We start from the raw sequence: 288,358 nt of genomic DNA on the forward strand, positions 1-288,358 counted from the left end.
GGTGCTACATATACCAGTACTTATTAGATGTACGTACTTATTAGATGGAAATCCTGCTCATAATTGAATTGAGTTTATCTAATGCATCAGTTTTTTTGATGGTATCGAAAGTGGATGAATGGATTGAATAATGTAGAAGTGTTTTTCATTTCATATTTAAGTCACTGAAATGAAAAACACTTCTACATTATTCAATCCATAATCCATATATATATATATATATATATTCCTTCAACTCATAATTGTTATTTATTGTTACTGATTTTCAATTAAATACTGCCGGACCACAATGAAACAAGCACTTTTCGCTTTCTTGTGCTATCTGTATATTGTAATTGGCAATTACGTATGTATTTTGTGCATTATTTTACTAAATAATTTCAATCGACTGCAAATACAAGACGGAAATACTGGGCGCGTTCTCGATACAAAAGCATGTGACTGGCTGCGCGCTCCCGCTGAGGCAGTGGGCGGTTCTTCATGATGCAACCAAAAAAAAAAGAGAAAAAAGAAAGGAAATCTTTCAGCGAAGCTGCTCCCTGTGGCCAGTAGGATCACAGACGACGAATTATTCGCGGACGAAGATTTAATGTGTTTGATGTAATATACGCAGTAGGATTTACGGATTTATATCGCTGCAGAAACCTGGGATTGTGTTTTGTATTTTCTTCTCGACGGGCCTGGTTACAGCTCGATACCTACTGAGAGACTCAAACTCAGGTCCTTTGGTCCTGACATGGACACAGGAATTATACCCGAAAAGAAAAGGTAAGTTCAACTACGGAACAACTTCTGTCTCAATAGTCGGCTAAACATCTCTAATTTTTAACTGGACTTATCTCCATTGCGCGTGAAATCGCGTTTGAAAGCTTTTTTTTCCCCAAGGTTATCTGCTAGTGTGACGTATTTTCCAGTATTAGCAAAGTTAGCGGCTAACTGGGCTAACGTTAGCTACACTCTACTTGCTTAAAAAGTACGACAGTCTGTTTCGTTAGCTGCTGACATACATTGAATATATTTGACTCGTTAACGTGACGTTTGTAAAATCTGCTTTGACGTTAATTTTATGTTTGTGTTTGTGAATGCTGCTTAGGCTAACTGGAAACAAATTAAAATGAACGTTAGCAATCATTAGCACGTTGTGACACATTTATTCACATTATCACATTCACAGTGATAATGTGATTTTGATTTGCACGTTTCCGCACTGACCATTGAAATGTTGTGTGCTGTTGTTGCTGGAGCGTGGTGTGCGGTTTTTCTTGATTTATTCATTGTTCATTGGTGGTGTTGACCTGAATCTTTTCAGTCGCACATTCATCGTCCGGAGGTCCATTTAAAGAAAATTGTCCTGGAATTTGTTATAACTCACATTACAAGGTACAGGAAAAGGATCGTCATCCATAAACTCCGGTTTGTGATTTAAACATAGCATTGAGAGTGCAGTCTCTAGTCTGCCTGTCTCTCTGGTTTGTCTCTGACTTTCCACTGATGTTTGTATGGTACACTTAATATCTTTACTGGTAATACATCATGTATTTGTGATAGAGAAATTCTCATCAAGGGCAGGGAAGATTGAATTGGAAAGGTGTTCTTGGTGTTCCATATTTATAACTCAAAAGCTGTTTAACCTATATACCAAAGGCAAGATTTTAAAAAAGGAACTTAGTTTATACTGAACATGAAAAAATATGTGGGGGAGTGGGAAGATATAGGAATCACTGTACCCATGAGTATTGTAAGTGGGAGGCCTCCTAAACTGGTTGGTGGGTTCCAGTGAAATTTCACAGTGGTTATATACTATACAAACATCTTAAATTATACGAGGTCTGTCCATAAAGTATCGTACCTTTTTATTTTTTTTTAACTATATGGATTTGATTCATATGTTTTCACGTTAGACAAGCTTGAACCCTTGTGCGCATGCGTGAGTTTTTCCACGCCTGTCGGTGACGTCATTCGCCTGTGAGCACGCCTTGTGGAAGGAGTGGTCCCGCTCCGTCGTCGGATTTTCATTGTCTGGAAATGGCGGAATGATTTGGGGGTTTTTTTTTCCATCAGAATTTTTTCAGAAGCTGTTAGAGACTGGCACCTGGAAACCATTCGAAAAATTTATCTGGCTTTCGGTGAAAATTTTACGGGCTTCACAGAGAATAAGGTGTGTTAGTACAGCTTTAAGGACCCCTTTAAGGACGCTCAGCACGACGCGGCACAAGCCACCGGACCATTTCTAAACGGATGGCTCTGTGGATACGAGACCGTCGTGAGCTCTTTCTCTGGTTATCACAAGAGCTGGACATCAGCCATTTTCCGGCAGATTTCACTTTTAACAAGAGATTTTGTCATGGAAAGCCGCGCGGAGGCTTCGTGCGTCACGACCGATTCGCTTTGGAAGCGAGACAAAGGAACACCTCCGTTTCGGCGTGTCAGAGGACAAGTTTGGACATGTCTATCTCGGCTTTCAATGCTTACCAGTCCAGTAAGTATCAGTGAAATTGTGGAGAGCTGGACATGTCAAAATACTTGAAGAGGTCATGTTGCCTTATGCTGAAGAGGACATGCCCTTGAAATGGGTGTTTCAACAAGACAATGACCCCAAGCACACTAGTAAACCAGCAAAATCATGGTTCCAAACCAACAAAATTAATGCCTCGCAGATGTGAAGAAATCATGAAAAACTGTGGTTATACAACTAAATACTAGTTTAGTGATTCACAGGATTGCTAAAAAAGCAGTTTGAACATAATAGTTTTGAGTTTGTAGCGTCAACAGCAGATGCTACTATTATTGTGAACACCCCCCTTTTCTACTTTTTTTTACTAATAGCCCAATTTCATAGCCTTAAGAGTGTGCATATCATGAATGCTTGGTCTTGTTGGATTTGTGAAAATCTACTGAATCTACTGGTACCTTGTTTCCCATGTAACAATAAGAAATATACTCAAAACCTGGATTAATCTTTTTAGTCACATAGCACTACTATTATTCTGAACACTAGTGTATATATATATATATACACAAAATTAGTTTATATAAATGGTAAATGTGACTGCATTTATATAGCCCTTTTCCATGTGCATCAGACGCTCAAAGCGCTTAACAATTATGCCTTACATTTACCCATTCACACAAACACACTCACACCGATGTCAGGGTGCTGCCGTGCAAGGTGATCACTACCAAGGTTGGGTAGGATTACTTTGAAAGAATACATGTGGATTACATGTATGTATGTACATACTTTTGGATTACATTTCAAAGTAATCCTACCCAACCTTGCTCACTACACACCGGGAGCAACCTGGGGATTAAGGTCCTTGCCCAAGGGCTCTTAGTGATTTTTCCAGTCAGGCTGGGGTTTGAACCGAGGATCCTCTGGTCTCAAGCCCAACGCTTAACCGCTAGACCATCACCTCCCCATAATCAGTATGTAATCAGTCACTCCATAAACAGCTGTCAGGCCTGCACACTATGAAAACAGTGTCATAAAAAATGAAATTTATATGCTTTAGTTTTTTGAGTAGTTATTTTTTTCTACTGATATACAGACATGTAAAGGGGAGAATCTGCATCTGATAGTAACATTCGCTAAAAATCCCATCTCATAAATGGGGCAAGTTCTGAAATCAGAGAACAGAAGAGGTTGTAAAAGGATCAAAAGACGGTTAGGTGGGTCATAAAAGTGGGGAAGTGAGCATTCCAAAGCAATCAGCTGGGGGGCGAAATGAGAACAATGTGGTTCTTTCCTCAGGCTTCCGCAACAGAAACCTTTTGACCACTGTGTCCAGTCTGTTGTTGCTTTAGTTGAAGAATTAGTAACGTATGCAGAGGGTGCACTTTGTGTAAACCTTTTTCTAATTTGAATAAAGTCAAAATAGAAAGGTTCATGAATTGGTATATTGTCTTGTGTTAGAAATGGAGAGATTTAATATCCACAGAGTTTTGCATGGGTCCACAATAAACTACTTTCAACATTTTTAGTTTTTGACACTCTGTATTGTTTTTCAAAACTTGATGCAATACGATGGGTATCATAGGACTTCCGATTATATGTATCATGGTATCAATGCATTTATATGCTTAAGTGCATGTCACTGATAAATGAAATGTCAGACGAGCTGACTATTCAAAAATATATACAGAATTATGAAATCTTTAGTGTATTTTGTTTTTATTTTTTGTTTAATATTCCCTGAGATATTAAGCCATAAACATGGGGAATTTAGCTTGATTTCATGTGCTGTTCAGGGAAAATTTAAATGGTGCTGGTTCAACCAAAAGGACCAAAACACTGACCCGACCTTTTTTAGTAGGGATGTGAATCTTACAACAACTCACGATTCAATTCGATTCCGATTTTTGGGGGTGACGATTCGATTCAGAATCAATTTTCGATTGAAAGAGCTCTGAGAAATAGTTATATTACTTAAAAATGTTTATGTTTAAGAAAATGGAGCTTACAAGGTTAATCAAGTGATTCTAAAGATGTAAATTTACATATCTGCTTTGCTCGTTCAGAGTTGGCTAGCAGTTTAGCGAAGCGCTGGTCAGTAGTCGGCAGAGATCGCTGCGCCACTTCTTCTAGCTCCGGGTGGTGGCGTCGCATGTGGGCTTGCGGATTTGAAGTGTTTCCGAAGTACTTCACTTTCATTTTGCACACTGCATAAGTCATGTCAAGCTCCTTCTTACGCAGCAAATAATAAAATCCAAAATGCGCCCAAACATTTGCCTTCAGCAAAGACGGTGCTGTCTGAATTAGCTCTTCGTCCGCCATGCTAAGTTGCAGCTCACGAATGTTTGAAGCACGCTGGACCCTCCCCTTGCGGGGACGCTCCAGTACGGAGGCCGTTGCCTGACAATCAGTACACGCAGCAAGTAAGTAAGAACATGTTTAAAAAAATGCATTGATTCTTGGACATTTTGGATCGATTAAGAATCGCGATTCGGATGTGAATCGTTTTTTTCCGGCACCCCTATTTTTTAGTCATCATTTATATGGAAAAGCTAACACCCCCGGTAAGTTTTTGATTTTGTGATATCATGTATTTGACAGAATCCATTGGAGTTGACGTTATTCAAGTTATTTCACACAAATCAAACTCTGTGTTTGGGATGAATTTACTTCAAACTGTTGCCATGCAAACATGATTTGTTAGCCTGCTAAATCTGCATTTTATGGTCTCTTCTGTTACATGGGTGTGAAATATTTATGTGGAGGAATATTTGATAAATATTTAATATGCTTGTAGAAGTGAAATATTGATGTGAAAGCGTTTGTGCATTGTTTTGCACAACACTTAAGTAGTGATGGGTCATAGAAACGATATGCGGTATAAACAATGCAAAATTGGCCTATGATAGTGCAATAGAATTAAACTTTCTATCATGGTAATGCATGTTAACGGACTAAAGGTGGCAGTATACAACAATAAGGATGCTGGCTGCCGTTAAATGCTGTAGAAGGAGAAGAAGAATGTTGAAGACATAATCTACTCCAGGAGCTAAAACAAAAGAAAAAAAAAATAGAGCCAGGAGCTGCAACTTGGCTGAAAGGGAAACAGAGGAGCTGGTGGAAAAAGACAGGAGCAACATCTATTAATTGGACTTGGTTTGGATTTAAGACGCCTGACGAGCAGCAGCAACCTCTATAGAGTGTGTTGGGCAACATTTCTGGCTACGAGAGGTAACACAACTACTAATGATGGAGCCCGGATCGGCCTCATCAGCCACCTTCGGACACACCGCTAATGTTCATCCATCATAATCTTTTTTTTTTTTTTTTTCTTCTTCTTCAGTGGAGCCCTGGTCATCTTTGACCTCGAGGGACGAACAAGAGAGGAGAATGATGGAGAAATGGAAGCTTTTTGAACCACTGAATTAATATGAATCAGTTGTGTTGAAATGGTTTACTGTTTCAAAGTATTTGATACAATTGGTGACATCTGCTAGCCAATCTTCAACATAGCACTTACATGGAACAATAAAGGGCAAGCTGTCATGAAACACAGTAAGGCACTGTTGTGTATGTTAAATCATAAAGGTTCTATGTGCATCTTGAAATTTTTTACTATTTTTTTGTTTAAAGACATTAATAATATACTTGTGTTGTAAAATGATTGTGCCATCACAAAATACTATATGTAATTACAGATATAAATTTTGCAACTAGGGACTGTTATGAAAATAGTTGTACAAAATGATTGGGATTTAGGAACTTAAAGGTTTTTATTTAAACACAAGATCACTTCAGTGGTGTTAGGCTTCAGTTTGTTCCTCTTCTTCATTTGTACCTGTCCAGTTTTGGAGAAGACCCTCTCACATGGCACAGAGGTTGCTGGGATATGAAGATAGTTTTTGTCCAGCTTGTAAAGACTTGGATAAACAATAGTTTAGCAGTTTGGCTTTCCTTAGAGTCTATGTAACTTATTTTTGCAATAGCTCTATTATAATTTATATATCGTTATCACAAGAGGCTGCAATGTACGAGGTCTGTTAGAAAAGTATTGGACCTTTTTATTTTTTTCAAAAACATGATGGATTTGAATCACGAGTGCTTACATGAGCAAACCTTGAACCTTCGTGCCCATGCGTGAATTTTTTCATGCCTGTCGATTGCATCATTTGCTTGTAAGCAACCTTTGTGTGAGGATGGGTGGAGTCTCTCTTCGTTTTTTCATTCCAAGGAAATGGCGGAACGACTGGAGCAGCGCGACTGCATCAAATTTTGCCAGAAACTGGGCAACAGCCAGGTGGAAACCATTCGGATTATTCAGATGGCTTTCGGCGACGATGCTATGAGCATCACACAGATTAAGGAGTGGTACAACCAGTTTAAAGACGACCGCATAACGGTGGAGAGCGAGCCACACTCCGGGCGGCCATCAACATGCTGAAATGACCAGATCATTCCAAAGTAATCGCTGTGGCGATGTGGGACCATTGTGTGACTATCCAAGAAATTGCGGAAGTGGTGGACATCAGCACTTCTTTGGCACGTTCCACTGACAGAAGATTTTGCCATGAAGAGTTGCAGCGAAATTCAGGCCGATGGCTTCGGCATGGAGCTGATGGCGGAACAAAAGCGCCACTGTGTTGAAGTCTCACAGGACATGTTGTGACATGCTCACCTCTTCCACAATTTCTCTGATAGTCACACGACTGAAAAGACACTGAAAGCTGTCTGAATAATCCGAATGGTTTCCACCTGGCTGTCGCCCAGTTTCCCTAAGATAAGATGGGACCTGATTATTCAAAACCTTATAAGTAAGAAGAAGAATTTTAAATTCTATTCTAGAATTAACAGGAAGCCAATGAAGAGAGGCCAATATGGGTGAGATATGCTCTCTCCTTCTAGTCCCGTCAGTACTCTAGCTGCAGCATTTTGAATTAACTGAAGGCTTTTTAGGGAACTTTTAGGACAACCTGATAATAATGAATTGCAATAGTCCAGCCTAGAGGAAATAAATGCATGAATTAGTTTTTCAGCATCACTCTGAGACAAGACCTTTCTGATTTTAGAGATATTGCGTAAATGCAGAAAAGCAGTCCTACATATTTGTTTAATATGCGCTTTGAATGACATATCCTGATCAGAAAATGACTCCAAGATTTCTCACAGTATTACTAGAGGTCAGGGTAATGCCATCCAGAATAAGGATCTGGTTAGACACCATGTTTCTAAGATTTGTGGGGCCAAGTACAAGAACTTCAGTTTTATCTGAGTTTAAAAGCAGGAAATTAGAGGTCATCCATGTCTTTATGTCTGTAAGACAATCCTGCGGTTTAGCTAATTGGTGTGTGTCCTCTGGCTTCATGGATAGATAAAGCTGGGTATCATCTGCGTAACAATGAAAATTTAAGCAATACCGTCTAATAATACTGCCTAAGGGAAGCATGTATAAAGTGAATAAAATTGGTCCTAGCACAGAACCTTGTGGAACTCCATAATTAACTTTAGTCTGTGAAGAAGATTCCCCATTTACATGAACAAATTGTAATCTATTAGACAAATATGATTCAAACCCACCGCAGCGCAGTGCCTTTAATACCTATGGCATGCTCTAATCTCTGTAATAAAATTTTATGGTCAACAGTATCAAAAGCAGCACTGAGGTCTAACAGAACAAGCACAGAGATGAGTCCACTGTCCGAGGCCATAAGAAGATCATTTGTAACCTTCACTAATGCTGTTTCTGTACTATGATGAATTCTAAAACCTGACTGAAACTCTTCAAATAGACCATTCCTCTGCAGATGATCAGTTAGCTGTTTTACAACTACCCTTTCAAGAATTTTTGAGAGAAAAGGAAGGTTGGAGATTGGCCTATAATTAGCTAAGATAGCTGGGTCAAGTGATGGCTTTCTAAGTAATGGTTTAATTACTGCCACCTTAAAAGCCTGTGGTACATAGCCAACTAACAAAGATAGATTGATCATATTTAAGATCGAAGCATTAAATAATGGTAGGGCTTCCTTGAGCAGCCTGGTAGGAATGGGGTCTAATAAACATGTTGATGGTTTGGATGAAGTAACTAATGAAAATAACTCAGACAGAACAATCGGAGAGAAAGAGTCTAACCAAATACCGGCATCACTGAAAGCAGCCAAAGATAACGATACGTCTTTGGGATGGTTATGAGTAATTTTTTTCTCTAATAGTTAAAATTTTGTTAGCAAAGAAAGTCATGAAGTCATTACTAGTTAAAGTTAATGGAATACTCAGCTCAATAGAGCTCTGACTCTTTGTCAGCCTGGCTACAGTGCTAAAAAGAAACCTGGGGTTGTTCTTATTTTCTTCAATTAGTGATGAGTAGAAAGATGTCCTAGCTTTACGGAGGGCTTTTTTATAGAGCAACAGACTCTTTTTCCAGGCTAAGTGAAGATCTTCTAAATTAGTGAGATGCCATTTCCTCTCCAACTTACGGGTTATCTGCTTTAAGCTACGAGTTTGTGAGTTATACCACGGAGTCAGGCACTTCTGATTTAAAGCTCTCTTTTTTAGAGGAGCTACAGCATCCAAAGTTGTCTTCAATGAGGATGTAAAACTATTGACGAGATACTCTATCTCACTTACAGAGTTTAGGTAGCTACTCTGCACTGTGTTGGTATATGGCATTAGAGAACATAAAGAAGGAATCATATCCTTAAACCTAGTTACAGCGCTTTCTGAAAGACTTCTAGTGTAATGAAACTTATTCCCCACTGCTGGGTAGTCCATCAGAGTAAATGTAAATGTTATTAAGAAATGATCAGACAGAAGGGAGTTTTCAGGGAATACTGTTGTCTTCTATTTCCATACCATAAGTCAGAACAAGATCTAAGATATGATTAAAGTGGTGAGTGGACTCATTTACTTTTTGAGCAAAGCCAATAGAGTCTAATAATAGATTAAATGCAGTGTTGAGGCTGTCATTCTCAGCATCTGTGTGGATGTTAAAATCGCCCACTATAATTATCTTATCTGAGCTAAGCACTAAGTCAGACAAAAGGTCTGAAAATTCACAGAGAAACTCACAGTAACGACCAGGTGGACGATAGATAATAACAAATAAAACTGGTTTTTGGGACTTCCAATTTGGATGGACAAGACTAAGAGTCAAGCTTTCAAATGAATTAAAGCTCTGTCTGGGTTTTTGATTAATTAATAAGCTGGAATGGAAGATTGCTGCTAATCCTCCGCCTCGGCCCGTGCTACGAGCATTCTGACAGTGTGACTCGGGGGTGTTGACTCATTTAAACTAACATATTCATCCTGCTGTAACCAGGTTTCTGTAAGGCAGAATAAATCAATATGTTGATCAATTATTATATCATTTACCAACAGGGACTTAGAAGAGAGAGACCTAATGTTTAATAGACCACATTTAACTGTTTTAGTCTGTGGTGCAGTTGAAGGTGCTATACTATTTTTTTCTTTTTGAATTTTTATGCTTAAATAGATTTTTGCTGGTTATTGGTAGTCTGGGAGCAGGCACCGTCTCTACGGGGATGGGGTAATGAGGGGATGGCAGGGGAGAGAAGCTGCAGAGAGGTGTGTAAGACTACAACTCTGCTTCCTGGTCCCAACCCTGGATAGTCACGGTTTGGAGGATTTAAGAAAATTGGCCAGATTTCTAGAAATGAGAGCTGCTCCATCCAAAGTGGGATAGATGCCGTCTCTCCTAACAAGACCAGGTTTTCCCCAGAAGCTTTGCCAATTATCTATGAAGCCCACCTCATTTTTTGGACACCACTCAGACAGCCAGCAATTCAAGGAGAACATGCGGCTAAACATGTCACTCCCGGTCTGATTGGGGAGGGGCCCAGAGAAAACTACAGAGTCCGACATTGTTTTTGCAAAGTTACACACCGATTTAATGTTAATTTTAGTGACCTCCAATTGGCGTAACCGGGTGTCATTACTGCCGACGTGAATTACAATCTTACCAAATTTACGCTTAGCCTTAGCCAGCAGTTTCAAATTTCCTTCAATGTCGCCTGCTCTGGCCCCCGGAAGACAATTGACTATGGTTGCTGGTGTCGCTAACTTCACATTTCGCAAAACAGAGTCGCCAATAACCAGAGTTTGATCCTCGGCGGGTCTGTCGTCGAGTGGGGAAAAACGGTTAGAGATGTGAACGGGTTGGCGGTGTACACGGGGCTTCTGTTTAGGGCTACGCTTCCTCCTCACAGTCACCCAGTCAGCCTGCTTTCCCGGCTGCTCGGGATCTGCCAGGGGGTAACTAACGGCGGCTAAGCTACCTTGGTCCGCACCGACTACAGGGGCCTGGCTAGCTGTAGAATTTTCCACGGTGCGGAGCAGAGTATCCAATTCGCCCAGCCTGGCCTCCAAAGCTACGAATAAGCTACACTTATTACAAGTACCGTTACTGCTAAAGGAGGCCGAGGAATAACTAAACATTTCACACCCAGAGCAGAAAAGTGCGGGAGAGACAGGAGAAGCCGCCATGCTAAATCGGCTAAGAGCTAGTAGCTACGCTAAGCTAGCGGATTCCTAAAAACACGCAAAGTGAATAATGTGTAAATAATTTAGAGGTGATTCAGCAGAAGGAGTGCTTTAGTTAAGGCACGTAAAGATTACACTGGGAAACAAATCGTAATCTAGATAACTAGATCAATCTAACTGCGCAGATTAAACAGCTAACAGATACAGAAAAACACCGCTGTGCTCCGGAACAGGAAGTGATACAATACCGCAGTGAGAGCCAACCACCAGTTGGATTCAGTTCTGGGTTCTGGCTGGGCCACTCAAGGACATTCAGAGTTGTCCTGAAGCCACTCCTTTGATATCGTGGCTGTGTGCTTAGGGTCACTGTCCTACTGAAAGATGAACTGTTGCCCCAGTCTGAGGTCAAGGGCGCTCTGGAGCAGGATTTCCTTCAGGATGTCTCTGTACATTGCTGCATTCATCGTTCCCTCAATCCTGACTAGTCTACCAGTTCCTGCTGCTGAAAACATCTCTGCAGCATGAGGCTGCCACCACCATGCTTCACTGTAGGGATGGTGCCTAGTTTCCTCCAAAGAGTTCAGTCTTGTCTCATTAGACCAGAGAATTTTGTTTCTCCTGGTCTGAGAGTCTTTCAGGTGCCTTTTGTCAAACTCCAGGTGGGCTGCTATGTTCCTTTAATTGAGGAGTGGCTTCTGTGTGGCCACACTACCATACAGGCCTGATTGGTGGATTTTTGCAGAGATGGTTGTCCTTCTGGAAAGTTCTCCTCTCTCCACAGAGAAATGCTGGAGCTCTGACAGAGTGACCATGAGGTTCTTGGTCACCTCCCTGACTTAGGCCCTTCTCACCCGATCACTCAGTTTAGACGGGCGGCAAGCTCTAGGAAAAGTCCTGGTAGATCCAAACATCTTCCATTTACAGATGATGGAGGCTACTGTACTCATTGGGACCTTTTAAACAGCAGAAATGTTTGTGTTCCCTTCCTCAGATTTCTTCCTCAAGGCAATCCTGTCTCAGAGGTCTACAGACAATTCTTTTGACTTCATGCTTGGTTTGTGCTCTGACATACACTGTCAACTGTGGGACCTTACATGTAGACAGGTGTGTGTCTTTCCAAATCATGTCCAATCAACTGAATTTACCGCAGGTGGACTCCAATTAGGCTCTAGAAACACCTCAAGGATGATCAGTAGAAACAGGATGACCTGAGCTCAATTTTGAGCATCATGGCAAAGGCAGTGAATACTTATGTACAAGTGATTTTTTTTTTTTGTTGTTTGTTTTTTAATTTTTAATACATTTTTTTATACATTTCCAAAAAAATCTTTAAAAAAAATCTTTTTTCACATTGTCATGGTGTATTGTGTGTAGAATTTTGAGGAAAAAAATTAATTTAATCCATTTTTGCAAATTAGTGGTTGAAATAAAAGGATTAATAAATGGAATAGTTTTGACTGTGTTGAATGCTTGGGCTCCAAAGTAAAGGTCAAACAAGGTCAGCGTCCATTAGATTCTGTGACATGTGACATATGTTACCCTGTAACTTGATAACTAAGCATAACAGATGGTGCAAACTATTCCTTCTTAGAACCCTATTAACTAGGGATGTGAATCATACAACAACTCACGATTCAATTCGATTCCGATTCTTGGGGTGACGATTCGATTCAGAATCGATTTTCGATTGAAAGAGTTCTGAGAAATAGTTATATTACTTTAAAAATGTTTGTTTAAGAAAATGGAGCTTTACAAGGTTAATCAAGTGATTCTAGATGTAAATTTACTTATCTGCTTTGCTCCTTCAGAGTTGGCTGGCAGTTTAGCGACGCGCTAGTCAGTAGTCGGCAGATACCGCTGCTCCCCTCTTTTGGCTCCGGATGATGGCGTAGCATGTGGGCTTGCGGATTTGAAGTGTTTCCACAGTACTTGACTTTCATTTTGTAGATTTTGCACACTGCATAAGTCATGTCAAGCTCCTTCTTACGCCGGAAATAATAAAATACAAAATGCGCCCAAACATTTGCCTTCAGCAAAGACTGTGCTGGCTGAATTAGCTCTTCACCCGCCATGTTAAGTTGCAGCTCACAAATGTTTGAAGCATGGTGGACCCTCCCAGCCGTTGCCCGACAAACAGTACATGCAGCGAGTAAACAAGAAAATGTTTTAAAAAATGCTTTTTAAAAATCAATTCTTGGACATTTTGGATCGATTAAGAATCGCGATTCGGACGTGAATCAATTTTTTTTTTTTTTTTTTTTTCTCGGCACCCCTACGATTAACCCAAACAATAATTTGCATCATTTTTTACTGAAATCGGAGGAACTTTAACTTTTGACCCCTGTACAAACTGAAATTGACCTTTGTCACCATTTTTGCTGTTTGACCCCATAACTCCAGAACATTCCATCATAGATAGTCCAAACTATACCTTTTTAGAATCATTATGATCAGACAAGTAATGTGATATAGTTTTCAACATGATTGGAGCATTTTTAAAGTTTGACCTCTGTGTAATTCTTCATTGATCCCTATCTGGTTACAGCTACCACCCTGGGATGGCTATCATACATTTTTGTGTAGGCCATGATACACTGAGGCTGGATTCTAAGTGTCGTTTCATCCCCTTAAATGGTACTGAAAACCTGCTTGGCCCATGGACTACTTGTTGTAATGGCCCTGTCACACCTTGACAATTTAGCCAGCGTATGCTGACCATAATAAAAATGCTGGTATACGCAGACGTAAGTGTAATAAATTATGCCGCTGTCCCACCTTGACAATTTATCCAGCGTATGCTGGCAGTCCCGTTTCCACCGAGTGGTTTGAGTCGGTACTGCGCAGTGTTGTGTAGGTCAGGATGGTTACGTTTGGCTTGGTTTGCATTTCTACCACTGGTGGAACCCTTTTGTTTGGCAGGTGGAACACTTAAATATTGACGAGCATGTCATCCAGCACACATGCTGTGGCGCGCCGTCTCTGCACCAAACGGAATAATTTAACATATTTTATTTTAGTCTTGATGGATCATAAGATTCATTTCATTGCGTGTAGATGTCTGATGAGTAAACTGATGGCTGTGGTAAACGCTGCCATGAATGAATGAAGCGCTGTGACTTTGCATTGGGACTTTTGCTTTTGTCGAGTGAGTGTGAATATCCAGGATCCTCTGTTCAAAACCCAGTCAGACCAGAAAATCGCTAAGGGCCTTTAGGCAAGATTCTTAATCCCCTAGTTGCTCCCGGTGTGTAGTGAGCACCTGGCATGACAGCACCCTGACATCGTTAATCTCTTCAGCTAGGCTTAGTTCTGAATGTTCAAGTTCCTTTTTTGTGCTTAGTGTGTACAGTGGTCCCTCGTTTATTGCGGGAGTTACGTTCTAAAAATAACCCGCGATAAGCGAAATCCGTAAAGTAGTCAGCGCTATTTTTTTTGCAATTATTATAGATGTTTTAAGGCTGTAAAACCCCTCACTACACACTTCATACACTTTTCTGAAACAGGCATTAACGTTTTCTCACTTTTCTCTCCTGCATAAACACTCTCTTTTTTCTTCTGGGTGAGAAGATTATAAACAGACACACGCAGAACTAGAGCTGAAACGATTAGTCGAGTAACTCGAATAATTCGATTACAAAAATGTTCGAGGCAAATTCTGTGCCTCGAAGTTTTTTGTTTTTTTTTACCTTGTAGTACATATGCCAGGCCTGTGTATGGTGCTGCAACGTCTGCAGGAAAAAAAAGAACAGAAGAAGGCTGGAGCATAACAGCTAATCAAATTAGCAATGATAGCTACCGCTTTCCAACGTGACACACAGAGTAAAATAAAGGCTTTAAAGAGAACGATGGTCCACGCTGATCATCTGAAATAGACTTACTGTGCATTTAAAGCGAAGCAGTGTGTTTGTCTAGTTTTAAAAAACACACAGTCTGCTCTACGTGGGGAGGGACTATTGACCCGGCGGCCGGCTGCTGTCTCTCTCTGCCCAGTGTGAGGGGCTCTCAGACCGGGCGAGTCACAGCTCTGTCCCCGGCTACATTGACAAACAGCAGAAGTCGACTCTTTCTTCTGTGTTTCCCTCAGATTCACACTGTTTGACTTTTTAATTTTTGCTTTTTTGGGCAACACACAACACTTCACAAACACGGTAACTTAAAAAAAAAAAAAAAAAAACTGACTGCAAGGCTGCATGTTCAACCTCCAGCTGAAATGCATCTGCTGAATTGCAGAGAAAGAGGGATAAAAAAAAAAAAATCACGCAGGGACCCAGTCCATCAACCTTTGTAAAAAAAAAAAAAAAAAAAACTTTCTTACATTTTACAAGTTGGAGAAAACAAAACAAAAAGCCACATCCCATCGCCATTTCAGCAAAATGCCCACACTTTGGCGCAGTGACATTGTGTCATTGCTTAAGGAGAGCCCTGGACTATTAATGTTGTTTAAAAACGCAGAAGTACTTTTTATCCGATTACTCGATTAATTGCCAGAATAATCGATAGAATACTCGATTACTAAAATAATCGATAGCTGCAGCCCTACGCAGAACTCTCCCTTCGCTCACTGCCTCCTGAGGTACGGATGCGGGACCACTGTATACCAAATGTAAAGCTGACTGGAAAATGTATTTTTGTGTGCCTCTGAGAGGAATTATTGTGGCAGTGTTTTGAATAAAATGTTATTTCTTGTCTCATACAGTGTCTCTGAGCATTACTTGGTCGATGTCGAGTAGCTCTCTGAACTCTATTTATCAGGACCTTTTACAAATCCATAAAAAAATAGCTTTTGGCTTTAAAGTAAGACTGTAACAAAGATAAAAAAAAAAAAAAAAAAAACTTTGGCTTTACTTCACAAAATTTGGCCCTCATAATGCAGGAAATAGTGTTTCACGGGGTTCTAAATTTCTAAATTTTCCAGGGGAGGATGCCGCCGGACCCCCCTACAGTTCATTAAATTGCTCAGTTCTCCCCTATGCTGTGAAAACAATCCTGGTGAGAACCCTGCAAACCCTTCAATAGGCATCAATTCACCAGTGTTTTATGTTTCCTTAATCCAGACAGCAGTTATTTTCCCAAAAGGAAACACAACTTTACATCTCCCTCTTTTGGCTGCTCCTTTTAGGGGTCGCCACAGCAGATCTTCCGTCTCCATCTCACCCTGTCCTCAGCATCTTTCTGTCACACCAACCACCTGCATGTCCTCCCTCACCACATCTTCTTTGCCCAACAGTAGCCCAATATCTGCTGACACCCTGTTGGACACCAGCACCGGTGGCGGCTGTTAACCTGGACCTCAAACCTTCTGGTATGGAAATTCGATTTGTGATCTGCATGTTTGGTTTGGCAAAATTTACACCGGATGCCCTTCTTGACGCAACCCTATTCATTTCTCTGGACTTGGGATCTGCCCTCCAAATGTGCTGGCTTGTGCAAACCATGTGGCTGAGTTTTGACAAAGCTTATAATGTATGCTCTTCCTGCTTCTTCCCTCATTTACCTGGGCTTGGAATCAATACTCAGAATGGTAAATGGCCTGCATTTATATAGCGCTTTTCCATCTGCATCAGAAGCTTGAAGCGCTTTACAATTATGCCTTACATTCACCCATTCACACAGACACACTCACACACTGATGTCATGGTGCTGCCATGCAAGGCGCTCACTACGCACCGGGAGCAACTAGGGACCCTTGGTGATTTTCCGGTCTGGCTGGGTTTTGAACAGAGGATTCTCTGGTCTGATGCCCAATGCTTGACCACTAGACCATCACCTTCCCGTAATCAGTCACTCCATAAACAACTGTCAGGCCTGCACACCCTGAAAACAACGTTATAAAAAAAATTCAAAACATTCTACTGTCACATTCAGACATGATTAGGCGTGTGGTGTGTTCATGAGAATGTGAATGCAAAGTTGCACAGTTTGAAATATCAAATTAAAAAAACAATTTTTGTCATGTAAATATTTATACGGTATGCTATGGTACAGCCCTAATGTGGCAAATTGAAAATAGGGTACATCGTGATGCATCAAGACTTGTGCATGTGAATTGTTCACTGTTGATAAGGATAGGTTACGAAGAGTCACATCTCTGTTACACAGTAATTAACCAACAGCTCCATTTAGAGAAGTACATTGATACTTTACGGAGCTGGTTGCGTAACGTGGGTTCAGGTTTCATGCACACAAAAATTATTATTTGTTCTGTCTGTCAGAGCAGCTTGTGTTTGGCTGTGTGGCTCATTTGTTACTGAATAATGAACAGCAGCAGATAACTTTGTGATTATGTTTGCATTATGTGTTATTCATTAAGACATGATATGTGTTGAAATATATGACACAAATATAGTAGGAGGAGTTCATGTGCAAATCCCTCCACAAGAAACTGTATGATTTAGGAAAGTCATGCTTTACAATTGTGGCTGCATTGTAATTATCTTTATATTGTTTGATTTCATTTCTGTTTACCTTAGTGTTAGTAGTTTGATTAGAAAATGTGACACTGTTGGTAATTCCTCGTTTGAATGTTATAAAAATATTGTTGTTGAAAATATCACACTCTGTTTGGAAGGACTTGTGTATGATTGCAGACTTGTACATATCAGGGCTCAAGTCACAGCTCGCAGAAACAAAACGTTCAGACTTTTTAAAAATATAAACCTTTACCCCAGAGGGCTACTCCTTGTTATAGTGTGGTGTACACATTGGTCATATTAGACGGAAACCTTTTGAGCTAAAAACAAAAGCACCTCATGCCTTATTTTACCTAGGATATAAAACACAAATACAAACACAAAAATGTCATGAAACCTGTTGAGCTTTTTTGACATGCACTAATAGTCGGTGGCTGGTCCATTTTGTTGTTGGAGAGCTTTAAATAACAACACAGCCTTGGACGCTGCTGTGAGTGCATAACTGATCAGTTTCAGTTAGGGTTACAATGGAGGGCTTTGGAGCCAGTGTCCACTTTTTGTGATGCTGTTTTGTTGTTACGGAAAAGGCATTTAAGAATCAGAATCAGAAAAGTTTTATTGCCATATGAGTGAACAAGTTCACAACATTAGGAAATTGCTGCGGTACTTGGTGCTAACATTAAAAAAGAGCAGTCGTGCTGGAGCATAACCCAATAGTCATTGGGTGAGAGACTTTTCAGGCTAACACACATCGAAAGAAGCCACAAAACCAGGAGGGAATTCACAGTAACCCGGGGAGAACGTGCAAACTCCAAGTAGAAAGGACCAGGTTGGAAGTGAACCTGGGACCTTCTCCTGAATTGAGGCTGTCTGAGTTACGTGTGCTGCCGCCTAGTGGGTAAAAATTTGTGTCTCATCCAGGCAACTAGTTGAGACACAAATCAACCTGCTCTTCGCCAAAATTGTGGGAACACAACCTTGAATGTTTGTTGAAGTTTAGTTTATCAATAAACTTGCCATTTTTATATTTTTCTTTATATCTAATAAGTCTTTTCCACCTGTTTTGAGCTGCTGGTTCTTAAAACCACTTCACTCAACACCCACGGGTAAATAGCCAGTCAGTAGTTTGTTTGTATGTGATGCACATTCTGCAGCTTCACAGAACAAAACCATGCTGCCTTTGAACCATTAACACCAGTAAATCACCTTAAATGTGCACCAGATAAACAAAACTTAGTGACACGATCACATATAGCAGGACATGTCAACCTTTGTCCCAGAATGCATTGTGGTGACACGCAAATTTTTACCCACTAGGCAGCAGCACAGGTAACTCTGGTAGCTTCAAATGACTAATTCCATTTTTGCTGAAAATGCCCGTTGTTGATGATGGTGTAATTATAGTTTAAAATTAATCAAAATTTCCACTGTGATAATAGAAAACAGTTTAAGAGAGTAATGTTGTTGTGACCTGTATAATTTATTATGTTCTGAAAGCATACTGCCTTGTCATTCTAAAATAATCCCACTCTGAAGATCTGTTTAGCGTGGCATGCTCTTTGTTCATACTGAATTTTAAGAGATTTCATGTCTGTATAGTTGTTAGGGGGGAAAAAAAAAATAAAAAATGGGGCCAGTTTCACATAATAAAAATGGTGAGTGTTTCTTGAATAAAATAAAGAACTTTCTTGTTTGTTATTTACTCTGTGTTGGTGCCAGCATCACCACCATCTGCAGAGCTGTTGAGCTAGACTGTCAGCATGATTGGTGTTGGACTCGAGCTTGGCACTGCAGAGAAACACAAACAGGAGAATCTATGGTCCTTCCAGCCAATCAGTGTGATGAGGCTGACTGATTTCCTTTTGGTCAGCAGTCAATAAGATGATCACAGGCAGCCACACATGTAAGTGACCAGGCGAGTGTCACATGGGGGTTGGCTTATGGGCTCAGTGAGTGTTTTTCTTGCAGACTCCAGCTGCTGCAGCAGCTTTTTCCCAGAAATATAGTTGCACGTAGCTCACCAGGCTCCATAATCCAGCCCTTGTAATGGAGCCTTGTCAGTGCCCACAGCATGCACACGAAGGCCTTGTTCAGGCTGCCAGTAAAAAAAAATCCAATTTATGTGCATATCTGATTTGAATTTGTTTCCGTGAGCAAGTCTGGACAGCCAAAGGATGAATTTTTTTTTTTTTTTTTTTTTTCCCCCCCCAAAATCCATTTGAAACCTCATTCGTAGGTAGTTTGAAATGCGATTCAAATCACATTTCTGCAAATCCATTTTTGTCTGTACGCTCAAATCGGTTTTTGGGTGTGTTTTGAGACTTTTCACATCACTGTGTGAGGTCGCAGGGGGAGCTTTAAATGGCTGAGAAATGCACACCCCTCCCATGAGTGCCACTTCCTTTCGCCCCTCTCACTGTTGCTTGTTCCAAATCAAGAAGAAACAGTCAACATGAAATGAGTTTGCAAAATCATACTGTCAAGTGACAGGCATGTAACCGTTGTACAACATTGTATCCAGTGGCGGTTGCTGGCCTTTCTAAGAGGGGAAGCATAGTGACGGCTTACATCATAAAATTTGTTAACTTATTTATATGTAAATTCTGCCCTGTGTTCCTTTTCAGGTAAATTGTGTGTGACCCTATCGTACTAAGTAGGCATCTTTTCTAGGGACTTGACCAGTGTCCTCTCAATGGCACATGGATGCACATGTTCAATGCTCTTTTCATGCCTTTTATATGCCTGGTCAAAGTTGGACAGATCCCCAAAAACCGAATTTTGACAAGAGAAGACATCCCTGAGATGGTTTCATCAAGAGGCATGGCCAACAGTGCATCATTTTTGTCACAACACTTCCACTCAGCCAGCTAATTTTGTCATACCAGAAGAGCTGAAAATACTTTTTGCACCAAATCGATCTTAGATGTTGATCTGCCCTGCAGGGTTCTCAGCAGGATTCGTTCTCAGTGTAATGGGATGGAAAAGTCGCCTTTTAAAAAGCTGGGAGTTCGGTGGATGATTAGGCGATAGGACTGAGCTCCCGATGATTGATGGTGTCCCGCCCCCCAAAATCGTGCATTTATCCAGTGACCGTTGAGTTTGAGGGAATGAAAAAAGCAGTTCCATGCAATCCCACTGAAGTGAACAGATGCTCAGCTTCTACGGGCAAATACATTGACCACAGACTGTATAAGAAAAGGATTTCTTGAAATCGATGACATTGACACTATGAGAATGGATGAGAAGTTAACAAAATCGAGTCAGTTGCTTTGTGATAAGTAGCTGATTCTGAAGGAACTAGTCTTTGAGATGAACGTGTTTTAATGCATTTCTAGTCAATGAAATGTTACACAGCTGTACATATTTGACCATTTAATTTTTGACATTTTAGGGGAAGCTGAGCTTCCCTTGCATTCTTAGAGAAATTGCCTCTGGTTGTATCATTATTCTAGCACCCAATGTGGATCAGAGCTTGTTTTGTATGATACACGGATCAGATTTTTTCACTTGCTATATGTAAAGTGGACAGTCAGACAGTGAGATCATATTTGCTATATATCTGATTTGAACTGGAATGGCACAGTGGCAACCGGTTAACACTGTTGCCTCTTTGCAAAAACATCCTGGGATGGCTTCACACCTGGTCTTTTTTTGTGGCGTTTGCATGCATGTTCTCCCTGTGTGGGGAACATGGGTTCTCTCTGGGTGCTCCGACTTCCTCTCACTGCCAAAGACATGCAGGTTAGTTGAATTGGAAACTTTAAATTGACCGTAGGTGTGAGTGTGAATAGGTTTGTCTGTCTGTATGTGACCCTGCATCTTGTTCGGGGTGTACTCAGTCTCTCGCCACCATATGATTGCTGGGATAGGCTCCAGCCCCCCAGTGGCCCTTGATTGGCGTAAGCTGGTATAGAAAATGAATGAATGATTTGAACTTGCCCTCTGAACAAAGCTTAACTTCAAAACCAGTCTGTTGCTACACTGTGGCTGACCCACAAGTTGTCTCCCACAGAGTGAGCTCGGAGCGGAGGAAGGAGAAGTCAAGGGATGCTGCACGATGTCGGCGTGGGAAAGAGTCAGAGGTTTTCTACGAGTTGGCCCAACAGCTGCCCCTGCCTCACAACGTCACCTCCAGCCTGGATAAGGCTTCCATCATGAGGCTCACAATCAGTTACCTGCGTGTGAGGAAACTTCTCACAACTGGTCAGTATCTCCTGTAGATGTCCCTTGGCACTTGGTGAAGGATTTGACTTTCCATAAAGACATATGCGTATGTTTACTTTAGTCAAGCAAACCACCTCACGGGGAAGGCAGTTTGAAACGACCTGGAATCTATAACCTGCCAAAGTGGGTAGCTCAGGGTCCTGCTCTTTCCTGTCTTACTGTATGATTGTGAGACTTGGAAGCAAACCAGTGACTGCGTCTTTGGTACGAGGTCTCAAGATCCATGGGTACCACTAGAATGACTGTCAAAACAATGGTTACTTAGGAGTACTCAGATGAAACGTACCACTCAAGTCATCTTCGGCATTTTGGCCATGTGGCGTGGTTCTCTGTACATGCTTACAGGTGCCTCAGAGTTGAGGATCGCAGCAACTGCAAAAACACCAAGTGGGATGCCCACATTTCACCTGCCTGCAGCAGATAAATGTTTATTGGTACTTTTCAGAGGTGAAGATGGACTAATTGTCTGTGGTTGCCATGCAGGACCCAAGGTTGATACTTATGTTTCTAGAGTGATCATGGTGAAATGAAAACAGGAAACATTCTAAAACCTGTCAAAATGGTTCTTCATTTGTGCTGTAGCAGTCATTCCAGTCTTGACAGTGGATCATTTTAAAAGTGAAGCAGCATATAAAAATTTCATAGCATTTCTGTTGTTCCATCTTGAGGATAGTTGGTACATTTCAGGAATGTAAATAATTAATTAGTGGAAGAAAGACTTAATTGAGAGTGAGTGCAGTTTAAGATTGTAATTGAAGAATCCAGCAGGAAATCAGCTGCCTCACACGTGCATATAAACATCATGTTGTAGTTGCTCTGCATGTGATGCACACATTGTGATTGATTAATGGAATCCTGAATGTCCACTTTCTGTTGTCATCTCTAGATAAGCCCAAGGAAATGAAGGAAACTGAGCTGGATATGCAACTGAACAGCTCCTACCTGAAAGCTCTGGAGGGCTTCCTCATAGTGCTGTCCGAAGACGGAGATATGATCTATCTCTCAGAGATGTCAGCAAATGCCTCGGGCTGGCACAGGTTGGTCCAGTGCGCCCTACTACTCAATAGACAAAGTGACCCCCGATAACAAAGTGATTCATAGCACGCTATAAAATTGAAAAGTATTGGGTCTGAGAAATATAAAATGAGGCTAAGGACAAAGTGTTCTGTAGAGTTTTGAAATGGGTTTTTAAAAATCTTTTATATTTGAACAGAGAATTCTGAAGTGGTGGCGGCCGGCATGGCTGCCATCTACAGTGCATATGATGAACCGCCTCCTATTAAAATCATAATATTTTTAACCACTGTTAACATAGTAAAGAAGCTTGAATCTTCGACTGGACTGGGTTGTTGACGCGAGACCAGTCGAAGATTCAAGCTTCGTTACTATGGAAACCACCTGGAACAACTGAGAGCCTACACAGAAAACACTGTTTAACATATTTCATACCTTTTCACAAGTGAAAGACTGGTTTATACAGCTTAATTATTCACTTTTGTTGACTTTAATAGTTTTGTTTTAAAGTGATTTTGCTGTGTCCTTCCCAGCATCCCTTGCGCATATCAGGGAACCCCACGTGATCTATGACGTCTTTATGAAATGCAAGACATGGCCGCCCAATCACTTGAAATTTTCCCCTTTAGGGGGAGGAATTCTAAATTGTTTCCAGACAGTGCAAATTTTAATCATATTGGCAATATAATTATTATGAATCCCTTATTTAAATGCTAAGGAATAAAATTATAGTGGTGTTAAAGAAAACTCTTTTTATGACGTAAATCTTAAAAACTCCAGAGGCGGTACAACTTTAACCATTTGTATTTTGCAAATCATTTCATGATTTGAGTTGTTGCTTTGGTTATGTTTTTTGCTCTGAATGCCACCAGCCCTGAAAAATACTCTTGGCAAAATAATGATAGTTCTTGTGTAATGTCATACTTTTATTGAAGTGCAAGTGTAAAAAGTAAAAAAAAAAAAAACTTAGTCAGTATTCCACACTGCACATACTACACGCCATAACCAATGTCCAAAGCCACACACATCCGCCCTTTTCAGGTTTCAAATCCCGCAAAACCTCAGAGGTCGCCGCGCTGCGAGATCTCAGTAACATTGAGACACTCTGATCACGCTGCACTTTAACCGCTGCACACGGACAACAGCATTAACATTGCAATCTAAAACTATTTTTATATTGTGCCTAAAACTCTCATGAATATATTCTCTGGGTTTATAGACGTTATTGCGTTTGTTTTGTGTAAACATGCGAGAATCACAGTCTGTCTCTCCCGTTATTTCAATGGGAGTTGCTGTGAGCTACAATCACTTCCTGATCATGTCGTTCTGGGGGAAAGTGAAGTTTGCTCTTTAACGTATTGATTATTGTTTTTTACAACACTGTTTGTCCTCTTTGTTCCAGACTAATATACAAATACGAGGTCTATTAGAAAAGTATCCGACCTTATTATTTTTTTCAAAAACCATATGGATTTGAATCACGTGTGATTGCGTCAGACAAGCTTGAACCCTCGTGCGCATGTGAGTTTTTCCACGCCTGTCGGTTGCGTCATTCGCCTTTGAGTGAGGAGTGGTCCACCCCCTCGGTGGATTTTCATTGTCAGGAAATGGCGAAATGATTTGGGCTTTTTTTCCATCAGAATTTTTTCAGAAACTGTTAGAGACAAGCAGCTGGAAACATTAGAAAAATTTATCTGGCTTTCGGTGAAAACGTTACGGGCTTGGTAGAGAATAAGGAGTGTTACTGTCGCTTTAAGAACAGCCCCCAGCGGCTGTGGGGCGCGCCGCGCTCCGAAGCCGCCATCGATAGGCTGAACAACTATTTCATTTCTAAACGGATGGCTGTCTGGATCCGTGACCACCGTGTGCCATTTCTCTGGTTATCACAAGAGCTGGACATCAACCATTTTCCGGCAGATTTCACTTTTAATAAGAGATTTTGTCATGGAAAGCCGTACGGAGGCTTCGCGTGTCACGATGGGTTCGCTACTGGAGCGAGACAAAACCACCTCCGTTTTGGTCTCACAGGACGGCTTTGAGATGGCGTTCAGACAGCTGTCGGTGGTTTTTCCATCAAGTGATTATCCGAGAAATTGTGGATGTGCCTGGACATGCCAAAACATGTCCCGTGAGGCTTCATCACAGCGTTGCTTTGTGCCATGCTGCAAACTCACGCATGCGCACGAGGGTTCAAGCTTGTCTGACGCAATCACACGTGATTCAAATCCATATGGTTTTTGAAAAAAATAATGAGGTCGGATACTTATCTAATAGACCTCGTATGTCTGAAATTCGGTTTGCGTTTATTAAATTCCACGCAGATTAAATGTATCAGACACAGATTATTCGTTATAATTGTTTTAGCAAGTTTTCAGGGTATCATGCATGCAGTCTTTTATTAACGTTACGAAAAGCATAAAAAATTTACATTTTTGTAGTATAATATTCATTACAATTGTCATCATGTGGATTCTCTGTTTTGACTGCAGCGACTCTCTGGCGCGCAAGGGATTATGGGATACATGAAAACCTTGGATACACAAAAACTGTGCTAGTAATAATGCAGATATGTTACAAAGCCAGGCAGCATTCTGCAGAGTATTAAAAAGAAGCCACATTCTCATGGTTCTGGTGAAGGGGTACTCGTAAGGTCTACAACATGATGTGACGGTTTCCAGGTTTCGCTACAAACACCATTAGAAAATGTTGCAGTTGTAGATAAATGCAAGTGAAAAAAATAATTCTATACAAGCAAATAAAACTTAAAATATGACACTCAGGATGTGGCAGAAGCTACCAGAGAGCACTTGTTTTTCCCCACCACCATCTACTCATTGGCTTTTTTTTTTTTATGGTCGAAGGCTCTGTTTTAAAAAAATAAATAAAAGTGGAACACTCAGCCACTTCAGACAAGTTTATGACTTTCAATTGTAGTGCAAGCAAAAATTCTTAAAACGTGTTTGCAAAAGTCTGAGTTTAGTTTTCTGAAATGAATCAGAGATGTGCTCATGTTCTGTCTTCTGCTCCTTCTTTGCAGTTTGACCTGACTGGACACAGTGTGTTTGACTTTACACACCCTTGTGACCAGGAGGAACTGAGGGAGCTGCTGGTTCACAGAACAGGTGAGACAGGACAGCCATCAGCCAGCAGTCCCGTTCTGTCAGAACACTTCTGGTTTTCTTATTTGACAGTGAAGAGTGATTAAAGTCAGATGGTGAACTTTGTTGACCTTGTAACAGTGCTGCATCATGGTCTCATTTGCTTTTGATGGCAGTTTATGTTTGTTTACCATATTCAGTTTCATCTTCCAAGGCTTCCATTTATACTGTATTTGCACTGTAATTCCTGGCATCATTTGTTGTCAGCAGATGCTGCTTGAACACTCGCTTAGTACTGCACTTTAATCATTGTGACGTCTGCCCTAACAGCTGGTGGCTCCACTTCTTTTATTACATTTTTTGTTCTTTATTGCAGCTCTGTCTTTTCTTTGCATGCACATGAAAGCTAATGTTTGTTGGGTAAACAATGTTACACTAAACACTTTTTTAGTAACAACTTGAAACAATGTTACTGGCCAAGACTGGAACAAACAAATGGATTTCTTGTGATTCCAGGCTCCAAGAAGTCCAAGGAAACAAACACAGAGCGCAGTTTTTTCCTTCGAATGAAATGCACACTGACGAGCCGGGGCCGCACTGTCAATGTCAAATCCGCTACGTGGAAGGTAAAAGCCTTTAAGCTGTATTCACATTATCACAGATAAACATATTTTGCACCATATTGAAAGTTGAAATGTATTTACCTTAAAATGCGCAAACACAGACCTTTGTACGCACACAATTAACATACTCAGTGTAGCAACGGAGGACAGGTTAATGACAATAACAAACGTGTCAGAATTTCCAACAACAAATTCCTTTCTTGTCGAGAGCAAAGTTAAAAAAAAACAAAACAAAACATGAACCTACATTGGAATACACCCCCTTTAAATGTGTCTTATAAAATAGACTGAAGTATGACATAAGTGCAGCTAATAGCATGGCTAATGCGAGCAAGTTTGGGGATGCGGTTATAGTGCTATCCACAGTTCTGGGGTGGTAGAGATTTCCACAGTCCAGATTGCAGTAATCTGAACACAACCTTCAGAGTCCTGGAGAAAAAAATTATCCATATTAATGAAGCTGAACCACTTGTTCACTATTTATTCTGAGACAGTTATGTTTAACATGTCTGACACACTGTGTCATTTGTGATCGCTGAGGTGTCAAATAGTTGCTACCCTCCTGCTATATTTTCTAGGTGCTACATTGTTCAGGTCATTTGCATGTACATGAAAGCGTCACTGAACAGACTCCCAATGGGCAAATACAACCACCTTCGCCCTATTTGGTTTTGATCTGCGACCCTATCCCACACCCCTCCAACATTGAGGCTCCTCTGGACACCAAGACTTTCCTCAGTCGGCACACGATGGACATGAAGTTTACATACTGTGACGAAAGGTCAGTGTGGATGTCTGAGTGGGTATTTTATCCTAAAGAAGCTTACATGTGTGGATAAAACACCCTACTTCAGCTTCTTACTCCCAAGTGCTTGTAGTTTCCTCTTGTAGTCATGCAGAGCCACCTAGTGTTCAATGGAGACACTACAGAAGCTTGATGTAATAATTCGTCACCTTGTGATTTAAAAATAATTTCTGTTGTCTCTGTAGGATCACTGAACTCATGGGTTATGACCCAGATGACTTGTTGAACCGTTCTGTATATGAGTATTACCATGCCCTGGACTCGGTCCATCTCACCAAATCTCATCACAACTGTAAGCATGAGTGCATTACTTAACAAGTGATGTTGAAAATCAGTGACGATCTACACATGATAATCTAACCAATATTTTTTTTTTTCTTAGTATTTGCAAAGGGTCAAGTCAGCACAGGTCAATACCGGATGTTGGCAAAGAGGGGAGGCTTCGTGTGGGTGGAAACTCAGGCTACTGTCATCTACAGCAATAAGAACTCTCAGCCACAGTGTGTTGTCTGTGTCAACTTTGTGCTCAGGTACTTTAGAGGCTCTTAATTTGTCAAGTAGTTTTAGATGTCTGACTTTTAAATTGCATATGAACATAAGAGGTGAAAGTTCAAAGAGTTCAGAGTTCGGAAAGAACAGCGTTTTAAGCAATTTTTTTTATTTAAATAAGCAGATTGTGTGCACTAACCCATGGTGGCATGAGCAAATGTCAATATGCTTACCAGTGACAAGTAGCACATTTGTACAGAAGACATTTTCTAAATGCAGTTTTGTGATTTTGACCTCAAAATCAATAGATTTCTTGATGGTCACTGTGTCATGCACATACAAAGTTTGGTGACAGTCAGGCCAGTAAAACTGAAGTTATGTCACTCACAAGTGATATGTTGCCTGACTGACTGCTCACACAGTCACATCTTGACCACTGGCTGCACCTTGAGAATAATAATAAAACACATATGTGTGATTTCATATTTTGATGGTTGTTCCTTTGACATTTTCATTATAATATCACATCCTGATTGGAGACATTTGATAACTTTAATTGGGATCAAAGATCTAAAGCACGATCTGCCCCTTGATCAGGATGAAATGAATCTGTTATGTTGCTCAGTTACAGGTAGATAGTTACTCTTTTAATTTGGGGTTGTTAAATTCCAGCTTCTCAGTTATTCTTCAAGTCACCCAGTTGCAGACACACCCGAGTTACCCATTTGCTGCTGTTTACTCAGTTACCCATAGCCACTCCAAGTTAGTTATCCTCTAATTGTTACCCTTATTCATTGATTTTCTACTACTTTCAAGTTACTTAGTTACAGGAATCTGATTACAGTCAGTTACTCACAGGTTAATCTGTTACATTTACTTTGGTACTGTTACCCTAAATCCCTTATTTACTCTAAGCCATTGAGCTTCATTTCAGGTTGCCTCATTTACTGTTAGCTACTATGCGATTACAGGCAGGTAAACAGGATCAGAATCAAAGAAATCAGGGTCAAAGAACAAGGATCCACTATTTAACTTGGATTAAAGGCAGCCACGACCCCTTGATATGGATCAAAGAAGCCAGGGTCTGTCTGTTGATCAGGATCAAAGTAGCCAAAGACAGTATGAGGATCAAATGAAAGATCTGCACCTTATCTCTGAATTGGCCCTTCCTTGGCCCAAGGTCTAATGTTCCACCAAATGTCTTAGAAACCTGTGTTGATGTGAGAACCTACTGGCTGAGTAACTCACTAACTGACTATCAAATAGCAATCAAGCAAACACTGGTGGAGGTGATTAATGTGACCACACAATTCTGACTTCTCTCCTACAGTGATGTCCAGGAAGAGAAACTGGTCTTGTCTTTGGAACAAACTGAAGATGTGAGACCAGTAAAGGAGGAGCCGCAGGAGAAAGAAAAAGGAGAAACTGACTACGCAGACATGCCTCCAGCGGTGTTGAAGGAGGAGAAAGGCCCTGATCTGGATGTGATCAAGCTGTTCAGCCAGATGGGACAAAACAGCCCACAGGACAGCCTGTACGAGCAGCTGAAGGAAGAACCTGAGGCCCTCACCCTGCTGGCTCCAGCCGCCGGAGACACAATCATCTCCCTGGACTTCAGCTGCCCTGGTTTGTGGTCTCATACATACACTCAAAGCTGTCCTCAGTCTCATTGTGAACATCATCGTCAGGCATTTTTCATGTATTTATATACGGGGTGATTTAAAGCACTTTGATCTTGCGGCAGATTCTGAAACCCAGCTCCTGAACGATGTCCACCTCTACAACGATGTAATGCTTCCAGCCTCCAGTGACAAACTGGCTCTGCCTCTTTCTCCGTTGCCACCCAGTGAGCCTCTCCACGTCAGCACTGACACCTCTGTGATCGAAAAGACTGAGACATTTGGTCAAACCCCATCCACAACACCAAGCAGCCACAGATCGCCACAGGTCAGACTAAAACCCACAAGCCTTAGAATGAGTGGCATTTGAATTTCAGACAATAAATAACTAACATTTGGTCTCTGTCCTCTTTAGCCGGCAAGTCCACTAGACTTTTGTTTTTCCATGGACACAGACATGAACTCCGATTTCAAACTAGACTCTGTGGAGAGGCTGTTTGCCATTGATACAGAGCCCAAGACCTCATTAAGCACCCAGGTACAACGTTAAATTATAGATTTTACTGCTGTTAAATAGTTCTCATTGTTTATCCAGTGCAGTGATTCATAGTCCCCACCCGCCTTACAGGAAATGGAAGATTTGGAGACGTTAGCTCCGTACATCCCCATGGATGATGACTTTCAGCTGCGTGGTTTGACTCCAGAAGAGCCTCTACGTGGACCAGACCATTCTCTTCAGAGCACTCCTGTCCACAGCTATCCCAGCTCCCCTTTCAGCTCACCAGGCAGTTCTACAGCTTCCTCAGTCGCAGCTTCCCCTGAGCCAGAAAGCGCCCCTCATCTTGCCACAATCCTTGCTAAGAGGTAAAGTCTTACGAACCTGCACAGTCTTCTCTGGAATATGTGACATTCCTGTTGTTTTTCCTGCTTAGCTCAGCATCAGTATCACTGTCCTCAGGACCTTATTGCTGGACAAGGAAGTCTCGCTCCAGTCCCTGGCAGCTCAGAACGTACAGCGCAAAAGAAAACTAGAGGGCTCAAAGGAGGACACAGGACAAGTAAGTTCTTTGCTTCCAAACTTGGATCACATTTTAGACTTCAGATTTCTGAATGTCTGTTTTTGTCCAGGGAGCTTTTCCCCAAGAACAGCTGCAGCAAGGGAAAAAACTGAAAGCCTCTGAGTCGGCGAAAACTGCCACAATCGCACCAAGGACCATCATTCTACTGCCTACAGGTGAATAATCTTCATCTGGGTAAGACCACATCACATAGCCTCTGATGCAGATTTCCCACATTAGCGCTCTTGAAGTTGCTGTGAAGAAGAAGAAAAAAAAAAAAACACAGCAGGGACACACTGTGGCATCTCCATTAGAATCCCGCTCTGGAAACAATGCATACAGAAAAAGAGTTAAATCCTATGCTGAATAAATTCACACAATTATCGCATAACATTTACGCTTTGTGTTGATCAAATACAGTTTGGAACTGAGACATGAAGTTAATGACCTCTGCTCCCTCTGCTAAGTTTTTGAAAAAATGACTTGTCTGGCACTATTTTTCATCATTAAGTTATTATCCTCAAGATATCAGCACTAGCTTGGTTTCCATGACAAATTTGCACAAAAATTAAGTAACGTTTTCAGAATGTCAACAAAACACTGAGTGAAGGAATGCGAGTGGATTTTGTCCTCTTGCGATAATTACCGACAGTGAGAACTGTAATTGGCCGCAGCAGTGGATGGATTCCTGATAAATATTGCCATTTGTCTAATCCCATATTGCTGTAATGTCATATTTTATAATATTTATCAAACGATCTGTTGCTTACTCCATCCTAATGTACTAGACTAAAAATTTTAGAATTTCTTGTGTCTTTTCTGTACCTCATGTGACCTATAACACTGGCCAACACGATTTTTCTTGCATGGAGTTTTTCAACAGATGTTGGGTAATTTGTGGGCACTGAATCCTAATCTGGTGTTAATTTTTGCCAATCACATCACGTTTTTGAGATATGAAAACATAGTCCCCGTATCAAGCATTGAAGCAAAAGCTGAAGTCTCGCACACCTCTTCAGCGCCATAAACAATATTGCAGCTCTTGTCCATATTTCACCAATCTGGTTTAAAACTATGCTTTTGAAGTTGCTTTTGTGCTTGATTAGTGGCGTCAAACTCTCGAGTGAATGAGCAACTTTTGTGTAATCTATCAATAAGGAACGTGCAGATTGCAAAAAAAAAAAAGTGATGTGATAGAGGAAATCTGAGATCAGATTCAGATTCAGCACCCCAAAATGACCTTGAAACAGTAGTCAAAGTTCACTCAAGAAAATTTTGTTGTTGTTGACCAGTGTAATTAGGCATGCAAATAACTGACACGTATGCATGCTAAAAATAAATGTGCAGCAGAAAACATGGAGGTAAGCAATGACAATGTCAGAAAATTGCATCCTGCTGTTATATATGGGGAGGTGATGGTCTAGTGGTTAAGGTGTTGGGCTTGAGTCCAGAAGATCATGGGTTCAAATCCCCGCCTGACTGGAAAATCACTAACGGCCCTTGGGCAAGGCCTTTAATCCCCTGTTGCTCCCGGTGTGTAGTGAGCGCCTTGTATGGCAGCACCCTGACATCGGGGTGAATGTGAGGCATAAATGTAAAGCGCTTTGAGCGTCTGATGCAGATGGAAAAGCGCTATATAAATGCAGTCCATTTACCATTTATAGCACCTGAGCACCAGTTATGTGCACACCTACCTATAATAGTGGGAATAGTTTATCCATTCCTGTTTTATGGAAACCCGCCTAATAACTTTTGTGGAAATCTGTACTTAGTGTTAAATGTATTTTATCTGAATGCACCTCCTGAAATGTAAGGCACCTCTAACAGATCCGGTTCTTTCTCAGATTTGGCGAGGAGTCTGCTCGGCACTACATCAGACGGCAACAGTTGTCTCTTCACCTTGCCACAGCTTACCCGCTACGATTGTGAGGTCAACGCCCCCTTACAGGGTCGGCAGTACCTCCTGCAGGGAGAGGAGCTGCTCCGTGCTCTGGACCATGTCAACTGAGTCCGTTTGGTCTGCCCCCTGCTGGATTAGAATGGACACTACAGTTTCTCCTCCACACTCCCTCCCAGCGTCCTTTGTCCTTTCCTTATTTGTGTATAAATTTGATTGTAGTTTGGCTGCTGTTGGCACGCACATGTGATATCTGCAGCATTCCACTTGTGACAAACAGAGTCACAGCATCATGGTTTTAGTGCAAAGAATTCAGACATCAAGGGATGTCCAGGTGTTTTTTTCTTTTTTCCCCAGGGGAGTCTCAGCACACAGCGCCTCTACTGATGAGCCTTTTCCAGCAGGTCACCACAGAACCTGGCGCTACTGCCAGCAATGTATTGTAAGCTTCAGTCGCACAATTTATATTTTCTTAAAGAAAAATATTACCAGCAATATATATTAAGCCTTTTTAAAGTAGTTTCAACAGGATTTTAACAGTTTTATTTTTTTCCCATAACTTGTATGTTGTAGTACTCCTAAACAAGATATCTTTAGACCAGGATAATAAATATTCTTTAAGCCTAAAGTGGTTTTAATATTATCTCAATTTAATAGCTGTCAGTCTTTGCAGTAAATGCATTTAAATGTGTAGCAGTCCAGTACATGTCACTTTGTTTACTGTGTTACTTTACATTATGTCTTTTGTGACTTCGCAGCTTTGACTGTCTTTACTAAAATGAATGAGGCTTTCATCAGTTCATTTCACTTGTGATGACAACGGCTCCTGTGGCTTGTCAGATTGCTCTGTTAATGATTGAATCACACCACATCATCGGGTCTCAAGCTTCTTGTTGCTGTCTAACATTAAAAGTCTTTATTACAATATATTGAAGTGTCATTCATTTAAAGTATATAAGCTGTTTTGGGGTTATACAAACAAATCATTACATTACAGTTTATTTTGTTGGTGTAGAAAAGTTCTTTTAACAACAGTGCAGACTTGAAATACAACAACGTGGGGATTCATTCGTTTTCTCGTGTAGGTCTCTTGCCCCAACCAGATTATGATCCAAGAGTTTGAGTTGATTTAACCATTTAAAAAGACACCCTTAACAGGTCTGCCAATGTAGACTGACTTAAATACTTTTTTTAAGAAGTCACATTCTAACAAAATAGTGACTAAAAATAAAAAAATCTCTGCTTCAAAGTTTATTCAAGTGAATACATTTTCAGCTTCTTTACTCTCAATAACATAAGCTAACCATGTGGCCACTTGTCCTTCAGGACAACGTGAGGCAAAGTCAGGAAAACACTGTCACTCTGTTAACTCTGGAGTCATTTCTAGCTCAATTAATTTGCGTCCGCGCTGCACGGTCATGGAGAGCTTGTCACTGCTGCGGACGGCTTGGTAGAGCTCATCGGCTGTGTTCACACCGACACCGTTGATCTTCTGGACAATGTCTCCTGGCAGCATCCCAGCTCTGATCAAAGACAGAAACGGCAGGTTAATCACTCATGATCAATAACTACACATGACAACACAAACGTCAAATAGAAGTGCACCTTAATTTTTAAAAATTTGTTGAAATCTGCACAAATTACTGGATGGACTGGAAATTCAAACTAATTTTGTAAAGGCAAAGGCTATACGCCCAACCGTTGGGCAAATATGTCGTACCTTATTTGCACAAACATTGGGCAGATAAGTCATACATTGAATGTTACATGCACAACCGTTGGGCAGAAATGTCTTATTCGCCTAACCATGATCGTGTATTTGACATGTTTTGTGCATCTAAACTACGTTTTTTTTTTTTTACACCACTTTTTAAGGCTCTATTGCAGAGTATGTTTGACACATTTAATGGCGCCATCTTTAATTACTGTGAAAAAACCACAATGGAGAGACAAACTTCATAAGCATTTTGAACGGAAGTCTGTTAACAATGAAACAGTTTTTGAACAAAATGCTGCTTGTTGGCTGTAAGATGGTGTTAGTTTGACACAGTTCCCTGAGTAAGATGAGCCAAACAGAACCACTTTAGATCACAGCTCCTCCGTGCAGCTGGTGAGAAAATATCCGCCTTTTTTCCCTCCCGCGTTGAAACCGGAAGTGAGCTTACAAGCGCGCTCATTGGTCGGTTTACTTTATTGACCCAATGGTTGGGCGTATAGCCACTCTTTTGTAAACTTGCTCCCAAAATTCATTCATGAGTTGCATCTTGAAGTTTTGCCTTGATTCTGTTAATTCAGTCTTCTGTAATCGTGGTATTAACCACCGGATCTGCACATTGCCATGTCACGCGACTACTATACAGTATAATGCAAAATTTGCATGCGGCATTCACCTGTCTGCCGGTGAACCGATGATGACCCTGTGAATTAGGATGCCATATGTTACATCAGGGAAGGTGGGGTCTCTCAACTTCAACTCAGTGATGATGCTGGAGCAGACAGAGGAAGTGATTGGGGGGAAAAAAGAGAAGGTGCTGACACTGTGGTGATCAAACTGGATCTGGTTCTGATTGTGCAGAATCTACCTCTTTGTGAGTGTCAACATCATTACACCAATGTACCGCCGCTTAGTCTCTGAGCCACCAAAGAAGGAACCTAAATGATGGATGAAATCAAATCTTCAGAACAAGAAAACTATCATATAGAAACCCCAGAAAACTTGAAGAAAGGTTCTCATTTTATTACTTTTTGTTTTTGCTGCTTGATCAAGGAAGAGCCTCACATGATCGGATGGAATGGCAAAGGAGATCCCTGTAGTGACCTTCATGGTGTTTATACCGATGACTTCACCATCCTGACAAAGAGATGAGGTCAGATAAAGCATGAGATCAAAGTGCTCCAGTGTCTTATTTGGCTGACAAAGTCCAGTAAGTTCAATTTAAGCACAACTCTTAAGTACCGAACAGTTTTACTGACTTAACTTTCCTCATTAGAAAATAATGTGAACACAGTGTTATGCTTGAAATTTTTTTTAACATGATACTTTTGCGTAGACTTCCACAGTCTGAACTACTGTCCACCACAGAGAAACACACATACAGTAGTGTTCAGAATAATAGTAGTGCTATGTGACTAAAAAGATTAATCCAGGTTTTGAGTATATTTCTTATTGTTACATGGGAAACAAGGTACCAGTAGATTCAGTAGATTCTCACAAATCCAACAAGACCAAGCATTCATGATATGTACACTCTTAAGGCTATGAAATTGGGCTATTAGTAAAAAAATAAAGTAGAAAAGGGGGTGTTCACAATAATAGTAGTGTGGCATTCAGTCAGTGAGTTCGTCAATTTTGTGGAACAAACAGGTGTGAATCAGGTGTCCCCTATTTAAGGATGAAGCCAGCACCTGTTGAACATGCTTTTCTCTTTGAAAGCCTGAAGAAAATGGGACGTTCAAGACATTGTTCAGAAGAACAGTGTAGTTTGATTAAAAAGTTGATTGGAGAGGGGAAAACATACGCAGGTGCAAAAAAATTATAGGCTGTTCATCTACAATGATCGCCAATGCTTTAAAATGAAAAAAAAAAAAAACAGACGGGTGGATGAAAACGGAAAACGACCATCAAAATGGATAGAAGAATAACCAGAATGGCAAAGGCTCACCCATTGATCAGCTCCAGGATGATCAAAGACAGTCTGGAGTTACCTGTAAGTGCTGTGACAGTTAGAAGACGCCTGTGTGAAGCTAATTTATTTGCAGGAATCCCCCGCAAAGTCCCTCTGTTAAATAAAAGACGTGCAGAAAAGGTTACAATTTGCCAAAGAACACATCAACTGGCCTAAAGAGAAATGGAGGAATATTTTGTGGACTAATGAGAGTAAATTTTTTTTTTTTTTTTGGGTGGGGTCCAAGGGCCGCAGACAGTTTGTGAGACGACCCCCAAACTCTGAATTCAAGCCACAGTTCACAGTGAAGACAGTGAAGCATGGTGGTGCAAGCATCATGATATGGGCATGTTTCTCCTACTATGGTGTTGGGCCTATATATCGCATACCAGGTATCATGGATCAGTTTGGATATGTCAAAATACTTGAAGAGGTCATGTTGCCGTATGCTGAAGAGGACATGCCCTTGAAATGGGTGTTTCAACAAGACAATGACCCCAAGCACACTAGTAAACCAGCAAAATCATGGTTCCAAACCAACAAAATTAATGCCTCGCAGATGTGAAGAAATCATGAAAACTGTGGTTATACAACTAAATACTAGTTTAGTGATTCACAGGATTGCTAAAAAAGCAGTTTGAACATAATAGTTTTGAGTTTGTAGCGTCAACAGCAGATGCTACTATTATTGTGAACACCCCCTTTTCTATTTTTTTTTTTTTTTTTTTTTTTTTTTTTACTAATAGCCCAATTTCATAGCCTTAAAAGTGTGCATATCATGAATGCTTGGTCTTGTTGGATTTGTGAAAATCTACTGAATCTACTGGTACCGTGTTTCCCATGTAACAATAAGAAATATATTCAAAACCTGGATTAATCTTTTTAGTCACATAGCACTATGATTATTCTGAACACTACTGTAGGATGCCTAGAAAATTATTTTATTTTTTTTTTGCATTTAAAATGAATAATCAAGTTTCTCTCTGCAATTAAAAAAAAATCTCTGCAATGTGACTGTGGAAGCAACATATTTGTCCAGTCAGGTCTGGATAAACAAGCTCTTTATTATTATTTTAACAGGATGTGTAACTCACCAAGTTAATCAGTGGGCCTCCAGAATTCCCAAACTGGAACATAAATCAGTCACACACGACATAAGCATAGACATTTTGAAGTGAAAGATCTTTTACTCACATGCACAACACATATTTTGCATTTAAACTGGAAACCAAATCAGGGAACCCCATTCATCTGAACAAAACATTGGTGATGAATCACTCACATCAATGGTTGCGTCTGTCTGAATGTAGTCCATGTTAGAAGTCGACAGACCCAGCTCCTTGCTTCCTCTCTGGACTGAGCTGACAATTCCTGAGGTGATCGTGTTCCGCAGAGCAAAAGGGCTTCCCATGGCGACCACAAATTCCCCCTGTCGAACGTCAGCTGAACGACCAAGGCTGAGTGTGGGCAAAGGATGCTGTGTGGTTGGGAAAGAGAGTCGAGAGGAAGAGATGTTAAGTGTACTTCCTCGCTCTCACAGTTTAGTTATTGTATGTGGTCAAGCTGCTCGATCTAACCGCCACCCGGACCGAGATAAGCAGCAGAAAATGAATGAATGAAATTGGTCAATCATTTAGTCTTGTGCAACTTTTAATGTGGTGAGTTACAAGATGTGTTTATTGTTTTTGAGTTGTGATAAACTGGAGGGGATGGATTCTTATTCACTCACTGCATTTTACAGGGTACATGCCAAGGATTTTCTAAAACCTACGAATACACTATCAGTTATGTAACAAACAGCCAAAATACTGTTATATTTAGACTGTGCACAGATTTTATGTTGATGTGTGGAAGACATCAAATTAGCAACCACTTTAGTTACAGCAAGTAATAAATGAAGTCGATGAAGTTTCATGAAGAGAGATTACTGTAGCTTGTTGCTGACCTTCACAGTGATTTTGATGGTGGCAATATCAGCCACTGGATCAACATGTTGCACAGTGGCTTGATACGTCTCTCCATTGGTAAGCTTGACACGGACGCCTTTCTTGTTGGCCACAACATGGGCATTGGTGATGATGAGACCATCACTGCTAACAATGAAACCCGAGCCATTGGACATGGGTACTTCTCTTCCTGTGAACGGGTTCCTATAAAAACAGTTAACCTCTGTAGTTATCATTAAACCATCATTTGTTATCATTTACCAGAGGTAAACAAATAACAATTGTTTGTAGTTGCAACTAACAAAATTTTGTTGACTGTTGCTATTTATATTGTACACAAACCACAAATTGTTATTAGTAATGTACCCATTGTTATTTAAGATCCTGAACGCCAGGGTTCAAGGATGATAACTACAGCAGCTTTTTATTGGATTCGGTAAATCAAGATGTTTTGTTATTGGGTGCCGTACAAAGTGGCAGAATACGGTAATGTATCAATAACCACTTTGTACTGTACTTTGTTGTAATTTCATTTTGATTATATTTGAGAAATAAGATTGTGAATCCTTTATTTGAATACTAAAGAAAATGATGGTGCTGCTAAAGAACATCTTTTCGACAAACAATGTAAATAATTACAGCCTGAGTGTAAAACAATTACAATATATATAAACTCTTCCTCTCATGTGTGTTCCTCAAGTTTAGGTCCTCTACCAGCGGCCTGGGAGTTTGAGGATTCAGCACAGTATCTTAGCTGTTCCTAGGACTGCACTCTTCTGATGTTGTCCCTGGAATCTGCTGGAACCACTCTTCCAATTTGGGGGTTACAGCTGCTAATGCTCCTGTTACCACTGGGACCACTCTGGACTTTACCTTCAACATCTGTTCCAGTCGTTCAGCTCCTGGTATTTCTCATGCTTGTTCTTTCTGATGTTGCTGTCAGCTGGGATTGCCACATCAATCTCAACTGCGTTCTTCTTCTCCTTGTAAACCACCACTATGTCTGGTTGGTTGGCCAGCAGCTGCTTGTCTGTCTGGAATTTGAAGTCCTATGTGATCTTAACCCCATCATTCTCTCTGGGGTACATTTGCACAGCCTGCAAAGTTGGTACTGTTAGCTGAGGTAGACTCCTGCATCTGTGGATCTCGTGCATAGGGCTTGTTCTTGTGCTGCAATTATCAGAGTCCCTGTGCTGACCTTTATGTCGGCCTTTTCTAGCCACTGGTCTTGATGTCAGCCACTTCCTCTATCTATTTTTATTTAATTTTTATTTTATTTATTTATATTTATATAGCGCCAAATCACAACAAACAGTTGCCCCAAGGCGCTTTATATTGTAAGGCAAGGCCATACAATAATTATGTAAAAACCCCAACGGTCAAAACGACCCCCTGTGAGCAAGCACTTGGCGACAGTGGGAAGGAAAAACTCCCTTTTAACAGGAAGAAACCTCCAGCAGAACCAGGCTCAGGGAGGGGCAGTCTTCTGCTGGGACTGGTTGGGGCTGAGGGAGAGAACCAGGAAAAAGACATGCTGTGGAGGGGAGCAGAGATCGATCACTAATGATTAAATGCAGAGTGGTGCATACAGAGCAAAAAGAGAAAGAAACACTCAGTGCATCATGGGAACCCCCCAGCAGTCTAAGTCTATAGCAGCATAATTAAGGGATGGTTCAGGGTCACCTGATCCAGCCCTAACTATAAGCTATAGCAAGAAGGAAAGTTTTAAGCCTAATCTTAAAAGTAGAGAGGGTGTCTGATTCCCTGATCCGAATTGGGAGCTGGTTCCACAGGAGAGGAGCCTGAAAGCTGAAGGCTCTGCCTCCCATTCTACTCTTACAAACCCTAGGAACTACAAGTAAGCCTGCAGTCTGAGAGCGAAGCGCTCTATTGGGGTGATATGGTACTATGAAGTCCCTAAGATAAGATGGGACCTGATTATTCAAAACCTTATAAGTAAGAAGAAGAATTTTAAATTCTATTCTAGAATTAACAGGAAGCCAATGAAGAGAGGCCAATATGGGTGAGATATGCTCTCTCCTTCTAGTCTCCGTTAGTACTCTAGCTGCAGCATTTTGAATTAACTGAAGGCTTTTCAGGGAACTTTTAGGACAACCTGATAATAATGAATTACAATAGTCCAGCCTAGAGGAAATAAATGCATGAATTAGTTTTTCAGCATCACTCTGAGACAAGACCTTTCTAATTTTAGAGATATCGCGTAAATGCAAAAAAGCAGTCCTACATATTTGTTTAATATGTGCACTGAATGACATATCCTGATCAAAAATAACTCCAAGATTTCTCACAGTATTACTAGAGGTCAGGGTAATGCCATCCAGAGTAAGGATCTGGTTAGACACCATGTTTCTAAGATTTGTGGGGCCAAGTACAATAACTTCAGTTTTATCTGAGTTTAAAAGCAGGAAATTAGAGGTCATCCATGTCTTTATGTCTGTAAGACAATCCTGCAGTTTAGCTAATTGGTGTGTGTCCTCTGGCTTCATGGATAGATAAAGCTGGGTATCATCTGCGTAACAATGAAAATTTAAGCAATGCCGTCTAATAATACTGCCTAAGGGAAGCATGTATAAAGTGAATAAAATTGGTCCTAGCACAGAACCTTGTGGAACTCCATAATTAACCTTAGCCTTTGAAGAAGATTCTCCATTTACATGAACAAATTGTAATCTATTAGATAAATATGATTCAAACCACCGCAGCGCAGTGCCTTTAATACCTATGGCATGCTCTAATCTCTGTAATAAAATTTTATGGTCAACAGTATCAAAAGCAGCACTGAGGTCTAACAGAACAAGCACAGAGATGAGTCCACTGTCTGAGGCCATAAGAAGATCATTTGTAACCTTCACTAATGCTGTTTCTGTACTATGATGAATTCTAAAACCTGACTGAAACTCTTCAAATAGACCATTCCTCTGCAGATGATCAGTTAGCTGTTTTACAACTACCCTTTCAAGAATTTTTGAGAGAAAAGGAAGGTTGGAGATTGGCCTATAATTAGCTAAGATAGCTGATGGCTTTTTAAATAATGGTTTAATTACTGCCACCTTAAAAGCCTGTGGTACATAGCCAACTAATAAAGATAGATTGATCATATTTAAGATCGAAGCATTAAATAATGGTAGGGCTTCCTTGAGCAGCCTGGTAGGAATGGGGTCTAATAGACATGTTGATGGTTTGGATCAAGTAACTAATGAAAATAACTCAGACAGAACAATCTGAGAGAAAGAGTCTAACCAAATACCGGCATCACTGAAAGCAGCTAAAGATAACAATACGTCTTTGGGATGGTTATGAGTAATTTTTTTCTCTAATAGTTAAAATTTTATTAGCAAAGAAAGTCATGAAGTCATTACTAGTTAAAGTTAAAGGAATACTCGGCTCAATAGAGCTCTGACTCTTTGTCAGCCTGGCTACAGTGCTGAAAAGAAACCTGGGGTTGTTCTTATTTTCTTCAATTAGTGATGAGTATTAAGATGTCCTAGCTTTACAGAGGGCTTTTTTATAGAGCAACAGACTCTTTTTCCAGGCTAAGTGAAGATCTTCTAAATTAGTGAGACGCCATTTCCTCTCCAACTTACGGGTTATCTGCTTTAAGCTGCGAGTTTGTGAGTTATACCACGGAGTCAGGCACTTCTGATTTAAAGCTCTCTTTTTCAGAGGAGCTACAGCATCCAAAGTTTTCTTCAATGAGGATATAAAACTATTGACGAGATACTCTATCTCACTTACAGAGTTTAGGTAGCTACTCTGCACTGTGTTGGTATATGGCATTAGAGAACATAAAGAAGGAATCATATCCTTAAACCTAGTTACAGCGCTTTCTGAAAGACTTCTAGTGTAATGAAACTTATTCCCCACTGCTGGGTAGTCCATCAGAGTAAATGTAAATGTTATTAAGAAATGATCAGACAGGAGGGATTTTTCAGGGAATACTGTTAAGTCTTCAATTTCCATACCATAAGTCAGAACAAGATCTAAGATATGATTAAAGTGGTGGGTGGACTCATTTACATTTTGAGCAAAGCCATTTGAGTCTAATAATAGATTAAATGCAGTGTTGAGGCTGTCATTCTCAGTATCTGTGTGGATGTTAAAATCGCCCACTATAATTATCTTATCTGAGCTAAGCACTAAGTCAGACAAAAGGTCTGAAAATTCACAGAGAAACTCACAGTAACGACCAGGAGGACGATAGATAACAACAAATAAAACTGGTTTTTGGGACTTCCAATTTGGATGGACAAGACTAAGAGTCAAGCTTTCAAATGAATTAAGGCTCTGTCTGGGTTTTTGATTAATTAATAAGCTGGAATGGAAGATTGCTGCTAATCCTCCGCCTCGGCCCGTGCTACGAGCATTCTGGCAGTTAGTGTGACTTGGGGGTGTTGACTCATTTAAACTAACATATTCATCCTGCTGTAACCAGGTTTCTGTAAGGCAGAATAAATTAATATGTTGATCAATTATTATATCATTTACTAACAGGGACTTAGAAGAGAGAGACCTAATGTTTAATAGACCACATTTAACTGTTTTAGTCTGTGGTGCAGTTGAAGGTGCTATATTATTTTTTCTTTTTGAATTTTTATGCTTAAATAGATTTTTACTGGTTATTGGTGGTCTGGGAGCAGGCACCGTCTCTACGGGGATGGGGTAATGAGGGGATGGCAGGGGGAGAGAAGCTGCAGAGAGGTGTGTAAGACTACAACTCTGCTTCCTGGTCCCAACCCTGGATAGTCACGGTTTGGAGGATTTAAGAAAATTGGCCAGATTTCTAGAAATGAGAACTGCTCCATCCAAAGTGGGATGGATGCCATCTCTCCTAACAAGACCAGGTTTTCCCCAGAAGCTTTGCCAATTATCTATGAAGCCCACCTCATTTTTTGGACACCACCCAGACAGCCAGCAATTCAAGGAGAACATGCGGCTAAACATGTCACTCCCGGTCCGATTGGGGAGGGGCCCAGAGAAAACTACAGAGTCCGACATTGTTTTTGCAAAGTTACACACTGATTCAATGTTAATTTTAGTGACCTCCAATTGGCGTAACCGGGTGTCATTACTGCCGACGTGAATTACAATCTTACCAAATTTACGCTTAGCCTTAGCCAGCAGTTTCAAATCTCCTTCAATGTCGCCTGCTCTGGCCCCCGGAAGACAATTGACTATGGTTGCTGGTGTCGCTAACTTCACATTTCTCAAAACAGAGTCGCCAATAACCAGAGTTTGATCCTCGGCGGGTGTGTCGCCGAGTGGGGAAAAACGGTTAGAGATGTGAACGGGTTGGCGGTGTACACGGGGCTTCTGTTTAGGACTACGCTTCCTCCTCACAGTCACCCAGTCGGCCTGCTTTCCCGGCTGCTCGGCATCTGCTGGAAGGGAACTAACGGCGGCTAAGCTACCTTGGTCCGCACCGACTACAGGGGCCTGGCTAGCTGTAGAATTTTCCACGGTGCGGAGCCGAGTCTCCAATTCGCCCAGCCTGGCCTCCAAAGCTACAAATAAGCTACACTTATTACAAGTACCATTACTGCTAAAGGAGGCCGAGGAATAACAAAACATTTCACACCCAGAGCAGAAAAGTGCGGGAGAGACAGGAGAAGCCGCCATGCTAAACCGGCTAAGAGCTAGTAGCTGCGCTAAGCTAGCGGATTCCTAAAAACACACAAAGTGAATAATGTGTAAATAATTTAGAGGTGATTCAGCAGAGGGAGTGCTTTAGTTAAGGCACGTGAAGATTACACTCTGAAGCAAATCGTTATCTAGGTAACTAGATCAATCTAACTGCACAGATTAAACAGCTAACAGATGCAGCAAAACACCGCTGTGCTCCGGAACAGGAAGTGATACAATACCGCAGTGAAAGCCAACCACCAGTAGAGGCAAGCAAGAGCTATCAATAGTACATCCCATGGAGGGACTTGAAGCACGCTGATATACTTCGCAATACGGCGAGTACGTTGAAAAACTGGGAATGCACAATATTTTCGACGAATGCCAGCGTATGACTCATACATCCTGCAAATGCACACCATAAGTTGGTAAGTTATGCGATTGTTGACACACGTTTCTTGTAAGTTACTAATAAGTCAACATGTGTCCAGTGATTGGCTCAAAGTTGCAGTCCTCATGCAGCTAAGACTGTTAAAACCATTCACACACACAGTAAATATAAAGCCTTAATCTTACCTGTTACATCATTTCAGTCGGATTCATCGTCACAGCCTGCTGAAAACCTATCCACATAAAACATCCTGATTTTGGAAAACGACATCTGAAAATACTTTAGTTCCTTGTCGTGACTGAAGAAACGTTTTAAAATAAGTCCCTATGTGTTTTGTATGTTTCTCAGCCTGAACCAGAGAATGCCAGCACTTTGTGCCACAACAAAACAATTAACTTATTTTAAAAGTTGAAAGAGTCACAGCACCTCATTCATTCACATCAGAGTTTATCAGACATCAGTCGATTCTTCAGCATTCTACCCATAAAGAAAATAAATCCCATGAGCCACCAAGACAAAAAAAGTACTGTTACTCTATTTGGCCTCTGTGTGGAGAACAGACACCGCGCAACAGTGTACATGTGCTCAATGATGTACTCGTCAATATTTACATGTTCCGCCAGCCAAACAAAAGGGTTCTGCCCGTGCCAGAAACGCAAACCAAGCCAGACTTAACCGTTTTGACATGTATCATACTGTGCAGTACCGACCTGGAGTACTCGGTGGAAACAGGGCCGTCAGCATACGCTGACTAAATCATCATGGTGTGACAGCTGCATAACGTATTTGACGTATCCAGCGTATTATGTGCAATTTTCATACGTTGGTCATGAACAAGCGAAGCGCTTCTCACCATGTCATTTCCAGTTTGCGGCTTCATCTTCCTTTGGTTTGTGGCTTTTTACGACAATGTTGTCTGGTTTTGGATTTTTCCCCACTGGGCAGAGTTTTTGTGCCATTTCCGGATTCAGATTTTTTGTGCCATTTCCGGTTTGTGCCTTCGTCTACCATAAGACCACAGCGTGGGACTTCACTCGTATAAGTATAACCAACAACCAGTACGTCACGCAGCCTTCACTTGGATTGTCAGTCACCGTGTTACATTGCTCAAGAATTTGCGTAGACGTCTCATCTATTTTACCCTCACCTAGCTGGCAGCTCAGCAACTACTCTGACTGAAAATGAGTGGCAGCTGGTCAATTTGTTTGTTTTTTGTAGTGAATGTGACCTATAGGTGATAGGGGTCCCAGCCATGCTTGACAACACTGCAAACATTGCCACCACGGTGCCTTCAAGTGGACAAACTACATAATGACACCATTTAGACAGTGAAATACAAGTTATATAGTTAAATCATCCACTCACATCTCACCTGCCCAAGATTTCGATGTAAACTACGGCTGGAGTGGATTTTTCCACCACGTCTGCAATAAAGTTGTATTTAAAGCGCGGGCTGTCGGGTTTGAAGGGAGATGCACACCGGGCAGGAAGCAGGAAGAGTCCGCCGAACACTCCGGACACACGGGGTCCGGGGTCCCTTACTCGTTCGTCTTTTTGAGCCAGTAAGATCGCCGCGGCACAGACTCCCAGGCCGAAGGACACCGACCGGAGCACAGACCCGCGGCCGTCCTCTCCTCTGTTGTCCCACCTCGGAACTGTCCTGTCCAAACCGCCGTTTCCATGGCAACCCCCCGCAGAGGACACCGGGCTGAGCGGTCCCCGGTTCTGAGCCTGTCTCCTCAGCACAGACACAAATAAACGCCTACCGAGACGACTTGCTGCCATGTTGCATCACTTCGACGGGGTTCTTCTTTCCTCTCCCTCCTCACAGCAAACTATGCTTTGTTTCCACCGATATATGTACGAAAACTGCTGTGCCAAACTCAAGAGTGATGTTGTTTGTGCAAAGACAAACAAAACAACACTAAAACAAGCGTGAATTAAAATGTCTTAACAGCAAAAAAAAAAGCAACAACATGTGAGCATGCGCAAACACTACTTTTTCTTCTTCTAAGACTCCGTTCCAGATCAGACGGTATTGTTGCCCCCTAGCGGCTGCTCCCGTCTCCTCCTCTTTTGCCTCCCTCACTGCTTCATCTTCTGCACAACTCAGCTGAATAATTTTCTCAGAAATCAATTTAACATCCTCGAACAGGAAAAGCAGTTTAATTTATATATCCTTTTCACCTTTAAATATAACTATTACAACATAGTCATGCCTGGAAGAATCTTGAAATATTATTTCAAACACCCCTACAATGGACCGTACCATTTCTTAACCTCTGTTGAACTCTCACTGCCATCAGTGCGCGTGGAGCAAACCAAAATATTAATAGTAGGTAAATGTAAGTTGCTATCAGTCTCACTTTCAGAGATTCTGAATTTGACTGTCAAGTGTCTACGGAATGCTAATATTAGCTCGTTTGTAGCTTTTGTTGTTAGAGTTTAACTAAATTCAGCTAACAAGCTAACATTTGCCTTGGCTAACATTAGCTAACTACGTAATACTAGGTAAGGTAAGGATCCCCCATCATTTGATTTAGCAATTAAAGTAACAAAAACTAGATTTAAATGAACTCTCTTAAGCATAACTAACCAACATACATTAAGAGTGAAAATTACTTAGGTAAATTCTACGAAAATCAAATCAATTTCATTTATATAGCGCCAAATCACAACAAACAGTTGCCCCAAGGCGCTTTATATTGTAAGGCAAGGCCATACAATAATTATGTAAAACCCCAACGGTCAAAACGACCCCCTGTGAGCAAGCACTTGGCAACAGTGGGAAGGAAAAACTCCCTTTTAACAGGAAGAAACCTCCAGCAGAACCAGACTCAGGGAGGGGCAGTCTTCTGCTGGGACTGGTTGGGGCTGAGGGAGAGAACCAGGAAAAAGACATGCTGTGGAGGGGAGCAGAGATCAATCACTAATGATTAAATGCAGAGTGGTGCATACAGAGCAAAAAGAGAAAGAAACACTCAGTGCATCATGGGAACCCCTCAGCAGTCTAAGTCTATAGCAGCATAACTAAGGGATGGTTCAGGGTCACCTGATCCAGCCCTAACTATAAGCTTTAGCAAAAAGGAAAGTTTGAAGCCTAATTTTAAAAGTAGAGAGGGTGTCTGTCTCCCTGATCCGAATTGGGAGCTGGTTCCAGAGGAGAGGAGCCTGAAAGCTGAAGGCTCTGCCTCCCATTCTACTCTTACAGACCCTAGGAACTACAAGTAAGCCTGCAGTCTGAGAGTGAAGCGCTCTATTGGGGTGATATGGTACTATGAGGTCCCTAAGATAAGATGGGACCTGATTATTCAAAACCTTATAAGTAAGAAGAAGAATTTTAAATTCTATTCTAGAATTAACAGGAAGCCAATGAAGAGAGGCCAATATGGGTGAGATATGCTCTCTCCTTCTAGTCCCCGTTAGTACTCTAGCTGCAGCGTTTTGAATTAACTGAAGGCTTTTCAGGGAACTTTTAGGACAACCTGATAATAATGAATTACAATAGTCCAGCCTAGAGGAAATAAATGCATGAATTAGTTTTCAGCATCACTCTGAGACAAGACCTTTCTAATTTTAGAGATATTGCGCAAATGCAAAAAAGCAGTCCTACATATTTGTTTAATATGCGCATTGAATGACATATCCTGATCAAAAATGACTACAAGATTTCTCACAGTATTACTAGAGGTCAGGGTAATGCCATCCAGAGTAAGGATCTGGTTAGACACCATGTTTCTAAGATTTGTGGGGCCAAGTACAATAACTTCAGTTTTATCTGAGTTTAAAAGCAGGAAATTAGAGGTCATCCATGTCTTTATGTCTGTAAGACAATCCTGCAGTTTAGCTAATTGGTGTGTGTCCTCTGGCTTCATGGATAGATAAAGCTGGGTATCATCTGCGTAACAATGAAAATTTAAGCAATACCGTCTAATAATACTGCCTAAGGGAAGCATGTATAAAGTGAATAAAATTGGTCCTAGCACAGAACCTTGTGGAACTCCATAATTAAACTTAGTCTGTGAAGAAGATTCCCATTTACATGAACAAATTGTAATCTATTAGATAAATATGATTCAAACCACCGCAGCGCAGTGCCTTTAATACCTATGGCATGCTCTAATCTCTGTAATAAAATGTTATGGTCAACAGTATCGAAAGCAGCACTGAGGTCTAACAGAACAAGCACAGAGATGAGTCCACTGTCTGAGGCCATAAGAAGATCATTTGTAACCTTCACTAATGCTGTTTCTGTACTATGATGAATTCTAAACCCTGACTGAAACTCTTCAAATAGACCATTCCTCTGCAGATGATCAGTTAGCTGTTTTACAACTACCCTTTCAAGAATTTTTGAGAGAAAAGGAAGGTTGGAGATTGGCCTATCTGCTTTAAGCTGCGAGTTTGTGAGTTATACCATGGAGTCAGGCACTTCTGATTTAAGGCTCTCTTTTTCAGAGGAGCTACAGCATCCAAAGTTGTCCTCAATGAGGATATAAAACTATTGACGAGATACTCTATCTCACTCACAGAGTTTAGGTAGCTACTCTGCCCTGTGTTGGTATATGGCATTAGAGAACATAAAGAAGGAATCATATCCTTAAACCTAGTTACAGCACTTTCTGAAAGACTTCTACTGTAATGAAACTTATTTCCCACTGCTGGGTAATCCATCAGAGTAAATGTAAATGTTATTAAGAAATGATCAGACAGAAGGGGGTTTTCTGGGAATACTGTTAAGTCTTCAATTTCCATACCATAAGTCAGAACAAGATCTAAGGTATGATTAAAGTGGTGGGTGCACTCATTTACATTTTGAGCAAAGCCAGTTGAGTCTAACAATAGATTAAATGCAGTGTTGAGGCTGTCATTCTCAGCATCTGTGTGGATGTTAAAATCGCCCACTATAATTATCTTATCTGAGCTAAGCACTAAGTCAGACAAAAGGTCCGAAAATTCACAGAGAAACTCACAGTAACGACCAGGAGGACGATAGATAACAACAAATAAAACTGGTTTTTGGGACTTCCAATTTGGATGGACAAGACTAAGAGTCAAGCTTTCAAATGAATTAAAGCTCTGTCTGGGTTTTGGATTAATTAATAAGCTGGAATGGAAGATTGCTGCTAATCCTCCGCCTCGGCCAGTGCTACGAGCATTCTGGCAGTTAGTGTGACTCGGGGGTGTTGACTCATTTAAACTAACATATTCATCCTGCTGTAACCAGGTTTCTGTAAGGCAGAATAAATCAATATGTTGATCCATTATTATATCATTTACTAACAGGGACTTAGAAGAGAGAGATCTAATGTTTAATAGACCACATTTAACTGTTTTAGTCTGTGGTGCAGTTGAAGGTGCTATATTATTTTTTCTTTTTGAATTTTTATGCTTAAATAGATTTTTACTGGTTGTTGGTGGTCTGGGAGCAGGCACCGTCTCTATGGGGATGGGGTAATGAGGGGATGGCAGGGGGAGAGAAGCTGCAGAGAGGTGTGTAAGACTACAACAAGAAAATGATATTACATAAATAGTATTTGTCATAACACAAGTGGGTAAATGGACAATAAGTGGTAAGTCAATTTAAGTTAATGGGTGCTGTGCTAATAGCAATTTCTGGTTGCAGTATTATATCACTGACAGCCTATTTTTTTCTTACTTGGTTTTTAAATGAAGTTTAAAGCTATATGGCCAATAAGGTTTTTAAGATTTAAGGCATAAAAGATGTTGTGTGTGCCGCCAGAAGAGGAGGTACTGCTGACCCACCACCAGAGGGCGCCCTGCCTGAAGTGCGGGCTTCAGGCACAAGAGGGCGCTGCCGCCACGGACACAGCCGGGAGTGACAGCTGTTACTCATTATGTCCTGACAGCTGTCACTCATTCTTCATTACCCCACTCCATAAAACCCAGACGTCATCTCCACCTCATCGCCGAGATATCATACTTCATTGGAGGTAATATCCTCAGCCTTTTTGTGATCTTTTGTAAATCAGTTTATTGTGAGTGTTTGCAGGAGTACCGGTCCTTTTTGTGGAGGCTGTGCAAGACGGCACTCTTTTTCCTCTGAGGGATCGCTGCAAGCATTGAGTGAGAGGTGGAGGTGGCATTCCCACCGCTGTTGTTACTGGGTGTACACACACCCACACTTGACTGTCTTTGTTCTTCGCCAGCAGTACCAGATCCGACAGTCGGGGACGGTGATCACCTGGGAATTCGGGACTTGGCGGCTTCCAGTATTCACCAGGTTCTGTGGCTGGCGGAAATCGTGTGGTTCCGGCTCTTCTCAGGACAGACGTCTTCTATCGTCGAGCCTGCCCACACGTCACCTTTGTAATTTGACTGTAATGATATTCTGAGATTGTCTGTATGTTCGTTGTGCACAATTCACAACATTAAATTGTTACCTTTTGGCTCATCTATTGACCGTTCATTTGCGCCCCCTGTTGTGGGTCCGTGTCACTACACTTTCCCAACAAAAGAATTTGATTTATTAGCCTTTAAATAGGGGACTCCTCACTCAGGGGGAGGCGGAGTAACAGGAAGACAGAGGACGGGAAGGAGAGGAACAGTAATAGCCAGTAAAACAGTATTGATCAGTTTGTCTGGTATTTATATTTGCAAACTTTTTTTTTTTTTTACTTAAAACTCCTCCACTTAAAACTCTGGAGGAGTTTTAAGTATCTTGGGGTCTTGTTCACGAGGGAGGGATGGATGGAGTGTGAGATCGACAGACAGGTCGGTGCAGCATCTGCAGTGATGCGGTCGCTGTATCGGACCATCATGGTGAAGAGAGAGCTGAGCAGGGGGGCAAAGCTCTTGATTTACCGATCGATGTACGTTCCGACCCTCACCTATGGTCATGAGACCGAAAGAACGAGATCGCGAGTACAAGCAGCCGAGATGAGTTTCCTCCGCAGGGTAGCTGGGCACTCCCTTAGAGATAGGGTGAGGAGCTCGGTCACTCGGGAGGAGCTCGGAGCTAAGCCACTGCTCTTCCAGGTCGAAAGGAGCCAGCTGAGGTGGCTCGGGCATCTTTTCTGGATGCCCCCTGGATGCCTCGCTGGAGAGGTGTTCTGGGCACATCCCATTGGGAGGAGGCCCCAGGGAAGACCCAGGACACGCTTGACGGACTACGTCTCTCGGCTGGCTTGGGAACACCTCGGAGTTCCCCCGGAGGAGCTGGGGGAGGTGTGTGTGGATCAGGAAGTCTGGGCGGCTTTGCTTGAGTTGCTGCCCCCGCGACCTGACTCCGGATAAAGCCGAAGAAAATGGATGGATGGATGGATGGATTTTTTTACTTTCACTTTTGATACTCTGTGTTTCTTACCCTGTGTGTTGCTATACAACACTGCTGCAACCTCAATTTCCCTGAGGGAGTCTTCCCAAGGGATCAATAAAGTTCTATCTAATCTAATCTAATCGCTAACCAATGTGTGGTGAAAATCCCTTAAGTAGTTTTGATGTAATCCTCAAAATCTGACAAAGTGAAGCCTACAAATTGAAATCCTGATCCAGCATCTGGATCACCTCTAAAATTCAGTGGAGTCTTCCATGCTCTAATATCTGTCTGTAGTGCAAATTTGGTGAGAATTTGTGAAGTTTTGACATAATCCTTCAAAGCCTATATAAAGTGAAATCTTGATCCAGAATCCGGATCCGCATTTACCTCCAAAATTTAATGGAGTCATCCGTGGCCTAATATCTATCTGTGGTAATAATTTTATCAAAATCTTTGCAGTATTTTTGACCTAATCTTGCGAACAGACAATCAAATAAATAAACAGCGATAATTTTATTACATCCTTGGTGGACGTAATAAGCTTCTTGTGGCACAACATGTACCTGAGGTCTGGAAAGATGTTGTGCTAGGCCCTGTCCCCAAATCTAATTACCTCAAAACCCTTAAAGATTTTAGACCAGTGTTCTGGCAGCCGTCATGAAGACATTTAAAAAAAAAATTACTGACCTTATACAGTTTGCTTATAGGTGTCACAAGGGAGTAGTCGATGCCACAGACATTTCCTTGCTTAATTTAGTTTTAAACATTTTGGAAAAAATGGGTCCCACACCAGACTTTTAATTGTTTATCCCCCCCTGCTTTTAATACAACCCCTGGCAAAAATTATGGAATCACCGGCCTCTGAGGATGTTCATTCAGTTGTTTAATTTTGTAGAAAAAAAGCAGATGACAGACATGACACAAAACTAAAGTCATTTCAAATGGCAACTTTCTGGCTTTAAGAAACACTATAAGAAATAAGGAAAAATAATTGTGGCAGTCAGTAACGGTTACTTTTTTAGACCAAGCAGAGGGAAAAAAAATATGGACTCACTCAATTCTGAGGAATAAATTATGGAATCACCCTGTAAATTTTCATCCCCAAAACTAACACCTGCATCAAATCAGATCTGCTCGTTAGTCTGCATCTAAAAAGGAGTGATCACACCTTGGAGAGCTGTTGCACCAAGTGGACTGACATGAATCATGGCTCCAACATGAGAGATGTCAGTTGAAACAAAGGAGAGGATTATCAAACTCTTAAAAGAGGGTAAATCATTACGCAATGTTGCAAAAGATGTTGGTTGTTCAGCGTCAGCTGTGTCTAAACTCAACCAAATACAAACAACATGGGAAGGTTGTTAAAGGCAAACATACTGGTAGACCAAGGAAGACATCAAAGCGTCAAGACAGAAACTTAAAGCAATATGTCTCAAAAATCGAAAATGCACAACAAAACAAATGAGGAAGGAATGGGAGGAAACTGGAGTCAACGTCTGTGACCGAACTGTAAGAAACCGCTTAAAGGCAATGGGATTTACATACAGAAAAGCTAAACGAAAGCCATCATTAACAACTAAACAGAAAAAAACAAGGTTACAATGGGCTAAGGAAAAGCAATCGTGGACTGTGGATGACTGGATGAAAGTCATATTCAGTGATGAATCTCGAATCTGCATTGGGCAAGGTGATGATGCTGGAACTTTTGTTTGGTGCCGTTCCAATGAGATTTATAAAGATGACTGCCTGAAGAGAACATGTAAATTTCCACAGTCATTGATGATATGGGGCTGCATGTCAGGTAAAGGCACTGGGGAGATGGCTGTCATTACATCATCAATAAAAGCACAAGTTTACGTTGATATTTTGGACAATTGAAAGGATGTTTGGGGATGATGAAATCATTTTTCAAGATGATAATGCATCTTGCCATAGAGCAAAAACTGCGAAAACATTCCTTGCAAAAAGACACATAGGGTCAATGTCATGGCATAGGGTCAATGTCAACGAGCAGATCTGATTTGATGCAGGTGTTAGTTTGGGGGATGAAAATTTACAGGGTGATTCCATAATTTTTTCCTCAGAATTGAGTGATTCATATTTTTTTCCTCTGCTTGGTGTTGGGAAGGTGTCGTAGCACGGACCCACAACAGGGGGGCGCAAAGGAACGGACAATGAGTAAGCCAAAAGGTAACAATTTAATGTTGTGACAATACACAACTAAATACACAAAATCTGCAAAGTCAATTAACACCAGGTGACGTGTGGCCAGGCTCGAAGATAGGAGACCCCGATGAGAGAGAGGCCGCGTCCCACACGGCTTCCACCACCAACGGCCTGAAGAACACCGGAGCCGCCAAGTCCCGAATCCCCAGGTGACCTCTGTCTTCGACTGTCGACCCTGGTACTGCTGGCAAAAAGCAGAAACAAGATGAATGAGTGTAAGTTTTTACACTCAGTGGTTCTCGGTCTGTACACCGTTAGGAGGGGGAACCTCCACCTCCGAATCACACACTCGTGCAACGCCTGTGTAACCACTTATCTGTCCAGAGAGTAAGGCGCAGTCGTCGTCGTTAATCTCCGAAGTCCCAGATAAGGCTCCGTCCACAGGAATAGGGCTGCAAATGAGAACTGGATTATAACACAATGTGTCAGACAGCAGAGAAATTACCTCACAGTAGTCGATTTCTCGGCGGGGAGGTGGAGTTGCAGTCCGGCTTAAGTAGTGGTGTAGATGAGTGACAGCTGGTGTGATGAGTGACAGCTGTCACTTCCTCTGGATCTGGCGCCCTCTCGTGCTTGGAGCCCGCACTCCAAGCAGGGCGCCTTCTGGTGGTAGTGGGCCAGCAGTACCTCCTCTTCAGCGGCCCACACAACAGGACCCCCCCCTCAACGGGCGCCTCCTGGCGCCCGACCTGGCTTGTCCGGGTGTCGTCTGTAGAAATCGGCCAGGAGGGCCGGGTCCAGGATGAAGCTCCTCTTCACCCAGGAGCGTTCTTCAGGACCATACCCCTCCCAGTCCACCAGATATTGGAACCCCCGGCCCTTACGACGGACGTCCAGGAGCCTGCGTACTGTCCAAGCAGGCTCCCCGTCGATGAGCTGGGCAGGAGGCGGCGCGGGTCCAGGTGTACAGAGGGGCGAGGTGTGGTGTGGCTTGATACGGGACACGTGGAAGACAGGGTGGATCCGCAGCGAAGCCGGGAGTCGGAGCTTCACTGCGGCCGGGTTGATGATCTTGAGGATAGGGAATGGTCCGATGTATCTGTCCTTCAACTTGGGTGAGTCCACACAGAGGGGGATGTCCTTTGTTGACAGCCACACCTCCTGCCCGGGCTGGTACGTGGGGGCCGGGGATCGTCGGCGGTCCGCATGGGACTTGGCCCTCGTCCGGGCCTTCAACAGGGCAGAGCGGGCGGTCCGCCACACCCGGCGGCATCTCCTGAGGTGGGCCTGGACCGAGGGTACACCGACCTCTCCCTCCACCAGCGGGAACAGTGGGGGCTGGTACCCCAAACACACCTCAAAAGGGGAGAGGCCGGTAGCAGATGAAACCTGGCTGTTGTGGGCATACTCGATCCAGGCCAGATGGTGACTCCAGGCCGCCGGATGTGCGGAGGTGACACACCGCAGGGCCTGCTCCAACTCCTGGTTGGCCCGCTCTGCCTGGCCATTGGTCTGGGGGTGGTACCCGGACGAGAGACTCACGGTGGCCCCCAGCTCCTTGCAGAAACTCTTCCACACCTGTGAAGAGAACTGGGGACCACGATCTGATACAATGTCCAATGGTATCCCATGCAGCCGCATGACGTGGTGGACCAGGAGGCCTGCCGTCTCCTGGGCCGTCGGGAGCTTCGGGAGGGCCACGAAGTGGGCCGCCTTGGAGAACCGGTCCACTATCATGAGAACGATGGTGTTGCCCTGGGACGGCGGGAGGCCCGTGATGAAATCCAGGCCGATGTGAGACCAGGGGCGATGAGGCACTGGCAGGGGTTGGAGGAGACCCGTCGTCCTCCGATGGTCTGCCTTGCCCCTGGCGCAGATGGTACAGGCCTGGATGTAGTCCCGGACGTCGGTTTCCAGGGACGCCCACCAGAAGCGCTGCTGGACTACTGCCACGGTCCTACGCACTCCGGGATGACAGGAGAGCTTGGACCCGTGACAGAAGTCCAATACGGCGGCTCTAGCCTCTGGTGGGACGTACAGTCTGTTCTTGGGGCCAGTCCCCGGGTCCGGGCTCCTGGTCAGGGCCTCCCGGACGGTCTTTTCCACGTCCCAGGTAAGGGTGGCCACGACAGTGGACTCGGGGATGATGGTCTCGGTGGGGTTCGACAGCCCCGCTTTGGCTTCTTCTTCATGCACCCGGGACAATGCATCTGATTTTTGGTTCCTGGTCCCGGGGCGATACGTGATCCGGAAGTCAAAGCGCCCGAAGAACAGAGAGCAGCGGGCTTGCCTGGGGTTCAGCCGCTTGGCGGTCCGGATGTACTCCAGGTTCCGATGGTCCGTGAAAACCGTGAAGGGCAACGACGCCCCCTCCAGCAGGTGTCTCCACTCTTCAAGAGCCTCCTTCACCGCAAGAAGTTCCCGATTGCCGACGTCATAGTTCCGTTCAGCTGGGGTCAACCTGCGGGAATAAAAGGCACAAGGATGGAGAACTTTATCAGCCTCCACACTCTGGGACAGCACGGCTCCTATCCCTGAGTCAGAGGCGTCCACTTCTACTATGTACTGGCGATCAGGATCAGGCTGCACCAGAACTGGTGCAGTCGAGAACCGGCGTTTCAACTCCTGGAACGCGGCTTCGCACCGATCCGACCAGGCGAAGGGGACCTTGGTGGAGGTCAGGGCAGTCAGGGGGCTAACTACCTGACTGTAACCTTTTATGAACCTCCTGTAAAAATTTGCAAAGCCGAGGAACTGCTGTAGTTTCCTGCGGCTTGTTGGTTGGGGCCAGTCTCTCACCGCCGCAACCTTAGCCGGATCAGGGGCGACGGAGTTGGAGGAGATGATGAACCCCAGGAAGGACAAAGAAGTACGGTGGAACTCGCACTTCTCGCCCTTCACAAACAGCCGGTTCTCCAATAACCGCTGTAGGACCTGACGTACATGTTGGACATGGGTCTCAGGGTCCGGGGAAAAGATGAGTATATCGTCCAGATATACGAAGACTAACCGATGCAGGAAGTCCCGCAAGACGTCATTTACCAAAGCTTGGAACGTCGCGGGGGCGTTAGTGAGGCCGAACGGCATGACCAGGTACTCAAAATTACCTAATGGGGTGTTAAATGCCGTCTTCCATTCGTCTCCCTTCCGGATCCGAACCAGGTGGTACGCATTTCTAAGATCCAATTTCGTAAAGATTTGGGCTCCATGCAGGGGCGTGAACACTGAATCCAACAGAGGTAACGGGTATCGGTTGCGAACCGTGATCTCGTTCAGCCCTCTGTAATCAATGCATGGACGGAGTCCGCCGTCTTTTTTACCCACAAAAAAGAAACCAGCACCCATCGGGGAGGTGGAGTTCCGGATCAGCCCGGCAGCTAAGGAGTCCCGGATGTAGGTCTCCATTGATTCGCGTTCCGGACGTGAGAGGTTGTACAACCTACTGGACGGGTACTCAGCGCCCGGGACCAAATCGATGGCACAATCATACGGTCGGTGCGGAGGAAGAGTGAGCGCCAGATCTTTGCTGAAAACGTCAGCAAGATCGTGGTACTCCTCTGGCACCGCCGATAGATTGGGGGGGACTTTGACCTCCTCATTAGCTGTAGTGCCGGGGGGAACCGAGGATCCTAAACACTCCCGGTGGCAGGTTTCGCTCCACTGCGTCACAACCCCGAACGGCCAATCTATCTGGGGATTGTGCTTCACCATCCATGGAAATCCCAAAATCACTCGGGAGGTAGATGGTGTTACATGGAACACCATCTCCTCCCTGTGATTCCCAGACACCACCAAAGTCACTGGTTGTGTCTGATGTGTGATTAATGGAAGCAGGGTGCCATCCAGTGCTCGCACCTGCAACGGTGCTGGCAGGGCCACCAGGGGGAGCCCTACTTCCTTTGCCCATCTGCTGTCCAGCAGATTCCCTTCTGACCCCGTGTCTACCAGTGCTGGGGCGTGAAGGGTTAAATCCCCACAAAGGATTGTTACTGGGATTCGTGCTGATCTGCGGGGTCTTTCCGCGTGTGTGTTATGGCCCACCCTTAGCCCAGTTTCTAAGGACGGGCGTTGTAGTTTGACCGTTCAGGGCAGTCCCTCTGCATGTGCTCACAAGAGCCGCAGACAAAACACTCCCCGCGAGCCAGCCTCCTTTGTCTGACGTTCGATTGTACTTTAGCCCTGCTCGTGTCCATAGCCTCCTCAGCAGGGGGAGCTGTAGCCACACGGGGCTCCCTGGCAGTGAAGCGTGGGGACGACGTCACCTTGTCGGAACCGGAAGGGGGAGGGACGGCTCGTGCCCGGTCACGCCCCCCGGCCTGCTCCCGACGATGCTCGTTTAAACGGTTGTCTAAGCGTATTACCAAATCGACAAGCCCGTCAAAATCCCGCGGTTCCTCCTTAGCCAGTAGGTGCTCCTTGAGGACCGGGGACAGTCCATTTACAAAGGCGGCGCGGAGCGCAACGTTATTCCAGCCGGACCTCGCTGCCGCGATGCGGAAGTCGACTGCATACTCGGCTGCGCTACGGCGCCCCTGTCTCATCGACAGCAGCACGTTCGAAGCGGTTTCGCCTCTGTTGGGATGATCAAACACTTGTTTGAACTCCCGTACAAACCCAGTATAAGACGTTAGGAGCCGTGAGTTCTGCTCCCAAAGCGCCGTAGCCCATGCGCGTGCCTCTCCTCGAAGCAGATTAATAACATAAGCTACCCGGCTAGCATCTGATGCGTACATGACAGGGCGCTGTGAAAAGACGAGCGAACACTGAATGAGGAAGTCTGCGCACGTCTCCACACAGCCCCCGTACGGTTCCGGAGGGCTTATGTATGCTTCAGGGGACGGTGGGGGGGTTCGTTGAACGACCAGTGGAACGTCTGATACAGGCCCAGGATCAGCCAGAGGAGGAGCTGCAGCAGCGCCCTGATCGCGCGCTTCCACCCTGGCGGCGAGAGCCTCCACTCTCCGATTAAGGAGGACATTCTGCTCGGTCACTAAATCCAACCGAGCCGTGAAGGCGGTTAAGATCTGCTGCAGCTCACTTAACACGCCTCCTGCTGACGCCTGCGCTCCTGGCTCTTCCATTGGCCGTTCACGCTCAAGCTGACGCCCCTCGGAATCCATGACGATGGCCGAGAAATCCTGTTGGGAAGGTGTCGTAGCACGGACCCACAACAGGGGGGCGCAAAGGAACGGACAATGAGTAAGCCAAAAGGTAACAATTTAATGTTGTGACAATACACAACTAAATACACAAAATCTGCAAAGTCAATTAACACCAGGTGACGTGTGGGCAGGCTCGAAGATAGGAGACCCCGATGAGAGAGAGGCCGCGTCCCACACGGCTTCCACCACCAACGGTCTGAAGAACACCGGAGCCGCCAAGTCCCGAATCCCCAGGTGACCTCTGTCTTCGACTGTCGACCCTGGTACTGCTGGCAAAAAGCAGAAACAAGATGAATGAGTGTAAGTTTTTACACTCAGTGGTTCTCGGTCTGTACACCGTTAGGAGGGGGAACCTCCACCTCCGAATCACACACTCGTGCAACGCCTGTGTAACCACTTATCTGTCCAGAGAGTAAGGCGCAGTCGTCGTCGTTAATCTCCGAAGTCCCAGATAAGGCTCCGTCCACAGGAATAGGGCTGCAAATGAGAACTGGATTATAACACAATGTGTCAGACAGCAGAGAAATTACCTCACGGTAGTCGATTTCTCGGCGGGGAGGTGGAGTTGCAGTCCAGCTTAAGTAGTGGTGTAGATGAGTGACAGCTGGTGTGATGAGTGACAGCTGTCACTTCCTCTGGATCTGGCGCCCTCTCCTGCTTGGAGCCCGCACTCCAAGCAGGGCGCCCTCTGGTGGTAGTGGGCCAGCAGTACCTCCTCTTCAGCGGCCCACACAACACTTGGTCTAAAAAAGTAACCGTTACTGACTGCCACAATCTTTTTTTCTTGATTTCTTATAGTGTTTCTTAAAGCCAGAAAGTTGCCATTTGAAATGACTTTAGTTTTGTGTCATGTCTGTGATCTGCTTTTTTTTTCTACAAAATTAAACAACTGAATGAACATCCTCCGAGGCCGGTGATTCCATAATTTTTGCCAGGGGTTGCACAATTCAACATCATATTTTAGCCAGATTGCTAAATTGCTGAAATAGTTTTGCCTGGGTACCAGTAATAATCTGGTGGGCTGGATTCTTAGCTTTTTGACCAACAGGACACAAAGAGTGAGTTTGCTCCTCAACCTTGTCTCCACAAGAATCTTTCCTTTCACCGCTACTATCAGTTCTCTACACGAATGTGTCAGAGCAGGTGGGAAATTATGACCATCGTTAAGTATTCCGATGACTCAGTCATAGTTGATATACTTCAGGATAATGAAACTGGCTGTGGTCCAGTCATCAATGACTTTGTTGAGTGATGCCAGGAGTCTCACCTTCAGCTAAATATATCTAAGACCAAAGACATGCTCATTGATTTTAGGAAAAAGGCTCACGTTCAGGACGTCACATCCATTAAAGGTCAGACAATTGAATGCGTGCAATCTCATATATACATGAAGGCAATTATTGATTTGAAACTTACTTTTGAAGTGAATTGTGAAGCTGTGTGCAGGAAGGACCACCAGCTTATCTTCTGTTTGAGGAGAGTTGTCATTTTCATATTGACAAATCCATGTTGATCTTATTCTGCTGCTTATTGAATCATTTCTGTTATTTTCTCTGGCGCCATGGTTTGAAAACCTTTCCTTGAAGAACAAAAACTCACTTAATCAAATAGTTTAGTGGTCTAACAGGCTGATTGGTGAGTCACAAGCTGGAGGCCCTGTATATCAGACACTTAAAGCAAATAAGTACCTCAGTTTTAAGCGATAACTCCAACCCCGTTCCATATTGAGTTTCAGCTTCTTCCCTATGGTTGTGGGTTTACAGTCCCACGGTGCAGAACAAAATGTAATAATAATTTTGTTCCAGCAGCACTGATAGGAAAAAGTCATAAAATTGACATGTTTTTATTTTATTTCTGTAGTTTATAGTTTCTACAGTTTTAGTCATTATGTATTTATCTTATTGTTAGATCCTATATTTTAGTGTATGTAGATAGTCAATAAGGATTCAGAACGAAGAGCTCAATTTCACTTGCTCAGATTGAACTCATCAAGGAAATCACAAACAGCATAGAAATGAAAATGTACTTAGTGGGATTCTTCATAGATTTAAAAATATAATGTAATGCTAAAATACCCTTGGCTGTATGAGCATCAAGATAGGAACAGAATATGACCTTTTGACCACTTAAAATAGGTCAAGATTAGTCATTTTTTAACTTGTCCAAGGCCTATGTCCCAAGAATGCTCCCTGTGAATTTGAAGAACCTGGCAGTAATAGGACTGGAGTTATGATGAGCACAGTCGGATGGACACAAAGTCTTCGCAATACCCACTGGCCATATTTTGGCCTCAGGTTTAAAAAACAAATCATTTGACACCATTACCACAATATATTAATCCAAAAAATGGAAAGGTATGGCATTGGGGAAACTATACTAAACTGGTTGAGAAGCTATTTAACAATCAGGCAGCAATTTGTACAGATAGGTGAACATAAATCATGTTTGAATATCACCTGTGGTGTACCTCAGGGATCAGTTTTGGGTCCAAAACTGTTCCTTCTGTATCTAAATGATATATGTCAAGTGTCTAAAACTTTAACATTTATTCTGTTTGCTCTGGGGAGAATTTACAGCTGCTTTTGAGCGATATCACAACAGAAATGAATAAATTATAAAAGTGGTTTGATAAAAATAAATTTTCTTTAAATTGAAACAAGTCAAAACTTGTGCTATTTGGAAATCGGGGTATAGATGCAGATGCAGCAGTGCAAATCAAAATAGAATGCTATTACTGAGAGAGTGTATGAAAATAAATTTCTGGGTGTGATACTGGACCACAAAATCAGATGGAAATCCCACCTAAGTTACATTCAGTCATACATGGCGAGGAGTGTAGCAGCTTTAGGGAAAGCGTGACAGATACTGGAATATATGTCACTGTATATGATCTACTTGTCACTTATTGTACTGTATCTGAACTACTCTGTGGAGGTCTGGGGCAACACCTATAAAAAGCAGCTTACAACCGTTATACATACTACAAAAAAGGGCAATTAGGATTGTTCATAATGTGGGGTACAAGGAGTACACTGTTTTGGAGGTCATAAGCATTGAAATTTGCCGAAGTAGTTAAATTTAAAGATTTACAGAACAGTCTGAATGAAGAATTACAGAGAAGGACTAATATCAAGTATGTTAAAAAAAAAGTTCAAAAGGAACACTTCAAGAGCATATGCACATGAGCAAGTTTACAGATAGATCATAGTTCATAGATAAAAAGCTTTTTGACTGTTTATATAATTGATTTAATTATTATGTATTTTTGTTTATTATTTATTTTTCAGCACTGGGTGGGTATTGGACTGTAAATACCTTGAATTTACATTGTGATGTAATTGATTTGTCATTTATTTTAATATATGAATAGTGAGAAGGGGGTAGGAGTTTACAAGTGTTTACTTCTTCCTACAACTTTTCAAGTAGTTTCTTAGTTGACATACTTTTTCTTGTGCATTATTATTATTATTATATTTTTCCTTTGTTTGAAATAAATTTCAGTTCATTCATTCATTATTTTAATGTTTTAGATAGAACAGGGCCCTGACATGTCCCTATATTTGTTTCTACATGTGTGTCTATAGATGACGAACCTCTACTGCAAACCAAATTTAGCTCAGTACAAATAAAGTAACCTGAACCTGAAATAAAATGTTATTTCTGCACTTGAGTTACATAATTGTAATTTAAGTAATTTGCAGTAAGCAAGAGTATAAACATATGTACATACATGACAGTGTAGTAAAAAATGCAAACAAACAACATGGTCGTTTTGACTGCCGTAATTTTGGTTTATGTATTTTATTTTGCATTGTGTATATTTTACATGGCATTAGATACAGCAAGATAAAATTTTAAAATTGAGTCGAAAGTCTTTTGTTTTACACTCCCGAACACAAGGAGGCGACAGTCCGTTTTAAGTTGAATGCTGCCGCTAACACAAAGAAGATAATTTGAAAGTTGCGGCGGGCTCACTAGCTAACGAGCTTAGCTTCATGGTAACGTAATTAAATATTTCTCGTGAAAATTATGGCACAGTGTTGCTTAACTCCTGCCAAAGTGTTCGCGACGCTAAAATCTAAAATACAGAAGGAGGCGGCGTATGAGAAGAAGAAGAATGTCGCATACGAGGAAACGCTGAAACTGAAAAAGTTGGAGAACTTCTGGAAGACCGACGATAACAAATTTGGTTTTCATGTCGGCGAAGCGGAACCTTTGATAGTGTCACCAATAGCCAGTCCAGAGAAACGCTCAGATCGTCCAATGATCATCTCAGAACAAGTTGTGGAGGAACCGATCGCGAGAACTAATCAGGATCCAGAACCTGTCTGTCAGCCTCAAGTGGAACCGAGCATCGGGGATCCTGCTGACGTCTTCTCTCCCATGAAGAACAGACTCAGGAAGAGAAAATGGGGGCTGCCACAATTTAAGGAAAAGTTCGCGGAGGAGATCAACAATGATCCCTTTCGTCATCCCCACGAAAGGAGGACCTCAACCCCTATCGGAGACACCGAAAACTTCAACCCCGTGCCCGGTGAGAGGGAGGCTGTGGCAGGACACGAAAGTCGCGATCTCCCACCCGTGTTCAGCCCAAAGAAACGTGAGATCACGGGAACCAAAAAGAAAAAAAAAAATCCTTTTGTCGTGGGCAAATTCTGTGAAATTTATTGACTTTTGCTGCTTCCAACAGGGTGTGTTGTTGCTCTTAAGAGGACTCCTCCTCAGTCTCCAGCCAAGGTGTTTGCTTCTATGAAGAAAAAGGAGAACCAAAAGGATCAGCAGCAGATCTGCAAAATCAACAGCACAGAAGAACCACATGATAGAGGTGGGTCAGCTGTTTTGCACACTGAGCAAAACACTCAACGCAACACTCTCACGACCTGTTTGGACACCGTATTTTATATTTTAGCCCATCATCTCCTTCAGTTTCATTTGGATCAAATTTACAAACAGTGTTCTTTAGGTGGATTGCACAAAGTTATGATAAAGTTTGGTCAGATTCTATAATCACTGAAGCAATTGCATAAAAAAAAAATCAATACTCTTCCTACAGTTATTCCTTGATTTTCACCAAACACATTGTTTCTTGGGTAATCCTGCTTCAAAGTTTTGCCTGAGGTCATATGGTCATCTTCAATGGTCATTTCATGAATTTCATTAATTTTTTTTTCTCCTCTGACAATGTCATTTTCAAAGTGAATGTGCCAAATTAGCAGCAATGGGAAGTTTGAGCAACAGTGTATTTGATGTTTACTACGTACTAGTGTTGTTCATGTTTGTCTTGGTTCATTTCATTGCAAATTCGCATCTTATATGCACAGCCTGTTTTTATACAATCCTTGACAAAAGGTAATGGAATCAGTACTCTGAGATGTTCATCCAGCTTTCTTATTTTGTAGCAAATATTTGCTATAATTGGACCCAGCTTGATGGAGAATCTTGTTTTTCCATTAGTGATGGTCATGTTTTAAAACACTAAGATTCTGAGCAATCAAGTACTGATTGTGTGTGTTGATTGCAGTAAATAGTTTTTTCCTCAACACTGAGTGAATCTGTATTTCCCCCCTTAATCTGTAAAGCAGTTTGCCATTAAACAAAATCAGTATATTTAATTTATTTGAGATATGTTTCACAAAACCAGAATGTTCGGCTATTGAGCAAAAACGTTTTTTTTTTTTGTCACGTGTTTAGTTTATTTGTAATGAAGTAGGAAATCTGAACATCTGTTACATATTGGTTGCATAATTTTTGCCGGAGGTTGTAGTCATAAACTCAAAGTCCTGTTCTGGATTTACAAAATTTTGTTAACAATTTTCCTGCAGATTGAGTTAGTTGATGTGATAATGTGACGCTGTAGGCGCAGTCTTGCAGTTACATGTGGTTGTTCATTAATTCTCCCTCCCTTATATGAAGTCCACATCCACAAAATAGTGCAATATTGACATGGCGTGCTTGTGTAATCTGCTGCTGAATGTTTTCCCAAGCATGATAGCTGTATTTTCTAGGATTGGACCTTAATGTTAAAATACTTGGATAGTTCTGTGCAAAGATGGTTGTGTTTTGTATTGTTTCTTTATTATGGAAGCTCTTTTACACACATACACACACACACACAGTGAGGAAAATAAGTATTTGAACACCCTGCGATTTTGCAAGTTCTCCCACTTAGAAATCATGGAGGGGTCTGAAATTTTCATCTTAGGTGTGCATGTCCACTGTGAGAGACATAATCCAAATAAATAAATAAATAAATCCAGAAATCTATGATTTATTTTAATAATTTATTTGCATATTACTGCTGCAAATAAGTATTTCAACACCTGCCAATCAGCAAAAATTCTGGCCCTCAAAGACCTGTTAGTCCGCCTCTTAAAGTCCACCTCCACTCCACTTATTATTCCAAATTAGAAGCACCTATTTGAGGTCGTTAGCTGCATAAAGACACCTGTCCACCTCACACAATCAGTAAGACTCCAACTACTAACACGGCTAAGACCAAAGAGCTGTCCAAAGACACCAGAGACAAAATTGTAGACCTCCACAAGGCTGGAAAGGGCTACGGGGCAATTGCCAAGCAGCTTGGTGAAAAAAGAGCAACTGTTGGAGCAATTACTAGAAAATGGAAGAAGCTAAACATGACTGTCAATCTCCCTTGGACTGGGGCTCCATGCAAGATCCCACCTCGTGGCGTATCAGTGATCCTAAGAAAGGTGAGGAATCAGCCCAGAACTGCACGGGAGGAGCTGGTCAATGACCTGAAGAGAGCTGGCACCACTGTTTCCAAGGTTACTGTAGGTAATACACTAAGACGTCATGGGTTAAAATCATGCATGGCACGGAAGGTTCCCCTGCTTAAATCAGCACACGTCCAGGCCCGTCTTAAGTTTGCCTATGACCATTTGGATGATCCAGAGGAGTCATGGGAGAAAGTTATGTGGTCAGATGAGACCAAAATACTCGCCGTGTTTGGAGGAAGAAGAATGCTGAATACCATCCCAAAAACACTGTCCCTACTGTGAAGCATGGGGGTGGAAGCATCATGCTTTGGGGGTGTTTTTCTGCACATGGGACAGGACGACTGCATTGTATTAAGGAGAGGATGACTGAGGCCATGTATTGCAAGATTTTGGGGAACAACCTCCTTCCCTCAGTTAGAGCATTGAAGATGGGTCATGGATGGGTCTTCCAACATGACAATGACCCGAAGTACACAGTCAGAATAACCAAGGAGGGGCTCCATAAGAAGCATATCAAGGTTCTGGAGTGGCCTAGCCAGTCTCCAGACCTAAACCCAATAGAAAATCTTTGGAGGGAGCTAAAACTCTGTGTTTCTCAGCGACAGCCCAGTAACCTGGCTGATCTAGAGAAGATCTGTGTGGAGGAATGGGCCAAAATCCGTGCTGCAGTGAAAAACCTGGTGAAAAAAAGGGTACTGTACCAAATATTAAGATTGATTTTCACAGGTGTTGAAATACTTATTTGCAGCAGTAACATATAAATAAATTATTTAAAAATCATACATTGTGATTTCCGGATTTTTTATTTTTTTTTTTTAGATTATGTCTCTCACAGTGGACATGCACTTAAGATGAAAATTTCAGACCCCTCCATGATTTCTAAGTGGGAGAACTTGCAAAATCGCAGGGTGTTCAAATACTTATTTTCCTCACTGTACATACAGTGGCTTGCAAAAGTATTCATACCCCTAGGTATTTCACGCATTTTAATTTATTTATGTAATTTCAGATATAAAAAGTAAATCAGGCTTCTCAATTAAAAAAATTCTAAAATGATTGTCTTTAAACTCAAAGTCGAACCAAATCTCTACAACTTGATATAAATTAATTAAAAATATAGAAGCCAAGATGATGGGTTGCATAAGTCATCAGCCCCTTTGGTATAATACCTGTAAATAACCAGTTTTATAGCCAGTTTTCTTCAGACAAGTCAGGTGATGGATATATGAACAGCCACAGAAGCTTATAACTTCTTCTGGGTTGTCTGGGTGTCTTGGTGGCTTTCCTCACTCTTCTCCTTCTTGCACAGTCACTCAGTTTTTGAGAACTGTCTGCTCCATACAGATTTACCATAGAGTGCCATACTGTTTGCATTTCTTCATAACTGAGGTATGTAAAGTCCAAGACATATTCAGTGACTTGGAAATGCTCATGTATCCACCCCCTGACTTGTATGAAGAAAACTGGCAATAAAACTGATTATTTACAGGTATTATACCAAAGGGGCCCATTACTTATGCAACTCATCACCTTGGCTTTTAGATTTTTAATTCATTTATTATATTAGGTTGTTGAGATTTGCTTTGAGTTTGAGTTAAGGAAGATAATTTTAGAATTTTTTTATATTGAGAAGCCTGATTTAGTTTTTGTTTGAAATGGCATAAATAAATTAAAATGCGTGAAATACCAAGGGGCCCAATACTTTTGCAAGCCTGTGTGTGTGTGTGTGTATATATATATATATATATATATATATATATATATATATATATATATATATATATATATGTATGTATATATATATGTATGTATATATATGTATGTATGTATACTCACACACACTAAATGTGCATGCTGTTGTCCTACTTTATAATTTCTCAGTAAATTGTGGAAAAATAGTGATCATCTCATCTTGGCTGCCTGGCACTCAGCTTTAAAGGTGACATTGTACTTCAGTTCACTTTGGACAAAAGAAGACAAAATGCAGAAGGCCTCAGCTGTTGGGAATTCCTTCACATTAAGTGGGTCGTTCCGTGTTTTTTTTTTTTTTTTTTTTTCTTTTTTTTTTTTTTTTTTTTACAAGTACCCACATATGTCTGATGAACACATGCAAAATATTTATGCTTAATTCCAAGTAGTTTTTTAGATATATTTTTTTAAATCAGGGTACCCACAATCCTATTTTACACTTGCAAATGTATTTTGAGCATTTTTAAAGGCATTATCTCAGCCAGAAATGCAGATATAATGCTCAAATTTGGAATACATCCTATTTGGGCACCCCAGATACAGTAGTAAATTTCAAAAATGGGATACAGAGCTAATTTTTCATTCTGTAGCATCACATAAATGGCAGTTTGTCCATTCTCGCAAAAAATTACAAAATTTCAAAGAGCTGTACTAAAGAAGGGATTCAATGGATAATCTTCATATTGTAGAATACACATATCTGGGGTACTAGTTATATGTGTGTAAAACATTGTGGTCATAACTTGAAGGGTTTGACTCTTGAAAATCGAACATGATCGTAGAACGTAAAAAATAGGCCTCCAGTCTCTTTATAATTGGACTGTGTGGGTAAGTGCTCAGCCACGTTTTTTGTGGCGAGCATATTGATATACCAACTTTTTGTCAATTTTTTTTAAAAAATCTAGCTCAAATGCCTTCTTAGTGAAAAAAAAATGCAAAGTAGGGTTCCGTAACATGGCGCAAACCAATTTTGAACCTGTATTTCCATATTCAGAAAGTAATATATCAGCGCTGAATGGAAGCATAAAGCTCTCATTTGGTATTTATAATATTTGGCACTCCAAAATAATGGATCAACATTGAAAGACAGATTACTGAGCTTATTTTTTCTTTCATGGCTTCATAAAATTAGCAGTTCATTTATCAACCCAATTTTGTTACAAAGTTTTGAAGAGCTGTACTCTGAGAGTAAATTGAGAGATAATTTTGATATTTCAGAATTTACGGAGTAAACTGTCTGTTGTCCAGTCGCCACGAACAAGCTGCTTTTGTCTACAGTTTAAACAGTAACAGTATATATGATATGTACAGCATGCACTTATTTTATTTGGAAATAGTCGCACTGATGCTGGGAGTCTCAGCTCTGGCGAAGCAACGTGTATGTATGACTGAAGAGAGCAGTTTTTCCACACAATATTTCTGGACGTTATAAATTGTTCAGACCTGCAGATCATCTGCAAATAGTCAAAGCCCAAAATATGACATTCAGGACATTTGTTCAACAATTTTTGAAACTGTGGGCCAACAAGCAGTACACGTGCATGCAAGCTACTAAATTGTACACACTGAAATTAGAAAGAGGGTGTGGAAACAAGCCTTGCCTGATTATCCAGTGCAGGTAAAGACCAAAAAGCCACATCAAGCAAGTGTGACTCTAGAGTGGTACTAAGATACCATCTTATAGGAAAGTGACAGTGCAGGGCAACAAGAAGCAGCTACATGCTCCTTCACCTGACACGGTGATTCAAATTGGCCTCATCAGGATGAGAGACTGATATGTGATTGTTCTTAATGGTTTGTGTTTTCTTTTCAACAGACCACCATAGTCCATCCCGAGCCATAATAGTTTCCATGATGTCCACAGATCAGAAGATGGAGGGTGTTCCTTTTAGGGATGCAGGAATTGTGTTGAGCAGCAACAGGTCCAGAATGGAGGCAGCTGACGGCATATCTGAAAGCGAGCTGTCTAATGATGTGCCACTCTCTCCTCAACCAACACAACCAGTTTTGCTGGAAGATCCACTCGTGCTAATGTCACCACGGGTTAATATCCCCAAAAAAAGGAAGCAGGGTTCAGTATGTGGCCTCCAGACAGAATCTTCCCCAAGGTTAGTAGGCCCTCAGTTAAAACCGTAAAGCTGTGGTGTTGGGTGTCACCCAAATACAATGATCCTCTAAAGATTTTTCCTTTTATATATATATTTAATAGACTGTTGTTACATTCTCAATGCACATGCTTAGTCGTGTGTAAATCTCGAGTGACTAAGCGTGAGCTTCCACCTCCGCTATCGGCATGGGGAGCGTTAAGCGCCTGTTCGTCCAAAACATGTATGAGGAGTGGCTCTCGAACCTTATTCCACAGGGTGCTGTTCTGCTGCGATCACCCACGATCCAAAAAAGTCCTAAAACGGGTTGAAAAGTGCCTAATCCGGTTTGCCTCCAATCAGGCTGGTTTATACAGTGCAGACCTAGCAACCCGCACGAAAACGAAAATAAAGAACTGCACCCTTGGCCAGAAGTTCCACTGCATACAGTTGCCTTTTACTGTTTCTAAACACGTAAAAATATTGACTTGGTGCTTTCTTTTCATGATGACTGGAGCACTACACTTTAATGTTTTTGAGGAATGAATGGAACGTTGCGTTTTTATAGCCGTCTGCAATCTGCCTGATGATGCTTTGCAATGGAAAACGCCACTGATCTTCCAGCTTTCCTCCCAAACACGGCTATCATTTGTGTGAAGTACGCTTGAATCAAGACACTAAATGTAGTTTCACACAAGCAGTTTTTGCTGTTGTAATAGTATACTGAATGATTTTTATGACTAAGATGTGACAAAAACGCATACAGGATTGCAGCTGACACCGCCAATGTGATTTACTAAATATTGTGTTATTGCTCTTATTGTCACATCTGGGACATGTTTAAGGGACCTTGTCCACCTTTCTTTGGGCAAGTTACAGGCATTTGTTTTCCATTGATTCAGTCATGTCTGTGCAGTTACACGGAGCCTGCATGTTCTCATTAAAAGGCTCTGCTCCCCACTGCGTACTACATGAGGACTTGCAGAGTACTCAGTGTGCATGCGCCAAACTGTGTAACAACGTTCTATTAAAATATGAAGGGCATAACTTTACAATTTCTGTTACTGAAATTTTTATTTGTTGTGTTTGGAATTGTTCTTTATTTTCTGACATTTTTAAAAGTATTAGAATACTCAATAAATTAATTGATGATAAAACATTTCCTGTCACATCTTTTAGACTGAGGAATTTCTATAAATGTGGCTGTGTTTAGAAAGAGGTTGTGTGTTTTTGTTTTTTTGTTTTTTTTGTTTTGTTTTTTTTGTTTTTCTTATCTGTGTTTGTTTTTCTCCCAAACAGGATAGTATCATTTTTCTCAAAAAGTGGTTTCTGGACCACAATCGTAATGGCCTGTTTGTTTGCGGAATCCACAGGTAATTGATTTTTGGAAACATGAAAACCTGAAATATTTTCAGATTGAACACACATAATTATATGTCAAAGATTGTGATTAGACTAATTTACAGACCTGACATGACTGTTGCTCTGTTATAGGTGTTATGTTTACTTTGGGTCTTCACTGAAATCCATGTGAACATTCCCTTTATTTGCCTCTCTTTATCCCTTTCAGGGAAAATAATATACCGTGGAACAGCAACACAGTTGTCGAGAGGTATTCAAGTTCTGAAGTGAGGACGGTCAGTGGCAGGATTTACATCTTGCTTGGCAGGATGAACAGGAATGTTGACTCTGGTAAGTGAATTGTAGCAAAACTGTTCCCTAAATAGTGGTGCAGTAGATCACAAAACAACCTCAACGTTTGGACCAGATTACAGTTTTAGCCACAGATTTATTTATTTCCCCAAATCATCAAAAAAGAGAAAGAAATCTACCTTTGTGCCACATTTATTGAACTTTTGCCTATCGTCCTGAATGAAAACAGTGCGTCCAATGTTTAAATTATATTTTACAATAAAACGGAACTGAAGTGCCAGGCATATCTCTCCACACCTCATCTGTTTGCCCCATGCAACTGCAGCCTTGTAGTGCAGAGTCCTCTCAAGCAGGGACACCACTCAGGAAAAGGTTATTTTATTTATTTTTTCCCCCTGGAGGACAAGGGCTTTCGGGTACCTTGGGCCCACCCACATCCTGACTCAGGATGGCATGGCCTGTGTACTGTTTGGCATGATGCTGGGAACACACTCCATCCTAAATTCCAGATATGTTGGAGTGGTTCTTTACATGCTCAGGTCCCGATGTTTGTCAAGCTAATAGCAAGGCAGCAGAAGCTGTCTGCTTTTAACAGGCTCCATTCACATATACACAGAACTGCTTTGGTTTCACTGCAACTGTGCATTAAGATTTATGCAATTAAGACTTTGAAAACAAGTCAGTAAAAAAGCAGAGTGCAGAGTTTTACAAACATTTTAAAATTTTTCTTTTCTTCCCAAGTCTGCTCTGAGTGTCTCTCTGAGTGTCGTCGCTGTGGTTAAACTAAAAACACAGCTGCAGACCCATGAGGCATTAACATCAAAAACCAACACTTTTTTGTTTTCCAAAATATGCCTAAAATCCCTTTCTGAGGATGGCATGATGTAAATGTGCTGATATAACCTTCTTACCTCTCAATGAGGTCATGCTGTCCACATAAATACACAAATTCTAGATTGTTCCTGCTCAGACTGCAAACCAGGGGGGAATCCAGATAGAAAGAGGGTGTTTGGGGGGGACTACTACTACTTATAATAATAATAATAATAACAATTTTAACAGCTAAAATGTTTAAATGAGTATTACTCTGCCCCTAAGTTTTGTTATACTTCTGGACTAAGTTTAATTGAATATTCATAAAACATAAGTTTAGCTAATGAACCTTTCTCCATTATTAAAGTACAGTGTGAAGCAATATCTTCTTTTTTATTTTGAAAAACTTCAAAATAGTTCATGATATGAAACTAATGATATGGCATTGACTAATTCTTCTTCATGTCATTTGTTTCCTTTTTTGTTTTAACACATGCAGACTTACCGAAGTGGCTTTTGAAGAAGTTTACTCATGGCTTTCCTTCAAACTGGAAGATACTTTATAACAAGTTTCTGTCAGAATCTAGAAAGTAAAGAACTGCAGCACATTCAAGCTTCATCTATTTAATGACAATAAGTTGTATTCATGAAATACAGCAGCTACACAAATGTTTTTGTTATAATATGTTAAAAAAATTGTGAATTTCTTTCCAGACACTAATTTTGTTTTAATGTGTGGCTCCGGCAGGGTAAGTGAGATGAAGAGCAATGAGAAAAGGATCGCAACTCATAAACCGGAAGCTAAGCTGCATCTAAAAAGGCTCAATCAAAAACTCCTGAAGTCAAGTAAGTATGAGGGAAGCAGCATTATTAAACAGTGCAGTTCCATATATAGCATCTAGAATTGTGATTTTATTTTATAAAAGAATAAATTTTTTGTCCTTTATTGTCTGCTCACATCCAGCCTCTCCCTGTGATTCATCCTCCTCCTCTGGTTTGAATGTGTCTCGAAGCGGGCGGATAATTAAACCACCTTTAGAGTATTGGAAAGGAGGTCGTGTCATTCTTGATGCTCAAATGAATGTCACCATCCATGAATGTTACAATACCTCCAGCTTGAACCCTGTGAGCACCCTGCCTTCATACAGGCCACAGAATGTTCCATATTTTCTGGACTATAAGTTGTATGTTATTTAGGGGTTTGTTTGTCTTTTGTTTCCTCCCCAGTTTGGAGGTCCTGTGACTTGCATTCTGGTGCAACTTGTATGCAAAAAAAAAAGTTACATCACACAAACATGACAGTTTGGTACGTTTTCAGTAGAGTGAAAAGAAGAAACAGCTTCCACAAGAAACACAACTTTAAAGATACTTAGCCTATGCATGTTCTTTAGGCTCGTGTGTGACTGAATAGTTTTTCCAGATTGTTACAAAATGTTTTTTTTTTTTTTTTTTTTAATTCTTGTGAAATATATGTTTCAAATATTAATACACCTTTTACTACAGTGCGGTGTGCATTTCTGCCCCACCGCGATGCATTTTTTCCACAGATGCAACTTCTGAGTACAGAAAATATGGTAATCTGTTTTGCCCCCCCCCCCCCCCAAAAAAAAAGCTCTTTTACAAGCACTTACTTGTGAATGTTGTAACTTACAGTATTATTATTATTTATCTCACAGGATGTCATGACAACAGTTTCCCCAAAAACATCACAGAAATCTGCACAGTGCAGCAAAGGTAGGCCTGAAAATACTGGTCATTTTCACAAGTGACTAGACTTGCATTTATTTCAAAATAACTGGGTAAGACATTGGTTTGCTGGTTTGTGGCAGCTCACGTTTTCCAAACAGAGAATTGAGTTTAGCAGCCTGAAAGCAGCACCTGAGTTTTTTCACAACAGAAGGATGTAACTTCTGAGATGAAACCTGCAACATAATTCACATCTGTGCTGTCCAGAGTACAGCCCAAAATGCTCCAAAACCAAATGTCATTCAGGTGCCTTTAAGAATGTTTGCACACCCTGTTCCTGTTTGTAGTTAACTAGTTGTTGATGTTAGTACCTCATTTGCACAGGTTACCTATTTAACCATGTTTTTTTTTTATAACATTTACATATTAAGCAAAGAGTGCACCTTGAGGAACAAATCAAAGGATTATGTTGTGTGAACTTTTTGAAACCTTTTTGCCACCACCAACCCCCTGAAAGGGAATCTGGCTTAATAACTTTTATTAATCAGTGCTCATGAAACAGTAGTTGTCAGTCCTCAGTGGCACGCAGTGCTGCACGTTTTCCATCTTGCCCTGTCCTACTGACATCTAGTAGATGCGTTTGGTGTCTCACAGGTTTTGATTGGCTTGAGAGGGCTAGGTATGATAAGTGTGGGGAGTACAGCACAGAACAACCAGAAAATATTTTGTTATGCAACTTGAGATGCTGTTGCATTAATACTGTAAAATAAGTTTGTTACACGATGACAAAACTCTTTGTGCTGACAGGCCACAACCAATGCAGATCAGTGAGAGGGGAGCCGGAGGTACTGCTGCGAAAGGTTAAACCCCATCATCACAAACATAACCAAACCAATGCCAACAGTGATGCGAAGCCCTCCAACCGAACCAAGCAGCTAGAGGAGACACTGACCAATCACAAAAGCAGCCCTGAAGAATGGTGCGGTAGAATAACCAGGTCCAACCACAGGTATCCACAGAGAGCGAGAACATTTAATACGGAGAGCATCCCTCAGCTGCAAAGTCAGCCTGAACCACGCCGAACTGGTCAATCAACAAAGCAGAAGCACAACAGCAAAATGTCATCAATGGGCATTTTGGGAAGCAAACATTCAGTCCAAACACCAAAAGATGCTCCTGCTGCTCGAGATAAAACATCACAGCATTTCTCATCAGTGGAGTTTCCAGTTAAGAGAAGCAAAAGGGGGAAAGGCGGACACAGAAAGACGGCTGGTAATTTTATTAATGAGTCAGTGTCAAGCCATGAAGTCTCATCATTGAATTCTTCAGAGGGCATGCAGAGGACACTAAGGAATAGAACCAGAGTACCAAAAAATCACCAGGCTGCACAAAACAAAAAGCAACAGAGTGAAGACACCGCACTGTCACTGCCTCCAAAGCCTTTACCAAATAAGATGCAGTCTATGAAGAGCCGCAGTAAGATAAACAAAGATAACTCTGACGAAAAGGACAAAGACACGTGGACTGAGGCAGAGCTTATGAAGCTCCAAGAGTAAGTTTGATAGTGTCAATGATGACACATGATTCTGAATAATGTCTGTGTGTTTGCGCTGATGTTTAAAAAGTAGTATTTTCACAATTCTACTTTGATCCTGTTCGATGCTTGTCTTTGAAATGTGCCACACAACTTTGTCTTGGTGTTGGCTAAAGTTTAACTCTCATCCATCATGAATCCACTTTTCCCCAAGTGGCTGAAGCTCAAGCTTTGGTGCACATGTTCAGCTCAGGCTGTGTTCCTGCATATCAGGGGGTTTCTCCAAGTTAAACTGTATTTCTGTATCCTAGTTTTGCTCAGTGCTGTAGATGAGTGTGATTGTTCTCTGATTTCCAGGGCTGTGAACACCTTCTCAAAGCACAGGCCGGGTTACTGGGAAAAAGTGGCAAATATGGTTGGAACCCGATCTCCTGAAGAGTGCCACAAACAGCAGACATCTCACGGAAACTTCAAGAGTCCATTGAAGAGGGCCAAGAAACCAAAAAAGGTGGAAGCATCAAAAGATGCAGGTATAGTAAAGGTCGATGTTCGGGTGTATGGCTGGTTCATCCTTATGACTTAGTCTTTACAGAGCTACGACACAAAGCCAAATTGCTCTAGTTACTGAGCAAGGCACCTTTCCTGGCACAGAGAGCAGTGACCAAAGGCAACAAGTGGATGTCTTTGGGAGCAGGTCTCTTTAGAGGATCCTCGGGTACCACTTGTGAGGGAGCATCAGCCACAACATTTTGGCTATATCTTTCCCCGTGAGCAAGCCTCAGTGTTAAGCACTTCAGAAACTGGAAAAGGCCAAAGAGATGCACACCTGACTGTGGCAGAGAGACTGCTACAAGGTGGTTCCATGGTATGGTGGATGTGATGCCACCTCATGCTCCTAGACCAGACCTGATCCTTTTGAATAATTGGGTTGAATTCCTGTTGATATCAGTAAAAGTTTGGTCTTTAAAGAGGAAATTTTAAAATGCAGAGGAAATAAAATAATTAAATGGATAAGTTTGACACGATTTGAGTCTGTGCAGGTCCAGATCCTCCTGTGATATCTGCCCGAGTGGGAACCCTGAAGAGGAAGCAGGAGCTGCGGAAGTTCCTAGAAGCCATGCCCACAGAAAACGTGGATGATGCCTTCAGCACAGTGTACATGCAGGATAAACGGTTTGAGGTACTGTACTCTCTCTCCTTTTTGGTCTTGCCACATGTTAAACTTTGGAGTTCATCCAGGTTTATTATTCCAGATGAGTGGCAGCTGTTTCCTGTTTTGCTCTGTAGCTCCCCTCCATGTCAAGTGACGACCATGACTTTATATCTTCGGACCTGGAGCCTGTGACGCCAAAGTCAGCAGGCTTCTTCGAAGTGAAGACTCCTCAGTGTCTACATATCACTCCTGGCATGCTGAGGTCTCCAAACAGGTAATTGTAGATGTGAATTATCATCGTATCAACGTGAGAGAAACTTTTTTGTTGTTTTTGTTTTTGGCTAATGTGGTAATCCAGAGTTGATTGAATAACTCCCTTTTTTTGTTTTTGTTTTTAATTTAAAGAAAGAATGATGACAAGTACGTCTACCAGCTTCAAAAGAGGGTGAAAAAAAATCAGTTCAACGTCCACAAAAATGCTCCTTCGAGGGTAATGCTTCACGTAGACGCATTTCTCAGAAGGGAACATTTTAGGTCATACAAATGACGAATATGTCTTGACTAATAATTTATGTCGGTCTCTTCCAGAGCTTTACGCCAACCCCGTCCATTAAACAAAAAATGAGGCAGTGTGCTAACACAGGTAGGTTTCTGAATGCGGTGCCGCTGATTAGCTCAATGTTGCAAATTTAAACCAGTGTGTGTGTGTGTGCGCATAAAAAAATTTATGTTTCTCTTTCAATTAGAAAATGACAGCTTCGTCATCTGGGAGATGTTTCCTGACAAGGACCGGTCTGAAAGTGGAGAGGAACAGGATTGTTACTTTTCAGACAGTGATTGAAACACTGAGCCTCATAAATGATGACCTATGTAATATGTTAAAAATAAAATAATTTCTTGCCCTGTGTTTTATGTGGAAGAGATGGCTTTTTAAAATTCTGTATATATGAATTTGGGAGGTGACCTTGAGTCACTGTGGCATAAGGACTCTGATTATGTGATAACTTTATGTTCAAAAATTGTACCTTTTTTGTGCCTTGTAAAATTTACACCAACCTGTTTTAACATTTTTTTTCCACATTCCTGTAAATATTTTTCCCCACAGGTCTAATTCCAAGAGTCAGTTGTAATTGTGTTTTGAATAAACAAGTTTTCATTCATATTTGGGGGGGGGGGGGGGGTGTATCATGTAATTTGTTAGTAGTGAGCAGGAGTGATATGAAGATATGTTTTATGTCGATCTTTTTAATCACTCAAAATTGCTTCTGACATGCTGCTACAAGCTAGTTATATATTGGAAATGCAAAGAATAAAATATTCTCTAATAAACTTTTTAAAAAATGGGTTGTACTGCAGAAATTGGAGCGTTGGGGAGAAATCCAGGTGTGTTAATCTGATTTCTCATAATGGGATCAGGGTCATTGTAGGATAAAGCATATTAGCTTTTGCTGTCCACAGGGCCAGTTAATAATCAGATAAAATCCAGTAATCACATAAAAATCCACTTTTTAGTGTGCATGTAAACAGGGCCAATCTGTTAAAGTAAAATACCTTTGGATTAAGAAAAACCTGATTGCTTTGTAATTGTAGACTGGAGAACAAACAGGATGTCTGGTCATGGCACCATTCACCCAATTAAGTTTTAAAAAATAAAGTAACCACATTAGAAAATTTTATATTGTCTGCATTTGTTAGTATTTGTTTAGAAACCTAATGGTTTTTGCAGTAACATTGCGTTTAAAAAAATGCTGAGAATTTTGGCACAGAACATGAACTTAAAAAAACTCAGACTATTACTCGTGTGCTAAAAAATGGTTTGTGTATGTTTTTTGTGAGACTACTGAAAGTTCCTTTACTTGTCTCATAATGACAATGAAATATAAACATTGCTGCTGACAAATGTATTTAATGACAGGATTTGAAAACCTTTTTAAGAAACGTCGAATGATTTCAAACCGTCTGAAAACGTGTGTGACGAAATCGTTTTGGAAAGGAAAAAAAAACGAAACATGATCCGATCACGTGACCGGTGTGTCACGTGACGCCTGCCTGCGTGGAACAGCAGAGGTCAACATGACTCGGTGAGTAGATTTATTTTTTAAACATTCTGTAATTTTAGCCTGATTTTTGTTTGTTTTTTCTTTTTGTCGTCTTTGCTGACCTCCAAACTGAATTAGTCACATTAAACCGTATGAGCGGACGGGGTTATAAATAATAAAAAAGGTTTCTTGTGCTTTCTGATCTGATTATTGAACCAGGTTTTTTTTCTTTTTTTTTCTTTTTTTTAAGTCAAAGTTTAATCTACAGTTTTTTGTTTTTCTTTTCTCGACAGACTCAACTTATTCCTCGTCCTTGTCTTCAGCTCGGAGGTTTGGTCCGGATACTTGGAACAGGACCAAGATATATTGTGAGTTATAATAATAATAATTATTGACACAGAATTGAGGAAAAAATGGCCTTCTTCAGGATATCAAACAGGTTTTGCACAGGTGTCGCAGGTCTCCTTTAATAAGGAAGCTAGTACATGCCTGCACTCAGATAATTAGAGGAGATTAGAAGTGCATTTTTAGAACAACAACAACAATGGAAAGACAAAATACAATACAGTATAGTCTATGTACAATATAATACTATATAATACAGTTGATTTAAATATATGTAATGCAGTCAATCAAGTGGTAAACCCCAATGAAACAGGGCGATCACCTCCTTGAACAGATCACAAGATACATATATCATAAATATGGAGAGAAATCTATGTCGGCATTGAGGCCTGGATATTCAGTTGCTTTATGTGTACAATCCAATAAGTTTCACATTGTAGGAGGAGAGAAAGTCTGTCGCCACCACGTGATTGTTTTTCAATTGTCTCAATGACCATCACTTTTAGTTTATTGACATTTGTGTGTCCAGCCATGTGATAGTGGACTGCAATAGGGTAGAGTGGATCTTGCTTGTGTATGGCACGTTTATGCTCTGAAAGTCTGTCTTTAAGTCTCCTTTTAGTTCTTCCAATATAGAAACATCCACATTCACACTACAATTTATATACCACAAAAGATGTATTGCAGTTGGCATACTTTTTTAATTGAAATATCTTTCCTGTGCGGTCTTTAAAAGATGATGATTTGTCAATATTGGGGCAATGATTGCAACTGCCACAAGGGAATGTTCCTTTGGGGAGCTGAAGCCATGTGGATAAAGTAGCAGGTGGCAAGTGGCTCCTCACCAGATGGTCCTTAAGGGTGGGAGCACGTCTATAACAAAAAGCTGGAGGATCAGGGAACACGTCCTTTAGATGAGCATCACTATCAATAATGCTCCAATTTCTTTTAATGATGTCTGTGATCTCTCTGCATCTAGAAGTGTATTGTGTGGAAAAGTAGACCTGGCCTGTATGTGGCGCCTGAGCCTTTTTTTGAAAGAGTTTTCCTGTCCATTTGTTTAACTCTGCTGTATGTTTGTCTCAGTGCATGTTTGTTATAGCCTCTTTGTTGGAATCTATCCATCATGGTAGAGGCCTGCACCTCAAAATCTGCATCAGAGTCACAAAGTCTCCTCAGTCTTTGAAATTGTCCAAGTGGAATATTGTTTTTGAGATATGATGTGTGAAAGCCGTCAGCTCTTAATATTGTGTTACGATCCGTAATTTTTCTGTAAATAGAGGTTTGAATATTCCCTTGGTCATCTTTCACAATATTCAAGTCCAAAAAGTTAATCTTTGATTTACTATATTCCAGACTTAATTTGATATTGGCATTTACAGAGTTTAAATATTTGTGAAAGTCCAATAATTCCACTTCAGTGTGGGTAAAAATAAAAAAAAGATCATCTATGTATCTCCCGTACCATTTGATGTACTGAAGAAAGGGATTAGATTCACTATGGATGCATGTTCTCTCCCACAGGCCCATGAATAGACCAGCATAGCTAGGGGCATAAGCGGCTCCCATGGCTGTTCCCTGTATCTGACGGTAAAGCTTGTCCTGGAACAAAAATATATTATTGTGAAGTGTCCACTCTGTAAGTGAGAGAATGAAGCTATTTGGTGGCATAGAGTCCTCAGCTCATTCTTGAAGATAAAAGTGCAATGCTTCAAGCCCTTCCTCATGAGAGTTATTTGTATACAACGCCTCAACATCCATTGTGACAAGAAGTGCTTCCCCTATATTTCCTAGTTGATTGAGCTTTATCAGCACATCAGTTGTATCTTTTAAATATGCTGGAAGCCTCTGTACAAAAGGTTTTATAAAATAATCAATAAACTTTGAGGTAGGTTCAGTAATTGTGTCATTGCCACTAATAATTGGTCTGCCAGGGGGGTCGTGCAAATTCTTGTGGATTTTGGACAACATATAAAACACTGCAAGACGTGGATATTTGGGAAGTAAAAAGTCTGACTCTTTCCCAGATATCCACTAAGTTTTGCGTCATGGACGAGTTCCTTGAGTTGGGAATCAATGGTCAAGAGTGGGTTAGAGGATAAGGGCTGGTAATATTTAAAGTCATTTAGTTGTCTTGTGGCTTCTTTTATATATTGTTCCCTTCCCCATACCACTGTAGCACCTCCTTTGTCTGCTTGTTTTATAAGGAGATGGTCATTGTTTTTTAACCATTTGATAGCCCGAATTTCACCATTTGTCACATTTTGGTTGAAGTAAGGAGATTTCTGTTAGAATAGTTTTTCTACTTCATAAGTTACCTTTTTAGTAAATACATTGAGGGTGACATTATTATTCCTTGGGGAAAAAAATTGACTTTGGCTTAAACGGAGTGGCACTAGATTCTTCCCTGATGCCTGTTTGCACTGAGTGGGAGTTTTGTTTGTACCACACCTTTAGGTGCAGATTCCTATAGAATTTATAAAGATCTACTTTAGTTTGGAATTCCCTCATCTCATATGTTGGAGCAAAAGACAAGCCTTTTGACAAATGGACATGCAGTCATTAGAGAGTGGAATACCTGAAATGTTTGACCGTTTGACCAAATAAAACTTGCATGTTATTGCATAGATTATTTATTTTTATGTCTAATAATCAGGGTGGTCTCATATTTTGAGCAATGTGGTAAATAATAAACAGTCTAAAAGTAAAATGCAAATATTTTGCATCTTCAAGAATTCTGCAGTCTTTTTGAAAATTTGAACGTGATTTTTTTTCCTCAATTCTGTGTCAAACAGTGCATTTACAATATTATAGTGTTTTCATGCTTTTGTTTGACGCTGACATTTTTGCACTGAACATTCTATATAAATTTGTTATTATTATTATTATTATTATTATTATTATTACTGCATGTTTAGATTTGAGGCTACTTTTGTTATTTTCATTTTTATCTCCGCACATTGGAGTTTAAATAGGTGAAAATGAGATGATTGTGCAGAGTGTTGGTATTTATCTGAGAAAAATTACAATCAAAACCAATGTTAGTGTCCCGCTATGTGGCTCTGGCTGAAGTGTGACATACATCAGTTACAAAATATACACAAGATAGAGGTAAATAAGCACTTCATAACACATATACACATATACGTATATTCAGATTGTAAACATTAACAAATCATATTTTATCACCCAAACTATGATGTAAATTGTTATATATGTGTGTGTATGTATATGTATATATGATAATTTTTCTTTTAGCATCTTATATTGTGTGAAATCTTTTTTGTAGCTGCTGTTATGTTTGTTCGTGTTTTACAGCCTTTTGGTTGTAAAAGCAGATATTTTCTTTGAGCATCTCAGTTAAATAAAATAAATGCACTGCAGAGTCTGCACGCACACACAGAGGATGAGTTCACAGTATCAGGTCTGGCCTCGGCTCTCAGTGATGTTTGTTTTTTGCTCTTTTCTCAGGATACCAAAGGACTGGACTCATTTGGGCCGAGTTGCTCCCACTGAGAAGCTGGAGCTGATCTTTGCCCTGAAGCAGCAGAATATTCATCTGCTTGAGGAAACACTCAGACTGGTGTCAGATCCAGACTCTGCACAGTATGGTAAGATTTCTGCTGACATCCTTCATCATGTGCCACCTAAACTGTGTCGCTCTTCCACATGTACACAAAAGCCTTGTTTGACTGTCCCCAGGTAAACACCTGAGCCTGAAGCAAGTGGCCTCGCTGGTGCGTCCGTCTGCACTGACACAGAAGGTGGTGCATGGTTGGCTGCAGAGTCACAGGGTCACAAACTGCCTGACTGTTCGCACTCAGGACTTTCTGCAATGCACCATGACCGCTGAGTAAGGAAAAACATTTTTAGCAACTCTTGTCCTACTTATGAAAGAGCAATCACCACTAACACCCGGCCCAGTTCATGAGAAGTTCCTCTTTAAGAGTGTGCAGAAATTCTTCCTCTTTTTGTCCTTATTGTGTGAAATCAGAACACCTTTATTTGCCCGATTTGAGGTTTCAAATCCCATTAAAATCTCGCAAAACTTCAGAGAGTTCACCGCTCTGCGAGATGTCATTAACATTGAGAAATGCATGGAGCCTGATAAAACTCTATATATTGTGTCTAAAACTCTTATGAATATATTATCTGGGTTTTTAGACGTTGTTATTGTTTGTTTTATGTAAACATGCAAGAAACTCAGGTTGTTTCTCCGTTATTTTCAGTGGGAATCACTGTGAGCTGCGATCGCTTCCTGTTCATGTCATTCTGGGGGAAAGTGAAGTTTGCTCTTTAACGTCCTGCTTATTGTCCTTTACCACACTGTTTGTCTAGTTTGTTCCAGAGTAATATATATAAAAAGTCTGAAATTCGGTTTGCTTTTATTAAATTCCTTGCAGGTTAAACGTAGCAGACACAGAAGCTTTTGGAATATTTGTTTTGGCAAGTTTTCAGGGACTCATGCATCCTTGGAATGAACCCAAGCCGCATACCTGAAGATGTACTGGTTTGATGTTTGACTGGTCGACCATGGATGTCTGCAAGAAGGACAAGAAAATGTGCAGCATCAATGTCAACACATGGGAGCAGTGTGCAGAGGACCATGCAGCCTGGCGCCTTACTGTCAGAACAGGTTCACAGAGGGCTGAGCAGGAGAGGAACCAAGGCCTTGCTGAGCAACAAGGAAGGAGTGACAGCGGCAGCCTCAGCAGGCATCACAGTACATGCTACAAATGCAGCAGAGGGTGCTATAAATGCACACAGGTGCAAATAGAAACAAAAGACAAAAAATTCCTCTATATTTGTATTGTCAATTGTGTCTGTAGCATGGCCCAAGCAGTGGGTCACCCCTCTGAGTCTGGTCTGTTTGAGGTTTCTTCCTCAAATCATCAGAGGGAGTTTTTCCTTACCACTGTTGCCTGTGTGCTTGCTTTAGGGGTTGGTAAGGTTAGGCCTTACTTGTGTGAAGCACCTTGAGGCAGCTTTATGGTGATTTGGTGCTATATAAATGAAGTACATTGAAATTGAATTGAAAAAGTGGAAAAAACAAACAAAGCAAAAAACAAACTGGACGCTACACCATCGTCTCCCGCAGACAGACGGATGCCAGGAATAATGTCTAACGTTACTTAATAACAGCAACAAAAGTAATAAAAACACAGCCATAGAATTTAGTTACTCTTCTATTATTGTTTCAAAACACTTTTATAACAATAGCTTCAGAAAAAAACACATTCAAATTTAAATTTGTTGTTTATGTTGACAATAAAGGAAATTATTTTTTACCAGAATGTTATGGTAAGAAGTTGCGGTGCATTTGGTATCTCTTTAATTTGTGTATGCATCCATTAGTATTTGATAATAATGGAGTAATGTTTATACTGTAACTTGCCAATTTTTTTTCTGCAACTGCCTCTGACTCCTGTGTCAAATTGAAGTTGAGATGAATCGTTTTTATTTTCTCATCATTCAGGGTTGCAGAGAAGCTGCTCCCAGGTAGCAGCTTTCAGCGGTACGTCAGAGATGACCAGTTTCTGGTGAGATCTTCTTCTCCGTACTCTGTTCACGATGATGTTCATCAGCATATTGACTTTGGTGAGCAATGTTTCCTTGGTAGTGAATGTGTGTCATGAATTATTGACCACAAGATGAGACTTTGATTGTTGTGCTTCTACAGTTGGAGGGCTTCACCGCTTCCCTCCCAAAGGCAGCAACGACACCTCTGACAGGAAGAACAAAACCATGGAATCATGGCATCTCGGTGTGACTCCTAGCATTTTGAGAACCCGCTACAACCTGACCAGTACTGATGTGGGATTAGTGCAGAACAACAGCCAGGCTGTAGCTCAGGTCAGAACCCAAAAGGTTATGGTTTCATCTACATTTAGTTATTACATAGGCGGAACCATGGGGTTTGAACCTCTCCCAAAACGTTTTGTATGTCGTGTGGGAAGAATATACCCACTTAGAAATCATGTAGGTGTCTGAAATTTTCATCTTAGGTGCATGTCCACTGTGAGAGACATAATCTAAAAAAAAAAGCCGGAAATCACAATGTATGATTTTTTTAAAATAATTTATTTGTATGTTACTGCTGCAAATAAGTATTTGATCACCTACCAACCAGCAAGAATTCTGTCTCACACAGACCTGTTAATTTTTCTTTAAGAAGCCCTCTTATTCTGCACTCTTTACCTGTATTAATTGCACCTGTTTGAACTTGTTACCTGTATAAAAGACACCTGTTCACACACTCAATCAATCACACTCCAACCTGTCCACCATAGCCAAGACCAAAGAGCTGTCTAAGGACACCAGGGACAAAACTGTAGACCTGCACAAGGCTGGGATGGACTACAGGACAACAGGCAAGCAGCTTGGTAGAAGACAACAACTGTTATGATTATTTATTAGAAAATGGAAGAAACACAAGATGACTGTCAATCTCCCTTGGTCTGGGATTCCATGCAAGATCTCACTTTGTGGGGTAAGGATGATTCTGAGAAAGCTCAGAACTACACAGGAGGACCTGGTCAATGACCTGAAGAGAGCTGGGACCACAGTCACAAAGATTACATTAGTAACACATGATGCTGTCATGGTTTAAAATCCTGCAGGGCAGCAAGGTCCCCCTGCTCAAGCCAGCACATGTCCAGGCCCGTTTGAAGTTCACCATCTGGATGATCCAGAGGAGGCATGGGAGAAGGTCATGTGGTCAGATGAGACCAAAATAGAGCTTTTTGGAATCAACTCCACTTACCATGTTTAGAGGATGAGAACAACCCCAAGAAAACCATCCCAACCGTGAAGCATGGGGGTGGAAACATCATACTCTGGGGTGCTCTTCTGCAAAGGGGACTGCACCGTCTTGAAGGGAGGATGGATGGGGTCATGTATTGAGAGATTTTGGCAAACAACCTCCTTCCCTCAGTAAGAGCATTGAAGATGGGTCATGGCTGGGTCTTCCAACATGACAATGACCCCAAACACACAGCCAGGGCAACTAAAGAGGGGCTCCGTAAGAAGCATTTCAAGGTCCTGGAGTGGCCTGGCCAGTCTCCAGACCTGAACTCAATAGAAAATCTTTAGAGGGAGCTGAAACTCCAAACCTGAAAGATTTGGAGAAGATCTGTATGGAGGAGTGGGCCAAAATCCCTGCTGCAGTGTGTGAAAACCTGGTGAAAAACTACAGGAAACGTTTGACCTCTGTAATTCCAAACAAAGGCTACTGTACCAAATATTAACATTGATTTTCACAGGTGTTAAAATACTTATTTGCAGCAGTAACATACAAATAAATTATTTAAAAAATCATAATAAATCATTTCCGGATTTTTTTTTTTTTTTTAGATTATGTCTCTTACAGTGGACATGCACCTAAGATGAAAATTTCAGACCCCTCCATGATTTCTAAGTGGGAGAACTTGCAAAACAGCAGGGTGTTCAAATACTTATTTTCCTTACTATATATATATATATATATATATATATATATTTGCTTAAATAAATGCAGGGGTGGTGGCCAAGTGGTTCGTGTGCTTGGTTTCAGTGAAGAAGGTTCCCCGTTCAAACTCTATCTATGCAAGAAGGGCATCATTCATAAAACTTGTGCCAAACCAACATGCAGATCCATCTTGGATGTGCTGTGGCGACCACAAGTGGGAAAAAAGGGGAACAACCAAAAGGACTTACTATTAATGAATAAATAAATCATGTGGTTATCCTTCCAGGGTCCAGAACCATAAAATATAGAACGCAATGCTAAAGTACCCTCAGCTGTAGGAGCATTTAATCATTGAAAGAGTGTGTAGAAAGAATGTGACCTTTTGACCCATTAGAATAGGTCAAGGTTAGCCATCTTTGAACTTGTCCAAGGTCTGTGTCCCAATAATGTTCCCTGTTAATTTGAAGACGCTGGCAGTAATAGGACAAACGTATGCTGAGCACAGACAGATGGACGGACAGACGACAGCCATATTTTGGGCCTGGGTAAATGTAGTCCTTCTAAATGAAACAAAGCTTTAGGAAAGTATTCGGTCCTTCACTAAGCCATTGTTTCAGAAAATGATTCACTGTTTCACATGGTCAAAACTGACTGAAACAATGGCTTTAAGAAATTAGTTACCATTATGGAATGCTGGAAACATTGGGATCTAATTCGCAATGTGGAATACTTGATTTTGAAAATGATTCAGTGTTTTGAACCAGTCAGAAACATAAATGAAACAATTGCTTCAAAAATATAATTTCTAATAATATGATTTCAAATGCTTTAAGATGAAGTCAACCAGCTGCCTCCTCAACAATTCTGAGGAATCACAAAATTTTGGCTGCAGCCAAGAAATAAAGAATCTTTCAGGTCCTGAGGCGCGGTCTTTTGGGTCTCGGTGGAAGTGTGAACTCTAGAGTGTCCTTCTAGTTCTTGAAGAGGTTTGTTGCTCTGTGAGTTCTCTTCTTTTTTTCTTTTTTTTTTTTGCAGTTTCTGGAGCAGTACTACCACCCTGTGGACCTGGCTGAGTTCATGTACGTGTTTGGCAGGGGCTTCCCACACCTGTGCGAGGTCGACCGTGTTGTAGGAACTCAGGGAACAGGACGAGCTGGCCTGGAGGCCAGTCTGGATGTGCAGTACATCATGAGCACCGGAGCAAACATCTCCACATGGGTCTTTACCAATCCAGGTCTGCAGGACATGGTGACACTTAAACCTTGTCTCCGCTTTGAAGAATAGAAACTGTAATTAGATCAATTTTGCTTTATTTATAATTTATGCATAGCATTATTCAGGTCCGATAATAACAATACAGATTCTGGGGATAAGCACCAGCACCATTGGGGCCTGTATAGAACTTATTGATTACATAGAAGAGCATGAAGACTTTTTCCCCTTTTCTAATTAATACAGGTGAAAGTTGCTGAAATTTCTCTTTGAGTTTTATTGTCTCTGTCAGTCTTTGCGAGTGAGGTGAAGTTTTTATTGTTCTGCCTTTAGGGGGTGGTAATATGTATAAATGAGTAACGGTAATCACAGTGTGTGTGTGTGTGTGTGTGTGTGTGTGTGTGTGTGTGTGTGTGTGTGTGTGTGTGTGTGTGTGTGTGTGTATGTTGTTGTTGTTGTTGTTTGTGTTTTGGTTTGTTTTTTTTGTCCCATTCCATCACCCACTTTAGTTATGGTTTTGGAGGCCGAAGGATTTTCAGGCTGTATGTGGAAAGAATGAGTCAAGACATTGACAGTTTGTCAAATAACAGGCTCTTTAATCCGAAGCTTCGGACACTGTGTCAACCAGGTCATGTGGGCAGTTACAGTGTGTAAAGAATGTATCTGGCAAACATAAACACAGAGTTAATTAAAAAAAACAGGTTGTTAAACCCAAGCCCCAACTGAATGTTTGTCCTTCTGTCTATAAGAATGACAGGGCTGTGATGATTAAAGAGTCCCTTTCATCTAAGAGAATGTCTTTTCCATCTTGGTGAGGATCAGAGGTCAGTTGGAGGTTATGAACAATGTCCCACTATGACACGTCTATTTCAGACAGTGCTTTTCCTAGCATTGTGATTGATCAGACTTTTGCAGTGTCACTCAGAGGTCATTTGTGTGATAAAGCAGCCTCAAGGGATGATTTTATCAGATGTGCTACAACAAGGCTGCTTATCAGGTGCCTTTCACACTGAGCATGTCTTATCATTTAGGTAACAGAAAGATTACTGGCGGTCAAACACAACTTAAAAACAGAACATTTAGTAAAACATAAAAACTTATCATTTTAGTTTCACACGGTGTAATAAGTGATTTGTGGTTTTTGTGCAGGCCGTCATGAGTCTCAGGAACCTTTCCTGCAATGGATCCTTCTGCTCAGCAACATGTCAGACCTGCCGTGGGTTCACACCATCAGCTACGGTGATGACGAGGACAGCTTGTCCACCGCGTACATGATGCGCATCAACACAGAGTTTGCCAAGGCCGGCGTCAGAGGAATCTCTTTGCTCTTTGCGTCTGGTCAGTAATGAGTGAAACATTTTTTCCTCAACAACCAAAAAAGAAAAAAAAAAAGATCTTACCTGTGGTAGTTTGACTTTTTTCATGTTGTTGTAGCACCACCACACATTTTGTCTAATCAGTCTGATCAGGTTGGCGATAAACAAATTACAGTTAATTGCTGCAAATTTTTCAAATTATACTATGGACTGCATTTATATAGCGATTTTCCATCTGAATCAGAAGCTCAAAGCACTTTACAGTGATGCCTCACAAACACACACACACCGATGTCAGAGTGCTGCCATGCAAGGCGCTCACTACACACCGGGAGCAGCTTGGGCATTAAGGACTTTAGTTTGAGGAATAGCTGGTGAAATGAAATGACGACTTTCGTCTCTTTAGCAACGCGTCTCAGTTCTCTGGACTTGCTCACATTAATGAACTCGGTATCTAACTGGAAACATGAGTACACATTATTATTTAATTAAACACCCATGACAAGAAAATGCGCTTACCTTTTGTGATGTATCTTTTTATTTTGTGACTGACGTTACCTGAGACAGAATATACTCTGAGTACCTGTTAAAAAAAAAAGTCAATTACGTTTTATATCAATAAATACAACTCCAATTTCTTATAGAAGCAGCAGTGACCTGTAGTGGCCACCAGGACCCTGTGATTTGCAAAAAAAAAAAATCTTCACCACTCACCAGCAGCTTGACAGACCTGTGTTTATTTTGCATGATGTTAAGGTGGCCCACAGTAGGAGAGTGTAGCTGTCAGAACCCAAAATTTCAGAATGGAATCCACTCACTCACTGTTGCTTCATTAAAGATATCGTGCCGTCAATCACAGGGCAAACTGTAGACCATCATCATCTCATCTCATCTTAAACCACTTTTTTGGGTTCGGGTCACGGGGGCAACAGCTCCAGCAGGGGACCCCAGACTTCCCTTTCCTGTGCCACATTGACCACCTCTGACTGGGGGATCCTGAGGTGTTCCCGGGCCAGTGTGGAGATATAATCTCTCCACCTAGTCCTGGGTCTTCCCTGGGGTCTCCTCCCAGATGGACGTGCCTGGAACACCTCTCTTGGGAGGCGCCCAGGAGGCATCCTTACCAGATGCCCAAACCATCTCAGCTGGCTCCTTTCAATGCAAAGGAGCAGCGACTCTACTCTGAGCTCCCCACGAATGACCGAACTTCTCACCCTATCTCTAAGGGAGACACCAGCCACCCTCCTGAGGAAGCCCATTTCGGCCGCTTGTACCCGCGATCTAGTACTTTCGGTCATGACCCAACACTTATGACCATAGGTGAGAGTAGGAAGATTGACCAGTAGATTGAGACCACTACTCGGCTGCGAACCGCGTGTGAAGCGGCTGGGATGAGGTTGATTTGATTATTTATTCATGTACAGTAGTGTTCAGAATAATAGTAGTGCTATGTGACTAAAAAGATGAATCCAGGTTTTGAGTATATTTCTTATTGTTACATGGAAACAAGGTACCAGTAGATTCAGTAGATTCTCACAAATCCAACAAGACCAAGCATTCATGATATGCACTCTTAAGGCTATGAAATTGGGCTATTAGTAAAAAAAAAAAGAAAAAAGTAGAAAAGGGGGTGTTCACAATAATAGTAGTGTGGCATTCAGTCAGTGAGTTCGTCAATTTTGTGGAACAAACAGGTGTGAATCAGGTGTCCCCTATTTAAGGATGAAGCCAGCACCTGTTGAACATGCGTTTCTCTTTGAAAGCCTGAGGAAAATGGGACGTTCAAGACATTGTTCAGAAGAACAGCGTAGTTTGATTTAAAAAGTTGATTGGAGAGGGGAAAACTTATACGCAGGTGCAAAAAATTATAGGCTGTTCATCTACAATGATCTCCAATGCTTTAAAATGGACAAAAGAAAAAAAAAAAACAGAGACGTGTGGAAGAAAACGGAAAACAACCATCAAAATGGATAGAAGAATAACCAGAATGGCAAAGGCTCACCCATTGATCAGCTCCAGGATGATCAAAGACAGTCTGGAGTTACCTGTAAGTGCTGTGACAGTTAGAAGACGCCTGTGTGAAGCTAATTTATTTGCAAGAATCCCCCGCAAAGTCCCTCTGTTAAATAAAAGACGTGCAGAAGAGGTTACAATTTGCCAAAGAACACATCAACTGGCCTAAAGAGAAATGGAGGAATATTTTGTGGACTGATGAGAGTATTTTTTTTTTTTTTTTTTTTGGGTCCAAGGGCCACAGACAGTTTGTGAGACGACCCCCAAACTCTGAATTCAAGCCACAGTTTACAGTGAAGACAGTGAAGCATGGTGGTGCAAGCATCATGATATGGGCATGTTTCTCCTACTATGGTGTTGGGCCTATATATCACATACCAGGTATCATGGATCAGTTTGGATATGTCAAAATACTTGAAGAGGTCATGTTGCCTTATGCTGAAGAGGACATGCCCTTGAAATGGGTGTTTCAACAAGACAATGACCCCAAGCACACTAGTAAACCAGCAAAATCATGGTTCCAAACCAACAAAATGAATGCCTCGCAGATGTGAAGAAATCATGAAAAACTGTGGTTATACAACTAAATACTAGTTTAGTGATTCACAGGATTGTTAAAAAAGCAGTTTGAACATAATAATTTTGAGTTTGTAGCGTCAACAGCAGATGCTACTATTATTGTGAACACCCCCTTTTCTACTTTTTTTTTTACTAATAGCCCAATTTCATAGTCTTAAGAGTGTGCATATCATGAATGCTTGGTCTTGTTGGATTTGTGAGAATCTACTGAATCTACTGGTACCTTGTTTCCCATGTAACAATAAGAAATATACTCAAAACCTGGATTAATCTTTTTAGTCACATAGCACTACAATTATTCTGAACACTACTGTATTTAGAAATATTACATACTTGATGTTTGTCATTAGGTGAGGTCAAGTGGTTAAAATGGTGGGCGTGTGACCACAGGATACTCTGTTCTGAAAAAAATCACACAAGCGTTTGGGCATGATCCTTAATCCCCAAGCTTCTCCCGGTGTGCAGTTGAGCACCTTGAGTGTGTGAATATGAGGCATCACTGTAAAGTGCTTTATAAATGCAGGTTTTGCAGGGTTTTGGTCCCCATGTGTGCTTACAGCTTTTACACTCTGTGTAATCCTGTGTGTTTAGGTGACAGTGGAGCTGGTTGCAGACATTTCGATCATGAAATAAACTCCTTCAGACCCAGTTTTCCTGCATCAAGGTAAAATGACTCATTTGGAAGTGTTAGATAATATCTGTGCTAATTCTTTGTTTTATGTTAGCTGTTAAGTTTTACTCTATCATCTGTCCAAGTTTCAGACACAGGGAGAGCTCCCCTTGTTGGTGGGAGCCAGTAACATTAGAAATGTGAGACTAAACCACACCCATGTTAACACCCACAAGGTATAAAAAGTGTTGTATGACTCATTTTAGGGGCTTTTCACAAGATGGACTCTGTCTGTGAGGGTCCCAGGCCTGGTTTCTAACGTGACCTTGAATAAACTCAAAATGAGGAATACAATGGTTTGGTTTTTGGTAAGGGGCAGAATCTTACATAAAAGAACCAGGTAGAAATAACAGAAGCTAAACACTTTTTTTTTTTTTTTTTCTCTCCCTTCACGTGTAGCAGAAAGTGGACGGAACCTCTTTGTTGACAGTTGCTCATTTTGGCATCGGAGAAGCCGTACTGTCATTTTGGCATAAAAAGCTGTTTGCACAATGTTTTTTGGAACCTTGTTTCAGGACAAAGACAGTTCTTCTCCTCCTCTGATAATCTGATGATTCTTGAAATTAATAACAATAATTTTAAAAAATGTAAATTTCAGACTTTTTGGGGAAACTCACCACTGGTCTGAACGCCTGTATCCTTCTCTTCAACAGCCCGTTCATTACCACAGTAGGCGGAACTGCTTTCAAGAACCCATATAAGATGACCTATGAGGTCACAGATTACATCAGCGGGGGAGGATTCAGTAACGTTTTCACGATGCCCAACTACCAGGTAACACGTGATTTATCATGTGATCTCTGATGGTTCTCCTGCACCGGAGGTGCTGCATTAATACCGAAGGACGTGACCATGAGTGCACTTTTTCCCAGTTATTCCAGACAGCTTGTGTTTGCTCCCGCAGGTCAGGGCTGTGAAGGCCTTCCTAAAGGCAGCGGGGGCCACCCTGCCTCCTCAGAAGTACTTCAATAGCAGCGGCAGGGCATATCCGGACATGGCGGCCCTGTCCAATAACTACTGGGTGGTCGTCAACAGAGTGCCCATGCCCTGGGTGTCAGGAACCTCGGTAAGACATGCCAACTTTATTGACAACTTCTGCCAAATTAACAGTGGAGGAAAAACAGGATAAAACTATAAAACCAACATAAACGTAACCCTAACCCTTAATATAACCCAATGCTACAACCCCTGGCAAAAATTATGGAATCACCGGCCTTGGAGGATGTTCATTCAGTTGTTTAATTTTGTAGAAAAAAAGCAGATCACAGACATGACACAAAACTAAAGTCATTTCAAATGGCAACTTTCTGGCTTTAAGAAACACTATAAGAAATCAAGAAAAAAAAATTGTGGCAGTCAGTAATGGTTACTTTTTTAGACCAAGCAGAGGGAAAAAAAAAAAATATGGACTCACTCAATTCCGAGGAATAAATTATGGAATCACCCTGTAAATTTTCATCCCCAAAACTAACACCTGCATCATATCAGATCTGCTCGTTAGTCTGCATCTAAAAAGGAGTGATCACACCTTGGAGAGCTGTTGCACCAAGTGGACTGACATGAATCATGGCTCCAACACGAGAGATGTCAATTGAAACAAAGGACAGGATTATCAAACTCTTAAAAGAGGGCAAATCATCACGCAGTGTTGCAAAAGATGTTGGTTGTTCACAGTCAGCTGTGTCTAAACTCTGGACCAAATACAAACAACATGGGAAGGTTGTTAAAGGCAAACATACTGGTAGACCAAGGAAGACATCAAAGTGTCAAGACAGAAAACTTAAAGCAACATGTCTCAAAAATCGAAAATGTACAACAAAACAAATGAGGAACGAATGGGAGGAAACTGGAGTCAACGTCTGTGACCGAACTGTAAGAAACCGCCTAAAGGAAATGGGATTTACATACAGAAAAGCTAAAGGAAAGCCATCATTAACACCTAAACAGAAAAAAACAAGGTTACAATGGGCTAAGGAAAAGCAATCGTGGACTGTGGATGACTGGATGAAAGTTATATTCAGTGATGAATCTTGAATCTGCATTGGGCAAGGTGATGATGCTGGAACTTTTGTTTGGTGCCGTTCCAATGAGATTTATAAAGATGACTGCCTGAAGAGAACATGTAAATTTCCACAGTCATTGATGATATGGGGCTGCATGTCAGGTAAAGGCACTGGGGAGATGGCTGTCATTACATCATCAATAAATGCACAAGTTTACGTTGATATTTTGGACACTTTTCTTATCCCATCAATTGAAAGGATGTTTGGGGATGATGAAATCATTTTTCAAGATGATAATGCATCTTGCCATAGAGCAAAACCTGTGAAAACATTCCTTGCAAAAAGACACATAGGGTCAATGTCATGGCCTGCAAATAGTCCGGATCTTAATCCAATTGAAACCTTTTGGTGGAAGTTGAAGAAAATGGTCCATGACAAGGCTCCAACCTGCAAAGCTGATCTGGCAACAGCAATCAGAGAAAGTTGGAGCCAGATTGATGAAGAGTACTGTTTGTCACTCATTAAGTCCATGCCTCAGAGACTGCAAGCTGTTATAAAAGCCAGAGGTGGTGCAACAAAATACTAGTGATGTGTTGGAGCGTTCTTTTGTTTTTCATGATTCCATAATTTTTTCCTCAGAATTGAGTGATTCCATATTTTTTCCTCTGCTTGGTCTAAAAAAGTAACCGTTACTGACTGCCACAATTTTTTTTTTCTTGATTTCTTATAGTGTTTCTTAAAGCCAGAAAGTTGCCATTTGAAATGACTTTAGTTTTGTGTCATGTCTGTGATCTGCTTTTTTTTCTACAAAATTAAACAACTGAATGAACATCCTCCGAGGCCGGTGATTCCATAATTTTTGCCAGGGGTTGTAGAATATCCTTGGCCGTATGAACATAACAATAGGAAACAGAATGCGGCCATTTGACCTGTTAAAATAGGTCAAGGTTAACCACCTTTGAACTTGTCCAAGGTCTGTGTCCCAAGAATGCTCCCTGTGAATTTGAGGAGCCTGGCAGTAATAGGACTGGAGCTATGCTGAGCACAGACGGAATGGATGGATGGACGGACACAAAGGGTTTTGCAGTCCCCGATGGCCATATTTTGGCCTTGGGTAAAAAAGAGTTTTTCTATAAGTAACCTTTTCTAGTCTCTGTTTCTCAATGAAATGGTAACACACAGGCATCTTCAGAAAGTTTACCTTCTCCGGAGCAAAACGTGACCAAGCACGGCATTTTATCACCCAGATACCCTGAGAACAATCCAGCGATAGCACAAAATAGCTTCTGGGATAAAAAAAAAAAAGTGTGTCTTTGTTGTGTTTGATGACATCACTGTTTGGAGGGCATTAAATTTTAAAGTCCTTCTCTGTAATTTGATCGTTGACGAGCAGAGGATTTGATTGATGGCTCCTTGGCCCCGTCATCTGACATCAGGCATTTCTGTACAAAAAGGACACATGAAATGGCAGTTGTCATGGAAAACAGTGGTGCCAAATGGACATATTGTTTACGCATTTATTCATTTTAATTTATTCAGTAATTTGACATCTTCCTGCAATGAAGGGTTTACATATCTGGCAGCATAAGAAAAGCTTATCCAAGGAGGCAGCTTGTTGTGTTCCTGAAATAACCATTTTGAAAAATGCATAATGTGAAATACAATCCTCTGTTCATCTAAATATTTTAGTGTTTTTAGTACCATCATAGTTGAACCTGAGAAGGTCTAAACCTGAAGCCAACTCATTTTCCTGAAGTTTTACAAAGGTTTTCTGTCACTTGGTTACTTTTGAGTTTATCTTTTGAGTTCATTTAGACAGATATCACACAAAAGGTCAAGCAGGCTGATCACAAAGTGACATTGTGATTTAAAGCTGAAATACACACACACACACACACACACACACAAACAACTTATCCAGTGAGAAGAAAAATGTATTTTTAATGTGCTGTAGGTAATATTTAGAGGCAGGACAACAAAATAGAGATCATGGTAAGTGTGTTGTAAAGTTACCTTTGTTTAAATTAAACATGCTGCCAAAAAAAAAGACATTTATGAAGACACACATTCCCCTTTATGATGTAACAAGAGGGGATAGTTACTTTTTTGTACAAACTGTTCTGATCATTGCCATCTTGTGCATTCATCCAGGCGTCCACGCCGGTGGTTGGCGGCATACTGGCGCTCATCAACGACCGGCGGTTGCTAAAGGGTCTGCCACCTCTGGGGTTCCTCAACCCTCGAATGTACAAGCTCAAAGGGCAGGCGCTGTTCGATGTGAGTGTTTTTAAATTGATCAAGTGCCTGACTGATCAGCAGAAAATCAAATGACTCATTGTTTGGGTTTGTGGTCCTTCATTGTCTTCAGCGCTGCTTCCTTTCCTTCTTTCTCTGGACTTTTTTCTGATGTTTTACAGACAAAATTACCCAAAGACTAATTGTTCTTGCTTTGTCTTTGATTCCTAATCCTAATTCCTTTGATCCTGTAGATTACTCATTAGCTCAGCAATCATGACCAAAGATCAGGGTCAGCCTTTTGATCCTGATTACAAGATCAAAGCAAGACAGGCAACTAGGTAGCAACCATACAATCTTATGGTAGTGACACAAAAGTGAATGTTGAGCCTGTTGCCAGAGAGATACTGTATCAGTGGTTCATTACTGGAACCTGGATTTGACCTTGAATATGCTCAAGGTCACTTGTGGTCAAACCAGAAGTTGCATATTATAAACCCTGTATGACTTCTTATCCATGTTTCATAACATTCATATCATGTGACTTTTTAGCCATTATACTAATAGTAACCAGTCATAGCGCCTTTGATTCATAAAATATAAGCCTCAGAAAATTTCCCCTCTATGTAATTTGCATTGCGCAGACATTTTTGACATTGTGACCTTTGACAGACAAACCTAAATTGTTAATGTCTTGATGCTTGACTAATGTACAGAATTTGATTAAAAGTCCTCAATGAGCTTTTGAAATCTTTTCCTAATCGACACACACACGTGCACAGGTTAAAAACAGTAAGATCTCTGATGACTGTCATTATCACACGTGAGCATTGATCGTTCTGTCCATAGATGTACTTGGTCCAGTGATTTGAGTCTGGTGCACATCTTTTTTTAAATTAGTCAGTGATTTATAACTGATTCTATCACTACAATCTGCTTCCTAAGCATTCTGTCTTTTGTCTCCAGGTGACTGAAGGTTGTCACCTGGGCTGTTTCGATGAACAGGTTCAGGGGAAGGGATTCTGTGCAGCACCTTTGTGGGATCCTGTTACTGGCTGGGGTACGCCAAACTACCCGGCACTGCTGGCTGCCCTCCTCAGTGATGGAACATCCAGGTAAAACGTCCAGGGGATTCTCCAGAATCCCTGACGCAAAAGTCAAGACAGCGTGGACAACACGCCCAAACTCCTGATCAATGCCTTTATTTTGTTAGAATGTAATCCGTAGATGAATTCCATTGTGTGCAGGGATGTTTTTAATGTTTCCGCTTCTTTTCTGTGCAATGGATTTGTTACGTCTCTGAATCTTTTTAAACACAGGGTCAAAGTTGAAGCTGGATGCTATGCAGAAAACTGTAGATGATGTCAAACCTCTTTAACATTAATCTCGAAGTTTAAAATGTCATTTGCCATCAATATGGTTTCAGTTTGTTCTTCTGTAATCAAAATAGATATGAAGTCATTGTTAAATGTAATATGCACTGTTGCTAAACTAACAGAACTTTTTTTTTTCTTTCTTTCGCAACTGTAAAAATAACCAAATGCGCCGTAACAAACAGGTGAAAAGCAGCTTTGTGTTTCTACCCACCAGCATTGATGCACTTATTTCTGTAAATCCTCGTGTTTGATGATGATGATGAATACTTTATGGAGCAAGTTAAAAACATTTATACATTGCGCACATTCATCTTTGAAAATCCGTACATTACTCAAAGGGAGTAGAATGAAGTAAAACTTATATTTTCTACCCCCTTTCACATGTTTTATTTGACTACGCAGACAAGAATAAAAAAAATTTGAGATCATATATACCTATATAAACACACACCTTGCATTATACATAAACATGTATTTACATAAATACACTACTTCTATACACAAATACCCTTACATACACCAATACACACACTAAATTCAATGAGATTTGACAAACAACACTTTTAACCCACATACATGCACCCACGGGCACCCAAGCCCATGGGTGCATGCACCCACGGGCTTGGGTGCATGCACCCACGGGCACCCAAGCCCATGGGTGCATGCACCCACGGGCACCCAAGCCCATGGGTGCATGCACCCACGGGCACCCAAGCCCATGGGTGCATGCACCCACGGGCACCCAAGCCCATGGGTGCATGCACCCACATTTACCTATATTCTATTAAACTTGATATAATTTTTTTTTTTTTTTCCCCCACACACATGTATCATGGGCAACACATGTGCATTCATATTTCCCATACATTCGTCATGACCAAATATAACAGTTTAGATCCACAAACATGCACACCTGTATGTATACTAAGAATTATGTTATTCAGTTTCATATTTTAATATTTTGAGTTTTAAATTTCTTTTGAATTGATGTAATGTAGTACATACTTTGATGTCCTCAGGTTATTCCATAAATCCACCCCATGTCTCGTAAGGCACATTTGTTTCATTGTTGTACGAGTACACTGTTTTTTTAAATTATATTTCCTTCTTAGATTGTAATCTCCCTCTCTTTCACTAAACAATTTTTGGAGGTTATCTGATAGTAGGTTTTGTTTCACTTTAAAAATTTGATCTACTTCCTGTAGCAGCGAATGCCTGTATTGTGCTGTGAGCACTAATCTGAATGTTTTACTTTTAACAGTCACAGGCTCATTCAGGATGATCCTTAAAAATAAGCGCGAGACGCAATATGTAGCTGTGGATCGATGGAGTTTTTATATGCATGTGATACAATTGAAATTGACAAATTTACTGCACTTTAACATTTGTTTAACACAGCTGTTGTCTCTGTTTTGCTTTTTTATTATTTAAAAGGGACATTAATGAACATATACAATATGTAAATATGTCAGATTTTAGCCATAGGCTAATTTCTATCTGTAGTCCCTCACAGGCTGATGTAAAAATGAACAAACAATTAACAATAAAAGCACACAGACATCACAGAAACTTACAATACAACAAACTACAGTACATAGGGCTCACTAACTACTACAGCAACAAGACACAAGAGACAGGAGACAAGAGGACAAAATAGAAAGGACGAACAGTTCTCTTACACAAACTCAGTCAAAGGAGGCACCACACAGAGGAAAAAAAAAAAATACAAAATCGCTACAATTACAATACAATTTGAAGTTAATTAATTTACAAATCTAATTTCATGCATTGTAACTTATAAAGTGCTGTGATGCATTGCACATTTCCCTAAGGTTCTTCTTAATTTCTACAATTGAAGTCATGATCACATTTATTTGATCTGCCACTCCATTAAGTGACTTTTGAAAGCTTTAAAGCTTGGGGCCTCCCTCGCTGTAGTTGGCAAAACGTTCCATTGGACACTGCCTTTGTAGGACAGGACATTTTGTGCAAAAGCTGTTTTTCCCCTCACACACACCTCGCAGTTACCTCTGCTCATAGCCCTGGTGACCCTCAGACCAGTTCTATATTTAATATAATTTGTAAGCCAACCCATGTAAGATTTTGTACAGTTGTATGCAACGGTTTGGGCACTCCTGATGATTTCCATGATTTTCCTTTATAAATCACTGGTTGTTTGGATCAGCAATTTCAGTTAAATATATCATATAGCAGACAAACACACTGATATTTGAGAAGTGAAATGAAGTTTATAGGATTTACAGAAAGTGTGCAATAATTCTTTAAACAAAATGAGGCAGGTGCATAAATTTGGGCACCCCAACAGAAAAAAAATACATCAATATTTAGTAGATCCTCCTTTCGCAGAAATAACAGCCTCTAAATGCTTCCTCTAGCTTCCAATGAGAGTCTGGATTCTGGTTGAAGGTATTTTGGACCATTCTTCTTGACAAAAATCTCAGGTTTGTTAGTTTCCGAGCATGGACAGCCCACTTAAAATCATACCACAGATTTTTAATAATATTCAGGTCTGTGGACTGAGATGGCCATTCCAGAACATTGTACTTGTTCCTCTGCATGAACGCCTTAGTAGATTTTGAGCAGTGTTTAGGGTCGTTGTCTTGTTGAAAGATCCAGCCCTGGCGCAACTTCAACTTTGTCACTGATTCTTGAACATTGTTCTCAAGAATCTGCTGATATTAACTGGAATCCATGTGACCCTCAGCTTTAACAAGATTACCAGTACCTGCACTGGCCACACAGCATGATGGAACCACCTCCAAATTTTACTGTAGGTAGCAATTGTTTTTCTTGGAATGCTGTGTTCTTTTTCTGCCATGTATACCGCCTCTTGTTAGGTCCAAATAACTCAATTTTAGTTTCATCAGTCCACAGCACCTTATTCCAAAATGAAGCTGGCTTGTCCAAATGTGCTTTAGCATACCTCAAGCGACTGTGGCATGTACACAGAAAAGGCTTCCTCTGCATTACAGCATCTCCTTTTGCAAACTGTGCTGTATAGTTGCACTATGCAGAGAGACACTATCTGCAGCAAGATCACGTTGTAGGTCTTTGGAGCAGGTCTGTGGGTTGGCTATGACTGTTCTCACCATCCTTTGATTCAGCTTATGAGATTTTTCTTGGCCTGCCACTTTGGGCCTTAACTAGTACTGTGTCTGCGGTCTTCCATTTCCTCACTATGTTCCTCACTCACAGTGGAAACTGACAGCTGAAATCTCTGCGATAGCTTTTTGTATCCTTCCCCTAAACCATGATGTTGAACAATCTTTGTTTTTGGGTCATTTGAGAGTTGTTTAGAGGGTCCTATGTTGCCAGTCATTAGAAGAGATGAAAAGGGGGGAAACATTTGCAAATTAATTTCATTTTCAATTTATTTTCATTTCAATCAACATTTATTTATAAAGCGCTTTACAGCACCGACTGGTGTCCAAAGTGCTTAACATTAAAAACACAAATTTACAAAATAAAACAAAATAAAATTTTAAAACACAAAAATAACAGAACATGTCACCTCCCCACTAAGTGTTAAAAGCCAGTTTAAATAAATAAGTCTTTAACTTAGATTTAAAAAGTGCTAGGTCAGGAATAGTACGTAACTCAAGAGGTAGCTCATTCCACAGTCTGGGGCCAGCTACCGCGAAAGCATGATCACCCCAGCATTTATATCTTGACCTTGGAACATCTAAGTAAAGCTGGCCAGACGCCCTTAACGTCCTACTGTAGGTGCGCAAAGTTAAAATTTCAGACAAGTAGGGAGGCGCAAGGCCATAAATAGCTTTAAAAACAAACATTAAAATTTTAAAATCAATTCTAAAACAAACTGGAAGCCAGTGGAGTAAGTATAGGATGGGCGCAATATGCTCACGTCTAGAAGTGTTTGTCAAAAGACGAGCAGCAGCATTCTGCACCAACTGGAGACGCGCAAGAGACGACTGATTAATGCCCACATAAAGTGCATTACAATAATCAAGTCTGGAGCTGATGAAAGCATGAATGGCCGTCTCAAGATCACGTCTACTGAGAAAGTGCTTTATTTTAGCCAAGAGGCTAAGTTGGAAAAAACTAGCTTTGACAACAGAATTTATCTGTTGATCGAACCTCAAACAGCTGTCAAATATCACTCCCAAATTCTTGACAGCTGGTTTTACATAGTTAGCCAAAGCACCAAAATTTGGTGTTACCACATTTGGTATGCCAGTGCACTCAAACACCATGATCTCAGTTTTACCATCATTCAGGTAAAGGAAGTTTCGGGACAGCCACTGCTTTACATCACGAATACAATTAAATAATGATGACAAAGCATCACTCCCATTAGTCCTCACAGGCAGATAGATTTGCAGATCATCTGCATAACAATGAAAGGACAGGTTGTGCTGGGTTATAATTGACCCCAATGGCAGAATGTACAAAGAAAATAGAATCGGCCCAAGGACAGATCCCTGCGGCACTCCACAGCACAGAGGAGCAGTTGATGAGGAAAGGTCCCCAATCATGACAGAAAAGCTCCTTTCAGCCAAATATGATCTAAACCACTCAAGTGCAATACCATGAATGCCAATAAACTGTTCCAACTGGGAAACAAGTACTGTGTGATCCACAGTATCAAAGGCTGCTGTGAGGTCCAACAGAACCAGCACAGCAGGATTCCCTGCATCCACCGACAGAGTAATATTATGAACTTTTAAAAGTGCTGACTCAGTGCTGTGTCGCGATCTAAACCCAGACTGGAATTTTTCAAGGATGAGATTGTCTTCTAAAAATGATTGTAACTGTAAAAAGACAACCTTTTCTAAAACCTTAGATAGAAATGGCAGATGAGACACAGGTCTAAAATTGGATAAAACTGAGTCCAGGTGAGGTTTTTTAAGAAGAGGTCGAACCACAGCATGTTTAAAAGCAGCTGGAACAGACCCTGATCTAAGACAAGCATTGATAAAAGTTAGGAGACCCACCCCAACAGTATTAAAAACCTCCTTCAGCACCTTAGCTGGAACAACATCAAAAGGACAACTTGTAGATTTTATGTGTTTTACAACATCAGCGAGAAATGCAAAAGAAATGGGCTCAAACTGTTCGAGCACAGCAGAATGTGCACGAGGAGCAGACAACTCAACATTACAGCTCTGATCAGCGTTCTGTCTGACTGATGAAACCTTATCAATAAAAAACTGAAGAAACTCCTCACAGGTTGTGGTTGTAGCGTCCAACAAAACAGAGGTGTGTGGATTTACAACTGAGTTTATAGTCTGAAATAACACACTGGGACGATGACAACTGCTCGAAATAATATGAGACAGATATTGTGCTTTTGCCTCCTTCACAGCCTTCTGATAGTCAGTTAGACTGTCCCTCAGAAAACCCAGAGACACCTGTAGTTTGTCCTTTTTCCATTTTCTCTCTGCCCGTCTGCAGCGTTGCCTGAGGGCACAGGTCGTGGCATTTAACCAGGGGTCGGATTTTGATTTCCTGGATTTGCAGCGCATCGGTGCAAGAGTCCAAAATGACTGTGCATGTGGAGTGGAAAGAAGAGAGGATGTTATCTGGGAGTAATGGAGAAACCAGTCCATTCATGGCATAAAACAGAGTCCATGAAGGCAGCAGCAAAGTCCCCTGCTGTCGAGGAGGTGACCAAACGGCGGCGAGAGACAGGAACAAGTGGCTTACTAGCAGATGGAGGAGCAATAAATTCAAAAATAACAGGAAAGTGATCTGAAATAGCAGCGTCTGATATGTCCTTAAGTGAAACTGAGAGCCCAAAAGAAATAACCAGGTCCAAGGTGTGTCCAAGATTATGTGTTGGTCCATCCACAACTTGTGTTAGACCAAAAGAATTCAGGAGGCTTTTAAAATCATCAGCCAGCTGATTAGAAGGACAACAGATATGAATATTAAAATCACCACAGACCAAACATTTGTCATATTTTGGGATAAAATCTGCCAGAAACTCAGAAAACTCCTGAATAAAATCCTTATTAAATTTTGGTGGACGATAAACAACAGCACAGAGCACAGGACAGTCGAACTCCGTCACAAACAACTGAAGTTCAAAAGTGGAGTAGGCATTAGAAGATAAAAATCGGCATTTAAAACTGTCTTTAAAATCCGTGGCCACACCCCCGCCTCGACCTGATGCTCGACCTGCTGAAAAACGAGCAGCCGGGGGGGAGGAGCTCAGAAAAGGCGCTATTTTCACCTGGTTTCAACCAGGTCTCCGTTAACAGGAGAAAGTCCAGATCACGACTGGAGAAAAAGTCATTCAAAATGAATGTCTTACTTGCGAGTGACCTTGTGTTGACGAGCGCCACACGGACTGAGCGCACGTCAGTCTGCTGGGAGACACGACCGAGCGGGCGCAGGTTCTCCTGCACGCAGCTACGACTGCAGCTCCTCACAGGACGGCGACGCGGAAGTGGAGACCCGGCACCCCGGACAACCGGCCGGAGCCACCGATAGCGAAAAGTCAGGGAACGCCGCACGTCGTAGCCGTCATATGGTGTGAAGAATCCGGCTATGAATTGTCGTGGAGCATGTTTGCAGGAAACAGCCAGGCACACTCTGAGCCGAACACGGACTCCTCCTCTCCTCCCACGTCCTCTGCGACGCAGACGCCGAGGCAACACGCCAAGCGGCCGGTGTAGAAAGTCTGGTACGGACGCTAAGACAGGCGGCGGGGCAGCCGCGTCCCTGGCCGTCCGCCCGAGCCAGAAACAGCGACATTCTCCAGCGAAGCCCGAACGCTGATAAGAGTCTGGCGATCATACACCAGGAGCGGTGACACATTCCATGCAACAAAGTGTAAAAACAATAAAAACGACACTAAAAGAAGCGAGTGCCGACGGCAGGCCACATACAACGGCCAGCAGGCCGCCATCTGCCTTCTCTGGGCCCGAGCTCATTTATATAGCGCCAAATTACAACAGAGTTGCCTCAAAGCGCTTCACACAGGTAAGGTCTAACCTTTACCAACCCCCAGAGCAACAGTGGTAAGGAAAAGGATCGCCAACACAAACACAACTCCTATCTCTGGATGGAGCTGCACCTTAAATAGAGAGAAAAAACAACCAGGCATCAGAAAGACAAAAAAAATACTGTATAATTTGCCAGCATTAAACAACAAGAAAAACAGAAATACTAAGGTGATTGCCGGCCACTAGCCCTAAACCTCACTAAAAGACCCAGAATTTAAAGTTGAGGCTGCAGCCCGCTCCAATTACTAATAAATGAATTAAAAGAGTAAAAAGCGTAAAACAAAACTGTACCAGTATGCTGCCACATGAAAGGGAAAATAAGTGCGTCTTAAGTCTGGACTTGAAAATCTCCACAGAATCTGACTGTTTTATTGACACAGGGAGATCATTCCACCAATTACCACCTTAAATACCCTTTCTCATGATTGGATTCACCTATGTAAGGAGGTCAAGGGTCAATGAGCTTACCAAACCAATTTTGTGTTCCAATAATTATTGCTAAATGTATTCAAATCAATAAAATGACAAGGGTGCCCAAATTTATGTACCTGCCTAATTTTGTTTTAAATAATTATTGCACACTTTCTGTAAATAATAGAAACTTCATTTCACTTCTCAGTGTGTTCATCTGCTATATGACATATTTAACTGAAATCTGTGTGATCCAGACAACCAGTGATTTATAAACGAAAATCATGAAAATTATCAGAGGTGCCCAAACTTTTGCATACAACTGTATATTAAACAAATATTTTTAAATTTTATAAAATTTTCAAGTGAAATAGGTTATACTTTGTTAGGATTTTACAGTGGTGATGTATGGTCTTTTATCTAAAAATTTTCAAAGCTCTTTTTTAAAGCCTCTTGATTTGTTTTAGAATTGTCACACAAGTCAGAGACCAGCTGGTTATGCAATAACCTACATGAGAAAAAAAAAAAAATCATAGTGCAAAAACATCATAGCAGCCTGATGTGTCATTGACCTTCTTATTGGATTGATATTAGACACATTATATTTGATCATTTTAATTATCATTTTAACATGATTTCTGAAGGAGAGTGTTGAGTCCAACAACACTCCCAGATATTTAAACTCTTTGACTAACTGCAATTCTTCATCTCCAAAGTACATACAGTATTGGAGCGCTCAATATTGGAAGCCTTTTTTGAAAGATACATACAGACAGTTTTCTGTGTGTTTAATTGCAGACACAATCTGTTAAGCCAATTTTGAATATAAGTTAGGGCTGATGTAAGAATTTGAGCTGCTGCCTCAGTTGATTTTGCACTTGTGTAGATTACTGCATTAACAGTGTATGTATTTCTGAGGGTGTATGTCCACACCCTCAGAAATACTTGGTAGGTCATTAATGAATAATGAAAATAGGATGGGCCCCAAGATGGATCCTTGGGGGACTCTTCGTGCACAATCAAAGGGGATTTAATTCCGTTGACCATGGTGGCTTGTTTTCTGTTTGATAAATAGTTTAAGTTTGTGAGTAGCTAGGGGTTAAAGGGAATGCTGCTTGCCGTATTTCATGTTATACACTAAATAATTTAGAAATCATGTGACTAAATACCACTACACTCAGAATACACACTGTGCAGACAGCAAAGATGAGTTAGCTACTCTCAAAATGCACTTGTGCTTTTCCGCATACATTTTATGGCATGCTCAGAAAAATTAAAGGATTGCAACTTTGACAATAGAATGTCATGATTCACTAAATCGAATGCTTTTTGCAAATAAGAAAACTGCTCCTACATAATTATTTTTATCCAGATGACTTTTCACTTTTTCCATGAACATTGTTATGGCAGTCTCAGTTGAATATGTATGAAAGCCAAATTGCATGGGATGCAAAGTAGTTTGGCCACTTTGTAGATGTTGAATTAATTGCTTTGCAACCCATTTCTCAAGGACTTTTGAAAAGACTGACAGCATGCTAATTGGTCTATAGTTGTTTATATTATTTTTATTGCCCGCGTTAAAGATCGTGGTAACTGTGGCCATCTTCCATGTCTGTGATACAGTGGAGTGGTAGACAAATTTATTAAATGCATAATTGGATATGCTGGGGCCATTTTATGTGTTTTAAGGAATCCAACATCAAAGCCATTGTGGTATTTAGCTTTGGACTCCTTCATGGAATTTATTATATTTAAAGTTTCAACCTCTGATATTGGTTTTAATTTAAAAGTTTGACTGTTTCCTAGATTTTTGTAAGTTATTTCAGATGATTTGAAACATGCTGCCATCTCTTCAACAGAGCGTAGGTACCATAAGCTCAGTTCTTTTGCTAGGATTGTAGGATCATTCATAAGATGTTAATTTTCAATTCCAAATCATTTGCATCTTTCTTTTTCTGCCTCACTAGAAGTTTAATATTCTGCCATATTTGTTTTCCATTTCCATTGTTGTGATAAAGACATTAGCTTTTGCTCTTCACATTTCAGATGTTACTGTTTCTCATTAAAGTATATTTCTGTCTGTCTGTTGTCAACCCTGATTTAATTAAGTTTTTCAGTATTTGGTATCTTTTTTTCATTAAATTGATACAATTTGAGTACACACATGGGACAGAGTAAGATTTTGTTTTCCTACAATTCATGTTTTTTGTTAAAGAACTACAAACATTTTGAATTTTGGTAAATATTTCAGAACATGTTTCAGTATTATCACATGAGATTACACTTTCCCAGGTGAAATCTTTTAATGCTTTTTCCAAGTTTTGTTGTTGGTTCTTTTGTATACCTTTAGTTTGTTTCCTAGTGTGATTGGAAAATGAATTCTCAAAGCGCTGCTTAGTTTATTTTCTTGTACAAAGAATATCATTGTGGTCCGAGAGACCAGTCAATGTCTGGATTTTGTTTATGGATTAGGATTATGTTTTAGTAATCCTTTCAGACTTGTTTGAGAAAAGCAAGTCAATTCAAGATGCTGAACAGCTTGTAATTCCGGTTGGATTCTCAATTAATTGTCAAAATTAATTGAACGGTAATTGATTTCAGATTTTTCCTCTTTTTTTTTTGTCATCCCAATTTACACTGAAGTCTCCTAATAATGTAATTTATTTTTTGTGATATGTATTAAGGACATCCCACAATTGATCATAAAATTCATTTTTTAGAAGAATGTTTATGATAAAAGCAGATTATAGTCTATGACATTTCCACAGAAAGAGAAATATTTACTCCAACACATTCTAATGTGGCCTTATTAGGCCATACAGTTTGACTACATTTGAATTTATTCCTGACATATAACAGTACTCCACCCCCTTTTCCTTGATGTCGATATTTTCTAAAAGTATTGTAACCTGGTATCCGTACCGCTGAATCTGGTGAGGCACTAGTAAGCCATGTTTCAGATAAGCCCAAAAAAAAAAAAATCTACATTTGAGTCACACGTTAAGTATTGTAATTGTTCACATTTGATATCATGCTGTGCACATTTAAGTGTCCTCTGAGTAAACCGCTTTTCTTATAACTTGGATCCCACATAATCCAGGCGTGGTTTATAGTAAACAGTTTTGAAGGCCTGTGCATCTTAAACACTGGATTTCTTTTGGAGTCCAGTTGAGGTTGAGCAACTGTGCTTGTAGTAGTGCAGTTCATAAAGCTGTGCATTTCTTCACTACCATTCTTCATGCGTGGCTCTCCGGAGCAGATTCCACAGGGCGTATGTTCACTGGGCCACTGTTTGAAGTGACAGGTGAGATTCTTTCCGCTGGCGATGGTGAAGATCCCGGTGCAGACAGAGCAGGACATGCACATGCCGTACATTAAGGAGCGTCGTTACTCTTTCGCAACGAAGAAAGGAGGACTTTCGGGACAGGCACTACGGGATGTATCATCACCGCTGACCCACAGAGAGCTGAGGCACAGATGATTTCCATCGGGGCCAGAAAGGCTCCCGACACTGGCCCCTCTGAGCACGAAGCTACCGCAACCATGATAGCTGCCAACGCTATGTCCAGCATTGGCATATTTCCCATTCTCTGTTTTAAGGCATCCTTAATTACATTGATGAGGATTCTGAGCAGACCACAGCAGCACATGACTTCAGATGTTTTGTCATCTAATTGGCTTTTCGTTGGTTAGAAAACTACACTTTAATGCATCTCCTCAGGGAGCTTTGGACAGTTCTCTCTATCCAACAAATCCTTTAATGTTCAATGTAAAGTTTGATGTTTCTTACAGTTGATGCCAAATCTTCAGTCAAACAGAACTTATGAACTGTTTCTTTCAATCAGACGTGACGTCGAAGTTGCTGCGTGTTTTAAAATCTGACCTGCAGAATAAAAGCGTCTGTCCTACTGCCATCTTTCTTTATAATCACCACTGATTTTAATATTTAAGATTTTTCTGAATCTGAAGAAGTTGATGTATCCAAGAGGCTTCACACGGACCCGAGCATCCACATTAAAACACTGCTAGGAACCAATAAAAAGATGAGGATTTCTAATCCACTGTGACGTGTACAAAGAGGACAAATGACATTTCTATTGGTAGTGCAAGGAGGCAAAACAATTTAATCAGTAATAACTAGTGAAATCACATGTTTATTTCTTTTCTAAATAATTCAGTTGCATTGTAGAAAATGAAAATATGTAAAGACCCCCCCCCCCCCCCCCCCAACACACACACATATTGAGGGGAAGGGGGTTAAACCAAACTGAAACCTGACTACATACAGAACTCGTGTTAGTGTACAATATGCACACTGTCAGGAAATACAAAACTGGAAAAGTGTCATTGTTGAGAATCAATGAAAATTTAACTGCTTTTTTTTTTTTTTTTTTGCTGTTTTTTGTACAGGATGGGTTCAAGTATAAATAACTTTTCTTCAGGTAAATAACATCTTCGCAAGAAGTTGTAAATTCATCCATCCAGGGGTAGCGTTGAGGCAGGGTGGGGTCGGGTTCACGGTGACAGCTGCTGCCTCCATGTGGCGGGCGCACAGTTTAAGTATTTATCAAAGAGACAGTACAAAGAGGGATTTTATATCTCGCAAGACAACAGTTTGTCAGGGAGCGGAGATACACGGCAAATCCTCCATCATACGCTCATGTTCACTGGTTGTTTTTAGCTTTGGCGTGTGTGAGGATGTGAGACTTCAGGTTGGTTGACTGGGCAAATTTCTTGTTGCAGCCGTCAAAGGGGCAGACATACGGGCGGTCTCCAGTGTGAATACGCACATGCGTGCGCAAGTTAAAGTCCAGCGAAAACCTTTTTCCGCAGCCCTCAAACGTGCACTGGAGATGAAAGATAAAGAGAAATAAAGAATGTGATCATTTTAAAGTCATATTTTGATCATCAGAGCCCGACTGATATGGATTTTTTAGGGCCAATACAGATACAGGGGATAAAAAAAAACAAAAAACAAAAAAACTTATGATTGCAAGACGGTGCATCCAGAAAGTATTCACAGCACTACAATTTTTCCATATTTTGTTATGTTACAGCCTTATTCCAAAATGAAGTAAATTAAATTTTCTCTCAAAATTCAACTCGCAATACCCCATAATGACAGCATGAAAATTTTTTTTTTTTATTTAAAAAACCAAAAAAAAAAAAACCAAAAAACCCCCCCAAAAAAAACAAGGAATCACACGCACATACGTATTAACACTCTTTGCGCAATACTTTGTTGATGCACCTTTGACAGCAATTACAGCCTCAAGTCTTCTTGAATATGATGCCACAAGCTTGGTGCACCTATCTTTGTGCAGTTTTGCCCATTTCTTTTTGCAGCACCTCTCAAGCTCCATCAGGTGGGATGTGGCGCGTCAGTGCACAGCCATTTCCTTTGATATCTTGGCTGTGTGCTTAGGGTCATTGTACTGCTGAAAGATGAACTGTCATCCCAGTCTGAGGTCAACAGCGCTCTGGAGCAGGTTTTCATCCAGGATGTCTCTGTACATTGCTGCATTCATCTTTCCCTCAATCCTGACTAGCCTTCCAGTTCCTGCCACTGAAAAACATCCCCACAGCATGATGCTGCCACCACCATGCTTCACTGTAAGGATGGTTTCCTCAAAATATAAAGCCTGGCATTCACGCCAAAGAGTTCAATCTTTGTCTCATCAGACCAGAGAATTTTGTTTCTCATGGTCTGAGAGTCCTTCAGGTGCCTTTTGGCAAACTCCAGGTGGGCTGCTATGTGCCTTTAACTAAGGCGTGGCTTCTGTCTGGCCACTCTACATACAGGCCTGATTGGTGGATTTGTGCAGAGATGGTTGTCCTTCTGGAAGGTTCTCTCTCCATGGAGGAATACTGGAGCTCTCACAGAGTGACCATCAGGTTCTTGGTCACCTCCCTGATTAAGGCCCTTCTCCCCCAATCACTCAGTTTAGACAGGCACCCAGCTCTAGGAAGAGTCCTAGTGGATCCGAACTTCTTCCATATACGAGACGATTGTACAGACGATTCGGCATGTACATCTGTAAAATGCTAAAACCTTCAAAATTAATGCATTACTTTAAAACATATAGCTGATATTTTCACTTTGTAAAACGACAGGGCTGATGTTAATTTCAATAACTTATCCAGAATTAGTTTGTTTAAAATTTTAACCGTAAGTCAAAACTGTCTTGCTGTGCATGACTCCTGTGACACGTTTGCAAGACTGTATGGTGTGAAATCAAATGTGGTTTTTTTTTTTTTGTGTTGCCCTTCCTTTCTCTCTACCATTAATTAATGCTTCGATCTTAAATATGATCAATCTATCTTTATTAGTTGGCTATGTACCACAGGCTTTTAAGGTGGCAGTAATTAAACCATTACTTAAAAGGCCATCACTTGACCCAGCTATCTTAGCTAATTATAGGCCAATCTGCAACCTTCCTTTTCTCTCAAAAATTCTTGAAAGGGTAGTTGTAAAACAGCTAACTGATCATCTGCAGAGGAATGGTCTATTTGAAGAGTTTCAGTCAGGTTTTAGAATTCATCATAGTACAGAAACAGCATTAGTGAAGGTTACAAATGATCTTCTTATGGCCTCAGACAGTGGACTCATCTCTGTGCTTGTTCTGTTAGACCTCAGTGCTGCTTCTGATACTACTGACCATAAAATTTTATTACAGAGATTAGATCATGCCACAGGCATTAAAGGCACTGCGCTGCGGTGGTTTGAATCATATTTATCTAATAGATTACAATTTGTTCATGTAAATGGGGAATCTTCTTCACAGACTAAGGTTACTTATGGAGTTCCACAAGGTTCTGTGCTAGGACCAATTTTATTCACTTTATACATGTTTCCCTTAGGCAGCATTATTAGACGGCATTGCTTAAATTTTCATTGTTACGCAGATGATACCCAGCTTTATCTATCCATGAAGCCAGAGGACACACACCAATTAGCTAAACTGCAGGATTGTCTTACAGACATAAAGACATGGATGACCTCTAATTTCCTGCTTTTAAACTCAGATAAAACTGAAGTTATTGTACTTGGCCCCACAAATCTTAGAAACATGGTGTCTAACCAGATCCTTACTCTGGATGGCATTACCCTGACCTCTAGTAATACTGTGAGAAATCTTGGAGTCATTTTTGATCAGGATATGTCATTCAATGTGCATATTAAACAAATATGTAGGACTGCTTTTTTTGCATTTGCGCAATATCTCTAAAATTAGAAAGGTCTTGTCTCAGAGTGATGCTGAAAAACTAATTAATGTATTTATTTCCTCTAGGCTGGACTATTGTAATTCATTATTATCAGGTTGTCCTAAAAGTTCCCTGAAAAGCCTTCAGTTAATTCAAAATGCTGCAGCTAGAGTACTGACAGGGACTAGAAGGAGAGAGCATATCTCACCCATATTGGCCTCTCTTCATTGGCTTCCTGTTAATTCTAGAATAGAATTTAAAATTCTTCTTCTTACTTATAAGGTTTTGAATAATCAGGTCCCATCTTATCTTAGGGACCTCATAGTACCATATCACCCCAATAGAGCGCTTCGCTCTCAGACTGCAGGCTTACTTGTAGTTCCTAGGGTTTGTAAGAGTAGAATGGGAGGCAGAGCCTTCAGCTTTCAGGCTCCTCTCCTGTGGAACCAGCTCCCAATTCAGATCAGGGAGACAGACACCCTCTCTACTTTTAAGATTAGGCTTAAAACTTTCCTTTTTGCTAAAGCTTATAGTTAGGGCTGGATCAGGTGACCCTGAACCATCCCTTAGTTATGCTGCTATAGACGTAGACTGCTGGGGGGTTCCCATGATGCACTGTTTCTTTCTGTTTTTGCTCTGTATGCACCACTCTGCATTAATCATTAGTGATCGATCTCTGCTCCCCTCCACAGCATGTCTTTTTCCTGGTTCTCTCCCTCAGCCCCAACCAGTCCCAGCAGAAGACTGCCCCTCCCTGAGCCTGGTTCTGCTGGAGGTTTCTTCCTGTTAAAAGGGAGTTTTTCCTTCCCACTGTCGCCAAGTGCTTGCTCACAGGGGGTCGTTTTGACCGTTGGGGTTTTTCCGTAATTATTGTATGGCCTTGCCTTACAATATAAGGCGCCTTGGGGCAACTGTTTGTTGTGATTTGGCACTATATAAAAAAAACTGATTTGATTTGATCACCAGGTCTCTTTTGCTGAGAGAAGGCTGATCTGAGACAGAAGCGCTGGCTCGTTGTATCAGTAGCTGCCAGTGTACTGGAGTCAATACTAAAAGTTATCGGTTTAGCTTTTAGCTCTAACTTCTGTGAAATTTCTTAGGGGTTTATCAGTTTAGCTGTATAAAAGTTAACTTTCCAGCTAGCGGATTATCGGTTATCGAAGCTAACTTTTTGGTTGGCTGTGCCCACCACCACTGTGAGAAATACCGCGACTGGTTGCGTTATTCTAGTTCTTTAATTTTCAAAGATTCTGAGCAAATGCATTCTGATGTTTCCTTTAGCATGTGTAGTGACGCAAAATACATGTTTCTATGAAGTATATGAAATACAAAGAATTAGATTTTACACCAGCTTTCTGTGACGCTTAGTTGTACATTCACATGAAAGTGATTTTACCTCCAAAGGGGAAGTTGTAGCCATTATTACAGCCATTGTAGCCACCTCTACTGGTGGTTGGCTCTCACTGCGGTATTGTATCACTTACAGTTCCGGAGCACAGCGGTGTTTTGCTGTATCTGTTAGCTGTTTAATCTGCGCAGTTAGATTGATCTAGGTAAATAGATAAGGATTTGTTTCACAGTGTAATCTTCACGTGCCTTAACTAAAGCACTCCCTCTGCTGAATCACCTCTAAATTATTTACACATTATTCACTTTGTGTGTTTTTAGGAATCCGCTAGCTTAGCGCAGCTACTAGCTCTTAGCCGATTTAGCATGGCGGCTTCGCCTGTCTCTCCTGCACTTTTCTGCTCTGGGTGTGAAATGTTTAGTTATTCCTTGGCCTCCTTTAGCAGTAATGGTACTTGTAATAAGTGTAGCTTATTCGTAGCTTTGGAGGCCAGGCTGGGTGAATTGGAGACTCGGCTCCGCACCGTGGAAAATTCTACAGCTAGCCAGGCCCCTGTAGTCGGTGCGGACCAAGGTAGCTTAGCCGCCGTTAGTTCCCTTCCAGCAGATCCTGAGCAGCCGGGAAAGCAGGCCGACTGGGTGACTGTGAGGAAGAAGCGTAGCCCTAAACAGAAGCCCCGTGTACACCGCCAACCCGTTCACATTTCTAACCGTTTTTCCCCACTCGGCGACACACCCACCGAGGATCAAACTCTGGTTATTGGCGACTGTTTTGAGAAATGTGAAGTTAGCGACACCAGCAACCATAGTCAATTGTCTTCCGGGGGCCAGAGCAGGCGACATTGAAGGAAATTTGAAACTGCTGGCTAAGGCTAAGCGTAAATTTGGTAAGATTGTAATTCACGTCGGCAGTAATGACACCCGGTTACGCCAATCGGAGGTCACTAAAATTAACATTGAATCAATGTGTAACTTTGCAAAAACAATGTCGGACTCTGTAGTTTTCTATGGACCCCTCCCCAATTGGACCGGGAGTGACATGTTTAGCCACATGTTCTCCTTGAATTGCTGGCTGTCTGAGTGGTGTCCAAAAAATGAGGTGGGCTTCACAGGTAATTGGCAAAGCTTCTGGGGAAAACCTGGTCTTGTTAGGAGAGACGGCATCCATCCCACTTTGGATGGAGCAGCTCTCATTTCTAGAAATCTGGCCAATTTTCTTAAATCCTCCAAACCATGACTATCCAGGGTTGGGACCAGGAAGCAGAGTTGTAGTCTTACACACCTCTCTGCAGCTTCTCTCCCCCTGCCATCCCCTCATTACCCCATCACCGTAGAGACGGTGCCTGCTCCCACACCACCAATAACCAGTAGAAATCTATTTAAGCATAAAAATTCAAAAAGAAAAAATAATATAGCACCTTCAACTGCACCACAGACTAAAACAGTTAAATGTGGTCTATTAAACATTAGGTCTCTCTCTTCTAAGTCCCTGTTAGTAAATGATATAATAATTGATCAACATATTGATTTATTCTGCCTTACAGAAACCTGGTTACAGCAGGATGAATATGTTAGTTTAAATGAGTCAACACCCCCAAGTCACACTAACTGCCAGAACGCTCGTAGCACGGGCCGAGGCGGAGGATTAGCAGCAATCTTCCATTCCAGCTTATTAATTAATCAAAAACCCAGACAGAGCTTTAATTCATTTGAAAGCTTGACTCTTAGTCTTGTCCATCCAAATTGGAAGTCCCAAAAACCAGTTTTATTTGTTATTATCTATCGTCCACCTGGTCGTTACTGTGAGTTTCTCTGTGAATTTTCAGACCTTTTGTCTGACTTAGTGCTTAGCTCAGATAAGATAATTATAGTGGGCGATTTTAACATCCACACAGATGCTGAGAATGACAGCCTCAACACTGCATTTAATCTATTATTAGACTCGATTGGCTTTGCTCAAAATGTAAATGAGTCCACCCACCACTTTAATCATATCTTAGATCTTGTTCTGACTTATGGTATGGAAATTGAAGACTTAACAGTATTCCCTGAAAACTCCCTTCTGTCTGATCATTTCTTAACATTTACATTTACTCTGATGGACTACCCAGCAGTGGGGAATAAGTTTCATTACACTAGAAGTCTTTCAGAAAGCGCTGTAACTAGGTTTAAGGATATGATTCCTTCTTTATGTTCTCTAATGCCATATACCAACACAGTGCAGAGTAGCTACCTAAACTCTGTAAGTGAGATAGAGTATCTCGTCAACAGTTTTACATCCTCATTGAAGACAACTTTGGATGCTGTAGCTCCTCTGAAAAAGAGAGCTTTAAATCAGAAGTGCCTGACTCCGTGGTATAACTCACAAACTTGCAGTTTAAAGAAGATAACCCGTAAGTTGGAGAGGAAATGGCGTCTCACTAATTTAGAAGATCTTCACTTAGCCTGGAAAAAGAGTCTGTTGCTCTATAAAAAAGCCCTCCGTAAAGCTAGGACATCTTACTACTCATCACTAATTGAAGAAAATAAGAACCCCTGGTTTCTTTTCAGCACTGTAGCCAGGCTGACATGCTGCAGCTAGAGTACTGACAGGGACTAGAAGGAGAGAGCATATCTCAACCATATGGGCCTCTCTTCATTGGCTTCCTGTTAATTCTAGAATAGAATTTAAAATTCTTCTTCTTACTTATAAGGTTTTGAATAATCAGGTCTCATCTTATCTTAGGGACCTCATAGTACCATATCACCCCAATAGAGCGCTTCGCTCTCAGACTGCAGGCTTACTTGTAGTTCCTAGGGTTTGTAAGAGTAGAATGGGAGGCAGAGCCTTCAGCTTTCAGGCTCCTCTCCTGTGGAACCAGCTCCCAATTCAGATCAGGGAGACAGACACCCTCTCTACTTTTAAGATTAGGCTTAAAACTTTCCTTTTTGCTAAAGCTTATAGTTAGGGCTGGATCAGGTGACCCTGAACCATCCCTTAGTTATGCTGCTATAGACTTAGACTGCTGGGGGGTTCCCATGATGCACTGAGTGTTTCTTTTTGCTCTGTATGCACCACTCTGCATTTAATCATTAATGATTGATCTCTGCTCCCCTCCACAGCATGTCTTTTTCCTGGTTCTCTCCCTCAGCCCCAACCAGTCCCAGCAGAAGACTGCCCCTCCCTGAGCCTGGTTCTGCTGGAGGTTTCTTCCTGTTAAAAGGGAGTTTTTCCTTCCCACTGTTACCAAGTGCTTGCTCACAGGGGGTCGTTTTGACCGTTGGGGTTTTTCCGTAATTATTGTATGGCCTTGCCTTACAATATAAGGCGCCTTGGGGCAACTGTTTGTTGTGATTTGGCGCTATATAAATAAAATTGATTTGATTTGATTATTATATAATAATCTCATGAACTGATATTGAAATTATGACCAATTTTACCCCCCCACCCATCAACACTCTTCCAAAGAGAGAGAAGAAATTTAGCACGCAGCATTTGAAGGAACCCACCTGGAAAGGTTTCTCTCCTGTGTGTACAAGTTGATGCCTCTTCAGTTTTGAACTCTCCACAAAAGCTTTGCCGCACTCGGCGCAGACGTGCACACGAGGCCCGTGGGTGTGCAGGTGCTTTCTCATCGCCGAGTTGTCTCTAAACATTTTGGTACAGCCCTGAGAAGGAAATCAAAGCCATCACACAGGACATATTTGTGTAACAAAGTGGTTTTAGCAACCCAACCCTGATATAAATTCAGCTTCAAGTTATTTTCATCACAAATAAAAAAAAAGTACTTAAAATGTATGTAGCAACTTCTCAACCCACACCTGAAGCAGAATCAGGAACAATATGTGTGATGAAGCTTTTAAGCACCACTATAAACTAACTGTTACCATTCATCTCTTCATTTACCTCATTCATGACAGTAAAAATGTTCAAGCCTGATGTTTTTTTGGTGGCTCCCCAGGTTCTGACCAGCTTATGGCCATTTAAAGCTGTGAAGGTGCGCTAATTAGCTGAAATTTTGTTAGCGTGTATCTCACAAATTAAGAGAACATGAGCAAAAATATGAGAGCTCTGGATGTTTCTCATGAAGTCCAATCATCTCACAAATATTTACAACATTCTGAGAAAAATCAGCAGATTCTTCACCGATAAAACACAGAATGTCCCATGTGTGTATTGAAATTCATGGTATACTGGAGTGGAGTAGAAATACGCAGAACACTTCACTCACTTTGTGCGGACAGGCTATCGTCCTTGGTGCGTCATCTTCTTTTAATTTTCTTGGTTTCATTCTGAAACAGAAATAATAAATCCATTATTGTAGATGATAACAACCCTCATTCCTTAACTATGAAAACATGTTTTCATGAAACATCTATACTGTTTTTTTTTTTTAAACTAATAACCATTTTTTCCACGGCTGTTTGATAGAGGTGGGCGGATCGATCCTAATATGGATAATATCGATACCAACGCTGGTATTGATATTGAACGATCCTCGTGTAAAAAGATCGATACTCAAACTTTTTTTCTCTCCCACACGCACTGACTGCTGCGCACGCAGATTCATCAAAGTCTACTCTCTGTCTGCAAGAACAGTGCTGTGTCACACAACACGGAGCACCACATCCTTGTACTGTGGTCTGTCAGCCCTCTACCTCAGGAGATTTTAAGTTGTGTTGAGTGATTTTTTTTTTTAAACAAAAATGTTGATTGTGATAAAGTATTTTGTTGTCACGTACAATGTTTGGCGAAATTCTATCCTAGGTCTTTTGGATCCTTTGGATCTATGAAGCTTAAATATGAAAAAGTATCGGTATCGATATCGGCGATACTGGGCCTGTATGTACTTGGTATCGGATCAATACCAAAATTCCTGGTATCGCCCGCCTCTACTGTCAGACTTGCCACAACTTGGCCTGAATGAACAAAACAAGTCCATGGCGGCACTTACCGTGCAAACTCTGCCAGTTGTTTGGGGTCAGACAGGTCGATGCCTGGGATGCCTCCAGGAGGAAGCTTCTTCCCCGTCATGTATTCTGAGTAATCTGGAGGAGAGTTCTCGCCTGTGATTTGCTCTTCGTGGTCTATGTCCTTCTTGTCATCTGAACAGGAGAAATTTCAAAAGCATCAATAACTGAAACAGCAAAGGAGCAGCAGGTCGGAAAGAACATTTCATCGAGTTCTACATCTATGCACCGCGTGACCACCTCCAGCACGTGATAAAGTATTTACAACCACTTTGTGGAGAGTTATTGTTAAACTGTTCATACGTAAGCAAAAACTGTAAAAAACTCACCATCATATTTGGAGTGATGGTTCACTTTTTTGCAAAAAGCAACTACATTAAAGTTGTAGGCTTGTAGCTCATGAATATTTACTACTAACTATTTGACAAGTGAGTCTATAAAATCTTGGACAAGTAAATCCGCAGAGTTAAGCCACCTTGACATTTGCATGAATTTTGGCTGTGCACTGCTGTGCAATTTGTCATGCTAATGCGTGTCATTTAGATGGTACGCTTGAAAAGCCAGCTATTGTAACTGTTGGAAGTTCTGCGTAAACTGTGCGAGGCCCTAAACATCACCATCTCATCCAGTTTTCCCAACTGGGAAGAAAAGGTGCAGATGAACCTGGAGAGGACCCCACCCCGACAGTTTGCTATTGAGAATGCATTTGCCTAACAATGCAAATATAAACAAGACAGCGTAAACTGGCGCACACCCACAAACAGTGTTACTTATTTTGTAATTAAAGAGATGCAGTCTTTCAACACAGAAGAAGAACCAGCATTTGAAAGGATGGACTTGCATTATTATACCAAATCATTGTATCAGTGCCATAAAATGGTCTGAAAATAATGCTGACAATAATTATATTATTGCACCAATAATAAAGATGTCCATTAGCAATAACGTAATGAGTAATGATAACAAGGAACTTTTCTTCTGGCTCTGAATGACAACAAGGTGTCCAGCAGTGTTTTAAATCAAATCAAATCAATTTTATTTATATAGCACCAAATCACAACAAACAGTCACCCCAAGGCGCTTTATATTGTAAGGCAAAAGCCATACAATAATTACAGAAAAACCACAACGGTCAAAACAACCCCCTGTGAGCAAGCACTTGGCAACAGTGGGAAGGAAAACTCCCTTTTATCAGGAAGAAACTTCCAGCAGAACCAGGCTCAGGGAGGGGCAGTCTTCTGCTGGGACTGGTTGGGGCTGAGGGGAGAGAATCAGGAAAAAGACATGCTGTGGAAGAGAGCAGAAGATCAATCACCAATGATTAAAAGCAGAGTGGTGCATACAGAGCAAAAAGGTGAATAAAAAGAAACACTGGGTGCATCATGGGAAACCCCCCAGCAGTCTAAGTCTATAGCAGCATAACTAAGGGATGGTTCAGGGTCACCTGATCCAGCCCTAACTATAAGCTTTTCAAAAGGAAAGTTTTTAAGACTAATCTTAAAAGTAGAGAGGGTGTCTGTCTCCCTAATCCGAATTGGGAGCTGGTTCCACAGGAGAGGAGCCTGAAAGTTGAAGGCTCTGCCTCCCATTCTACTCTTACAAACCCTAGGAACTACAAGTAAGCCTGCAGTCTGAGAGCAAAGCGCTCTATTGGGGTGATATGGTACTATGAGGTCCCTAAGATAAGATGGGACATGATTATTCAAAACCTTATAAGTAAGAAAGAAATTTTAAATTCTATTCTGGAATTATTCCATCCATTTTCTTCCGCTTTATCTGGAGTCGGGTCGCGGGGGCAGCAGCTCAAGCAAAGCCGCCCAGACCTCCCGATCCACACACACCTCCCTCAGCTCCTCTGGGGGAACCCCAAGGTGTTCCCAAGCCAGCCGAGAGATGTAGTCCCTGCAGCGTGTCCTGGGTCTTCCCCGGGGCCTCCTCCCAGTGGGACGTGTCCGGAACACCTCTCCAGCGAGGCGTCCAGGGGGCATCCGGAAAAGATGCCCGAGCCACCTCAACTGACTCCTTTCGACGTGGAGGAGCAGCGGCTCGTCTCCGAGCTCCTCACCCTATCTCTAAGGGAGCGCCCAGTCACCCTGCGGAGGAAACTCATCTCAGCCGCTTGTACTCGCGATCTCGTTCTTTCAGTCATGAGCCAAATCTCATGACCATAGGTGAGGATCAGAACGTAGATCGATCGGTAAATCGAGAGCTTTGCCCCCCTACTCAGCTCTCTCCACGACGGTCCGATACAGCGACCGCATCACTGCAGATGCTGCACCGATTCTGGAATTAACAGGGAACCAATGAAGAGAGGCCAATATGGGTGAAATATGCTCTCTCCTTCTACTCCCCGTCAGTACTCTAGCTGCAGCATTTTGAATTAACTGAAGGCTTTTCAGGGAACTTTTACAGAACGTATTTTAAAATAAAATACTTAATTGTTGTATGAAATTGCAACATGAACAATATCAGTGATTATTTTTTAATCCTTTGCCAAAAAAAAAAAAAAAAAATCATGAAATCTCCATGATCAAAGGCACACACACACACACACACACACACACACACACACACACACACACACACACACACGTACGTACACAGAGGCCACTTTGCTATATATGTAAAAATCAGTCACTGTGATACATCTACTGATGAGATCTTCCAACAAGCCACGCATCAAATGTAAGGGTAACAGAACAATGACTGAAAGTGAAATAAGGCGATGCATCTGTGACCTGACCTACTTAGGAAGACCGAATAGTGCATTCGATTTCCTGAATACCACAGTGACACCTCGCGTTATTCAGCTCAGTGCAGCAGACTACGTCCAACAAAGCAGTGACTTTTAAAGAAATCCTTCTCTGTTCTGCACAATGAAGCTGTGACTTTGGTGGTACTCCACTATGCACAGTTTCTCCAAACACATCCACAGAAGCCTGTAAGTACTTCAGGGTTCTCTTGAATGTGTTGGTGGCTTCCTTCACTAGTCTTCTTCTTGCACCAACAATCATTTTTGAGACCCGGCTCTAGCATACAGATTTACTACACAGTAACATACCGTGTAGCAACACATTTTTACTGAATGAAATCACCCTACAACAGATTCCACTTGTTTACAAGCATTTTTTTCTCTCCACAGTGAAGCGTTCTGGTTCAATTACATCATTCATTACTTCATATTATTGAATGCCTTGTGCTCACCCTTAATTTATTCCTGTTCATTAAAAATCCTGGTAATAACCCTACAAATTTAGACACAGGCTGTGTCCCCATTCAGCAGCTGCAAACTTCTAAGGCTGTAATCATCATCCCATTTATGTCATAAGCGGCGTGACCAGGAGGTCCCATTTCAAAGGCTGCTTAAGAAGCGGCCGATGTTCACAGTCCTCGTTTCCCCCACAAAGGATACATCAGGTGGATCCTTCACGGTTCAAATAATACCACACATTATTGCACAAGTTTTTTTCAAGACAAAACAGTTGGTAAATATACCAAAAAAGGATGCTTTTAGGCTCTGCATAGACCCTTTTAAATAAGTAATACTTGTCAGTAAAGCATAAATAAGTAGTGATTACCAAACTACGGGTTACGCCCACTACTCCAGCTTGGTGCAGCTGTCAAGGTTGCCAAGCAACAGGAGGAAACGCACCAGCAAAATGCTCTGAGGGCTAGACAGTCTCATTTGTGAACAGTTTGTTCAGGCCTTCACGGTGTCTGAAGTTTCGTGGGATACAACCCTTAGAAAGGTGCAGATTCTGAAATGGGACACACAGCCATATTCTCTAACTTGGAAATGTTCATGTTTCTGTTCTGCACAATTTGCAAACAGGAAACATTGCACAACTGGATTTGGCCCATATTAGCATTACACCACAATGCAAGACTCGATTTCTCGAGACCTCAGAACCACATGTATTAATGTCATATGTTTTAGTCCATATCTCTATTTGTCCTATCATGATAGTTTTTTAAAATGTGTTTCTCGTGGAATTCTCTTCAAGAATCATATACTGAATTTTATTGACAGCACACTGAAAAAAAAAGTATTGCCAATCCCAAAATAAAGGGTAAATTTGTGTTCTGAGGCATTGAGGTGTCATTGTGCAGCAGGGCCAGCTGGCTACCACTGTTTCAGTAAAAACAGTGTGATTTTACATTATGTTCTGCTATATAAAGTCTAGATCCTGTGGTGACTACAGGATGGCTGGACAGCTTGCTGCCTAAAACCATGCTGTAGTCAGTGGTGTACATGCTGTCTACATGGTAACATTCACTATACAGTGAATATCAATTCAGTGGTGTATGCCGGGCTGACTTAGTTAAAACAAAATTTCTGGAAAATTGACCCCTTGTCAGTGTGCTGTCGATAAAATTCAATATGTGATTCTTGAAGAGAATTATGTGAAGAACACATTTAAAAAAATAGCTCAATAGGACAAATATTGAGAGATATGGACCAAAATGTATGACATTAATACATGTGGTATCTAGATCGCAGCAGATCCGAGGTCGTATCAGTACCGCTGGTACCGTCGTCTCCAGACATCCAAAACTCCCAGAAGTGTTCAAAGACGTGGTCCATAAGTGGATGTATAGTTCAAATTTCTAAAGCTTTTATCAATATCTGAAAAAATTCAACCTTAACCCTTATTGTCGGCCTAACTTGTAAGATGAAATAAAGTGCACAGTTGCGCGGCAGCTGAGACATTAGCTTCTGATGCTTGAAGCATGCAGCACCGTTCCAGGAATGGTGGTCAGATCCAGGAGTGAAAAATAAACCAATAAATCTGATTTTGTCTGAGTATGCAAACTGCATGTGACGTATGTGTCGAAAAACTTATCTTAAGAAACTGTAAGAAACAAATAATAATTAAGTGGCTACTGATATGGAACAGAGTTCCTTTGTCTTGCATGGCATCCGAGAACAAACTGCTATGATTACCACAAAAAACGGACATCTCAGTCAATACAGAATGCCTAATCTCCCCCCCAACAGGACCAATTAGGGCAATTATCAAAGGTTGTCAAACTTCAGGTTAGGGTCAGGAATCTTGACTGGTTAATTCGCAGTTCACACCCAATACTGTATAAACAGCAACAGCCTAAAAAGCATCAAGTCTGTCCAATTACTTATGACTGTACCAAGCAGAACAAGCATAGTCAATGCCACTTTGACTATGCTTGTTCTGCTTGGTTTGTCTAAGAAATTTAAGTCCAGACTGCAAGTGGCTCAGAATAAGGTTATTAGGTTTATGTTAAATCTTCCCCCACATCATCACATAGGGGCTGAAGATTTTAAACATGTTGGTATGTTACCGATTGAGTATCGAGTAAGCTAGCTAAAGTTAAGTCATGTGTATACAATGCTCCTGATTATATGAAATCTTCTATTAACTGTACCAGAAATAGTCAGGCATCTTTCATTGTTAATCATGTTGGTAGTTCCAGTAAGAATTCTTTTAGTCATACTGGTGTTAAATTATGTAATGATCTCCCTATTTCTGTTAAATTGTTAAGGACTAAAGATGTTTTTAAGAAAAGTGTTAAGGAATTTTTTTAAGTCTAAACTTTTAGTTGATAGTCATCGGGATTTTGTTTACTATTAATTATTTTTTTTCCCAGGACCACAATGGAAATCAGTGTTTACGCTTTTTTGTGTTATCCTCGGCAATTTTATATCTTGTATGTATTTTTTATGTACTTGTATTTTATTGCCTAATAAATCAAATCAAAGACGTATGTAAAAGGAAAGACGGTTTATAAAAATGTGATCTGATAAACCCATTGAGTTAAAGCACAAACAACCCTACAAGCACGTCTCGATTATTGCATTTCAACTTATAGCCATTTTGAGCAGCTGCTGATCTACACACGACATGTTTAAAACTACAAAAACAAGCCTAAAAGAATTCAGAATTGTTTAGTAGCTGTAAAGTCCGAGCGCTCCGTGAAGGCAGCACCGAACTGCGCCATAGCGGCCTAGCGGGAAGCTGCCGCACGCGCTCCCACACTCGCCGCCATCTTCGTCGGACAAATAAACGCCATTTTTTCGGGCCGCCATACTTCGTGTACCGGGGAAATATGGCGGCGCCCATCGCCACGTAAAACATGGCTTCCCATAAAAACAAAAACAAGCCCAAGTGAAGTTTAAGCGGCTCCAAGTCGGCTGTCAGGCTGTAGTTTGGCAGTAGACGAGGCCGCCGCTGAGGCCCCGGTACACGCGGAGAACAAAGCCAGCTGGCAGGACTCAGAACTTACCGGATGCCCACATAGTCACCGAGAACTCTCCCTCCAGAGTCTTGATCTGGACCTGCTTCTGCTCCCACTTCCCGCTCAGGTAGCTCTTCTTGGTCGCTTTCTTCCCGCTGCCAGCCTTCCTGGACCGGCCCGCTTTCCCGGACACCGTAACCAGAGTCTGTTCCATGTAGTCCTCCTCCACGGCGGGCACCGGGATCAGGATCTGGTCCTCGAACCCATCGTCCGCATGCAGGTCGGAGTCGTCTTCCCCCACAACCTCCTCCCGGGTCTGGACCAGGATCACCTCCTGGTGCTGCGGGTGGTCGAGCGGCTGTAAGGCGATCATCGCCTGCTGTTCTCCGTCTTCTCCCACAACTGTCGTCTCGATCGTCTCCACTTCGATTTCGTGCAGTTCTACTATTTCCGTCGGCATTTCTGAGTCGTCCGTTTCTATGTACAGTGTCTCCTCGGTCGCCATGGTTCGGTTCGACTTGTCCTCCTGCTTTAAAGAAAGCTGTTTTCTTGTGGGGTTTTTTGTTTTTGCTTTCCTCCCGTCGGCTCGCAGCCTTCCTTCCTTCTTCTCCAACAACTCTGTTGTAGTCTCGTCGCCACAATGCTCCAGCCCTCGAACTCTCGCGAGATTTCTACCTAAAGTCCTGGTCAAATGTTTAAAAATACATAAATCATTTAAAATAAGATGTTTTTGTGCCCAAGCCTAAAGCTTTTTCATATATTTTAATTTTTTTTTCTAAATTTGTGTTTTCATGAATATGGTTTTCTGAAATTGTGCTTTTATGAGTATTTTTCCTTGTAGTTTGTATTTTCTTTTCAATAAATGTATTTTTTAGGAAATGTTTTTAATTTATTAGTTCATGTTCTACCTTTTTTGTAACTTTTTCTTATTTTATTTTTTTTTTTTCAGAATTATGAGCCGTCACAAAATGTCGCAAGAACGTCTCATTAGGTGATTTGAATATGGAGGTATAATGTATTCAATTTAGGAAAAAGCTGTTTTTGTGAATTGTTTTTCTGGACTTCTGTTTCTATGAATTCTGCTTGGAAATTGTTTTTCATTATTAATTTCAGTTTTTCTGTAATGTCTAATCCATGAATTTGTTTATGAATGTTTTCATGAATTTTTGTGACGCATTTATGTTTATGAGTTAACTCAAAATCCTGTAAGAACCTCTCAGAGGGTGTAATGCCAGAAGAAAAAAAAGCCCTGTTTTTTTCTGAAATAGTTTTTATATATTAATTTTTCTGAACTTTTGTTTCTCTGATTTTTTTCTTGAATTCTTAACGTCAACCTTGATTAATATAAGACTGGGAAATTTGCGATGTTACAGCAGCAAAGGGATAGTTACAGTACAGTTGTGAAAAACACAGAAGACAAGTACTGTGCGTGAATAACAATAACAATATATGCAGTAAAAATACACTATTTAAAAGCAGAAAAAACTCAACAGTTAAAATGAATGTTTGGTAATTATTGTACATGAAATATCAAGTATTATTGCACATGAGTGATTCAAGGAACACCTTGGGGTTCCCCCGGAGGAGCTGGGGGAGGTGTGTGTGGATCGGGAGGTCTGGGCGGCTTTGCTTGAGCTGCTGCCCCCACGACCCGACTCCGGATAAAGCGGAAGAAAATGGATGGATGATTCAAGTCTTATTGCAACATTTGCATCACATTTTACCAAAAATTGGAAGCAAACTTTAAGTTTTTGACCCTGTACAAACTGACACGACCTTTGTCACCATTTTTGCTGTTTTTACCCCATAACGCCATAACATTCAGTCACAGATAGTCCAAATTATACGTTTTTGGAATGGTTATGATCAAGCGAATAATGTGAAATAGTTTTCAACTTCATTAGAGCATTTTTTAAAATTTGACCCCTGTGTAATTCTTCAGTTGATCCCTACCTGACTGCCTATTGAAAATTCAGATGGCCAATCGGTTGTTTCAAAAGAGTGATGTCTAAGGAGTATTTGTGCCGAATTTGATGCTTGTATCGCCATTTGCATCCGCTCTAAATATTCTCTTAGTTGCTGCATAGCCCGACAACCGGCCCGGCTATGAATTGGGCCGATACTGGCCTCCATTTTGGTGTGACATTTCCCACTCCTAAATGACCAATAAGAGAGCAGCGCTGGAATTCCCTCTCCTAAATGACCAATAGGAGAGCAGCACCTGTGCCACATCAACGTGAGGCTGACGTCAGCGTCTCGGCCGCCAACCAGTTACAGGCTAGGAGAGAGAGGCCAGTATCTGGTAGAGGTGGGCGATACCGGGAATTTTGGTATTGATCCGATACCAAGTAAATACAGGCCCAGTATCGCTGATATCAATACTGATACTTTCTCATATTTAAGTTTCATAGATCCAAAGGATCCAAAAATCCTAGGATAGAATTTCGCCAAACATTGTACGTGACAACAATATACTTTATTGTCACAATCAACATTTTTGTTTAAAATATTATCACTCAGCACAACTTAAAATCTCCTGAGGTAGAAGGCTGACAAACCACAATACAAGGGTGCACTGCTCCGTGTTGTGTGACACAGCGCAGCGCTGCTGTTACAGACAGAGAGTAGACTTTGATGAATCTGCGTGCGCAGCAGTCAGTGCGTGCAGGAGAGAAAAAAGCTTGAGTATCGATCTTTTTACATGAGGATCGTTCAGTATCAATACCAGCGTTGGTATCGATATTATCGATATTAGGATCGATCCACCCACCTCTAGTATCTGGCCGGTTGTCGGGCTAGCTGCTACACTACAGGCCCAGTGGCCACCAGGGTGCTAGGGTAATGCCCAGGCAGATCCAACTTTACGTGCCCGATCTTGGGAATAGAGCGCTGGCCCTTTGAGATTCACCAGAAGCCATAAAGATATATCACTTTAGTAAATAAATTGGCCTTGCATTAGTTAATGAATTTGGTGAACTTGCTTTGTTAATCCCAAACCAGCACTGAAAAAGACTTCAGGACTTGTACAGAAACTGGGTGTTACAGGAGCAGATCAGCCAGATAGATAGTGCAAGAAATTGAGGTAAAAAACAGGATTTTAAAGCAAATGTTTTTTGTTTTTTGAGGCCACTAAAAATCTTGTTGGGGGGGTGCTACAGCTGGAAACCTCACCCTAGAACCGCCTGTGAGTTTTAATCAGTAAGCTGTAGCAACAAGTTACTGCATAATGTCTCTGTAAAAACCTAATTACATCTCTCTCAGTGGGAAGTGTCACGCCACATGTCAGCAGGTGCACAGCGGGGCGGGTCCTCCTTCGTCCTGTGGGCGGGGCTTGAGGCCACCTGTGTCGGTGGGTGTGACTGGATACTGGCGAGGTTTTATGCTAAACACACACAGACACACAGGCAGAGTTAGACCGGGGACAGTCATGGGGAAGCAGACAGGTGGACGAGTGGACTTTGAGTGGGTTTATACCGACCAGCCGCACACGTCACGGAGAAAAGAAATTCTGGGTAAGAATGCACACAGCAGCTTGTCTTTCCACAGCCGAGCTGATGACTCGGTTAAAGCGGGGTTTTGGCTTTTTTTTTTTTCCTAAATCATAGCCGGTTTAAACCTGTTTGCAAACTGTCACAGCGGATCCCCAACGGACGCAAAAAAGACAAAACGCACAAACCGGCGTATTAGTTACCGACAAACTTTTAATTATTATTATTATTATTATATGTTGTTGTTAACTTTCGGAGGAGAAATTTGTCGAAACTGACAATTTTTAAAAAACTGCAATAATATTGGCGAATTTTTTGTGACAAACGGACGCAAAAAAACAAACAAATAAAAAACGCACAAAACGGCGGATTAGTTACCGGTAATACAAACATTTTAAATTATTATTATTATTAACTTTCGGAGAGAAATTTGTCGAAACTGACAATTAAAAAAAAAAAAAAAACTGCAATAATATTGGCGAATTTTTGTGTGACAAACGGACGCAAAAAAAAAACAAAAAAAAAAACGCACAAACCGGCGTATTAGTTACGGTAATACAAACATTTAAAGTAACATTATTATTATTATTAACTTTCGGAGAGAAATTTGTCGAAACTGACAACTTAAAAAAACTGCAATAATGGCGAATTTTTGTGTCAAACAGGTGACACAACTTATAAAGGTTTTAGACAATTTAATGTGCCCACAACTTTTGGAAAAAATAACGAAAATCTGCTGATTGAATTAATTTAGTATGGCACAAAATGCAAAAAGATATAATGCCCATTTAAATATCTGGATAACAACGTGTAGACACTTATTTCCGCTGTGGTTCATAGCAAAACGTTTATTTATGTCAATATTGTATTTAGAAATCATAATATGCAAAATGTTTTTTTGGTAGATTAAATGGCATTTAAAAAATGTGAGCTATAGTTTTTAAAAAGCATGTACTCTTATAATAAACATTTATTATTTATTAGGCATGTTTGAATATTTCAAATTAGATTTTTCTGTTGACCCACTGATGAAAAGATGCCCAACAGACTATTTGTATCAAAACTGTAGGCTGCCTAAAGGTTTTGTGCAATATCTGTGTGGATTTCTTTGGATGTTGTGCAGATGTAAGCCCCATTGTTTCCTCTGGGTTATAATTTAAATTTGAATATTATTTGTTTTTCATGACCTCATTCAAGCAAAATCATGAAAGAGAAAAAAGGGAGTGTCAATGTGAACATATAATTAAAGAAAGTTCCAACAGAGCACACTGATGTACAGTCTCATCTATAACAAAAATAAGAAATTGGCAATAATAATAATATTAATGTTTGTTGAACCCAAACACATGCTCCAAATTTTCTATGTGCAGCATTATCCATTTACAAACTTAAATGATTCAAACCCCTCAACTAACTCAAAAACGACACATGCCATCATACATCTTAAAATTAAAAGGGCACATAAGTGAGTTTAAAAAAAAAAAAAGATTCAAATTTGGTTACTGTTAATGCACCAAAAAAAAGTTTGTTTTGACTGTGCAACATGCAATATTTGTCTGCCACCTGCTCTAAGATTGTTGTATGGAATAATCTTTATCACTTGCATGATGGAAATTAGGAGCAGGAGTGGGTAAACGTGTGCATGTAGCTTGGAATATATATATATTATATTATATTATATTGACTCTTAGTCTTGTCCATCCAAATTGGAAGTCCCAAAAACCAGTTTTATTTATTATCTATCGTCCACCTGGTCGTTACTGTGAGTTTCTCTGTGAATTTTCAGACCTTTTGTCTGACTTAGTGCTTAGCTCAGATAATTATAGTGGGCGATTTTAACATCCACACAGATGCTGAGAATGACAGCCTCAACACTGCATTTAATCTATAATTAGACTCAATTGGCTTTGCTCAAAATGTAAATGAGTCCACCCACCACTTTAATCATATCTTAGATCTTGTTCTGACTTATGGTATGGAAATTGAAGACTTAACAGTATTCCCTGAAAACTCCCTTCTGTCTGATCATTTCTTAATAACATTTACATTTACTCTGATGGACTACCCAGCAGTGGGGAATAAGTTTCATTACACTAGAAGTCTTTCAGAAAGCACTGTAACTAGGTTTAAGGATATGATTCCTTCTTTATGTTCTCTAATGCCATATACCAACACATTGCAGAGTAGCTACCTAAACTCTGTGAGTGAGATAGAGTATCTCGTCAATAGTTTTACATCCTCATTGAAGACAACTTTGGATGCTGTAGCTCCTCTGAAAAAGAGAGCTTTAAATCAGAAGTGCCTGACTCCGTGGTATAACTCACAAACTCGCAGCTTAAAGCAGATAACCCGTAAATTGGAGAGGAAATGGCGTCTCACTAATTTAGAAGATCTTCACTTAGCCTGGAAAAAGAGTCTGTTGCTCTATAAAAAGCCCTCCGTAAAGCTAGGACATCTTACTACTCATCACTAATTGAAGAAAATAAGAACAACCCCAGGTTTCTTTTCAGCACTGTAGCCAGGCTGACAAAGAGTCAGAGCTCTGTTGAGCCGAGTATTCCTTTAACTTTAACTAGTAATGACTTCATGACTTTCTTTGCTAATAAAATTTTAACTATTAGAGAAAAAATTACTCATAACCATCCCAAAGACGTATCGTTATCTTTGGCTGCTTTCAGTGATGCCGATATTTGGTTAGACTCTTGTTAACCAACTCTTGTTCTGTCTGAGTTATTTTCATTAGTTACTTCCTCCAAACCATCAACATGTCTATTAGACCCCATTCCTACCAGGCTGCTCAAGGAAGCCCTACCATTAATTAATGCTTCGATCTTAAATATGATCAATCTATCTTTGTTAGTTGGCTTTTTAATAGATTAAATGCAGTGTTGAGGCTGTCATTCTCAGCATCTGTGTGGATGTTAAAATCGCCCACTATAATTATCTGAGCTAAGCACTAAGTCAGACAAAAGGTCTGAAAATTCACAGAGAAACTCACAGTAACGACCAGGTGGACGATAGATAATAACAAATAAAACTGGTTTTTGGGACTTCCAATTTGGATGGACAAGACTAAGAGTCAAGCTTTCAAATGAATTAAAGCTCTGTCTGGGTTTTTGATTAATTAATAAGCTGGAATGGAAGATTGCTGCTAATCCTCCGCCTCGGCCCGTGCTACGAGCATTCTGACAGTTAGTGTGACTCGGGGGTGTTGACTCATTTAAACTAACATATTCATCCTGCTGTAACCAGGTTTCTGTAAGGCAGAATAAATCAATATGTTGATCAATTATTATATCATTTACCAACAGGGACTTAGAAGAGAGAGACCTAATGTTTAATAGACCACATTTAACTGTTTTAGTCTGTGGTGCAGTTGAAGGTGCTATATTATTTTTTCTTTTTGAATTTTTATGCTTAAATAGATTTTTGCTAGTTATTGGTGGTCTGGGAGCAGGCACCGTCTCTACGGGGATGGGGTAATGAGGGGATGGCAGGGGGAGAGAAGCTGCAGAGAGGTGTGTAAGACTACAACTCTGCTTCCTGGTCCCAACCCTGGATAGTCACAGTTTGGAGGATTTAAGAAAATTGGCCAGATTTCTAGAAATGAGAGCTGCTCCATCCAAAGTGGGATGGATGCCGTCTCTCCTAACAAGACCAGGTTTTCCCCAGAAGCTTTGCCAATTATCTATGAAGCCCACCTCATTTCAAAAGCTACTGTGTTGGTGGTGTCCTTTGAATGCAACCTTTATGACATGTGAGCTCAGCCTGCTCCTACAGGCTGCAGATAATACAAACCAAAAAAAACAAAAAACACTATTCATGTCCCCAAAGCACATGTCAATCAAAAGACACCATGTGGTTGGGGCAATGTGCTGCTTCAGTCAGAGGGCATAATTAGAAACAAAACGCTTTAATAATTAAACCCTCAGAGGTGTCAAACATCCCATCAGCTGCTAGATGTTTCTGACACAAACCAGCAACAATGTGGTGGCGAGAAATGCTCACTTTCTGGCAGCAAAATGAGTTTCAGTTTTTTAAAGTATGTCTGATAACAGATTATTGTTCTTGTTACAATGATTATTGTTTTATTATCGTTTGACTTTTGGCTGCTCCCAGTTTATTGGATCACCACAGCGGCTCCAGTACAGATTTACATTGGGATTTGGCACACAAGCTTTATGACAGAACTCCAGTTCTATACATGGAGGAACACAAACAGCCCCTGGTCTTCCCAAGTGGTCTCCCAGCCAAGTACTAATGAGGACCTAGTCTGCCTTGCTCCTGAGGTGTGACAGGATCATGTGCATACAGAGCAGCATGGCTGATCATCTTCATACCATTCTGATGTGTGTGAAGTTGATAAAGATCGTATGGGCCTTTTTTTGTGTGTCAGCACAGTTTGGACATGCAATGTGGCTTGGTGACAGAAAACTGAATTAGAGGCATGCTTTGTTGAAGAACACTGGTCTTTCAGGGATCCTCCTCGACTCCCCCCGACTGTTTAGAAGCCTTTCTTCTCTTTTCATGCATATCAGTGCGTCTGTGTTTGTCATGAATGTGGAATGTGTCCTGTTACCTAGCAGGCCCACACGCTTTGTCAACAGCACCTGCTATCAGCGTGATATTGTTTCAAGAGTCACAGCAGAAGATGAGGCTGGTACATCCATTGAAACGATGTGTAATTTTCTCCCTGGAATTAATGTGTTACCTGGCATTTCAATAATCAGACAAAAATTATTAAATAAATAATAATTTAAAAAAAATCACTGGGATGTGCTGTAATATTAATTAGGATCTGCACTGAAGTAAACAATCTGTAAATTATCTGGCAGTTAATCTAAAAATTACAGTTGTGGGTCCAACTTCTGAAAGATTTACTGCATTTCTCAGTTACACACACATCAAATCAGTTTTATTTATATAGCGCCAAATCACAACAAACAGTTGCCCCAAGGCGCTTTATATTGTAAGGCAAAAGCCATACAATAATTACGGAAAAACCCCAACGGTCAAAACGACCCCCTATGAGCAAGCACTTGGCAACAGTGGGAAGGAAAAACTCCCTTTTAACAGGAAGAAACCTCCAGCAGAACCAGGCTCAGGGAGGGGCAGTCTTCTGCTGGGACTGGTTGGGGCTGAGGGAGAGAACCAGGAAAAAGACATGCTGTGGAAGAGAGCAGAGATCAATCACTAATGATTAAATGTAGAGTGGTGCATACAGAGCAAAAAGAGAAAGAAACACTCAGTGCATCATGGGAACCCCCCAGCAGTCTAAGTCTATAGCAGCATAACTAAGGGATGGTTCAGGGTCACCTGATCCAGCCCTAACTATAAGCTTTAGCAAAAAGGAAAGTTTTAAGCCTAATCTTAAAAGTAGAGAGGGTGTCTGTCTCCCTGATCCGAATTGGGAGCTGGTTCCACAGGAGAGGAGCCTGAAAGCTGAAGGCTCTGCCTCCCATTCTACTCTTACAAACCCTAGGAACTACAAGTAAGCCTGCAGTCTGAGAGCGAAGCGCTCTATTGGGGTGATATGGTACTATGAGGTCCCTAAGATAAGTTGGGACCTGATTATTCAAAACCTTATAAGTAAGAAGAAGAATTTTAAATTCTATTCTAGAATTAACAGGAAGCCAATGAAGAGAGGCCAATATGGGTGAGATATGCTCTCTCCTTCTAGTCCCCATCAGTACTCTAGCTGCAGCATTTTGAATTAACTGAAGGCTTTTCAGGGAACTTTTAGGACAACCTGATAATAATGAATTACAATAGCCCAGCCTAGAGGAAATAAATGCATGAATTAGTTTTTCTGCATCACTCTGAGACAAGACCTTTCTAATTTTAGAGATATTGCACAAATGCAAAAAAGCAGTCCTACATATTTGTTTAATATGCGCATTGAATGACATATCCTAATCAAAAATGACTCCAAGATTTCTCACAGTATTACTAGAGGTCAGGGTAATGCCATCCAGAGTAAGGATCTGGTTAGACACCATGTTTCTAAGATTTGTGGGGCCAAGTACAATAACTTCAGTTTTATCTGAGTTTAAAAGCAGGAAATTAGAGGTCATCCATGTCTTTATGTCTGTAAGACAATCCTGCAGTTTAGCTAATTGGTGTGTGTCCTCTGGCTTCATGGATAGATAAAGCTGGGTATCATCTACGTAACAATGAAAATTTAAGCATAATAATAATAATACTGCCTAAGGGAAACATGTATAAAGTGAATAAAATTGGTCCTAGCACAGAACCTTGTGGAACTCCATAATTAACCTTAGTCTGTGAAGAAGATTCCCCATTTACATGAACAAATTGTAATCTATTAGATAAATATGATTCAAACCACCGCAGCGCAGTGCCTTTAATACCTATGGCATGCTCTAATCTCTAATAAAATTTTATGGTCAACAGTATAAAAAGCAGCACTGAGGTCTAACAGGACAAGCACAGAGATGAGTCCACTGTCTGAGGCCATAAGAAGATCATTTGTAACCTTCACTAATGCTGTTTCTGTACTATGATGAATTCTAAAACCTGACTGAAACTCTTCAAATAGACCATTCCTTTGCAGATGATCAGTTAGTTGTTTTACAACTACCCTTTCAAGAATGTTTGAGAGAAAAGGAAGGTTGGAGATTGGCCTATAATTAGCTAAGATAGCTGGGTCAAGTGATGGCTTTTTAAGTAATGGTTTAATTACTGCCACCTTAAAAGCCTGAAAAACTAGGTTTAAGGATATGATTCCTTCTTTATGTTCTCTAATGCCATATACCAACACAGTGCAGAGTAGCTACCTAAACTCTGTAAGTGAGATAGAGTATCTCGTCAATAGTTCTACATCCTCATTGAAGACAACTTTGGATGCTGTAGCTCCTCTAAAAAAGAGAGCTTTAAATCAGAAGTGTCTGACTCCGTGGTATAACTCACAAACTCGTAGCTTAAAGCAGATAACCCGTAAGTTGGAGAGGAAATGGCGTCTCACTAATTTAGAAGATCTTCACTTAGCCTGGAAAAAGAGTCTGTTGCTCTATAAAAAAGCCCTCCGTAAAGCTAGGACATCTTTCTACTCATCACTAATTGAAGAAAATAAGAACAACCCCAGGTTTCTTTTCAGCACTGTAGCCAGGCTGACAAAGAGTCAGAGCTCTATTGAGCTGAGTATTCCATTAACTTTAACTAGTAATGACTTCATGACTTTCTTTGCTAACAAAATTTTAACTATTAGAGAAAAAATTACTCATAACCATCCCAAAGACGTATCGTTATCTTTGGCTGCTTTCAGTGATGCCGGTATTTGGTTAGACTCTTTCTCTCCGATTGTTCTGTCTGAGTTATTTTCATTAGTTACTTCATCCAAACCATCAACATGTTATTAGACCCCATTCCTACCAGGCTGCTCAAGGAAGCCCTACCATTATTTAATGCTTCGATCTTAAATATGATCAATCTATCTTTGTTAGTTGGCTATGTACCACAGGCTTTTAAGGTGGCAGTAATTAAACCATTACTTAAAAAACCATCACTTGACCCAGCTATCTTAGCTAATTATAGGCCAATCTCCAACCTTCCTTTTCTCTCAAAAATTCTAGAAAGGGTAGTTGTAAAACAGCTAACTGATCATCTGCAGAGGAATGGTCTATTTGAAGAGTTTCAGTCAGGTTTTAGAATTCATCATAGTACAGAAACAGCATTAGTGAAGGTTACAAATGATCTTCTTATGGCTTCGGACAGTGGACTCATCTCTGTGCTTGTTCTGTTAGACCTCAGTGCTGCTTTTGATACTGTTGACCATAAAATTTTATTACAGAGATTAGAGCATGCCATAGGTATTAAAGGCACTGTGCTGCGGTGGTTTGAATCATATTTGTCTAATAGATTACAATTTGTTCATGTAAATGGGGAATCTTCTTCACAGACTAAAGTTAATTATGGAGTTCCACAAGGTTCTGTGCTAGGACCAATTTTATTCACTTTATACATGCTTCCCTTAGGCAGTATTATTAGACGGTATTGCTTAAATTTTCATTGTTACGCAGATGATACCCAGCTTTATCTATCCATGAAGCCAGAGGACACACACCAATTAGCTAAACTGCAGGATTGTCTTACAGACATAAAGACATGGATGACCTCTAATTTCCTGCTTTTAAACTCAGATAAAACTGAAGTTATTGTACTTGGCCCCACAAATCTTAGAAACATGGTGTCTAACCAGATCCTTACTCTGGATGGCATTACCCTGACCTCTAGTAATACTGTGAGAAATCTTGGAGTCATTTTTGATCAGGATATGTCATTCAAAGTGCATATTAAACAAATATGTAGGACTGCTTTTTCGCATTTACGCAATATCTCTAAAATCAGAAAGGTCTTGTCTCAGAGTGATGCTGAAAAACTAATTCATGCATTTATTTCCTCTAGGCTGGACTATTGTAATTCATTATTATCAGGTTGTCCTAAAAGTTCCCTAAAAGCCTTCAGTTAATTCAAAATGCTGCAGCTAGAGTACTGACGGGGACTAGAAGGAGAGAGCATATCTCACCCATATTGGCCTCTCTTCATTGGCTTCCTGTTAATTCTAGAATAGAATTTAAAATTCTTCTTCTTACTTATAAGGTTTTGAATAATCAGGTCCCATCTTATCTTAGGGACCTCGTAGTACCATATCACCCCAATAGAGCGCTTCGCGCTCAGACTGCAGGCTTACTTGTAGTTCCTAGGGTTTGTAAGAGTAGAATGGGAGGCAGAGCCTTCAGCTTTCAGGCTCCTCTCCTGTGGAACCAGCTCCCAATTCAGATCAGGGAGACAGACACCCTCTCTACTTTTAAGATTAGGCTTAAAACTTTCCTTTTTGCTAAAGCTTATAGTTAGGGCTGGATCAGGTGACCCTGAACCATCCCTTAGTTATGCTGCTATAGACGTAGACTGCTGGGGGGTTCCCATGATGCACTGTTTCTTTCTCTTTTGCTCTGTATGCACCACTCTGCATTTAATCATTAGTGATCGATCTCTGCTCCCCTCCACAGCATGTCTTTTTCCTGGTTCTCTCCCTCAGCCCCAACCAGTCCCAGCAGAAGACTGCCCCTCCCTGAGCCCCGTTTTCTTCTGGAGGTTCTTCCTGTATAAAAGGGAGTTTTTCCTTCCCACTGTAGCAAGTGCTTGCTCACAGGGGGTCATTTTGACCGTTGGGGTTTTACATAATTATTGTATGGCCTTGCCTTACAATATAAAGCGCCTTGGGGCAACTGTTTGTTGTGATTTGGCGCTATATAAAAAAATTGATTGAATTGAAGTCACATAAATGACTAATCGTGCTTTTTTGGGGGGGTGGTTGATGGTTGATTTGATTAGAGCTAAACTTTTCTTAATCCATGAGTTAACGGTCTGGTCCATTTGCAAGTATGCGTCGTGTTCCACCACAAAGTGGTTTCAATCACTCTCCTTTTATGATACCTGGTTACTGATTTATCTTTATGCCCCCGTCAGCGGGCAACTCCACTGTCCACTGACAACTTATCCACAATAGTGCAGCAGATAACTGAAACAATCCTTCAAGTGGTGATACAACAACCAGATCTGTCACAAAGACACCTCAGACATTACTCTTTTGAAAAATAAATAAATAATAAAACGGACTGGCCACTTGAATTTTCAATAGGCAGCCAGGTAGGGGTCAATTGAAGAATTACAGAAGGGTCAAAATTTAAAAATGCTGCAATCAAATTGAAAGCTACACCATATTATTTGTCTGATCAGAGTCCAAACTATGCTTTTCTGGAATATCTGTCACTGAATGTTATGAGGTAAACGCTTGGGAATTCCTATTGTTTAATTAACTTGATCAAAAAGTCTGTAGGAGAAACCAGCATGCTGCACTTATGTGACACTGTGTCCTTAAATGTCTTGTTATCAAAATTAACCAATTTGCATGCAGGTATTACACGTCCAAACAAAAAGTGCACCAGATTTGCAAGTAGGATCACCCGATGGTCCAGCCAGTGCACGCTGGGATAGACGTGCTTCTCCTGTGACTCTGTAAACCTCAGCACTTTGGACTAGATATACTGAACAGCATGATTGTGATTTATTTATTTGTTCATGTCAATGTTTTTTTTTTTTTCCACTTGCACGGTTGAGGGCATTTTCCTTCGACTGGAACCAGCGTGCCCTTTAGAGTACTGTCTTGTGGCAATTAGACCTGTTTCTAATGAACCACTCCCATGTCTCTCCTTGTGCCTCATTTCCCTCGGCAAAACAACACCTCTGCCAATTAAAAAAAAGCCTTTTGTCAGCGCTGCGCCTCCCAGGAGGAAGAAGGTACCATATTACACCATGCCTCAGTGTGTTCTTTGGGGATATGTGTCACAGCACAACAAAAGTCAACTGATCTATGAAAATTATTTTTAAATGAATAGTTTATAGAGAGCCAAGAAAAAAATTTCATGCAGTTTGCAGTCATCTACATAAAGCAGATTTTTTGGACTGGTTGCGTCGTCTTGATTGAGGTGCCAAATTATTCGCAACACACAAACGCTCCCTTCTGTAGTACATCACCATACATTGAGAGATGCCTAGTCATCTGTGATTCTTCACAATCTGAATGTTAGAGCAGGTGTTTTTTGGCCATTTTCATGGAAAATGTGCAGTTTGATTTAATACAAGCTCTGGGTCCATGGGTACTCTGGTTACTGAGCTACAGTAAGGGGCCATTTCACCATAATCTAAGGTCCAAACTGGTGTTTCTAACCATTTTTAGGAAAATATTTAATTGGATCCAATTATTGGTCCATGAGTTGAGCCTCGGTGGTTACTGAGATACAGAGATGGACCATTTCACATACATACTGGAAAATGTCTTTATAAACTGCAAATATTTTTCAGATTAAAGGTCTAAACAGGTTGTTGTTTTCAAGAAAGTGTTTAATAGGAAGAAACAGAAATTCTGGGTACATGAGGAAGACCAAAATGTATTTTCTGGCCTCAATGGTTACTGAGATACTGTGGAAGAGCCATTTCAAAGTCAAAGGTCTAAACAGGTGTTTGTAATCATTTTCAAGAAAATGTTATTTCAAGTAGAAATTTAGGGTCCATGAATAATCTAAACCTGCTCTCTAGTCCCTGTGATTTGAGTAGTCTGAGTTTTGTTGTTTTTGGCTGTTACCATGGTAATGCTTAATTTTGTGAGTGTGTTTCATAAGAACCTATAGAAACGCTTACCTTCCAAATAATTAAACATCAAAATTAAGATGGTATGACTCGCGAGTCTAGAGCTGTGGCATAAAGTTCACACAGTGCTACCCACAAATTTATCATGCAGTAATGGTTTTCTTATTTTAACTAAGATTGAATATTTCTTGACATCCGTAAGTCTATTGTAGATATTTTCCTGTTATATTCTGAAAAACTAATTTAAAATGTCTGTGTATCTCTCATCACACTTGCATTACTGTTTCCAAGTAAATTTCTGATTTCTTTCCCATCTTCCACTTTTCCACCCATTTTCTATTTGGATTTATCAAACGCCTTTTCAATCCACTCATTGTTTCCTTTATTCCACCTGCTTCTATCATCAGCCAAATATCCAGAGATCAAGTCCCTGATGGGTCCAGATCCCCAACTGAAGTGGGTGGTGTCAGGCATGGTCCTCATCCAGCTCTTGGCCTGCTATATGGTTCACACCCTGTCCTGGAAGTGGATCTTCTTCTGGGCCTACGCCTTCGGCGGCTGCATTAACCACTCGTTGACCCTGGCAATCCATGACATCTCTCACAACGTGGCCTTTGGCAACAAGCTGGCCAAATGGAACCGCTGGTTTGCCATGTGGGCCAACGTGCCCATTGGTTTACCCTACTCTGCCTCATTCAAGAAGTACCATGTCGACCATCATCGCTATCTAGGGGGTGATAAGCTCGATGTTGATATTCCTACAGACATGGAAGGATGGTTTTTTTGCACTCCGGCCAGAAAGGTCCTCTGGCTATTTCTCCAGCCATTTTTTTATGCTCTGCGCCCATTGGTGGTCAACCCCAAACCAGTGGGCCGCTGGAGGTCCAGAATGCCATCGTTCAGTTCACAGCAGACTGTGCTTACTACTATCTATGGGGTCTGAAGCCCATTGTTTACCTTGTTGCAGGTTCAATCCTGTGCATGGGCCTGCACCCGATCTCTGGACATTTCATAGCTGAGCATTACATGTTCTTGAAGGGACATGAGACCTATTCTTATTATGGACCACTGAACCTGATCACGTTTAATGTTGGATACCACATGGAGCATCACGACTTCCCAAGCATACCTGGCAGTAAACTACCTCAGGTGAGGAAAATATCTTGAGAAACTGTATATAATTATCAGATCAAATGACAGGATAAGTTAAAAACTTTTAGAAACTGCAGTGATGACTCAACTGTGTGAACATGCTTCATTTTATAATCTAGAGTGAACATTTACTGTTTACAGACTTAAATTTCATGAATTTTCATGTACTGGCCTACTCAATTGAAGTCAGTGTTATTAATCCATGCGATTTCGTCTCTGGGCACTTTGCATGTACAGCGGGTCTAGATATAAATGTATTCTATAATTTGCAGAGACCCAACATTCCTTAGAAAAACAAGCACATGGTGACTGTAGTGAAGAACAACTCTTTTTAACAGGAAGACACCTCAAGCAGAACCAGACTGCATAGAGGGGCTATATGTCATAATCGTAATGGGGTCTGAATTGAAACATTTAAGGGAGGGGGTAGAATTTGTACATGATACCTTTTTATATCCTTCCCATTCATGCTTTCATAGACTATAAACTATATTCTATGAACTGGTGTTCATACCATTTTCATTTTAGCATCAAATTATTTGCAGGATGTGAGCTTCTACAGGTGCCAATGCAGGGGGGCGACCAACTCAGTTCTTGGAGAGTGCCTAACCTACATGTTTTCATGTTTACCTGCTAGACTCACACCTGATTATTTAAATCAAGTGTTTTCCAGGTCTTGATTGGCTGAGCAGGCCTGATTGAGTTAATTAGCTGTCAGTTGTAGAGGCACAGTTGGAAAACTTACAGGACATATATTCTCCAGGAACAGGGGTGGAAACCCAAAGGAAGACTGTCACAAACTGGTGTTGCCACAATAATGGTCAAAAACAATAAAACTCACCAATGAATTAGGTCTCAACCACTGAGGCTTAAATTACTCGGTCACCCCAATTTTGTATTTGCCCAAAATGAACCCTTTTTTTCCTATAAATGACCAGAAATCCCTCTTTTGACCTTTGAGCCTGATCAAATCACTGCTTGCTGCATCTCGATAACCATTGAGGCAATATGGCAGATTTCAGTTTTAAATTACTCTGGTCGAAAAAGTTTCTATTCGATTCAAATTGGGGGGGGGGGGGGGGGGGGGAATCACCATATATTCCTGTTTTTTGTTTTTTTTTCCTGATTTCATTTGTTGGACTTAATTTCACACTGAAAATCAAGAGGATGCAGCCTGTTAGCGACGGAGCAGATTGTGCGATTAGCAAAAATGAGCCCACTCTGTACAGTCTCTACAACAAAAAAACCACAAAACATTTTGGGGTAACAACGTCATCACAGCATTTCAAATTTAGACTGATTGAGATTATTGAACTTCTGCAATGACGTTTTACGCCGAAATGTTTAGTAGTTATGTCAAAAAGCAATTGTACAAACTAGGCAAATTGTTGCTACGTCGCTAGTAGGCTGTGTCCGTGTGATATCTGGCAAGAAACAAAAACAGGAATTCAGCTCTTATTGTTGAGCTCATAGAACTGTTGATAAGCATCAATAATAATTCAATTCAATTTTATTTATATAGCGCCAAATCACAACAAATAGTTGCCCCAAGGCGCTTCAATACAAAAGCCTACTTTAATCAAATCATTGTCAGTTTTGACAGATCAAAGCAGGTAGTTTTTTTTTTTCTTCTTTTATGCGTCACTTAATAGCAGTTAAACGTTTCCTAACATTGACCTTTGTGAGATACTCGAGCAAGTCTCCAACCGTCTTCATTGCATGCCAGTTAATATTAAACTTACTGCTTTGTGTAAAATTATTTGGTTTTGTTGATCTTACGAACTCACACTGTCTCTTTTTTGTTGCTGCCAGGTTAAGCAAATAGCAGCAGAGTATTACGACTCCTTGCCCCAGCACTCATCCTGGACCCGGGTATTATGGGACTTTGTGTTTGACGACAGCATCGGCCCCTATGCCAGAATCAAACGGGAATACAAGCTCAGCAAACAGGAATAGATTTTGTTCTCTTTTGAATGTGAATTTCATTTGTACAAATTTATGGACAAACCGTAAATGTCACTATAGTTTGACTTAAATGTTTGTTTTTCCACATATTGTGTTGTCATTGCCGTACATTTGCTTTTACACTTCGGTCCAGCAGTGAACCCTATCAAAAAAAAGTGGGGGGACAAAACCCTATTTCAGGTGCATACACACTGAAAGGGGCTTAGAGCTGAGGTACAGCTGGATGGTCTCCTTACTATTTTATTTATTCCTGCTACAAACAGATGGCCTTACACTGTGATCCACTTGTGTTCAAAAGGGCAAACAGATGAAAGCAGGAAGCTGCAGACATTTATGACTGATATTTCATTATCTGTGATTAAAGACAAAGACTGAACACAAAACATAATTTTGTGTGACAGGGTTAAAGCATGTTCTCATGAGAATACACAGACTGCACTGCCTTTCAGTCATCTCTATTTTTTTGGAATATTGCACATATACAGTTGGATCCATAAGTATTTGGACAGTGATTTTGTAATTTTGCCTCTGTACAACATCACAGCGGAGGTGACATGAAATGATCCATATGTTCTTGTAGTGTTGACTTTCTGCTTTATTTAAAAGGATTTAACAAAAATAACTTAACCATTTAAGAGTTACAGCCATTTTTATACATAGTCCCTATTTTCTGAGGCCATAAGTAATTGGACAAACTAAACATAAGCACTATTGAGAACATATAGAAATAACTTTCCAGACAGTTTTCTTTCAATAAGTTGAGGGACTGATTATTTCCAAGTCAGTGAATATATTTTTGACAGAGCAGCAACATGTCAACTATTAAATTAGATAACTATTTTGATAATCATTTTGAGTCATTTTGTGAATAAAAAGAAATCTCCAAATTCTCTAATTTCAGCTTCTTAAATGTGAATACTATCTGGTTTATTTTACTAGTTTATTTCTCTTAGTTATGGCCAAAACAAGGCATTTCAAGCATCATCTTGGGCTCTAGAAAACACTGGTCTACAGAGTTCAATGGGTCACCATTTTCTGAGTTTATGGCCCCAAGGAGTAATCAATTAATCCAGAAAATAATAGACCAATTGATTAATTATGAAAATACTCATTAGTTGCTACTTTAATCTTGGACTTCATTTTACATCAATCACTAAATACCAACAGGAGTAGGGAGTGATTCAAAACAAACCTGCATAACCTTGGAAGGAGAAGACTAGTGAGGGAAGCCACCAAAGGACAAGTGTAGAAATAGGAAAAAACAAAACCCTGAATTGTGCAACTTCTGCCGGTTGTATCACCAGTTCGTCTCCTGTCTAAGCAGCAGAGGATTTTCTTAAAACTGATTTGAAATTTCATCTAGTTTGCCACAAGGCACATGGGAGACTCAAGCCTAGATTTGATCCATTTTCTTGTATTTAAAATCCTTCTGTGCTCCGCTCCACCGTGAAGCTGCACTTTCCCCGCTTACCTCCACAACTGCAGAAGCCCATTACTGGGTGTCTTGATGGCTTCCCTCATTAGTCTGCTTCTTGCACTGGATGTAAAAGTGATGAATTGTATTAATATTCCTTATTTTTTTGTCCAATTACTTGTGGGCTCTGAAAATTGAAGGGCTGTATATAAAATAGCTGTAATTCCTAAATAGTTAGTGATCTTTTTTTGTCAAACCCCCTTGAAATAATGCTGAAAGTTTACACCACAAGCGCATCTGGTTTCATTGCAACTCTTTTGTGGTGGTGCACAGAGACAAATACAAAAATTGTCACTGTGCAAATACTTCTGGACCCGGCTGTAAGTCCCCTCTGCTTATGATACAATTTCAAGTGCATATTGCAGAACAGTGCTGAGAGGAAAAGGAGACCTTCAGTGGGACAAGTCTTTTCTTTGGTGACGCCACATTCTGCTCATGAGCAGCTACATCTTGTAAGACGTGCATGCGGCATGATTACGGCTGGAGGGAGCTGTACAAAAATGGTAACGCCTTATAGCAGTGTGACTGTAGTTTCTAATGTCAGCAAATATTCCACCTTCAGTGAGTCTCCTACTTGTGATCTACTTTCCTGCAGGTCTTCATGTGGTTTGAGCTCATGCTGTTGCGTAACCTCGCAGTGGTTATGAGTAATGCACCAGCAATTTAGCCTGCACCTGTAAGTCACAACTGCAAAGGCACACAATTCTCAGACCAGTTTGATTAACAAAACAAACACACACAAAAAAACGTGTGAGGTAAAATCAGCTCTGCTGCCCTCTAAAACTGTCATCCAGACACAAAAACAAGCATAAAAAGCAGCAGTTTAACAAACTCACCTGCACTCTGTAAAACATTTAACAGAATATTTGCTCCTCAGCAACAGAAACTACAATGAATCAGCCAGCGTCCGTTACTATTCACTGCAGCACAGCTGTGCTCTGGGGGTTCCTTTTATTTTGGCCACCCACTGTATGCAAAAACTTGTTGTGATTGTTCAGATCGGTGTGTTGTTGCTATTTAAGTGTGCTGAGTAATAATAAAAAAAAGAGTAAAGGTTCTTTATAAGAACCTGCTACAAACAGTTTGCATCTGATTTTCTGTTTCAAGCCCATTTGTGCGAACCACGTCACTCCCTGATTATTTCACTGTAAGTAATCGATGCCCCGAAGGTGAAACGCTTCTAAACTTTCCACACAGTAAAACTAAACACACTTTTTTTTTCTTTCTTTTCTTGAATGAATTTACTTCCAGCTTTGAAATCAGAACAGTTGAGAGGGGACAGAGTGGATAAAATACAACAGCTGATATTCAACCAAATCTCTTTAGTCACCGTCACACAGATAGACCTCAACGTGTTCATACAGGAGCAAGATTTGCATGTGTCCAGAGAAACAGGCGTGTTATCGCGTTTAAAATCTCTTTCAGGTGGCTGCTTAAATATTTATACATATTGAAGTGGAACATAATTACTGAGCTCAAAGTGCAAACTTTCAGCTTTGATTTGAAGGAGTTTGTAACAATGGAGGAACTGCTCTCAGGTTTCAATTCAAGATCTCTGCTGGTACGATACATCTGACTTAGCTAATCAGGAATGCTTAGATCTGGTAAGAATAAAAGGTTCTTGGGACTTTCAAGGGACTGTTGCACTTCCATTTGGACTCTGCTGCCGTCAATTGCCAATATGACGTGTACCGACTTGTTAGGCTAAAGAAGGTCAATGGTTAGGCTAACCTGGGTGGCCGAACCCAACCTCACATATGTGCAAGATGTAATTTACAACCGCAAGTTTGATCAGGATCCATGAAGACGTTGTCCAGTTGTTGCATACACTAGGTTTTAGAGACTCTGCCCCCCCATGGCCAAAATTACAAATGAAATACACCCAACGGTGAACTTGTCCGAGGTCTTGGTGAGGTAACGTTGTGTACCAACTTGACACATCAGGTGTCTCTCCCCCCCCCACCCACCAAGACATTACATGTACATGAACCACAGACGGATTGAGCTAAACCAGAGATGGCAAAAAGCTCAGGTGAGGCCAAATCAAACTGGTATCTCAAAGGTCAAAATGGTGAGATAGATGACAAGAATTCTGTCACTGTCCTTTCCAAACAGTAACCAAATCAAGAACACCATTCAGGAACTCGACATCTATAGCCAAAAATATTTAATAATGTCTGTAGAGTAATGGGAAAAATATCCTACAGATTAGACAAAGATCAATTTGCACTAGAAATCAGAGAAAGGATGGAATGCTTGTCCAACTGAAGTACAGTGTAAGTAGTTCTATGTTGTGGATATCCTAAAGTATGATAGAAATCCTATGAGAAAGAGATATAACATGTCAAAGGGGTTCCTATAGGAAAAAAGTTCTTCCCAAATTCTATAGGATTTCTATTGATGAAAATCCAATAGGGATAAGATCCTGTTTGATTGCTATTGGAATTTCTGTAGGATTCCTATAGGAAAAATGTATTGAGATTCCAATGGGAATTCCTATAGGATTCTTACTTTTCCAATAGAATTCGTTTAGAAAAAAAAGCTGCTCCAAACTCTTTATTGATGAAAATCCTGCAGGATTCCTATAAGATTTTCTGAGTAGGGGATGGTGGCCAGTGGCACTGACTCTCTAAATTTTGATGATGCAGCAGGAATAATTATGAACTACTTCCAAACTCAAATGAAAGGTTTCCTAACTCATTTACAGTGCAGATGGACAATGACCCGAAGCTGCACAGGCAACACTTTCCGCAATGAGTTTGATGTGAAACCAGCTGAGCATTCAACACCAGGATGCACAAACTGGAGAGTCTAGGGATGTCTACTGGCTCCAGACTTCGGACAGACTGTAAACATGAGTCATCAGGAGATGACATATCACCCCCAGTCCCCACAAATCAGTAATACAAAGTGTCAGGGGATCATCCACGTACACGCTTATGCTAAATATGAATAAAATTGGTCAGCTGGTTCTTGACATATCACACGAACAAGGGTGGCAATGACAATATCTTGAATGTCTTGCTGTGACCTTGAAATTGACCTCAAGGTCACTGTAATCGAATGGCGTCGACAGATCACCCAAGTACACCATTACGCTAAATATGAATGAAATTGGCCATCTGGTTCTTGGGTATTGCAGTAACAAGTGACTACGGAAGGTCGGAGGAACCTGCCACCCGGAGTATAGCGACAGGGGGATAAAAAGTAACTGTCAACTTCACACAAAGTAACTTTAGGATTCCAAAATTCTCCTGAAAGATGATCAATGACACCTAAAATTTTCAACCAAATGTTTGTGTGTGTGTGTGTGTATATATATATATACACACACACAACAAAAATATAAACGCAACACTTTTGGTTTTGCTCCCATTTTGTATGAGATGAACGCAAAGATCTAAAACTTTTTCCACATACACAATATCACCATTTCCCTCAAATATTGTTCACAAACCAGTCTAAATCTGTGATAGTGAGCACTTCTCCTTTGCTGAGATAATCCATCCCACCTCACAGGTGTGCCATATCAAGATGCTGATTAGACACCATGATTAGTGCACAGGTGTGCCTTAGACTGCCCACAATAAAAGGCCACTCTGAAAGGTGCAGTTTTATCACACAGCACAATGCCACAGATGTCGCAAGATTTGAGGGAGCGTGCAATTGGCATGCTGACAGCAGGAATGTCAACCAGCGCTGTTGCTCGTGTATTGAATGTTCATTTCTCTACCATAAGCCGTCTCCAAAGGCGTTTCCGAGAATTTGGCAGTACATCCAACCAGCCTCACAACCGCAGACCACGTGTAACCACACCAGCCCAGGACCTCCACATCCAGCATGTTCACCTCCAAGATCATCTGAGACCAGCCACTCGGACAGCTGCTGAAACAATCGGTTTGCATAACCGAAGAATTTCTGCACAAACTGTCAGAAACCGTCTCAGGGAAGCTCATCTGCATGCTCGTCGTCCTCATCGGGGTCTCGACCTGACTCCAGTTCTTTGTCGTAACAGACTTGAGTGGGCAAATGCTCACAGTCACTGGCGTTTGGCACGTTGGAGAGGTGCTCTCTTCATGGATGAATCCCGGTTCACATGGTTCAGGGCAGATGGCAGACAGCGTGTGTGGCGTCGTGTGGGTGAGCGGTTTTCTGATGTCAATGTTGTGGATCGAGTGGCCCATGGTGGCAGTGGGGTTATGGTATAGGCAGGCGTCTGTTATGGACGAAGAACACAGGTGCATTTTATTGATGGCATTTTGAATGCACAGAGATACCGTGACAAGATCCTGAGGCCCATTGTTGTGCCATACATCCAAGAACATCACCTCATGTTGCAGCAGGATAATGCACGGCCCCATGTTGCAAGGATCTGTACACAATTCTTGGAAGCTGAAAATGTCCCAGTTCTTGCATGGCCGGCATACTCACCGGACATGTCACCCATTGAGCATGTTTGGGATGCTCTGGACCGGCGTATACGACAGCGTGTACCAGTTCCTGCCAATATCCAGCAACTTCGCACAGCCATTGAAGAGGAGTGGACCAACATTCCACAGGCCACAACTGACAACCTGATCAACTCTATGTGAAGGAGATGTGTTGCACTGCATGAGGCAAATGGTGGTCACACCAGATACTGACTGGTATCCCCCCCCAATAAAACAAAACTGCACCTTTCAGAGTGGCCTTTTATTGTGGGCAGTCTAAGGCACACCTGTGCACTAATCATGGTGTCTAATCAGCATCTTGATATGGCACACCTGTGAGGTGGGATGGATTATCTCAGCAAAGGAGAAGTGCTCACTATCACAGATTTAGACTGGTTTGTGAACAATATTTGAGGGAAATGGAGATATTGTGTATGTGGAAAAAAGTTTTAGATCTTTGAGTTCATCTCATACAAAATGGGAGCAAAACCAAAAGTGTTGCGTTTATATTTTTGTCGAGTGTAAAATATTATGTTCAATAGTCCAATTACTTTAAAGATAGGGGGCGCTCATAAACACAAAAGTTCTTCAATGCCATTTACTCAAATTTGGATGTAATCGCTCAAATTAAACCTAACAATCTGCACTTTGAGCTCAAATTAACTGCGTTCAACTCCACAACTAATAAACCTTGACCAAAGGCTTGTGGGTTTTGCTGTGTATTGAGGAAAGGGAATATTCATGGAAACAAAGCACTATATTAAATGTACCACCATTTCTTTTAATGATGTGAAACCAAAGAAAAACGGCTGATAGAGTTGAGGGTTTGCATGCACACCGGAGAGGCTCACAAAGCGCAGGATGACTAATAGTTTGCCTTACACATCAAACTGGAGCCTTTTGTTTTGGTTTGGGTTTTTTTTTTGCTGATTTTTGGATTTAATTGACAAAAATATGCTCTTTTGTTCCGTTTCTTGGCTGTGGATAAAAGGCTTATTTAAGTGGCTAACTGTGATTCAGACATTAATAATCTTTTTTTTTTCTTCTTTCTAACATCTCTGGAGAGAAAAGGTTAAACATGACGTCAGGCTAAACACAGTAATAAGCCTGTTTTTCGTTTGTTTGTTTTTTTTAAGTATCCCAGCTGATGGCAGATGAACCTTCAGCACCATTTTGCTCATATTGTGCTTGTCCTCAAATAAACTGGGATAAAACAAAGAAAAGAAAAAAATATAAAAAGCTGACATAAATGGTGTGCTAGTTTCCTTTCTCCTTCTATAGCAATAAAATACCCACTGTCATCAACAGCATTGTCATCACCACAAAGTTTTAAATAATAAAACAGTAAAAACTTAGAAAACACAATATTTTCTTCTTAAGACTTGGACTGAACAGAGAACAGAGTTGCAAGACTGGGCCGACTGAGTCTATAGGTGCACAGAGAGGACCACAACACCGACATCAACGTGAAAGTTCATCCATCCTTGAATCAACACATTTTTCATCCTCTAAAGTTCACTCCACCTTTATTCCTTCTTCATCCCTCATCGTAACCTTTCTTCTTGTATCGCTCCTCATTTTCTTTCTACAGGTTTGCTGTCCAGCAGACTCAAATGTTGGCACAACATCTCTGCGCCTGGCAGCACGGCGACGTGAGGTCGCAGAAACATTGAGAGAACATTCCCCCGGTCCTCGTGTCTGTGCATCTGCAGGTCCATCTATCTCAAGCTCCTCCCTCTGCTCACCTCCACCTGCTGTTGCTCAGATGAGATTAGGATGTACTGATTCTGCTGATTTCTTGTCTGATAGCTGAAAAGAGAGGAAAAACAGATATGTGGTTTTGAGTTATGACAAGAAGGTTTTGTGCTCACAAGTCTGTCAAGACAAACGTGGGAAAAGTGATCTGCATAATAAATTACTTTTTGTTCACTTTTTCCACATTTTATTATGTTACACCCTTATTCCAAAATAAATGAAATTCATTTTTTCCTCAAAATTGTACACACAATACCCCATAATGACAATGTGAAACAAAGATTTGTTTTTTTGTTTTAGATTTTTGCAGATTTATTAAAAAAAATAAATAAATAAAAATCACATGTACATAAGTATTCAGAGAGAGCTGGTCTGCTCTGTGTCAGCCTGATCCCATCAGATTGCAGACACTAAGCAGTGTGGCATCTGGTTAGTACTTGGATGGGAGACCTCTTTGGAACACCAGCAGCTCTGTGTGTGTTTCTCCAGGTAAAACTGGAGTTGCGTCAGGAAGTGCATCCGGCGTAAAACCTGTGCCAAATACCAGTGCGGCTCTGACTATCAGCTGTGGCAACCCCATACAAACGGGAGCAGCTGAAATGACAACACACACACAAGTACTCTCAGCTTTTGCCATGAAGCCCAAAATTGAGCTCAGGTGCATACTGTTTTCACTGATCAGCTAAGTTGGAGAACATAATGCAGGGGTCTATGGGGAGTGACTTGCTTCTGGAACCAACCTCATTCAAAAAACTGGCAGATCTACCACTTCCATGCTTGCTTCATTTTCCGTCAACGGCAACTGAAGCTTTGAACAAGCTGAGTATAATTTGGTGAACATTTCAAAACGTAAGTTTGCTTTAATTATGTAATATTCCATATGCCTGTCTGCCACCTGCTGGACAGATGTTGCCTTTTTTACAGTAAATAACCTAATATATAAAGCTGACCGTGTGTGTGTGTTTGCTATGCACAGCCACAGTAATTAAGAAATCAACACCAAACGTGGCACGCTGACTGGGAACACCAAGGAGGAGGTCATTGGGGCCCTTAGGCTGAAAGTGTATGTGCGCAAACACACACACGGTCAGCATTATATATTATTAGATCATGACTCGCTCACTGGAGCCCTTATTTTCGCAGTTCACATGGTACTCAGGTCAGGTAACAAGCATCACACTTTACTTTATATGTAGTAGTTGCTGTCTAGGGTGCACTTTAATTACAATCTGAACGGGCCAACGTACGCCGTGTGCCAGTTAAAGCATGCATTTTTTTCAATTAAAATGTACCCGCTGTGTACGGCATGCCAGAGCATTGCTATCACCTTTTTATCATCATTCACTTGAATCTCATGAATGTCACAAATTGCTCTATGAAAATTAATGACGACAACATACACACAATGCAGTGCAACTTACTACACCTTAACTAAAGTGACATGAAATATACAATGACACGGCTAAAATTCTTTTCTATTAACCGTGCGTAGAACGGGTAACTCGGCTAGCAATCATATAATTTACATGTATGATGGAAATTAGGACCAGGTGTGTTTGACATTATGAAATGAGCTTGTTTGTCAGTTTCTTTCATTTCCAAAACTGAGGTCTGGTGGCCACCAGGGCCACTGCTGCTTGTTATATGTTCCCTTCTTAATCCAGTGGAATAATGCTTAACTTTAAATTGCACCACAGCACTTACCATGAATGATTTCATCTTTCACCTTATGCAACTCGCGCACGACTTCATCCAGAATTTCCTGCAAAACAAGACCTGCACCTTAGTTTCTCGTCAGGGTGTGGAATGCATATGAAAGCTTAAGTAACACAGTGAAGGTGGATTTTATGTAAACTGACCTGTTTCATCCTGTCAAACTCTGTGTCTGCTTCACTAGTGCTACCAATGGGTCTCACTCTGCAACACACGAGGATAAACCACAATAAAGACATTAAGCAGCAGAAAAGCAACACTTATTAAAGGCTTTCACTGTTAAAAGGCTTTTTGTTCAGTTCATTCTCTTTATATCAGTGTCTAATCTGTGCCGCGTGTCCTCTTTCCAGTCGTACAAAGGATGAGGATTATTCAAAATATCCATGGATTATATTCGAGGTTTCTGATCTTCTCCACATTTAAAACACGCTACTGTTACTCCTTATCGCAGCACACCTGGACACCAAAGAGGACTTTTCTGCAGAGTTAGACCGCTCCCATGGCTTCTTCATGGCATCTGGTGAGGTTAGATAATACAATAAATATAAGAACACAACATATAAAGTATGTAATGAAGAAATGTAGAAGCTGTGCTGTGGACCTGCGGTGGAAAAGCTCTTCATACCTGTAGAGTTTTGCTGGCCTCGTGCACAAGAGTCGTCCTAGAGGAGAGAACGATATGAATCATCGCAAAATCATCCATGAGGAGAAATTGGAAATGATGCAGTGACTGTGTTAAACCATCGCAGTGCTTTTACATGCAAGTATAGTTTGATTTGTTGGCTACAATCCCTTAAAGGGCTTGTTTTGGCAAAGGTTATGGTTACTGGCATAGCTACGGAAAACTGGTTGTAAAAGTGATGATTTACAGTCAATTCATCAAAGGGAGCCAGTAAAGCCCTGTTTACACATAGACGGTAAGAGCTCCCGGAAGCATTGCGAAAGAGTTTTTGGCCGTCTTAAGGATCAAACGCTGTTGTCAACGCCGGCACTAGGGGGCTTGGTTTAGTTCCGGCTTTACCGGGAATCGTCGAAAAAATTATTCAACATGTCGAATAATTCCGGGAGCGCTCCCGGAGAATTCGCGTGATGACGGAGACAACGAGAACAATGGCGTTTGATACTTTTGAATCGCTGTTTCATCCTGCCCCTTCCTGTAGTGCTGCAGTTAACACCGCCGTAACTGGCAGCCGGCGTTGTATCCCTAACCAACAGCGTGTAAAATGGTGATAGAGCCCACATCGACGTCCTCAAAGGCGTTTTAACCGGCGACAGAGGCAGACAAAACGGCGGCGCTAGCGGACAGTACGCCTTTCTAAACGCCACCTCCCGGTTAACGGTGTTCCAAATGGCCGATAGGCGGCAGTCAGTATAAAAACGCTAGCGCGCTGCATGCAGGCCTCTCACTCGCGGCCAGCTCCAGACATTTTTGCAGAGAAGTTCCAGTATGCCTCCTAAAAGAAAACTGGCAGCGGCAAGGACTTACTAAGAGGTCTGGTTCAGAAGCAGAGGAGAGGCCTGTGGTGGAGATGAGCAACACATTGAGGAGGGGGAAAGGAAGGAGAAGAAAAGGCTGAGAGATGAGCTCCCTCCCCCTGCAGTGACAGCTGCTTCAGCCTATTATACTCTGGGGGCGGTGCCTATATGCAAAAGTTCCTGGAGTAACGCAGGATTTGCCTGGATAAATCCAGCGGTACACAGGGCATTATTGGCGGCAGCAGAACACCGCCGTTCCATGCAAGAAAAATCATGTTATTATATTCAATCAATCAATCAATCAATTTTTTTATATAGCGCCAAATCACAACAAACAGTTGCCCCAAGGCGCTTTATATTGTAAGGCAAGGCCATACAATAATTATGTAAAACCCCAACGGTCATAACGACCCCCTGTGAGCAAGCACTTGGCTACAGTGGGAAGGAAAAACTCCCTTTTAACAGGAAGAAACCTCCAGCAGAACCAGGCTCAGGGAGGGGCAGTCTTCTGCTGGGACTGGTTGGGGCTGAGGGAGAGAACCAGGAAAAAGACATGCTGTGGAGGGGAGCAGAGATCGATCACTAATGATTAAATGCAGAGTGGTGCATACAGAGCAAAAAGAGAAAGAAACAGTGCATCATGGGAACCCCCAGCAGTCTACGTCTATAGCAGCATAACTAAGGGATGGTTCAGGGTCACCTGATCCAGCCCTAACTATAAGCTTTAGCAAAAAGGAAGTTTTAAAGCCTAATCTTAAAAGTAGAGAGGGTGTCTGTCTCCCTGATCTGAATTGGGAGCTGGTTCCACAGGAGAGGAGCCTGAAAGCTGAAGGCTCTGCCTCCCATTCTACTCTTACAAACCCTAGGAACTACAAGTAAGCCTGCAGTCTGAGAGCGAAGCGCTCTATTGGGGTGATATGGTACTACGAGGGTCCCCTAAGATAAGATGGGACCTGATTATTCAAAACCTTATAAGTAAGAAGAAGAATTTTAAATTCTATTCTAGAATTAACAGGAAACCAATGAAGAGAGGCCAATATGGGTGAGATATGCTCTCTCCTTCTAGTCCCCGTCAGTACTCTAGCTGCAGCATTTGAATTAACTGAAGGCTTTTTAGGGAACTTTTAGGACAACCTGATAAAAATGAATTACAATAGTCCAGCCTAGAGGAAATAAATGCATGAATTAGTTTTTCAGCATCACTCTGAGACAAGACCTTTCTGATTTTAGAGATATTGCGTAAATGCAAAAAAGCAGTCCTACATATTTGTTTAATATGCGCTTTGAATGACATATCCTGATCAAAAATTACTCCAAGATTTCTCACAGTATTACTAGAGGTCAGGGTAATGCCATCCACAGTAAGGATCTGGTTAGACACCATGTTTCTAAGATTTGTGGGGCCAAGTACAATAACTTCAGTTTAAAAGCAGGAAATTAGAGGTCATCCATGTCTTTATGTCTGTAAGACAATCCTGCAGTTTAGCTAATTGGTGTGTGTCCTCTGGCTTCATGGATAGATAAAGCTGGGTATCATCTGTGTAACAATGAAAATTTAAGCAATACCGTCTAATAATACTGCCTAAGGGAAGCATGTATGAAGTGAATAAAATTGGTCCTAGCACAGAACCTTGTGGAACTCCATAATTAACTTTAGTCTGTGAAGAAGATTCCCCATTTACATGAACAAATTGTAACCTATTAGACAAATATGATTCAAACCACCGCAGCGCAGTGCCTTTAATACCTATGGCATGCTCTAATCTCTGTAATAAAATTTTATGGTCAACAGTATCAAAAGCAGCACTGAGGTCTAACAGAACAAGCACAGAGATGAGTCCACTGTCCGAGGCCATAAGACGATCATTTGTAACCTTCACTAATGCTGTTTCTGTACTATGATGAATTCTAAAACCTGACTGAAACTCTTCAAATAGACCATTCCTCTGCAGATGATCAGTTAGCTGTTTTACAACTACCCTTTCAAGAATTTTTGAGAGAAAAGGAAGGTTGGAGATTGGCCTATAATTAGCTAAGATAGCTGGGTCAAGTGATGGCTTTTTAAGTAATGGTTTAATTACTGCCACCTTAAAAGCCTGTGGTACATAGCCAACTAACAAAGATAGATTGATCATATTTAAGATCGAAGCATTAAATAATGGTAGGGCTTCCTTGAGCAGCCTGGTAGGAATGGGGTCTAATAAACATGTTGATGGTTTGGATGAAGTAACTAATGAAAATAACTCAGACAGAACAATCGGAGAGAAAGAGTCTAACCAAATACCGGCATCACTGAAAGCAGCCAAAGATAACGATACGTCTTTGGGATGGTTATGAGTAATTTTTTCTCTAATAGTTAAAATTTTGTTAGCAAAGAAAGTCATGAAGTCATTACTAGTTAAAGTTAATGGAATACTCAGCTCAATAGAGCTCTGACTCTTTGTCAGCCTGGCTACAGTGCTGAAAAGAAACCTGGGGTTGTTCTTATTTTCTTCAATTAGTGATGAGTAGAAAGATGTCCTAGCTTTACGGAGGGCTTTTTTATAGAGCAACAGACTCTTTTTCCAGGCTAAGTGAAGATCTTCTAAATTAGTGAGACGCCATTTCCTCTCCAACTTACGGGTTATCTGCTTTAAGCTACGAGTTTGTGAGTTATACCACGGAGTCAGGCACTTCTGATTTAAAGCTCTCTTTTTCAGAGGAGCTACAGCATCCAAAGTTGTCTTCAATGAGGATGTAAAAACTATTGACAAGATACTCTATCTCACTTACAGAGTTTAGGTAGCTACTCTGCACTGTGTTGGTATATGGCATTAGAGAACATAAAGAAGGAATCATATCCTTAAACCTAGTTACAGCGCTTTCTGAAAGACTTCTAGTGTAATGAAACTTATTCCCCACTGCTGGGTAGTCCATCAGAGTAAATGTAAATGTTATTAAGAAATGATCAGACAGAAGGGAGTTTTCAGGGAATACTGTTAAGTCTTCTATTTCCATACCATAAGTCAGAACAAGATCTAAGATATGATTAAAGTGGTGGGTGGACTCATTTACTTTTTGAGCAAAGCCAATAGAGTCTAATAATAGATTAAATGCAGTGTTGAGGCTGTCATTCTCAGCATCTGTGTGGATGTTAAAATCGCCCACTATAATTATCTTATCTGAGCTAAGCACTAAGTCAGACAAAAGGTCTGAAAATTCACAGAGAAACTCACAGTAACGACCAGGTGGACGATAGATAATAACAAATAAAACTGGTTTTTGGGACTTCCAATTTGGATGGACAAGACTAAGAGTCAAGCTTTCAAATGAATTAAAGCTCTGTCTGGGTTTTTGATTAATTAATAAGCTGGAATGGAAGATTGCTGCTAATCCTCCGCCCCGGCCCATGCTACGAGCATTCTGACAGTTAGTGTGACTCGGGGGTGTTGACTCATTTAAACTAACATATTCATCCTGCTGTAACCAGGTTTCTGTAAGGCAGAATAAATCAATATGTTGATCAATTATTATATCATTTACCAACAGGGACTTAGAAGAAAGAGACCTAATGTTTAATAGACCACATTTAACTGTTTTAGTCTGTGGTGCAGTTGAAGGTGCTATATTATTTTTTCTTTTTGAATTTTTATGCTTAAATAGATTTTTGTTGGTTATTGGTAGTCTGGGAGCAGGCACCGTCTCTACGGGGATGGGGTAATGAGGGGATGGCAGGGGGAGAGAAGCTGCAGAGAGGTGTGTAAGACTACAACTCTGCTTCCTGGTCCCAACCCTGGATAGTCACGGTTTGGAGGATTTAAGAAAATTGGCCAGATTTCTAGAAATGAGAGCTGCTCCATCCAAAGTGGGATGGATGCCGTCTCTCCTAACAAGACCAGGTTTTCCCCAGAAGCTTTGCCAATTATCTATGAAGCCCACCTCATTTTTTGGACACCACTCAGACACTTAAAAAAGAATTATGAAGAATAAGAATAATTCTGACTGGAATTATACTTTAGGGTGTCAACTTTGGAAGCCTGTTAAGCAGAGATGCTAACATGCTATTAACTATTTTGGATATTCAGTGGGCAGAATTCCCATATGGCTCAGATATTTGGGTCGAACTGCATCGCCACTACAAGTGAACTGTGCCACGTTTCGCTCTGGGTGTCAACTGAGTCCCGGCTTTTCAGGCAGATCTTGGTTTGATTGTTTGAGTTCACCAACTATCAGAACAAAGGCACAACAATTTGACTGAAATAAACATTAGTAGTGAAAGCGCTCTGAATTCCAACACTTACTTCATCAGGTTTCTCTGAAGCTTTCCGTCTATGAGGATGAGAAATGAAGACATGAAGAACAGTGAGACACGTGGGACGTTTAGGGGAAGCCAAGTCCGACAAGAGCATGTGACCTTTTCAAAAACACGTTGCCAGTAGTGATAACCAGGGTGGGTGTGTTTGTGCAGCCGATTCACCTGCGAGCTAGTAAGGCGTTCATCTCTTGCATTAGCCCCTCCCCACCACCACCACTGCCACCGCTAGACCGGTTGGAGTCGCTTTTGCCTCCAGACCCCGGTGGGCTGCTCTCATCCTGAAGAAGACATTGCACCATGAGCTCCAGTTTCGGAACTGACAGAGAATTTTGTCTGCTTTTGCAGATGAAGATACACATCTAAAGACTAAACTCTGACAGTCATTCAAGCAACACTTCCTGAGGTTCAACCAAGGAGGCTCACCCTCTGGACTTTACGTAGTTTGGCTCCAGCCAATGCTGCAGCCAATCCTGAGGGTTGGTGTTGGACCCCTGGTGGGCCCCCCGGAGGCCCTCCGCCAGTGGGCAGTGGAGGGGGCATGGGTGGGGGCACTGCCATAGGTGGCGGTGGCCCAGGAGGTGGTGGCGGGGCTGGAGGACCAGCTATGGGTCCTGGTACCACAGCTGGAGGAGGTGCAACAGAAAGCAAAGAAGACGGGTGACCTGCAGAAACAGGAGGGCCTGGGAGGGGTAAAAGTACACACCGGTTAACGACTAAGGCAACAGTCAGTGAAGCTGTTTCAGCTTTTTGCACCCTGGAACTCCTGAACAGTGTCTCAGCAATGATACACCACATACAGCAGAACAACTACAGTACTTGTGTTTAGTGCAGGACTTTACACCACTGTGGAACAAATGGAAAATCTGCTGATCTGAAGATCTTATGAATAATAAGCATTTTCAAAACTGGTTGTATAGTCAAACATTTCTCAATGAGGCACGTGAGGGAAGCCCCCGAGACACCTGTGACAACCGTGAAAGACTTACAGGCTCCTGCGGTTGTATTTGGAGAAGCTATGCATAGTGCAACTTTTGACTGTTGCATCACCAGTCACAGCTTCATGATGGAGTGAGCCAAACAGAAGGATGGTCTTAAATAGAAAACATGAAACTTCAGCTACAGTTTGTCAGAAGGCACATAAAAATCCTCTCTTGGCCTCCACCATGAAGCTGCGACTGGGGATCCAACAGTGAAAAGTTGCACTATAACAACTAAAACACTATAACAAGTTGCAACAAGTAACAAACACTATAATATATTATAACAAACACTATAATAAGTTGCACTATAACAACTAAAACACTATAACAAGTTGCAACAAATAAACACTATAATATATTATAACAAACACTATAAGTTGCACTATAACAACTAAAACACTATAACAAGTTGCAACAAATAAACACTATAATATATTATAACAAACACTATAATAAGTTGCACTATAACAACTAAAACACTATAACAAGTTGCAACAAATAAACACTATAATATATTATAACCAACACTATAATAAGTTGCACTATAACAACTAAAACACTATAACAAGTTGCAACAAATAAACACTATAATATATTATAACAAACACTATAATAAGTTGCACTATAACAACTAAAACACTATAACAAGTTGCAACAAATAAACACTACAATATATTATAACAAACACTATAATAAGTTGCACTATAACAACTAAAGGTTGCACACAAACTCTCCAATCACAACCGCAGAATCCTATAACACTTTCAGAATTGTCACGGGTGTCTTAATGGCTTCTCTCACAAGTCTCCTTCTTGCACAGTCACTCAGAGAGCTGCCCACTGCAGACAGATCTACCATTTCTTAATAACTGGCGTGAATAAAGTCCAAGAAACACAAATTGTTTATATACACAGCCCCTGATTCGCGTAAAGATAACCTAGTGAGAAAGTGATGATTTACTGTTAATTCATCAAAAGGTACCAATAACTATGTCCAACATACATTTTATATCTATACTGCATTTTTTTGGTTTTGAAAAGCATTTTGTTTTGTTGTTTCTGTTCAGTAACTTTAAATTTTTCTTAAAATATTTTCATAAAAAAAAAAAATTGGCATGTTTGCATTTGTTTCTGCACATACATTAAAATGTGCAACTTAAAATATGAGGGTGCCCGTAATTCTGACCACAAACGTACTTCATTTTAATTTTTGTGTAGGCCTAATGATAATATCCTGCAATTTGGGACTGTTTTTAAATAAATTTTTCTTTCCATGTTATTGTTCTGAACAGGAAATTCATATATCTGAAAGGTTTATGATGCATTCACATGCTGATGGGGTGGAGCTGATAGAAAACACTTTTTTTTGGGGGGGGGCATGGGCTTTTTTAAGGTCATCCAGTAGGGAATTCAAACACTGAAAGCTGCTGATTGCATTTTGTAATAAAGGGCACATTTTATTCTTTCAAATGAGAAGATGATGAAAAATGCTGCTGTTGTCACTGGGTTTGAAAGACACACACACACACACCAAGGGGTTAAACACTGCCAAAAGATAAAAACTTTAAACTTTTTCAATTAGGCACGACTACGAGAACAAACCAGAAGTTATTCTCAAGGGTGATCAAAGATAAACAGTGAGACTGTCATCCTTTTGGTGCAGACGCATCCTGTTTAATATCAGAAAAGCGATTCTGCTAAGAAAAATTACGTAACATCACAAAAAGATGATTTTTCAAAGTGAATACTTCAAACAGGTAAAGCACTCCTGTTTTATATAACAATGCAAAATGTTTTAATGAAATTGCAGCTTTTGAGTCTGTGAATCCCTACCATTAATTAATGCTTCGATCTTAAATATGATCAATCTATCTTTATTAGTTGGCTATGTACCACAGGCTTTTAAGGTGGCAGTAATTAAACCATTACTTGGACAGTGGACTCATCTCTGTGCTTTCTTCTGTTAGACCTCAGTGCTGCTTTTGATACTGTTGACCATAAAATTTTATTACAGAGATTAGAGCATGCCATAGGTATTAAAGGCACTGCGCTGCGGTGGTTTGAATCATATTTATCTAATAGATTACAATTTGTTCATGTAAATGGGGAATCTTCTTCACAGACTAAGGTTAATTATGGAGTTCCACAAGGTTCTGTGCTAGGACCAATTTTATTCACTTTATACATGCTTCCCTTAGGCAGTATTATTAGACGCCATTGCTTAAATTTTCATTGTTACGCAGATGATACCCAGCTTTATCTATCCATGAAGCCAGAGGACACACACCAATTAGCTAAACTGCAGGATTGTCTTACAGACATAAAGACATGGATGACCTCTAATTTCCTGCTTTTAAACTCAGATAAAACTGAAGTTATTGTACTTGGGCCCCACAAATCTTAGAAACATGGTGTCTAACCAGATCCTTACTCTGGATGGCATTACCCTGACCTCTAGTAATACTGTGAGAAATCTTGGAGTCATTTTTGATTAGGATATGTCATTCAATGCGCATATTAAACAAATATGTAGGACTGCTTTTTTGCATTTGCGCAATATCTCTAAAATTAGAAAGGTCTGGTCTCAGAGTGATGCTGAAAAACTAATTCATGCATTTATTTCCTCTATGCTGGACTATTGTAATTCATTATTATCAGGTTGTCCTAAAAGTTCCCTAAAAAGCCTTCAGTTAATTCAAAATGCTGCAGCTAAAGTGCTAACAGGGACTAGAAGGAGAGAGCATATCTCACCCATATTGGCCTCTCTTCATTGGCTTCCTGTTAATTCTAGAATAGAATTTAAAATTCTTCTTCTTACTTATAAGGTTTTGAATAATCAGGTCCCATCTTATCTTAGGGACCTCATAGTACCATATCACCCCAATAGAGCGCTTCGCTCTCAGACTGCAGGCTTACTTGTAGTTCCTAGGGTTTGTAAGAGTAGAATGGGAGGCAGAGCTGACCGTTGGGGTTTTTCCGTAATTATTGTATGGCCTTGCCTTACAATATAAGGCGCCTTGGGGCAACTGTTTGTTGTGATTTGGCGCTATATAAATAAAATTGATTTGATTTGAATTACCGCGGTCATCTGTGTCTGTAGCTGTCAGTGATTCTGTTAGAATGATGAGGACAACAGTTCTTCAACCATTAACATGTGAATGCAGCATTACTGCAACAAACTTGTGTTTTTTGTTTTTTTTTAATGTCTATCAGATTTGCATTTCTGATAACTTCTGAAAAGGAAGTGTTACACAGGGGGTTTCCCACTGTCACAATGTTTAACAGGATTGTGAAATTTGAGGTAGCAAATTTATAACACACTTAATGGAAACGTGCATTTAAGAAAAGAAAGAAAAAAGCCTCAAATATCGCAGACATATTGAGGCGATTCCAAGAAGCCATATTTTGCAAAACCAGAATGTAAACTTTTTTTTTTTTTTTTTGCTATTACAGGTCACAATAAGCAAAAAAGTCACATGACACCCTAAAATACATGGAGCAGTACGTGCAGATGGATTAAGAGATGGAGAGCTTGTTAAACCTTAGAAGAGATTACACCATGACAAGACTGAATTATTAAAAAAAAAAATGTCAATATTAATTGGGACCCATGCGTCGCCATGATGAATGGAATTAAAGTTCTTTCTGGAATCTCAGTTATTTCAAGAGGACAAAACTCATCAGCTGCACTGCATCAGTGAATGTACTGTCATTTCACTGCACTGTTTGGTCAACATTCTGAAAATATCGCTTAACTTTTGCACAAATCGGAACTAGAATCCCAGCTACTGTCCTCGAGGTTTTGTGACATCATTTTGCTGAGACATGGGTGAGTGTTCTTGGTGATACGCAAAGCGGAAAAAAAATGGCTACAAAACAGCAAGAATCTCTTAAGAACTGTTACAAAGTGTCACAAACACAACACGAAACCCACCAGGCATCGGCCAGAAACCGCCAAGACGCTGCCAAGATCACATGACAGCACACATTCTTCCTCTACCGCTACAACAGCATCCATCATGACTGCCCATATTTCACAATGGTGAAAATAAGTAGAGCACTCTACATTTATTGGAGATTTACTGTCGGTGCGCATTTTGCTGTGACGTGCAATCCATGGCGATGTCTCATCAACATCTTTAACATGTCCGTGGCATGTGGTTCTGGCACTGTAACATTTTGAACTGATGTCATGACAACTGACGATGATTCTTGTTGATGGTTTGCCAGGTTTAGAAGAGGTCACGGCGGTGTCTCGTGACGCTGGTGCGATGTAGTAAGCATCATGGTGATGTCTTATACCTGGTTCACACGGCAAGATAAATAGGACGATTTCAGACCCAATCTTCCCCTTCTGACAATCTTAAGGCGCTAAAGATAATCTTATCAAATATTCCTGCCGTGTGTGATGTGTTAAGAGTGCTCTAGTCTGCTCAGAAGGACGTCAGACCACAAATCAGGGATATTCAACATGTTGGATTCTCTTGGCCCAATATCCCCGTGTGTGTTGTGTCCCCCGACCACAAACGAGCACGCAGCCTGCTGAATGTGACGTGTAGCCAATCAGAAAGCAAGGTGATGGATGCACAAAGCAGAATCAAAAATCAAAATGGATGTTATGGCGCACCAGAAAGTCCGGTGGTCACGCTGTCTCCACTTCTTTGGGGAAAAAAAAAAAAAACGCCTTTTTTGTTTTTGTATTGTTTTTCTCTCAGGTTTAATCTCGAGAGGTTGTGGAAGATTTCCTGTCTGACCTGGGAATGTTTGTGTGTGAAATCTGTTCGTGTGTGGTGTGTTGTCTTTATCATGTGGCTGCACACCACACACTGTACGACCCAACCTGTTAGAGCTATAATTTTTTGTTTTTGTTTTTTTTTTTTATCTCCATGTGTGCAGTCTCTCAGGTTTTGGAAACCTACAGACAATTTAAAATCTTGCCGTGTGAACCAGCATTAGCGGTGTCAATAGCACATGGTGGGTGGGAATTTATTTGAGTCGAATGGCCAAGAACCGCCATGTTTAGGTTACAGCTCTTAATTTGTGAAAGTGGAAACCCTGTTTTCAGATCTTTTTTTGGTTCAATGAATGCAGCATCAAGGGCATGCTTTAGAAACTATCTGTACTTGAACTGCATTTCCACAAATAACAATGCAGCACTGACATAAAAAACAAAATACATAAACTGTAAAAAAAAAAAAAAAAAAAAAAATCCCTTCTTTTTACATAAAGATTTTGACATCTGTGGTTACCAAAAGAATTCTGTAAAAATTACAGTGAATATGAAAATGATTTTACATAAAATATGTAAATTTTCTGGGGTAAATCTGTTGTCATTTTATTTAGAAGATAAAATCTCTGCAAACCAGTCACCTTATGTTTAATTATCCTCAAAATGTAGTTTAAACAGACACACCGCCTCCTTTTTCAAACCCCTAATTATCAGTATTTTACTGTATTTGTGAAAATTCTCAACTGTAAAATCTAACTGTATTGTAGAGTTTTTGGTATTACAGTTTGTTAAACTACAGTTATTTGTAAATTCTACAATGGTATATGATTACCGTAACATATTTGTACTGTTAAATTCACAGTTCAGTTTCGTTCCACATTTTAATTTACAGCAATAATTGCTGTAAATTAAACACTACTCCATTGTTTTACAGTTTTTGCTATGTCGTGATTTCACAGGATTTCACCGTTAATTTCACAGACTTTTTTTTTTACAGTGTATAATAAAACTGAGTGTTATTACCTGAATTTAATAACTGCACTATGGAAAATACAAACCATCTGTATTGCAGGGCTCAATTTATAAACGTCTGCCCCTTCGTTTGACTTAAGTCGGATTTGTCCCCCGCGTGCGGGCTGATGTGCTGAATTTTAATGTCCTTTTTATGCATAACGTAACTGGTAAAGTGTGGTTACTACATTTTGGCTTGCACATGTGTACACATACTCACAGACACACTATACACATGAAACATCCCTCTGCTGAGAGACTTCCTCCTCCTCTCTCCTCCTCATACTTACTGGTGCTGGCCACAGGGGCCTGCTGGGGGACAGGGGAGGGGCTCTTCTTAGGCGAACCCCCGTCAGACATGGCAGTGTAAGAGGGGGGTGAGGAAGAGGAAGAGTATGTGGTGGTGGTGATGGAGGGTTGGACCTGCTTGTGGTACACCTGCTGCTGCTGCTGAGGGTGGAAGGAGGGTGGATAGTGGAGCTGGTTGGGGGTGGGACCTGAGGCTGTTTGACCTATCAGAGTGGGCAGTGTGGTGGCCTCGCAGTACTGTGGATTGGGGGGCAGATGCTGCTGGGAATGAGGAGAGTTGGAGTTGTCTGGGTAGCAGTTGGAGTGAGGGTGGGGCTGGTGCTGAGGATACTGATGTGCGTCAAGTGGTGGGGGTTTCATTCTCGGGTTCATGGTTGGGAGAGGGTGAGCCACAGGGAGGACGGGCTGTGGGGGAAATCCCTGCTTCACGGGCATGGCCATCATAACTGGGGGAGAGGAGGAGGGGGGAAACTGGGCATACATTTGATGCATGTGGGAGGCAGACCAGGTGCCATGTTTGGGGGGGAGCATGATGTCTTGTTGGTGCTGCTGATGGTGTAGGTGTCTGGCTGCTGTGGGTGGAGACAGGGGGATCTGACGGACCTGTCGGCCCTGCGTCGTCACTCCTGCCTGGACTGGGGAAAAGGCTGATGCCAGCGAGGTGGAGAGCTGAGAAGAGAGCTGAGCCTTATCCCTGGCTGCCCCTGCTTCTCTCTCCTGAGAGGGAGAGGAAGAGGCAGACGAGGGAGGAGAGGAGGAGGCCACACGGACGTAGGAAGGAGGCAGTGTACTAGCTCTGTACTGTCTGTACTCATGAGGAGTGTCTGGGTGGGTGGGAGGGGTGGAGACTTTATATTGGAGTGTGGAAACGACTGTGACGGGCAAACAGAGAGAGAGACAGAGAGATACAGAGAAGAGAGAGAGAGAGAGAGAGAGAGAGAGAGAGAGAGAGAGAGAGAGAGAGAGAGAGAGAGAGAGAGAGAGAGAGAGAGAGAGAGAGAGAGAGAGAGAGAGGAGATGCAGACGAAGAGGAGGACGAACGAGGGCAACAAACAAAGGAAAAAAGAAAAGAGAAAACCGTGAGAAGAATGAAAAGCAACCAACTGAGCAACCAAGCAAGTAATGATGAGAGAAAAAAAAAAAATCAGGCGCAATCCAAAAACAGAAGCATCAGCAAAAAAAGATTTAAAATATCATAAAAAGAACAAGCAGCAGAATGCAACATGGCTGAGCCATGACCAGAAAAAGCATATGGCATTTCCCCCCAACAACTGCTGGAAGAAAGAGATGGCGACTGAGCATGTTGCAGGGACGGACGGAGGGGCGCCTATTCCACCACTGACAAAGGAGGGAGGGGCAGCGGCGGGGGTGTTTAAGTCTGAATGTGGATTTAAGGGGCAGACTTGAACATTTACATGTGCACCTGGGTAAAAAGCATCAGGGGATACAGACTGGGGAGCAGTGGTTGAAACTATACAAAAAGGGAAAACTTAACAAGCAACACAGGGGAAACCTATTTACTCATGTGTATCATCATGTGTATTAATCTGTGACAATTAATCATGGTAAAATAACGTGTTTACATGGGGAAACTACAGCATGACTCAACACCTATAAGTCTGCTCTTGAAACAAAGATCCTCACAAGCAAAGTTGTTTATTTATACTTGATGTATGCAATTTACAATTGTGCACACGCTTTGCTTTTATCTGTAATATTTGTGCGTAGCTAAGAAACCAGCAGTCCACAGCCGTCAAACCGCTTTGGATTTCCATGGGAGCCTGACTATGTGTGTGTGTATGTGTGTGTGTGTGTGTAGCTGGGTGTGGGTGTGTGTGTGTTTAAGCCTCACCTGATCCTGATGTCCGTCGCTCTCTCTCCTTGTGCGCCTGCATCTGATGTTGCTCCATCATCCTATCAAGTGCAAGGGTGTCACTCCTGTTTAAAGCTGGAGTTTGTCTTTAAGAAATCAGGTCTAATGTGTACCTTGGTTCGTTGTCTTAAGAACGATCTCATCAGCAGTGAAAAGTTGCTATGTCCAGGAAGGGGTCATGTTATGCACTCTTTTATCAAGCGAATATTGTTGCGCTGGTGAGTTTGGTCAGAAAAGTTAAAAAGTGACAGAGCAGAGTTCCCACTAAGTAATTAATAATTTACAGATATATTACAGGCTCTTTAAATTACATACAACAGCCTGAGATGTGATTACTTTCATCTTCTCTTTCCTTCGCCCTCTCACACGTTTACACCAGAGGCATAATCTACACCCACTGTGCAAATTTTTGTTTGTTCCAGTGTCAGCCCTTTATAAAATGTGGATTAAATGAGGAAACATGTTCTACCACGCCTGTATGGATTCCATTATAACATACACCCATTAGCCTTTTATTTATTAATCTTTTTAGCACGTTGGTTTGGGTCGTTGATAATTGCATAGTTTTGCAGATTGGGGAATGCGGATGTTAAAAATGTGTTAAAAACAACTGCTGATTGTGCTGGACTGTCACACACAACCATCTCTAGGGTCTACAGAAAATGGTCTGAAACAGGAGAAACATCCAGTCAGTGGTGGTTGTATGTGTGAAAATGCCTTGGCCAGACTGGTTTGAGCTGATAGAAAGGTACATGTTCTAATCAAAGTATGCAGAAGAGCATTTCTCATCACACAACATGTCCAACCTTGAAGCAGAAGACTGTAGCGGGTGCCACATGCTGTCAGCTAAGAACAGCAAACTAATGGTGCATTTACACATAGACAAGATGCGTTACGAATGCCATAGTGGCGTCATTCTTGGCACATTCCTGACATTCTTAATGTGACTTAATGCATCTGAATAGGTTTCTTAATAGTGCGTGTTGGTGCGTGATTTTCGTGGAGCATGTTTTTGACTGTCAAAAAATCTTACCTGAATATCACGCACCACCCTCATTTTGCCTCATGTCGTGGAGGTCGCAACTGAGCATGTTGATCCGTCTTGATTTGCGGTGATCCTTAATAGCGCACGACAGCGTTCTTTTCTGATGTGCACATAACTAAACCCTGCGGCACCGCATTCAGTTTCATTGCTGCAATATGCCAAAGAAGGACAGTGATGCCAAGTCGGCTAAAAGTTTTGTTCCAATGCTCATCAGCGCGCTCCTGCAGGTGTTCCACCTGTTGCTGCTGCTGTGCTTGAGGTTTGGGAAAACGAGTAAGACGAGAGCCACGTCAAGCCACACATCTGGCTCTCTCAGTCTCCTCCTCTTCTCTGCATCACTCCTTGGCACAGAGCCTAACTAAGCATGCAGTCAGAAAGTTCTTCTGCTGTGGATTTTGAGGAGTAAACTGGAGCGATCTGAATTGTTCAGTAACTGATGGTAGGATGAATATGTGGGTGTGTCTGGAGACAATTCACCTCATTCACAACAGCTGACAGCGCGGAGCATTATTCTTGACCGTGCATAATGGTTCCTGATAATTCTCCAGCAACACATGCCATTAATCATAACGCGTGGTAACAGGTTGCAGCAGTTCCTGAGGACACCTGACGCCTCTGTCTCAAATCATCATTTTCGTGATCAGCGGCCAAGAATGTGTACTTCATGGCATTCGTAACTTGCCATCATTATGTGTAAACGCATCATAAGGCTACAGGCTCCAAAAAAAAAACAAAAAAAAACACAATGGAAGATTGGAAAAACATTTTGCGGTGTCACGAGCCTGCTGTTCTGTTGGGACATTCACATGGTAGGGTCACAAAATGAAAGCATGATCCATCCTGCCTTGTATCACCAGTTCAGGCTGCTGGTGGTGTGAGGGTGTAGCAACTGTGTGATGTCAATATGGAACAAAACCTCTGAAAAATGTTTCCAACATCTTGGTGAATCTATGCTACAAAGAATTAAATCTGTCCCGAAAGTAAAAGGGGTTCTACCCTGTTACCAAAAGGTGTACCTGATGAAGTGGCCTATCAGTGTAGGTCAACAGGTTTCTTAAAAACAAGCATTCAAAAATCATAAACAATCTGCATCTGCCTGTGTAGCTTGAAATGGAAAGGAGCTGTCAATTCTATTTTTTCCTGTTATTTATGAAGCTGCCTTTATGTCTGGTGTTACTGGATTACGATTGTTCAACAAACTAAACTTTGCCCTTTACAAAGACATGTCTGCTGAGATGACCCAATCCAACCCAAGACGACCCAATCTGCCGGCTTCTTCAACGGAGGCCTTTTGCATATTCTGTTGGACTCTGCCTGGAAATGTATTGTGGTCACGCAGCTCATAAGAAGCACACTGTAGACATGCATCCTGTTCTGGACTGGTTGAATGGTGCACGTGTGACTCTGCTAGGACATATACAACAAACGTGAGAAACATTACCTCCTCTGTGCATCGCTTTCTTCTGATGAGGGCCCGTTTTGGCGCTGGACAACAGGACCTGAAAGATACAACACAAAGAAGAAAAGTTCACCCGGGTGGACTGAGACCTCTGGACAATACAGATGAGGTGTCTTGTCCATGGATACAGATCTGTGGTGTGAGTGGGAACCAAACCAAGATCTACATATTATTCACTTATAATACACACTTATTATACACTTATTCACCAAGCTCAACATGCTAGGGCCAAAACATCTATCTAGCTAATTAGCTCATCCCCAAAGCTGAGGAATGAGACAAAGTGTGCCTAAAACATTGTAATAATTTCTCTGCACACCCTTAACATACTCTTCCTTTAAAATAATCCCAACACCATTTCTCTTCCTATTCACACCATGATACAACAACTTGAACCCACTGCCTATTCTCCCGCTCTTTCTTCCCTTCCACTTGGTCTCTTGCACGCACAATATATCTTCCTTTCTCCTCTCCATCATATCAGCCAGCTCTCTCCCTTTACCAGTCATACTGCCAACATTCAAAGTCCCGACTCTCACTTCCACCCTTCTACTTTTCCTCTTCTCCCACTGTCTGTGGACACGTTCTCCTCCTCTTCTTCTTCTTCACCCAACAGTAGCCCAGTTTCCACCGACACCCTGTAGGGCAACGGCAATGGTGGTGGTTGTTTTTAACCCGGGCCTCAACCGATCTGGTATGAAAATTCCATCTGTACTCTGCATGGTTATTTTAACTTGTTTTATGATGGATGCCCTTCCTAACGCAACCCTATTCATTTATCTGAGCTTGGGGCTGACACTCAGAGTGTACTGGCTGCAGAAACCAAAAAAGTGAGTCAGTTTTACATTTACAAGTTCTAAACTGAGTTTAATATGCGACTATGTTCAATAATATTTGTACAACTCATACAGCTGAAAACATAAATCAAATATTTACATATCTGTCTAATCACAGCTTAAATATCCAGTGTGGGAAAATATTATGAGTCACTCGAACTGGTTTTTGTTTTTCATACTCATGAAATAATGTGAGATTTAGACACAGATGGAAAGTTGCGCAATGACAAGGAAACAAAATGAAACAGAGCAAGTAGCTCAGTGGGACAGGAGTTGGGCTAATGGGTTCAATTCTCAGTCAAGCTACCTCTATGTGCACTTGGACAAGACACTTTATCTGCTTTGTTCAAGTCCATCCAGCTGTAAATGGGTACCGGCCTTGGTTGGGAAAGTAACCTATGATGGACTGGTGTCCAGTTCAGGGGGAGTCGTAGCTTCTCATCCACTTCCTACTACGGAATTTGGGAAATAACTCTTGCTTCTTCTTGTTTGGTGGTTCTATACAACATTTCGACTGCCTTGCTTCCATTGATAAACATTGTTAGCATTAGCCATGCCATTATCTTGAAAGTAGCTGTCCTTACTTTGGATGCAGGGGTGGTAGCCAAATGGTTAATAAACTTGGTTTCAGTGCGGAAGGTTCCCGGTTCAAACTCCACCCCTGCCACATGTGGAGTTGTGTCATCCGGAGTAAAACTTGTGCCAATTCAACATGCAGATCCACCGTGGATTTGCTGTGGTGACCCCGAGTGCAACCGAGGGAGCAGCCAAAGGGACATTCTAGCTGTCCTTACTTTGGATACTTAGATTTCAAAGCAGACCTTCCCACCTCCAGTTGTTTGGGTGAGGTCTCAATTGGAAATCACTTTATTGTTCAGGGGTCGAGATACATTTTGTATACATAAGTCCTGCTCACAGACTGATTGCCAGACACAGGACGTGCCCACATCAACTATAACTACAGACATCTCCACATTTACTCACTGACGGTTTGTTCACTCGCACAAGTGAACAATTAAAAGAAAGAACGAAAAAAAAACTGTCTGGCTGCAGGCAGTTAGTTCCTTGTTCTTCCCTCAAACTCTCTCATCACTGTGTTAAAAAAAAAAAAAGGACATAAGTCCTGCTCACAGACTGATTGCCAGAGACAGGGCATGTCCACATCAACTATAACTCCAGACATCTCCACATTTACTCACTGATGGTTTGGAGAGATAAACTATAACAGAACTCAGAGCGCAGGCCTGCAGCTCAGCACAAGAACAAATATAAACTAGAAGAGAAATCAAAGTGCATAGTGTGGCTGCAGCTAAAACTTACTTGCACCAGTGCTAGTGGAGTATAAAATTACATGCACCGCTCAAATAATACATGCACAAACTAGCACATGCACATACTATTTCAAGCCCTGTTGTTGCATGATTCTAGAATTTCAAATGCATATGTCATCAGCATTTACAAAACTAAATGCTAACCTAATAACTAATTAACTTCTCATCTGCTGTAACCACAATCATAGTCAATGGTCAATATAAAAAATAAGGTGCATGTTGGTGTATGTTTTGGTATTGTTATTATCTCTTTTCCTTCCGCAGTCAACAGTGCAGTAAACTCCATCAGAAGGCACACACCTGTGTACGAGTGCAGATTTACTGCAGAGTTTACGGCTGCACCTCATTTACAGTAGTGTTCAGAATAATAGTAGTGCTGTGTGACTAAAAAGATTAATCCAGGTTTTGAGTATATTTCTTATTGTTACATGGGAAACACGGTACCAGTAGATTCAGTAGATTCTCACAAATCCAACAAGACCAAGCATTCATGATATGCACACTCTTAAGGCTATGAAATTGGGATATTAGTAAAAAAAAAAAAGTAGAAAAGGGGATGTTCACAATAATAGTATTGTGGCATTCAGTCAGTGAGTTCGTCAATTTTGTGGAACAAACAGGTGTGAATCAGGTGTCCCCTATTTAAGGATGAAGCCAGCACCTGTTGAACATGCTTTACTCTTTGAAAGCCTGAGGAAAATGGGACGTTCAAGACATTGTTCAGAAGAACAGCATAGTTTGATTAAAAAGTTGATTGGAGAGGGGAAAACCTATACGCAGGTGCAAAAAATTATAGGCTGTTCATCTACAATGATCTCCAATGCTTTAAAATGGACAAAAAAACAGAGACATGTGGAAGAAAACGGAAAACAACCATCAAAATGGATAGAAGAATAACTAGAATGGCAAAGGCTCACCCACTGATCAGCTCCAGGATGATCAAAGACAGTCTGGAGTTACCTGTAAGTGCTGTGACAGTTAGAAGATGCCTGTGTGAAGCTAATTTATTTGCAAGAATCTCCTGCAAAGTCCCTCTGTTAAATAAAAGACATGTGCAGAAGAGGTTACAATTTGCCAAAGAACACATCAACTGGCCTAAAGAGAAATGGAGGAATATTTTGTGGACTGATGAGAGTAAAATTGTTCTTTTTGGGTCCAAGGGCCGCAGACAGTTTGTGAGACGACCCCCAAACTCTGAATTCAAGCCACAGTTCACAGTGAAGACAGTGAAGCATGGTGGTGCAAGCATCATGATATGGGCATGTTTCTCCTACTATGGTGTTGGGCCTATATATCGCATACCAGGTATCATGGATCAGTTTGGATATGTCAAAATACTTGAAGAGGTCATGTTGCCTTATGCTGAAGAGGACATGCCCTTGAAATGGGTGTTTCAACAAGACAATGACCCCGAGCACACTAGTAAACCAGCAAAATCTTGATTCCAAACCAACAAAATTAATGCCTCGCAGATGTGAAGAAATCATGAAAAACTGTGGTTATACAACTAAATATTATTTTAGTGATTCACAGGACTGCTAAAAAAGCAGTTTGAACATAATAGTTTTGAGTTTGTAGCGTCAACAGCAGATGCTACTATTATTGTGAACACCCCCTTTTCTACTTTTTTTTTTTTTTACTAATAGCCCAATTTCATAGCCTTAAGAGTGTGCATATCATGAATGCTTGGTCTTGTTGGATTTGTGAGAATCTACTGGTACCTTGTTTCCCATGTAACAATAAGAAATATACTCAAAACCTGGATTAATCTTTTTAGTCACATAGCACTACTATTAGTCTGAACACTACTGTATGACCCCATGCACTTTAATCAAAGGCTAATTAATCTTAAATACTAATGTGTGGAGATGAAAATCTCTGGACTTTGTGAGCCATTATCCAAGTTTAGCTGATTTTTAGTCCTTTTATCCAACGTTTCCTCTGTCGTCTTTTTACTCTCTATTCTCATCACTCTATCTCTTGCTGTTATTTATCTTCACTTGCCAGTCAATTTTATGACATCTTCCTCTTACACAATGCCTCATGATCATGAGCACTTCTGTTTGTATGCTTTTTATGAGGTATGTATGCTGTTTGTATGAGGCTCATAGACTGGGCTACTGGCTACTATGGCATGGGAGGTGGAATAGGGCCAACGGTGAAATAATGTGATTTATATGAAAGCAATTAACAAAACTGCTCTGATACTAGGAAGTCTATAAGGACTCATGTTAGCTACAAGATAGACAGGTGACGTTCATCAAACTGGCACGTCCGACAAAAACAAAAGTGGACTTAACATTCTATACTTGGGGTGCCTGTCAGTGCTGCCAGAAGATATTTGTGAGTGAGTGATTACCATACTGGAAGTTGAACTCAGGCCTTGAAGTATGTCCAAAATAGGGCATGGATACTACAACACAAAGTAGATAAAAATCTATGACTCACCCATGGACTAAAACCCATGGATTCTAGCATCTGTTGCAAGAATGTCTTTTGGTGTCAGGAAGTTTGGTTTATTCACTGCACAGCACCATAACCATACTGGCTACCATTACACAAGGTCACTTCCTAAAAGTTTCACTGTCCTCCCAGTCCCCCTAAGTTGTTTTTTGTTTCTTTTGAACTGGTACATATTACCATACATCCATTGATTGAATAATGGGAAGTGAGATTTTTGCTTCCTCCAAAGTTGCATTTACAGAAAAAAATTGAACAATTCACTTTACTTACGTATACAGTGCCAAGTCACAGCAAAAGTCACCTCAAGACACCACACAGAACTAAAGTGCAGAGCTAATCTACCCCATGAGGAAGCGCATTTGTGACAGTGGCCATTTGCAATGGGTATTATAAGAAGATAAAAAACAAAAAGCACAACACAAGATTTACAGAACATACAGTGACAGAAATGTTGCAGCTGAACATTCACAGTGATGGGATGGTTGAAATGGCAACAATGACAACATTTTTATGATTTTTTTCAAACAACGTACAATGCATCCAGAAAGTACTCACAATGTTACAGCTGTATTCCAAAATAGAGTAAAATTATTTGTTCCCCTCAAAATTCTACTCACAAAACCCCATAATGACAACATGAAAAAGTTTTTTTTTTATATTATTTTTGCAAATTTATTAAAAACAAAAAACTAAGAAATCATATTATTCATAAGTATTCACACCCTTTCCTTAATACTTTGTTGATACACCTTTGGCAGCAACTACAGCCTCAAGTCTTCTTGAATATGATGCCACAAGCTTGGTGCACCTATCTTTGGGCAGTTTTTGCCCATTCCTCTTTGCAGCGCCTCTCAAGCTCCATCAGGCTGGATGGGGAGCGTCAGTCCACAAGACACTTTATGTGCTTTGTTCAAGTCCACCCAGCTGTAATGGGTACCGGCCTTGGTTGGGGAAGTAACCAAGACCATTTTTAGATCTCTCCAGAGATGTTCAATTGGATACAGGTTTGAGCCACTCAACAACATTCACAGAGTTGCCCTGAAGCAACTCCTTTGATATCTTGTCTGTGTGCTTAGGGTCATTGTCCTGCTGAAAGATGAATTCTTACCCCAGTCTGAGGTTAAGAGCGCTCTGGAGCAGGTTTGCTGGAGCTTGATATAGTGACCAACAGGTTCTTGGTCACCTCCCTGACAGGCCCTTCTCCCCTGATCGCTCTGATGAGACAGGCAGCTGGCTCTAGGAAGAGTCTTGGTGGATCTAAACTTCTTCCATTTATGGATGAGGTATGCCACTGTGCTCATTGGGCCCTTCAAGGCAGCAGAAATGTTTCTGTGCCCTTCCCCAGATTTGTGACAATCCAATGTGATTGAGACAATCCTGTTATAGAGGTCTACAGACAATTCTTTAGATTTCATGCTTGGTTTGTGCTCTGACATGCACTGTCAACTGTGGGACCTTAAATGTAGACAGGTGTGTGTCTTTCCAAATCAAGACAAATCAACTGAATTTACACCAGGTGGACTTCAATTAAGCTGTAGAAACATCTCAAGAATGATCAGTGGAAACCGGATGCATCTGAGCTCCAATTTGAGCTTCATGGCAAAGGCTGTGAACACCTGTGTACATGTGATTTGTTTGTTTTTATAAATTTCCAAAAAAAAAACAAAAAAACAAAACTTTTCACATTGTCATTATGGGGTATTGTGTGTAGAAGTTTGATGGGGAAAAAATAATTTCATCCATTTTGGAATAAGGCTGTAACATACAAAAAAATGTGTAAAAAGTGAAGTGCTGTGAATACTTTCCGAATGCACTGTAACCCTGTATTAGCACCTTTGGTTTTTCCCTCTGCACTGGTTTCAGTTATGTACAAAACCTGCACCTGGAGCAACAGTAGCGGTCTTGCCTCCCAACAATTTCAATTCAATTAAATTTCTTTATAGAGAGCGCAAAATCACAACAAAGTAATCTCAAGGCAATATACCCTAGCAAGGCCTAGAGACTATACCCAAAATCCAAACAACCTAAAGCTTTCGGGAGTTGGGTGGGGGGGATGTGGGATGTCACTGGTAAGTGTCTTATAGCCAAAACCTACAATATGCATTATTTTAAGAAAGTGGACCTTTCTGCAAACGTTAATTTTAAATATTTCCAAATAAATATTTTTTAAAAGTACATAGAACTTGAACTGTCACGTAGTTAACTGCACAGCTACCTTCACAAAACCATCAGTGTTTGACTACAATACAAGACAAGAAGACACAAGAAGAAGGTTCCTGGATCAAGGCTCCCCACACCCCAATATACGTGTATGTGAAAATGTGGGTGGAAGGGCATCGAGTGTAAAACATACTGGATCTTCTGTGGTGACAAAAACCAAGAACAGTCTAACGGAAAAAAACAAAAAACAAAAAAAAAACCATTAGTTTCCAACAGATATTCTGCATTTATATGTCACATCCTGAGTACTTTTTATGGATACTCAGAAGATGAACATGTTCAACTAATTTAGGGATCTATATTTTAAAAAAAGATATTTGTTAAGCCACCAGGATCATAATCATCTCATAACAACATAGTCACAAACATTGGTTGGGTTTACTGAATGAGTCATCAGCTGCACGCATCATGTGAGGTACTGTGAGGCAACAAACTGCTTGTACAGTTTATAACAGAACTGGTGCAACATACGTACTGCTAGCCAGAGGAATTTCAGCTGCATACCACAGGGGAATAGACTCAAGTTTAATGGAATAAACACAAACCTGAAGAATAACAGCAAAATAGAATACAAATATGAAATACATCCCAAACCACAACAAACACATTAAACACAGGCTGATGGACTTATCAGAAAAATACACAGAACAACCATAAACCTCTCGCATTTAAAGATATTTTATGAGTGTTTCATTCACTATTGTGAAGATGTAATCATGTATTTGAGTTGTGAACACCGTGTCTTTGGCTAATTACAGAAGCTGGTTAGATGTCAACACCCCCACTGAGTTACTGAACCTCAGTTTAGTAAGTCAGCTATTAACAGGCAGCATCAGGAAGAGCACTTATCGCATAGCTAGAATACTAGTCATTAAACTTCAACGTCCTCTGTGACATCAACGACACCCATGGGTGATATTTCCGTTCAATGTGTCTGGAGTATGGGGGCGGCGAGCAGGGCGATGTGGGCAGTCAACATGAGGCAGAGCTGAGCTTTTAAACTGCAGTTTGAAAAGCAGGATCTGGATCACACCAGAGGCTGTAAGCAAAGCTCACGGTTACTGAGTTTTCAGGAAAATTTACTATTACGTTAACAGCTTTTGTGTACAAGCCAATACACATCCATCATTTGAGTGATTTAAATATTTCACTATCATTTTTAAGGAAAGGATGACCGACAATTCAGCCACCGACAGCTTACAGCGGCAGCTGCAAACTGCAATGGTACTGTACTGTTCAAAGCTAAAAATTTTAAACTTGTTCTACTTGCCGCAGCAACAAGGACAAACAGACGGCAAGAGATTCAATATTTTAATGTAGAGAGACCTGGTTTTATATTAAGAGAAGAAAAAAAATGCTTTTGATACACTGCAAAGAGACAGTAAGCTGCAACATTACAAAAGGATGACATTTTTAAGGAAAAGTCAGAGGTAGAGCTTCCTGTTTTAATCTAACATTGTGCACAACACAACAAATCACTTATCTTTCAATAAATAAATAATTGGCCATCTAATAACACTGCAAAAATGTACAGCGTATTACATTATCTAACACTACAATAAGTGGAATGATTGTTTTTCTCCCACCGACACATGAATGCAGCATAAATAAAATAAGGATGGGTTAAATAACAGACAGATTTCATTGTACGTAAGAGGAAGTTGTTTAGTGATCAGACAGCCGGAACATCCCTTAGGTGATATATGTCAGAGGCAACAATGACTCATGGGGTGTGCCCTAAAGAGAATTTTAGTTTTTTCTTATACTATTTTGATGTGATTACTGGAGGATTTAACTGCTAACATTACAAAAAAAAAAAAAAACTTCACAAGTATATAGTCTTCCTAATGATGTCACAGCTGGAAGGGTTAACCCCGCCGCATCGCTGTGTTGGATTATCAAACTCATTGTGCTGTTGTGATTGACCATTGAGTGTTTCTGTTGCCAAACTAGCCATTTTGTGGTCCACTATGGTGAATTTTTGTGAAGTTGTGAACTGTAGCAACAGAGGTTATAGAAATATACCCCCAAAAATTGTTCTATCACTTACCTACGGTGATTCATCACGAAGACCAGAAAACAAAGGAACTGTTTTCAGTGTGGGTTTGGATTTATGGCTGGGAAGGATGGGAAAGGCTGGTATCAAAGAATCGAACTATAAGTGGAGTTATTATATTATGGAGTTATTCAACACATTTTGGGAGATTTCGGGGCGCTTAGTCCTAATCTGGTGTTAGTTTTTGCCAATCATATCATGTTTGCTTTTGAAGCTGTTTTTGAGCATGATCAGTGGTGTCAAACCCGTGAGTGAACGAGCAACGTTTGCATAATCCATCACATGCAGATTGCAAAAAAACGTGATGTGATATAGGAAATCTGAGCTCAGCTTCAGATTCAGCCCCCCAAAATTACTCTAAATCCATGCAAGAAATTTTTTTTTTTTTGCTGACCAGTGTTTTTAACTTATTTTAAGATCAATCATTTTGCCTTTTTTGTGCATTGACTGAAATTATCTTCCGCATGCCAACAATTTATGACAAATTCATTTCTCATTTTCTGTCATTTTCTATTGAACATTAATGTTTACAGCAGGGTACTGCATAAAAACAGCGGCTCGCTTCCAGAAAGCAATCTGTGCCCAGAAACGCCTTCAGAAACACTCACGCAATTCAGACTGTGTCCAGGACATTATGATTAATCACCATATAAAGAGGGACCAAAGCGCACACATGCACAAAAACTCACCTCCATGCACCCTAAATGGAACATCTGGAACAACAAACAGATTGTATCACCAATCAGCTCTTTTTGTGACAAGGACAGGGCAAAAACACAAGAAAATTCTCTAAATCACCATAGCAAACAGAGGGCCAGGAGTCAATATTGTCACTAAAACAACCACTATCCACTGTATGAGGATTCAGAGTCGATATGTGCACATTTTTGAGATAAGAAATCCTTATCAAACAAAGTGAAGAGGAAAAATAGTCGTGTTCATTTTTTCTACTTTCAGCCATGATAGCGTGGTAACCCAACACAGCACCATTGCGTCAGCCACATAACCTTAAACGTCTAATGGCAAGACCCTACAGTTCTTTAAAAAAAAAATACAGAATCTCTTTAAAACTCATGAATTAATCATTCGCATAGTTTTTGTTCACAAACTATCCTATAACCAAACAAAGCGAAAGTCAATCTGTGAGATGCATTTTGTACTCATGGTGCTAAATGTTGCTTCATTTTGACATCACATTCACTTTAACAAGCTCACCACAAGAACCAGCATAAAACTATTCTCAAATAACACAATAAATAAACAATGATTTATCATTACAGTTCTTTCTCTCTATCTAAAAATGGGCCCACATTATTTTCATTGCTCAAATTCCATCAGGGTTTATGTGTGTGCGAGTATGTCGTAATAAAAACAGCAGTGTGGTTTATATTAATTGTTAGCTTCCTCAGAACAGTGCGTAGGAGCCTCAGACCGCAGGTCCTACTTCACAATTCTTGGGGTTCAAACATACAGCTGTGACAGTGTGTGATGATGTGGTGTAGACTCTTGTCACTGGAAAAGCACCAAGCAAAATTTGAAAACTGAGTCTATCGTGGTGGTTAGACATTAGCTCCAGCGCCCCCGTCACCCTTGAATGGAGATAGTAGGTATAGAAAATTTATGAATGAATGGTAGTTTGGATGCATTTTTTCCTGCCTGCTGCTGGCGGTCCAGCATAAAATAGAATACAGGCATCTTCAAAACTGTTAATTAGACAAACAAACTTTATATTGTGGGAGCAGACATTTCTTCTTTCTCTCTCTCTCTGTGGCTGCAGGGCAGCTTAAAGAGTGGTCCACTGACCACATGTGGCCTGACTTACCTTTATTTTGGCCAACCTTGGCAATTCTCCCTCCGCATATAAGAACAAGAGTGCTCTAAGAGCACAATATCCCCCGCTGGCAAATGCTGCTTTGGTACAAGTGCTTGCTACATTCTGATAACATTTCAAGATATCTAATAACATTTGTTTTGCGAACACACATCAGTTATTTGCACTTCTAGCAAAAACTGTATAATGAGCTAATTTATATTAAGAATTTCTTTCATAAATCAAGAGAAACATTTCTCGCTAATGAATCACAGAATAGAATAATAAAAATATCAAACAATAGTATAACATGTATAAAATCAATATACATCAAGGATTTGTACCAGGTTTCATGAAATTCCTCCTAAAAATGTGAGAGGAATTGATTTCAGAACGCAGGCACCCACTCAGGAAACTGACGAAGTCTAGATTTGTTAATCAAGGGACATAACTCTGGTAAAATAGGCCCAACTGGAACAATATGCTAATATGTGTATTATCAACCTACAATAAAAACTTGTACCAAGTTTCATGAAATTCCTCCTAAACATGTGAGAGGAGTTGATTTCAGAACCCATATACCCTTTTTGGGACGGACAGATAGACAGACGGATGAAAATCTCCACGACATAATCACCCTTTGGGCCTTCGGCCAGGGGGGATAAAAATAGACCCAGAATGCATTGGTTTGTCAACATCGTTCCCTCCCCCAATCAGCCAAAATTCTGGTCCCATTTTTTACAGTGCTTGACGGGTGAGTAAAAGATACAGAAAATAGTTTCTGATTAAATGCCTCACTGGAATAAATTACTTTTAATTATTTTTAATGTATTGTGCAAGAATAATAATATCCTGAATGCAATATTTTTTTTTTCAATTTTCACTTGCTCCTGCAACAAAAAACACCTAACACTATCACAGCTCCACATTTCCAAACCCTAAATTGCACCCTGAAAAAGTGACATCTGTGGCATTGTGTTGTGTGATAAAACTTCACATTTTAGAGTAGACGTTTCTTGTGACCAGTCCAAGGCACACATGTGCAACTTACAACCACCCAAATGGTGACCATCTTTAGCCCGTAAAGGAGCCCTAACATGCCTTTATCTACCAGTTACATTTAGATATACAGTTAATTCTACGTCTGATCATGTTGAATCTATTCTGCTTTCAGCAAAATGTAGCTAAAAGCCAATCTGTGTGACACATCCACACAGCTTGAGAGAGACGGAGATGGTCACAGCATGGCGTCTTAACCATTTTAACAAAGATGAAAGGTAACAACAACAAAAAAGACAGGCAAATTTCATTTCATGCCATCATTGCTATATTTTAGAAGATATAATTAAGCAAACAAAGGGGAAAACAAAGATCAAAAGGAACACTGCTATCTAATGTATTCATTCTCTCTACTCCATTGATACTTTTCTTTTTCTAATTTGAAGTCTGCTTGCATGAACATACAGAATATACAATGAAAGGAATACAAGAACCAGGTTCAAGCAACCAAAAGATTCTAAACCAACAGAAATCTGCAACAATTTTCAACCTTTTTTTTGTTTTTGAGGCTTGAGTTAAATTTAGACCTGAGTTATAACAATACACTGTATTTGAGTTTGTTTTCTTTATCTTTCACCTTGTATTTGACGTCACAGAAAGCAAATGACTGCAAAAAACCTGTAGAGACAATACTGTTGGATGTTGTGCTTTCATTTAGCATCCCAGTTCAGTAAGGGGCGTAGTTATGAAATTATTACATTATTATTATTATTATGAAATGATTACATAAATTTAACAGATTTCAAAGGTCAAATATGTATTTCTGAGCAAGAGTTCCAAGTCTTCATATAGCTTGGAGTGTGGGTTGATATTGTTGACAAAGAGTGAATGTAAATCAATCAAAAAATTTAAAAAAGTAAAAAAAGTGTTTGATGAAAAAGAAGAAAAAAAAAATGTGTGTGTGTGTGTAAGAAGAGAAGAAAAGAACAACAACAATCCCAATCAAAAGAGGAAGAGAAAAAAGCAGCCAAACTTAGAGAACTAAACACAAGTGATATGACAGTTATGATATAGCTATGGGTTACTTCTGCTTCTGCTCATACAATTTGAGCAACATCTCCAATTTAATTTGTGTCCCTGGAGTGTATTTAATGTGGGCTTCATATATTTATTTACTTCAGTTGATGTAATTTTATTAAAATCTTCAAACCTGCTCCAGATTTTAACCAAAATTTGTCTGAATAGCATCTCTGGTTGCCAATGATTAACAGCTGCAGCCATCACGTTCGTTCTGCTTTAAAAGTCTACTGTGTTTTTGTTTTAAGTGGAGCGTCACATGATCTATGACGTCACCATAGAAAGTTTGTCCTCACTCTTGACGTCTTGATGCCGTACTTTAACCCATATGGGGCAAAACCCTAAACTGTTCTTTATCAAACAAAACAGTATATAGCGGTGCTGAAGAAAATAATTTTTATGACAATTTTGTTTTCAAACTGTGGCAGGTGACTATACGTTTAATCATTATACGTTAAGATATAACACTGCAACTGCAACATTAAATAAAATGTAGTCAAATTAATGTTGGCAAAAGCTTAATATTAAACTGATAAATCCACATGAGTAGATTACTGCCCCACAAATAATAATAATAATAATAACATCACCAGGTTTCTTTTTTGAGCCAGCTACATGCTAGCTAGCTAAGTAAGTCGCTGGACAAAATCACTGTATTGCCTGGCACAGGCTGATTAGCTTGTAAGCTAGCTTGATGACTACTGAAATGAGTTAATTACATTAATTACAGCCAGAAGTGTGGATGCACACCTGTAGATGTCAGTTCTATTTTTAATAGTCTTAATGTGGACGAAGCCTCTTTCTGAGTGTCTCAGTGTCCTGACACACGTATAATAAATAGTGTATAGCTGACATTACTGTAAGGACTGATGCTTTACTTCCTCCTATTTATCACACATTCCACTACCACACACAACATGCATGGCCGTTGGTGGCATTCCTTTGCAACACTTACTGAGGAGGATAACAGTTGAAGAAACTCGTCTGAGGGCGCCGGGTGAAAGCTCTGGAGTCAGCATAGTGACTTCCAAATATCCAGGGTGCTGTAACAGCACTTTTTCCACATATATAAAGTAATACTATGATAAAAGATGAACATATATTCGATGACGTAGAGGTAAAGCCGGGGATTCCCAGGAACAGAGACACTTTCCCATGAACCCACATCCGAGTGCATCCAAATAAAGGTGCTGTGATGTTCTCACACACAGGGTACGACATCATGTCTCCATACGAGATATTTTAGCCAGAGTCACAAGGACGGGATGGAATGACACCGCAGTCAAACACAAATATTCTCTTTCAGTTTCTTCACCACACACACACACACACACACACACACACACACACACACACACACACACACACACACACACACACACACACACACACACACACACACACACACACACACACACACACACTCCATGCTTATAAGTAGCCTGTAACCAGAGCTACTCAAACCTATTTTGTAAACTACAAGTAAGCCTGAGTTACGTTTTAAATACAGCCCACCTTTCCAACTGAATCTCCTCAATGAGCACCTTCAAACATTTCAGTGACACTAATTAGAGTAAATGACAACAGCAGTGATGCAGCAACAGGAAACCAAAACATCATCTGCGTGTAATTACACGAAAACCACCAAAATAAATACTGTTTTACTATTCAGTGTAGCCTTAAAGGGTAAGTTCACTATTTTATGACCTTTGTCATTTATTAACACTGTTAGCAATCTAACAGTGCTCTGCTCAGCGTAAATGATTGATTCACTGGTGAGAAGTCTTTTTTGAAAAAATCTGTTTAAGATATTAATCCATGAAAGTTAACAAGACAGCCGCTGTGGGAGTTTCAAAAAAATGTAAAATAAAAACAAAGATCCACAGCGTGGTTATCAGGGTCTGTGATGTTTTTCACTGTAATATGAGATCCATTAATTTAACAAAAATACAGAAGTGTACATGCAAACGCCACTGTGTATTGTGTAGCACAGCTTTGCTGTGCGTCATAGACAGGTAGATGTGGCACAGAGGAGGGAAAGGAGAAGGTGAATCCATCACATGACCATGGTTTAAAGTTGTCTGATGTACACAGAGTGTCTTTGACAGGCTTACTCTGGAATTAAAGGAAGATATACCAGGTTTTTTCATTATTTACGCGGCACAAGATGCACTAGGCAGCACAGTGATTTAGCGGTTAGCACTGTTGCCTCACAGCAAGAAGATTATTGGATCGATTCCCACCTGTGACCTTTCTGTGTGGAGTTTGCGTGCTCTCCCTTTGTTTGTGTGGGTTTCCTCTGGGTGCTCTGGCTTCCTCTGACATTTAAAGACATGCAGGTTGAGCTTCTTATTGGTTGAGCTAATAGGATTAATAAATGGAATAGTGTTGACAGTGTTGAATGTTTGGTCTCCAAAGTAAAGGTCAAACAAGGTCTACGTCTATTGAGTTCTATGACATGTAACATATGTTACCCCGTAACCTGATAAGTAAGGATGATACATGGTCCAAACTATTCCTTTTTAGAAACGTGTTAACTCAATTAGTAATTTGTATCACATCTTACCAAAATTGGAGCAACTTTAACTTTTGACCCCTGTACAAAATCAAACTGACCTTTGTCGCTATTCTTGCTGTTTTTATCCCGTAACTCCATAGAATTCAGTCACAGATAGTCCAAACTATACCTTTTTGGAATCTTTATGATCAGGCAAATAATGTGGAATATTTTTCAATATGATTGGAGCATCTTTTAATTTGGACCTCTGTGTAATTCTTCAATTGACCTCTACCTGACCACCGATTGAAAAGTCAAGTGGCCAATCATTTTTTTTTCAAAAGAGGAGTGTTTCTGACAAATTTGATGCTTTTATCACCATTTGCAGGATTCCCCTCTAAATATTGTCTTATCCGCTGCACTATGAAATGTTTGCATAATTTGCTATCTGCACTCACGTGCACCACTGTAGTAGACATCAGAGATCAATTTTGTAAATTATGATCTCTCAATATCGTCATTTACTTCATCTTCTGTTGTGACACATTAATATGCAATCACATGTTGATCTGTAGGCCAGAAACAGCAATATACTCTGCACCTCTACCGCATTTTCTTGACAGCATCACAATGTTAAGACACATTTGAATTTTTGCGCATGCGTTCATGCAAAAACAGCTCCAAAATACAATGTAAGCCCCATAAACTGTGTGTTGCATTCATGTTCCATCTGTGAAACATGAAATAACAGACGGCACCACAGATGCAACATGTAGCGTAGTCAGCAGATAGGTATTCTCCACATTAATTTAATAGTATCGCTAGAAATGTAAGCTGTAAGTAATTATAAAATGCAAGAATGTGTTAATAATTACACAACAAAAACTGCAAGGTTCAGAAATATGTGGTTTTGTGTTAATTTGGAACTCAATGCTGGAGCTCTTTTTTCCTTTTTGGTAATTAAAAAAAAAAAAAAAAAAAATCAAGCTTTTTTCCTCATGATGGAAGAGTAGATCACTCAGAAGCTTAACTAAGAACAATGTTTTAATGTGACTAAGGTTCTGAAAAGTCGACTTGTCCTTTAAGAGTGTGCATGTAGTACCCATCATTAACCAGCAGAGGGCAGTGCAGCTTTGATAAGGCTGTAAAATGGGATTGAACACGTGGACGCTTAAAATCAATGAGCACAATTAACATATATGATTACTGTTAAATTTGCACACATCATGGGGTCACATAACTTAATTTTGTTGAACAGCAGATTTAAAGTGATCACAGAGGACCATTAAACATGAGGGTCAAATTATTGTACAATCAAAGTTCATTTGATATTTGACTGAAAATGTTGCCTTTTCAACAAGAGTTTAAGATTTTAAGACATCATAAGATTTCCCATGCAGATGAGCCATTAAACCTGACTCAAGAATTTAGAAAATGTCTTAGAAAAACACAATGTGCTGGGGAGTCGAACACAAATACCAACCCAGACCTCAGTGCTTTGAGAAATGCTCCGAAACAGCAGAAAAAGTGGAGTGAAAAGGGTTTTGGGACAAATTAAACAGTTGTGCAATCGTCCAAAAAAGCAAAAGTAAAGCAGAAAAACCACAGCAGCACCCATTAAAACACACACAGCTTTGCCAAGGAGTCAACAAGCAGAACTGGATCTACATCAAGGCCCAGATCAAACGGCGTTCCTGGGACATTAATTGTGCAACACAGGCTTTTGTAAGTTTACACTATGATTGCATCCTTTCGTTTACAAAAATTATTATTTTAATCTCTTCATGGCCAGTCCCACTAACAGAAAAACACAATAATGTTGTTGGCAAAGGTTGTAAAAATAACAAATTAAAAACTATAGCAGATCAAGATGTGGTTTTACCGTACTGTATGTGATCAATCCTCACCTCCACTGTCGGGCGAGCTGAGCACATTGAGGGCGAACAGCATGGCGTTGGAGAAGGTGGTGGCCTCCTCTTTACTGGCAAAGTTCAGCCCATAGACCTGGCGAGCGTCACGCCACTGATGGAAGGTCGGAGTGGCCTGATTGTATTTCAGGCCTTTGACTATGGAATAGTTTATCACCACCTGGAACAGAAGACGAAAAATAAAGAGAATTCAAAATATTACAGAGCTTTGCTGCACAGCTGGTCAAAACAAAACAATACAAAGCAAAACACAGTTGTGGGCATAGGTTTATATACTTTTGTGTCATAAGCCTACATCCTGGGGGAAATGGGGGGACATGACCCCCTGCCTTAAGGTGCCCTGACACTTGCACGACGTGACGATCTCCACCCGCTGTGTTCCCATCTGGATGCCATGCTTTGTTCCACTGGCTGCCACGTGTTGTGCGCTGGATGCTGCATATATAATAGTTATTTTGTAGCGCATTCATCATTTTCTGTCCGTGTTGGCTGTTGAAAACGCCACTCGCACAGGAGCGAACCAGCTGCTGCTTTTCTCGCGTGCGTTTAAGAGTCTAAAAAGGTATTTGTCCTGTTTATATTGTAATGGCTTGGTAAAACAGTTGCATGTTCATCCCTTCTTGTGAGCAGCTGTAAAAGTATGTTTATGATAGATTTAACATCTCGTTATAATCGTTCAGACGAGCTGCGCTCTGATGCTGTGCACTGACGCAATCACTCGCACACACACGCAGTGTTTTTGACTTGTTTGCGTAATGTTCACAAGAAGTTCACGTAATTAATGCGTGATGGAGATTTTGAACATTTCAAAATTTTTTGGCATACGTGCATGAAGCCATGCACACTTTTTACAACGAGTTTGAGACAAGTTTACTCTTGTGCACGGCTGAGTACAAGCAAGTGCGCGGATCAAAGTTGTGCGAGTGTCGGGGAACGTTAAGGCTTCAAAGAAAATTCTCCATTTAGACAGATACTTTTTTGAGTTTTACATAAAGTGACTGACAGTCAGAGAATAATGACACATATATAATTACTTGATAATGTATTTAAAACATTTGGATACATTAACTATCAAGTTATTTAAAAATCATTCATCTTGTACATGGGAATCTGCACTAGGAGATGTGGGGCTGCATTTTTTTATGCCCCCCTCAACAATACATTCATTCATTTTCAATATGCGTTTAGAATTTTGTATTTATTGTCCCACTGTGAGGACCCTGAGCAAAAACAAACATGCAGAAAAATCTGAATAATGCTATCAATATTTATGGCCAATTTATACTGGATAAGAAATCTTAGTATATAAATAACAGATACGGGAGTGACTACTCAATAAACAGGCCTGATGCCCCACAGTTACCCCTAAAACAAACAAACAAACAAAAAAAAACACTAGGCTTCTGCATTGTTTTCATTCTTCATCTGCATGTTCTCCACTCTGTGACTGAAAGGATGTGTCTCCACAGACAACCTCTGTTGCCTTGTTATTTTTATCTGCCGGCTTCACAAAGTTTTTTGTTTGCCTATTTGCACTCTGAGCAGAGGTTTGCTTTCTGTAGAGGTGCATACTGTGCAGAGGTGCACCCTCTGCGTGCACCAACGTAAACCAGGTGCTCTAAACACCTCTCACACAAACACAAAACAAATGTCTCCCATACCACCGACTTTGTATTAAATGAGTGAATTTAAATTTGTAATCTACATGCCAAAGATATCTCACAGTAAGGGAACTGCGGCTCTGACATCAACGCTGTAAAGAATAAATTAAAATATATGCTGTTTTACTCATAATTAGCTTTGCATGCTAACAATGCTAAAAGTTACCAAACTGAATAAAAGGTTTTGTGTTCATTATTTTCAAAAATTAACAAATGTTTTGAAGTATTGTATTGAATGAATGAAGTTGAATACTTGTATACTTGTGCCATAATGTGTTTTAAGGGTTTTATCATGATGTCAAATGAATGAAAACGTGTATGCCTATGCTTTGACAGGTGTTCAATTGATTTATGATGGTTTGGAAATTATACAATATTATACGGTTTGATTAATGATTGAAATATGTGCTTATGATGAACTGTATTGAACATGTTGAACTGCTGACAGGTGTGTTGACTCTCAAATCAGTAAAGTGTTTTGACTTAAGGTTTTCATAAATAACATATGCTTAAGTAGGGTGTAACATGTTGGTTTAAAACATGTCAGACATTGACCATTTTAATAAAGTCATGACTAATGCCTGACATGATGTTTCATGATATGTTCAAAGGTCACGAGGTCAAGATGTGTACTGCAAATAATATTGTTTTTGCCTCTGTTTATAATCAAATGGTTTGTACATTTATGCTTGAACTATGCTGATCAATAATGAACAGTTGAATGACTGTATTGTTCAAAATTAATTGTTGCTTCTGCATTCTGTAAAATGTGAGTGATCTCATATTTTGACTGTGTGAAAGAACTTTGCTTCCACAGGGAAAACAATGACTGAGTTATTTGTTATCGGGGAGGCAACCTTGAAAGTGTCTGGAGACACAATGATGCCACTGAACTAAACACATGGCCCTGTTCTCATACGGAGCTGAAAAAACAAAAAAACCCAAGAAAACAGTGATTCTTTAACACTATTTTACATTATTAGTTACACTTTGCCACGAAGGCAAAAAGTGGGGGTGTATGTGCTTACAAACCTCTGCACCCAGGGCGATTATCAAATCAGTTCCCATCACAACGTTGGACGATTAAGGATTAACAACAATGCCTGCTTTATTCTACCATGGAGTTACATGTTTGTGCTCAGACTGAGTACGTGTGGGACTGGGCGCCCCGCCCGGACAGATTTCTGAACTGCAAGCTTAAAAACTCTGTTTTTGAAAAGAAGAGTGTTCTTTTTGCTGCACATGCTCTGGGTATCGGTTTTGTGGCGTTATTAAAGATGTGTATGCATTCTGAACCTTTTTTTGCACAAAGATGACTGATTATTGATGACTAATGTGCTCTGCTGTTTTAATAAACCTGGTAGGATTAACTTGAATTCAAATTATTGTTGTCTGTGTATTCTATTTGCACTGCCCACAGGCTCAGGAGGGGAAACCTGAGATTTTCTATGTTTTGAGAAAAGGTTATTTTTGTTTCTTCCCCAACAATGCTGATACACAAATTCAGTAAAAAAAATTTTAAAAAGTCTACAAGCCAAATCTGCTGTTGTTGCATTTTATCTTCCAAATGCCTCTAAGCACCTTCATACTTGAGATAAATGGTGGAAAATTCCTTTTCCACAAGACACGATGGAATATTTACTGATGTATGCTTTCACAGAGGATTAGAATAACCTCGGGTGCATTCAGAAAGGACTCAAATCACTGGTAAACACTGCAATAATAACATAACCCCACCTCCCTATGTGACCTAATCTGTCTCTCTCTCTCTCACACACACACACACACACACACACACACACACACACACACACACACACACACACACACACACACACACACACACACACACACACACACACACACACACACACACACACACACACACACACACACACACACACACACACACACACACACACACACACACACTTCTTTATTTATAGCCTTAATCTTAAACTAAGATTAAGACTATAAATAAAGCAGCACTCTGTATTTGTTTTAAACTGTGACATATTGGACTGACATTTATTTTAAATGCATTAAAGAGTGCATTTTTGATGTGATTTTTTTATTTTGATGCGCACTCTCTCACCTGCTGGTCCTGCAGTTTGACCCCCACCACTCTGAAGGTGTTGTTGGCAGTGTTGTGGTAGATGTTGATGCGGCTGAAGCCCTGCTGCCCGGGCTTGATGGGAACCCACTTCTTACTGGCATCATCGTAGACCATCACTGAGGCGCGCGCCTGACAGATGCTCTGTTCACTGGTGGAAGACAGACAGGATCAACTAATGTAGTTATGTTGACTACAGAAGTAATTAATTAAAATACATTTGTATGACTCAATAAAAAAATAAAAATAAACAAAACTTTTTCTGTTGTTTAGTTTTAAAAATGTGAACAAGGTAGTGAGCATTTTTGTCCTTAGAATGAGATAAATAATAACGTATTACTGTGCCGTTTTAATACAATGATGAACAGTAATGTCCCTCATTCTGAAAGGGACGTGGCTGCAGGTACAGAACACGTGTCCCGAGAGGGAGCAAATACAGGAACAGGACATTTCTGCACATGCCCAGCCAGCGGTAGCACTGTATGTGTGGCACTACAACAAAACCCAGTAATATTAACAATGTCTTAATGTATTACAGCAGTTATTGAATTACCAGAGATGTAACAGAGCCGTAAACATGGGCAGGAATAAATTTTGGTGGTCACATTCGGATTACCACTATGTAAGTTCTGTACATTTTCCCACATTCTTTTCTGAACACTTAACCATTTTCTGGAAAAAAAAAAAGCTGAACCAGAAAGCAAGGCTCTCGAGTTACCAGCTGGTTGACACTCCCATCCACAGCTACAGTCATGAGCTTTGTGTAGTGACTGAAAGAATAAGGTAGATACAAGCGGCAAAAATGAGATTCCTCAGTCAGGCATCTGGGCTGACACTCAGGAACAGGGTGAGAAACGCAACCATTCAGGAGGGATTCACAATAGAAATGCTGAGGTTGTTCGGCATCTGGTGAGGATGCACCCTGGTCATCTCAATTGGGGAGGTGTCCCAGGCATGTCCAAATGAGAGGAGGCCCCAGGGAAGACTCAGGACATGCTGGAGGGGCTATATTTCATTTCAGAGGTGGCTTTGGAACGCTTCTGGATCCTCCAGGAAGAAGCTAGAGGACTTGGCTGAGGATAGGGAAGTGTGGGATGAGCTGCGTGGTCTGCTGAGACCACAACCTGGACCCAAATAAGCGTCAGAAAATGAATGAATGATTCAACAGTTTCTCCTGTGGTCAGATCAAATCAAATCAAATCAATTTTATTTATACAGCACCAAATCACAACAGTTGCCCCAAGGTGCTTTATATTGTAAGGCAAAAGCCATACAATAATTACAGAAAAACCCCAACGGTCAAAATGACCCCCTACAACCCCTGGCAAAAATTATGGAATCACCGGCCTCGGAGGATGTTCATTCAGTTGTTTAATTTTGTAAAAAAAAAAAGGCAGATCACAGACATGACACAAAACTAAAGTCATTTCAAATGGCAACTTTCTGGCTTTAAGAAACACTATAAGAAATCAAGAAAAAAAAATTGTGGCAGTCAGTAACAGTTACTTTTTTAGACCAAGCAGAGGGAAAAAAATATGGACTCACTCAATTCTGAGGAATAAATTGTGGAATCACATTGTAAATTTTCATCCCCATTTATTCCATAATTTTCATCAAATTATGGAATCACCGGCCTCAGAGGATGTTCATTCAGTTGTTTAATCAATCCATCCATCCATCCATCCATCCATTTTCTTCCACTTTATCTGGAGTCCGGTCGCGGGGGCAGCAGCTCAAGCTCAAGCAGCTTGAGCTCAAGCAAAGCCGCCCAGACCTCCCGATCCACACACACCTCCCCCAGCTCCTCCGGGGGAAGAAATCAGGAAAAAAAATTGTGGCAGTCAGTAACGGTTACTTTTTTAGACCAAGCAGAGGGAAAAAAAATATGGAATCACTCAATTCTGAGGAATAAATTATGGAATCACCCTGTAAATTTTCATCCCCAAAACTAACACCTGCATCAAATCAGATCTGCTCATTAGTCTGCATCTAAAAAGGAGTGATCACACCTTGGAGAGCTGTTGCACCAAGTGGACTGACATGAATCATGGCTCCAACACGAGAGATGTCAATTGAAACAAAGGAGAGGATTATCAAACCCTTAAAAGAGGGTAAATCATAACGCAATGTTGCAAAAGATGTTGGTTGTTCACAGTCAGCTGTGTCTAAACTCTGGACCAAATACAAACAACATGGGAAGGTTGTTAAAGGCAAACATACTGGTAGACCAAGGAAGACATCAAAGCGTCAAGACAGAAAACTTAAAGCAATATGTCTCAAAAATTGAAAATACACAACAAAACAAATGAGGAACGAATGGGAGGAAACTGGAGTCAATGTCTGTGACCGAACTGTAAGAAACCGCCTAAAGGAAATGGGATTTACATACAGAAAAGCTAAACGAAAGCCATCATTAACACCTAAACAGAAAAAAACAAGGTTACAATGGGCTAAGGAAAAGCAATCGTGGACTATGGATGACTGGATGAAAGTCATATTCAGTGATGAATCTCGAATCTGCATTGGGCAAGGTGATGATGCTGGAACTTTTGTTTGGTGCCGTTCCAATGAGATTTATAAAGATGACTGCCTGAATAGAACATGTAATTTCCACAGTCATTGATGATATGGGGCTGCATGTCAGGTAAAGGCACTGGGGAGATGGCTGTCATTACATCATCAATAAATGCACAAGTTTAAGTTGATATTTTGGACACTTTTCTTATCCCATCAATTGAAAGGATGTTTGAGGATGATGAAATCATTTTTCAAGATGATAATGCATCTTGCCATAGAGCAAAAACTGTGAAAACATTCCTTGCAAAAAGACACATAGGGTCAATGTCATGGCCTGCAAATAGTCCGGATCTTAATCCAATTGAAAATTTTTGGTGGAAGTTGAAGAAAATGGTCCATGACAAGGCTCCAACCTGCAAAGCTGATCTGGCAACAGCAATCAGAGAAAGTTGGACCCAGATTGATGAAGAGTACTGTTTGTCACTCATTAAGTCCATGCCTCAGAGACTGCAAGCTGTTATAAAAGCCAGAGGTGGTGCAACAAAATACTAGTGATGTGTTGGAGCGTTCTTTTGTTTTTCATCATTCCATAATTTATTCCACAGAATTGAGTGATTCCATATTTTTTTCCCTCTGCTTGGTCTAAAAAAGTAACCGTTACTGACTGCCACAATTTTTTTTCCTGATTTCTTACAGTGTTTCTTAAAGCCAGAAAGTTGCCATTTGAAATGACTTTAGTTTTGTGTCATGTCTGTGATCTGCTTTTTTTCTACAAAATTAAACAACTGAACGAACATCCTCCGAGGCCGGTGATTCCATAATTTTTGCCAGGGGTTGTATGAGCAAGCACTTGGTGACAGTGTGAAGGAAAAACTCCCTTTTAACAGGAAGAAACCTCCAGCAGAACCAGGCTCAGGGAGGGGCAGTCTTCTGCTGGGACTGGTTGGGGCTGAGGGGAGAGAATCAGGAAAAAGACATGCTGTGGAGGGGAGCAGAGATCAATCACTAATGATTAAATGCAGAGTGGTGCATACAGAGCAAAAAGAGTAAGAAACACTCAGTGCATCATGGGAACCCCCCAGCAGTCTAAGTCTATAGCAGCATAACTAATGGATGGTTCAGGGTCACCTGATCCAGCCCTAACTATAAGCTTTAGCAAAAAGGAACGTTTTAAGCCTAATCTTAAAAGTAGAGAGGGTGTCTGTCTCCCTGATCCAAATTGGGAGCTGGTTCCAGAGGAGAGGAGCCTGAAAGCTGAAGGCTCTGCCTCCCATTCTACTCTTACAAACCCTAGGAACTACAAGTAAGCCTGCGGTCTGAGAGCAAAGCGCTCTATTGGGGTGATATGGTACTATGAGGTCCATAAGATAAGATGGGACCTGATTATTCAAAACCTTATAAGTAAGAAGAAGAATTTTAAATTCTATTCTAGAATTAACAGGAAGCCAATGAAGAGAGGCCAATATGGGTGAGATATGCTCTCTCCTTCTAGTCCCTGTCAGTACTCTAGCTGCAGTGTTTTGAATTAACTGAAGGCTTTTCAGGGAACTTTTAGGACAACCTGATAATAATGAATTACAATAGTCCAGCCTAGAGGAAATAAATGCATGAATTAGTTTTTCATCATCACTCTGAGACAAGACCTTTCTGATTTTAGAGATATTGCGGAAATGCAAAAAAGCAGTCCTACATATTTGCTTAATATGCGCACTGAATGACATATCCTGATCAAAAATGACTCCAAGATTTCTCACAGTATTACTAGAGGTCAGGGTAATGCCATCCAGAGTAAGGATCTGGTTAGACATCATGTTTCTAAGATTTGTGGGGCCAAGTACAATAACTTCAGTTTTATCTGAGTTTAAAAGCAGGACATTAGAGGTCATCCATGTCTTTATATGTCTGTAAGACAATCCTGCAGTTTAACACCACCCTGGCGGTGTCATGTTGACTCAGCTGTTGCTGTGAGGTCAATTTTAACTTCTTTAACACTCAAAGTGCTGGAAGACACAAATAAAAATACTATTGGGTGGGGAAAAAAAAAAAAAAAAAAAAAAAAATCACTAAAACGAACAAGTTTGTGATTATAGGAAGAAACATCAAGCAGACCAGATACAGTGGGGTGAACATCTGCTTTGGCCAGACTATTTAAATAAAACCAGTGGACCAAAACAAACCAAACTTTCTAATTACCTGGTTATGTAAAGCGTGACCGGGAGCCACACCTTTTTCCAGTTGCTACCACAAGTTACGACCTTAGAAATAAGATATTGCTGCGGTGCAGCTGAGCAGTTTCTGCACAAAACATGACAACTATAAGCCTGAACCCTTGACGTGAACTGTGGGGAACTGGCATTCTGCTTTCAGGCCTTTGCTGCGGTGTGGAGACATTGTATCATTACTGCACATCCAGAAGTGTTCAAAGGCATTGGGCCAGAAGGGTAATCACACAGTGTGGCAAAAACACAAGCGTTTGATCAGCAAACGTTTAACCAGCTGGATAAAACGACACACATCACACACAGAGACTTTACTCTCTGGAACGAAAGCTGTTCAATTACGTAGTTTTAGGACTTGATGCGTCACAAAATAATTATTTTCGTGACTTGACATTTAAGAACAGCTCAGTGTTAGGAACCGTGTGTTATGACCTTGGCACCATGTGGGTCTCAAAGTGTTACCACGGCAACACGACAGCGGCAGGTGGGGAGGAAATGGAGACTAGCAGAGGTGAGGATAACGCCCTTGCAGAAGCTGTGAAGAGAGTAAACGCTCTTTAATTTTCCACTTTCAGCACCTCAGGGGCCGACTGTGTGGCAGCCAGACTCTAAAGCCGCTCACATTAGCAGCGTGAAGGAAAGAAAAGCAAAGAGCGCTGACGATCCGCTTGCTGACAGGAACATCTTGCACCATTAATCACATCGATAATACATACAAGATGATTCAATCGTGAAAACTCAGCTTTCAGTAAACTTTTAAACGTTATTTCACTGCTCGAAAAACCACATCTCTTCACCACACGCAACTTTTATCATTTCTGGATCTCTCTCTTATAAAACGATCTGATATGCATCCGAGCTATAATATGATTCAGGAACGATACTTTTTATTATGGAATGATTCAATGCAGGTACCAGATCTGGATCACCACTGGATCATCATCATTAGGGCTGCACGATATTGGAAAAAACTGACATTACCATTTTTTGCTCATAGTGATATATATATATATATATATATATATATATATATATATATTGCATCAATGTAGCAGCAGAATGCTAGAACATTTCAAAGTGGCAATCTGAGTAAATAAAGTCTTTTAATCTGACCTGTTTCATCCTTTCTGCCAAATTCATCATCGTAGCCCAAGGAAAGGTGTTGGCTTGTTTTGGACGATGTTGTTAGAAAATATGTTAATTCCTTATCATGGAAATTACTTGTGAATAAATTCAGCATTTTTTTAAAAAGTTCCTCTGTGTTATAATGCGGTGCTATGGGTGAATTTCTCAGCCTGAGCTGAAGGGAGCCACCAACAAGAATTAAAAATAACATTTTAAAAGCTGAAAGTCCTTTCTGCAATTATTTTATTCGTGTCACAGCGCTCCATTTATTCACGATCAGTGTGCACCACAGCATCTTTTGCCTCTTCAGTCCTTGTGATGAAAATAAATCCCATTAATGTTCCACCAAGACAAAAACAAACAAAAAACAAGTACGTTAAATTACTTTCTTAACAACACCAACATCATGTCATTAAGGATGAGCGGCTGAGGTTACAGAGGCAGAGCTATGAGACGCAAATCAAGGATTTTCAGATTTATCCACTCTGGGACTCAAGTTTCAAAAAGTATTATTTTCGGCCACCAAAAACAAGACAAGTTGCTAGGGAGCCGCTTGCTTTTTTTTTTCAGCTGAGAACATGATTGTAATGTAATGTAATTACCAGGATGCTTTGTTTCAGTAAATTCAACATGTTTATCGTCTTATGTTGGTTAGTCATGAAAAACGAAAGTGGATTTTTATCATTATCACTTGGCAATGTAAAGGTGCATGCTTAAATTAATTATACCACATCAAGAGTCTTGCGATGGAACAATTGCATATGTGTACATGGCGATGCTCAAACGATACATCGTGCAGCCTAACTACATATGCAACATTATTTTAGTAAGAATAAAAGAATAATAAGAAAAAGGCTAAACCAGTTCTGTTAATCCCTGGTTTCCCAAACGTTCTGACCAATAACCAACATTGTAACAATTTGACACATTAGTAATACAGTAAATAACCAAGATACCAGGAGTACAAGAACAATGGTAAACAGGCTCATAGAAGGCACCCTTTGGATTGATACAATGGAGATGTGACTGACCTATTTAATATAGTAGAGGAGAATATGCATCACACAAACCAAAATCAGTGCTTTACAAAATATACTCAACAAAAATATAAACGCAACACTTTTGGTTTTGCTCCCATTTTGTATGAGATTAACTCAATGATCTAAAACTTTTTCCACATACACAATATCACCATTTCCCTCAAATACTGTGCACAAACCAGTCTAAATCTGTGATAGTGAGCACTTCTCCTTTGTTGAGATAATCCATCCCACCTCACAGGTGTGCCATACCAAGATGCTGATTAGACACCATGATTAGTGCACAGGTGTGCCTTAGACTGCCCACAATAAAAGGCCACTCTGAAAGGTGCAGTTTTGTTTTATTGGGGGGGGGGATACCAGTCAGTATCTGGTGTGACCACCATTTGCCTCATGCAGTGCAACACATCTCCTTCGCATCATCCGTGAAGAGAACACCTCTCCAACGTGCCAAACGGCAGCGAATGTGAGCATTTGCCCACTCAAATCAGTTACAACGACGAACTGGAGTCAGGTCGAGACCCCGATGAGGACGACGAGCATGCAGATGAGCTTCCCTGAGATAGTTTCTGACAGTTTGTGCAGAAATTCTTTGGTTATGCAAACCGATTGTTTCAGCAGCTGTCCGAGTGGCTGGTCTCAGATGATCGTGGATGTGAACATGCTGGATGTGGAGGTCCTGGGCTGGTGTAGTTACACGTGGTCTGCGGTTGTGAGGCTGGTTGGATGTACTGCCAAATTCTCTGAAACGCCTTTGAGACGGCTTATGGTTAGAGAAATGAACATTCAATACACGAGCAACAGTTCTGGATGACATTCCTGCTGTCAGCATGCCAATTGCACGCTCCTTCAAATCTTGCGACATCTGTGGCATTGTGCTGTGTGATAAAACTGCACCTTTCAGAGTGGCCTTTTATTGTGGGCAGTCTAAGGCACACCTGTGCACTAATCATGGTGTCTAATCAGCATCTTGATATGGCACACCTGTGAGGTGGGATGGATTATCTCAGCAAAGGAGAAGTGCTCACTATCACAGATTTAGACTGGTTTGTGAACAATATTTGAGGGAAATGGTGATATTGTGTATGTGGAAAAAGTTTTAGATCTTTGAGTTAAACCAAAACCAAAAGTGTTGCGTTTATATTTTTGTTGAGTGTAGAAAAATGAGCAAAAATGGGTCAAAAAACAGACAACGCCATTTTCTGCTACCACAGCACTGCAACGTTCAACAAGTAGAATTTATCAGTGACCTTATTCATGTAAATAAATAACAGAATCATAGGATACAGTCTAATATCACATTTCATGCAACTGCAGGAATAGAGACCCTCTCCCAAAAAAACAGGAAGGAGATAAAACAAAGCAAAAAAAAACAAAAAAAACCAACAAAAAAACAAAACAAACAAACAAGGTAGATAAGTGAGGTTATCTGGCTTTCAGTCCCTGGTTTAAGCCTTAAGGTGCACTGACACGTGCATGACTTTGATTCACGCACTTGCACAAACTTCGTCGTGATAATCCCACCCACTGTGTTCCCAGCTGGACGCCATGCTTTGTTTCACCGCCTGCCACGCGCTCTATGCTGGACGCTGCGTATATCAAATAATTATTTCGTAGCGGATTAATCATTTTCTCTTTAAGTTGTCTGTTGAAAACGGCTCTAATCGCTTCCTGAATGACAGGATCACTCCAGCAGCGCCATTCACGCACAGTGAATGAGCTGGAGAAAGCATTTGGAGCAGTCTAAAAAGGTAATTATTTGTCATGTTTACATTGTCATGGCTTGGTAAAACAGCTGCATTTTCTTTCCTTCTTGTCTGCAGCTGTTGAAGTATGTTTATGACAGATTTAACATCTCATTATAATCGCTCAGATGAGCTGCGCTGTGATGCAATCCGCTGATGCAAGCACTTGCTCTGTTCACTTCTTCTTTACTCCACTTGACGAGCTGCATGTCGTGTTGGCGAGCAGATCGCGCCACGTAGCGCGACATTTATGCATGGATTGTTTTGAACATTTCAAAATTCTCTTTGCACAATTACATGTGTTGGCACCCCTCTCACGTTCAGTCCACACCCATTAAAGATGAGTTTACTCTCCTGCATAACGCAGCTCGCGCAACTGCATGAATCAAATTCATGCAAGTGTCAGTGCACCTTTAGGATGATAACATTCAAATGCCAATATGTGACACCCCCCCCCCGAAAAGCTTTACTTTGCAGGCGTAAGATAGCATGACACCTGAGCGAGGTGCACTGGCTCCCTGTCTCTGTTAGAGCAGATTTTAAGGTTTTGTTATTGACTTATAAGGTTGTTCATGGACTGACGCCATCTTATCTGGCTGATCTGGTGGAACTCTACGTGCCGGCCCGGGCTTTGCGGTCGCAGGATGCGGGACTTCTCTGTGTTCCCAGGGTGAAGAAGAAGTCAGCAGGTCAAAGAGCCTTTTCGTATCGTGCACCCACCCTGTGGAACAGTCTTCCTGCGACCATGAGGCAGTCTGAGTCCGTGGACATTTTTAAGTCAAGACTCAAAACCTATTTTTATTCTCTTTCTTATGGATAGTTTTTATTTTGATTTGTTTTATTCTTTTACTTCTGTTTTATGTATTTGAATTTTTTATTCATTTTTAATTATTTATTCAATTTTATGTTGACTTGTTTTATGTAAGGCGCCTTGAGACGGCTTTTGCTGTGATTTGGCGCATTATAAGCTAACTAAATTAAATTAAATTAATTAAAATTCTTCTCTGTTCCACCATGAAGCTGTGACTGGTGATGCAACGGACAAGCTGCACTATGTACATTTTCTCCAGGTGTAGTCATGTTAGCCTATAACTCCTTCTGAGTTAAATGCTAAATGGACTGCATTTCTGTAGCATGTTTCCATCCAATGAAGATGCTCAATCCCAGTGGTCTATATTGTCACTACTGTATGTGCGGGCAGTCAGTCAGTCAGTCATGCAACATTTCATTGTGAGCAAGATTACTTCAGTTGTATTTCCCTGATTGTCGCCAACATTTGCCCAGTGCTTGTCCAATTGCTGATGGCCCCCAAAATGTACAACTCTGATTCCTAAATGCTTAACACAAAATCTTTTGTGTAAACCTTTGAATTACAGCTGGAAGTTGACAAGCACATTCTTGATTGTTTCATTTCAACCAGACATGCACCGTTTCAATATGTTGGATCAGTATCGGTCATATTGGCCAAAATCATTGGATTGGACATCGGGGGCAAACAAATCCCATCCAATCTGAGTCTGCTGTTGCACGTCAGTCATGTTGTGGGCTACTGTATGATCCAATTTAATTCAATTTCAATTTAATTAGCTTATAATGCGCCAAATCACAGCAAAAGCCGTCTCAAGGTGCCTTACATGGAACAATTCAACATAAAATTTAAATAAATAATGATTGTTTTCTTTGAGGAAAGGAATGATAGAATACCTGTGGCAGAGTTTGAGATGACATTTTGTTAGATGGCTAAGTTAAAGCACATCCAGACAAATGTGTTTATTTACAGATTAGTTGTTTTAAGACAGGAATAAAAGGCACTGGATTGGTTTCGGTATTGGCAGATACTGAAGGTTCCAGTTATTGGTATCGCATCAGACATGAAAACATGATGTGCCATTCCTGATTTCAGCTCCACTGTGGTGGTGTACAGGGCAAAATGACAAAAATTGTGCAGCTATCAAAATACAGTGGAACCTCAGTTTTCCAACGGCTCTCTTTACAAATAAATTGCTTTACAAACATATTTTTTGAATGAAAAATGCATCACTTTTCGAACAAAGTCTTGGTGCCCAAACACCTCTGCCCCCAGTAGGTGGCGGTAATGTACAGTGTTGGGTTGCAATCTGCCACTAAACTCAAAAGAAGAAGAAACAAGAAAGCCCATCTTCGGGTGTTTATTAAATCCTATTTTTGGGGAGTGTAAGCTGGTTCTCCTAATTGTTTACTTTGTTGTGGACATTAAATGTTATGAGCCACGTATTTGGTGGTGGCCTAGTGGTTAATGCGCTTGGTTTCAGTGCAGAAGGTTCCGGGTTCAAATCCCACCCCTGCCACATTTCTCCATGTAATATGGAGTTGCATCAGGAAGAGCATCCGGCGTAAAACCTGTGCCAATTCAACATGCAGATCCACCTTGGATTTGCTGTGGCGACCCCAAGTGCAAACAAGGGAGCAGCTGAAGGGTCTTACTATACTATACATTTAAGTGGAGCTAACAGGTGAAACTACCGAAAGCTGCTACAAGTGCTAACGCTGTTATATACAACATTAAATCCGACCAGAGTTTCACTGCATCAGAGGCGTCTGATTGGTTAGGACGTTGGAGTATTTTATGACAAACACCTGGAATAATCCGGCTTGTTGTGCGGTGAAACGTCCTAACGGAGTACTGCAAAGAGACGCCCAGAAGTTCAGTTACCTGATGTTCTTATGGTCTCTTCTGTACCGGTAAGGTGAAATTAAACTGTCTACTTTACTATAATTACTGTACAGTATTTTGTTTTGGATACTATGCATATTCTTTGTATTTTGTCTGCCTTTTATGAATGAAATGCTGTTAAAAAGGTAAAAACACAGTGTTCTTTTTGGGGCCAGAAAGGGATTAATCCATTTTACATTGTTTAAGGGAAAATTGATTTTGCTTTAAGAACAACTCCGTTCAAGAACAACATTTAAGACCAATTAAGTTCCAAAACCAAGGTTCCACTGTACTTGGATCTGACTCTAGTTAGAAATGAGCTCCTTTAGTCCAGCCGCTTGCTGCTTATATCCAGATCCATCCCAAAACTCATCATTTCTATGACTTTTTTTTTTTTTTTTGAGTTAAAACAAAACAAAGCAAAACAAAAAAACAAAACAACAAAAAAACAGGGGTTTCTTATTGCTGCCTCTCACATAAAATGTGAGGGTTTGACATCAACTTTTCTGTGTGACATGTTTGCAGGTTTACATTTGCTCCAGCCCCTCCGTCACCCTAAACACAACCGGAGGGCCCAGGCAACAGATTTTAATTAGCCCGACTATGAATCAGGCGTGACAAAAACAAGTCTCTTTTATGTCACATGTTCCCAGCACAACAAATGAATAATACTGTTAAAATAATCAATTCATTTCATTTGCAGTTTAAAGTTTTGACTCTTAAAACCAAAAAGAAAAAAAAAAAAAGCCTGACAAACACGTGATACTTATTTCCCTGCAAGAACCTTAAATCATCTCAGGTTGTCATGTTCAAGCTCACTTTGACAGATGGATTTCAACAACATGCACAGTTAAAACCACCATCTCTCTGTCAAACATCCCTCGCGCCCCACTGCACAGCTGCTCTGAGTCATCCAGCTTCAACCACATTTCAAATCCGTCAAACGTTCGATTGTAACAAACAGGGAATTGGTTAAAGACTGTTACAAGCACAGATTCACAAATACGGCTTCTTTGTTCGCGCTGTGTTTACATAAGGAAACACAACAAAAGTAAGCAGATGGAAAATGGCTAAACTATTTACCATATTTTCCAGACTACAATCTGTGTGTGAGTGCGTGTATTACTGCGACTTATACTTTGCTTCAGCATGTTGTCAGTACTGTGTTAACAAGAAACACAACATTAAAGATATTTAGCCTGTGTTCCGTAAGTTAATGTGTTCAACTGAACAGTCTTTCTAGATTATTGTTACTTATTTAACCTTTATTTAAACAGGTTAGTCCCATTGAGATCGAGACCTCTTTTGCAAGGGAGACCTGGACAATTATAAAGTTTCCAATTCACCTAACCTGCATGCATGTCTAAATGTGGGAGGAGACCCACGCAAACATGGGGAGACCATGCAAACTCCACCCAGAAAGGCCACAAGTGGGAATCAATCCCATGACTTTCTTGCTGTGAGGCAACAGTGTGAACCACTAAGCCACCGTGCTACCCGTGCTAATATGACAAAATATTTTTCGCGAATTATATGTTGTGATTTACATCTGGCGCAACATATAGTCTAAAAAATACAGTGTGACAAACACGTGCATGTAAGATTCAGCACAATCTTAAACGTTAACCCTTAAAATCATCTCAACTGCAAGCTGAGAACACAAACCACAGTTGAAAATAACCTGTTTAACTCATGGTATTTCACAGCAGTGGGTACAGCGATGTGCAAGTTTGAGTCAGCCTCCCTATTCTGAATGCAAATATCACGACAGAAAAGTGCAGAAGCCACGTTCCCTCCATCTCTAAATAAATCAAACACTCTCTAATCACATAACAGGCACTTTTTTCCCCACTTCAGAGAGCTGACAGACCATCAAAGTCTTACTGGGGAAAGAAAGGGAGGGGAGGAGGGAGGCGGCTGCACCTCCGCGATGGATCGTCTTACAAACACACGCCCTATTTCGGGAGCAGTTTGGGCCAGTGTGGGACGGCACGCCTTAAGCTCGATGCTCACGGTTTCAGTTCTCCATCAGTCGTCAGAAATATCACAGGCTTCTTGTCTATTCTTTCCTAACAGACGTTGCCCAATCAGCACATCATGAGATGCAGCAGGAAAAGGCATGGGGGGGGGGGGGGGATACAGCTGAGTATGTTCCTCATCCTTATTTCTGCTGATATTAAAATAATACGGTGATGTTTCCAAATCAAATGAACTTAGTGAGAACTGAAAGGTTGACCAGAAGTACTATGGAAACACTGGTTTAGCACCTGAAATGGGCATTGTTGAATGTCGGCGCGCAGCCTGATGTTTTGTTGCCCCAATACAGCATGTTGAAGAGAAATGTCGACTTTTCTCTTGTTTTTTGTAGTTTCACCGTGCAACATCGAGCGTCCATAGGTTTGGAGTGAATTTAACCAGGGGTCACCAACTATGCTCCCGGAGATCACCTGTCCTGCATGTTTTCCAACTCTCTCAGCTCCGCCCACTGCAGGTGACACAATAAGTATGATATTTTTCAACCCATGCCCTATTTTTAGATGTATTGAGGGTCCAGACAAATGCGTATTTAATCGGCACATTATTTATTTAGAACGCAAACGTTTATCGGAACAGAAACTAAGTTCCGCTTTAATGTTAATTAATGTTGTTGGATGGGGCAATGAGAATTCAGAGTAAACCGCTTCTTCTCACCACTAAACAAGTAAAATTAAAGTGTTCTGTTGTGAAAACTGTTTCCATAAGGGGCTAAAAATGTGCAAGACTACCTCAGGAAATGTAAATAAAGCTTTTGAAAAGGACAAATTATTCAGTTTGCTGCTTACCTTAGCCATCTCCTCTGATGGTGCTGTCCACCGAGACATTACAAGTCAGCAGCCGCTTAATCTGAGTTATTGCCCCACTCACTAAAATAAAGTAGCCCGTTAGCTTCTGCTTGCTGTAGTGTGTGTTATAAATAAATAATGCACTGAGGTGGGGTGCTCGAGTGTATTCCAACATACACTGTGTAGAGACTGGTGGACCCCAAACAGACAGCAAGGCGATCTCAAGCAGTGCAAGTCGTATGACATATCTGTCTCTTCTTAAGTAACTGCTTATTGGACACAAAGTTATTCCAGTAATACTAAGTATTCTCAGGGGAATCCTTCAGGTTAAGTCTAAACTGTCTGTAGGTGGTGTGATCATGAGGGTAAGTGGTTGCTTGCCTGTATGCGTTTGTAATCAAGTGGCGCGTTTTCCTCAGCATGGTGCAGAACATGGCAGACTCTGCGCTGAAATTTGCAGTAACTGCAATGGCTGTGAAAAATAGATGACTACATTCATGAGGTAGGGATGAGTGGTTGCTAAACAGGACCTACTGTGGGATGATTCCATGCAGTGATGGATGCATCAATGCACAGCCACAGTGTGTGCTACCAGACCTGAACTGAATTAGTCTAAACTGCATGTTTTTTTGGATTGTGACACAAACCCAGAGTACTCAGAGGAAAGTCACACGTGCAAGCAGAACATGCAAACTCCATACAGAAAGGTTGCAGCTGGAATCAATGAGTCAGCAACAGGAACCACTGGTCAAAATAGCATTGATGCTTCAGGTGCAATTCCACCAAGATGCCAGACTGTGGTGACACCCAGATGAAGATGCACACATGGTGTAGGTCAGTGGTGTCCAAAGACATTCTTGACAGAGCCAAGAGGGTGCAGGCTTTCTTTGCAACCACTGACTCCAGCAGGTGATTTCACTGATTAACATCACATTGAGCAGATCAAATGAGTTTATGAGTTAAAGTGACTTAAACTAGAGTTGTATAAAAATTTGCACTTGTTGTCATGAATGGGGAAATTAGCTATAGCTATATAAAACAATTTTTTTGGCAGCAGGGTGTAAATGTTTTACCTTCTGATGTGAAGTCCAAAATTTTACCATGGGGTTTGTTTTTACTTTTACTTTTAATATTCTGTGTGCTTCTTACCCTGTATGCTGCTATACAATGCTGCTGGAACCGCAATTTCCCTGAGGGAGTCTTCCAAAGGGATCAATAAAGTTCTATCTAATCTAATTTGATCTAATCTAATCTTGTGGGACTGACTCACTTTTGATGCCACAACTGGCCGTTCAAGGAACTGCAAGTTTTGACACTTCAATGTTTGTATCATTTTTCAGTATCCGAGGTTGCAGCTTGGTTATAATGTGTCCCATTTATTGTATACCCCAAAAACTGCATATTTAAAACTAAAGAGAACTTGTATTTTTCTTGAATTTGAATATGTAGCCCAATTCTTTCCATTAAAAAAAAAAAAACTTTACATGAATAAGCCTGCAGCTTATTCCTGAGCATTTTCACCTTGTTTTTGTAGTTTGCCCTATAAGCAGCCTTTTCAGCAGAGGTATTGTAATATTTACTTCAAAAGATGGTCTAAAAGGAGTAAGACAAAAAACCAGAGAAGACCGTGCAACAGTACAGAGATAAAACAAGCGAGGATACGAAGCTCTTCCTCAAATAAGCCTCTCAGGCGAGTGGCGAAAAGGAGGCCACATATGCCGGCTTTTGCATTAAGCAAAGCATTTCCCTGCACACATGGTTAGACATATGTGGGCCATCACACCACCCTCGTGCACGCAAATCCTCCACATACACACTTTGTGAGCGTCATGGAGTCTGTCCATTAGCCCAACTGTCGGTGCCAGAACGGCCGCCTGAAACCAATCCGGTCAAATAGAGTCACAGGTCCACAACGAGTTTGTTAAAAATGACATTCTCATCTTAGTGGTAAATAAAATAAAAACCATACCCAGAAAATTAAAATGAAATGCATCACACATAATTGTAGAGATTATAGTCATACTTTTAGATGGTATGTAAAGAAGAAATTTTCTGTGCCAAACCTATGTCCATCACATTAAATATGCACATAAAGTCACGAAGATGAGAGTACGACTGAAACAATTCACTGACAGAGCTGAATAATTAAAATATTAAAAATCCCTGAGCCAAATGTTCTGCCTCCAAGATTCAGTTTATTCATGCAAATACTCTGCAATAACTAGTGACTGTGTGGCTGCTTTAGGACGCAGTAATGTTCAGGTTAAATATTGGTACATTCCAAACCTGGAAATTCTTTAATTTCAGGGAAATGTTCACATCTGGGTGGCCAAAACATGGCCATCGGGTATTATGAAGACTTTGCGTCCATCCGTCCATCTGTCCGTGTTCAGCATAACTCCAGTCCTATTACTTCCAGGATATTCAAATTCACAGGGAGCCTTCTTGTGACACAGCCCTTGGACAAGTTCAAAGATGGCTAACCTTGACCTATTCTAAGGGGTCAAAAGGTCATTTTCATTTTTTCATTTATTTGAGACAGGGACAGTGCACAATATACATTATCCTTAAATAGGAGAGATGCATTATGCCAGGTTGTAGCACATGTGCTAATTTCCACCTGTAGTCCCTAGACAGGCTGATGGAAAACAATTAAAAAAAGGAAATTTACAAAATATTACATTAAATTTTTAAAATTGCAGACACTGTGTCCAAAGCACATGACATTAGATCACACTATGGTTACGTCTGACCCGAGAGCAACCAATTTTTAACCAGTCATGAAAAAGTGTAAAAGTTTGTACAAGAAATAAGTTCAGTTGGTAACATATTCTACTGGCGCATGGCCACACAAGAGAACACTATACATCTGAGAATCCTGCACTCACCTCGACCCATCGACCGAGTGGCTCGAGATGTTATTTCCGAGTTCAAGGATATGAAAGGTTTTAATGGCGGAGCAGCAGTGCCATGAATGATTTTAAACAACAAAACATAAATTTGAGTACATGATTGAATTTTCAAAGCTCAAAATATTATACTTTGAGAGTATGTGACAATGATGAAATATACGTTTTTTTCTTATCATGAATTTGATTATTTACACCAAGACCCCAACTGAAATTTCAGTGAACACTTGATCATTTATAGCAAACTGTTATGATATAGGTTGTAAGAAAAAGATTTGTTTCAGGGCAGTTGACAAAGTAAAGCCACCTTGACACTTGCATGAATTTGATCCCTGCACTGGCACGCAAGAGTAAACTCGTCGTGAACTGTATGTAAACTGTGTGTGTCACTGCGCTCAATGACACACACTGTTTGCAAATAGGTTGCCCAAGGGTGCCTTAACTGAGAGAGTGGCGTCAACTCAGAACATGGCGCCATTTTGGTTCCAACTGCACTGAGCTACTGTAAGTAAGTAAGTCCCTTCAGCTGCTCCCTTGTTTGCACTCGGGGTCGCCACAGCAAATCCAAGGTGGATCTGCATGTTGAATTGGCACAGGTTTTACGCCGGATGCCCTTCCTGACGCAACTCCACATTACATGGAGAAATGTGGCAGGGGTGGGATTTGAACCCGGAACCTTCTGCACTGAAACCAAGCACATTAACCACTTGGCCACCACCCCTTGCAGTGAGTTACTGAATGCACCTTTTATGTTTTCAACATTTTTTTAAATCATTTAACCACATACAGCAACACATCCAGGTACAGGTGCTATCAAAATAAATACAAAAATAGTCAACCTATCAAATTTACATAAATTTACAATTTATGATGATTTATTTAATTAATTTAAAGCCTGATTTATGCAGCTGCACAGCTGTAACTCTGTCATGCAATGGCATGCGTGACAGTTTTAAAGTTCTCCATCACTGGATTTTGCTTTATTATGGACTAATATGACCCTCAACAAGCTTTTCTTTCTACAATCATCACCTCCAAATCAAAAGGTAAGCTATACAATTTTCTCTTTTTCAGACTTCGTGCTGTAAATGTGCAGACTTTTCTGATAGATTTGTAATCAGCATTCTCAATGCAAAAACTATTATAATATGATAGCAGACAAAGCAGTGAAAGCCGAAAAGTGTCAAATCACAGCCTTTTGTGTCTGATTTAACAGGTGCATGTCCAGGCTGCGGGTCCGAGTCTGAGCAGGGTGTGAAAAAAATAAACAGTCGGGCTTTTAATCACAGAAATGACTCCGGTCCCACTTTCCTCAAATCGGCGAGTGTCAGTGCTGAACTTTAATTTGTACCTCTGTTACTGTGCACGTCCAGACTGCTCTGGGTTTTTAATGGAAATACATTGCGATCAGACTGGATATTTTGTCCAGTGTGAGTGAAAAATCCTTTATACAAAATCCATTATATACAGTGTTTATTTAATGGAAAACAACGCAAAAACATTGGGACTTTTTTTTTTGTCTGGTGACTACGAATAGCTGGTTTATAAGATGATGGTTTAGGTGAGTTTTACTGTGCATGGGACTGAACAACAAATTTACCTCTCAAAACTTTGACGATGAAATCGTTTCCATCCCAGACTTCCGACAACTTAATTGATCGCTAAAAGGGCAATTCATTTCACACCCAATTACCTCAGACAAATATACAGCAATTAATCCACAATTATCACTCGTTGAATGTAATAATGGCACACATCAGAATTAAAACAACCGCACATATACACTTGATTGTTTATGTACGCTAATGTCGTCACTCTCTCAATTAAGGTACTCTAGGCTGCACAATATTCACGACTAGTTCACGCAAGTGGCATGAAATTTTTCCGTGCCAGAAATTTTGAGCATTTTAAAATTTTCTTTGTGCACTGGCACGTAGCCTTGCACAGATTACCACGGTTTATGATGAGTTTACTCGTTGATACACAAGCCTGTGTGTGAGTGCGGAGATCAAATTCATGCAAGTGTCAAGGTGGCTTTAGTCTCAGGGTTATACAGATTTACACACACGCGGGAGAGAAAGGCTGACTATCTTAGAACCTGATATAAGGTACTTGCTTGCACCTTGCCATAGTAAAATATCATATTGCTGTATGATACTGTATATTTTTTACTGTATTTTACTGTCTTTGTATTTTGTAGTCATAAAAATAAGACTATGCATAAGAAGTTACACCTGCAGTCTACAGCTGCTGAGCTGGAGAGAAACTCCAGGGAGGTGGTTACTGAAGCCAGTGGTTATCTATTACATAAAATAAAATCTTTGCAGCAAAGTGGTCGAGTTGGTAATCGCTACATCCTGGTTGGAGATAAAGCCACACTAGGAACTGGCGCTTCTTGAGTGCTGGATTGACGTGGGTGTAAACTGTGGTGGTTGGTTTGTGTGCTTCATTTGCTTATTTCCTCAACCCTGAACTGAGATTCTTCACTTCAGCCGGGACCACAGGCAAATTCAATATGCACACACCCAAGGGCTATTCTCAAACTTACAAGCACGTTAAGCAGACCATCTATGCTTTAATTCTCTGAGGCCCACATCTGTGTGTCTGCTATAATCCGTGTCATCTGTCCAGCAAAAAAAACAACAAAAAAACCCCCCCACAAAAATCATACATAGACTGCCTTCTTTAACTCCAGGCAACATGTAAAATTCAATTCAATTTCCTTTATATAGCGTCAAATCACAACAGAGTTGCCTTAAGGCGCTTCACACAAGTAAGGTCTAACCTTACCAACCCCCAGAACAACAGTGGTAAGGAAAAACTCCCTCTGAGGAAGAAACCTCAACCAGACCAGACTCAAAGGGGTGACCCTCTGCTTGGGCCATGCTACAAACATAAATTACAGAACAATTCACGGACGAATATACAAGAATTGCTGTTGGTGCACAGGACAGGAGGGTCCCCAACACAAACACAACTCCATCTCTGGATGGAGCTGCACCTTAAACAGAGAGAAAAAACAGAATCAGGCATCAGAAAGACAAAAAATACTGTATAATTTGCCAGCATTAATCAAGAAGAAAAACAGAAGAAATACTAAGGTGATCGCCGGGTGCTAGCCCTAAACTTCACTAAAAGACCCAGAAATTAGGTAAAGTTGAGGCCGCGGCCCGCTCCAATTACTAATAACATGAATTAAAAGTGTAAAAAGTGTAAAATGTGCAGTAACATTTTACTAACAACATTCATGAACATTTTGGAAATACATAGGTCTTGTCTTGGTCTAGTCTTGTCCATAAATATACAGTAGTAGCACTGTACAGAATGAACCACTTACAACACAAATGGTTAGCGGCGGTCTGAATGAAACGGGGGCTTTAAACACGCAGAGGTCATACAGGGTTAAACTTGATATTGAATAAAATAAATATGAAATTAAATAAAGAGTAAATCTCAAAAAGTAACTCAGCATCTGGAGCTTCGACTGTTCGTTGGACAAATGATCATTTAAGAAGATGCCTTCCTGAGTTCGGACAAGTTGCGTTTTCTGTCGTTGGTCACCTTATTTAATTAGTCTAGCAACCTTAACAATAGTTGACAGATTAATCAAGAGTTTAAAATTAATAATAATTGTCATTTGCAGTGCTAATTACTAGGGTAAACATGCAAGACAGTTACAGTGAGTTTGTGAGTTCTCAGTCGTAATGGTGATGGCCACAATAAATACAAATTATGTGATTTAAAACGACCCTGCCTCACACCCTATGACTGCTGGGATAGGCTCCAGCCCCCTGTAACCCTTGACTGGGGTAAGCGGATATAGAAAATGGATGGATGGATGGATGGATGGATGATTTAAAACACAACATTAATGGTAATGGACACTTTTACTCACCGCACTACTCCACACACTCAAAAAAAAAAAAAAAAAATCAGATAAGGTGTGGCAAGTTGTGTCTGACACCTCAGCAGCTAGTGAGTGGGTGTTCTATTTCATTTTAACAGATTACTTAAACACTTGACACTCTGTTTTCATTGAGGACCATCAGCAAAGGTTCCTTGTTTTAATTGTTCTTTATGTTCCTTAATAAAGGGAAAGCAATGATACGATCTGCGACTAAAAACCGTAATTTGATCCAAACCATGGGTTTTGTGATCTGCTTTACGTGTAATAACTACACTGTGCATTTCGTCTTAATAACAATGTAATTTGAGTTTATTTAGAGCTCTACTACTGATGCCATAATGGTACCATGTGTTTCCTCTACAGCAGTTTGAGGCAAAAACAAACCGCTATGAAACAGCACAGTTCTTCAAGATGAGTAGAACACTCAGAGGTCTCACTGCTAATAATATTTTAATCTAATTCAGGTCGTAAAAAGTGGACTGGCCCCAGTTTCTTGAGGTCTTACGCATTCGTAAAATGCTACAGGTTTCACCTCCTGCTGTATATTTACTGTATAAATGATCAATATTAAAAATATAATTTCAACCTAATTTAGGCACAAAGTGACTATAGACGGCACGCGATGCACAAACAGGTTGTTATTGTGATCATCTCACTCACAATAACAAGACAACATGTATATAATCCTACAGCAGTGACCAAATTTCACTCCCTCCGTCTCTTTCTTCCATCCTTTCTCCTCCCATCGGAGAAGAGCGAGAGATGAGCAGTCGTCTAGTAGTGAATGGCTGCCGTTGTAGCCAGAAGCCGTGCTGTGGTCAGGACTTGAGTGAATTAAACATGTGAGACACTCTATGTGGGGCTGCTGTGAGTTTACAACAAAGGCTACAGTAACTGCAGTGCACTGAATCCACCTGAAAAGATGTGATCAGGCAGGAGAAAGAGGAGAAAAATGTCCAAAAGTTTAAACCTTCAGAATCTAAACTTATAACTATACAGCTGCAGCTATGATTAAGATTATAAATTAAATCAATTCTGGGGACATGCTCCCAGAATGTGCTTCACCACATCCATGACTCCACAGAACCACCTCGAGTCCTGGATGGCAACCACTCAGGCAGACAACCTGAGAAACCTGAAAAAACAAGATCGTGCACAGAGGACCGCACCAAACGACCAAAACATCCAAGCTGATGCTTCCTTACAGTGTAAACGATGCCCGTCATCTTAGTCTCCCTTGATACAGTCATTAATTTAAACACATGCACACCTGAAACCTCATCAAACTGCTTTTTGTGTGACATTCAAGGAATATCTTATTTGCAGACTGACATAAACAAATCCCCACAATTAAGGAGCTTGAATCAAAAATCTGAAACTGATCAAAAAACACTTGCAGAAAATATGTTTTTACTCATGCACAAAAAAAAAACACTCCATATATTACATTTTCATGCCAAATCATATTATCCATAGACATGAGAAGCAAATAGCTTTAACCTCAATCCTGCAACCAAATTACAGTTTGTGGAGACAAGATTAAGATCACAGATTAGTATTTTAGCTTTGATTAAAAGACAACAGGGAAAGATTATCACAGATCAACACCATCTGCAGTACCAAGTTATCACACACCTGAACATTTCTGAGCAAATACAACAACCCAAATTTCAATCACAATAAATGAGTTCAGTGCTTTGTGGCTGGAATGCAAAGGGGGATGCAATTCATATTTTTCTGATTAGACAACCCGATGATCATTTTTCTGTTGCACAACCAACAACTATTTAGGATCACAAAAACAGAATAGTAAAATCTTGCATTTTAAAACCTGAAAAGAAACACAGCTGCATTTTGTATTGAAATTAACCTGCGAATAGTTAAATTTGTACCCCTCAGGACATGAATTAATCAATCTGTTCCACTATTGACTAGTCACCATACATACACTCAACACTGCTGTAAGCAGGCCTGAGTGCACTGATGTGCGCACACAGCATCCTGCAAAGTGTAGTTACAGACCTGGCAGCGATGTGGCTGTAAAACAAGCCCGAGTCGCTGACACTCTGAGGGAGACAGTAACGCAGCACCTGAATCCGATGTACATCCATTTTGGCAAAATGGGAAACGGCAGCGGCGGTGGCAGGGGGCTATGACACAAACGCCCTCGTGTTCTTCTCCAACGCCTTTAATGGACATTTATGAAAGCATCAAAAAGTCTAACAGGCCAAAAGCAGCTTAATCCTCCTGAAACATAATTTAGGAACAGCGATAACTGTGCAAACACTCCAGAACAGGAATACGACAAGAATTCCAATTTTAAAAAGTCCTGGTGCACTGCTGCTGCATCCGCTGTGAGCCAGGTGATCCATCCAGAAACAAAAAGATGAGTGACGGACAGCCTGGCAGAGATGAAGTCACTGACCAGTCTGCTGTCTGACTGCATAGCAGATGTGTGTGTGTGTGATCATACTGATAACCCAGGGGAGATTACCTCATATCTGACTCAACCAGCTACCACCCCCCATCCAAGAGTAGCACGTGTCTGACAGCCCCCTCAGGATTAACAAACAGTAGTCCACGCTGTGGTGTGCCACTGATCAGGATGCACTCTCTCGTTCAGGACACGCAAGTACAAAGTCCATTAATGTTGGTCAGACAAAGTGACAAACCGATTCTCAATAATAATAATAATAATTCTGAATCTGTACTTGAACTGAACTCAGTAGGAGTCACTTTAGAAGCCATCTGTTTGATTGTTATCTGGAGGGACCATATTCAGAGTCTCATCCAAATGTACCAGAATGCACGATCAACACCAGCGAAATACACACACAAAAAAAAAAAAAAAAGACTCATTAGATGAACTCAATTCAATTATGTGTAGGATTTCATCTAATAAATATATGTATATATAAGAGATATAAATATATGTCTCTTCACTGACTTCCTGTCCCTGTGAGATCAGATTTTAAGGTTTTGCTACTAACCTATAAAATTGTTCAAGGACTGGCACCTCCCTACTTAGCTGACCTAATTAAACCCTATGTACCGGCCCAGGCTTTGCGTTCTCAAGGTGCAGGACTACTTTATGTCTCTAGGGTGAATAAAAAGTCTGTGGGTCACAGATCTTTCTCTTATCATTCCCCTGTTCTGTAGAATGATCTCCCTGCATCGATAAAATAGTCAGATTCTGTTCAGACTTTCAGGTCCAGACTTAAGACGCACTTATTTTCCCTTTCGTATGGCTTGCACACTGGCATAGTATCTTACTGTGCTTTTTACACTTTTAAATTTATTTTATTAGTAAACAGAGCGTGCCACGGCCTCAACTTTATCAAAAGTGTGGATCTTTCAGTGAAGCTTAGGGCTAGTGGCCAGCGATCACATTAGTATTGCCTAGTATTGCTGACAAATTATACTGTATTTGTTGTCTTTCCACTGCCTGATTCTGTTTTTTCTCTCTGTTTGAGGTGCGGCTCCATCCAGAGATTGGTGTGGTGTCTACTTCTGCAACCCTCCCGTCCTGTGCACCAGCAAAATTTCCTGTATATTCGTTTTGTAAATTGTTTTGTCGATTGTGTCAACAGCATTGCCCAAGCAGAGGGTCACCCCTTTAAGTCTGGTCTGCTTGAGGTTTCTTCCTCAATCATCAGAGGGAGTTTTTCTTTAACCACTGTTGCCTGTGTGTTTGCTCTGGGGGTTGGTAAGGTTAGACCTTACTTGTGTGAAGCACCTTGAGGCAACTTTGTTGTGATTTGGTGCTATATAAATGAAAATAAATTGAAAATGTAGCCCCAACACAAATAAAGCACATCCATGCAAGATCATTTAATTTAATTTAGTTGGGACTACATATAAATTATTAGATGGAAACCCAATCCAATGAGTCAGTTTTTTCAGTGTACAGAGATCTTCACGGTCCAAAACTTTGGACGTCACGTCAAAAACCTGCCCTAAAAGCCAATTTGCAAATTGGATATACGTCAAACAACAACAAACAAAACAAACAAAAATCTACCGGTTATTAGATCCAACACAAAATGGTAACAGGGATGGGCACTAAGAGTGCGTGCAGTGCAACGCAAGTGTCATTGCTACATTTATTTTAACACCCAGGACCAGTAGCAATTGTCTTTGTGTCCAAATGTGGTTTAAAAAATTTTACAGTGCATGTTAAAAGATGCCAACATGACTCAAAACAGGATGTTCATTGATCCTCACATGCATCTATAAGCAAATAATATTTTACAACTAAATATGTAGCGGTGTTTATGGATTAATTTACAGAAATACTAACTGCAGTAGGCCTAGTTCACGAGCCTGCAGCAAATTCTGTCCCAATCTGTCCCACCTAAGGGGGCAAAACAATACTTACAATCCAGTGTGTGTATACCATAGTCTTCACAAAAATGTATAACCTTCCCAAAGTGGTAGCTATAGCCAGGTCGTGTTGATAAGTATATCACATTATTTGACTCATCAGAAGGATAACAAAACAGTATAATTTGAGACTGGTACCAAAAATCTGTATGGCCCAAAGACTACGCGGAAAACACTGCCTGTGTAATCTGAAGGAGATATTGGTTCATGTCATGGAGCTGTAGAGTATGACTGCTTCCCCTGTAAATAATCTCTTCATGAGGCGCTGACTTTTTCGACTTGTTGCGCCAAGACAGAGAACCGGTGGGGAAGGGTGGGGGGGGAGAAGGCTCCGCTCCGCTAACTGATCTGACGGCGCAAAGTGCCGGAGAGGGACTTCAATCAATCAATCAATCAATTTTTTTATATAGCGCCAAATCACAACAAACAGTTGCCCCAAGGCACTTTATATTGCAAGGCAAGGCCATACAATAATTATGTAAAACCCCAACGGTCAAAACGACCCCCTGTGAGCAAGCACCCGGCCACAGTGGGAAGGAAAAACCCCCCTTTAACAGGAAGAAACCTCCAGCAAAACCAGGCCCAGGAAGGGGCAGTCCTCCGCTGGGACTGGTTGGGGCTGAGGGAGAGAACCAGGAAAAAGACATGCTGTGGAGGGGAGCAGAGATCGATCACTAATGATTAAATGCAGAGTGGTGCATACAGAGCAAAAAGAGAAAGAAACAGTGCATCATGGGAACCCCCCAGCAGTCTACGTCTATAGCAGCATAACTAAGGGATGGTTCAGGGTCACCTGATCCAGCCCTAACTATAAGCTTTAGCAAAAAGGAAAGTTTTAAGCCTAATCTTAAAAGTAGAGAGGGTGTCTGTCTCCCTGATCTGAATTGGGAGCTGGTTCCACAGGAGAGGAGCCTGAAAGCTGAAGGCTCTGCCTCCCATTCTACTCTTACAAACCCTAGGAACTACAAGCCTGCAGTCTGAGAGCGAAGCGCTCTATTGGGGTGATATGGTACTACGAGGTCCCTAAGATAAGATGGGACCTGATTATTCAAAACCTTATAAGTAAGAAGAAGAATTTTAAATTCTATTCTAGAATTAACAGGAAGCCAATGAAGAGAGGCCAATATGGGTGAGATATGCTCTCTCCTTCTAGCCCCCGTCAGTACTCTAGCTGCAGCATTTTGAATTAACTGAAGGCTTTTTAGGGAACTTTTAGGACAACCTGATAATAATGAATTACAATAGTCCAGCCTAGAGGAAATAAATGCATGAATTAGTTTTTCAGCATCACTCTGAGACAAGACCTTTCTGATTTTAGAGATATTGCGTAAATGCAAAAAAGTAGTCCTACATATTTGTTTAATATGCGCTTTGAATGACATATCCTGATCAAAAATGACTCCAAGATTTCTCACAGTATTACTAGAGGTCAGGGTAATGCCATCCAGAGTAAGGATCTGGTTAGACACCATGTTTCTAAGATTTGTGGGGCCAAGTACAATAACTTCAGTTTTATCTGAGTTTAAAAGCAGGAAATTAGAGGTCATCCATGTCTTTATGTCTGTAAGACAATCCTGCAGTTTAGCTAATTGGTGTGTGTCCTCTGGCTTCATGGATAGATAAAGCTGGGTATCATCTGCGTAACAATGAAAATTTAAGCAATACCGTCTAATAATACTGCCTAAGGGAAGCATGTATAAAGTGAATAAAATTGGTCCTAGCACAGAACCTTGTGGAACTCCATAATTAACTTTAGTCTGTGAAGAAGATTCCCCATTTACATGAACAAATTGTAATCTATTAGACAAACATGATTCAAACCACCGCAGCGCAGTGCCTTTAATACCTATGGCATGCTCTAATCTCTGTAATAAAATTTTATGGTCAACAGTATCAAAAATTCTTACCCATTCACTAAAATGAATGGGTAAGACCTTATATTTACACTGTGTGTGAATTTACACCGCATGAGCAGTGCACATGGGAGATGTCCCAGTCGCTGCCCCGCCACCAGGAGACGTTCCGGGTTCAAAGGGGCGAAACGTCCGGAGGAGGTGCGCCAGGGAGCAAATACCATAGCAGGCGAACACCTACCTGTGATCATGTACACTGTGTGTGAATTTACACCGCATGAGGAGTGCAGCTTTAAGGAAATCAATTGACAGCATCAACTGACGTATTTGGACTTATGAAAAAGCCGCATCATTGTAAAAGCCACAGTGTTCAAAGTGTGTGAAAAAAATTTGCGGCTTATAGTCCAGAAATTACGGTAAAATGGAATTGGACACGTCCCAAATGCACTTACTCTGCATCATGCACCAGAGATGATCAAGATAGGGCCCATAATCTCCAACACCATTGAGCCCAAATTTACAACGGTGGCACACGGGGTAGTTTCAGGGGTGGGAGGAGTGGGAGACCATAGAATCAGGGAAGTGATTTGCATTTTAATTAGGTCATGGGTTCAGTGAGAGCAAAATCATATTTTGACTAATGACTACATTACTAGAGTTAGGCACTCAAAATTTTGACAATATAATCAAAATAGCATATGACCAAAATATTTTGGTCAGGAGGTCATTCAGGGCAGAATTTGATCCAGAGCTGGGTGGAACTATTTACTAGTTCAAGAATTCTTCCTGTTATACTGTAACACTGATTCTGTCTCTTCAGGACAAAAATTTAGTCGAGTAAAATAATTAAAATCATTTCACTCATGGTACGTTTTGTATTTCAATTTGTAGGAACAAAAGCAGCATTTCAGACATTTTTAGACTTTAATAGCTCTAGAAATGTAGCTGACGGCCATGAAATGTGATGAAGACACTGCAGTACATCCAGATGACAGAAAAACAACAGTATAGGCCAGGTTTTTAAATTACCGGCACTTTAAAATGAGGGGAAAAAAAGACAGTGCCGCTGAAAACCAAGACAATGATCCTCCTCCCACCCCCAATTTATCCTTGTAGAAGTGTTGGTATGTTCTGCTAAAATACAATCATTAATCGATTTCTTAGCACATTTTAGAGGCTCTAACATCAACGGAATTATAGACACGCCAAAAATGCTACTAAACCAGGGATTATATTTTGTGCTGTAATGGCATCATTCAAAGGAAAAGTCCATGAAAAATGGTGTTCATTTGATTCATTCAGTCATTTTCTAAACCTGCTTATTCCAATTAAGGGCCACAGGGTGGTTGGAGTCTATCCCAGCCACCACTAGGCACACACACCCTAACCCTAATCCTGGACAGGCCATACAGCTACACAAACACATTCACAGCTACAATCAATTTAAGCTTTCAGTTTACCTAATCAGCATGTCTTTGGAGGTGGGGGGAAGCCAGAACCCCCGGGGGAACTCAACCTGCAAACTCCACACAGAAAGATCAGGTCTAAATCAAACCTGGAACCTTCTTGCAATGAGGCAACAGTGCTCACAAATATCTAATGTCAAATTTCCACCAAAGCATTTCCAGAGTGAAAACCACATGACATCATTTATTCATGACATAAAAGCCAGTTGGCCCCCAGGCTAAATGTCACGGCCACATACAAGATGGTGAGCAAATCCCACTTCACTCTTTCATTATCACTGCCACATCACCCCATCTTCCTCAGAACCACCGCTCTCCTCCAGTCACCCTGATGCTTAAAGGAAAACACGGCTTCCGTTAGGAGACAAACACTTCAGTGGATGCACAAAGCTACAGAGGAAGCTCATGTATGCAGCACGCTCTGTTCAAAATGTCGCTACAGTATGATGACTAGCGTGGCACGTACAGAAGCACGTATTTCAGCCCACTACAGTCAAATGTTTCATTTGATCCACAGTAAATGTGTGTACTGTATGTGATCATTCTTTTTCATTTAAAGACACAAAACCATCAAGATTGCCACATCTATGACACCACTTGTGTCCTGGATGGCAACCACCCAGTCAGACAACCGGTCCACCCCCTCTTCTTCAAATTGACCATTTATCTGCTGCAGCCAAGTGAAGTGTGGGCATCCCCTTTATGTTCTCCAGCCACTTGGGGCCTTCAAAGCTCAGGCACCTACGTATGTGCTGGATCATGTTTGGGTAAAAGCACCACAAGGCCAAAATATCACAAGTGACACTCCCTCATAATGCAAGTGTTACTCATCTTAGTCTCCCTAAGTAAGCCCTCACTTGATACAAAGACATTCCAGTGGTACCCAAGGATCTTCAAAGGTATCCAGTCATCACCTTAGGTCACTACAGATCGAGATCTAGCCAGTAATAGAAAATTATCCAGTTTCATTCATACTGCCTCTGTGCAAATGTATATATCCACTTTCCAGCTTGCACATAAAATCCATGTGTCCTTTTGTACTTCAGTATTATGTCGAATGTGTTACTGATACAGAAAAGTAGCTTTGTGTTTCTCTGCACTCACGATCTAGTGTCATACATAGATACCAGGAGTGAAACAATTGACAATACCAATAACAAATCAATTTTAAAGTAATAGATATGACTATATCAATAGTAGAGAAGCTTGAATCTTCGACTGGACTGGGTTGCTTGACGCGAGGACGTCTTCTCGACAAGAGTCAAGACAGAAGTCAGACCACCAGAGCAAGAATTTTAGCTGAGGAAGCTTCTGCGATTTGAAGCAAAACGTCATTGCGTTAAGCAACCCAGTCCAGTCGAAGATTCAAGCTTCTCTACTATGGAAACCACCTGGACAACTAAGAGCCTACACAGAAACAAGACTATATCAATACACAGTCCTCTGATTCCATCTAAATGGATTCAGGGGCCCTCTGCCAACTGATGCACAACCTCAAATGGATATCTTCTTCAATAGTCTAAGCAGGGAAAACAAACTGGATGATCATTAAAAAAAGAAATTGGTAAAATCTGTTTCCATGACGCACTTCTTCTACTTCACTTTCTGCTGTTCAACTCCTTCTTCCTGTCCACTGCTGCAAGACAAGGGTAATAAAAACATACTGTAAGAAAGAGTGAGTCTTGTTTGTACTCGGGGTCGCCACAGCAAATCCAAGGTGGATCTGCATGTTGAATCAGCACAGGTTTTACGCCAGCTGCCCTTCCTGACGCAACTCCACATTACATGGAGAAATGTGGCAGGGGTGGGATTCGAACCAGGAACCTTCCGCACTGAAACCAAGTGTACTAACCACTTGGCTACTATGCTCAATGTTAAATGTTTGTTCACGCCTTGAACAAACAAGCTGGTGACATTTGTAAGGAAAAACTGTCCAGGCAATTCTGGATGATAGGAAGAAACCACAAGCAGATCAGACTCAGTGGGGTGACCATCTGTTTTGGCCATAAGAACAAAATAAAACACAGAATTATCAGAACATGTGGTGATGGAAATGAGAGAGAGAGACACAGACAGACACATAGATGAGATAAAAGATTGTCCAGTGTTCACAATAACAGCCAGCCTGAATGGACAACCAGGAAGTGAAGACCTGAGGCCCTTCCAAGCGGCCACACCAGTCAATTGGTGACTACACCAACACCAAATGCTGTTGTTGGTTTTTAGTTTTGTAAGTAGTGTAAGATTGTGGTACTCACTAGAGCCCGACCGATATGGATCTTTTGAGGCCGATGCCAATAACGATATTTGGATGAAAAAAAAATGCAGATAATCGATAAATAGGCTGATTTGCTGATAGCCAATAAATCAGCTGATATTATTTATTTATTTTTTTAAATGAATAAAATGTTCTTTTTTGGACCCTTAACAAAAAAGATATGAGCTAAAAGCTGAAGCTTTGTCCTCATATTGATCAACTTTATAACACAGAAGAATTTTCAAGTTAAAAAAATGCAATCAAGAATTAAACCTTTGTGAAATTAGCAACTACATATCCTTAAAAAGAGTTGTGAAATACATCTGATCTTGTACCTCTTGTTGCTGCAACTTAGATACAGGTTCAGGATAAGGATGTACATCCTTATAAACTTACTTGTATGCTTTTGTCAGCCGATCAGTGCAGTGTGATGGCGAACTATAGGGGCTGGTGATGAACACATTTAAGCAGGGGTGTAAGCAGCTCTCAGTTGAATGGAGACAGAGCTCCATCTACTGGGCAAACGTGCAAAGACATTTTACATTGCCGACACAAACATTATTTCAGTAACTGTTCTGTTTATGAGAAATTATCGGTGTTCTATTGGCAAAATTGCAGCCGATAGTGCGTACTTTGAAAAGGGCATATATCAGCCGATAATATCAGCTGGGCTCTAGTACTCACTACAAAAACCACAGAATTTTACCAAGTACATTTGTCTAATGTCAAGTCCAAATACCTAATATACACCTCTTACAAGACAATTACCAAAGAATTTAAATTTCATCAACATATGGACTTGTTTTTAAACAGTACATCTGAGAATCTGCCTCAGTTCCAACCCAATCCAAAAGTTGCTCCAGAACCCCCACAGAATACCGCAGTCTTGTCTGCACTCTGCATTAATTCTGTCTGTATTTGTACCCGTTTTCTCAAAGCTTAAGAATACGAAAAAATGGAGCAGTACCACTGGAAATCAAGGGGGCACTGTAGCCAAAGTTCAAGCAAGACAACCGGAGACAAAACATTTATTTATTTGATGTGTGCACATACTACCTCGATCTACACCACTGCCTACACTTTTGTTTCTTCTGCGGTACAAACATTACAACTTGTTTTTTCATGTTTACGTATCATTGTCAGAAACGTTCAACAGGGTCTGCAGTGACATCTAGTGGATTACATGTTTAACATAAGTGTCATCATAACGGACGTGTGGAAGTACTTGGGTCCTGGCGGCTGCACACATTTGTTGTGTTCCGTTCTGCCCAACTGATCCACATCTGTATTTGAGCATCAACCCATCAATACGTCCCACAGTAATTTGCCGAGGCCATATGACGGAGAAAAAAAAACCTGCTGTCATCTGGTTTTTGATAGTCCCATTCACTCAGAGATTAGCACTCTCTGTCCCTGTTTCCAGAGTCTTTCTTTCCCACACACACGCAATGAGTCAGATGGGATCAACTCTGTGAACAAACGAGAGCAGCTGACAGACAGCAGCTCATTCCTTTTTCCCAGAGAAGAAAAAAAGGAACCTATGAAAGATTGCTGAGAGAAACCAACTGCACATCTCTGCAAACAGCTGGCAAAAAGACAGACAGGGAAGGAGAAGGATAGACGAGAGAAAGTCAGCAACTCCTAGAGGAGGCTTTCGCTTTTTTCCTGCACAAGGCAGCTGCATTATTCAACAGCATGTAGAGTTGGAACCATAGCGAACAAAAGAAAAACAATCTTATATATGCTGCTGGAAGAGTTACAGATCATTTTGTGGTCAAGCAGCTGAAACCTGAGCCAAACTTTAGAGAACAAACATCGTTACTACACACACTCCAAAGCAAAGGTCGTCTAACGCACACAAGTCGAGAGCGAGAGGTGATGTCGCCTTACCCGAAATCATCAAGGGAATACATGTCGCTGAAGAAGATCGTGAGAGGAAGAGTAAGAGAGGGGATTACGCTGGAGACAAGGAAGAGTCAGCCTGACAGCACAGTGTCGCACACATGCTGTCCGACGCCGCGACTCGACCTTTCCCCTCTGCGAGTGTTCAATCTACGCTGGAAATCTACAGATCAGAGGTGCAAGCCTGGGAGGAAGAAGGAGTGGGTGAGAGAGATGATGAGGAGTAGGAGGGAGCAGAGGAGTGAGGGAATGTGAGAGAGAACATGTGACCAGCACAGACCAGTCAGATCAGTGCACTCAGACGACTGGAGTGCCGTCTCAGCCTCCAAGGAATCTTTTCCACCGGATGGAAATTACATGTTAACCTATATAGGAAACAAAAACCCTTTTACGCAGACGGCTGCCTAGAAAGAACAAAACAGATGATTCAAACAACTGGGATGAAGCTATAAATAGACTTTGCGCCATCTTTAAACCTTTAAACCCAACGAGAACAGCATTCCTGCCTCCAACAAGCACCAATAGTCTGCAGGAGTTATCACATGGATTCTTTTACAAGAGATGCACCAATCCCAATATTCATACAGTATTTTCTGGACTATAAGTCGTGTTTTGTTTTTTTACTTGTTTGGCTGGTCCTGTGACTTATATGTGAAATGATTCTATGTCAAAATATACTGTATTATTATCTACGGCCACAGGATGGCAGCATCTACACGCATGGCAGGATATGCCTGTATACTGATCTGAAGGTGGTACTGTCTGATCCACATTCCAGAGCAATAGGTGGAGGCAAATATACCATTAAGATGGATGCCAACTGCCCGAAAACAAGAAGATCTGAATGAGGAGGACATGATCCATCTTAGAAAACAAGCAAAATTAACAAATCATGCTCTCTAACTGAAAGACCACGCCCTTGAGTAAAGAGCAGAAATAATCTCTGGACGATAGCTGTTCAGCACTCTACGTGTTTGCACTTTGTGGGACAGTCGCAAATAATGACTTTTATTCCACACTCTTGAGTGTTCTCTGACTATTTTACAGTGCACATTCAGTTTTGGCTGTTCGTGTGTGCAAGTGCATGTGTATAAGCGTGCGTAATTAAAACAAAAAACAACTATTTTCTACTTTTCATGGCTGAGTGCTCTTTCTCAGGCATAGAAAGTCCAATAAAAGGTGCCAATTTATTAATGTTGTAATGAAAGTCTATAAATCTGTTTTCTGTAGTTTGTTAATTGATAACGTGTTTTGTGATGCTCATATTTATTTTAGATTTATTGACCTACATTGGTTAAGTTGTTCTTTGATGTATAGATAATAGTAATGTAATTATTATATGGAATGGCATTTTGTTAATACTGATTTTATTGAAGGGTCATGTTGTTGGTGTTATGCTGAGGCTGGGGAGCTGGAATTTGATCAGGGTCACTTCTGTGCATGGTGAAGATTGCTGTAGGGTTGTTCATTTTCCAGCTGTCATATCTCAAATCATTTCACCTTATTTCAGACAGTATACTGCACCTTCTGTATGACAAGGTGTAGGGTATTTGTACGTCTGAGGGCCTAGGGCTGAGCATCTCCCCAACTCCTTTTTTGAAGAAAGTTGGTTCACTCCCACCCAAAATTATTTTTTTTAATTAAAGTTCATTAAACACTCGCCTAATTAATTCTGTGACCCCCACCATATTGTAAAAAGCCAAAAAAAAAAAAAAAAAAAAGAGTTTTCACAATGTTTTTCTCCTCTTCCATGTCTGACTTGTGATGACGTCATCCGTTTGTCCTGTGCTCTTATTGTGAAAGACTTGTGCGTTTTGACATGTTTGGTGATGACGTCATACCAGAGTTTTCTGGTTTAATATAAACACTGTGCAAAATGTCAGGTAACTTCCTTTACCTGAATGATGGTAAAACTGAGATCATGGTGTTTGAGTGCACTGGCATACCAAATGTGGTAACACCAAATTTTGGTGCTTTGGCTAACTATGTAAAACCAGCTGTCAAGAATTTGGGAGTGATATTTGACAGCTGTTTGAGGTTTGATCAACAGATAAATTCTGTTGTCAAAGCTAGTTTTTTCCAACTTCGCCTCTTGGCTAAAATAAAGCACTTTCTCAGTAGACGTGATCTTGAGACGGCCATTCATGCTTTCATCAGCTCCAGACTTGATTATTGTAATGCACTTTATTCGGGCATTAATCAGTCGTCTCTTGCGCGTCTCCAGTTGGTGCAGAATGCTGCTGCTCGTCTTTTGACAAACACTTCTAGACGTGAGCATATTGCGCCCATCCTATACTTACTCCACTGGCTTCCAGTTTGTTTTAGAATTGATTTTAAAATTTTAATGTTTGTTTTTAAAGCTATTTATGGCCTTGCACCTCCCTACTTGTCTGAAATTTTAACTTTGTGCACCTACAGTAGGACGTTAAGGGCGTCTGGCCAGCTTTACTTAGATGTTCCAAGGTCAAGATATAAATGCTGGGGTGATCATGCTTTCGCGGTAGCTGGCCCCAGACTGTGGAAGGAGCTACCTCTTGAGTTACGTACTATTCCTGACCTAGCACTTTTTAAATCTAAGTTAAAGACTTATTTATTTAAACTGGCTTTTAACACTTAGTGGGGAGGTGACATGTTCTGTTATTTTTATGTTCTTTTTTTATGTGTTGTTTTAAAATTTTATTTTATATGTGTTTTATTTTGTAAATTTGTGTTTTTAATGTTAAGCACTTTGGACACCAGTCGGTGCTGTAAAGCGCTTTATAAATAAATGTTGATTGATTGATTGAGTGATTGAGTGAAGTAAATTATTGTCCGTGTGGTTAATACTGAAAACCAACTGTGTACGTCATGTCACCTTATGTTTTTTTTTTCTGCTCCAGAAATCAGCTGACAAGGAACACATGACAAAATGACAGGAGAAAAAAACAAAAAAACAAAAAACAACATCAACAACAAAAAAACAGACACAGACAGGTAATTCATTCTTTATTTGAGAGGAAATCAGACATATTTTTGAAATGGGTGGTCTGACAAAGGTAATATTTGGCTGAGATTATGCAAATACCCAGCCCCGGTGGCACGGTGGCTTAGTGGTTAGCACTGGTGCCTCACAGCAAGAGGGTCATGGGATCGCTTCCCGTCCTTCTCGTCTCTGCGTGGGTTTCCTACAGGTACTCCGATTTCCTCACACAATCAAAAACATGCTGCTTAGGGTCTGCTTTTTTCTCTGCCCTTGACCAAGGAAGCATCTCTACATCTGGAATTGGTCCCCAGGTGCTGGACTGTGGCTGCTCACTGCTCCTAGTGGTTGGATTGTGTCAAACTGTAATGAGGATGAGTAAAATGCAGAGGACAAATTTCGTTGCATATATGTACAATGCCAATAAAGACCCTTCTTCTTGTTCAAGGAGAATTTCACACGGAACGCCCACAGTGTTCAAACAGGCAAATACGGTATATTAACTGTGGTTTGTACAGGTTTTCAAACCTACTGAATCAATTTTATTTATTGATTGATTTTTTAATTTATTTATATTTAATTCAAGACCAGGGATTCTATGTTAAACTGAAACAGAGTCCACAGTCAGTGTTAGGATATTTGATATTGGGGGGGGGGGACCTGAAAGACTTCACTCAAGTAGTTTTCTTGATATTGCGATTTTAAAATGATCTCTTAAAAAACAACTATGCACGAAAATGTACTTTGTTGTTTTCTTAAAAAAATACAACTAATGACACTTGATATGGGAAATGTCACACTTGCCACATTGAAGAATTATATCTTCCCCTTGGAATTTTTTCAAGCCAATCTGAGTTTGTAAAGTGGGTATTTGGTGAATTGACACAGAATGACCCATGTTCAAAACCTGGCATTTTCCGTGATAAATAACTTAAACAGCTGAGTTTTCTATTGACTAACTAAACTGTTTCAACTGCTTCTTCCTGACATCCAGCTTATATCTGTCACATTATCCATTTAAGTCAGGTTAGGTCAGGGACCATGTGCTGGTGCCACGTGTTGCCACACCCACCACACCACGGACCTGCCATGGGTCCTGAATGGCAATCACCCAGGGAGACAACTGGCACATCCCCAACGTTCGAAAGTGACCATGTTTCTGCTGCAGCCAGGTGAAATGTGGGCATCACCTTGGCTTTCTCCTGCTGCTGGGATTCTCCACACTGAGGCAGGAACTCATTAAAGGCCTGGATGTTAGTCTTGATTTGTCAGTAAAAAGCTGAGCCGTGAGGATGCCGTGGCTCACATGATGCAGCACTCTGCAGGAAGACCCACAACTCAGCATTTTACCTTCCACTCGCTGCACTCGGCCGATCTACCGTTCCTCTGATGAGTCACCGCAAGTGCGTCACAAGCCATCCTGCATTGACGGTACAGGACAGAGGTGCTGCTTTCTAGCTCTCTTACTCCGTCTCTCGACAAAAACTGAACAACAACCATCAGGATGACAAGAACATAGCAGTACAGTCACACTAATGCAACCAGACTAAAAATAACAACCCCGCTCACATGCAAAGACATCGTTCACACACATGCTACAATGGAGGCAGTGATGCTGCACAAATTCTTGCCCTGAATGATGTCTCTTTGACAAAGCAATGTTTTTGTTGTTTTATGGAGATGACTGGAGTCAAAGAACAGATCTGCCTCTGGCAGAAACACACAGCACGGGACACACAAACAGCTCAACTTTACAGAAAAGAGGAAACGGTGTGTTTGTCCAACTGCACTGGAAGATTCAGCTTTCATGTTTACTGCCAGATGGTAAAATAGTTGAGCTACTGGCTCTGTGTTTTAGCAGGTTACAGCTGAGCATCATTTGGATCAGAATACGAAATGCAGAAGCAAAACGGTTTCCAATCCAACACAGCAGCTATTCAGAAAGAAATCCCAGGTGAAAGAGCGACAATCAGTCTTATTTGTCTATTTCCTCTCTGCTCACAGCTTCAGTCTACTGCCATAGTTTCTAAAAACATACTCCTTAAACATGGTCATTATATGCCAAAGTCATAATGAAGATCAATCAGACTCAATTATGGTCTAGTGGCAAATGCATCACCAGATAGCACCACTTGTATTGGAAATAGAGCACAAAAATCTGCTAGTTACAGATCTCAGAACTATGTGGATCAGAAGAATTCACTGAATGCACAATTTGGACCTTAATTCCAAAGATGCTTCCCCACAACTGAAGGTCACTGTATAATGCATTCACTGTATGGTCAATGTACAGTAATGTTCAGAATCATAGTAGTGCTATGTGACTAAAAAGATTAATCCAGGTTTTGAGTATATTTCTTATTGTTACATGGGAAACAAGGTACCAGGAGATTCAGTAGATTCTCACAAATCCAACAAGACCAAGCATTCATGATATGCACACTCTTAAGGCTATGAAATTGGGCTATTAGTTAAAAAAGTAGAAAAGGTGGGTGTTCACAATAATAGTAGCATCTGCTGTTGATGCTACAAACTCAAAACTATTATGTTCAAACAGCTTTTTTTATCAATCCTGTGAATCACTAAACTAGTATTTCATTGTATAACCACAGTTTTTCATGATTTCTTCACATCTGCGAGACATTAATTTTGTTGGTTTGGAACCAAGATTTTGCTGGTTTACTAGTGTGCTTGGGGTCATTGTCTTGTTGAAACACCCATTTCAAGGGCATGTCCTCTTCAGCATAAGGCAACATGACCTCTTCAAGTATTCTGACATATCCAAACTGATCCATGATACCTGGAATGCGATATATAGGCCCAACACCATAGTAGGAGAAACATGCCCATATCATGATGCTTGCACCATCATGCTTCTCTGTCTTCTCTGTGAACTGTGGCTTGAATTCAGAGTTTTGGGGGTCGTCTCACAAACTGTCTGCGGCCCTTGGACCCAAAAAGAACAATTTTACTCTCATCAGTCCACAAAATATTCCTCCATTTCTCTTTAGGCCAGTTGATGTGTTCTTTGGCAAATTGTAACCTCTTCTGCACATGTCTTTTATTTAACAGAGGGACTTTGTGGGGGATTCTTGCAAACAAATTAGCTTCACACAGGCGTCTTCTGTCACAGCACTTACAGGTAACTCCAGACTGTCTTTGATCATCCTGGAGCTGATCAATGGGTGAACCTTTGCCATTCTGGTTATTCTTCTATCCATTTTGATGGTTGTTTTCCGTTTTCTTCCACGCATCTCTGTTTTGTTTTGTTTTTGGTCCATTTTAAAGCATTGGAGATCATTGTAGATGAACAGCCTATAATTTTTTGCACCTGCGTATAAGTTTTCCCCTCTCCAATCAACTTTTTAATCAAACTATGCTGTTCTTCTGAACAATGTCTTGAACGTCCCATTTTCCTCAGGCTTTCAAAGAGAAAAGCATGTTCAACAGGTGCTGGCTTCATCCTTAAATAGGGGACACCTGATTCACACCTGTTTGTTCAACAAAACTGATGAACTCACTGACTGAATGCCACACTACTATTATTGTGAACACCTCCTTTTCTACTTTTTTTTTTACTAATAGCCCAGTTTCATAGCCTTAAGAGTGTGCATATCATGAATGCTTGGTCTTGTTGGATTTGTGAGAACCTTCCCACTGTCGCCAAGTGCTTGCTCACAGGGGGTCGTTTTGACCGTTGGGGTTTTTACGTAATTATTGTATGGCCTTGCCTTACAATATAAAGCGCCTTGGGGCAACTGTTTGTTGTGATTTGGCGCTATATAAATAAAATTGATTGATTGATTGATTGATCTACTGAATCTACTGGTACCTTGTTTCCATGTAACAATAAGAAATATACTCAAAACCTGGATGAATCTTTTTAGTCACATAGCACTACTATGATTCTGAACACTACTGTATAATTTTTACCCAATGTGCACAGCCACGCAAAACCAAATTTGACAGTGGTAACAAAGATGTAAATATTCCGGCGGCATCATCTTGAATCTGTTTAACACCAGGCAGCTGTGGAACTCATAAGCTAGCTAAGTACTAACTAGCAGTGGCTTGAATTACTAATCAAATTTACCATCAATGGTTACTAGGGATGGGTACTGATAAGATTTTATCAATATCGATGCCATTATCGATTCTGCTTATCGATCCAATTCCTTATCAATACCTCTTATGAATTTTCTGTGTACTAAAAGTAGGCTTTACATGTTTTCTACGTCAACAACATTTTATTGAGTCTTAAAGTAAATAAATATGAAATTGGTCACTGGATCCTTGATCTCTGGACATAAATAAAAATAAACAAAATCTATAGTTTTTATCAAAAGCATTTCCTTTCCAGATATTTTGGCATTATTGTCTCTCCATACCTCTGAGCTGAGCTCAACTGGCTGCTACAAGTCAGCGCAGGACATCTCATTTTGGGAGGAAAAAAAAATTTATGATCGATTGCAGTTTAATGTTTGTATTCCAACATTCGGAAAGAGGTGTCATTTGATTTAAATGGCGATTAGCTTTGAAATTATTAATTTTGACCGGACTCTGTCTAAGCAGAGAGCCGCACAACGTTTGGAGCAGTAAAAACGGAACGGAGGATGAGTATCATTTCTTTCTCGCAACAAGACAGGAGTCCCAGTTAGTGACTTTAATCTGCACAAAAGTGACTCACGATTGACATATTTTAATGGCTTTGAGAGGGGTTAAGAAGCGGAGTTGCCACTTCGGCAGAGCATCGAAGCAAAGAACCAATGAAGTAACGGGTTGGAGCACTGTTTCATTGGTTCAAGCTTCAAAGCAGAGGTGCACTGCAGAAACGGTTGATTACAGACCCGCTGCAGGGTCTGTAATCAACATAGAGAAATAATCTTCCCAACAAACACTCCCAAAAACAACGGCCGCTCTGAAGGACCGATAAGGGATGGTGGTAGACTGAATCATTTCTTAACGATAACCAAAAAGAACCAGTTTGACACCCATCTCTAATGGTTACCCATTAATGTTTTCTATGTCTATTTCTGTAAAATAACCACATGCAATAATATGTCCACAAATCACATGCAATAACAACTCGTTTACAAATCCCTGCACTAATGTCACCTTATCACACCTAAACTCCATTTCACATATTGTAAGGAAGATGCTCCTATCTCCTTTTCAATCCCAATCACGTTTATATATATGCATATGTGTATAGGTATGTGTGTGCATATGTGTGTATATATACGAGGTCTATTAGAAAAGTATCCGACCTTATTATTTTTTCAAAAACCATATGGATTTGAATCACGTGTGATTACATCAGACATGCTTGAACCCTCGTGGGCATGCAAGAGTTTTTTCACGCCTGTCGGTTACGTCATTCGCCTGTGGGCAGTCTTTGAGCGAGGAGTCGTCCACCCTCTCGTCGTTTTTTTTTCATTGTTTAGGAATGGCTCAGAGACTGTTGCTTTGTTTGATAAAAAAATTTTCAAAACTGTAAGGCACAACTGAGTGGACACCATTCAATAAATTCAGCTGGTTTTCGGTAAAAATTTTAACGGCTGATGAGAGATTTTGGTCTGGTAGTGTCGCTTTAAGGACGGTCCATGGCACCTGACGGCGATCTGCGCTTCGAGGCGGCAGCGTCTCGCCGTTTCAAGTTGAAAACTTCCACATTTCAGGCTCTGTTGACACAGTAAGTCGTCAGAGAACAGAGAACTTTCAGAAGAAGTCGGCATGAGGAGTTTATTCGGACATTCCATTGTTAATGGTCATTTTGTAATGAAAGAACGTGCGGGCAGAGTCGCATGTCGGGCCGGACCCGACCGCGGGGGGTCGCGGCAGGAAAAACACCTCCGTTGGAAATCTTAACGGGCAAGTTGGAACATGCCCAAGCTGTTAAACAATTTCTCAGTTACTCACTTGTTGAAAGCCATTAAAAGCCGCCTGAATTCTACAAATGGTTTTCAACACGGAGGTGTTTTTCCTGTTGCGGCGCACACAGATTTGCCGAGTCGTCACGGAAACGACTCGGCGAATTTGCGCGTACATCTTTCATTAAAAAAATGTGCTTAAACAGTGGAATGTCCGCATAAATTCCTCATGCCGGCCTCTTCTGAATCTTCTCTGTTCTCTCACGATGTCCTGGGTGAATTAAGCCTTAAATTAGGATGTTATCAGCTCGAAACAGGCCGACGACAGCGCCTGGAAGCGCTGCACGACGTCCCGCTTCGTGGGAAGTCCTTACACCGACAGAAACACCCCATAATCTCTCATCAGCCGTTAAACTTTTCACAGAAAACCAGCTTAATTTCTCGAATAGTGTCCACTCGGATATTCCTCACAGGTCCAGAAAAATTTTTGATAAAGCAACGCGCGCCGTCTCGAGCAGCGTGTGAAACAAAGGAATTCAGCCAAGAGGGCGGGACCACATCTCACTCAAGGCCTGCCCACAGGAAAATGACGTCACCGACACGCGTGAAAAAACTCACGCATGCGCACGAGGGTTCAAGCATGATTGGTGTAATCGCACGTCATTCAAATCCATATAGTTAAAAAAAAAAATAAAAGGGTCGGTTTATTATCTAAGAGACCTCATATATATATATATATATATATATATATATATATATATATATATATTCTATTTCTACCTCATTTCTTATGTCTAAGTATTATTATTATTGCTTATCCTTGCACACGCTGTTTGATGAACATTTTCCTCTACTTGCACCCATCTTGTGTGTTTTTTAAGAGCTGACGTAACGTGAATTTCTCCTCTGTGAGATCAATAAAGTTTATCTTTATCTTTACCATCAGAATGAGTGAATAAACAAATTAACATTAATTCACCAACAAAATAGCGACATCAACGTAAGTGACTCAGCAATTTCTCAGCTAACATTAACTCATTAGTAGGATCAGCATGAGTGACTAAACAAATCTCCAGCTGAGGTTAAATCACTAACAACTAGATTGGAATGAACAAATAAACACATTCATAAATAACAGTAGAGAAGCTTGAATCTTCGACTGAACTGGGTTGCTTGACACGAGGATGTTTTGCTTCAAATCGCAGAAGCTTCCTCAGCTAAAATTCTTGCTCTGGTAGTCTGACTTCTGTTTTGACTCTTGTAGAGAAGAATAATCAGATCAGACGTCAGGAAAACTGTAATGAACACTACATAGGTGAAACTAAGCAACCTTTAAACAAGAGGCTATACCAGCACCGCAGAGAGGGCGCCAGTGGACCTCAGTCTGCAGTTCATCTCCACCTTAAAGACACTAACCACACGTTTGAGAACAAGGAAGTTAAAATCTTAGCCAGAGAGATGAAATGGTTTGAGAGAGGGGTCAAGGAGGCATTCTTTGTAAAACAGTTGAAACCCAGCCTTAACCGGGGGGCGGGTTTCAGGCATGCTTTGTCCCCTGTTTACAATGTGGTACTCAGGTCAAAGCAGTTTCAGTCTTTTGTTCATGGTAATGAGTCATTCACGTCATCAGGAAAGAGTCGTCAAGGGAACCGGCAGGAGAGGCGTCCATCCCATCATTAGGAGGGACAGCTGCCCTGTCATTAGAAGGGTGCTAACTAGAGCACAATAGGTGCTAATTAGAGCTATTGTTTAGTCACTAGCCTATAGCAGTCTGCCTCTTGGTAGGAGGGGTCTGGTTAGGTTTAAAACTCCAGCTTTTGTGGCTTCTGTTTATTCTTCTCTACAATTGTCAAGACATAAGTCAGACCATCAGAGCAAGAATTTTAGATGAGGAAGCTTCTGCGATTTGAAGCGAAAAGTCCTTGCATCAAGCAACCCAGTCCAGTCGAAGATTCAAGCTTCTCTACTATGGAAACCACCTGGACAACTGAGAGCCTACACAGAAAAATTCATAAATAATGTTAATTCACTAACATGATGGCTACCAAAGAGTGTCGGATCTGCAGGATATTTGGACTCCAGTACTTGTGGAGACCAGATACCAACACAGAACACAAACACCCACATTTCCTGGTGATGGTACATGTGGCTCAGTTTTGGAGTAGGCCCCTATGTAGGTGTGAGTGAGGCGCAGGGGGAGGGGAGAGGAGGAGAGAGGGTCCCGTCATAAACTGCCTGGCAACCACCAGAATAAACACCCACCTCCACCTCCTCCTCCTGTGGGAGTGACTGCATTAGTTATTTTCCCCCTCAGCCTCGTGCACTACACATAACCAGCATTTAGTGCAAGTATAGATGATGCTGTCGTTTCCATGACAACATTAAACCCTGCATTGATAAAATGGGCGGGCCCGGTCCTGACAATGAGGGGGGGGGGGGGAAGAAAAAAAAAAAAATTCGCCTCCTGCGAGGCCGTATGGGGTCCGTGGGGCTGAGGCCTCCAGATGGAGCTTTATGGTGACACATAAAGCAAACATAACGACCTGTTTGGGATCTTTAGTATAAATATTTGAATGCTGAAGCAGAAGGCGGTTCTGTCGCTTACCTCATTTTCTTTCGATTCAGCCGGAGGTGATGCCGGCACCGGTGTTCAACGTGAGCAGTAGTCCGCTTTTATCTCCGGACACAGGCTACAGTTTCAGGCAGCAAAACGGCTCACCGGCCTCCACCTTGTGTAGCCACCCCCCCCGTTCGCGTCGGGAAGTATACTTCTACGAACGCGTCGCGTTAAGCGTGAAGACGAGTCCGCTTTGTGCTCCGTTGTCTCTTCCCAAACGTGCCGCCGCGTATCCTTAAGTCCATGTTCAGCCACTGTTCGTGCTCGGTATAAGACGGTGACCTCGGGTAGCCAGCCGCCGCCTCCCTCATGCCATATTTTCTTCCCATTCGGAGTGTTTTGGTGAGGCGGAGAGATTTTTGGGGAAACGCTGAAGCGGCGCGCGGAGGAGGAGGAGCTCACTGCTGCCCACCAGCGGAGAAGACGCGGACGTGCAGGGCTATGACTTTTACCGATACCTGTGTCAAAGTATCGGCTGATCACCATGATAGCATAAAAACTGATATGAAAGTCTACATACAGAGATTGGACCAATTATTCCTTTTAAACTGAATAAACTTGTGAAACTTGCATTTTCAGAAAAATTCCGAAATTACAGCAATATTTGATCTTGATTATTTTGGCACGTATGAATGAGGGGCATCTCCGCTTACTGTCCTTGTTAAAGTTCTGCATACTATGCAAAAGTGGACAAACTTTAAATTTTGCGTTTGTGAAATTTAATATTTTTGGAAGAGGGCAGCACGCTTTCGGTTTCAGTATGAGGCGCTAAGACGATGGCTCTGCTGCCTATCAACCTTGCAATTTTTTTTCTCATAAATGGGGGGAAATTTTCTAATGCATACTAAGCAAGATATAATATTTCCATAAGTGCACAAAGCTGTTCTATGTATCCAGAAGTATTGATCAAATTGCCAGACTTTTTATACTTTTTAGAGAAATTAAAGCCCATTCCGAACCATAAGTAGAAGTGTTCCACCAGAGCAGGACAGGAATGAAGCAGTGAATAAATCAGAGATCATCCCTGTTCACAAACTGTGCACAACATAAGTGGCCCTTTGACTTCTATTTGCAGTGTTATACAGTGAGGAAAATAAGTATTTGAACACACTGTGGTTTTGCAAGTTCTCCCACTTAGAAATCATGGAGGGGTCTGAAATTTTCATCTTAGGTGCATGTCCACTGTGAGAGACATAATCTAAAAAAAAAAAAAAAATATCCAGAAATCACAATGTATGATTTTTTAAAATAATTTATTTGTATGTTACTGCTGCAAATAAGTATTTGATCACCTACCAACCAGCAAGAATTCTCTCACACAGACCTGTTAATTTTTCTTTAAGAAGCCCTCTTATTCTGCACTCTTTACCTGTATTAATTGCACCTGTTTGAACTTGTTACCTGTATAAAAGACACCTGTTCACACAATATACATAGCCAAGACCAAAGAGCTGTCTAAGGACACCAGGGACAAAACTGTAGACCTGCACAAGGCAACAGGCAAGCAGCTTGGTAGAAGACAACAACTGTTATGATTATTTATTAGAAAGTGGAAGAAACAAGATGACTGTCAATCTCCCTCGGTCTGGGATTCCATGCAAGATCTCACTTTGTGGGGTAAGGATGATTCTGAGAAAGCTCAGAACTACACAGGAGGACCTGGTCAATGACCTGAAGAGAGCTGGGACCACAGTCACAAAGATTACATTAGTAACACATGATGCTGTCATGGTTTAAAATCCTGCAGTGGAGCAAGGAAAGCTGTCATTATGTAGTGTGCCCCGAGGAGCGGATGCTGATGGCACCATTTACAATGCAGTCAAGCATGCAAGGGCGCAATTTAGAACTAGGAATTGGGGAGGACAAAGTGTGAGGCCCGCAGGGCCGAAGCCCATAGGCCGGGGGTCTGGGGGCGGCTTTAGGCCCCCAGAAGCCAACGGTTTCTAGATAAGCTCAGATGCATTCTGAGCATCCAGAACAGTAATTTTAATGTTTTGAGAAGACCATAAAGTGGACACCATTTGACTTATGCAATTTGAAACTGTGGATATAAGTACTTTATTCTGAGAATAGCCAGCATTGATTTTATTAACATCCTGGTGTAAATAAGGTATCACCACATGTGTAGAACGCAAAAAGAATGATAGGTTGAGCTTTCATAAAAAAAAACTGCAATGTGGTAAAATGTATTCATAAATATGAAAGAACAGGCTCTTAATTATTAACTATCGCATACTGTATTTTTTTTCCTCAAAATTTGTTTTTGCATAAGTTTGAAAAACAACAGATCATAAGTTTAGGTTAAATTACTTATCACATTTAATTTTCAAAGTGACACTAATGACAGCACTCATACTGAACATAATTTCGCTTGCATAGACTGATTTTGGAGATCAAGCAATAATTGCAGATGGGCTTTCTGAGGTCCCAGATTGCTTTTCTGATTTCCTTTTCTAACTTTCAGAATTTAGTAAATTAGCATATGGTCCACTGATACTTATGTGTAGACACTCATCCCTAGAGGCAACTATTTTTGGTTTCAAATCTGGGCAAATGCAGTCCCAGAAAATTCCGAATGTGACAAACAAGAAACAGGTGTTGTAAACAAGTCAATGCTGCTAAAAATACAAATTTGCAGAAACAAAGATACTTTTCGGACATAGTTTGCGCATAAGACTGACATGGTTTGCACATAAGACTGGCATAGCATGTTTCAAGTACACACATATGTCAGAAGGTGGGGAGACGTACCATATTCTGTCCCCTCTGGTTGAAAAGGCCGGGGGACATGTCCCCCCTATCCCCCACCAAATTACGCCCATGCAAGCATGGCTGGGACCCCATTACACATTGGTCACATTACCTATAAGAAAGAGAGGCAAAACAACTAGTTGCCATTCATGTTCAGTCAGACTGGGCGTTTTACAGCAACAAGGGAAATGGTTGCTGTGCTGCACCATTATAGACAAGAAGTCTATTTTATGCAAATGCTAAGTGATGTTACACAGTGACTACCAATCTGATTGATGCAGTGTGATATACACTGTAAAAAGTGTAACATGCAGTTGTTCAAACTAAAAACTGTCACTTAAAACAAGATAAAAATATTGATTTGATCGTGAAACTCATTTTCTTTGTTTAGTGACTTCAAATTTGATTTGAACTGAACTAAATATGCTGTATATCTAATGGACTCAAAACAAAATTTTTTAGTTTGCTCAATTTTCTTCTTCTTCTTTATGACCTGCAATTAATATTTTTAGTTTGACTCAAACGTGAATTGCACATGCGCATTGTACTGGTCTCATTTGCCTTCGGGGAACCGGCCAGACGTGGATGCACTGGGTGGATTTTGTCCAACAATAAACGTAAGTAGCAAAGCTGTTACTGATAAAGTTTGAGTGTTTTGTATTGTCAGAATTGCAAAATAAATGTTAATAATTTGGATCAAGGCAAAGAATTTAGATTGAGTCAATTGAAATATTATTGTTTACATCAACAAAATAATCAGGTCATAGGAAGTTAAATAATTTAGATTCTGTAAAATGAAATAATTTAGATTATGTGAAGTCAAATATATTAGATGTGATATCTGGACATCAATTTTTTTTTAGTTTAAGCAGGGTTATACTTTTTTCAGTATATGTTGGTTGGCTATAGTTATAATTATTTATAATAAAATTAATGTTTAAACTGTAAAATATCAAGCCTCAACTACATTTCTTTGCATAAGGGTTTGATAAGGAAATGTTAGGAATCATTGACATGTATACATCAGAAGATATTAGTATTTTAAATTTACTGCCTAATATTGATATCAGCCTCCCCCCCAAAAAAAAATAAAATAAATATCGGTTGAGCTCAAGCATTTATGAATTCTGGTGTAAAAGGAGCATATTATACAGAGGTTAACTGACCTAATATAGGTATCAAAATACTCCATACACAGAGGCCCACGGAGTTGGGAGTTTAAGTCACCCCCCCCCCCCCCCCAACTATCACTGTTGATTAAATAGTTGCACAATATGACTCCTTTGCTAACAACATTCTAATTTTCATAAATTAGTGTAAATCTTACAAGAGCATAAAAACAGCACTTGTATTTCTTCTTCCTTTTGGACAAACATAGTGAAACACAAAGTTTTACAAACTGGGAAATATGACATTGCACCAATGGAATTTTATGTTGCATTTACTGTGAGAGAAATGTTAAAGGTTCAGTGGTATTCCGCAGCCCAGTGTTTAGTGCAGCCACAAATTCATTGTTGTGCTTCCAACTCCAACAATCATCCATCCAGCAGGAAAAAAAGCAAAATTTCAGGAACAGTTATGATCATACGAAAAATCTGCCAAGTTTCATTTAAATATTACTTTAAAAAAAACTTTTTTTTAATCAATGCTTTTATCTCATTAGCCATCAGACTGTGCAACATCATTAAATGTGTGACGGGAAATTTGTTTTATGACTAATCTCAACAAAGGCACAAAAAAAACATATTTTTATGCCCCGTTATGTGTTCATCAAGATGAACCAGTTTATCAAAGCATCCCAAAGTCAGAGGCTTCAGTTAAAGTGACAGTGTGCAGGATTTAGGAGCATTTATTAGCAGAAATTGAGTATAGCATTAATAACCATCTGTTTATGTATATACCTGCAACAATGAATCAGCTTAGAATGAGCTCTTCATATCTGCATGGAGGGGACCCCCTCATGGAGGTCACCATAATGTACCGCCAAGTTGAAGCCCAAAATGGACAAACTACACCTGCCTTTCATATTTGTGCAGCACGGTTGGAAGACTGAAGAATAATCAGTCGTTGCTCCCCAATACACTGTCTCCTGGTTGCTAGTCCAGGCTAACAAGTTTGAGAACCCTCATTTTTGTGAAATGGGGATCGTACATATTGTTTATTACAAGAGAAGGCAAGAGAGCATTATTTCCCATCGACAAAGAAGCAAAAACGTGAATGGAAACAAAATCATGACCAGTGATGGCATAATGCAATCTGCAATCTCACCACTAGATGGCACTAAAGCCCTCACAATGTAGCTTTAAGTACAGTTGTGGTCAGAAGTTTGTCAATTATCATGGATAAGTCACGGCAACATCCCAGTGATTTCTTGGAACTGATCTTTACACATTTAATAGAAAACTAACAACACTGAAGTTTTCATAAAGCAACACAGGATCAAAAATGCACATACAGAATATGTAATATTTGGTTCAGTGCCTCTTTGCAAATTTCACTTTGACCAGATGCTTGTGGTAGAATTCTATTTTGATATGTAATCACGCTTCTTAGCAGAGGTCAGCTATATCAATTTGTAAGTTTTCTAGCACAGACCAGACTTTTAAGCAGAGTCCAGATACTTTTGATAGGGCTGGTGTCACCATTTTGGGAAGGCCATTGCAAAACCTCAGTCAGCCTACATTAATTATTCTATTCCACAACCAGCTTTGATGCGCATTTTTAGCATTGTTCCTTTATAGCATCCAGTCGTGTCCAGGTTTCAACCATCTAGCTGATGGTTTGATGCTTAGCTGAAGAATTCTGAGGTACAGTAGCCCTCCTCTTCCATTATCTCATGCACAAGGTGATTAAAACTTATTCTCTCTCTATCTATCTATCTATCTATCTATCTATCTATCTATCTATCTATATATATATATATATATATATACACACCTACACACACCATGGTCAGTGAGAATTCCATGTCTAACTAGTGTGCATTATTTTCGTGTATACGCACACTTAGTTTGGCGAGTTAAATCACTGTAATATCACTCTGCTCTGGTCGTCACCATAGCAACATGCAAATCATTTGGCGCAGATCAGTTGTGCTTTGACTGGTGAATGACAGAAACGTGATAAAACATGGATTTCCAAGTGAATTTTAATATTTTTGGCCAAAATAAAACATTTGAGGAATGGGAAGAGGAGGAGAGCAAACAAGAAGAACAGCAAAAGCAACGGCATAAAGATTTAACACCGGAGGAATTGGACAAGATTGAAGACGGGAAAGAAGAAAACGGTTGCCAAGGATGAAAATATCTTGAGACTGGCATAAAATAGTCCCAAATACTTACGCATTTTTATCAAGTTATGTTAACTTAAATAAATATTTGTGTCAGCTCACTGTGTGGGACCATGGGATAAGTGGATTAAACAAAGAGAAGCCGTGCATTATACGGTTTGAGTGCACTTCGCGGAATAACACCACTCCACTTCATGTGGTAGTGTTTTAGACTCCGCATCATGCATTCAAACCGTATAATGCACGACTTCTCTTGTTTAATCCATATACACACATATATATATATATATATATATATATATATATACACACACACACGCTCGGTCACTCGGGAGGAGCTCAGAGTCGAGCCGCTGCTCCTCCACATCGAAAGGAGTCAGTTGAGGTGGCTCAGGCATCTTTTCCGGATGCCCTCTGGACGCCTCGCTGGAGAGGTGTTCCGGGCACGTCCCACTGGGAGGAGGCCCTGGGGAAGACCCAGGACACGCTGAAGGGACTACATCTCTCGGCTGGCTTGGGAACGCCTTGGGGTTCCCCTGGAGGAGCTGGGGGAGGTGTGTGTGGATCGGGAGGTCTGGGCGGCTTTGCTTGAGCTGCTGCCCCCGCGACCTTGACTCCGGATAAAGCGGAAGAAAATGGATGGATGGATGGCTATATATATATATATATATGTGTGTGTGTGGAAAAACGTAATGCTAAAATACCTTCGGGCGTATGAGCATAAAAATAGGAAACATAATGTAACCTTTTGACCACTTAAAATAGGTCAAAGTTAACCATCTTTGAACTTGTCCAAGGTCTGTGTCCCAAGAATGTTCTCTGTGAATTTGAAGACCGTGGGAGTAATAGGAACAGAGTTATGCTGAGCACAGGCAGATGGACGGACGGACGCAAAGTCTTCGCAATTTCTTTTGTAATCGTTGTGCTTCAGAAGAACAGTTTAAAGAATTCATGTCCACAGTGAGTGTATCTAAATTTCTGACCACAACGGTATCATGTCAAGCACTGATTGGAAACTCCTGCAACCAATGACCAATAAAACATTAATCAATATTAAAAATAAACAGTGATCTTTGAAGAACATGAAGTATAAACACTTGATCGTGTTGAAACTGGTTATCTGTGAATCTGAAATTCAGTTCTGCATCACTAACATTTTTTCCTACAATATCACAGCTTCAGATGTTAATTATCATCACATCAGGCTGGTAAAAACCTATGCAGTAAAGCTGAAGGAAGACGCTGTTTTCTGTGGAAGTAAACCGCTTTTAACTGCTTCATCAGTTCTTCGTCCGTCAGATTGTTGTTAGTGTTCATGATAACCGTCACAGTGCATGTGAGAGTAAAACTAATATCACTGTTAATAACAAGGAAGGGTCTCGCTTTCCTGAGTTAAATACAAAACAAAAAAATTTTTAAAAATGAGAAAAAGAATGATCTTTTTTCTGCCAGTACACTGTGGTCTCAGATGTCACGCTCAGTGGCGTTGACCTCTTCAGTCTGTGGTCAGTGGCGGAACCTTTGGTTCGGTCTACTTTAGGTTTTCTCATTGGTGTGTTTTCTACAATATGTGAGGGCAAGGAAGAGAAGAAATATTCTTTCAACAAACCATACATTAGGCATCTCCTTTAGATCTGACAGCACATCAGGAAGAGAACCTATGAACACCCGATCATCTTCCATCGGTTCACTCTTCAGCTCAGTCAGGCTCTGTCCATATATGGTTTTAAGGATCTGTGTTCATTTTGGTTGGTTCGTTTCATTTTAATGCTGTTCATTTTGTGTTGGATTGAGACAGCCGTCAGCCTGCTCACACGATCCGCCACTGCATCACACTCATGTCCTTCCCTCCAGTCGACACCAGGAAGCTGTCATCATACAGGAAGGCAACGTTGGTCACATGACTGCTATGGCCACCATAAACATGGCTGGGAGCCTGAAAAAAGCAAAAAGATCCAAACAGACTTTTTTTTTTGCCTTTTGTCTTGAAATTTTAAAACTCTCAACATGCGTGGAAATTAGACCAGATATTATATATAACATTATTAGTTCCATCACACAATTTTTTTTATGCATCTGAATATTTATGTATTAATTTTGATCTTAAAAAGCATGCTCACAGGATTTACTTTTGACTTGTTTTTTTTCTCCATCACAGACAGTCAAAACTAAATTTTAATCATCCAAACATAACTATTAATAAACAAAAACTACTTAAATATATATAGGATAATTCAATAAAAGAATTAGCTTTTCAATTCTCAAATTACAATCCTCAATTTCAACTTTTTTTTTTTTGCTTTTTTTTAAAGCAGGGTTTTTTTTTGTTTGTTTTGTTTTTGAGTGCATGGCAACAGGGAGCTGCCGATCTCACTTGAGAAAAATACCTTTTGTGATAGGAGCTAATTTGACCTATTTTAATGAAACTTGAGACGTTTTGTACCTGCACTCTAACAAAATTCAATCTATTTTGGAATATGCATAAAAGGGTGGCACCAGGGATGGGTTTTATTTTTAATAATTCTTTCTCATATTACAAAAGTCTGTTTTTAGCTGCATAGCTAAAATATTTTTTGTTTTAAATCAAACTTTGTGAAAATGTTAGGTATCCTCTATAACGCATACTGTTTGGAAACAAATCCACATAAAGGTGCAGAGGCAAGAAAATATCAAATAATAATAATAAAAAAAACATTAAATAGAATGCGTTACTTAAATCCATCTGCATAAAAGTTGTTAAAATTCTGCACGAGAATATGAATCACTATTTTTTTTGAGGGTCATTAAATTTTACATTATATTTTTGTTTTGGTTTTGTTACACTGGAAGGCCACGCTTTTATTTTGGCAGAGATATGCACGCGAATGAGTTCCCTTCTACTGCGCTTCAGGATATTTTCTACAACAGTACAGCTGCTTACCCTAAACTGTGAACATGGGTACGAGAAGAGATGAACCTTCCCGAAGTCATCTCCAGTGACCAGAAGGTTCTTCTCGTTTGACCTGCAGATGGCGTTGATGTCGGTGCCGTCGGAGCCATCGGGCCACAAGCCTGAGGAGCAGAGCATCTGTTCATAGTACTGTAGGTACACCAACTCTCACAGAAAAAAAAACAGACTAAGCTCAGACTTACCAAAGACCTGGAAGCCCAGAGGACACGTACATGTGGCCCACTGGAGGTCTCTGGGGGTCTCCACGCTCACCACGTGCTTACATGCTGATGGAATCCCTGAAGCGCGCACACACATTTTAATTCTCAGTCATAAAATGTAATTGTGGAAAAAAAAAAAAATCATGTAATAACCAAATTCAAGCTTTGAATTTCTCACAAAAAATAAATGATTGCATTAAATAAACAGTATACAGATGATTTATATTAATAGCATTCTGACTGTTGACTGTGCTTAACACCGGCTCTAAAAAATGAAGAGAAAAAGGAATCAACAGATGCAATATTTCTTAAAAACCTGCTGGAAACACTGGTTCCATGATTAAATGTTATTGAGGATCCAGATGTGGACTTGAGATGTGATCATCAAACATCCTGATAAATATCAGAGGGGGCACAAATGTCCAAAAATATAGTTAGATTTGTATCTGGAAACATCCGGATCCTACACAGGTGGCTTTAAGTGTTTGATGGGGTTGTCAAACTTGTGTAAGGTCTTAGAAAGGTCTAATTTATAGCAGCATGTTCTCCAACACTAGGTTAGCCCAACAACCGGCCTGAATTAGGCAGGACACCTACCTCTCTCTCCTAGCCTGTGATTAGTCGGCGGCCAAGACGCTGACGTCAGCATTGGTCAGCCTCACTTTGGTCAAGTTTGGGGGTGTGTCACGAGTGCTGCTCCCCTAATGGTCATTTTGGAGGTGGAATTCCTACTCCTAAATGGCAGCCAGTATCCAGCCTAATTCAGGCCAGTTGTCGTGCTAACACTAGGTTTCAGCGACTCCGCCCCCTGGTGGCCACATTTAGAATGGAAGCACACTTGATGTCAAACTTGTCTGAGGTGTTTAGTGAAGTGACCTTTTGTACCAAGTTTCACCTTGTTATAAGAAGTCCTTGTCAAGATATCGTATACAATAGCTTTTAAAGATTATGCTCCCTGGTGGCTACAATTAGAATTGAAACAGACCCAACATCGAACAAGTCCAACGTCTTAGTGAGGTGACCTTGTGTACCAAGTTTGACCATGTTGCACAAAGCGTTTGTCACGATATTGTGTGCACATCGACACTGTGGACAGACAGACAAACACATACATGGAGTCAAGCAGTTCCTAGACTTACTCTTCCATCTGCAATGCAGGCAACAAAAAAAGATGAAAAATTATTTTAAAAATTGGTCCTTAGACCACACTTACAGTAGAGTATCTCATAGTCTCCTGAATTTGACACCACGTACTGGGAGTCCGTGGACCAGTCCAGATGGGTGATGAAGCTGGAGTGACCCTGAATTCAAACAGAAGGCGACAATGATGAATTATTTATCAAAATGATAATGTGAAGGTCAATTACAAAAATGCAGATGTAATTTCGTATAAGTTGTCCTGATGTTTACAATACAGCGCTGTCTGTTATTTCTGGTTTTACAGCTTCTTGACCAGCACAGAGTCCAGACGACTAAACCCAGGAGCTCAGTCTGAAGTGGGTGCAGGAAGGAGAGTTATAAATACTGTGGAGCTCACCGAGCACTTCCCCACTCGGCTGTACTTCCTCCCATTTTCTGCCACGGCATAGATATAGATGTAGTTGTCATGGGAGCCAATGGCCAGGAAGTTACCATCTGCAAAATAGCGAAAGACAGAAAGGGCATAAGTAGAAAAACAAAAATACGGTGAATGTTTATTTCTAAATATGTGGCATCGTTCCTGCAGTTGTTTACAGTTAGTTTTGACTATGTATCAAATCAATTTAATTTATATAGCGCCAAATCACAACAAACAGTTGCCCCAAGGTGCTTCATAATGCAAGGCAAAGCCATACAATAATTACATAAAAACCCCAACAGTCAAAACGACCCCCTGTGAGCAAGCACTTGGCGACAGTGGGAAGGGAAAAACTCCCTTTTAACAGGAAGAAACCTCCAGCAGAACCAGGCTCAGGGAGGGGCAGTCTTCTGCTGGGACTGGTTGGGGCTGAGGGAGAGAACCAGGAAAAGACATGCTGTGGAGGGGAGCAGAGATCAATCACTAATGATTAAATGCAGAGTGGTGCATACAGAGCAAAAAGAGAAAGAAACACTCAGTGGATCATGGGAACCCCCCAGCAGTCTAAGTCTATAGCAGCACAACTAAAGGATGGTTCAGCGTCACCTGATCCAGCCCTAACTATAAGCTTTAGCAAAAGGAAAGTTTTAAGCCTAATCTTAAAAGTAGAGAGGGTGTCTGTCTCCCTGATCCGAATTGGGAGCTGGTCCCAGAGGAGGCCTCCCATTCTACTCTTACAAACCCTAGAACTACAAGTAAGCCTGCAGTCTGAGAGCGAAGCGCTCTATTGGGGTGATATGGTACTATGAGGTCCCTAAGATAAGATGGGACCTGATTATTCAAAACCTTATAAGTAAGAAGAAGAATTTTAAATTCTATTCTAGAATTAACAGGAAGCCAATGAAGAGAGGCCAATATGGGTGAGATATGCTCTCTCCTTCTAGTCCCTGTCAGTACTCTAGCTGCAGCATTTTGAATTAACTGAAGGCTTTTCAGGGAACTTTTAGGACAACCTGATAATAATGAATTACAATAGACCAGCCTAGAGGAAATAAATGCATGAATTAGTTTTTCAGCATCACTCTGAGACAAGACCTTTCTAATTTTAGAGATATTGCACAAATGCAAAAAAGCAGTCCTACATATTTGTTTAATATGCGCATTGAATGACATATCCTGATCAAAAATGACTCCAAGATTTCTCACAGTATTACTAGAGGTCAGGGTAATGCCATCCAGAGTAAGGATCTGGTTAGACACCATGTTTCTAAGATTTGTGGGGCCAAGTACAATAACTTCAGGTTAATCTGAGTTTAAAAGCAGGAAATTAGAGGTCATCCATGTCTTTGTAAGACAATCCTGCAGTTTAGCTAATTGGTGTGTGTCCTCTGGCTTCATGGATAGATAAAGCTGAGTATCATCTGCGTAACAATGAAAATTTAAGCAATGCTGTCTAATACTGCCTAAGGGAAGCATGTATAAAGTGAATAAAATTGGTCCTAGCACAGAACCTTGTGGAACTCCATAATTAACCTTAGTCTGTGAAGAAGATTCCCCATTTACATGAACAAATTGTAATCTATTAGATAAATATGATTCAAACCACCGCAGTGCCTTTAATACCTATGGCATGCTCTAATCTCTGTAATAAAATGTTATGGTCAACAGTATCAAAAGCAGCACTGAGGTCTAACAGAACAAGCACAGAGATGAGTCCACTGTCTGAGGCCATAAGATCATTTGTAACCTTCACTAATGCTGTTTCTGTACTATGATGAATTCTAAACCCTGACTGAAACTCTTCAAATAGACCATTCCTCTGCAGATGATCAGTTAGCTGTTTTACAACTACCCTTTCAAGAATTTTTGAGAGAAAAGGAAGGTTGGAGATTGGCCTATAATAAGCTAAGATAGCTGGGTCAAGTGATGGCTTTTTAAGTAATGGTTTAATTACTGCCACCTTAAAAGCCTGTGGTACATAGCCAACTAATAAAGACAGATTGATCATATTTAAGATCGAAGCATTAATTAATGGTAGGGCTTCCTTGAGCAGCCAGGTAGGAATGGGGTCTAATAGACATGTTGATGGTTTGGAGGAAGTAACTAATGAAAATAACTCCGACAGAACAATCGGAGAGAAAGAGTCTAACCAAATACCGGCATCACTGAAAGCAACCAAAGAGAACGATATGTCTTTGGGATGGTTATGAGTAATTTTTTCTCTAATAGTTAAAATTTTATTAGCAAAGAAAGTCATGAAGTCATTACTAGTTAAAGGAATACTCGGCTCAATAGAGCTCTGACTCTTTGTCAGCCTGGCTACAGTGCTGAAAAGAAACCTGGGGTTGTTCTTATTTTCTTCAATTAGTGATGAGTAGTAAGATGTCCTAGCTTTACGGAGGGCTTTTTTATAGAGCAACAGACTCTTTTTCCAGGCTAAGTGAAGATCTTCTAAATTAGTGAGACACCATTTCCTCTCCAACTTACGGGTTATCTGCTTTAAGCTGCGAGTTTGTGAGTTATACCACGGAGTCAGGCACTTCTGATTTAAGGCTCTCTATTTCAGAGGAGCTACAGCATCCAAAGTTGTCATCAATGAGGATATAAAACTATTGACAAGATAATCTATCTCACTCACAGAGTTTAGGTAGCTACTCTGCCCTGTGTTGGTATATGGCATTGGAGAACATAAAGAAGGAATCATATCCTTAAACCTAGTTACAGCGCTTTCTGAAAGACTTCTACTGTAATAAAACTTATTCCCCACTACTGGGTAGTCCATCAGAGTAAATGTAAATGTTAAGAAATGATCAGACAGAAGGGGGTTTTCAGGGAATACTGCTAAGTCTTCAATTTCCATACCATAAGTCAGAACAAGATCTAAGATATGATTAAAGTGGTGGGTGGACTCATTTACATTTTGAGCAAAGCCAATTGAGTCTAATAATAGATTAAATGCAGTGTTGAGGCTGTCATTCTCAGCATCTGTGTGGATGTTAAAATCGCCCACTATAATGATCTTATCTGAGCTAAGCACTAAGTCAGACAAAAGGTCCGAAAATTCACAGAGAAACTCACAGTAACGACCAGGTGGACGATAGATAACAAATAAAACTGGTTTTTGGGACTTCCAATTTGGATGGACAAGACTAAGAGACAAGCTTTCAAATGAATTAAAGCTCTGTCCGGGGTTTTTGATTAATTAATAAGCTGGAGTGGAAGATTGCTGCTAATCCTCGGCCCGTGCTACGAGCATTCTGGCAGTTAGTGTGACTCGGGTGTTGACTCATTTAAACTAACATATTCATCCTGCTGTAACCAGATTTCTGTAAGGCAGAATAAATCAATATGTTGATCCATTATATCATTTACTAACAGGGACTTAGAAGAGAGAGATCTAATGTTTAATAGACCACATTTAACTGTTTTAGTCTGTGGTGCAGCTGAAGGTGCTATATTTTTTCTTTTTGAATTTTTATGCTTAAATTGATTTTTACTGGTTGTTGGTGGTCTGGGAGCAGGCACCGTCTCTACGGGGATGGGGTAATGAGGGGATGGCAGGGGCAGTGAAGCTGCAGAGAGGTGTGTAAGACTACAACTCTGCTTCCTGGTCCCAACCCTGGATAGTTATGGTTTGGAGGATTTAAGAAAATTGGCCAGATTTCTAGAAATGAGAGCTGCTCCATCCAAAGTGGGATGGATGCCGTCTCTCCTAACAAGACCAGGTTTTCCCCAGAAGCTATGCCAATTATCTATGAAGCCCACCTCATTTTTTGGACACCACTCAGACAGCCAGCAATTCAAGGAGAACATGCGGCTAAACATGTCACTCCCGGTCCGATTGGGGAGGGGCCCAGAGAAAGCTACAGAGTCCGACATTGTTTTTGCAAAGTTACACACCGATTCAATGTTAATTTTAGTGACCTCCGATTGGCGTAACCGGGTGTCATTACTGCCGACGTGAATTACAATCTTACCAAATTTACGCTTAGCCTTAGCCAGCAGTTTCAAATTTCCTTCAATGTCGCCTGCTCTGGCCCCCGGAAGACAATTGACTATGGTTGCTGGTGTCGCTAAATTCACATTTCTCAAAACAGAGTCGCCAATAACCAGAGTTTGATCCTCAGCGGGTGTGTCGCCGAGTGGGGAAAAACGGTTAGAGATGTGAACGGGTTGGCGGTGTACACAGGGCTTCTGTTTAGGACTATGCTTCCTCCTCAGTCACCCAGTCGGCCTGCTTTCCCAGCTGCTCGGGATCTGCCGGGAGGGAACTAACGGCGGCTAAGCTACCTTGGTCCGCACCGACTATAGGGGCCTGGCTAGCTGTAGAATTTTCCAAGGTGCGGAGCCGAGTCTCCAATTCGCCCAGCCTGGCCTCCAAAGCTACGAATAAGCTACACTTATTACAAGTACCATTACTGCTAAAGGAGGCCGAGGAATAACTAAACACTTCACACCCAGAGCAGAAAAGTGCGGGAGAGACAGGAGAAGCTGCCATGCTAAACCAGCTAAGAGCTAGTAGCTGCACTAAGCTAGCGGATTCCTAAAAACACGCAAAGTGAATAATGTCTAAATAATTTAGAGGTGATTCAGCAGAGGGAGTGCTTTAGTTAAGGCACGTGAAGATTACTCTGTGAAACAAATCGCTATCTAGTTAACTAGATCAATCTAACTGCGCAGATTAAACAGCTAACAGATACAGCAAAACACCACTGTGCTCCGGAACAGGAAGTGATACAATACCGCAGTGAGAGCCAACCACCAGTAGAGGTTCAACACACAGCAGTGAGGATCAATGATGCCTTGATGTATAGTACTGCATGTTCGTTAGCTTTGAAAAACCTGAAGCATGCACTCTGTAAAATGCTGACTGAACAAGTCCATCTTTTCGTCTGCCAACACAGCAACTCAAAAACAATAAATCCAATTACCTTGTAAGTCTCCAAATTAAAATGACATATAATGAAGGTAGCGTCCAGCCCCTCTCCAGGAGTTGAGTACCAGAGCCCATGCTGTGCGTGGAGGTGAGCCCGACTATCTATAGTCGGTATCTCTCAACCTCCCGCACAAGCTCAGGCTCCTTGTCCCCCAGCGAGGTGACATTCCACGTCCCAACAGCCATGGGCTGTGAGCATGGACCGGGCTGCCGGGCCACCCGCCCTCGACCGCCACCCAATCCTCTCTGCACCCGACCCCCATGGCCCCCTCTGCAGGTGGTGAACCCACAGGAGGGCGGGCCCACGTTGCTCCTTCGGGCTGAGCCCAGCCGGGCCCCATGGGCTAAGGCCCGACCACCAGGCGCTCGCGCACGAGCCCCAACCCCAGGCCTATTTCCAGGGTGGGACCCCGGCTCCGCCATACCGCGCGACGTCTCGGTCCTTGATCTTTCACTGGTCATGGAGGTTCTGAGCTGCCCTTAGTCTGACCCGTCACCTAGGACCTGTTTGCCTTGAGAGACCCTACAGGGAGCACAAAGCCCCCGACAACATAGCTCCTAGGATCATCCGGGTACGCAAACTCCCCCACCACGATAAGGTGGCAGCCAGAGGGAGAGGCGTCCGGGATGAAAATCAGCACCTCCAAATCCGAGGCCATGGTTCTCGACCGGAAAAGGTGCTTTGCCCTCTTCAGGTCGGTGGAGTGTCCTTGCCTCAAGTGGAGGAGTTTAAGTATCTTGGGGTCTTATTCACGAGTGAGGGACGGATGGAGCGTGAGATCGATAGACGGATCGGTGCAGCGTCTGCAGTGATGCGGTCGCTGTATCGGACCGTCGTGGTGAAGAGAGAGCTGAGTAGGGGGGCAAAGCTCTCGATTTACCGATCGATCTACATTCCAATCCTCACCTATGGTCATGCGATTTGGCTCATGACCGAAAGAAAGAGATTGCGGGTACAAGCGGCCGAGATGAGTTTCCTCCGCAGGGTGGCTGGGCACTCCCTTAGAGATAGGGTGAGGAGCTCAGTCACTCGGGAGGAGCTCGGAGTCGAGCCGCTGCTGCTCCACGTCGAAAGGAGTCAGTTGAGGTGGCTCGGGCATCTTTTCCGGATGCCCCCTGGACGCCTCGCTGGAGAGGTGTTCCGGGCACGTCCCATTGGGAGGAGGCCCCGGGGAAGACCCAGGACACGCTGGAAGGATTACATCTCTCGGCTGGGCTTGGAAACACCTTGGGTTCCCCTGGAGGAGCTGGGGGAGGTGTGTGTGGATCGGGAGGTCTGGGCGGCTTTGCTTGAGCTGCTGCCCCCGCGACCCGACTCCGGATAAAGCGGAAGAAAATGGATGGATGGATAATGAAGGTAGTGTGATTCAAATTTGGTTCATTATGATGCACCACATTAACACAAAGTAAGTTTGTTTTGCTTATGTAATCTAACACTTTGCCACCTACTGGACATGTTGGGCATTGCTGCAGAGGATAATCTTATTGCATACATTATGGAAATTAGGACCAGGTGTGGTAGATGTTACACATCTTAAAATGAGCTTGTTGGTCAGTTTCTTTCAATTCCAAAGCTGAGGTCTGCTTGTATTAAACAGAACAAAAGAAGCTTTCAGCATCATTTTGAGACGGCCATACTAAAATATGAAATGGAGCAAAATGGGGACTGACAATGACAAAATGGGGTAAAATGTAACGAAATGGAGCAGAGTGAACCAGACTGACTCCAAATAAGTACTTTTATTTAACTGTTTGGATTTTGTGTTTTTTTGTGAGATGAGCTCAGTATATGTAGCAGGGGCTACCCTCTTACCCCCATTTCGTCATTATCAGTTCCCATTTCGCAAAAAATGAATAAATAAAAAAATAAAAGTACTTAATTGAATCATATTTGGAGTCAGTCTGCGCCATTTCGCTATGTTTTACCCCCGTTTCGTTATTATTAGTCCCCACTGGAGGACTGGGGAGGTGATGTTCTAGTGGTTAAGGTGCTGGGCTTGAGACAAGATCATTTGGTTCAAATCCCCGCCTGACTGGAAAATCACTAAGGGCCCTTGGGCAAGGCCTTTAATCCCCTATTGCTTCCGGTGTGTAGCGAGCGCCTTGTATGGCAGCACCCTGACATCGGGGTGAATGTGAGGCATAAATGTAAAGCGCTTTGAGCGTCTGATGCAGATGGAAAAGCGCTATATAAATGCAGTCCATTTACCCATTTCACTTAAAAATAATTTAATAAAAGTACTTAATTGAATCACATTTAATCATATTTGGAGTCAGGCTGGGTCAGTCTGCTCCATTGTTACATTTTACCCCATTTCGTATTTTAGTATAGTCGATTTTGAGACACTTGTTTTACTTTTGTGGAATTGAGCTGTGATCAGAAACATGCAAAATTATTGATTAGCTCTCTTGGATCTTTTCTCAGGAATACTCCAATATTACTGATCACTGGTATTTATTCAAAATATGTGACAAAAAATGTTAAGAACTCCTCTTGTATTCTTTCCTGTGCTGACAACATGCAGCCACATAAGTGAAATATGATTTGCAGATGTATGGAGGGAAAACTGATTGAGTGAAACACACCTGGGCTGTAGTGTAGAACAGACAGCTGTTCATTCCCATCTGTGTGCACGGTGACTAAATCCTTAGTCTCTGTGTCCAGCACCAGCCACCTCCAGGATCACACACAAACAGTCTGCTTTTGGGTCCGTTAACAATAATTGGGTGATTCTTTAACTACGGGCACTATTGGCCTTGTAAATGTAATTTCCACCACACCATTGCCTTACAATATAAAGTGCCTTGGGGCAACTGTTTGTTGTGATTTGGTGCTATATACATGTGCTCTGATGTTACTGTTTATCTCCATAGAAACTACCCACACAATCTTTCATACAAACTTTTTAAAGGGACATTATTGTTGTGGTGGAAATTACGGCAATAGTGTGGGACAACTACATTTTGTTTAAAAAAATCACAACAGTTGTATGACACTGAATACCCCAATTATGTTTTGCTTATTTTACTGATATTTTAAAACATTAGAAAAAACGTTTACTATTCATTTTTATCATTGAAGATCATAAGTCTGGGTGTGGGACAAGCACAAAACGGCAATATTTGCATATAATGATGCTGAAAAAAGGTGAAAGTCATCATAGACTACTAGGACAAATTTCTTCAAACACTTTCATTGTAAAGATAACTATAAAAGTGTGAAATTTCCCCCCTTTTTTTTTCTTTTTTTCATAAAATATGATCAAGGGACATAAAAGTGCCCGTAGTCTAAGAATCACACAAGTACAACAGTCTTTTCAATATGCAACCACTCAAATTGTTTTTTGTGTGCACTCTGTCATCAGTCTTCAAAGAAGAAATGATTCATTTGTAAGATCGTAGCCAGCATCTTGAAGAAAAAAAGTGGACCTTCTTGTTGGTCGTGTGATTCAAAATGATATTTACATAAATACAAAGATGTGGAATTGATGAGGAAAACTATTTAGTCAATCATAATTGTTTCATTAACATTTTAGCATGCAAAAATAAAAGTTCTAAAAACATGTCTTCAAAAGTGGACCTTCACTCAAAGGGTGGTGGGGGGGGGGTCTGATCACCCCCAGTCCACCCATGGCTATAGGCCTGATTTGTACGATTGGAGGTCAAAGTCTGTTATTAATGAGGTAAAAATAGCAAAACATACACACACACGCTCGCACACAAATAATTAGAATCATCCTCAGATTTATTATCTAAACAGTTAATTGCAGCTCTGATCCAAAGCTTGAGAACATGCTGCCTTTAGTGCATCCCCTTCGGTTTGGAACAAACCTGCCAGTCTGGGTTCCAACTGCAACAACAGCTCCAGATGGATGGAAGCCTGCTGATTGGGCAAGATCCTGCCAGAAACAGGAAGTAGAGGGTATTTAATTCATTTGCATAAAACAAAGCTGATATGATCCATGTGGGCCACCACAAAGATTTTGGTAACAGTGATCCATTTTAAAACGGTCTGCTACAGTTACTAACAACTTTAACATAAGGCTTGTAATTCTCAAGGTGAACAGCAGGGGGAAGTATCGACTAGTCTTACTTCCATGTTTTTGGTCCAGATGAGTTGATGGGAGTTTGAGTCCCACAGGCAGACCTGCTTGTCATAACCACATGTGAGAAACTGGGACTTCCATGGATGGATGGTCAGACCCCACAGCTCATCAGTGTGACCCTGGAGAGGAGAGACGTTACTTTACCAAACTCCTTCACTTAGATTCTTCCTTCATTTGCTTGAAACAGCCTGTTTAAAAGTCTGCCTTTGCACAAACCTGTGTGATGGGGATGAACTCTCCATCCAAACTTCCCTGCAGAACGAAGTTCTTTGTGGTCCCGATGATCACGGTCTCCCCTCGGCCTTCTGCCACAGTCCGGATCGGTCCGAATGACTCGTGCACCTGTGGAGAACGTGGCCGTCAGTCAAGTCCATGGGAGTTTTATCCCACATTGTTAAAAGGTGAGCTGACTCCCAGTTATTGATAATCAGCACCAAGTTCAAGCGTTTCCCCAATTTCCATGAAAATTGATTCATTCTTAATAAAAATGGCTGTGGTTAATTCCTGGTTCTGCTCTTGGATGATCATACAGTTTGGTTGCCGCCCACCCGCGACAATTATTCAAACACTATTCCCACTATTTCCAACAAACTGCCGAATATTAATTTGCAACCTGCTGCTGGACAATAATTGACAAACACACAACCTCTTTGGCAAAAGTATGAATTATCAATCATACTGATCACTATAAAAACCTACAAATATCAGACTTTTCCTCTAACATTTATGACACGGTGCCAGCATGCACAGTTTGCTGCTGTAAGCACTGATTATATGACAAACAGTTATTACAAATAGCTTCATATAAATCTCTACATTTTATTAATATGCATATTAGAATGTGCTGTGAAAATTTGCCTTATGCAAGAAAACCACAATTTTAATAAATTTGTATAAAAGCTGCATCCATCCAACTAACTGAAGCAATTCCTTCAGAAAATTGATTGTTCGGAATCACTCAAAACACCAAATGAAACAAATGTGTCAATGATTCACTATTTCAACGGGATCAACATGATAAATTAACCAACTGATTCTGAACACAACTTGCCTTAGCGATCTGATTGTTTTCGCAAATGATCCAGTGTTGTGAAATGCTTAAAATATTAAATGAAACAAATGACTTCAGAAAATTGTGCAGTATTTAAAAATCATGAAAGCACAAAATTAAACCACCACCACGTCAGCAAGTGAATGTTTCAAAGGGCTCAAAATGGTAAATGAATCATTTATTTCTGAATTTTTTTTTAACTCAAAACATTAAACAATAGTTTAGGAAATGATCCTGTTTTGTAATGTTCAAAAACTAAAAACAAATTATGTTGGAAAACTAGTCTGTATTGTGAAACATTCAAAACATAAAATGAATAATAGTTTATAAAGGGTCAAAATGCTGTTAAATGTTTAGAAAAATGTTTCAAATGCTCAAAACAGCAAATAAATGCTTCTTTAGAAAGTGATTCAGTATTTCAAAACACATCTCACAGAGGGTCTAACAGATTTAAAAAAATACCTGAAAATGACAGTTACATATAGTGAACAAGTTTCTCACTGCTTCAAAATGGTCCAAACACTACGGTGGCATCTAGTGAACATGAACAATGAGGTTCAGATAATGATTCACTGTTTAAAACACTATAAATAAATGAATACAAAACAAATAAAGCTGCAGAAAGTGTTTCCCCGTTTCAAAAATTATGATGGTGGCATCCAGTGGACAAGGGGAATTACTCCAGTCGGAAAATGATTTTCAAGAGGCTCCAATAAAATATGATTATTTATTCTATTTTAACAGTAAAATAAGTACGAACTGTTTCATTGTTTTGAATCATTTGAGACACTGAGTCGCTTTCAAAAAGATTCAATTCTCTTAACCTTTAAGTGACTAAGCTATTTTAGCGACTAATATGGTAGGATAATTATTGCATCAAATCTAGAAAAACCTGTGACTAGCAAATATATGCCAATACTGTAAGACAAATTTCAAAGAACCCATCAGTCATCCTTTTTGACAATCATGAGCTATTTTCATCCTCTCTCTGGGCATCAAGAATCAGTCTCAATGATTGTGCAGCTGTAAATCTTGCTATTCTACTCAACAAAAATATAAACACAACACTTTTGGTTTTGCTCCCATTTTGTATGAGATGAACTCAAAGATCTAAAACTTTTTCCACATACACAATATCACCATTTCCCTCAAATATTGTTCACAAACCAGTCTAAATCTGTGATAGTGAGCACTTCTCCTTTGCTGAGATAATCCATCCCACCTCACAGGTGTGCCATATCAAGATGCTGATTAGACACCATGATTAGTGCACAGGTGTGCCTTAGACTGCCCACAATAAAAGGCCACTCTGAAAGGTGCAGTTTTATCACACAGCACAATGCCACAGATGTCACAAGATTTGAGGGAGCGTGCAATTGGCATGCTGACAGCAGGAATGTCAACCAGAGCTGTTGCTCGTGTATTGAATGTTCATTTCTCTACCATAAGCCGTCTCCAAAGGCGTTTCAGAGAATTTGGCAGTACATCCAACCAGCCTCACAACCGCAGACCACGTGTAACCACACCAGCCCAGGACCTCCACATCCAGCATGTTCACCTCCAAGATCGTCTGAGACCAGCCACTCGGACAGCTGCTGAAACAATCGGTTTGCATAACCAAAGAATTTCTGCACAAACTGTCAGAAACCGTCTCAGGGAAGCTCATCTGCATGCTCGTCGTCCTCATCGGGGTCTCGACCTGACTCCAGTTCGTCGTCGTAACCGACTTGAGTGGGCAAATGCTCACATTCGCTAGCGTTTGGCACGTTGGAGAGGTGTTCTCTTCACGGATGAATCCCAGTTCACACTGTCCAGGGCAGATGGCAGACAGCGTGTGTGGCGTCATGTGGGTGAGCGGTTTTCTGATGTCAATGTTGTAGATCGAGTGGCCCATGGTGGCGGTGGGGTTATGGTATGGGCAGGCGTCTGTTATGGATGAAGAACACAGGTGAATTTATTGATGGCATTTTGGATGCACAGAGATACCGTGACGAGATCCTGAGGCCCATTGTTGTGCCATACATCCAAGAACATCACCTCATGTTGCAGCAGGATAATGCACGGCCCCATGTTGCAAGGATCTGTACACAATTCTTAGAAGCTGAAAATGTCCCAGTTCTTGCATGGCCGGCATACTCACCGGACATGTCTCCCATTGAGCATGTTTGGGATGCTCTGGACCAGCGTATACGACAGCATGTACCAGTTCCTGCCAATATCCAGCAACTTCGCACAGCCATTGAAGAGGAGTGGACCAACATTCCACAGGCCACAATTGACAACCTGATCAACTCTATGCGAAGGAGATGTGTTGCACTGCATGAGGCAAATGGTGGTCACACCAGATACTGACTGGTATCCCCCCCAATAAAACAAAACTGCACCTTTCAGAGTGGCCTTTTATTGTGGACAGTCTAAGGCACACCTGTGCACTAATCAGCATCTTGGTATGGCACACCTGTGAGGTGGGATGGATTATCTCAGCAAAGGAGAAGTGCTCACTATCACAGATTTAGACTGGTTTGTGAACAATATTTGAGGGAAATGGTGATATTGTGTATGTGGAAAAAGTTTTAGATCTTTGAGTTCATCTCATAGGGAGCAAAACCAAAAGTGTTGTGTTTATATTCTTGTTGTGTAGGTGTGTTGGCCACGCTTCCCTGCAAAAAGTAAAATATCATGATTAGAGTTGGCAAATTACAGTATCATCTGAAGCTATAGTGTTGAAAAGCTCATAGATCTTCCCAGGGGGTCATAAGTGACCTCTCACAAGTTTCGATTATACTTGCCACACAGTTTTTCCACATTAGTTTTTCAGCATCACTCTGAGACAAGACCTTTCTAATTTTAGAGATATTGCGCAAATGCAAAAAAGCAGTCCTACATATTTGTTTAATATGCGCATTGAATGACATATCTTGATCAAAAATGACTCCAAGATTTCTCACAGTATTACTAGAGGTCAGGGTAATGCCATCCAGAGTAAGGATCTGGTTAGACACCATGTTTCTAAGATTTGTGGGGCCAAGTACAATAACTTCAGGTTAATCTGAGTTTAAAAGCAGGAAATTAGAGGTCATCCATGTCTGTAAGACAATCCTGCAGTTTAGCTAATTGGTGTGTGTCCTCTGGCTTCATGGATAGATAAAGCTGGGTATCATCTGCGTAACAATGAAAATTTAAGCAATGCCGTCTAATACTGCCTAAGGGAAACATGTATAAAGTGAATAAAATTGGTCCTAGCACAGAACCTTGTGGAACATCATAATTAACCTTAGTCTGTGAAGAAGATTCCCCATTTACATGAACAAATTGTAATCTATTAGATAAATATGATTCAAACCACCGCAGCACAGTGCCTTTAATACCTATGGCATGTTCTAATCTCTGTAATAAAATGTTATGGTCAACAGTATCAAAAGCAGTACTGAGGTCTAACAGAACAAGCACAGAGATGAGTCCACTGTCTGAGGCCATAAGATCATTTGTAACCTTCACTAATGCTGTTTCTGTACTATGATGAATTCTAAAACCTGACTGAAACTCTTCAAATAGACCATTCCTCTGCAGATGATCAGTTAGCTGTTTTACAACTACCCTTTCAAGAATTTTTGAGAGAAAAGGAAGGTTGGAGATTGGCCTATAATTAGCTAAGATAGCTGGGTCAAGTGATGGCTTTTTAAGTAATGGTTTAATTACTGCCACCTTAAAAGCCTGTGGTACATAGCCAACTAATAAAGATAGATTGATCATATTTAAGATCGAAGCATTAATTAATGGTAGGGCTTCCTTGAGCAGCCTGGTAGGAATGGGGTCTACAACCCCTGGCAAAAATTATGGAATCACCGGCCTCGGAGGATGTTCATTCAGTTGTTTAATTTTGTAGAAAAAAAAGCAGATCACAGACATGACACAAAACTAAAGTCATTTCAAATGGCAACTTTCTGGCTTTAAGAAACACTATAAGAAATCAAGAAAAAAAGATTGTGGCAGTCAGTATCGGTTACTTTTTTTTAGACCAAGCAGAGGAAAAAAATATGGAATCACTCAATTCTGAGGAAAAAATTATGTTATCACCCTGTAAATTTTCATCCCCAAAACTAACACCTGCATCATATCAGATCTGCTCGTTAGTCTGCATCTAAAAAGGAATGAACACACCTTGGAGAGCTGTTGCACCAAGTGGACTGACATGAATCATGGCTCCAACACGAGAGATGTCAATTGAAACAAAGGAGAGGATTATCAAATTCTTGAGTAAATCATCACGCAATGTTGCAAAAGATGTTGGTTGTTCACAGTCAACTGTGTCTAAACTCTGGACCAAATACAAACAACATGGGAAGGTTGTTAAAGGCAAACATACTGGTAGACCAAGGAAGACATCAAAGCGTCAAGACAGAAAACTTAAAGCAATATGTCTCGAAAAATGTACAACAAAACAAATGAGGAACGAATGGGAGGAAACTGGAGTCAACGTCTGTGACCGAACTGTAAGAAACCGCCTAAAGGAAATGGGATTTACATATAGAAAAGCTAAACGAAAGGCATCATTAACACCTAAACAGAAAAAAACAAGGTTACAATGGGCTAAGGAAAAGCAATTGTGGACTGTGGATGACTGGATGAAAGTCATATTCAGTGATGAATCTCGAATCTGCATTGGGCAAGGTGATGATGCTGGAACTTTTGTTTGGTGCCTTTCCAATGAGATTTATAAAGATGACTGCCTGAAGAGAACATGTAAATTTCCACAGTCATTGATGATATGGGGCTGCATGTCAGGTAAGGCACTGGGGAGATGGCTGTCATTACATCAAGTTATGTTGATATTTTGGACAATTGAAAGGATGTTTGGGGATGATGAAATCATTTTTCAAAATGATAATGCATCTTGCCATAGAGCAAAAACTGCAAAAACATTCCTTGCAAAAAGACACATAGGGTCAATGTCATGGCATAGGGTCAATGTCAATGAGCAGATCTGATATGATGCAGGTGTTAATTTGGGGGATGAAAATTTACAGGGTGATTCCATAATTTTTTCCTCTGCTTGGTCTAAAAAGGTAACCGTTACTGACTGCCACAATCTTTTTTCTTGATTTCTTATAGTGTTTCTTAAAGCCAGAAAGTTGCCATTTGAAATTACTTTAGTTTTGTGTCATGTCTGTGATCTGCTTTTTTTTCTACAAAATTAAACAACTGAATGAACATCCTCTGAGGCCGGTGATTCCATAATTTTTGCCAGCGGTTGCAATAGACATGTTGATGGTTTGGAGGAAGTAACTAATGAAAATAACTCCGACAGAACAATCGGAGAGAGAGTCTAACCAAATACCGGCATCACTGAAAGCAGCCAAAGATAACGATACGTCTTTGGGATGGTTATGAGTAATTTTTTCTCTAATAGTTAAAATTTTATTAGCAAAGAAAGTCATGAAGTCAATACTAGTTAAAGGAATACTCGGCTCAATAGAGCTCTGACTCTTTGTCAGCCTGGCTACAGTGCCGAAAAGAAACCTGGGGTTCTTATTTTCTTCAATTAGTGATGAGTAGTAAGATGTCCTAGCTTTACGGAGGGCTTTTTTATAGAGCAACAGACTTTTTCCAGGCTAAGTGAAGATCTTCTAAATTAGTGAGACGCCATTTCCCCTCCAACTTACGGGTTATCTGCTTTAAGCTGTGAGTTTGAGTTATACCACGGAGTCAGGCACTTCTGATTTAAAGCTCTCTTTTTCAGAGGAGCTACAGCATCCAAAGTTGTCATCAATGAGGATGTAAAACTATTGACGAGATACTCTATCTCACTCACAGAGTTTAGGTAGCTACTCTGCACTGTGTTGGTATATGGCATTAGAGAACATAAAGAAGGAATCATATCCTTAAACCTAGTTACAGCGCTTTCTGAAAGACTTCTACTGTAATGAAACTTATTCCCCACTGCTGGGTAGTCCATCAGAGTAAATGTAAATGTTAAGAAATGATCAGACAGAAGGGAGTTTTCAGGGAATACTGTTAAGTCTTCAATTTCCATACCATAAGTCAGAACAAGATCTAAGATATGATTAAAGTGGTGGGTGGATTCATTTACATTTTGAGCAAAGCCAATTGAGTCTAATAATAGATTAAATGCAGTGTTGAGGCTGTCATTCTCAGCATCTGTGTGGATGTTAAAATCGCCCACTATAATTATCTTATCTGAGCCAAGCACTAAGTCAGACAAAAGGTCTGAAAATTCACAGAGAAACTCACAGTAACAACCAGGTGGACGATAGATAACAACAAAACTGGTTTTTGGGACTTCCAATTTGGATGGACAAGACTAAGAGACAAGCTTTCAAATGAATTAAAGCTCTGTCTGGGTTTTTGATTAATTAAGCTGGAATGGAAGATTGCTGCTAATCCTCCGCCTCGGCCCGTGCTACGAGCATTCTGGCAGTTAGTGTGACTCGGGGGTGTTGACTCATTTAAACTAACATATTCATCCTGCTGTAACCAGGTTTCTGTAAGGCAGAATAAATAAATATGTTGATCAATTATTTATTTTTTTTTTTTTTTATACTTTATTTTTATTTTTGGATGTTGAACAATTTTCCTATATATTTAACAAATGCAAATGGAACAATGGTAATAACAAGCAGACCTCTTGGAAGAAAAAAGAAAAAAAGAAAGAAAATAAAATTGGGCATCAACTATATGAACATATAGTGATAATGTGTAACACACTATATAGTACGTCATCTTTTAAAGATTCAATGAACGAGTGAATCGTTCCCATTTCTCCCAATATCTTTTACATTTCTCGACAGACAATCTTAGTGAAAAGTCATCCTCTCCATTTCTTGAATTTCGTTAACCACATTAACCCAATCGTGGAGTGAAGGTACATCTTTACTCAGCCATTTCCTAGTAATCGCTTTTTTTGCTCCAGCCAGCAAGATAGACAAAAGATATTTTTGTGATTTAGGCAATTCACAAGAGATATATCCCAAAAATATTTCAATAAATCCATTTGACACAGTTAATCCAATAATGTTTTGAATTGTTCTCACCGTTGTCCAATAGGGTGCGATCTTCACACAGTCCCAGAGTATGTGAAAATGTCCTGCTTTGGTATGTCCACATTCTCTCAAACAATAGGCTTTTACGGGGTCGTTACCAGTGATACCGGTAACGCGTTACGCTCATCTGACCACTTTTTTTTTGTAACGAGTAATCTAACGCGTTAATCTTTCCAAATCAGTAATCAGATTAAAGTTACTTCTCCAAGTCACTGTGCGTTACTATTATTTTTGCATTGTGGGTCGATAGCAGCATTCAACGTGGTCCGTGGGCAGGAAGACTGAACTGCCCACTTTAAGTGAGCTGCGAGCTTTTCATCCACGGTTTTTTTGCAGCAGCTCCCGGGCAGCAGCTACAACTTGTCCTCACCTCTTAAAGCAGTGACAACAGCACAAATGCACTGAGCTTTACAAAGACATTTTATGCTTTTTTTTTTTTCTCTGAGCCGCTCCGTATCTGCTGCTAAAAATAGCTGGTCCTCCGCCACGCGTCAGGCACGTCAACAACTAACACTATTTTCCACTCAAATACACCTAAACTCTCTTTCTGAGGACCACATGATGTGAAAACACAATAAAACTTTCTTACCTGTAATCTGGTCATGTTTCCTGCGTAAATAAATGTTATCCATTCTTTGTGCCCAAACGCCAAGGCAGGGGCGAATCCAGATGGAATGGGGGCGTGGGGCAGGGATGTGCCTCCCCACAACACCCCTAGATTAAAGGGTCCAGTTTTGAAGCCATTTTTTTTTTTTACTACAACTACTACTACTTAAAATAATTTCAACAAGTAAAATGTTTAGAGAGAATTTAAATGTTAGAAAAAATTTAATAGTTACATTTATAAACAATGTAGGTTAGAAATTTCAAGTTTTACTGTTACAGTGATGTCAACAGTTAAATATGAGGGCAAGAAAGAGGTCTTTATTTACTTTTTATAAAACAAGTATTTATTTTCATTGAAGTCAAGAAAGCATGACTATAAAGTGAGTTTTGGCAAAACAAGTATTATTGTCATGTTGAGATGGCAGGGGGTTGTTATCGGCAGCTGGGGAAAGTAACTAAGTTACTTTTTCAAGGAGTAATCAGTAATCAGTAATTGGATTACTTTTTCAAAGTAACTGTGGCAACACTGGTCGTTACACTGCTTACTTTTGATATGTGGTGTGACAAAAAACGTGTTAGTCTTCCATGCAAAATTCCCTCCAAAACCACAACAGGTAGTAATCATAACAGTTTTGCATATACCAAGCCACTCTTTCTCTGTTATTTATGATATTGGCTTCATTTTCCCATGCTTCTTTAATATACATAGTAGAAGTATTCTTAAGTGCTTGTACACCTTTATATATTATTTGTTTCTTTGGTGCGTTACCTTTACAAGCCGCAAGGAAATGTTTCACCAAATACTCTTCTCCTTCATATTTAATTTTCTTATTAAAGTAATGTCTTAGTTGAAATATCTAAAAAGGTCATGTCTATTCAGATTATGTTTATCTAAAAGCTCTGAGAACCTTTCAGTGTACCTTTTGTTATGACCCAATAGCTCGTTATGCCTCCTGTGGCCATTGTTGAAACCTGCTATCAATTTTGGCTGGCAAAAATTCGGAATCATAAGCTGGCCAGCGTAATATCTTAGCTTTGAATTCAACGTTCTTATTTTTAAGTATTTTAATCCATTCGTTCATTCATTGGAGATTTGATCAATTATTATATCATTTACTAACAGGGACTTAGAAGAGAGAGACCTAATGTTTAATAGACCACATTTAACTGTTTTAGTCTGTGGTGTAGTTGAAGGTGCTATATTATTTTTTCTTTTTGAATTTTTATGCTTAAATAGATTTTGCTGGTTATTGGTGGTCTGGGAGCAGGCACCGTCTCTACAGGGATGGGGTAATGAGGGGATGGCAGGAGGAGAGAAGCTGCAGAGAGGTGTGTAAGACTACAACTCTGCTTCCTGGTCCCAACCCTGGATAGTCACAGTTTGGAGGATTTAAGAAAATTGGCCAGATTTCTAGAAATGAGAGCTGCTCCATCCAAAGTGGGATGGATGCCGTCTCTCCTAACAAGACCAGGTTTTCCCCAGAAGCTTTGCCAATTATCTATGAAGCCCACCTCATTTTTTGGACACCACTCAGACAGCCAGCAATTCAAGGAGAACATGCGGCTAAACATGTCACTCCCGGTCCGATTGGGGAGGGGCCCAGAGAAAACTACAGAGTCCGACATTGTTTTTGCACAATGTTAATTTTAGTGACCTCCGATTGGCGTAGCCGGGTGTCATTACTGCCGACGTGAATTACAATCTTACCAAATTTATGCTTAGCCTTAGCCAGCAGTTTCAAATTTCCTTCAATGTCGCCTGCTCTGGCCCCCGGAAGACAATTGACTATGGTTGCTGGTGTCGCTAACTTCACATTTCTCAAAACAGTCGCCAATAACCAGAGTTTGATCCTCGGCGGGTGTGTCGCCGAGTGGGGAAAAACGGTTAGAAATGTGAACGGGTTGGCGGTATACACAGGGCTTTTGTTTAGGGCTACGCTTCCTCCTCAGTCACCCAGTCGGCCTGCTTTCCCGGCTGCTCGGGATCTGCTGGAAGGGAACTAACGGCGGCTAAGCTACCTTGGTCCGCACCGACTACAGGGGCCTGGCTAGCTGTAGAAGTTTCCACGGTGCGGAGCCGAGTCTCCAATTCGCCCAGCCTGGCCTCCAAAGCTACGAATAAGCTACACTTATTACAAGTACCATTACTGCTAAGGAGGCCGAGGAATAACTAAACATTTCACACCCAGAGCAGAAAAGTGCAGGAGAGACAGGAGAAGCTGCCATGCTAAATCGGCTAAGAGCTAGTAGCTGCGCTAAGCTAGCGGATTCCTAAAAACACACAGTTAATAATGTGTAAATAATTTAGAGGTGATTCAGCAGAGGGAGTGCTTTAGTTAAGGCACGTGAAGATTACACTGTGAAGCAAATCGTTATCTAGTTAACTAGATCAATCTAACTGCGCAGATTAAACAGCTAACAGATACAGCAAAACACTGCTGTGCTCCGAAACAGGAAGTGATACAATACCACAGTGAGAGCCAACCACCAGTAGAGGCAAGCAAAGTATGCAAGCAAATCAAAACCCTGTAATGGGGACATGTAGTGGACATTATGGATTATTCACCATTTCAAATACTCAGAAAATAAAAGAAACTGCTTCAGATAGTGCTCAGAAAGTGACTCATTGTTTCAAAATGCTCCAAACACTACACTCGACTACTAAACACTACAATGGTGATAACTGGTGGATAATGGGGATTACCTGATTCAGAAACTGATTCATATTTTGAAATACTAAAAATAAATGACTAAATATTGCTTCATAAGAAGATTCTTCATTAAAATTTATTTTCTTTGTTTTGATTTCTGTTTGCAAAACTTTAGCTCACCTCCACTGACTGGATCTGCTGGTAGCTGCTGTCCCAGGAAATGAGCCTGCGGTCTTTCCCTCCAGACACCAGCGTGCCATTTCTCAGCATGCAGAGAGCAAAGACGCTGCCCTCGTGAGCTCCTTGGATAACATGGATGATACGATAAGTGCCTACAGGACAGTGATGACATGAGAAGGTTGGAGACGGTTAGACATAAAGGTCAACCATTAGAAGAGGGAAGACTAGACTGACAGATAAATCAGTGAGAGAGGGAGTTGCTTATCCTTCTGGATGTTTGCTCTGCGTAACCTTGCTTTCACCAATAGTTTCCTGTTGTGCTTTTGACTGCTTGATGTTTTCTTACTGTTTTTTTCTGTTTGACTGCCTCGTGCTTCCTCGGTGTGGAGTCAGGAGGAAGCACACACGCAGCTTTTCTATTTTTGCATCACCGATCACTGCAAACTCTCTCTTTCAGTCTGTGACTCTGTTTGCCGGCTGCAAAGCACCTTTTCCCCACACCAGTATGTTCCCGCTGGAGTCTCCAGTGATGGCGTCGCCGTTTTCTGCAAAGGTCACGCACAAGACAAACTTGGGCTTCTCCTGTTTCTACAAGAAGCATAAATAGCACATTAAGTTTAACAGAGGGACATTTGAGCTGGATCATGTAATTATTCATTTCTGCAATAACTCAGGTTAATATGTTCAACTCAAATCTCATCATTTGTGTATTTGGATCAATCTTTATTACTTTAGGAGTGAAACAGACAATGAGGTGCACTACCTCAAACAGTCCTTGCTTTTTGACCAGAACGCCTTTCTCCATGTTCCAGAAATAGACATGTGATTTGCCACAGGTCACTACGATGTTGCTGTCTGTGGGGTGAAAGTCTGTAGCAAAAACTGACTCATTGGAACTCTGCATCAAAACACATGAAAAAGATTCTGTTAATAGTACAAAAAAAGACGAGCCTGTAGGCTAAAAGCACATAAAAAAACATCTGAGATCCAGTTAAATCCTGATTTCGCTCTCTTTTTCACAAACATAAAAACAGCCTGAAACACAGACGCACCTTGACCTCAGCCAGTCGGTCCTCACGCTGCCAGTCCCACACAGAGAGGACGTGGTCGTTGGAATCATCTACAGCACACAGAGCGTTTCCCCCGTTCTAAAAAAACCCAAACAAACTCAGATTTTTTTTTTAACCAACAGAACACAACAGAAAACAAAACAATGTCAGTGAACCAGACTGAAAACTCAATTAAAAAAAATGACCCTTAAATGCTTAAACCATCCACGTGTCTCTAGTGTTACTGTGGCAGCCATAAATGGCAAAACACATCATTAAAGGAAAACATCAATAACACATAAACACAAGCATCAAACAGACTAGCGCATACACAGATCTGGGCTGACTGTAGTCTAGTTTGAAGCAGGTGTGTTTCAAAGGATTCAAACATTTCAAGCAATAATCTGAGTGTCACAAAATCAGCAGTACTTAAGAAATGTTTGTGGACCACCCCCAGGCACACGTTCTATCTATTCTTAATTCCACTTTATTTTTGTGTTCTGTTGTATATTTTGGTCTGTATTATGATGCTGCCTCTTCATGTAAACTCAGGATCTGACAGATGTTCTGCCAACGGATACACCAATGAAATAAATGTATGCACACTTATGATTTCAATTTATTTTCATTTATATAGCGCCAAATCACAACAAAGTTGCCTCAAGGTGATTCACACAAGTAAGGTCAACCTTAACAACCCCTACAGCAAGCACAAAGATGACAGTGGTAAGAAAAACTCCCTCTGATTTGAGGAAGAAACCTCAAGCACACCAGACTCAAAGGGGTGACCCTCTACTCTGGGCCCATGCACAACATTGTGTAATCTTAAACTACAGTAGTAGAAACAACAAAATGAACATGAGGAAGAATATAAATTTTGTGCCCAATTGGGCAAACATTATTAAAATATTTCTGCCAAATGTTCCTTTGGGCAACGTCCAAGTTGACTCTAGCCTGAAACCAAGGCGGGACCAAATTTGACTGAGGGCACCCCACATTTCTCTATGTAGGACAAACTCTGGGACAGAGCGTGTTGACTTGTGCATATTTCGTACGTGGGAGTCCTTGTTGTCATCGGAGCCCAGAGTCACCAAAACATTGTGAATGGACAGAAATGACCCTGATTGTTTGCAACACACATCCCCAAATGTTCATCCCCTACACTAGGTGCATCGTTTCTAGCATCCATACAGCTGGAAGAGGGTATCATTTGACATTACCCCCTTGTGCATGCACCCTGAAGGTCAAGACCTCAAAAGTCCCATGGAGACCATTTTAGACACATCCTATATAGAATATGTAATCATGAGATATGGTAGCCTGAATGTTGAAGACCTGGCCTTGTGACCACAGGGTTATAGATTCAATCTCATGACCTGACAGAAAAAACATGGATTTGGAAAGGTGTCAGTCATCACTCAGGTGTCAGTGAGCAAGGACTTAATACCAAAGATACTTCCAGTTTGCCTTGACCAACAGAACACTGACATTGGTATGTTGTATACTCCTGTATATCGTTTTGTGAATTATTCTGTAATTATGTCCGTAGCACGACCCAAGCAGAAGGTCACCCCTTTGAGTCTGGGCTGCTTGAGGTTTCTTCCCTCAGAGGGAGTTTTTCCTTACCACTGCTGCTCTGGGGGCTAGTAAGGTTAGACCTTACTTGTATGAAGTGCCTTGAGACAACTCTGTTGTGATTTGGAGCTATATAAATGAAAATAAATTGAAACTGAAAAAAAATTGAAATCGATGTGTGTATGGGAAGACGGGTCTTTGAGCATCTGCTTTTGATGGAAAATGTTCTACAAATGCAGTCCAGTTACTACACCTCTGAGAACCAAGGCTACACAAGATACCTTTATTAGTGTTTGTTTCTGAAATGCTGTGTTTTCTATTGTTAATCCACTTCCTTTGTTCTTTTCAGTTCAGCATCAGCACAGCTTTTCTTACCGACTTGGAGAAAGCCAAGCAGACCAAGGCTCGGTCAAAGAAGCCTACGCCCAGAACATGGAGGGTGTTGAGGCTGACGGAGTCCCACACTCGTACATGAGGAGCCAACTGCTGCATTGAAAATCATGAAAACGTGTTCAGCCAGGAGAGAAACACAAGCATGATGCTGACTAAAGACTAACGACTAAAGGATTATGTCAGTATACAGCAATGTTTTGGAATCAGGGATAAAATATCTGAGTATTACTGTGGCTGGTTTGAATACATTTTCTCAAAGAATACAGACAAAACTATCTTTCAATATGACTCCAAGAGAATATGAAATACTGTATTAAAAGCTAAAGTGATAATTATGATTGCTTACTTTGCCATCTGCGGTGGTGCCTGCCACCTGTCCGGTTGCTATAGTGATTTTGTCTGGGTGGACCGCAAGGCTGGCAAGTGCAAGACAAGAACACAGTTGAAGGTTGGAGCATGTGAATAAAAACGCAAATTTTGCTGGTGGTAACTGAGGAGTTTAGAGTTGTGGTTGTGATGTAAATATCAGCTCCAACAGGGAAAAAAGAAGGCACAAAGACGAGATGTGGGTTATCTCAAGTTCCTCACCATTGATGTCATCTGTGTGTCCCGTGTAGTGTCTCTGCAGCCGTTCATCCACATTGAACAGGACGACCACTGAAGCGATGAAGTACACAGTCTCCCCAGTGGGCAACAGGTAAAGGTTGGAGCGGCAGTCTCTACCACGATAACCGTAGCTGGTTTATTAATGATGTCAAAGGGAAAAAAGCAAAAACAATAAGAACGGACATCTGAAGGTTTCACTTGATTAGTATAAATGAAGAGACAAGTGCGCTGGTGTCACATCCACTACGCCACAGAACCACCTCAGGCCCTGAATGGAAACCAGTCAGACAACTGTTCCATCTGGAAAGGAATCGTCTATCTGTCGCAGTCAAGTGAACGTGGAGGTCCTCTTGGCCTTCTCAGCCACTGGGATCCTGAACACTCCACACGATCCTCAAGCAAAACATATTGACCTGGAATTCAGTAAATTCAGATCTGAATGAACAAAGCACTACAATCATTGTCAAATGAAGCATGCACTGGTGCCATGCGTGGCCGCCTCCACCACAGAAGGGAACTGGCAACCACCAAGGCAGACAACCTTCAGGGATGGACCCATCTACTTTCATGTTCACCTTCTGAAAGTAGTCATACAGGCAGGTGACTCTTGGGCAGCCATTTGACTATTTTCCATTTGTTGGGATCTTCAACGCTGAGGCACCTGCTTCAAAATGTTGTAGCTGATGTTCCCTTGCAATGTAAATAGTACCCTTCATCTGAATCTCCTAAGTAACTGTTTGTTTGACACAGTTATTCCAGCGGTGCCCAAGGATCCTCCAACAGATCAAGTACTCAAGAAATCTTTTCGTAGCTTTAGGTCACGGTTAGTGTCCAAGTTTTAGAACCACATAGCAAGTCAGTAAGCACCAGGACCCTAAAGACTTTGACCTTCATTGCAAAGGTATCAGCACTGCCAATACCTCTTTACTATGATCTCATGACTTCTTGAGCTCTTCCGGGTGTCCGGTACCTCAACGGCTGAAGATCCAGAGACATTAATATCACTTTAGACTGTCTTTCAACAAGTTTAACACTTTCACAGCAGACTGATACACTTCTCATGGCCAATTCTAGGAATTCCTAGAGTGCCTTAGTCTTGATCCAGGACAAAACCCAGACACCTGACTCTTCACTCAGCTTCTCAAGTGCTGCAGCCAGGACATTCTGTGGATTCTGTAAAGATCACAGCAAAGACCAGATCAGTGAACATTTCCTCACCAAAAAAAACAAAAAAACACATCCAAGTAGCTGGACTCGACAGCCTTATAAATGCCCAGTGGATGCAAGCATCAAACAGAGTAGAAGCCAGAATACACTAATTCCCTGGATGAATCAGAGACTCCACTCCTACTCCATACAACACATTTCTTTTGTGTATCTGGCTATGATGCCCAGCAGCTAACTGGGGAGCTTGTAAATTCTCAGGACGTCCTACAACGCAACTGACCAACTGCAGCCAGTGGTTTGCAAAATTACCATAAACTGCTTTAAAGAAGCAAACCAGATATTTATTAAATAATATTGGGAAAGTTCTCCTGTGTTGCAGGACAGCTATGTAGCAAGCTGATTGTTTTGCTTATGTAATATGCCTGTCTGCCACCCGTTGGATATGCCTGGAATTATTACCAGGGATAATCTTATCACATGCATGATGGAAATTAGGAGCAGGTGCAGATGAAGTTACATGCATCTTGAAATAGATTGATTCCAAAGTTCAGGTCTATGGCGACTAAGGCCACCCCTGCTCATAATCAGAGTATTTATTAATTTGTTTTATTCATCTGGGGAAAAAAAAAACCAAAACAAAAAATGCAGTAAAGGATACACCCCAGTCCAGTTTGAGTTTGTTGCTGGGCAGCTCAGCTTTGGCCTCCCGACAGTAGCTGGTCCACCTGGTCTTTGGGCATGTACATGGTGACAGGCCGACCCTTCAAATACATTTTCACATAACCTTCCTCTAGAAAAAGCAACACATACAGTCAGTGAGATGACACCGGAAGGGACTACAGGTAGATTTATATTTCGGGATGATGCATTTCAGTGTAGCAGATAACAGAATATTTCAAATGGCGGTGGTGAAAAATACTCCTTTGACATTACTCTTTGGAAATTCTGCTTTTGGTGAGAAATTTGCTCAGACTTGCACAATCCTAGCATCAAATCATGTCTGTTTAACCGCGTAGAATCCACATTTGGAACTACACAAGCCGTTTCTCAACTGAAGAAGCGTTATGTCAGCATGTGAACTGAGGCATGCTTCCTGCCAATATGTAGACCTGGGTTTGATTGTAGTGTGGAACAAGATGCGTCATTTGCATCATTGCAGTCAAATCAGCTATAATCAGGTGCCAGATTTGGCTGGGGAAGTAACCTGTGATGGAATGAAGTCTCATTCATGGGGCGTTGTAGACTTTTATTTGCTTCATACCGTGATATAAGGGGCTAAGCACCTTCTCAGAGGGCCTTGGAGCTTTTATAGGACTGTTTTGGACACAAAAACCATCCAAACTGGTCCATCTGCTGGGATTCTGTGCAATTTAATATGAAAGAATTAATGGCAGCCATTTTTCATTAGATTTTTCATCTTGAACATTTGAGTAATGTTTTAAGGAGGTTTTTTTTCTTTTTTAAACAAAGTAGGTGCTTGTACAACCATTTGAAAGATTAGTTCTGTTACCTGCTTTACAATTTTGTACATAAAAGTATGAAACCATGTCTAATCATGGACATTAAGAACAATATGTGTTATTAGTATGTTGGGGGGGGTGACAGTGATGAATGTTATTTAAAAAATGCAGGGAAGCAATGAAAATGATGAATGATAGCCTTCAAAGACAAACAAATTAGCTTATTGACTTATTTTTTTCAGTCATTTCACACACAACACAAAGCACAACACCAAAATGAACTGCAAACACTGTCTGATTTAAAACTGTCACAACGTATCAAACAGCAGAGATGATCCAATTTAAAATGCAGACACAAGCTTAACAATGAAAAATAAAAAAAACAACAAAAAAACAAAGCACATCCATGTTTAGAAAAAGGAATATTGAGAAATCTTCCATTTAAAACAGATACACAAATCATGCAGAAAACCAGAAAAATCAGCCATAATGTACCATTAATATCTTAATAAATCTCATTAGAAGAGTGAGTGCACTAATGGACTTAGTACGTGGGCTGAAGTGCGAAATTATTCATTATTACTAAGAAGCTACAACTTATTTTAGGGACTACAAGATGATTATAAGGAATGAAATATTTGAGAGCAAACATATCTCTGCGTGACATGGGGGGGGGGGGGGGGGTGTCTGTGGTCCCGTTTCTAAGAATGGAATCAACAAATGTCAATAAAAATGAGCATCTTAGTCTTTAGAAATTTATTTCACTGGCTTAATAAAAGATGTGGAAGCAGTGGCTGGCAGATTTGATGGGGCTGTGGTAGCCGAGTGTATCTAAGCTACAATATAACGACTACAACCTCTCTGACTTCCTCATGTAGAGGTTAAAGTTTGCAATCTATCAGACTGCCAGCACCTTTGCAGCACTGCCTTTCCTGGAATGATGGAGGTACAGAGACAGGGCACATGTAAAAGGTGGAAGAGGTCGGTAGAACAGGTTAAGAGGCTTTTAATAGCTGATCAGTATGGATTTACTGAAAACTAAACAACACAAAACTATTATAAAACACTAACATGTTAACTTTTTGTTGCATCAAACAGATAATTAGCAATAAATAAACAATTTTATAATACTGGCATTGTGAAAACTACTATACTTATCCTTTGCAACTTGGTTCACTGGTCTAAATTTTGATTAAATTACACTGAGGAATTGATTAAAGACACACACATGGTTACTCTTAAACACTAATATCAAGTCATATATCATCATTCTATTGGTCATGTGGCCTACAACCTTGGATGACCTTGAAACGTATTTGGAATGGTTACTTTAAGGTAACAGATACAGTAAATTACAGCTATGGTTGCTATTAAATACCAGTACCAAGCTATATATTACCTTTCTATTGGCTATGTGACCTTTGAATTTGCATGATCTTGAAAGTTTAAGCAAATATAAAATAGCTAGATTAAGGAACTGGTTAAAGACACACCTATAGCTACTATTAAACACTAATATGAAACCTTTTCTAGTGGTCACACGGCCAATAATCTCCCAATCAAAGAAAAAAAGTTTAAATGCAACAATAAATGTACAAGATCAGAATGTTCTGCTGGAGTTTCCTCCAGACAAAATAATTACAAAACATTTGGTGCTGTAAATCCTTCCATCCTATGTAATTAACACATTTCATCATCACTGTGTCTACCAGATTAAATTTTTTTTTTTTTAATGTTTACTGCTGAGCTTTTCCTGTTAAATAATGCAGCAATAAACAAACAATCCAGCATACAATGAGTCAATCTTCTCAAATGTGGGCTTCATTTGGCCCTCAGACCGCCTGTTGGAGACCTCCACTGTTAATGATTTTAGGTGAAAACCAGTGGATATGTGTGAAATTCAGCACAGATTTTATTTCCTTTAAATACTCAGCTGAAGGGGGCGGCACAAAAACACATAAGGCCATGTGGGAAAAAACTATGGGGGGAATCAGACTTCAAAACTGAATGTGTTTACTATGCAAATATCCATTTTGAATGAAGGAAGAAATTAAATGTACTTTCTCTGAATTGAAGCGAGAAATCTCAGGATTAAAGAGTTTGCAGAAAGCTCAAAGTGACTGCAAGGGAAGCAGGTGTCGGAATTCTTTGTGCGGTTACTATAGTGACAAACGTGTGTGGCTGTGAGCAAACTCGCACACGTTAGGAGAAGCAGCAGCTCCATCTGCAGTGGAACAAGTGTGCACAGAACTCACTGCAGGTTAGGGATTATATTTTTATGTGTGTTAGTTAATTTTGACAGCTCCCTGTTTACTGCACCGAGGGGACTCGGAAACATTTATGCAATCATGACACTAAATCACAAATTAAAATATGCACACAATTAACAGTCTGGATTTAACTCTTTGGAGCTGATGAACGCGACGTGTGCAAAGGTCAGAACAAATCAGCCACAGTGTCCAGAGAGCTGTGCAGGGTGGGGCCTTGGGCAAGGGGGTGCACCTACCTTTGCAGTGGATCACACGGCGCATCCCTTGTAAAAGGTCACAGAAAGAAACACAAGTGCCATGTGAGAGGTGGCAGGACTTCCTCGCTCCCTGGTGTGTTTTGGAGGTTCAGTGACGTGGTGTCAGTGAATAACAGCTTCTGTCCTTTAAGGTCTCAGGGAAGCAGAACTCATTTCTTCCTCTTCACCAAAGTGGTGAATAAGCGTTTAAATCTGTCTGCCAATTTGTGCGTAGCCAATAAAGTGAACGCATTTATAGAAAATGGCATTTGATATTCTCCTGAACCACTCTGGATGGACTTTTATCATTATACTGACAGACATTACTGCTGTAGTTACTCATCTTGGTTGGTTAAATGTCACCTGGTGGTAGTTAATATCTGTAGACTTTAACCAAATTCGCCCACTTTGCAGATTATTGATGTGTAATTAACCCATATATGTAATTCTTGATGTAGGAGTAATAATTATCTCTGTGGCACACTTTCCCATAACGGCGTTTATTGTCTGATAACAGCAGCGAGATCTAAAACCCATTCACAATGAAATACCAGCGAAGAACTTTTACACAGAAGAGGACTTCGAGGTGTGCAATTTGTTATGCAGTCTGAATTTCACAATGTGATTTGAAGCTGGCAGTTAAGATTTTGAAAACATACATGTCGTGTTATATGTATTCATGTGGGGGTCTCATCTGCTGAAGTACATCCTCAGTCTATTTCAACCCTCTAAAGAGGTTAAAGCCAATGTGGGTTGTAGGTTGTATTTTTATTTATTTATTTATTGGGGGCCGCATCTTTTCACGGTACAAAAATTAATTGAATCAACGCATTGTTGATTTCAAACACAAAACCACTGCGGACTAACCAGCTAATTAGCGTAATAGTATTGGATGGGGCAAGCCAAAGAGAGAGTAACCTGCTTTTTGTTGCCACTGAACAGCTGAAAACATCATTAGAAGTGTCTACAGCAGCACGGAGAGGAACAGTATACAATATGCACGTTTAACTACCTAAATATGAACAATTTTTTTAAGACAGCTAATTACACATAGACGGTTTTGTCGGCGGGTAGTACGTAGACCGAAGTTCGCGTTAGTTCCGGCTGTTTTTGCGGTGGAAATGGGCGGAGCAAATACGCGGATAAAACACCGCTAAATCCGCCGAATAAAGCGGCGTTTTGACGCCATAGCATCTGCAACACATCAGGCAACGGGGGTTAATACCCAGTTCTATCCTTTACAATTGCAGGTTAAGACGCGCGTGAGAATGGCGGTGTTCTGCTGCCGCCGATAATGCCCTGTGTACTGCTGGTTTTATCCAGGCAAATCCTGTGTTACTCCAGGAACTTTTGCATATAGCACCGCCCCCAGAGTATAATAGGCTGAAGCAGCTGTCACTGCAGGGGGAGGGAGCTCATCTCTCAGCCTTTTCTTCTCCTTTCCTTTTCCCTCCTCAACGTGTTGCTCGTCTCCACCACAGGCCTCTCCTCTGCTTCTGAACCAGACCTCTTGGTAAGTCCTTGCCGCTGCCAATTTTCTTTTAGGAGGCATACTGGAGCTTCTCTGCAAAAATATCTGGAGCTGGCCGCGAGTGAGAGGCCTGCATGCAGCGCGCTAGCGTTTTATACTGACCGCGGCCTATCGGCCATTTGGAACGCCGTTAACCGGGAGGTGGCATTTAGAACGGCGTACTGTCCACTAGCGCCGCCGTTTTGTGTGCCTCTGTCACCGGTTAAAACGCCTTTGAGGACGCCGATGTGGGCTCTATCGCCGTTTTACACGCCGCTGATTAGGGATACAACGCCGGCCGCCAATTACGGCGGTGTAAACTGCAGCACTACAGAAAGGGGCAGGATGAAACGGTGATTAAAAAGTATCAAACGCCGTTGTTCGCGTTGTCTCTGTCATCACGCGAATTCTCCGGAGCGCTCGCGGAATTATTCGACATGTTGAATAATTTAAAGCCGGAACTAAGCCACGCCCCTAGTGCCGGCGTTGACAACGGCGTTTGATCCTTATGACGGCCAAGAACTCTTCCGGGACACTTCCAGGAGCTCTTACCGTCTATGTGTAAACGGGGCTTTAGCTGCTTACCTTCACGTCTTAAACACTGGCTGCTGCTGTTGCTGTCCATTAACCGATTACTAGTTAATTACAGATGAGGGACCTGGGTCCTACAGATTGAGCTCATCCTCGGCCTACCTACTAAGTAACCCGATGCCACCATTTTACAAATGGTAAAACAAATAGTTCACAACCATAAAGTACAGGTGTTTTTAGAGATCTTAGACTGGAATTAACATGGATTAACACTGCTAGATCAATTTGTTTTTTGTAAGAAAACACACAATAAGGCATAAAGTATAATTTATTTTGTTGTTAAAACAAGACTATTTTGGGATCAATATATATGACAAATTGTGTTCTCATTCACGAGCAGTGTGATCAAAAGCCCTTTAGCAGACATTGAAAGAAATACCTTTGTAATTTAATGAAAACAGTTCTAATATTAATTAGCACTACACTATCAGGGAGAAGAATTAAGTCCCATAGAGGTCCTGAGGCCTGTTGGTGCTCATCTACAGATTCTGTAGCATGAAGTGGACAAGACACCAGTCCATCACAGGTTACTTCCCCAGCCAAGGACAGTCCCCATTTACAACTGGGTGGACTGAGACAATGCAGATGAAATCAAATCAAATCAATTTCATTTATATAGCGCCAAATCACAACAAACAGTTGCCCCAAGGCGCTTCATATTGCAAGGCAAAGTCATACAATAATTACAGAAAAACCCCAACTGTCAAAACGACCCCCTATGAGCAAGCACTTGGCGACAGTGGGAAGGAAAAACTCCCTTTTAACAGGAAGAAACCTCCAGCAGAACCAGGCTCAGGGAGGGGCAGTCTTCTGCTGGGACTGGTTGGGGCTGAGGGAGAGAACCAGGAAAAAGACATGCTGGGGAAGAGAGCAGAGATCAATCACTAATGATTAAATGCAGAGTGGTGCATACAGAGCAAAAAGAGAAAGAAACACTCAGTGCATCATGGGAACCCCCCAGCAGTCTAAGTCTATAGCAGCATAACTAAGGGATGGTTCAGGGTCACCTGATCCAGCCCCAACTATAAGCTTTAGCAAAAAGGAAAGTTTTAAGCCTAATCTTAAAAGTAGAGAGGGTGTCTGTCTCCCTGATCTGAATTGGGAGCTGGTTCCACAGGAGAGGAGCCTGAAAGCTGAAGGCTCTGCCTCCCATTCTACTCTTACAAACCCTAGGAACTACAAGTAAGCCTGCAGTCTGAGAGCGAAGCGCTCTATTGGGGTGATATGGTACTATGAGGTCCCTAAGATGGGACCTGATTATTCAAAACCTTATAAGAAGAAGAATTTTAAATTCTATTCTAGAATTAACAGGAAGCCAATGAAGAGAGGCCAATATGGGTGAGATATGCTCTCTCCTTCTAGTCCCTGTCAGTACTCTAGCTGCAGCATTTTGAATTAACTGAAGGCTTTTCAGGGAACTTTAGGACAACCTGATAATAATGAATTACAATAGTCCAGCCTAGAGGAAATAAATGCATGAATTAGGTTTAGTTAATTAGTTAGTGAAGTGTCTTGTCCAAGGATGCTGACAGACAAGGAATCTAACTCAAGATATATGGACAGCCCAACTCTTCCTCCCGCTGAGCTACCTAGCAAATCTAATAACACGATTTAGGTCACAATAGTTTAGTACTTGCTGGAGCAGCACCTCTCCAAGAGCCATTTCTTTCTTCTCTCTGGCTCAGTTCCCTCCCTTGAGATCAATTAAAATAAAATATGTTGACTTTTACCACTAGTGTTGGTGCAATCAATGATGTGACAGTTTTGGGGGAAAAATTAAACTAAAAAGAAATGCCACAAACATGCCTTTGGGGACACACTGTGTCATTTTACCCTCTATGCTGGTTGCTATGGTGTCAAGTGCATTCTGAGAGGTAAGCGAGACTTTATGGATTGTCCAAAAAAGTTCAAAATAGCCTTAAAATTTGGATTAAAACGAGAGATTCTACAAACATAAACACTGACCAACTATACTCAACAAAAATATAAACGCAACACTTTTGGTTTTGCTCCCATTTTGTATGAGATGAACTCAAAGATCTAAAACTTTTTCCACATACACAATATCACCATTTCCCTCAAATATTGTTCACAAACCAGTCGAAATCTGTGATAGTGAGCACTTCTCCTTTGCTGAGATAATCCATCCCACCTCACAGGTGTGCCATACCAAGATGCTGATTAGACACCATGATTAGTGCACAGGTGTGCCTTAGACTGCCCACAATAAAAGGCCACTCTGAAAGGTGCAGTTTTGTTTTATTGGGGGGGATACCAGTCAGTATCTGGTGTGACCACCATTTGCCTCATGCAGTGCAACACATCTCCTTCGCATCATCCGTGAAGAGAACACCTCTCCAACGTGCCAAACGCCAGCGAATGTGAGCATTTGCCCACTCAAGTCGGTTACGACAACGAACTGGAGTCAGGTCGAGACCCCGATGAGGACGACGAGCATGCAGATGAGCTTCCCTGAGACGGTTTCTGACAGTTTGTGCAGAAATTCTTTGGTTATGCAAACCGATTGTTTCAGCAGCTGTCTGAGTGGCTGGTCTGAGACGATCTTGGAGGTGAACATGCTGGATGTGGAGGTCCTGGGCTGGTGTGGTTACACGTGGTCTGCGGTTGTGAGGCTGGTTGGATGTACTGCCAAATTCTCTGAAACGCCTTTGGAGACGGCTTATGGTAGAGAAATGAACATTCAATACACGAGCAACAGCTCTGGTTGACATTCCTGCTGTCAGCATGCCAGTTGCACGCTCCCTCAAATCTTGCGACATCTGTGGCATTGTGCTGTGTGATAAAACTGCACCTTTCAGAGTGGCCTTTTATTGTGGGCAGTCTAAGGCACACCTGTGCACTAATCATGGTGTCTAATCAGCATCTTGATATGGCACACCTGTGAGGTGGGATGGATTATCTCAGCAAAGGAGAAGTGCTCACTATCACAGATTTAGACTGGTTTGTGAACAATATTTGAGGGAAATGGTGATATTGTGTATGTGGAAAAAGTTTTAGATCTTTGAGTTCATCTCATACAAAATGGGAGCAAAACCAAAAGTGTTGCGTTTATATTTTTGTTGAGTATATAATAAGCAGATAAAAAAACCCAGCACCCTCTAATTCCAAAGAAATGGCAAACGGATGTTTGGATATGAAGACATGGAGATGGATGAAGTGATTATTTGAAAATGACAGGATTAGAGGAAGGACAAGTGTTCTGACACTGATGTAAAGGACACAGCATTACGTGGAGTTAGGGAAACAAGTAATAGTTAATTTATTTTAATGTAGGACCTAGTACTACAAAACATAAGTAGCATATTTAAAATGGTTGGGATTTTTTCCAGGTCTGACTAACACAGAAAGCTGCTGAGCTCTCGGCAGGTTTTACTGAGGTACTGGGTTAACAGAGCTGTCAAGCTACAGAACCAAAGAAAAGCCTGTGGTTCTTACCTGCACTGAAAACTGGATCCCTCTGTTTGCTGTGAAGTAAATGAGTAAACAGACAGCTGTCAATCAGCGCCCCCCCTCCAGAGAAACCTTTGATTTGAAAATGTGATAGTAGACCAAAGTGTTTTACAAACTATCTGATGTACCAAACTCTAAGAACTGAACCAACAAAGCCTTCTGGAGAGTGTTTGTAACTGTGACGATATTTGTGCTAAAGGAGGAGAACTGAGGTGACAGGATGTGTCGCTGTTCCGCGTTACCCGTCACTTCTTTTGCCACTGGAGTTGCTGCCGGTGGATCCGGCTCGGGTTCGGTTGCCTTTGGAGTCTCCTGAGTCTTTCCGTGTCAGAGTTCCCACATGCTCGTTTGAGTTGGCTCTCCTCACAGTGCTGTGGTGAGACAGAAAAAGAACCTCAGATCTCTGGGAAAGTTTGAAAAGCCTTCAGCTTTAAAATCTACAGAGATCTCTCTGTCCAGAACAAATCACATATGATCTTATTTTAACTTGTGAAGCATCCAGAGAGTTCATACATCTGCCGATGTTGAAAAATCACCAATTCACACTTTGAATTGATTGTTGTGGTAACTTCACCCCTTTCAAATGTACTGTAGTGTTCGGCTTCTGAACATATAGTTATTTAAAAGGGAAACTGACATTTTTCAACCTGGCCTCTGTTTTTACATATTTTGGGATTAAAATCAGTGCAATGCTGGTTTAGAACTCAAATATCAACATGGGTAACTGGCTACATAATGTCCTGGCATAGGGCATGTTAAAATACTCACAGAAAAGTGCGTTTTGTCGCCACTGAACAGGAGAAAATATCAGATGTGTTTGGTAGCACGGAGAGGATCCCTACAGATGTGAACGTGTGAATATTTACCTCTCTAAATGTGACTAAACCTGCTTACCTTATCCACTGAGGCATTACAAGTCAACCTTGGCAAGTAGTTTACTTCAGTGTTTTTAGCTTGCCCAGTACAATAATAATGGGATATGTGCTATGTAAAGGAACTAAGGGGCATGTAATATACCTAAAATACTAATGAAATTAATAATGGTTAAAGTACAAAATGCCAAATAGGTAAAAATGTGCATAAGTAAATAGTTAGCAAAATGTTCGACCATCCTTCACCTTTAAAAATATACAGTGTACAACCCCCAATTCCAGTGAAGTTGGGACATTGTGTAAAATGTAAATTAAAAACAGAATGCAATGATTTGCAAATCCTCTTCAACCTATATCAATTGAATACACCACAAAGACAAGATATTTAATGTTCAAATGATAAACTTTATTGTTTTTGTGCAAAGTAGAGAAGCTTGAATCTTCGACTGGACTGGGACCCAGTCGAAGATTCAAGCTTCTCTACTATGGAAACCACCTGGACAACTGAGAGCCTGCACAGAAATTTTTGTGTAAATATTTGCTCAGTGGAATTGGGGTTGTATATTAGACAATAAAACTACATTTCCTTAAATGGTTATGTCATTTATTAGAAAACTGGGTTGTCAATCAGATTTATACAATATTTTCAAATGAAGTTAACTTGAAATTGTGCCCCCCCCCCCATAAAAAACAGGGTTATAACTTGATAGGTTACTATTATGTGTGCTGCAGCTTTGTATGGTGATAAAATTTGATCATGATTTGGCCTGAAATTCCACAAAATGGAGAAAATCCTACAGAAAACCTTAAATTAAATACAATTTCATTGTATTTAAATACTGTATTCTAAAAATGTCCCGTCTGGAGGAAAAAGGTGAATGTAAAGAAATAAAGTTAAATGTGGTGATTACAACGGTTGCACCGGTTTGGACGCGCGCAGACAGGCTGGACACTGACACAATGAAAAAGCTCCATCAGCAAACCAACGGCCAGCAGGCCATCGCCTAATCCACCCTTTTGGACAAAAGTCTTTTCAAATCCTGAACCTGGATGGCGGTTGGGAAACCTTCTGGAGCTTTTCAGTGACTGAGTGCTTGTTACAGTGAAAGTGTAAGACAAAAGTGTTTTTTTTTTTTTTTTGCCAAAAGACATGAACACAGAACATGGGTGGGTTGTGAAAAATCCCCAGTTTAAACTTGATAACAAGCTAGGTAAAAGCCAAAAACTCCAAAGCAAGCAAATTTAAACAGCACACAGTAATTATTATTGATGCCAAAAAAATGGGGAACAAGTAAAAAAAAAAAAAACAAACACACTGACATGTATTGTTAATGGCCAAGTCTTGCGTCAATGAGCTGAATTAAGCAGTGGTTATATAACAGCACTGAAGCAGTGGTGTGACGTCACATGTGACCTGTGACATACATGGTGATGTTCTCACCTGAAGGGCAGATAGTGAGTTCTGGTGAAGTGAGACAGAGGAGATAGGCTGGACAGACTGATAGGACGTCACATTGGAGGTGGACAAGACAAACAAAGACATGCCACCAGAGCAAATGTAGAAGAACAGAGACGTTTACAACAGAAAAGATGGTAATACAGACTGTGTGTAGAGATACACTGAATCAGAGAAATCTTAAATTATGAGAAGAATACAGATCACATTATAAATGTGCACCAATCAAAAAGGATCCAGAGGAAAAAAACAAGCAGAAAAGCACATTTTATTTTAGTGATGTGTTATATTTCCAAGTGAAAGTGGGCTTTTTCCTGTTGGAATTCTTTGATTTGATTGTGTTAAAGTGTGTGGCCCCGGCTGATGTGGACAGAATGCAAAAGCATAGAGATTAAGAACTTGACGTCTTCATATTTTTAATTATGAATGAGTGCTAACCTTGTTCTTCAACCATTCTCCTTGAATACATTCAAACACCATAGTACAATTTTGCTTCACTACTACTGCATGTCAGAATCATTTCCACACAGTTGCGTGGGTATTATTCACCCTTATAGTTCTATGTCACCACTGGGGGGCAGTGTCTCACACACAATACCAGAAAACACAGAAGAAGCTTGGATTGGAAATTCTTTCCTTTAACTTATGATCACCCAGCCCCTCTTTTTTCTACCTCCATCAAATAAAGAAGGGCTGGATGGAATGATGCCTACTAATTGTAAAGCAGTGGGTGAGCCACCGACTTCTTCACCAGAACATTGCTGATTGGCTGAGAGCTCCTATGTCGTCATCATGACCAACGTATTGCATAAGCATGGCAACACTGAAGGAGAAGGAGAAAATCAATTTGGCTGTTAAAAAAGCAAGACTCCATCACAAAGTCATGTCAGCATCCACCACACTATGGAACTGCCTTTGGGTCTGGATGGAAACCACCCAAGCAGTACTGCCTCCTTGTTAAGGTGCAGACCCTTGCCTGGTACATGTCCGCGGCAACGGTCATCATGACGTGCATGAGGAAGCTGATATCGCAGGGGTCACCAACCCTGTTCCTGGAGAGCACCTGCTCTGCATGTTTTCCACATTTACCTGCTCAAGTCACACCTGATTTTATTTTTTTTTTTAATTGGTGTTTTCCAGCTCTTAATTGGCTGAGAACACCTGATGGAGTCAATTACCTGGGAGTGGAACAGGGAGAGTTAGAAAACATGCAGGGCAGGAGCTGGCCAGGAACAGGGTTGGTGACCCCTTTGATAGGATCTTCCAAAACACATTGGTCTCGGGAAAGGATGTGAACTAATAACACCCGCCCGCCCCCAAAACAAAAGGAAAAACAAAAACATTTGCATTAGGGCGGGCTCCCATTGCAGATGTTTGATACCTGACATAAAGAACAGAATTATGAACTGGGATTACACATGTTTATAATATATGATGCAACTTTTATTATCAGATTTTTATGACTGCTTATTATTTATTGATACTCATTACTAGTGTTTTTCAGTGTTGCAATGCATGTTTGGGAGACACTGTGGTCTTTTGTTGTTTTATAACAAAGACAATAAACATATTGAAATTGAACGTAGAAGCGTGCAGCTGCTGAATTGGGACACAGCCAACAGACGAGTTTTCCCACCCATCTTTAGGATGACTGTAAGATGGAACGAGCACAAACACAGGAACAAATAAGTAAAGCAGGCCAGAGGGGAGAGAGCAGCTGTTTGGACAGCAGTCCTGCCGAGCTTCCACTGATTATGATAATGTCATGCAGAGACAAGGAAGGTTTATTGTTGCTGTGACGGACAGTGATAGATAACCGGTGGGTCACATGCATGTGCAGAGAAAAAAAAACCAGCGATGGAAATACTGTTTATCATTTCATTAGCTCTGCTAAATGTCAGGACCTGCTGCCACAAAAAGCCGTAAAATGTTGTCTTATTGCTTATTTAAGTAAGAACTATAATAACTCTACTTATATAGCACTTTCTCATACAAAATTATACAATTCAAAGTGTTTTAACACTGACAATCACACTTTGAAATGCTATAAATACAGTCATAAACAATGTTAATTAAAATTAACACAAACATTGTACAGAATGATATAAACCCACTGTAACACACACACACAACCTTAAAGCTACAGTGTGGAAGGATTTAGTGTCATCTAGTGGTAAGGTTGCAGATTGCATCATGTCATCGCTAGTCACAATTTTGTTTCCCTTCAGGTTTCCTCTTGTTTGTGAAGGGGATTCGAGTTCTTTTGCCTTACTTTACGATAAGCAATATACATACAACAACCAGTAGGCAGTGTATACACTCTAAAACATTGCAGCACGTTTAGTTATGTCCACTACCTCTCTTTAACATAAAGAGCTCTTACAAGTTTTGGATGTTGAACTCAACTTTACAAGTTTATAGAACTTGTCAACTTTACAAGTTTATAGAACTTGTAAAACAAGTTGTTTTACAAGTTCTATAAACTTGTAAAGTTGAGTTCAACATCCAAAACTTGTAAGAGCTCTTTATGTTAAAGAGAGGTAGTGGACATAACTAAATGTGCTGCAATATGTTAGAGTGTAAGAGAGCAGTCACTCTTGATTCTTCGTCTTTTTTTTCAGTCTTCTGTGTTACAAAATACAAGAAGCTGAGTACAATATGTCCTGGTAGGGCTACTGTATCAACATGGCGACTTCCATGAGGGGGCTGTCTCCCATGTACACAGATCAATTTTGTTGTTGCAGGTAATTTATACACAAATGAATAGATGGTTATGAATGCTATGTTTTATTTCTGCTACACCCTGTAGCTTTAAAATGTATGGAGATAATTTAAAATATATCATACTTAAGTAACAGTACACAAAACCAAAGTTTGGTGACCTGTCAAACTATTCCACAGAAAAAAAAATGTACGGTTAGGGAAAGCCCTGTGGTCGACAGTTATCTTATTGACCTTTGCAACACGGAGTCATCCTGTGTTCTGGAAGTGCAGAGCATCAGCTGATACGAGAGGTTCTGCAAGATCTACCAGGTAGGAGGGTGCAAGTCTAAAACTGAAATTTTTGCTTCATTTTCTCACCTTTTGGTGGCTGGTGTGGTGCTGTCCTTCCTGGACCCAGATCCAGATGGAGAAGGCAGGGTACCACTGCCTTTCTTTGGTACGATGGTGCCATTATTTACAGTGGGTCGTAATGGCAGAGTGGCGATCATTGGCCTGGCTGGAAGAGAGGCGAAAACAACAGGACATTACAAAAAACAAACAAAACACCCAGATCAAAAATAATACCAGAGAATCAGGATTGGCTGCCGTCATGTCATTAAAGTAACATCAGTGAGTGAGATGGGAAAAGGCTGCATTTCTCAGTGAACAATAACCTGTTAATAATTCTAGAAGAGGGCTGAATAACATCAGATGTTTTTTTGGTTTGTAATGTTAAACATATCCAAAGCTCTGCTATGTTATCAGAAAGAGGACAAACAGGTATCAATCATTATATTATTTTCTATATGCGAGCTTCATATAGGAGAATGAAACGCTGCTGCTTAAAGAACATTCTTACTTCCTTATCATTTCTTTCTTCCTTTGTGCTTTTTGCCCTGAGTACCAGCAGTAACACAGGATATTTTATCACTCATGTCGTGTACTTATGTTTGTAAAAAACAACTCAGGTTTTCATTAACGTTGGTGGGAATATTCCTTGGGTGGGTATCTTAAGATCAAAGGTCAAGGTTGTCAAAAATAGAGAGGCTCAAAATGGTAAATGAATCATTTATTTCTGAATTTTTTTTAACTCAAAACATTAAACAATAGTTTAGGAAATGATCCTGTTTTGTAATGTTCAAAAACTAAAAACAAATTATGTTGGAAAACTAGTCTGTATTGTGAAACATTCAAAACATAAAATGAATAATAGTTTATAAAGGGTCAAAATGCTGTTAAATGTTTAGAAAAATGTTTCAAATGCTCAAAACAGCAAATAAATGCTTCTTTAGAAAGTGATTCAGTATTTCAAAACACATCTCACAGAGGGTCTAACAGATTTAAAAAATACCTGAAAATGACAGTTACATATAGTGAACAAGTTTCTCACTGCTTCAAAATGGTCCAAACACTACGGTGGCATCTAGTGAACATGAACAATGAGGTTCAGATAATGATTCACTGTTTAAAACACTATAAATAAATGAATACAAAACAAATAAAGCTGCAGAAAGTGTTTCCCCGTTTCAAAAATTATGATGGTGGCATCCAGTGGACAAGGGGAATTACTCCAGTCGGAAAATGATTTTCAAGAGGCTCCAATAAAATATGATTATTTATTCTATTTTAACAGTAAAATAAGTACGAACTGTTTCATTGTTTTGAATCATTTGAGACACTGAGTCGCTTTCAAAAAGATTCAATTCTCTTAACCTTTAAGTGACTAAGCTATTTTAGCGACTAATATGGTAGGATAATTATTGCATCAAATCTAGAAAAACCTGTGACTAGCAAATATATGCCAATACTGTAAGACAAATTTCAAAGAACCCATCAGTCATCCTTTTTGACAATCATGAGCTATTTTCATCCTCTCTCTGGGCATCAAGAATCAGTCTCAATGATTGTGCAGCTGTAAATCTTGCTATTCTACTCAACAAAAATATAAACACAACACTTTTGGTTTTGCTCCCATTTTGTATGAGATGAACTCAAAGATCTAAAACTTTTTCCACATACACAATATCACCATTTCCCTCAAATATTGTTCACAACCAGTCTAAATCTGTGATAGTGAGCACTTCTCCTTTGCTGAGATAATCCATCCCACCTCACAGGTGTGCCATATCAAGATGCTGATTAGACACCATGATTAGTGCACAGGTGTGCCTTAGACTGCCCACAATAAAAGGCCACTCTGAAAGGTGCAGTTTTATCACACAGCACAATGCCACAGATGTCACAAGATTTGAGGGAGCGTGCAATTGGCATGCTGACAGCAGGAATGTCAACCAGAGCTGTTGCTCGTGTATTGAATGTTCATTTCTCTACCATAAGCCGTCTCCAAAGGCGTTCAGAGAATTTGGCAGTACATCCAACCAGCCTCACAACCGCAGACCACGTGTAACCACACCAGCCCAGGACCTCCACATCCAGCATGTTCACCTCCAAGATCGTCTGAGACCAGCCACTCGGACAGCTGCTGAAACAATCGGTTTGCATAACCAAAGAATTTCTGCACAAACTGTCAGAAACCGTCTCAGGGAAGCTCATCTGCATGCTCGTCGTCCTCATCGGGGTCTCGACCTGACTCCAGTTCGTCGTCGTAACCGACTTGAGTGGGCAAATGCTCACATTCGCTAGCGTTTGGCACGTTGGAGAGGTGTTCTCTTCACGGATGAATCCCAGTTCACACTGTCCAGGGCAGATGGCAGACAGCGTGTGTGGCGTCATGTGGGTGAGCGGTTTCTGATGTCAATGTTGTAGATCGAGTGGCCCATGGTGGCGGTGGGGTTATGGTATGGGCAGGCGTCTGTTATGGATGAAGAACACAGGTGAATTTATTGATGGCATTTTGGATGCACAGAGATACCGTGACGAGATCCTGAGGCCCATTGTTGTGCCATACATCCAAGAACATCACCTCATGTTGCAGCAGGATAATGCACGGCCCCATGTTGCAAGGATCTGTACACAATTCTTAGAAGCTGAAAATGTCCCAGTTCTTGCATGGCCGGCATACTCACCGGACATGTCTCCATTGAGCATGTTTGGGATGCTCTGGACCAGCGTATACGACAGCATGTACCAGTTCCTGCCAATATCCAGCAACTTCGCACAGCCATTGAAGAGGAGTGGACCAACATTCCACAGGCCACAATTGACAACCTGATCAACTCTATGCGAAGGAGATGTGTTGCACTGCATGAGGCAAATGGTGGTCACACCAGATACTGACTGGTACCCCCCAATAAAACAAAACTGCACCTTTCAGAGTGGCCTTTTATTGTGGACAGTCTAAGGCACACCTGTGCACTAATCAGCATCTTGGTATGGCACACCTGTGAGGTGGGATGGATTATCTCAGCAAAGGAGAAGTGCTCACTATCACAGATTTAGACTGGTTTGTGAACAATATTTGAGGGAAATGGTGATATTGTGTATGTGGAAAAAGTTTTAGATCTTTGAGTTCATCTCAGGGAGCAAAACCAAAAGTGTGGTTTATATTCTGTTGTGTAGGTGTGTTGGCCACGCTTCCCTGCAAAAAGTAAAATATCATGATTAGAGTTGGCAAATTACAGTATCATCTGAAGCTATAGTGTTGAAAAGCTCATAGATCTTCCCAGGGGGTCATAAGTGACCTCTCACAAGTTTCGATTATACTTGCCACACAGTTTTTCCACATTAGTTTTTCAGCATCACTCTGAGACAAGACCTTTCTAATTTTAGAGATATTGCGCAAATGCAAAAAAGCAGTCCTACATATTTGTTTAATATGCGCATTGAATGACATATCTTGATCAAAAATGACTCCAAGATTTCTCACAGTATTACTAGAGGTCAGGGTAATGCCATCCAGAGTAAGGATCTG

At 40.8% G+C, this 288,358-nt stretch overlaps 8 protein-coding genes and 2 long non-coding RNA genes across 13 annotated transcripts in view; 5 read left to right on the forward strand and 5 right to left on the reverse strand.

The window, feature by feature from the left end:
* The first annotated feature begins 481 nt into the window (after window positions 1-481).
* Window positions 482-33,111, forward strand: LOC117500721 (hypoxia-inducible factor 1-alpha-like). Its single transcript, XM_034159487.1, is given in 16 exon segments — window positions 482-768; window positions 21,368-21,558; window positions 22,466-22,585; window positions 22,588-22,616; window positions 25,631-25,715; window positions 26,208-26,317; window positions 26,893-27,095; window positions 27,305-27,411; window positions 27,502-27,649; window positions 28,939-29,234; window positions 29,353-29,555; window positions 29,643-29,765; window positions 29,856-30,091; window positions 30,186-30,285; window positions 30,356-30,461; window positions 32,130-33,111. Coding segments are annotated over 16 exon segments (2,253 nt in total). The 5' UTR covers window positions 482-736; the 3' UTR covers window positions 32,294-33,111.
* A 428-nt stretch (window positions 33,112-33,539) lies between these two features.
* Window positions 33,540-45,609, reverse strand: LOC117500723 (serine protease HTRA2, mitochondrial-like). The gene is made up of 8 exons (XM_034159488.1): window positions 45,197-45,609; window positions 37,793-37,997; window positions 37,130-37,324; window positions 36,942-36,974; window positions 34,925-35,033; window positions 34,765-34,834; window positions 34,573-34,668; window positions 33,540-33,705 (listed from the first exon to the last, which is right to left on the reverse strand). Exons 1-8 carry the CDS (start codon window positions 45,607-45,609, stop codon window positions 33,540-33,542), a joined length of 1,287 nt encoding a protein of 428 aa, XP_034015379.1.
* A 16,836-nt stretch (window positions 45,610-62,445) lies between these two features.
* Window positions 62,446-76,747, forward strand: mis18bp1 (MIS18 binding protein 1). Its single transcript, XM_034159486.1, is given in 17 exon segments — window positions 62,446-63,031; window positions 63,122-63,256; window positions 68,734-68,976; window positions 68,979-69,025; window positions 70,301-70,374; window positions 70,572-70,693; window positions 71,967-72,057; window positions 72,216-72,313; window positions 72,432-72,592; window positions 73,144-73,201; window positions 73,961-74,705; window positions 75,045-75,217; window positions 75,728-75,867; window positions 75,975-76,114; window positions 76,246-76,330; window positions 76,429-76,483; window positions 76,587-76,747. Coding segments are annotated over 17 exon segments (3,033 nt in total). The 5' UTR covers window positions 62,446-62,460; the 3' UTR covers window positions 76,682-76,747.
* A 1,113-nt stretch (window positions 76,748-77,860) lies between these two features.
* On the forward strand, window positions 77,861-96,845 carry tpp1 (tripeptidyl peptidase I). Its single transcript, XM_034159479.1, has 13 exons — window positions 77,861-77,921; window positions 78,173-78,247; window positions 81,696-81,835; window positions 81,927-82,077; window positions 83,701-83,822; window positions 83,905-84,077; window positions 86,707-86,905; window positions 88,033-88,221; window positions 91,383-91,455; window positions 92,115-92,235; window positions 92,366-92,527; window positions 95,616-95,741; window positions 96,666-96,845. The coding sequence occupies exons 1-13, from the start codon at window positions 77,914-77,916 to the stop codon at window positions 96,816-96,818; spliced, it is 1,692 nt and encodes a 563-aa protein (XP_034015370.1). The 5' UTR covers window positions 77,861-77,913; the 3' UTR covers window positions 96,819-96,845.
* An 11,794-nt stretch (window positions 96,846-108,639) lies between these two features.
* Window positions 108,640-124,827, reverse strand: yy1a (YY1 transcription factor a). The gene is made up of 5 exons (XM_034159478.1): window positions 124,243-124,827; window positions 117,966-118,116; window positions 117,243-117,303; window positions 116,521-116,679; window positions 108,640-109,325 (listed from the first exon to the last, which is right to left on the reverse strand). Exons 1-5 carry the CDS (start codon window positions 124,697-124,699, stop codon window positions 109,143-109,145), a joined length of 1,011 nt encoding a protein of 336 aa, XP_034015369.1. The 5' UTR covers window positions 124,700-124,827; the 3' UTR covers window positions 108,640-109,142.
* Window positions 124,828-127,556: 2,729 nt separating this feature from the next.
* On the forward strand, window positions 127,557-146,750 carry degs2 (delta(4)-desaturase, sphingolipid 2). Its single transcript, XM_034194960.1, is given in 4 exon segments — window positions 127,557-127,706; window positions 139,259-139,723; window positions 139,726-140,000; window positions 141,816-146,750. Coding segments are annotated over 4 exon segments (1,017 nt in total). The 5' UTR covers window positions 127,557-127,573; the 3' UTR covers window positions 141,960-146,750.
* Window positions 146,751-148,872: 2,122 nt separating this feature from the next.
* evla (Enah/Vasp-like a) lies at window positions 148,873-233,908 on the reverse strand. 4 transcript variants are annotated; one of them, XM_034194958.1, is made up of 15 exons: window positions 201,983-201,987; window positions 198,034-198,041; window positions 189,489-189,659; window positions 185,712-185,892; window positions 168,498-168,555; window positions 165,991-166,052; window positions 164,120-165,010; window positions 157,534-157,790; window positions 157,273-157,388; window positions 157,097-157,124; window positions 151,966-152,002; window positions 151,797-151,857; window positions 151,487-151,544; window positions 151,332-151,389; window positions 148,873-149,681 (listed from the first exon to the last, which is right to left on the reverse strand). In XM_034194958.1, the coding sequence occupies exons 2-15, from the start codon at window positions 198,034-198,036 to the stop codon at window positions 149,644-149,646; spliced, it is 2,019 nt and encodes a 672-aa protein (XP_034050849.1). In that variant the 5' UTR covers window positions 198,037-198,041; window positions 201,983-201,987; the 3' UTR covers window positions 148,873-149,643. The 4 variants fall into 4 exon arrangements, with proteins under 4 accessions (XP_034050849.1, XP_034050847.1, XP_034050850.1 ...); XM_034194956.1 differs by lacking the exons at window positions 198,034-198,041; window positions 201,983-201,987 and adding an exon at window positions 222,332-222,729 and having other exon boundaries at window positions 189,489-189,657; XM_034194957.1 differs by lacking the exons at window positions 198,034-198,041; window positions 201,983-201,987 and adding an exon at window positions 233,778-233,908 and having other exon boundaries at window positions 148,916-149,681; window positions 189,489-189,657.
* On the forward strand, window positions 222,556-233,933 carry LOC117531810. Its single transcript, XR_004566739.1, has 3 exons — window positions 222,556-222,566; window positions 230,237-230,241; window positions 233,804-233,933. It is a non-coding gene; the product is annotated as an uncharacterized LOC117531810 (long non-coding RNA).
* A 7,333-nt stretch (window positions 233,934-241,266) lies between these two features.
* Window positions 241,267-288,358, reverse strand: part of eml1 (EMAP like 1) — a 141,411-nt gene continuing 94,319 nt past the window's right edge. Inside the window, exons 14-23 of the mRNA XM_034194961.1 lie at window positions 265,129-265,280; window positions 253,796-253,921; window positions 253,567-253,698; window positions 253,305-253,372; window positions 252,060-252,148; window positions 244,517-244,614; window positions 244,193-244,280; window positions 242,962-243,057; window positions 242,750-242,880; window positions 241,267-241,765 (exon numbers count right to left, since the gene is read on the reverse strand). Of these exons, the coding sequence (XP_034050852.1) occupies window positions 241,640-241,765; window positions 242,750-242,880; window positions 242,962-243,057; window positions 244,193-244,280; window positions 244,517-244,614; window positions 252,060-252,148; window positions 253,305-253,372; window positions 253,567-253,698; window positions 253,796-253,921; window positions 265,129-265,280 (1,106 nt within the window). The 3' untranslated portion in view covers window positions 241,267-241,639. The remainder of the gene's footprint in view (window positions 241,766-242,749; window positions 242,881-242,961; window positions 243,058-244,192; window positions 244,281-244,516; window positions 244,615-252,059; window positions 252,149-253,304; window positions 253,373-253,566; window positions 253,699-253,795; window positions 253,922-265,128; window positions 265,281-288,358) is intronic.
* Window positions 268,194-269,027, reverse strand: LOC117531811. Its single transcript, XR_004566740.1, has 3 exons — window positions 268,734-269,027; window positions 268,492-268,561; window positions 268,194-268,238 (listed from the first exon to the last, which is right to left on the reverse strand). It is a non-coding gene; the product is annotated as an uncharacterized LOC117531811 (long non-coding RNA).

This window comes from Thalassophryne amazonica, chromosome 19, assembly GCF_902500255.1.
Source record: "Thalassophryne amazonica chromosome 19, fThaAma1.1, whole genome shotgun sequence".
Lineage (NCBI taxonomy): Eukaryota > Metazoa > Chordata > Actinopteri > Batrachoidiformes > Batrachoididae > Thalassophryne > Thalassophryne amazonica.

What these genes read in the sequence shown, in the direction of transcription:
- LOC117500723 (XM_034159488.1), bottom strand. Translation starts at nt 45,609, where the DNA reads ATGGCAGCAAGTCGTCTCGGTAGGCGTTTATTTGTGTCTGTGCTGAGG. An exon ending in GAGGCCCACTGATTAACTTG is followed by an intron (nt 35,034 to 36,941) that starts GTGAGTTACACA and finishes TCTCTTTGTCAG; the next exon opens with GATGGTGAAGTCATCGGTAT. An exon ending in ATGTTGACACTCACAAAGAG is followed by an intron (nt 34,669 to 34,764) that starts GTAGATTCTGCA and finishes TGTCTGCTCCAG; the next exon opens with CATCATCACTGAGTTGAAGT.
- tpp1 (XM_034159479.1), top strand. An exon ending in ATGGGTCTTTACCAATCCAG is followed by an intron (nt 86,906 to 88,032) that starts GTCTGCAGGACA and finishes GTTTTTGTGCAG; the next exon opens with GCCGTCATGAGTCTCAGGAA. An exon ending in CCTGGGTGTCAGGAACCTCG is followed by an intron (nt 92,528 to 95,615) that starts GTAAGACATGCC and finishes GCATTCATCCAG; the next exon opens with GCGTCCACGCCGGTGGTTGG.
- yy1a (XM_034159478.1), bottom strand. Translation starts at nt 124,699, where the DNA reads ATGGCGACCGAGGAGACACTGTACATAGAAACGGACGACTCAGAAATG. An exon ending in CAACTGGCAGAGTTTGCACG is followed by an intron (nt 117,304 to 117,965) that starts GTAAGTGCCGCC and finishes TTTCTGTTTCAG; the next exon opens with AATGAAACCAAGAAAATTAA. An exon ending in CAGGAGAGAAACCTTTCCAG is followed by an intron (nt 109,326 to 116,520) that starts GTGGGTTCCTTC and finishes TTTCATCTCCAG; the next exon opens with TGCACGTTTGAGGGCTGCGG.
- evla (XM_034194956.1), bottom strand. Translation starts at nt 222,354, where the DNA reads ATGTATTCCCTTGATGATTTCGG. An exon ending in CAGCTCGCCCGACAGTGGAG is followed by an intron (nt 168,556 to 185,711) that starts GTGAGGATTGAT and finishes TGTATCTTTCAG; the next exon opens with GTCCTGTTGTCCAGCGCCAA. An exon ending in AGGCCAGCAAAACTCTACAG is followed by an intron (nt 151,858 to 151,965) that starts GTATGAAGAGCT and finishes TAACCTCACCAG; the next exon opens with ATGCCATGAAGAAGCCATGG.